The sequence below is a fragment of the Hyperolius riggenbachi genome, chromosome 9 (assembly GCF_040937935.1).
Source record: "Hyperolius riggenbachi isolate aHypRig1 chromosome 9, aHypRig1.pri, whole genome shotgun sequence".
Classification (NCBI taxonomy): domain Eukaryota; kingdom Metazoa; phylum Chordata; class Amphibia; order Anura; family Hyperoliidae; genus Hyperolius; species Hyperolius riggenbachi.
Genome location: NC_090654.1, coordinates 139,697,734 through 139,936,428, shown reverse-complemented (window position 1 = coordinate 139,936,428; position 238,695 = coordinate 139,697,734). Strand labels below are relative to the sequence as shown.

General features: G+C 45.0%; 1 protein-coding gene across 3 annotated transcripts; it reads right to left on the bottom strand.

Annotated features, from left to right (window-relative positions):
* Positions 1 to 4,088: 4,088 nt before the first annotated feature.
* TMOD4 (tropomodulin 4) lies at positions 4,089 to 176,765 on the bottom strand. 3 transcript variants are annotated; one of them, XM_068253578.1, is made up of 10 exons: positions 176,672 to 176,765; positions 120,542 to 120,700; positions 119,019 to 119,175; positions 107,721 to 107,843; positions 70,515 to 70,604; positions 56,097 to 56,227; positions 34,236 to 34,343; positions 25,160 to 25,303; positions 24,586 to 24,730; positions 4,089 to 4,859 (listed from the first exon to the last, which is right to left on the bottom strand). In XM_068253578.1, the coding sequence occupies exons 2-10, from the start codon at positions 120,668 to 120,670 to the stop codon at positions 4,831 to 4,833; spliced, it is 1,056 nt and encodes a 351-aa protein (XP_068109679.1). In that variant the 5' UTR covers positions 120,671 to 120,700; positions 176,672 to 176,765; the 3' UTR covers positions 4,089 to 4,830. The 3 variants fall into 3 exon arrangements, with proteins under 3 accessions (XP_068109679.1, XP_068109680.1, XP_068109678.1); XM_068253579.1 differs by lacking the exon at positions 176,672 to 176,765 and adding an exon at positions 176,225 to 176,248; XM_068253577.1 differs by lacking the exon at positions 176,672 to 176,765 and adding an exon at positions 136,096 to 136,165.
* Between the last annotated feature and the right edge of the window lie 61,930 nt (positions 176,766 to 238,695).

The following is a 238,695-nucleotide window of genomic DNA, read 5'->3' as shown; positions in this document are numbered from 1 at the left end:
TGTCCCAACAGATTTGCCACTTGAGTACAGTTTTGGATCAAATATTGCTACACTTACCTTCAATATGTGTAATTGAATCATATTTGTCATCTTGGACGTCTCCTCAAACATTTACTCTAGTTTTATCCTAGCAGTTGGTGTTCCCCTCTCCCCTACACCAACTTGTTTTTTTGGAGTGCAACGACCAGAGTGAACTTTGCTCAATGAGAGCGCTATAACGTTGTGAGTGAGCAACCACCCAATTTCAGTAGTATCTTGCACATGTACAAGGAGAGTCAAATGCTTCCTTATCAAGCAGCACCTGGCTATTTAAATGGTAGGGTAAAGCCAGTCAGAAAATTTAACCACTTCACCACTGAGGGGTTTTACCCCTTGAGCACCAGAGCAATTTTCACCTTTCAGCGCTGCTTCCATTCATTTGTCTATAACTTTATTATTATTGCAATGAAATCAACTATATCTTGTTTTTTTCGCCACCAATTAGGCTTTCTTTAGGTGGGACATTATGCTAAGAATTATTTTATTCTAAATGTGTTTTAATGGTAAAATAGGAGAAAAATGTGGGGGAAAAAAATCAGTTTTCGGCCATTATAGTTTTAAATAATGCATGCTACTGTAATTAAAATCCATGAAATGTATTAGCCCATTTGTCCCGGTTATTACACCGTTTAAATTATGTCCCTATCACAATGTTTGGCGCCAATATTTTAATTGGAAATAAAGGTGCATTTTTTTTTCAGTTTTGCATCCATCCCCAATTACAAGCCCATAGTTTATAAAGTAACAGTGTTATACCCTCTTGACATAAATATTTAAAAAGTTCAGTCCCTAAGGTAACTATTTATGCATATTTTTTTTTTATTGTAATTTTTTTTTTTTAATTACAAAAAAAAATAATTGAGTGTGGGAGGTAAGGAGTTAATTTTGTGTGTAAAACTAATGTATTTGTATGTGAAAAATGCTTTAGGATGTAGTTTTACTATTTGGCCACAAGATGGCCACAGTAACATTTTGTTTACGCGACCTGCAAGCGTCCGGAAGGACGCTTGCAGAAAGTACAAAGAGGCTGGGAACTTTTCTTTTTTCACGATCGCGCTGCTTATCGGAGAAGCAGCGGATCATTGCGGGGCTTAGATCAATGAACGGGAATGGATTTTCCCGTTCATTGATCTCCGGGCGAGCGGCCGGCGGCGTGTTTACAAGCGGGAGTGCGCGCTAGAGCGTGCGGGAGCGCAGAAAGTACGCATTTCTTCGTCCCTGGTGGTGAAAGGATGGAAAAGGGGACGGAGAAATGCGTACGCGTGGGGGTAAAGTGGTTAAAGAGTTCAGTCCCTAAGGTAACTATTTTTTTTTTTATTGCAATTTTTTTTTTATTACAAAAAATAAATAAATTGGGGAGTGTGGAAGGTAATGAGTTAATTTATAGTGTAAAAGTATGTATTTGTATATGAAAAATGTTTTGGATGTAGTTTTTGTTTGTTTTGTTTTTTGTTCATGCAACCTGTAAGCGTCGGAAACCTTTTTTTATTTTTTTTTTTTATCACAATGATCTCGCTGCTTCTCATGGAAGCAGCCGATCATTGCTGGGGGCTGAGATCAACGCACGGGAACGGGTTTTCCCGTTCATTGATCTCCAGGCGAGCGGCCGGTGGCATGCGGAAGCGAGGACAGCGGCGGGTGGTGCGTATATCTACGCTCCTGGTGGGCAAAGGGTGTAAAAAGGAGCGTAGATATATGCACCGCTGGTAGTAAAGTGGTTAAAGGCACGGTTTGTATGTAATTTGGTTAGTATTGGTGGGTGGTTTCTCTGGTGGTGAGGGCACTGGGGGGTGGCTGCCCACATTGCCCCCTGTGGTGTAGCATGCATGTGGTGGTCCCAGCCGGTGGCAGTGCTTGGGACCCGACCTGTACTGCTCACCTCTGTTTGAGGAAGCTTATTGCATCCCACAGGTAATGTAGCTCCCGGGTCACATAATAGAGGTAGGTTGGGGCCTGGAGGCTGGCTGCATGCATTGCCCCTGCTGCCACATTACTACAGTATGTATAACTGAAGTTCTCCTTTTAGGATAGAGGAGACAGTGTTATCGGTTCTGTGCATGTTAGATTTGGTACTGTAGGTTCAGGTACATTTACTGTGCCTGTAAGCTTGCTGACTGACTTTACTCTGCAGGCCATTTAAATGGTCGGGTGCTGCTTGTTGAGTAAGCATTTGTATCTACTGGGTTTAATTTGGGTAGTAGTGGTGGGTGGATCCTCTAGTGATGAGGGCACTGGGGAGAGCTGCCCCCTAGTGTAGCATGTGGTCGGTGATCCTATCCGGTGGCAGCGCTTGGGACCCCACGTGTACTGTTTGTTACTTGCACATGTACTCACCTAAAGCAACAGTTTAATACTACACTTAGAAAACACCCTGGATTGACCTTGGCCTAGTTCTTGGACTTCATTGGTTTCCTTGGTTCAGGTTGTGTATCTTGCGTGCTAAGTCCTGGGGTCTACTGAAGTCAGGTAGATGCATTCAATCTCCTGTTAAAGCGAGGGATTGGCTACTGGTGAAGATTGGGGTATAGGATCTGAAAGAAAATGTGTGATTGCCCCTGGGATCCTTACATGGGGGCTGATATTTCTCAAAAGAAAAGCCCTGCACTCAATGGCTATGCATCCCTGAGCAAACACAACTTGGATGGGGGATTAATAAAGCTGGGGGCATGCTGTTTGTTTTTATTTTTTTTCCAGTCATGCATAGTGCATATCAAAAGACGCTGCCAGGCCCTTGATTGATAAATTATGAGAATGGCTTGCCTGCCTACCCAACAAGGAAGTGTCTGATGATTGGTGGAGCCATGCATGCTTCTTGATGTACAGAAGACCGAAATATAAATGCTCCTGCACATTGCAGCCTTTCACCTTATGGGTGACGTGGAACCCAAAAGCAGGCATTTACAAATTGCATTCGTTTGGCAGCAGCGTAATAGCTCATACACCCCTTTTCAGAGTAAGTGCAGGGAGCGCTGTTAAATTTACCTAGTCCATGTCCACACTGTATTGAGTCTCTTCCTCCGGGCATATGCATAGTCTCTGCTGCACTCATGACGCTCCTGATGACACACATCTGGATCCAAAGGATGATGTCAGTATAGAGTGTGTAGAGGTACATCTGATAGCACTCTCTGCACTTACTTTGCCATGATCATTTTGCTGGGGGAGGGGGGTGCCATAATTTTGCTGGGCGTGCCGGGCCACTGGCCTCCAGCTTAGAAAAGCTTAGCCTCCATCTGCAGCATGTTTGCATGGATATTACCTCTCACTGTGCCGCTGAGAGAAAAAGTTAGTTCAGTTTATGCAAAGGACTAAATAAATGTTTTCATCTGCTCCTGACTCTGTCATCAATGTAAGCCAATGAGCGCTGCGATTGGTGGGAGTGGTGGATTTGTGCAAGCGGTATTTAAAATCTACGCCCTGGCAGGAATAAGCAGCCACAAACAGAACGTAGATTTTAATTACTGCGGCCCAGAAGTGGTTAATGTGCATGTTTGTATGTGTATATTTTTTTTTCAATGCAACCTACACCAGAACAAATTCTAACTGTTAGGTCATAACAGCATGTTGGTTGTTGTTTTTGCCAAGGGAACAAATATCCTATATAATAAAACACGTGTCTCTGCGTCCCAGGGGTTTTGTCCGTGTGTGTGTGTGTGTCCCAAAGTGGCAGTGCGCATGTGCAGATTTGTTAGAGCTCTGCGCGCATCCCTGTTGTTGTTAGGGTAACAGGGACGCAGTGCGCAGAGCTCTGAATGTTGCTGCTGGGCAGGCTGCTGCAGCAGGTATGCGCCCTCACGCGGTGGAGTGTTGACGGACCTAGCCCGTTTTTAAACGAGCTAAGGTCACTAGTAAAAAAATTAAACTGCAAAGTCATCACATGGAAAAGTTTGAGAACCATTGCCATAAGCCCATTTCAGACTTCCGCCAAAGGGGAATATCTTGGTTACTGCAACTTTCATTATTATTTTTACTTAACATAAGACAGCGGGGAAAAAAAATAAAAGATCTTTACCGATTCCAGTCAAAGGATAACACTAGCAGAACACCACTGGTAAAACTGACTTTATTTACAACTCAACTTAAATACAATAAACTTCTTTATTTTTCCAGTATTGCCCCTTTCACCCACCATGTGTTCTTGGTGACATTTTCAGCAAGGAGCATAGAAGACATCAGAGCAGGGACTGAAGTTGTTCTAAGCCACAGATGAAGCAGTACAATGCCTCCAAGAACATCATCTGTAGTTAAGACATTTATTTTTGCAGACATGTTCTGGGGAAATGGCAGGTGTTGATCTCAGAACATGGATTTAACCACCAAAATGGCTACTATCCTGTACCTTAGTGATGTCACTATTGGATTCACAGTGTTTGAAGACCACAGTAAGCTTGTATATCTACCACTGCTATAACTTAGTGATAGTGATAGTACTAGTTTTAGAGGAAAAGTATACTGTGTTATTATAATTGACAGGACAGTTCATAAAATTGGTTCAAACCACAAAATGGATGTTTTGCTGTGTACACAAATCTGTAAGACTGTAATTGGCAGTGTAACCTTACAGAAAGCAGCCTGGGCACCATAAGCAAAAGGAAAGGGAAAATATATGAAACACAGAGGTCGCAACATCAGACTTCTTCACAGAACAAATGTACGATGATCGTAAGGAGAAAGACAAAACGTACAAAATATGGCTGAATCTGTCGCTGTAGCAGAGTGAAATGAAATGAGATATGGCTGCAAATGTTGAGATGAAGGAGGCTGGATTTCTGTCAAGTCTCAGGATACACATTATAGAGTTTTCTTTTTCTGCTGCCGACCTGTTAGGATACAAGTACAAATAATATGAAAAATAAAGACTTATTGCATGACAGGTTTAACTGAAAACATTAAATTTCAGCTATCAGAGTCGGAAAATACGGAAGAAGTTGCCCCAATTAATAATTCTTTACTGATTTTTCACACTGGAGGGAATTTTGGGAAACTTCTGCATGTCTGTTCTTAACGTTTTCCACCTTAACCACTTAAGGACCAGGAGTTTTTCTAATGAGCGGTGCTGCGTGGGCTCTACAGCCCGCAGCACCGATCAGGATTGTGGCCGGGCGATCGGACTTCCCCCCCTTTTTTCCCCACTACGGGGATGTCCTGCTGGGGGGGTCTGATTGCCGCCGGCTATTACGGAGTAGCGGGGGGGGGGGGACTCCTCAAAGCCCCCCTCCGCAGCCATTTCCGCCCTCCCTCCGCTTACCTCCCTCTCCAGCAGTAATGCGCAGGACGGAAGTCCGTCCTGCGCCTGATAGGATAGGCTTCTGCCTGTCAGATGCCGGCGATCCCCGGCCAATCAGAGGCCGGGGATCGCCGATCTACGTCACGGCGCTGCTGCGCAGCAGCGCCGTGTGATGTAAACCGGGGATTTCTTCCCCGCATGTTTACATTATGCGTGCGATCGGCGGCTCGTACACTTGCTACAGAGACAGTCTCCGTGAACTAGCATGGAAAGGCCGCTCGACCGTTTCCATGCTATACCACTAACGACCCGCTGACGCCTATCGGTGTTAGGCGTTAGTTAAGTGGTTAATGAGCAGTCTGCACATCTACAAAATGGCTGCTGTAAGGGCCCTTTTCCACTAGAGGCGATTGCCAAATCGCAAGCGATTTTAAAATCTCTGGGGTTTGCTAAATCACAGGAATCGCGGTAGGTTTTTTTTTTTTACAAAAGCGTGATCGCGTCGTGGAGCAATTTTTGCCGCGTTTGCGATTCAATGAAAAAGATAGGAATGCATGAAAATTGCCATGTCGATCGCTATGCATGCTCTTCCAGTCTCTTCCTGCTGAGCCCTGGAGAAGAAGCATCATGGCGTGGTTCACATCAGACAAGCTGATAACTAAAATCCAGCACCATCCATGCCTATATGAGAAAGGATCTGAAGAATACAAGGACAGCCAGAATGGACAGAAAGCCTGGATCCAAATAGCTTCAGAATTATATAACGGATGCTGGGATGATTTATCAAACAAGGCCAAGAATAACAAAAGTGAGTACACACATGCCCCACGGCCTGCCCCAGCCACACGGCCTGCCCCAGCCACACAGGAATCTGTTAAAAAAACGTATATAATGTTTTTGCGTAATTGTATTTTACTAATTGCTTTGATTGAATCTGCTGTTAAATCGTTATCTCAACTGATGCTTAAACGACTGATTTGTCTGTTCGGTCAATGTTGAAAATGTTGCTCAAATGTTTGCAGATATGGAGTTAGTCTTTAGTGGCGATCGATTCTGCGACAATCGAGGTAGCAATAATATTACCCGTCCAGGTGCCGCAAGTCCCCATTCTGTCCCTTCTTCCGGCGTCCTCCGTTGTCTCCACTTAACTTCGTATTCCATCTTGCAAAAATATGAAGTACAAACAGTGGAGTATACTGTATTGTTTAAACTTCAACTTGTTACATGATGGTTGTCACGGACGATTGCGGGGACGCAGGCGCGTCCTGGAACCGCCCGTGAAGAAAAGAACGATCGCACTCGATTCCTGCATCGATTGCGCCTCAGATCAATAAAACCAAGATCTGATGTGCAGTATCCCTCTGCTTAGGAACAGCTGGGAAATCTGTCTTAGCTGAAATGACAGCCTGGGGGGAAGGTGTTAATTAGCTTGGACATATTCCCTGTGGAAGGCACAATTTCCCTTTTGGCTCTGGGAACCAGGTGACACTTAGCTGATCTCATGGAGATGTTGATTAACCAAAGGATGCCTAGGTGCAGCCAAGCAGGCTACGAATCCACGGGAGGTCTGGACACTCTGCTCTCTGCTAAAGATCAAAGGAAAGTCAGCTGTTAGCAGCTAGAACACAACCTCAGTCTCATGGCATAATCCATAACTTCCCAGATCTGTAATATTTCTGGGGTTCCTGAGATGGCCGCTTCACCAAACATGGGGGAAGTGTAGCATGAGCCCCGGTGCTGGTTCTGAGGAAGTTTCAGAACCTTCGGAGGTAAGGACTGCCAGCTAGGCAGTTTCAAAGTGCCCTGATGATACCACAGGGGTCCCACCCCTCATGTCTGGTATCAGGGCGCTGGGTAAATCGAGACAGACCTGAAAATGTTAATAAATCTGCCCTGACCTGTACGGTTCTGTGAGATAGAGCCCATATATGGGTAGATATGATTTCTAGCCCCAGTACAAGGGGAGGGCTCATCTCATCTTTGAAGGGGGTGTATGGCTCCCCGCCCTCACTCCCTCCTACTGAAACAGGGGCATAAGAATGGCTGAGGACCCAAACTCAGTGTCCTCCACACTGAAACATCTTGCACTCATCAGATGCCAGCTTGAGGATATGCTGGCATCCACCTGGTCTGAACTCTGGACTTTGAAACCAAGAACTTTATGATTCTTCCCACAATAAGGACATCTTTCCAGGAACTAAGTATTTTTCTCCCTTCTTTTATTTTTCATACTGGCTATTACTGTCTTAATAATTGTGATTTTTAATAATTGTCTGTATATATTAATTATTTATATTGCGTGAATAAACGACTTTCCCCAAGTCATTCACTGTTTCGCTACCCTGCTTATCAGCACACACAGAAATGATCCCGGGTCTCTGAAGATACGCTACTGTTTGTTTGTTGTTGGCTAGACGGAATAACGTGTGTTTAGCCGTTTTATTCGCAGGATTAGTCAGTCAGTTAGTGGGCTCCACGGTCCCATGATAACCGCGGTGGTGGCAGTTTACTCTGAACCAGTAGGTGAAGTTGTAATCACCCGTGTCTCACAGGCTCCCTTCTGAGTTGTCTGCGGCCAATTCCTGCGCATTGACTGCGACCAGAGTTCGCACGATCTGTGCGCTGGCACCGTTTAGAAGGCTAAGTGCGGTCAGCCACTAGGGTTCCTGTGACAGTGTTAGGCAGCGGTTGGGACCTGTGTTGTGCTGAAAGTATCTACGATAGCGCTAGCGAGAAACGAACTAATTCGTTGGTGTAGCTGGAAGGCAATATATTTTTTATATATACAGAGAGACTGTGTAGCCAGTACCCCTCCCCAAAAGTTTTATTTTATTTGGCATGGAAATGTCCGGGAACTACAAGAAAATGGGCCTGGCGGACCTGCAAAATCTTTGCCAAGAGAGAGGCATTGAGGTCGGCCGCAAGAAACAACAGGACCTGGTAACGGAATTGTTTCAATGGGATACCCAGCAACTGCGGGAGCCGGGAGTGTCCGCTGAAGTGGATACCAGCCCATCTGACAATCGAGGGGAACCAGAGACTGAGACTCCTGACCGTACAGAGGTTGTGCATCCTGAGGGCCCTGCATCAACAGTTACGCCGGAGAATGTCAGTGTGGACCCCAATCCCAGAGTTTCTGAAAGTACTCGCCTGGAACCGGCCAGTACTGGACTGTCCGTTTGTACTGATCCGCTAATGCAGCAGGCGTTACAAAAGCTGATGGACACTGACCTGGACAAGTACCTGCAGTACATGCGTGAAGAGCGCCAAATGCGGGAGGAACGGGAGCGGCAAGCTGCTGCTGCTGCTGCTGAACGCCACGCGGAGAGGGATGCCGCTGAGCGGGAACGCCAACGACAGCATGAGCTAAACATGGCAAAAGTGCAACAGGCCAGCCGGAGTTCACCGCCCAGTCTCCCTGCTGAAGGAGCTGCACCACCCGTAAGTGCAAAGTTTAAATTTGCTAATATTGAAAAAGACACAGACATTGACTTGTTTTTGCGGTCTTTTGAAAAAGCATGCCGTCAGTATCGTCTGTCCCAAGACCAGTGGGCCAGACATCTGACACCTTTGCTGCGCTACAAAGCGCTTGATGCCTTCGCAGAATTGCCTGCGGAGAAGGATAATGATTATGCTGCTATAAAAGACGCTATCATTACTAAGTACCAGCTGACGCCAGAAGCCTATCGGAAAAAGTTCAGAGCCTGGCAGAAAAAGTCTTCTGATTCGTACCGAGATGTGGCCAGCAGCTTGCTCACCACACTCCGCCAGTGGACACTAGGCCTCACCAAAGGGTCTTATGATGTCCTGGAGGACTTGATAGTCCTCGAACAATTTCTGAACATTTGCCCTGCTGATGTACGACAGTTTGTGTTAGAACGCAGGCCGGCTTCAGCCACTGTCGCTGCAGACCTTGCTGAGACTTTTGCAACTACCCGGGTGGCTGATACCCGCAGAACTGTCCCATCCAGCTGGAGAGGAGGTCAGCCCCATACCTCGGCAGACCCTCCTGCCCCTGTGAGCCGTCCGCCACAGAGGCCACCCAGCGCAGCTGCTGCACCCAGGCCTGCAGCGCCTGGAGAGGTCACCTGTCACTACTGCCGCCAGCCCGGACACATGAAATTCGACTGTCCGGAGCGGAGACAGACACCACCAGCACCTGGATCATCTGCATCACCTGCACCTCACCCACAGCAGAGGCAACCCGCCAGCGAACCACAGCCTGGATCATCAGATTTTGTCCTGTTTGCACGCGGACAGGAAATCCGCGACCGAACCGACCAGCAGCAACTTGTTAGAGTGAACGGCAAAGTTGTCACCGGATTTCGAGACACCGGAGCTGACATCACGTTAGTTCACTCACATCTTGTGCCAAAGGAGAGCATCAGCTCCAGCCGATCCCTTGCCCTTACTGGAGTAGAGGGCACCCTTTTCCACATAGCCCACGCAAGAGTGAAGCTGGATTGGGGAGTGGGAGGGGTCCACGAAAGAGTTGTTGGGGTTATGAAGGATCTCCCAGTCCCTGTGTTGCTGGGGACTGATTTGGGCAAGCTTGTGTCCTACTATGAACCTGCCACGACCGCCTTGTCGCTCACGGAAGGAGACGGACTCTCCACCCACCACCAGGTACTTTATACACTTGGGGGAGCACCAGGGGGAGGTGGGTTGAATGTGCCCAGTTCAAGGGTACCAGGTTCAATAGTGCCTGCTTCAAAGGCACCTGAGTTTGATGTACAGGCTGTCTGTTGTGATGATGCTGTAACTGTACCTGAGTTTCTTGTACAACCTGTCTGTAATGAAAAAATGTCTATACCTGTCAATGTCATTACTGCATGCAATGATGATTTGAGTAATGCCCGTCTGTGCCATTCTGACAGTGTACCTGTGCTAGCAGTACCGCACAGCTGCACTGCTCAGAACCCGAGCTCAGAACAGGTGGAGGGGGTTCCGGCCTCCTCCCCCTCCTCTGACCGCAGGGATGAGACCTTTCAGCCGCTGGCCTCGTGTGACATGAGCCAGTTGGCTGAAACTGACAGCGCCATATTCTCAGCCGCACTACAAAGTGACCCAAGCCTGGAGGTGCTCAGGCAGCAAGCCGCTGAGCCCCTCGCAGACGGGGCCGCTTTCAAGGTGTACTGGGAAGGTGGGAGACTGTACAGTGAGTCTGTACAGCCCCCTACAGGTAGATCCCACGCGGATACCAAGTGGCTTGTGGTCCCGAGTGCGTTCAGGGGACATGTGCTGAAATCCGCACATGGTAATCCTCTGACAGGGCACTCGGGTGTCCGCAAGACACTCGCCGGTATTCGGAAACAGTTTTATTGGCCCCGGATGAACAGGGATGTAGCACACTACTGCAGGGCATGTGCCGTCTGTCAGGAGCTGGGAAGGTCCAGGGATTCCCGCGGGGTTCCCTTAGGTCCACAGCCACTCAGCAGGGGAACCCTGCGTGGGCTGGCTGTTGACCTAACCAACCCACTGCCCGTTGTCAGCAGTCCCGGCAGACACCACGTCCGACTGCAGTGGCGCAAACGCCCTGTCCAGAACGGTCCATGTTGGGTCAACCCTGAGGGTAGCAGACCGCGACCGGTCCAGGGGAACCGAGCCACAGGCTCCAATAGGTTTTCCCGCCGTACCGGCAACTCGAGGCCCGTCAGCCAGGTTAGTGGCGCCGCCACACATCTTGCGGATGAGTGGCTAAGCCACGGACAAGGGGGAGGGCTGTCACGGACGATTGCGGGGACGCAGGCGCGTCCTGGAACCGCCCGTGAAGAAAAGAACGATCGCACTCGATTCCTGCATCGATTGCGCCTCAGATCAATAAAACCAAGATCTGATGTGCAGTATCCCTCTGCTTAGGAACAGCTGGGAAATCTGTCTTAGCTGAAATGACAGCCTGGGGGGAAGGTGTTAATTAGCTTGGACATATTCCCTGTGGAAGGCACAATTTCCCTTTTGGCTCTGGGAACCAGGTGACACTTAGCTGATCTCATGGAGATGTTAATTAACCAAAGGATGCCTAGGTGCAGCCAAGCAGGCTACGAATCCACGGGAGGTCTGGACACTCTGCTCTCTGCTAAAGATCAAAGGAAAGTCAGCTGTTAGCAGCTAGAACACAACCTCAGTCTCATGGCATAATCCATAACTTCCCAGATCTGTAATATTTCTGGGGTTCCTGAGATGGCAGCTTCACCAAACATACGGGAAGTGTAGCATGAGCCCCGGTGCTGGTTCTGAGGAAGTTTCAGAACCTTCGGAGGTAAGGACTGCCAGCTAGGCAGTTTCAAAGTGCCCTGATGATACCACAGGGGTCCCACCCCTCATGTCTGGTATCAGGGCGCTGGGTAAATCGAGACAGACCTGAAAATGTTAATAAATCTGCCCTGACCTGTACGGTTCTGTGAGATAGAGCCCATATATGGGTAGATATGATTTCTAGCCCCAGTACAAGGGGAGGGCTCATCTCATCTTTGAAGGGGGTGTATGGCTCCCCGCCCTCACTCCCTCCTACTGAAGCAGGGGCATAAGAATGGCTGAGGACCCAAACTCAGTGTCCTCCACACTGAAACATCTTGCACTCATCAGATGCCAGCTTGAGGATATGCTGGCATCCACCTGGTCTGAACTCTGGACTTTGAAACCAAGAACTTTATGATTCTTCCCACAATAAGGACATCTTTCCAGGAACTAAGTATTTTTCTCCCTTCTTTTATTTTTCATACTGGCTATTACTGTCTTAATAATTGTGATTTTTAATAATTGTCTGTATATATTAATTATTTATATTGCGTGAATAAACGACTTTCCCCAAGTCATTCACTGTTTCGCTACCCTGCTTATCAGCACACACAGAAATGATCCCGGGTCTCTGAAGATACGCTACTGTTTATTTGTTGTTGGCTAGACAGAATAACGTGTGTTTAACCGTTTTATTCGCAGGATTAGTCAGTCAGTTAGTGGGCTCCACGGTCCCATGATAACCGCGGTGGTGGCAGTTTACTCTGAACCAGTAGGTGAAGTTGTAATCACCCGTGTCTCACAGGCTCCCTTCTGAGTTGTCTGCGGCCAATTCTTAACGGTTACTGCGCATTGACTGCGACCAGAGTTCGCACGATCTGTGCGCTGGCACCGTTTAGAAGGCTAAGTGCGGTCAGCCACTAGGGTTCCTGTGACAATGGTACAGGGAGTGAAGAGGTGGAGGAGGACGCCGGAAGAGGGGACAGCATGACCCAGGGTGCTTGCACTATCCGGACTGGTAATATCATTGTTTGCAGATAGGCGCACTAGATGTGTAAAGTTTAAATGCCTGCATAATGTTTGTACTAAATATGTGTGGAAAAAATTTCTTAAACAATTATGTTTTTTAATCTAAAGTACAGAAGACAGTTTGGAAGTAGAGGAAACCCCCCGGAGTTCCATTAAAGAGACTCTTAACCTCCCTGGCGGTTAATTTTTTTTTTTCAAATCGGCAAAAATCTTTTTTTTTTAATTTTTTTGTTTTTGTTTCATGTAAAGCTACCAGAGTGGTAGCTACATGAAACACCACTAGAGGGCGCATGTGTCCCTATAGTGCGATCGTCACCAGCACTAATAGCAAACAGGGGAGCGCGTATATAACGCGTTCCCCTGTTTTGCTTCTCCTGTCGCCATGGCGACGATCGGAATGACGTCATGGACGTCAGCCGTGTCCTGACGTCAGGCGCACCCGATCCAGCCCATAGCGCTGCCCGGAACTCATTGGTCCGGGCAGCACAGGGCTCTGGTGGGGCCCTCTTTCGCTGCTGCGTGCGGGCGATCGCCGCAGAGCGGCGGCGATCAAGCTGTGCGCGCGGCTAGCAAAGTGCTGGCTGCGCGCACAGCACTTTGAATGGGCCAAATCGCCTCACCAGGGCCGGAGAAATCCTCCTGCGCGCCATAGCCCGAGCTCAGCTTGGGCTTGCGGCCAGGGAGGTTAATCTCTAAAAAAAAAGATGTTTTTTTATTTAATAAATATGTTTAATACTTTATCCCTAACTAAACCGCCGCATCCCCGCCGCAGTACGCTATCTAAATCCCCCCAAACTACTCCCTACCTCTCCCCCGCAAAATCCACAACTTTCTTGGTCTTGGATTTTGCTGCCCCAAGCGCTTCCGTGTGAGGCAGGGCTGCAGCCCATAGCCCTCAGCGGCGGATCTCCGCCTCTCCCCTGCCCCTCTCAGCGAAGGAAGACAGAGGGGCGGTGAGAGGTGGAGATCCGTCGCTGACAGACGCTTGTGAGGCAGGGCTGCAGCTTATAGCCCTGCCTCACACGGAAGCGCTGCCGGATTGCCCCCCGGGGGGTTTGGGGGGATTTAGATAGCGTACTGCGGTGGAGATGCATTGCTTTAGTTAGGGATAAAGTATTAAACATATTTATTAAATAAAAAAACATTTTTTTAGAGACTTCAGAGTCTCTTTAAAGGATGCCCGAACTGACGTGACATGATGAGATAGACATGTGTATGTACAGTGCCTAGCACACAAATAACTATGCTGTGTTCCTTTTTTTCTTTCTCTGCCTGAAAGAGTTAAATATCAGGTATGTAAGTGGCTTACTCAGTCTTGACTCAGACAGGAAGTGACTACAGTGTGACCCTCACTGATAAGAAATTCCCCTTTTTACCTCTTTCTTGCTCTTAGAAGCCATTTTCTGCTAGAAAAGTGTTTTATAGTTGGAATTTCTTATCAGTAAGGGTCACACTGTAGTCACTTCCTGTGAAACCAGCCTTACTTTTATTCCTTACAAAAGCACTTCTTGGAAAGGATCTATAGAAATATGTTAGCCAGGCTGCCTACTTATTTGGGCAGTTGAACTGAGAAATTGCAGTTTAATATGTGCTTTTGTAAATAAATGACTGAGAATCCCCCATGAGGATATGGACTAGTTACATTTTTTAATCCCTATTAAAGGATACCCGAAATGACATGTGACATGATGAGATAGACATGTGTATGTACAGTACCTAGCACACAAATAATTATGTTGTGTTCCTTTTTTTCTTTCTCTGCCTGAAAGAGTTAAATATCAGGTATGTAAGTGGCTGACTCAGTCCTGACTCAGACAGGAAGTGACTACAGTGTGACCCTCACTGATAAGAAATTTCCCTTTTTATCTCTTTCTTGCTCTCAGAAGCCATTTTCTGCTAGGAAAGGGTTATAGTTGGAATTTCTATCAGTGAGGGTCACACTGTAGTCACTTCCTGTCTTAATCAGGACTGAGTCAGCCACCTACATACCTGATATTTAACTCTTTCAGGCAGAGAAAGAAAAAAAGGAACACAGCATAGTTATTTGTGCGCTAGGCACTGTACATACACATGTCTATCTCCTCATGTCACATGTCAGTTCGGGTATCCTTTAACAGAAGATACACAATTAGAAACTTCTGGATCTGACATTACAGAAATCATTGACATACAATCATCTGGATCATCTGTGAGCATTGAAGGAAGTTCGCAACAAGAATCAGTACCACCAAAACCTACAACTTCAAACATTCCAGCCCCCCCCCCCCCCCCCCCCCCCAAAAAAAAAAAAACTAAGACAGGTAAAACAGGACTATGAAAAAAAGATGTTAAGTTCTGTCGAAAATTTTGTGGCACCCTACAAAGAAAAAAGAGGGGGGGAAAAAGGGAAGAAGAGCGCTCAAAAGAGCAGAGGGGTAAACAGAGTGCCAATGTGCAATTTTTGCTCAGCTTGGAGCCATATATGGAAAAGGTACCTGCAGGTCTACATTTAAGTTGCAGAAAAGCTATTATTGAGGTTATTGAGAAAATCATTCCCATTCATACTTCTAGTGACAGGTTTGGTGCATATCCTCAACATGTCATGCCAAGATCACAACACCAAATGCATCCTTCACCACTCCAAATGCAAACATCGCAACAACACATGCATAATCTCAATTTTTTTATCCACCATTCCTCAAGTACATGAGAGAAACCTTCCGTTCCATTCTCAATTTGATGCAAATTTAAATTCTGGAACAAGTAATTTGATGCCCTCTAGATCAATGGTTTGTACTCTATCACACACTACCAGTACTCAACCTGCTCCAAGCCAATCCAGTGCAGAGTACAAACATATAATCGGTCCACATTTTGCAACCTATCATTAGGAACACAAACCAAAATGATTAAGTACAACAACACACAGGAAATCGATCTTTTGTCGATATGTTGACTGATAATACTGAATAATTTGTACAACTTGGATATGTACACCATTTTTGTATTGCAACTACAGTACTTTTTTTCTTACATTTTAGAGATAGTTCTTGAACATGTTGTTCTAATACTTTTGATGATAACTAGAGATAATTTTGTGATGATTCTATGACAGACTGTTTGCATTGTGAACATGACGGTTTGTTTTATTTTTGCTGCCATGGTGAACAGGAACAACATCCAGGTGTCAGCATGTGGAAACTTTACTGTACTACATGTGAAAACCGTGCAGAATAGAGCATGTTTATGCTGTTCATGCCCACTGTTTTCCCATGCAGTACAGGATCTTCTCAAAAAATTAGCATATTGTGATAAAGTTCATTATTTTCTGTAATGTACTGATAAACATTAGACTTTCATATATTTTAGATTCATTACACACAACTGAAGTAGTTCAAGCCTTTTTATTGTTTTAATATTGATGATTTTGGCATACAGCTCATAAAAACCCAAAATTCCTATCTCAAAAAATTAGCATATTTCATCCGACCAATAAAAGAAATGTATTTTTGAAACAAAAAATGTCAACCTTCAAATAATTATGCTCAGTTATACACTCAATACTTGGTCGGGAATCCTTTTGCAGAAATGGCTGCTTCAATGCGGCGTGGCATGGAGGCAATCAGCCTGTGGCACTGCTCAGGTGTTATGGAGGCCCAGGATGCTTCGATAGTGGCCTTAAGCTCATCCAGAGTGTTGGGTCTTGCATCACTCAACTCTCTCTTCACAATACCCCACAGATTCTCTATGGGGTTCAGGTCAGGAGAGTTGGCAGGCCAATTGAGCACAGTAATACCATGGTCAGTAAAACATTTACCATTGGTTTTGGCTTTGTGAGAAGGGGCCAGGTCGTGCTGAAAAATGAAATCTTCATCTCCATAAAGCTTTTCAGCAGATGGAAGCATGAACCCACTTTTGAACCAGAAACAGCGGCAGAAGCGCCTGACCTGGGCTACAGAGAAGCAGCACTGGACTGTTGCTCAGTGGTCCAAAGTACAGTACTTTTTTCAGATAAAAGCAACTTTTACATGTCATTCGGAAATCAAGGTGCCAGAGTCTGGAGGAAGACTGGGGAGAGGGAAATGCCAAAATGCCTGAAGTCCAGTGTCAAGTACCCACAGTCAGTGATGGTCTGGGGTGCCATGTCAGCTGCTGGTGTTGGTCCACTGTGTTTTATCAAGGGCAGGGTCAATGCAGCTAGCTATCAGGAGGCTATTTTGGAGCACTTCATGCTTCCATCTGCTGAAAAGCTTTATGGAGATGAAGATTTCATTTTTTTTCAGCATGACCTGGCACCTGCTCACAGTGCCAAAACCACTGGTAAATGGTTTACTGACCATGGTATTACTCCTGACCTGAACCCCATAGAGAATCTGTGGGATATTGTGAAGAGAAAGTTGAGAGACGCAAGACCCAACACTCTGGATGAGCTTAAGGCCGCTATCGAAGCATCCTGGTCCTCCATAACACCTGAGCAGTGCCACAGGCTGATTGCCTCCATGCCACACCGCGTTGTTGTTTTTGTTTCAAAAACACTTTTCTTTTATTGGTCGGATGAAATATGCTAATTTTTTGAGATAGGAATTTTGGGTTTTCATGAGCTGTATGCCAAAATCATCAATATTAAAACAATAAAAAGGCTTGAACTACTTCAGTTGAGTGTAATGAATCTAAAATATATTAAAAGTCTAATGTTTATCAGTACATTACAGAAAATAATGAACTTTATCACAATATGCTAATTTTTTGAGAAGATCCTGTACACTTCTGTTTCTCATGTTGGCACTGGGATAGTGATCCACTTCACCATGGCAGCCAAAACCCACAGACGTGTTCACAATGCACATCCAATATGTTTACCATATCCAAAATGTTGGGTTTTTGAAGTTTTGGTTTTTTTTTTTAGTTAAATTTTCTTGCACTTTAAAGCATTGGCACTGTGACTACAACAAAATAAAACTATAAAAATAGCACTTTTTTACACTGCAAAAGCGTAATTAGAGTAGAAAGTATAAGAGAAAGAGTTTTAAAAAACATTTGAACGTTGTTTACAAGTGACTTGTTGGCACTTTAATTTTGTGTTTATTATAGTTGAAATTTGTGTAAGTGCAATATGTGATGGTATAGCTTTAGCAAGCTGAACTGCTGACACTAGTGTGTGTTCAGTGTGCGCTATGCTGTGGTAGTGCATCTACTAGCAGTCACTCCTCTGAACTAACGGCCACTCCAGTGAACCCATCCTGAGTCCTGTCTGGTCAAGTGGTTTTGTAGGACATGATCCATGTACTTTCATTGATTGACCCAATAGGCTGCCAGTCGAGTGACAAGCAGTCTATTGGCCAAGGGCCAATTGAAACACATGGATCATGTCCTACAAAGCCATTTGACCAGACGGGGCACAGGGTGAGTTCACTGGAGTGGTTGTTATTTCCGAGGAGCAACCGCTAGTAACCAGTGCACACTAGATGCACTACCACAGCAAAGCGTGCGCTGAACGCACACTAGTGTCATAAAGCTGTGCTGATTTCGCAGCATAGCTTGATAAATCTACACCATGATATTTCAAGATAAATAGTGTGTTGTAGCATACTTTAACCACTTGCCCACCACCGGTGCGTATATCTACGCTCCTTTTAACACCCTTTCCCCACCAGGAGCGTAGATATACGCACCTCCCGCCGCTGTCCGCGCTCTCGCTCGTATGCGTGCTCCCGCACGCCGCCGGCTGCTCGCCTGGAGATCAATGAACGGGAAAAAACGTTCCCATTCGTTGATCTCAGCCCCCCAGCAATGATCAACTGCTTCTATGAGAAGCAGCGCGATCATTGTGAAAAAAAAGTTTCCCAGCCTCATTGAACGTCCTGTAAGCGTACTTCCGACGCTTACAGGACGCATTCACAAAAAGTTACTGTGGCCAAAACTACATTTAAAACATTTTTCATATACAAGTACATACTTTTACACTATAAATTAACTCATTACCTCCCAAACTCCCCAATTTATTTATTTTTTTGTATTAAAAAGAAAAAAAAATTACAATAAAAAAAAAAAATAGTTATCTTAGGGACTGAACTCTTTAAATATTTATGTCAAGAGGATACAACACTGTTACTTTATAAACTATGGGCTTGTAATTAGGGATGGACGCAAATCTGAAAAAAATGCACCTTTATTTCCAAATAAAATATTGTCGCCAAACATTGTGATAGGGACATATGGTAATCTAAAAGGTGTAATAATCGGGACAAATGGGCAAATTTCATGGGTTTTAATTACAGTAGCATGCATTATTTAAAAACTATAATGGCCGAAAACTAAAAAATAATTTTTTCGCATATTTTTCCTATTTTCCCCTTAAAACACATTTAGAATAAAATAATTCTTGGCATAATGTTCCACCTAAAGAAAGCTTAATTGGTGGCGAAAAAAAAAATATAGTTCATTTCATTGCGATAAGTAATAATAAAGTTATAGACGAATGGAAGGAGCGCTGAAAGGTGAAAATTGCTCTGGTGCTCAAGGGGTAAAACCCCTCAGTGGTCAAGTGGTTAAAGTATATTTGTAAATTAGTACCATCTATGAAAATATAAAGATGTACCTTGCAATATATTATGTTCATTTTTTTAGGTGCTTTATTTGTACAGTTTGCAATAAAACATTTTTCCTTACGGAACAAGTTTACGTTTCCAATAAAAAAAGTTGTTCAAAAAAATCTCGGGGGGGGGGGCACATTTCTACATTGAGGGGGCAGCAATGTGGCGGATGGTAATTGGCCTCTAGTTTATTGGCAGGTTCAACCAAGATACAAATTTAATCAGTTTCAAGCCCTGATGGGCAGATTAGAACAAGAGACAAATCTCTCACTAATCAAATCTGATTTGAGCATGATCTGTCAGCTGCCCGTACACCTCAGGCCGATTTCTGATCAATTTCATGCGACAATCAATTTGAAATTGGCCTTGTGATGTTGCATCTGCCGCTGTCCCAGTGCACTATACATTACCTGTCAATATCTGCCACTGGCTCGGACTGGATCCAGGCTGCATCCACATGTTCCCTGGCAGACATGTATAGTGCACTGGGCACAGGGAGAAGCACATTGGACTTTGGGAGGGCATCGTCGGGGGTTATGTTGCGTTTATTGATCGTCCTGATATTGAAAAAAGGGAAGGCTTAAAATGTGACATATCCAGTGGATTTGGTTCACTAAATATCTTTTTAACTACTTGAGGACTGCAGTGGGACCCCCCTAAAGACCAGGTCATTTTTCATAAAATTGGCCACTGCAGCTTTAAAGTGAATGGGAACCGCATTTTAAAAAAAATGAAGCAAATACTTACCTAAGGAGAGGGAATGCTCTGGGTTGTATAGAGCCTTCCATCTCCTCTCTTGGTGCTCTTTATCCTGTGCTGGCCCCCCCTCCCCCCGTTTCATTCCCCCGTCAAAAGTGTAGTATTTGGAAGTCTTCGGGAGCCGTGTCCTCCCGAAGACGTGCGGCTCCATACTGCACAGGCGTGAGCGTGCAAGAGAGCATGCTTGTGCAGGCGCAGTACAGGGCCGCCCTTCTTCAGGAGCACTGGGGCTCCCTGAAGACTTCTGAAGCCTCCTTCGGCCAGAAAAAGCAGTATTTGACTAAACTACCGGGTGAGCCAGCACCGGAACAACGGGACCAGGAGAGGAGCGGGAAGGCTCTATAGGACCCAGAGCCTTCCCTCTCCTTGGGTAAGTATCTGTCTCATTTTTTTAAATGTGGTTCCCATTCACTTTAAGGCCAAGCTGCAGGGCCACACGACATAGCACACAAGTGATTTCTGCCCACCAGAAGTTTGCTTGTTTGTGTGTTTTTAATAAAAAAAAGTTTATTTTTAACTACTGTACCCCCCAACACACGCCAATAATCTAAAAGCTATTTTGGCCCCCAGCTGTGTGAACCCTCCAGCTAGACCAAGAAACATCTGGCAACAAGATGGTTTCTACCCATGCAGAACTTGTAGAATCTGCCAGGTGGGCCTAACAAAGAGATCCACCACTGTAACTTCCACCACCAATGGATGCCAAATTAAGATCAAAGGGTTAACTACAGGTTCAACAAAATATGTGGTGTATTGCTTAACCTGTATGTGTGGTAAACAGTATGTCGGACGGACCAGTAGAGAGTTAAAAGCACGGCTTGGAGAGCACTATCATAAGATAGAAAAAAGACATATGAATCATAGCGTTCCCAGACACTTTCCCAACAACCAGTCATGCAAACTTCATAAAATGCAGATGACTGGTATAGAAAAACTAAAACCATCCTGGAGAGGGTGTAACAAAATCAGAGAACTTTCAAAATTGGAGACAAAACATATCTATGAAATGGATACACTTGAACCCTTAGGGCTAAATATAGAAATTGACCTGAACTTCTTTCTGAATAACTCTTAAAGGTAATGGGAACCCTTATTTAAATAAAAAAAAGTCAGATACTCACCTAAGGATAGGGAAGGCTCGGTCTTAATGAGCCTTCCCTCTCCTGGTGCTGCTCTGGCTCCTCCGTTCACATCCCCCGCCGAGGGGACTTTGAGAGCCGAGTTCTCCCTAAGACAGGCGGCTCCACACTCCATATGCGCGAGTGCATCAGAGGGTGCGTGCGCAGTGTAGAGCAGCCTGTCTTCGGGAGCACTCGGGCTCCCGCAGCATTTCCGAAGCCTCCCTTCGGCCGGGAGACAGCGGTATTTGACCGAAATGGTCGAATACCGCTACGGGGGAGCCAGGACAACAGCGGGGAGAGGAGAGGGAATGCTCTATAGGACCCAGAGCCTCCCTCTCCGTATCTGACTTTTTTTTTTTCAATACGGGCTCCCATTCACTTTAACAGACAGTCCAATTGTTTTCTAGTAGGGTGCTAACATATAATGGGGTCTGGTTATAGATGTGGAGGGGAATGCTGTATGTCACTGCTTTTTGTATGGCAACAGGGGCGTTGCTAGCCCCAAAGATCAGTGGCACGTGACCCGGATCTATTCTGAGATGCCCCGGATGTCCCCCAGGCAGCAGTACTCACCTCGGCCGCTTGCTCTCCAGATTCTGCAGACATGTTCACTTCCAGGCTTCTCCCCCTAGTGTCTGAGAATGAATCAGACACTAGAGCTCCTAGCATCTGATTCTCGGATGCTAGGGGGAGAATCTCCAGCTACAGAGGATATCTCCAGACTTGGAGAGTGGATGAAGGGTAGTAGTAGTAGTAGTAGTACTCTGCTTGGGGGGGGGGGGAGAACTGTGAGGACACACACAACAATGCATGCTCCCTCTGGCACCACAGCTTTGAGCATGTCACCACAACGCCCAGCATGCCTCATAGAGGTACCACAGTGCCCAGCATGGCTCAGCGCAGCACCCAGCAGGTCCAATATGTGACATTGCCTATTTATGTGATATGCTGCATTTTATTTTTTTCTGGGCAGGCCTACTCAGACCGCTGTTAAAGAGAACCTGAACTGAGAAAAAATATTTAAAATAAACACACGAGGTAACTTCCAATGTACATTACATAGTTGCCTTGCCATCAGTTCCTCTCAGAAGCTCACCATTTTCTTTTTCTTTTGACAATGTATGATCCTTTCCAGTTCTGACAACATTTTGTCAGAACTTAAATATATCAGTTGCTGTCAGTTATAGCTGAGAGGACAACTGATGTGCCATGTATCCCTATGGCTCTAGTGGGCGATGTTACAGTTTAACAGTGTGCTGACCAGAAAGCTGTTATGGGGTAATGGCCATTTTCAAAATGGAGGACAGAGAATTCCCTTGATCACAGTGGACAAACAGGACGCAAGAGAGGAGAATGAGATTGAGGACTACACGGGAGGTAAGTATGACCCGTGTATGTTTATTTTGACTTCTAACTTTCAGTTCAGGTTTTCTTTAAGTTCATGTAAATTTGGCCCCATCTGTGACCACACCCATATTCTGGTGCATGGCCACACCTATTTTTCATCTGGAGTGCCCAAAAGTGCCCCGGATCTCTTAGGTTCCTAGCAACGCCCTTGTATGGCAAGCTTGTTCTGGGGCAGGGAGGCAGCTTTACCAATTTACAACCTGGTCTGGTATGGGCATGCTTGTTCCGGGGCAGACAGATAACTTTACCAACTTACAGTCTGATTTGGCACAGGAACCGTTCCTGGTATCCAGGGGCTGATCAGCAGCAGGGATTCTTGCTAATCCTAATAGTATTAATATTTGTGTTGATAATCTGGCTGATGTTCCCCGTACAGAGAGGATGGGGGTCTATCCTCATGTATTTTCCTGTGGTTTATCATCTCATGTACATTAGCTGAGCATATAGGGGGATGATCGCTCTAAGATGATTCTAAAGATGTTGCTACGGAAATTAAGTCACTGAATAAAGTTGTGATTATAGATTGACGTAAAAAATAAAAGAATTTCGCAGTTTAAAAGGTAGTTAGAAGGAGCATATATGATCGCACCATCCTCTTAACTATTACGATCAAATTTCAATGTTTGTATGACATATATTGTAAGAGAGGAGCTAGCTCCCGGCTGGCGGCTCTAGCGCGGCATGGAGAATATAAATTTGGGCGCACACGTCACTCTGTGTAGCCCCTGATGAGTTGCTAGGCAATGAAACGCGTAGGGCGGAGCCACAGAGTGACATCAGACGCAGGCTTGTGCATCGGCTTAGCGTACCTGGCGGTTTTTTTTACTTTTTTAACCTTTCTATAGCAGTGAGACATATGGGGAGAGGGTACGGTGGTCACACGGGATACAGCTCCTCCTCAACCGTGCTGTAATTTATCACTTGCTGTCATTCTTTTAAATTAATCCACTTTTTTACGGAAATAAACAGTATTACACTATTGGAAGCTGGTCTTCGTGTTTTTTTTCCATTCCCTGCATGCACCACCCGCGGAATTCACTGGACGCTAAAGAGGCGACCCCATACCTCAACTTCACTTGCCCATCGTGGAAGGAGGCGATTTGCTCGGGAGGCGACGGGGGGCCATACACCCCGAATGCGCAGAGTGGTCTGTTTAGACACCAACATCTGGTGAATGATTCTATGAAGGGGGGCCTGCAGTGGGTGTTTTGATCCAATACCAAGAAGTGCAATACTTTGAACCTATTAACTGACACTACTGGCCATGACCCGGAGTTGAGTTGCAGCACTTGGACTTTTGCATTAGTGCGCTGGGTCGCACATTTGAAGTCATCAATTGAGACTTTTTGTGATATAAGAGCGAGCGCAGTTTCATTTTTTATTTTGATTGTTTAAAAGGAAACCGCCATATCCCTCTCAGTTAAGGTTTCCTGCCGGCTTTTTTATAGCAGAATGTGGATGTCTAATTGCTGCATAGTAGCAAAGCACTTTCAACCATACCCAACAAAGATAAAAGAAGGTGAGTATTGGTTAGATCTGAGCATATTTTATAGAGGGTAGTGCTGGTGCAATATATTTATATTAGTTAACTTAGCATTTAATTTAGATGTTAAAGTCGCTGCGTAATATGTTGGCGCTTTATAAATACAATAAATAAATAATAATAAATAAATAAAGTCGGCAGAAATTAGTGCGAAAATCCGCATTGGAACCGCTTTGCGGTATGACACCGACTTACACCGACGGTTAATAGTAAAGCCCCCATAGGTGCTAGAAACACCAACTTTTCAGGGAATGTTAAGCAGACAAGTGGAAACAAGAAAAAAAAGGTTTCAAAAATACCTTGTCGTTTTTGAGAAAATCAATGTTGAAGTCGGCGGAAATTACTGCGAAAATCCGCATCGGAATGCGGAAATCGGTAGTGGTAATTGGCAATGGCGGAATGCAGATTTTTGACGGAAACGGAAATTGGCATTTCCAACCATCCCTAGCTGTCGCACTGTATGGACGGCACTAGAAAAATGCTGTACACTGTTAGGGGCACAGAAAATTTGGCACAATGTCTGCCACATGTGACCTCACCTACTTTTGGACACATCTTCTCTCCCCAGACCCAGTAGTTGTTTTTCCTCAGACATCCAAATGGTCCCAACTTTCCCCTGCACATAAGTAAGATTTTAAACACAGTACTTACGGAGTTCTAGATTTCTGGTGATTGCTAATGATGCTCGGGCCCTTGGTCCCTGCTGTGTAAAATGGTACCCAAAACGTATGATGGAAGGACAGTTTTCAATCATAGTGGCCATCTCCATCTCTACTGTGTCTCCAAGGTTCTGGTGCTGTGTAACGGTACAATACAGTGAGTTGTGTCATAAAGCAACAGTAAGGATTAATTGGTGGTGGGCTTCTGCTAAGCAAACTCAGACACCCATTTTACATAATTCCCCACCAATATTATTCAGGTTGTCAAAAGCATTATTTAATGAAATGGCTGAAATTGAAATTGCCAGAAGGAGTTTGTGTTGCACACAATGCTTACTGACAATCCAACGCAAACCATTAACCCTTTATCCTGAATCCAACACTTGTCAGCAATGTAACCCCAATCCCTTATTCCATACAAAACCCTTGAGCTAATGCCATCTTTTTATACTGCACTTTTCGTCAATCTAACCCAAAACAAATATCCTACACCCTCACCCAACATTTCCATAAATCTAACCACTATTTTTTCCCTGCACCCAACCTATACCCACAATCTACATTACCTGGTTATCCACCTTTAGCTCAGTCAGGGTGGAGTTCTGTTTCATGGCTTGGATGACAGCCAGCATCCCTGCACTGGAAATAAAGTTTGATTCAATATTCAGACTATCCAGGGTCTTATTTTCCTTCAGCATTTCTGCCACAGCCTACAAAGAGACACAAAAATAAACAAGAATAATTGCACTATTATATCAATTTGCAAATCAATCGTCCATAATCATCATCAATAATACAATTCAAATCCATTATTGCTTTTCACCCCAGAAGAAATAACCTACTTGCTAACTATGATTTATCAGTACTAGCCTGTACATGTATAGCAGCACCATGGTGGGTCTGTCTGTTGATCTGAGAGATCCACTCCACTGTTGCCTATGGCCTTCTGTGATTATTCACATTTGATATTATTATACAAATCACATCTGTTTAGTACTGTCTGTAATATACTAATAATTATTGAGAAAAAAACAAGGATGCCTAAAAATCAGAATTTCCACTCTCTATTAACATAAATATTTAAAATCTAGCAATACACTTTATTTTATTATTTAATTGCACCTTTTTTCAGGCTGAAAGGATCACATAAATAAAGTCTGCTGTGCTGTATTGAGGGGACACACTGATGTAGCATGTTGAGTTAAATATATAAAAACATTAGAACTGAGTGAATAGTAGGACGTTAAACTTCCTTTATAGTCTCTCCCCTTACATTGCTTTCCTTACACTGCTTCCTTTAAAGAGACTCCGTAACAAAAATTGCATCCCGTTTTTTATCATCCTACAAGTTCCAAAAGCTATTCTAATGTGTTCTGGCTTACTGCAGCACCTTGTACTATCACAGTCTCTGTAATAAATCAACTTATCTCTCTCTTGTCAGACTTGTCAGCCTGTGTCTGGAAGGCTGCCAAGTTCTTCAGTGTTGTGGTTCTGCTATGAACTCCCCCTTCCAGGCCTCTCTATGCACACTGCCTGTGTGTTATTTAGATTAGAGCAGCTTCTCTCTTCTCTCTTATCTTTTACAAGCTGGATAAATCGTCCTCTGAGCTGGCTGGGCTTTCACATAGTGAGGAATTACAGACAAGGGCAAAGCTGTTTGCAGGAAGAAAAGAGCAGCCTGAAACTTCAGTGCATGAGAGATGCAGGGGGAAAGAAACACACAAATGATCTCTTGAGATTCAAAAGGAAGGCTGTATACAGCCTGCTTGTATATGGATGTATTTTCTATGTGTGGACATACTGTACATCAACCTACTTCCTGTTTTGGTGGCCATTTTGTTTGTTTATAAACAAACTCTTTAAAACTGTTTTTAACCACTTTTAATGCGGCGGGGAGCGGCGAAATTGTGACAGAGGGTAATAGGAGATGTCCCCTAACGCACTGGTATGTTTACTTTTGTGTGATTTTAACAATACAGATTCTCTTTAATAGTGCTCTCAGAGTCTCTTTTATAAAGTCTTAAGGCAGCTTCCCCTATGTTATAGGGCCCCTTGAAATAATGTCCACAGATGCAAGAACTGCTCCTCTATACGTATGCTCCAGCCCACTGTATGTTTTCATGTACTGGTACATCTCTTGACCCAGTCAATGTGTATGAGTCCTTAGCATCTATCTCAACCCATACTCTATGTGATGTGCACTATGACGGTGACATTTTCAGCCTCACTCTGCACATCGGTTTTCCAGACACTGCCAAACTCCTTGTCCATGCCCTCATCATCTCCTGCCTGAACTACTGCAACACCCTCCTGTCAGGTCTTCCTCAAAACCACATCGCCCCCCCCCCCCCCCCACAAAACATCATGAATGCAGCAGCTAGACTAATCTACTCCTCCTACCACTCTGTCTCCACGACTCCCCTTTGCAAATCCCTTCACTGGCTTCCAATTCACTTCAGAATCAGCTTCAAGATCCTTTGTTTGGCATACAAATCTATACACAAGTCCTGCCCGACCTACATCTCTGACCTGGTCAACAGATGCACACCTGGGCGCCCATTTCGCTCCTCCAGCAACCTCCTCCTAACCACCCCACACATCTTGCACTCCCATGCACCACTACAGAACTTCACTAGAGCTGCCCCCATCCTGTGGAACTCTCTCCCACTGCCCATCAGACTTGCCCCCTCCTTCAACACCTTCAAAAACGCACACAAAACTCACTTCTTCAAGGAGGCCTACCTCACCTCGACGCTGCCCTAATTCTCTCTGCCAAGAACCTGATGCACCCTCCTCCTTTTTTATCACCACCCCTCCCTCTAGAATGTAAGCCTTTGGCAGGGCTCTCTCCCCTTGTGTATCATACTTGATTGAACACCCTACCCAGAATATGTGAACCTGTATAATTAGCACTACCACTCCAGTGTATGATCTGGCATTGTATTACTACCTGTATTGTATCTATTGTCTATTACCTGTATTGTGCTGTCGGTCACCCTTGTTATTGTCTGTAATCCTATGTATTGTACAGCGCTGCGTAATATGTTGGCGCTATATAAATCCAATAAATAATAATAAAATAAGGTAAAATGGTTAACCGATCTATAAACCCAAGGGACCCTGTGCCCCACTTAAAAGTACCACTAATATTATGCTCCCCCAGTATAGTGCCATGGTTAATAGGGAGTCTTTGAGAAATATTGGAGTTTTTTCTCCCAATAAACGCTGCTTGAATTTGTGACCCACTTTAGGAAATGATAGCTCAACTCATGTCACCAAGGGTAAAAACCTCCATTTTAGTGTTCCAGCTTTATAATTCAACCCCACCAAGTCCTCCTCTTCTCTTGCCCCTTATTAAAAAAATATCAAGAAAATGTCAGGTCATCTTTTTTTAGGGCACAGTATTCGTTAGTTTCAAGATGAAACAAAATAAAAGTAATGGGTTTGAAGTGATGGTTTTTAATTCAATTACTTTCCATTTCTACATCAAGGGATCAGAATGTATTTAATGAAGGGCCATTACAGAAAGGCAATTTAACACAGGATGGATAGACGATGAACGAGATAGCTTTATAACGACCTCCATTTGAAACTATCTTATTCTGGGCTCTTTGCAATTGACTGCATTGCATTTTCAGTATTATAATTCAATGCAGCCATCTAGTGGTGAATTGATATCGCAGCACGTTGGTAAACAAATTGAAGTTCTGAACAAAAAGCACAGTGCACACTGCACAGCCTGCTTCTGCCGGGAATTAACTTGTACAGCGCACAGTCTGGGTCTGCTGGGAATAAATTTGTACAGTGCAGTAGTCGATGGTGATGTAGTGAAAATGTATTCTGATACTGCATTAATGTTTTGGCTTTAGTTCCCCTTAGGAATCAGGAATATCAAGTTTGTACAGCGTGGACATACAGTAGATGCTAATTACTAATGGTCTAGCCATTTTTTTGAAAATTTCAGACCGGATAGTGGTCAAAACCTATTACGTTTGCATTGCTGCTTTGTCCTCATTAGAGGGCTTGTCTCTACTCGTTATGAGAAATAAAGCGAACGGAATTGTTCCAGGTGACACAGAACAATGATAATTAAAAAAAAAACAAAAAAAAACAAACAAGAAAATGGCTACTATCTTTGCCATTTGAGTGTGATGTTTCTCCCATGGGCAATCAAAGTAATTCTCTTCAAATGGAAAATGCAACAAAAATCAAACAAAGGTTCTACCTGAATTAACAAAAGTGGGGAAAGCACAGGTGGTATTCTTCTTCAAAGTGTGTTTAAATGCTATAAACATTTTAAGATTAATTCAGGATATGTTCCTCATCAACACAACTAGATTTCATTATACAATTATTATATATTTATACTGCACTTAATAATTGTACTTAACACTTTATAGAGCAAGCGCACACTGAACTATTACTGACTTTACTTGTCATACTGAATGGGATGGGGCAGTATATGGGGGAGAGGAGCAAGAATGATGGCATAATTCCTCTTTTACAGTATTGCATAGGTGTCAAATCTGGCCTGTGGCACCATAAAATGTGGCCCGCTCATGCCACGCCCCTCACACCTGCCCTCTTCTCATCACTTATATACATACGAGTACCACAGCCACTGGGGAACACAGGGGGCAGGTAACCTGTCTCCCCCACCAGAATAAGTGAGAGTATCACAGCCATGGGGGGCACAAGCGGCAGGTTATATGTCTTCCCCTCCCCCCCCCCCCCCCCCCAAAAAAAAGATTTAAAAAAACAAGATGCCTTGCACCATGATACTAAAGCACATCCACCGCAATGTGAACCTTCAACACTGTGAACGGGGGTACATTGCTGTGCCGCAGGCCACATTGCAGAGTGGCAATTGTCGCTCCACTGCAAACGTAGCCTTAGGCCTTGTACATAGTAAAGTTTTGTGGTGCAGTTTGCCACACTGCAGTGCGCCACCTATTGCGATGATGTGGCAGTGGCATTATTGTATAACGGTGTGTGGCATGTTAGTGTTGGCCCCCTTGACTTAGTCTAAGTTTTTAATTTTGGACCCCATCTATTTGAGTTTGACATCCCTGCACCATAGGTTGAAAAAAATTCTGCATTTTACCTTTCTATAGGTTTGTCTCTTTAAGAACTCTTTTACAGCTATCATGAACGATGAGATGGATGAAGATTGTGAAGATGTGGAGACCATTTGGGTAAATATTCATGGTGGAAATAACTGTTGCCAATTGCTTATTGGGGTATGCTACAGGCCACCACATATTCATGAAGCTGCAGAACTGCAATTACTACAGCAGATTGAAAAAGCAATTGCAGCATGTTTTTAGGAATGCGCAACACCCCCTTTTTCCTTAGTGTGTTTACAGAGCATGGAGCAGCAGCGTGTGTACAGAGCATGGAGCAGCTCTGGGGAACTTAGAGTCAGGTATGAGCACAGCCCTGTGCTCCTGCTGGGTGAATGCTTCACTTTCCCCTTCATTACAAATGTTGGCTGTCCTCATTATTATCTGTATCCAAACTGCACCTGATCGATCCTGTTGTCGATCGGGAGCAGATCGGACATTTAGGTAATAATTTTTAGATCCTGTCAGTTGGACGGGAAATTACATTATGTGTACCCAGCATAATGTCTTACCATATCATTATACTGTATTGTGCGTGGCTGAGGGAGACCTTTCAGGAATCCCCCGTTACATAGTTATTTTGGTTGAAGAAAGACATACATCCATCGAGTTCAACCAAAGAACAAAGTACAACACCAGCCTGCTCCTTCCCGTATTCCAGATAGCAATCAGATAAAATCCCTGGATCAACATAACTGGGCATTACCTAGTAATTGTAGCCATGGAAGTCTTTCAACGCAGGGAATGCATCTAAGCCCTCTTTAAATGCAGGTATAGAATTTGCCATAACTACTTCCTGTGGCAATGCATTCCACATCTTAATCATGCTTACTGTAAAGAACCCTTTCCTAAATAAATGGCTAAAATGTTTTCCCTCCATGCGCAGATCAAGTCCTCTAGTCCTTTGTGAAGGTCTAGGGACAAAAAGCTCAACCGCCAAGCTTTTATATTGCCCTCTGATGTATTTATGCATGTTAGTTAGATCCCCTCTAAGGCGACTTTTCTCTAGACTAAATAAACCCAGTTTATCTAACCTTTCTTGGTAATTAAGACCTTCCATACCTCGTATCAATTTTGTTGCTCATCTCTGCACCTGCTCTAAAACTGCAATATCTTTCCTGTAATGTGGTGCCCATAACTGAATTCCAGATTCCAGATGTAACCTTACTAGAGAGTTAAACAGGGGAAATATTATGCTAGCATCTCGAGTTTTTATTTTCCTTTTGATGTATCCCAAAATTTTATTCGCTTTAGCTGCAGCGGCTTGGCCTTGAATATGATTATTTAACTTGTTGTCGATGAGTACTCCTAAGTCCTTCTCCCAGTTTGATGTCCCCAACTGTATCCCATTTATTTTGTATGGTGCTAGACCATTGGTATGACCAAAATGCATGACTTTACATTTTTTCAACATTGAATTTCATATGCCATTTATGTGCCCATATAGCCATCCTATCCAGATCCTGTTGCAATATGTCACTATCTTCCTGAGAGTTGATTATTCTGCACAATTTTGTATCATCTGCAAAAATAGTAACATTGCTTTCTACTGCATCTTCTAGATCATTAATAAATAAATTGAAGAGCACTGGACCCAGTACTGACCCCTGTGGGATCCCACTGCTAACAGTCACCCACTTCGAATATGATCCGTTGACTACAACTATTTGTTTTCTGTCCATTAGCCAGTTCCCTATCTATGTACACAGACTCTTCCTCAGTCCTTGCATCCTCAACTCTTGCACCAGACTTTTGTGGGGAAGTGTCGCCCTCAGACACCCCCCCCCCCCCCCCCCCGATCACCTCTCCAGTGCATTGTTTGCATCTATTCTCCCCTCTAATCACACCTTGATCACGTATCAATCACCCCGTCACCCCCTGTCACCACCTGTCACTGCTACCCTTCAGATCAGACCCTAATCTGCCCCTTGCGGGCACCCGAACACCCGCCCACACCCTTAGATTGCTCTCAGACCCCCCCTTATCACCTCCCTAGTGCATTATTTACATCTGTTCTCCCCTCTAATCACCCACTGATCACCCATCAATCACCACCTGTCACTGCTACCCATTATACCCATCAGATCAGACCCTCATCTGCCCCTTGCGGGCACCCAATCTCCCGCCCACACCCGCAGAACGCCCTCAGACTAGCCCCCCCCGGTCACCTCCCCAGTGCATTGCTTGCATCTATCACCCCTCTAATCACACCCTGAGACACCCATTAATCACCTCCTGTCACCCCCTGTCACCCCCTAGCACTCCTATCCATCAAATCAGGCCCTAATTTGCCCCGTGTGGGCTCCCGATCACTCTGCCAAACCCTCAGATCCCCCTCAGACCCCCTTGCGATCACCTCCCCAGTGCATTGATTGCATCTATTCTCCCCTCTAATCACCCCCTGAGACACCCATCAATCACCTCCTGTCACCCCCTAGCACTCCTATCCATCAGATCAGGCCCTAATCTGCCCCCTGCGGGCTTCTGATCACCCGGCCAAACCCTCACCCGCCCCACCGCAGTGACAGAATTTTTTTTCTGACGACTGCTGGTCTCTACGACTTAATTGTAGCTGGGACCAACCGTTATGCCACACAATACGCAACCGCCAAACCAAGAAGCTACCATGGCCAGCCTTTTCGGTGGAAACCACTCCAAGTTTCCGAACGTAACATTTTTTGGGGCCTTCTCCTTAACATGGGTCTAGTCAAAAAGAATGTATTGCATCACATGCCCATGTTCTCTGCTGCCATGTCCAGGTCACGATTTGAGAACTTCCTGCACTTCAGTGCCAATACAACCTGTCATCTAAGAGGCCATCCTGCTTATGACCGGTTCCACAAAATTCAGCCCCTCATAGGCCACCTGTCATCAAAATTTGCAGATGCTTATACCCCTGAACAGTCATTTTGAGGCATTTAGTTTCCAGACTACTCTTCACGGTTTTGGGCCCTGGAAACCAAATGCCTCAAAATGACCTGTAAAATCCTAAAGGTACTCATAGGACTTTGGGCCCCTTAGCGCACCTAGGCTGCAAAAAAGTATTACACATGTGGTATCGCCGTACTCAGGAGAAGTAGTATAATGTGTTTTGGGGTGTATTTTTACACATACCCATGCTGGGTGGGAGAAATATCTCTGTAAATGGACAATTGTGTGTAAAAAAAAAATTGTCATTTACAAAGATATTTCTCCCACCCAGCATGGGTATATGTAAAAATACACCCCAAAACACATTATACTATTTCTCCTGAGTACGGCGATACCACATGTGTGACACTTTTTTGCAGCCTAGGAGCGCTAAGGGGCCCAAAGTCCTATGAGCACCTTTAGGCTTTACAGGGGTGCTTACAATTTAGCACCCCCCAAAATGCCAGGACAGTAAACACACCCCACAAATTACCCCATTTTGGAAAGTAGACATTCTAAAGTATTCAGAGAGGGGCATGGTGAGTCCGTGGCAGATTTCATTTTTTTTTTTGTCACAAATTAGCAGAAATGGAAACTTCTTTTTTTTTTTTTTGCAAAGTGTCATTTTCCCGCTAACTTGTGACAAAAAATAAGATCTTCTATGAACTATTGGATTTTTTTTTTATCAAAGACATGTAGCACAATAAATTTGGACAAAAAATGTATATAGAAATTTTACTTTATTTGAAAAAAGTCACCACAGAAAGTTAAAAAAATTTTTTTTTTTACAAAATTCATGTATTTTTTGATGAATTTAATAAAAACTAAAAATCACAGCAGCAATCAAATAGCACCAAAAGAAAGCTGTATTAGTGACAAGAAAAGGAGGTAAAATTCATTTAGATAGTAGGTTGTATGACCGAGCAATAAACCATTAAAGCTGCAGTGGTCTGAATGGAAAAAAAGTGTCTGGTCCTTAAGGGGTTTTATGACTGCAGTTAAAGTGGGCTTAGATGCTTTCTTTGCATTGAAAGACATCCATGGCTATAATTACTAGGTAATACCCAGTGGTGTTGATCCAGGGATTTTATCTGATTGCCATCTGGAGTCGGGAAGGAATGTTTTCCCTTTTAGGGCTATTTGGACCATGCTTTGTAAGAGTTTTTGCCTTCCTCTGGATCAACAGGGATATATGAGGGAGCAGGCTGGTGTTATACTTTGTTTTCTGGTTGAACTTGATGGACGTATGTCTTTTTTTCAACCCAAATAACCATTTAACTATGCAAATAGCGGTGAAAAAGCTTTTAGTTAAAACACATATAATGTGAACTAAGCCTTAGGGAAATATGGACCTTGCACATTCGCTGTCCATTCAGTTATAACTGATTGCAACTGATAAAGTGAAAGTGGAGTAAATAAACCATAAATCCTTGTGGCCTATGCACTGCTACTTACTCCTTGGCCAGTCAAGATTTAGTGACTCAAAGAACAATATGGTGGAATGGCATACTGTTTTTAAAGCACTCAGCAGCAGAGAGATACTTAATTGTCATATAAATCACTGTAGTTGCACTTTAATACTACAGTACTTCAGTTTTTGACAACTTACATAAGCCACGGGGTCATTGCTGCGTGTAGCCACTAAGCTCAACTTCTTGACTTGGGTATTGCTCTTCATGGCTTCACAGATCTCCTTCAGCGTAGGAACGGGAATGTCCTGCAAGACACAATGACACCAGTTCAGACTTTACTCAACGCTTTTCAACTTGTGGACGTTCCTAGCATCTGTGACCTCTCAGCGATTCACAGTTATTTAACAACCTTGTAGAAAAGTGCAGTACAGTTGAAGCTCAGAGCAGTCAAGTATAAATCATTTCTCTGAAACCGTTCTGGATAATGTGACATCTAATTGGTTAAATGGAAAAAAGTGCTCAGCAAACTCTCATTCTTTTTTTCAGTGTTTATTGAACACAACTGATAACTTACAGTGGAAAATGTTAAAGGAAACCGGAGACGACATAAAATAAAAAATGTATAAATACCTGGGGCCACCTCCAGCCCCATGCGCACAGATCACTCCCACGCCGCTGTCCTCAGTCTTCTGTATAGCCGGTACCAGGTCCCGTAACCTTGGCCAGTCACGGCCAGTCTGCGCAAAAGAAGTGCGCTCTCTATGTATCTCTCCCACGGCTTTATTTTATATCGTCTATGGCACACTTTAAGTGAACCCTGTAATGATGATGGTTGATAGAGATCATGGGTAATGCAATTAATCAAATGTGGTAAAAATGTTATAATCCAACTAATGATTTGAATTACCAGACAATGACAAGCATATGCTTTAGACATTTGCTCAGCCTGTTGTCCATCTGCACTGTCTGACAACTTTTTCAGTGCTGGGCATTTTACTCATGTGCCAACTATACTTCTGTCTAAAGGTGGCCACACACCATACAATTTTTTAAATGTCTGTTCAATTTAAGAATTGCAATCAATTTTTCTGACTGGTTGTAACATTTCAAAAATATGACCAATGTACCACACACTGTTTAATGTTTCCCCAATTATGATAAAAATAATTGGAAACTCTGACAAAATTGCTATGGAGTGTATATTAACAAATTGACAATTTAACACACACCATACAATCTTTATAAAGATTGAAGAAAAATATCTGGCATTCCAAATCGATAAAAATCGAAGAAAACGGGAAATCCGATCGGATTTTTCAGTCGAATGAAAAAAAAAAGCTTTCGATTTTTTTCGGGAAATCCGATCGTTTTTTTATCGAATTGCTGTGAAATCGGATCATTTTATTGTATCGTGTGTGTGGCCACCTTTAGAGGTTTCCTAAGTTTCTAAAAGATCTATTTGCCTCACTTGCCTGCTCTGGTTTCTGTTCATGAGTTGTCCCCAATAAGAAATAAAGGATACACTCAGCAAGAGGTAAGGGAGCCCCTTGAAATGGATTGGTAGCTGTGCAGACATGAGTGCTCAAACCCACTAGCAGCCTTTTCTAAACGCTAGTGATTTGAAAAAACTCTTGCTAATGCAATGCTATGGGGGATTTTTTATAAAATCACATTCCCTAAGTGGGATCACACCCATAGCATTACATTAGCAAGAGCTTTTCAAATCACAAAGTCCTCAGAAAAGTGCTCCTAGTGGGTTCCAGGCCTCAGGACTCAAGCAAAGAAATCTCAGAAAGGAAGGAGAAAGTAATTCACTGACTGATTCAGCTCACCAGCATCTGCTGAAAGTGGAGAAATTCTTACAGTGTTAGTTAATTGATTTATGTTGTTAAATCAAATTTTGACTTAGAGTTACTTTTATTCAACCAGCAAGTCATTTTTGGATGGGAAATAACTTAGGTGTCTCTAAAAAGATAATAAGACAATGTACAAGAGGCATTATTGTGGAAAAAAAAAACATTTCTCAGCTTTTATTTACATTTGAGCAAAAAGTGTCCCATCCAAAATTAGTAAGAATTCCAGGCTGGCCCAATCAGAGTGTGAGGGTCTTCCACGTGCGCCACTCTAGGCAGTTCCTCTACATGGGCAGGACTCTAGGATGCTGGGCTGGAGGAACTGCCTAGAGCAGCGCACGTGGAAGACCCTCACACTCTGATCGGGCCAGCCTGGGTGAATCCTACCAAACGCAGGTACTTGTGATCAAGCCGACTGAGTGGCCAGGCGCAGCAGGAAAGGTAACCAATTGCTATAAAGCCTGAAGGAGGCGGATGCCGTGAATGCTATCATGGTTGTGAAGCTGCTGGTTGGTGGACTTGCCTAAGCTGGAGGCTGCTGAGAGGCATACTGTTTGCAATTTAACACGGAGGGACTATGGACTGTCCTGGAAGCATAGTTACAGGTATGTGCATATGAATACAAGATTGTCCCCAATCGATTTAGGACTTGCAGAGCAGTTGCCACCGATTTTTGAGCGTCACATAAGCATGCAGCTAAGGGATCGGCCGATCTAGATCTGCTGTGAGTGTGGATTGAGAGTGTTTGTGTGCACTAGGAGTACTCCTATGTTGAATTTGTCCACGTCCTGTGTTTTTAGGGGTTTTTAATGGGTTGGTTGCTATTTAGTTTTCTACAATAAAGATATTTTTGGCATACAGTTCAGAGAGCGGCGGTCGTATTTTGAATTTTTACTAATTTAATTCAACCTGCCTTCCTTCAGGTATGTTCCTGAGGTGAACTAAGCCAGTTCTAAGGGACCTGTGCACCAATTTTTGTAATCTTTTGGTCCCGTCCAAAATTATTCATACCCTCAATAATCAATAGAAAAGCCTTTATTGGCTATTACAGCAATAAAACACTTCCTATAATTGCAGACTAGCTTTTTGCAGGTCTACACAGGTATTTTTGCCCATCTTTAGCAATGAGCTCAGGGGCGTAGCAATAGGGGTTGCAGAGGTAGCGACCGCATCGGGGCCCTTGGGCCAGAGGGGCCCCGAAGGGCCCTCCCTCAACTACAGTATTAGCTCTCTATTGGTCCTGTGCTCATAATAATTACTTCTATAGATACTTTGAATAGTGGCAATCCTTAACAAACTGTTTCCCATCCTTTTCTTGCACCTCTGAAACTGTAGTTGCCCTTGGCAGGTTTTGGTGCACCGTATCAATTGTTATGTATAGAGTGCTTGGGGGGGCCCCATTGTAAAACTTGCATCGGGGCCCACTGCTCCTTAGCTACGCCACTGAATGAGCTCCAAATCTTTCAGGTTGAAGGGTCTTCTTGCCATCACACTGATCTTTAGCTCCCTCCACAGATTCTCAATTGGATTCAAGTCAAGACACTGGCTGGGCCACTCCAAAACGTTCACGTTGTTGTCTGCTAACCATTTCTTCACCACTTTTGCTGTGTGTTTTGGGTCATTGTCATGCTAAAATGGCCACTGGTGCACAAGGCCAAGTTTCTCTGCAGACAGCCTGATGTTGTAGTTGAGAATCCTCATGTATTGCTCTTTTTTCATGTTGCCGTTTACTGTGATTAGGTTCCCTGGTCCATTGGCTGAAAAACACCCCCAAAGCATTAGGTTCCCACCACCATGTTTGCCAGTGCGGATGGTGTTCTTTGGGTTGAAGGCTTCTCCTTTTTTACGCCAAATGAAAGAAACATCATTGTGACCAAACTATTATAATTTTGTTTAATTTAACCATAACACAGAAGACCAGAAGTCTTCTTTGTCCAGATGAGAATTTGCAAAGGCCAAGTGAGCTTTTGTGTGCCTTATCTGGCGTCCTCCTTGGTCTGCATCCCTGGAACCCAGCAGTGTGCAGTTTCCATTGGATTGTCTGCCTTGAGACATTGCCACCAGCAGAGCCCAGATTCACCAGGATGGCCTTGGTGGTGATCCTTGGATTCTTGTTCACCTCTCTCACTATCCTCCTGGCCAGCACAGGTGTCACTTTTGGCTTCCGACCACGCCCTCTGAGATTTTGCACAGTGCGGAACAGTGTGTACTTTTTAATAACGGAAAATTGTATACTTACCGAACGGTAATTTTCCTTTCCATGTGCATCCATGGCAACATACGTATGGGTTAAGCCCAACCCCTACCAATTAACAGGACCTTAGCTATAAAAGAAAGTGACCCCTAGCGAGCAGCATTCTCATTGACTAGCCGAACCGGAGAACAGTAAAAAGTCAACAACAAGGGAGGTAAATCCCTATGCTGCCATGGATGCACATGGAAAGGAAAATTACCGTTAGGTGAGTATACAATTTTCCGTTTTCCATATACCTCCATGGCAGCATACGTATGGGATTTAATTAGCTGAAAAAAGTAAGGGAGGGGCAAGACTTGCTGACCAAAAATAATTTCGATTAAGGCTTCAACAGATTCAGAAATAACTTTCTTTCTAAATTCAACTAAAGCGGAGGCTGCTGGATTGACTCTGAAATGGGCAATGAAAGTATGGAAAGAGGACCAGTTGGCAGCCTGGCAAATCTTTGCCCGGATAGCAAAGTTGGCACAGGAGGACAGCTGTGCCCTGAGAAGAGTGCACTGTGATGCCACCCAGAGGGACTAGGTAAATAACCCTGATAATAGGCTAGCCTTAATAAGAGGCGTTGTTGATTAATTTGAGCCATGAAGAGATCTTTTGAGTTTGATGTCGGCTGGCTTTTTCTCAGACCTGATGGAATTATGCAGAACTGTTCTGATCTTCTGAAGCTCCCTTGTTACATTTACTGGGCTCTAAGTGTTCTTGCAACATCTAGAACACGCAGATCAGAGGAATTTGTATCCATAAAAGATGGCACTGTCCAATCATGATTAAAGGGAATCTTCAGAGTGAAGTGTTGTAGTGGTCTCAAAACTACTCTTAGAATGAGCCCCTACATCCTGGAGCTCAGAAACTCTTCTGGCTGAGGAGATAGCGACTAGAGGCATAGTTCCTAAAGTTAAGTCTCATCTCCTGCAGTCTTCCACTGGGTCAAAAAGATGTTTTGCTAGGTAATTGAGAACCTGCGCAGTTACCACTTTGGAAAAAGGTTGCAATTAGGATGCTTGTTTTCGGTGGCAGCCTTCATAAATTGCACTATTAAAGGGTGAGAGACCCAGCAGTGATTCGTCAAAGCAGAGATGGCAGAAACCTGCACTTTGAGAGTGCAAGCCAATTGTTTTTCTAGGCCGATCTGGAAGAAGCTAAGAATATGTTGTGCTTGTGGAGCCATTGAATCAAAATTATGTACCAGAGCAATTGAGAAAAAAATATTTTCCAGATCCTAAAGTAGGTGTTTGTGGTAGTTTTCTCTGCTTTTAGGAGTGTGTTTATCAATGATTCTGAGTTTCCCAGGTCTCTAAGCTTCCTCCCACAATCCTTAAGCCATTAAATTAAGGGATTGAGGAGACAGGTCCTGGGACGGGGTTTGGTCTGACTGGAAGCGGATCAGGAGGTTCCAAATTAGAGGGACTCATGGCTGGCATGGCCAAAATAGAACCACCTCCAGAAGTACCACTTGTTCTAGGATAAGTTTCCTCAGAATTTTGAAGGTGGAATTGGAGGACAAAAAACAGAGACAATTCAGAAATGTCAGGTGTTGCCAGAGCACCCTGAGCTTTTGAATGTGGGGGTCAATCTCCTTGAGCTGGAATTTAGTTGATGTAGGTTGCCATCAGGTCCACCTACCCAATGGTCACAGATCACTCTGGATATCTTTTACTGAGTGGCCACAAGCTATTGTCTCAGTCCCCATGATTGAGAAAATCTGCCGCAGAGTTCTGAGGCCCTATGAGATAAACTGCCATGATGCTGCAGAGATTGCTCTCTGCTCTGGAGATAATATTGCTGACCTCTAACATGAGGAACAGACTCCTTGTTCCCCTTTGCTACCTGATATCAAAGACTGACGTCTCATACCAGTGATGGCTGAAGGCCTGAAGCACCATATAAGCCACCCTGAGTTTGAGTATATTTGCAGGGATCGAGCAGCTTTGTTGTTATTACATCAAAAACAGCATTCTATATAAGACTGTAATAGTCCATGAATGAGTCAAGTAGTAGGCGCTCACTTGCTTGTAAGATCACATAAATCTCCACAATGATAATTCAAATAAAGCAGTACTTGAATCTCATCATCCTTCAATCGGCATACAATCTGTGTCCACTAGGACCCGGAGATTACCCTATAAAAAAATATGTACTACACATAGTGTATGAATCTGCCAGCATAGAAGATCCAACAGTGTGACCACAACACTCAAAGATGGGATGTGCCCAGTTCCAGGAAGATGAGGAAGATCCCTCCCCATCATGGTTTACACTCACTGTGTGACTACTTGTCACAAAGCATATCAGCCCTCCTATGATCTGGGCAGGCGGGTCCTCATAGCATAGATCTCCCCTGACACTCCCCAGGAGCACCCACAGTGACACCTCTTCCCCTGACACCCCCCCCCCCAGGAGCACCCACAATGCCTCCTGCAACAATCTCCAGTAACACCCTTGGTGAGCTTTCCTATCCTACCACTGCCCAGCAGCATCCACAGTCACCTCTCCCTTTAGCCACCCCCCAACACCACCTACTGTCAACCCTCCCACTCCTGCCACCCCCCAGCAGCACCCACAGTGACTTTTCCAGCCTGCCCTGGCACCCCACAGCCGAACACTGCTATTCCAGCGCAGGAGACTTGGGCGCCACCATAGGCCGTAATAGAAATTATGGCTATAGCGGCACACAGGGAGTAACTTTGGCGCCGTCAGAAGAAGAAGAAATGAAATCAATATTTAGTAGATCTTCCTTTTGCAGAAATTGCAGTCTCTAAACGCTTCCTGTAGGTTCCAATAAGAATCTGGATTCTGGTTGAAGGTATTTTGGACAATTCCTCTTTACAAAACATCTCTAGTTCATTCAGGTTTGATGGCTTCCGAGCATGGACAACTCTCTTTAACTCACACTACAGATTTTCAATTATATTCAGGTCTGGGGACTGAGATGGCCATTCCAGAACCTTGTACTGGTTCCTCTGCATGAATGCCTTAGTGGATTTCGAGCAGTGTTTAGGGTTGTTGTCTTGTTAAAAGAGCCAGCTCCGGCGCAGCTTCAGCTCTGTCACTGGTTTCTGGACATTGGCCTCCAGAATCTGCTGATACTGAGTGGAATCCATGCGTCCCTCAACTTTGACAAGATTCCCAGTCCCTGCACTGGCCACACAGCCCCACGGCATGATGGAACCACCACCATATTTTACTGTAGGTAGCATGTGTTTTTCTTAGAATGTTGTGTTGTTTTTCCTCCATGTATAATTCCCCCTTGTTATGCCCAAATAACTAAATTTTCGTTTCATCAGTCCACAGCACCTTATTTCAAAATGAAGCTGGCTTGTGCAAATGTGCTTTAGCATACCTTAAGCGGCTCTGTTTGTGCTTTGGGCGGAAAAAAGGCTTCCTCTGCATCACTCTCGCATACAGCATCTCGTTGTGTAAAGTGCGCCAAATGATTGAATGATGCACAGTGACTCCATCTGCAGCAAGATGATGTTGTAGGTCTTTGGTGCTGGTCTGTGGGTTGACTCTGACTGTTCTCACCATTCGACACATCTGTTTATCCAAGATTTTTCTTGGTCTGCCACTTCGAGCCTTAACTTGAACTGAGCCTGTGGTCTTCCATTTCCTCAATATGTTCCTAATTGTGGAAACAGACAGCTGAAATCTCTGAGACAGCTTTCTGTATCCTTCCCCTAAACCATGATGGTGAACAATCTTTGTCTTCAGCAGGGGCGGCGCAACACTGGGGCTTGCCGGGGCTGAAGCCCCAGCTGACAAACTGTAAGCCTCCCCCAATGCTGATTGGACTTTAAAAAAAACCCCTTTCCCTCATTTTGCTGCTGCTTAAATGTTCTGCCCTCATCAGTGTCGTTGTTAGCTCAATTTATTTGTAGCACGTGCCGGTATCAGCCCCATTGTGCCCCGAACGGGCATTTCCACTGTACAAAATAGTCCCGATTGCTGCATATGTACACTAGCTGACTCAAAGGCAAAAGGATACAGGATTTTGCAGCTGCAGGGCGGAAGGATACAGTTTCAGCTGACAGCGCGAGTGTTTGAAAAGCTTTTAGGAAGGAAGAATTGAAGAGAGGAGGAGGAGAAGCAGGCGGCTGGAGGAATGTCTGATGCTGTAGTAGTCAGAAATCAGCGGTGTCTGTGAGTGTTTCTCCTCCACGACTTCACTCACACCACCAGTGGACAAAAGGGCAGATCATGGATGTCTGATAGCTGACACCAGGGAGAGAAGCAGGCACGGAGGGATTACTAGTGACTAGTGTGAGTCTGACATCCAGGGAGAAGCAGCAGCAGGATAGACACTGTGAAAGCAAGCAGGGATTCTGGGCATACATTAGAATAGATGACAGATCACCAACTGAATTTCTCTTAGCATGCAGGGAACTTGGTTACTCTGCTGTGCAGGGAACGCAGTCACACATCCTCACCATACACTGAAAATAATGCACTTTACCTAGAGTGACCAGACGTCCCGGATTGCCCGGGACGCGTCCCGGATTCGGGGTCCGCTGTCCCAGGCAGCATGAGGTCCCGGGAAACGTCCCGCTTTCAGCAGCGGGACGTCCCGGCCTCGGGACTCTGGCCACTCTCTCCGCATGAACTGGCAGCGGCGTGCCAGTTCATTGCCTGCAGCCCCGCTCCAGCCTCCTCTTCCGGTGTCTGCTCCGACACCGGCAGGCGAGCAGGGCTACGGCAAGATGGCTGCCGAAGCCCTGTACTGGAGACTATGTGTCTCCAGTACAGGGCTTCGGGCGCCATCTTGCCGTAGCCCTGTCAGCGCAGGAGACCAAAGCAGGAGGAACAAGACGGTCCCGGGACGGAGCAGCGCGCCAGAGGAGACTTCTGCCAGGTGAGTAAATGCTTTCTTTTCCAGGTGAACTTTGCCCGCATTACGTTTCTTGCCTGGTGAAATGTTTGCCCGCAGTGCGTTTCTTGCCTGGTGAAATGTTTGCCCGCAGTGCGTTTCTTGCCTGGTGAAATGTTTGCCCGCAGTGCGTTTCTTGCCTGGTGAAATGTTTGCCCGCAGTGCGTTTCTTGCCTGGTGAAATGTTTGCCCGCATTACGTTTCTTGCCTGGTGAAATGTTTGCCCGCAGTGCGTTTCTTGCCTGGTGAAATGTTTGCCCGCAGTGCGTTTCCTTTCTGGTGAAATGTTTGCCCGCATTGCGTTTCTTGCCTGGTGAAATGTTTGCCCGCATTACGTTTCTTGCCTGGTGAAATGTTTGCCCGCAGTGCGTTTCTTGCCTGGTGAAATGTTTGCCCGCAGTGCGTTTCCTTTCTGGTGAAATGTTTGCCCGCATTGCGTTTCTTGCCTGGTGAAATGTTTGCCCGCATTACATTTCTTGCCTGGTGAAATGTTTGCCCGCAGTGCGTTTCTTGCCTGGTGAAATGTTTGCCCGCAGTGCGTTTCCTTTCTGGTGAAATGTTTGCCCGCATTGCGTTTCTTACCTGGTGAAATGTTTGCCCGCAGTGCGTTTCTTGCCTGGTGAAATGTTTGCCCGCAGTGCGTTTCTTGCCTGGTGAAATGTTTTCCCGCAGTGCGTTTCTTGCCTGGTGAAATGTTTGCCCGCATTACGTTTCTTGCCTGGTGAAATGTTTGCCCGCAGTGCGTTTCTTGCCTGGTGAAATGTTTGCCCGCAGTGCGTTTCCTTTCTGGTGAAATGTTTGCCCGCATTGCGTTTCTTGCCTGGTGAAATGTTTGCCCGCATTACGTTTCTTGCCTGGTGAAATGTTTGCCCGCAGTGCGTTTCTTGCCTGGTGAAATGTTTGCCCGCAGTGCGTTTCCTTTCTGGTGAAATGTTTGCCCGCATTGCGTTTCTTGCCTGGTGAAATGTTTGCCCGCATTACATTTCTTGCCTGGTGAAATGTTTGCCCGCAGTGCGTTTCTTGCCTGGTGAAATGTTTGCCCGCAGTGCGTTTCCTTTCTGGTGAAATGTTTGCCCGCATTGCGTTTCTTACCTGGTGAAATGTTTGCCCGCAGTGCGTTTCTTGCCTGGTGAAATGTTTGCCCGCAGTGCGTTTCTTGCCTGGTGAAATGTTTGCCCGCAGTGCGTTTCTTGCCTGGTGAAATGTTTGCCCGCATTGCGTTTCTTTTCTGGTGAAATGTTTGCCCGCATTGCGTTTATTTTGTACTGACATGTTGCCCGCATTGCGTTTATTTTGTACTGACATGCTTGCCCGCATTGCGTTTATTTTGTACTGACATGTTTGCCCGCATTGCATTTATTTTATACTGACATGTTGCCCGCATTGCGGTTATTTTGTGCTGACATGTTGCCTATTGCGTTTATTTTCTGGTGTCCGGGGTAACTGTTACTGCATTTATTATTTAATGGTCATAGATGGCTATGTTTGCTGCTTTGTGGTTACGGTATACTATTAGCATCACACAGTTTCTGCACACCCATGATGCAAAGTCTCGTTTGTCCACATCATGGCGTAAACACTGCTTTCTTATGCCTCACTGTTACATCATTACGTTAGCTCCGCCCATACAATGTCATGGCCACGCCCATTTTTCGCCGCTGCGCGTGCCGCAGCCCCCCCGCCCCCGGTCTTCGGCACTGCGCGCTCCTCAGTCCTCCCCACTTTTCGCCGCGGCCCCCACGCCCCCCTCCCCGTCCCAGGTTGGACCCACAAAAATCTGGTCACTCTAACTTTACCTGACTGCTTAATTGCTAACCTGTTGCCTATTATTATATGAATGATATGGTGCAAAATAATTTTGTGGGGCACAGGGTGCCTAATTGCTTTATGGGAAACTTCTACTTATTAAGTGGTATGAGTCACTAATTGCTGTGTGCTCTGCTACCTTACTACTTCCTACTATCCATCTGCTACCTTACTACTGTGCAGAGGGATATGCTGGCTAACTGCCATGCAGGGGTATAAATGGGGGATACATGCAGTCCTATTGCTATGTGATGGATGCCTAATTACTGTACTATGTGGGACATATGCAGCTGTATTACTATGTGGTAGATGTAGTGCCTAACTGCTAAATGGGGGATTTGCTGCCTAAAAATTTCTATGTGTGAGATATTTTGGCTGTTATGTGGGAAGATTCTATAGGAGACTTCGGAGCTAGTCTACTTTAGGGGACCCAGCAGGAAATCTAGCTAACGTGATTGGGTGGACGGCATGCTCTTGAACTTATAGGTTTCAGATAGGTTGTAATAAACTACACCCACGTTGTTCAGCCAATCACAATGCTCTGTGCGTTAAAGAGTGCTGTGATTGGAGAACAGTTCCCTATGAGGTTTCCTGCTGGGTCTCCTAAAGTAGACTAGCTCTGAAACTTCTAGCCTTATTTTTTTGTTGTGGTGACATATAACCTGTCATTGCTATGCCCACAAACACCACAGCATGTCGCACGGTTTCCTTTTATTGGTGCCCAGAAGTGCCCCGAATCTTTTGGGATGCTGGCAACGCACCTGCCCCTCATTCTCCCTTGTGGTGGTGCTGCTGCTGACGCTAACACACCTCAGATTGGTGACGAGCAGGAGATAGGAGTCAGCCAGAACAGCGCATAGCAGCCGCACGGTGGACTTTAAATGCTGGACGTGACCGATGATGTCACTTCCTGCATTTGAATTCACCGCGTGGCTGCAATGCGCTGTTCTGGCTGACTCAATGCGCTGTTCTGGCTGACTCCTATCTCCTGCTCGTCGCCGATCTGAGGTGTGTTAGCGTCAGCAGCACCACCACCACAGGGGAGAATGAGGGGGGGGGGGGGGTATATTTAAGCAGCCGCGGGCGATGCAACGGTAGATGGCTTCTTCCTCCTCCACGCCCCCAGACGGACCCAGGACCATGGGAGCCACATACTTCTCTCGTTGCCACTCAAGAACCAGCTGCTGTGGGGTCCTGGGCTGAAGGATGAGGTCAGTGCTAGAGGCAGGAATGAGATGTGCTGCTGGGGTTACAGAGGGACATGGGTGTGATATGCTGGGGGAGGGGGTGGCTGGAGTGTGATGTTTTTGGGGGGACAGGTGTGAGAAAACGCCGAAAAGCCGCCGCCAATACTCAAGGTGAGGCGGCTGATTCCGCGTTCAACATGGCAGCTAGCGCGCAGTCAGAGCGCGGAGAAACCGCCGCATGCTCTGACAACAGGGCAGCGGATTCCGCGTCCAATGCGGCAAGTTGCACGCATAGGCCTGCGCCTCTCAGTAATGCAAGATGCGGAGAAAACGCTGCACGCATGGACAGCGGTGCGGCGGATTCCGCATCCAACACAGCAGAAACATTACAATGCATGACTGGTGTGGCTGGGACTGATAGTCCACATTGGTTTAGGAGGACGTGCGCGTGCGCAGAGAGGCAGGGCCTTTATGGCAGTCAGAAGGGGGTCAGCTGACCAAGCCGGTCAGCTGACAATTTCAGCAACCTTCATTGGTCCAGCACTTAGGGGAGGCGCTGGAGAGCGCTAGTGTATATATACTGGGTGCTGGTCATTCATCTGGTGTCTGGCATTGCGATCACTACGTGGTAGCACTCAGACCTTGTCAGTATCTATCTTTAGACCAGTTTCCAAGGTGTTGATGGCCAAGGATCTCACACCTTAGTCTAGGAAATCTGTTATTATTTGTGTTATAGTCTAGTTCAGTTTCCAAGGTGTTGATGGCCAAGGAACTCACACCTTAGTCTAGGAATTCAGTATCATCTGTATTATTGTCATATTCTAGGCTAGTTCCTGGAGTGTGAGAATCTTGGAGCTCACACTCAAGCTTAGGCATTGTTGATTATTTGTTATGACCTTCTGCTTTCCTGACATTTCTTCTGATCTCTGATTTTGTACCTTGTCATTCTGATACTCTGTTGCTGAACTCGGCTAGTCTCTGGAATCTGCATCTGCCTCTTGTCTCTGTACCTGATCTGTTTGTCTGTTGCCGACCTGGCCTGTCCGACCTCGAGAACTATCTTCCCAGTTTGGAGATAGTTCACAAACCTGTCAGTGACACTGCACCATTGGTGTCACTCACCTTCTGTCCTTCCCTCTCTCAGCCTTGCTCTGCCCCTTGGGGAGCTCCAGGCCTGTGGAAGGAATCTGATCCATTGCTGTATCTCTTACTGTCTAGCACCTATCTCACGGGTGTGTTCCTCAAAGTATTACTGTTGCACCAACACTCTCATCTCTCAGGTGTCCAGAGGTTAGTAGATATATCTGATTATCGGTGATACTGCAGATCATCGATAATCGGGTATATTCTGTATTCTCGGTGATACTGCAGTTCACCGATAATCAGACCCTCTCTGTGTTACACCGATCATTACAACAGGTGTGTGATGTACTGGAGGGGACAGGTGTGTGATGTACTGGAGGGGACAGTAAAGTGATGTGCTGGAGGGGACAAGGGTGTGATGTGCTGGAGGGGACTGGGGTGTGATGTGCTGGAGGGGACTGGGGTGTGATGTGCTGAGGGGGACAGTATTGGCATGTTCTGGAGAGGACAGGGGTGTGATTTTTCTGGGAGTACAGGGGTTTTGTGCTGGAGAGGACATGGGTGTCATGTGCTTGGGAGACAGGGGTGTCATGACACCCCTGTCTCCCCAGCTCACAATACCCCCTGTCCTCCTAGCATGATACCCCTGTCCCTCTGTTTCCTCAGCATACATTTACTGGTAAAAGGCTGTCTGTCATTATGTGCATTTACTGGTGAAAAGCTGTCTCTTATGTGCATTTACTGGTGAAACGCTGTCTCTCATTACGTGCATTTACTGGTGAAATGCTGTCTGGGGAAACGCTGTCCCTCATTACATGCATTTACTGGTGAAAGGCTGTCTGTCATTACGTGCATTTACTGGTGAAACTCTGTCTCTCATTACGTGCATTTACTGGTGAAATGCTGTCTCTCATTACATGCATTTACTGGGGAAACGCTGTCTGTCATAATGTGCATTTACTGGTGAAAGGCTGTCTGTCATTGCGTGCATTAACTGGTGAAAAGACGTCTCTCATTACATGATTGTTGATTGATGCTTTTACTGGTGAAACACTGTCTCTTACGTGCATTTACTGGAGAAACGCTGTCTGTCATTACGTGCATTTGCTGGGGAAACGCTGTCTGTCATTATGTGCATTTACTTTATATTTTTTTATGCAACTACATTAGCTGGTACAAATACATTAGTTAGTCCCTCCCACACGATGTCATGACCACACCCACACGTCCGCCACGGCGCGCTTAGCGCGTCGCAAATTCCCCCCATGAGCCCCGCCTGCCAGCCATTGTGCCCCTCTTAAGCCCCCCCAGAAATCTGAAGCTGGAGCCGCCACTGGTCTTCAGGTCATTTGAGAGTTGTTTTGAGACCTCCATGTTGCTACTGTTTGGAGAAAATTAAAAGAGGAGGGAAACTTACAATTGACCCCCTTAAATACTCTTTCTCATAATTGGATTCACCTGTGTATGTAGGTCAGGGGTCACTGAGCTTACCAAGCCAATTTGAGTTTCAATAATTTTTTTTGAAAGATTTTGGAATCAATAAAATGACGACAACCGTGCCCAAATTTATGCACCTGCCTAATTTTATTTAAACAATTATTGCACACTTTCTGTAAATCCAATAAACTTCATTTAACTTCTCAAATATCGCTGTGCGTGTCTCCTATATGATATATTTAACTGACATTTTTTATCGTAACAACCAACGATTTATACAGAAAAATCATGACGATTAACACGGTTGCCCAAACTTTCACATCCCACTGTATTTACACTTGGCATGCAGGAAATCAGAGAGACAGAGAGCAAGCAGTTGCTATGGAGGATGGGTGGGACATCCAGCACTGGAGGAGGTGATTCTCTTCCTCAAAAACTCTAGTTTCTGTGCACAGTTTTCAATGATCACTGTTACTCGTTGTAACAGTAATTATTGCAGCTTAATAGGGAACTGATCAGGTAGAGGGACCTGTGACAATCCAGCCCCGCGGTCCCGTCTAAATGACAGTAAGACTGGTTGCTGGATCGTCAGCTGATTATGTGACAGAGCTCCAATTCCGTCTAATCTGCTACCGTTACCATTCGTGGAATAGTCTGACACTAAAGATTGGTTGCAACTCTGCCCACAATGTAATATGACAACCACATGCCAATCCCATATTACTAGGCCACAGTTGCAGGTCTAATTCACTTGAGACTTCTGGAGGCAAATCCACCGTGTACACAGTAAAAGGTTAAGATTGCTTGATGGTGCCCTTACAGGCACAATCCCAATTGTATGTACAATCGGCAAAATAAAAATATCGTTTCGTGCTCTAAATCAGGTAATTTCACTGCCACCACTCTCTGAATTAAAAGGGCAAAGAGACCCCAATGCTATCATAATATGGCAGCCAGCCCAATCATGTCCGATCTGCTCCAGTCACCGTTCGTGGTATACTCACTTACGAAGGCTTGAAGACAGTGAGCAGTGTGACATTAAAGAAGGGTTACTGGGTCCATATATGATGCAATCTCGATTGTATGTACAATCAATAAACTAAAAAATATTGATTTTGCGCAGGAAATCGGGTACTAGCTATTGCTAGAAGGAAGAAGTGGTTGTTTTCAAACCTAACTAGCCAATAAATAATTAAAGAAAGAAACAATACGGTAGTATGACTCTCTGGAGGGCAGATTCTTTGTAGCAACAAATTTTAGAATTTAACCACTTCGCATCCAGACCTTGTTTTCCCCTTATTGACCAGAGAAATTTTGACGTTTTAGCTATGTCCCTTTTTAATCAGCCATAACTTTATCCCTACTCACGACAACTAAATGATCTAGGTATCGTTTTTTTTCAGGACAAACTAGACTTTCATTGGCGGGTATTTTGTCCCTAGACCAAAAAAGTTTTCTATGCATTTTAATGGGAAAAAGAGGGGGAAATGAAAAAAATGCATTTTTGCTCAGTTTTTATCAATTCCAGTTTAAAAATAAAAAGTGCCACAGAAGATAAAAACATGTCACCAGTATTCTTTCCCCCAGTATAGATAGCAAAATGTGTCCCGAGTATCAGGCCCCCCCCCCTTATAGCCAGATGTGTCCCCAATATCAGTCACCCCCAGTATAGCCCGATGTGTCCTCTGTTTGGCACCTCCCAGTATAGATAGACAGATGTACCCCCAGGATTACTGCCCCTCATTATAACTAAATGTGTCCCCAGGAATAGTGGTCCCCCATTATAGCACCCTGGATTAGCCCCCCCCCCCCACCATTATAGCCAGATCTGCCCCCAGTATAAAATGATGCACATTAAATAAAATTGTACCCCCTCTTACTTTATCCTCCCCCCCAGCTGCACATTTTACCCCCCACCCGGGCTCAACAACCCCCATAAGGGCCAGCCAGATGTCCCACCCCCCACCCAGGCAGCCCCCTCGGTGGCCAGATCTGTTAAAAAAAAGGATTAGAAAGCAGCCTGACTCACCTTTTCCTGTTCCAGCGACCAGCCTGCAGCCCAAGCCTTCGATCGCCGCTCTGCACGCAGCCCTGTGATGTCGGTTACCGGGTCCCGACTTGATGACGTCATCAAGCCGGGACTCGGCTATTCAGCATCACAGGGCTGCATGCAGAGCGGCGATCGGAGGCTTGGGCTGCAGGCTGATCGCTGGAACAGGAAAAGGTGAGTCAGGCTGCTTTCTAATCCTTTTTTTTTTTAGCAGATCCGACCACGGAGGGGAGAGGTGAATGATCACGCTGTTTGCTACAGCGGTGATCGTTCATCCGTGGAGGGGTTACTAATTGGAGGGGTTACTAATTGGCTACAAGGGAAAATTTTCCCTTTCACCAATTAGTATTGCAGCTGTTAGTGCCGGGAGGTGCGCTCTGAAGCGCACCTGTTCCTGCACAACAGGGCTGCAAGCAGGTCAGTATATCTACGTCGCTGTGGCTTGGAGAGAGTACTGTATTGAAGGACAAAGTCAGGGCCGGGCCGAGGCATAGGCTGGAGAGGCTCCAGCCTCAGGGCGCAGTGTAGAAGGGGGCACACAATTCATTCAGCTGTCATTCCTAATTGTGTATGAAGCAGAAAGAAATAAGAAAAGGGGATACATGGCAGTGACTGCAAGTAGATAACTAGAGATGAAGGTGTTGGGGGCCCTGGGGCACCTCTTAGTAATAGCAATCAGTGTGTGATGGCTGGGGTGGGAGGGATGAAGCGGTGCACTTTGGTGTCTCAGCCTTGGGTGCTGGAGGACCTTGTCCCTGCTCTGGACAAAGTGGTTAAGTATTATATGATGGAAGTCGTAGGCCTCAGTTACTTTAACTGAGGTTAGTTAAAAGACTTGATTTGCAGAGTATACCTTTAAAGAGGATTTCTAGAAGCACCGAAGAACAGTGTGGTTCGGATTGTACAAGGCTACGCGATGTACAGACAGATAGGCAGTCTTGTTCTGTAAACATCAAGTACAGTAAACATAGTTATTCCTCAGAACAAGATGACCGGTGCCTGGAACATGGGATTTTCCAGGCCATGCGCACTAAAGACTGTGCTTGTCATGATACCACGGGGTATCTCACGGGGTCTTAGCCACTAGCAGGCGATGAGTTAGTGATCCGTCCCTGCTCAGATGATGTCATGTTTAACTCTTTAGAGTTTAGTATAAGAAGAGGTAACGAGCTCCCGAGGGGGGCTACTTCTTCAGCTGCTTCTGACTTCTGGCTGATGACTTCCACCCTTTACTCTTTTTGTAATATATTGTCATCTTATCTAACTGTATGCTGTATATAGTCCTAAGTGCCATGTAGTATAGATGTAACATAAGAGGAAACCTGGTTGCCATGCAATGGAACCAAGAGCTGTAACGCAAAGAGGACTTACTACAGAACAATTGCTTCGCTGTGTAGAGAAAAGCGTCTGTATATCTGTTTACTGAATAAACTCCTGAGATTTTGATGACGTCTAAGAAGTTCTATCTCCCATGCTGTTGCTGTGATGAGAGTCGAGTGCCGAACGAAGGTGTAGTGTTGTTGCCAATAGCAACTAACGTATAGATTCTTACAACAATCAGATGACCAGGACAGGCAAAAGCCTGAATGATAAAATCGTTAGTTTTACTCTAAAACTACATACACACATTTAACCAACAGATTGGGTTGATAGAAATAAGTAGAGATGAAAAGGAAATAAAATGTCTTAAAATACATTAAGAATAAAATATCGTTATTGGTAATCCATGCGGCAATTGAAAGTCTTTGGAGAAGAAGAAGAAGAACAACAACAACAAATAACATTTGTAAAGCGTTTTTCTCCCGTAGGACTCAAAGCGCATAAGTATGGCTCAGACCATCGTGGTACACAGGAAGAATTTTATAAGTCCGGAAATGCCAGGCTAAACAGGTGGCTTTTCAGTCTGGATTTGAATAGCTCCAGGGATGGTGCTGTCTTTACTGGGTGTGGCAGGGAGTTTCAAAGAGTAGGGGCAGCATGACAGAAGGCTCTGTCTCCAGATTTGAGGTGCACTCTGGGAGTGACCAAGTTTATAGATCTTGCTGATCTGAGGTTGTGAGAGGTGTGGTGCAGGTTCAGCAAGTCCTTTATGTATCCAGGGCCCAGATTGTGCAGGGATTTGAATGTCAGCAGTCCAATCTTGAAGAGTATTCTCCATTCTACTGGTAGCCAGTGCAGTGAGCGAAGGATCGGTGTAATGTGACAGTGGCGTGGCTGGTTTGTTAGCAATCTGTCAGCAGCATTCTGCACTAATTGCAGGTGACGCAGGTCCTTTTTGGGGAGGCCAGCATAAAGGGCATTGCAGTAGTCCAGCCGTGATGTGATGAAGGTGTGAACTAGGGTTGGAAGATCCTCTGGGGGAATCAGATGTTTAATCTTTGCAATGTTCTTCAGATGAAAGTAGGAAGATTTAACTACAGATGAAATTTGGTTTCTGAAACTCAATTCCCCATCGATTAGTATGCCAAGGCTGCGCACAAGGTTGGAGCTGTTTATGTCTGAATTCCCAATCCTGATTGGTGTTGCTTTAGGATAGAGCTGTTTTGATGGCGAGCGCTGGCTTTGGACAAAAAGGACCTCAGTTTTGTCAGCATTCAGTTTCAACCAGTTATCATTCATCCATGCCTGTAGCTCAGCTAAGCAAGAGTTTATTTTTGGAGTAGGGTCTGTTCCACCAGGTTTGAAGGACAGGTGTCATCAGCGTAGCAGTGGTACGTCAGGCCAAGTCGTTGGATAAGTGTACCGAGTGGCAACATTTAGATTGCAAACAGCAGAGGGGATAGGATTGATCCTTGTGGCACTCCGAATTGTAGAGGTGCAGGTTTGGACATTATACGTCCTAGGGATACTCTCTGTGTTCTGTCAGTCAGGAATGATCTGAACCACTGGAGGACTGATCCACTGATGCCACAGTACTCCTGCAGTCTGTTAAGCAGGATTTTATGGTCAACTGTATCAAAAGCCGCTGAGAGATCCAACAGGATTAGGATGGAGTATTCCCCTCTGTCCCTTGTCATGAGCAGATCGTTGCAGACTTGGATGAGGGCTGTTTCACAGCTGTGGTGTTTCCTAAAGCCAGATTGTAGATGGTCCAGGATGTTGTTTACTGACAGCCTGGTTTCAAGTTGCAGATAGACAGTCTTTTCAATAACTTTACCTAAGAAGGGGAGGTTGGAGACAGGTCTGTAGCTGCTCATTGCATCTGGATCCATGGAAGGTTTTTTAAGAAGGGGCTTGATGATTCCTTCTTTTAGAGAGGTAGGAAACCTCCCTGCTTGCAGAGAGCAATTTACTATTTTGTGAAATGCTGGACCAAGCAGGTCAGGACATTTCAGCATATGTTTAGTTGGTCCAGGTCACAGGTTGTCTGGCGGAGGCGACGGAGGATGTCTGAGATCTCTTCCTCACTAATACTTTTGAAGTCAGTCCAGGGTGTTAGGTTGAAGAGTCCAAGATGGCCGATTGCTATGCGGCCAGAGGCATTTGTGAGAAGCAGTTTGCCAGTGTCCAGCTGGCTTGTTGGGATGGTATTCAACAAAGTTGAAAGCATAGGACGCTGGTCTCAGTGTGCCATTGTGTTTTAACCATCACTCTAGTTGGGAGGGGTTATGACCTGTACAAGTCCAGCCTTGTGAAATTTGAATAGGGGCAGTGCTTCTTGCACAGAGAGAACTTTTGGCACAATTCCTGTTTTGCCCGCTTTCTCCATGCCCATAGGCCACATCAAGAAACAGAATGCATATTCACAATCAGCATAATTTTATGAATCATGTGATATGAAACATGACAGGTGTGAACCTTCTAGTATTAAAGTGGTACCTTGAACCTGTCTTACTTCAGGTCTGGAAGTCCTATAGTTCTGGAAACCTCTCAGAACCAGCGCCACACTGAATCCCACAACTTGTACAGATTTGATTTGCATAGGAACTTGCTATGCCATGAATTATGAAGAAAATGTGAAGAAAATATGAATATTGGGATTTCCTGGGTCACAGTAGGTCAGCTACTTCCAGGGGGACCTTGATAAGATCTGTCCCTTTTGCAGCTCTGGGCGAAGGTGTCAAAGCTGGAGCCCGCTTGGCTCTCTTAAGGTAGCCATACACTGGTCGATTCGCCATTAGATCGACCAGCTGACAGATCCCCATCTGATCGAATCGGATCAGAGAGGGATCGTATGGCCACCTTTACTGCAAACAGATTGTGAATCGGTTTCAGCCTGAAACCGATCACAATCTGTTGAGCTGCTCCTGCCGCCTGTCACCCCCCCCCCCCCATATACATTACCTAAAGCTGGCCCTGGGTCCTCTTCTCCGCGCTGCACCCCGCACCGCATCCCAGCGTACACTGTGCCACTCCGTGACCAGGAAGTTCAAATAGACCGCCCTCTATTTGAACTTCCTGGTCACTGCAGTGACACAGAAAGTTAATGTACGCTGGGATGGAAGCAGGAACAGAGCGGTGCAGCGCGGAGAAGATACCCGGGAGCCAGCGTCAGGTAATGTATACCTGATAGGATCAGCCGCCGCTAGCGACGCGCTCCCTACCCGCGGGCGATCGACGGTATTTTTCCGCACGCCGTGATCGACGGACCGATCCGATTTCGGGAGGAAATCGGATCGGCGGGTGCGTTTAGCGTGAACGATTGGCAGCAGATTCGATCCCAGTGATCGAATCTGCTGTCGAAACGGCCACAAATCGGGCCAGTGTATGGCCAGCTTTAGACTCAGTTTATGAGGTTTTGTCAAGCTCATCTCTGATGGATGGGGCTATAAACCTTCTAGGAACTTTTGTGAAAAGCTTTTCACGCCTAAGTGAAAGATTCTGTAATTAAAAACTATCAGTGATAGCTGGCAGAGCCAGGGAGTAGGGGTAAAAAGGTTAACCCCTGGATCCCCTGTTCTTTTTAAAGGAAGCCTTTTTCCTATCTGCTGTCACTTTTTAATAGTGGCTACAGGGAAAATCTTATAAGGCTTTAACTACTTTATTTGCATGAATAAACGTTTATTCGTCACAGGACCACATGGTACCCTGCACCGATCGGTAATGCCATGGGCATGCACTTGCGCAGGAGCGCATGATCGTCTGCCGGCGGGGTTCTCTTGGACATAGCTCTTACATCCAAGTGGCATGAGTGACACTTTTATGGACATAGGCGCTACGTCTTGGCAAGATACAAGTGGTTGAGAGGAGAACAGACCCGATTTTCAATCCGACAAGCCCTTGTTGGATTTCTTCAGGAGGTCCGTGCTCGCCAATGGGGCACCAGAGGATGGCGGAGTCAGTTTTTAGACATTTTTCCTACTACTCTGTTATAACCTCTGCTACCTATGCTGTTAGTGTGGGTTTTATATTTACACTGGAAGTTAGCTTTAAACCTTTAAATTATTTAAATTAAATAAATATAATTTAAATTTTAAAGCTTTAAATTATAAATGTGATGATCCAAAGATGGTCAAATCATGGTGAGAATCACCATGCTTGCTGAGAATGAAATTATTGATTGTTATTGACAGTTTGCACTCACCTTGATATTATTAAGATTGACTTCCACCAGGTCTGAGGCATTGCTCTTTATCTTCTGCAGTGTTTCCTCAGTGTTAGTTGGGTTTGGTGGCTCATCGGGGACGGGCTTGTATTTGTCTGGTTGTACCACACCTAGAAAAACAACAATATACATTTTCTATATGTAGTTACACTTAAGGCCCTTACACACACTTGCTTAAAGTCGGTTGAGGCGACGCAACCCATAAAGAGCCGAGTGTGTGTACAGTGGCTCTCGACCTCCAACCCGCAAGCAATCCACCTGGCAGATCAACTCACCCCCAACAGCGGCCAATCCCACTGTATATGCCGATCCCCATCCATGGCGTGACATCATACATGAGCTGCTCCATCATCCCTCCTTCACAGACTTGCGTCTGTACAGCCTGGCCTAGCAATGTTGTCCAAGGGGATATCCATCCCCGACGGGCAACATCCATCAAAGGTGTGTACGCAGCTTTAGCTGCTCACGTCCACATCTTCTCTGTCAGGTATTTGTGTAACTTGATTTAAAATACATACAGACACAAAGAAGCACACTGGCAGTGGGAGCTAAACACCTCTAGGGGCGTACGTACAAAAAGGGCGCCCGGATAAAAAGGGCGCGGGGTGTAATCTCTAAATAATAATTAATCATTAATAGGGTTTATAAAAATAGTGTGCTATATTTCGTTTACAAATAATGTTTAACAAAATTATAAATCATTAAATAATGTTTATGAAATCGGAAATTGTGAAAACGTTAATCTTCCCTGTTTCAAAAGTTAAACTTATAATTACGTTTATTAAAAAAAACAATAATATATGTTTAATTGTTATAATTGTATATTATTGTGAATAACCTTCATTTATGGTTTGTTCTTATAATAAAATCTGAAAATATTCTTTATAACGATGATATAAATATAACTACGTTCGTAATAAGTGTTGTAAAACATTAGTAATTATTACTAAAATTTTACTAAAACTATACCTAAGCCTACTCTTACACAGAACCCATCCTGTACCTATCCCTAACCCCTAGACCCCCCTGTTGGTGCCTAAACCTAAGACCCCCCTGTTGGTGCCTAAACCTAAGACCCCCCCCTGTTGGTGCCTAAACCTAAGACCCCCCTGTTGGTGCCTAAACCTAAGACCCCCCTGTTGGTGCCTAAACCTAAGACCCCCCCCTGTTGGTGCCTAAACCTAAGACCCCCCTGGTGATGCCTAAACCTAAGACCCCCCTGTTGGTGCCTAAACCTAAGACCCCCCTGTTGGTGCCTAAACCTAAGACCCCCCCTGTTGGTGCCTAAACCTAAGACCCCCCTGTTGGTGCCTAAACCTAAGACCCCCCTGGTGGTGCCTAAACCTAAGACCCCCCTTTATTATGTGGATAATAATGTTTTACTAATTGTGGATGCAAAAAATATTTTGCAATTTACGTTACGTACTGATCGCTTTATTTTGTGAATAATAATGTTTTACAAACAGTAAGGGATAAAACTTTAAATAATGTTTTAATTAGTTAAATAAGATAAATATGTTTAGTATTTTTATAAACGTTATTCGGCACGGGTGTATTTTATAAACATAAATCACCACAAGCACACTTATAAATCATTAAAAATCTCCTGGCGCCGTTTGCAAACGTTATTTATGTCCTGCGCCCTTTTTTCCTGCTCGGCGCCCATTAAACGTTATTTATTATGAGAGTGAATGGCGGCGCCCTTTTTGTCCACTAGCGGCCTGCACCCTTTTTTCCCGCTTCCCCTCTAGGGTCTGTCTCCATTCTTTTCTGCGCAGGAAAACTGCAACCAATGTTAATCAATGCGCTAGTTCACAAGTGAATGCGTTTTTCACATACAGAAAAACAATTGACAGCAATGCAAAACTGTCAGATAACTTATAAATAAAAAACTGATACACAGAAAAACTGACAAGTGGAGACAGTCTGTTTGCTTTTGGACAACTTATAGGAAGTGATTTTAAACTTGGATCTGGGGGGAGGCAGGAGGGTAAAGTCTCAATATATAGACAAGATAAGGTAAAAAGACAGTGGGAGCCTAACATTATGGGGGGTGGAGAGGGGTGTGGGGACAGTGTAAAGAGTAAGGAGGTTGGTAAAACTTCAAGTAACCCGTTTAATGCAACCAAAATTGGAAAATGTGGTGGTAAAAATATAAAGTGCATGGTAACCAATGCTAGGAGCCTTGCAAATTGCTAATATGGATATTGGGAATGCTGTAGATGTGATATACTTGGACTGTGCAAAGGCTTTCGACACTGTTCCCCACAAAAGTCTGGTGCAAAAGTTGAGGATGCAAGGACTCGGGAAGAGTCTGTGTGCATGAATAGGGAACTGGCTAATGGACAGAAAACAAAGAGTTGTGGTCAATGGATCGTACTCAAAATGGGAGACTGTTAGCAGTGAGGTACCACAGGGGTCAGTTCTGGGTCCAGTGCTCTTCAATTTATTTATTAATGCCCTAGTAGATGCAATAGTGAGCAATGTTGCTATTTTTGCAGATGATACAAAATTGTGCAGAATCATCAACTCTCAGGAAGGTAGTGTCATATTGCAACAGGATATGGATAGGATGGCTATATGGGCACATACATGGCAGATGAAATTCAATGTTGACAAATGTAAAGTCATGCATTTTGGTCATACCAATGGTCTAGCACCATACAAAATAAATGGGATACAGTTGGGGACATCAAACTTGGAGAAGGACTTAGGAGTACTCATCGACAACAAGTTAAATAATCGTACTCGATGCCAAGCCGCTGCAGCTAAAGCTAACAAAATTTTGGGATGCATTAAAAGGGAAATAAAAACTCGAGATGCTAGCATAATATTGCCCCTGTTTAACTCTCTAGTAAGGCCACATCTGGAATATGGAATTCAGTTCTGGACACCACATTACAAAAAAGATATTGCAGTTTTAGAGCAGGTGCAGAGACGAGCAACAAAATTGATACGTGGGATGGAAGGTCTCACTTACCAAGAAAGGTTAGATAAACTGGGTTTATTTAGTCTAGAGAAAAGACGCCTTAGAGGGGATCTAATTAACATGTATAAATACATCAGAGGGCAATATAATAGCTTGGCGGATGAGCTTTTTGTCCCTAGGCCTTCTCAAAGGACTAGAGGACATAATCTGCGCATGGAGGAAAAACGTTTTAGCCATTTATTTAGGAAAGAGTTGTTTACAGTAAGAGTGATTAAGATGTGGAATGCATTGCCACAGGAAGTCGTTATGGCAAACTCTATACCTGCATTTAAAGGGGGCTTAGATGCTTTCCTTGCGTTGAAAGACATCCATGGCTACAATTACTAGGTAATGCCCATTGTACCATGCCTTGTAAGGGTTTTTCACCTTCCTCTTGATCAACAGGGATATGTGAGGGAGCAGGCTGTTGTTGTACTTTGTTCTCTGGTTGAACTCGATGGATGTATGTCTTTTTTCAACCCAAATAACTATGTAACTAATAACATGAGAAATTCATCACAAAAAAAAACAGATTCCACTAGCCAGTTCAGATGCTTATCTGACCACCAGAGGGGGCTTCAAGAGCATTTTCTAGCTTAGTTTTCAGCAGTGATGCACTGGGAGACATCTCAGAGCTAACTCCATCATGAATTATCGCAAATACTCGCAAACTTTTGTATTATTAATAAAAACACACAATCTTCAAACACACATTTTCAGTGGGTACTTACGTATTATACCGTCTGAAGAGTTTGGCAGTTCCTTGTTTAAGTTCTGTTTTCTCCACTACCAAGATTAAACTTTTTTTGAAAATCTGAAAGTCCTGGCTTTCCATTACACCAGGTCCTGTGTCAGTGTAATGCTCCGTTGCCAAGTTAGAGGGTTTTGAAGGAGGGGTGTCCCCTGCATCTTGAGAGGTGAAATAGGTGTATAGCTGGGCTTCTCCTTCATCTTAATAGAGTCTCCATCTCCGGCCAGTAACACACAGAGAGAGGTCAGAAGGGTGTATAGCTTGTCTGCTCCTTCTTCTTCTGTAATGAGACCCCTGCGACAGAAGATGACCTCCCGGGGGTGCTGCTGATCATGTTGGGTTTGTCCGGTACTTCTGCAATCACGCTTTGCGCAGCCAAGATGCAGGGGACACCCCTCCTTCGAAACCCTTTAATTGGCAATGGAGCATTACATTGACACAGGACAGTGTCATGGAAAGCCAGGACTTTCGGCTTTTGAAAAAGGGTTAAATCTTGGTAGTGGAGCAAACAAAACTTAAACAAAGAACTGCCATACTCTTCAGATGGTGTAATACGTAAGTACGTCTCAGTGTAATAAAAGTCTGGCAAGATATATGTAGTCTGTAGTGAACAGTGATCTGAAATTAACCTACACAAACATCTCAGTGCAGTAATGGATTAAAAAGGTATATCTTTGGAGTCAAACATAGTTATGACTTAGCAAACCGCCTAGTTTGTCTTGCAGTAATTTGCTGATAAGAAAACAATAACTAGAAGATACTAGAGCTGAGTACTCAATATTAGCCAGAACCACTGATCCCATCATACTTAAAGGACTTCAGTCGCGAAAATCTTAAAATGTAAAATATATGTATGCATTTAAGAAGTACGTTTCTTCCAGAGTAAAATGAGCCATAAATTACTTTTCTCCTATGTTGCTGTCACTTACAGTAGATAATAGAAATCTGACAGAACCGACAGGTTTTGGACTAGCCCATCGCCTCCTGGGGGTTCAGAGGGTTTTCTTTATTTTCAAAATGCACTTAGTGAATGGCAGTTGCTCCATCCAACTGCCAAAAAAGTGTGCAGCGAGCAGGGAGGCTGGCCAGCATCTTTGTATAAATCTTTTTCAGGGAATGTCTTTATAAAGGATAAAAGTCATGCTGAGAATCCCCTATGGAGAGATGGACTATCCCAAAACCTGTCGGTAATGTCAGATTTCTACTACTTACTATGAATGCCAGCAACATAGGAGAGAAGTAATTTATGGCTCGTTTTACTCAAGAAGAAACGTACTTCTTATTTGTATGTGCTTTAAATTTTAAGATTTTCGCGACAGTTCCTGTTTAAGTCATTCTCCCACAACAAAATATTGGACACTTCTTGCCTTGCTGGCTCCGGCTCAAACAGATCTGCTAATGGATACTGCTGGAGTTGGAAGCACAAAGGGGCTAACTACACAGTGGATTTTCTGCACTAGCTAAACTTTGGGAACTGGACCAGAGAAAAAGGAAACTTAAGTATTATTTTCATTATTTTATTCTTATACTGTGTTCCATTTGGTTTGTTAGTTTTTGTTTTTCCTGTAAATATTAATTTACCACTTTTATATTTTTTATGAATTACTGTATTTTAAAAACACATTTAATTTTTCCATGCCTTGAAGTATAGCTAAGCAATGAACCTTCTGTAGTTACTTTAAAACCTTTTGTCTTTACTACTTTGTTTCATTCTGTCATGATGAGAATGCAGTAGGTGTCAGACACTGCTAAATGGATAAAAAAAAAATCACAGCTGCAATGTTGATCTGATGTGCTTATACTATCTCTGCTAAAAACATATGGTAACAGATATTTTTGTGGTGTGGGCAGAATTAGTGTCTTAACATTTCCTCTGGCACCTTTCTTAGCTGGTTGGTACTTAGACTGATGTCCTAGAGATGCTAGAAAATATCTGCATGTAGGGTGAGGCACAGAGGGTTATTGCTACAATATCATTGTTGCAGACTTTAAATGATATGTGTACCTACAAAGTACTGTTCTCGGGGACCACACCTAGAGGTATCAAGGGACAAGCTCCTTACATATGTCATTGGGGAGTGTTTATTTTAAAGGTTGCCGTTTTATTCTTAATTGATATCAGCAGAAGACCTCTTCTCTGAAACAGAGAAGCTGCATAACACCTTCTAGCAGATGGAGGAAGCAGTGGCAAAAACAAACCCTGGATGGAGTGCTGCAAGTGATCTGTGGGGGGTGAACCGGTGGGAGCAGGTACCTGAGATCATTAGGACACTCACTGGAAGATTGAGAGGGCTCAGTTAGAGGGGAGTATTGCATGTGTTCCCAGGGCCCACCCACTGGATGCTGTGCCCGGCCACTAACCACCCCACCCCCGTGTCCGTGCATGAAGTGCGCTGTGGCGAAAAATGTGTTGGGCTCCGACACCGAAGAAAGCGGCATGCACAGCGTGATCGTGTGATGCAGCGAAAAGTGGGCATGACCATGGCATGTTGTGGGTGGAGCCAAATACTAGCAAAATACAGGTAGTCCCCGGTTAACAAATGAGATAGGGACTTGTAGGTCCGTTCTTATCCTTTATCTGTTCTCTTTTGTCCCTTTTTTTCTTCCTGTTCCTCTTTTGTCCCCCTCTGCCTCACCTCAGTTTGTGCTTCTTTTTGTGTCTCTCTGTGTGACCTCATGTTCCCGTCTCATCTCTTTTCTCCCTGTGCCTCTTTTGTCCTCCTCTTTTCCCCCTGTGCCTCTTTTATCCCCTTCTATCTCAGCTCATCCCCCTACCCTAGCCAGGTATAGGTGCCCCCAGTATAAGTAACCAGGTATAGGTTCCCCCAGTATAAGTAGCCAGCTATAGGTGGTGCCCCAGTATAGGTAGCCTGGTGTAGATGCCCCCAGTATAGGTAGCCTGATATAGCTGGTGCCCCAGTATTAGCTAGCAAGATACAGGTGCCCTCAGTATAGGTTTTCAACTACTGTATAGGTGGTGCCCCAGTATAAGTAGCCTGGTATAGTTGCCCTCAGTATAAGTAGCCTGGTATGGGTGGTGCACCACAATAGGTTAGCCAGGTACAGGTGCCCCCAGTATAGGTAGCACGCTATAGGCACCCCAGTATAAGTAGCCAAGTATAGGTGGCGCCCCAGTATAGGTAGCCAGGTACAGGTGGTGCCCTAGTATAGGTAGCCAGGTATAGGTGGTGCCCCAGTAAAGGTAGCTAGGTATAGGTGGTTCCAGCCCCAGTATAGGTAGCCAGGTATAGGTGGTTGCCCAGTATAGGTAGCCTGTAGCCAGATATAGGTGGTGCCCCAGTATAGAAAGTCCGCTGTAGCCGGCTCACTCATCTGCTTCCCATGTTCAAGCGCTGATGTCACTCTTCTCTCAGTGCTGGAACACGGTGTGCTAGTTAGTGAGCCACAGGCTCGCAACCAGCACATGCGGCCTTTCCAGCGCTTGGGGGGGGCAGGGACGGATCTAGACCAAGTTGTCCCAAGTTGCGCCTGGGGCAAGGTCAGATTTTGGCGCCTAAACTGCCATTCCCCATCCAAATTTTGCCGCCTTTTTAAGAATTCAACAAACTGCGCCTGGGGCAAGATACCCGCTTGCCCCCCCCCTAGATCCGTCACTGGGGGGGGGGGGAGGGGGCAGGGCTCCCAGAAGCCCTGGGCCCCTCACTGCAGTGTCAGTTGTCCCCCCCCCTGATGGCTGCCCTGTGTGTTCCCCTCTGAGACTCCTATGCCTTCAGAGTACAGTCTGGCTCCACCCCGGTTAAGTCCAAAACAGTACAGTGACTGCAACAAACATGCTCACCAATAAGTCTATGGACAATATCTACTTAATGTTATTTTAAAGAACCACTATAACGAATACAATTTAAATTTAACATATATATATATATATATATATATATATATATATATATATATATATATATATATATATACACATGACCTGTCTACCACTGGAGGATGTTGGTTTCCTGTAACAGCTTGCATGCAACTTGTTAAGTACTCGTCCCTCCCACTGCGAAGAAGTCAATCCTCCATGGGAGGGGACCTAACACTAACTAAATCCTACCTATGGGAGGGACGAGTACTTAACAAGTTGCAGGTAGGCACTCATCTGTTTAGTAGTGCTGTTCACTTCCTTGCAATGTACTAATTTAATTCATTTTCGGTCAGCCGCTCCCACTTAACAGCTTTGCATTTGGTGTATATGCAGAGCCTCTATTTGGGTTCAAGGTGCGTTTGCAGTCTCTGGGAGGGCTCAGCGCATCTCTGATCGGAGGCCATTCGGAGGCGGACTGGTGATGCGCTGATCCCACTTTTTGCGCAATTTTCAATTTTACTTGGTAGCACGCCCAGGCTATGTATATGCATAGGTGGGATTTAGTTAGTGTTAGGTCCCCTCCCATGGAGGATTGACTTCTTCGCAGTGGGAGGGACGAGTACTTAACAAGTTGCATGCAAGCTGTTACAGGAAACCAACATCCTCCAGTGGTAGACAGGTCATGTGTATGCTTAGTGTGTATTTTATCCAATAAGTGGGGCTTGCACTCTTTTGCAGGTAGGCACTCATCTGTTTAGTAGCGTTGTTCATTTCCTTGCAATGTACTAATTTAATTCATTTTCGGTCAGCCGCTCCCACTTAACAGCTTTGCTTTTGGTGTATATGCAGATCCTCTGTTTGGGTTCAAGGTGCGTTTGCAGTCTCTGGGGGGGCTCAGCGCATCTCTAATCAGAGGCCATTCGGAGGTGGCCTGGTGATGCGCTGATCCCACTTTTTGCGCAATTTTCAATTTTACTTGGTAGCGCGCCCAGGCTATGCATATACATAGGTAGGATTTAGTTAGTGTTAGGTCCCCTCCCATGAAGGATTGACTTCTTCGCAGTGGGAGGGACGAGTACTTAACAAGTTGCATGCAAGCTGTTACAGGAAACCAACATCCTCCAGTGGTAGACAGGTCATGTGTATGCTCAGTGTGTATTTTATCCCATAAGTGGGGCTTGCACTCTTTTGCAGGTAGGCACTCATCTGTTTTTAAGTAGCGCTGTTCATTTCCTTGCAATGTACTAATTTAATTCATTTTCGGTCAGCCGCTCCCACTTAACAGCTTTGCTTTTGGTGTATATGCAGAGCCTCTGTTTGGGTTCAAGATGCGTTTACAGTCTCTGGGGGGGCTCAGCGCATCTCTGATCGGAGGCCATTCTGAGGCGGCCTGGTGATGCGCTGATCCCACTTTTTGCGCAATTTTCAATATATATATATATATATATATATATATATATATATATATATATATATATATATATATATATATATATATATATATATACTGTACATAAAATGTACATTTCTCCCAGAGTAAAATACACTATAAATTACTTTTTTAACCCATGAGAAATGTACATTTATATGTATATATTTTAAATCAATTTTTCATGATAGTTGTCCTTTAAAAAGTAGAACTTAAAGGGAACCTGATGTGAGAAGTATATGGAGGCTGCCATATTAATTTATTTTCAAACAATACCAGTTGTCTGGCAGCCCTGCTAATCTATTTTGCTGTAGTAGTGTCTGAATTACACCAGAAGCAAGCATGCAACCGATCTTGTCAGATTTGACAAAAACGCCAGAAACACTTGATCTGCTGTATGCTTGTTCAGGGTCTATGGCTAAACGTATTAGAGGCAGATGATCAGCACGATAGCCGGCAACTTCTATTGCATAAAAGGAACTTAATATGGCAGCCTCTATAGCCCTCTTACTAAAGGCGTTGTTTAAACATGAACTGGGAGAGAGGAGGCTCATTAGGACCCAGAGCCTTCCCTCTCCTTAGGTAAGTATCTGGCTTATTTTTTAAGGACCGGTTCCCATTTACTTTAAGGCAATGATAAACAATTAACTTGTCACAGACAATTAAAGACTTTGCTCCTTCTCCAAGATATTTAAATAGGATAGACTGAGGGAGATGCTATAGGGGTATGACCCCGCTACTCATGCTCTTGGTGTAACTGTTCCAGCTGTGAAGTCATCACTGTCCCAGGTGGAGTTCTTTCACTTAAAGTGGACCCAAATTAAAAATACAAGATTTCAGAAATAAAATCTATTTTCTAAATTATAATAATAAATAGCAGTCTTTTTCAGCTGCATGATGACAAATATCAGAGCCGGCCTTTGGGGGGCAAGTGGGGCCCCGCACCTGAAGAGGGCCCCGCACCCTCTGCAGGAGCCTCGGATTTCTCCATGACAGTTTCTTGTCATGGTGCAGCAGGGCGGCAGGTGCGCTGCACACTGTGTGTAGCCATGGCCAGGGGGGGTGCTTGGGGAGGCTATAGCACCCTTTTAATTATCTGCAGCCGGAAAAGGAGTCCCAAATCCTGCAGCCGCCAAAGTACATTTAGCTAGAGCAGCTACAAGTGGTGTTCGGCGGCTCCTCCTCCCTCCCCACAGGCTTCTACACTAGTGTTGTCCGGATCATGAACGATTCGGATCTTTGATCCGAATCTATTTTATGAGTCGATCATCCGAATCATCAAAATGAGTGATTCGGATCGCAAAAGGGGCGGGGCCAGGAGCGACACGCCCCCTCTCAGCGGGCAGCGGGGTCCTGGAAGCAGAGCTGAGATGGATCGCTCTGTTGTATGGGAGGCAGCCTTGCAGGGAGACAGGTAGATGAGAGAGAGGGGACATGGGTGCCAATGCCAGATATGTGTAGAGCACACATACTGGCTGAAATGTGCTGCTCATTATAGGCTGGCTGTTCCGTAGTGCTGCACAGTGAACACATTGGAAGCTTTTGGCTCAGCACAGCTCAATAACTTTGCAGACAGTGTGATTGAAAGGCAATATAATCCTCCTGCACTCGGCACTAAACAGCTGCACTTATCTTTGGGGAATGCTTTCTTTCACTGTGCGACCTTTTCTTTCAAAGTGTACAGATGAACATATAGGTGAAATATATGTAAAGCATATGACTTCAGCATGTGGGTATTACGTGCAAACATTTCTGCTCTCTGCTCGTCCCTCCTCCCTTCTCTGTCCACTCCCTGCCCTCTGTCCATCTTCTCCCCTTCTCTGTGTGTCCACTCCCTCCCCTTCTCCTGTCCACAGACCTGTCCTGCTGTTCATTTCACCCCCGAATGCTTCCGGTAGTAAAATGATCCGAGATTCGGATCAAAGATCCGGATCTCTTCAATGATCCGATTCGAATCATCCGGATCATTGAAAAGATCCGAACTTCCCATCTCTATTCTACACTAGTGATGAGAATTCCGGCTCTTCTCGGAGAATCGGCTCTTCTGAATCGGCTCCCATTAAAGAGCCGGCTCTTCCGGCTCTCAATCGGCTCTTCATTAAATATCACTGGACACCACTCAGAATCGGAGTAAAAGCCCCGCCCCCGTCTCCATGACAACTCCAGACTGCTTCGCTGACTGCCCCAATCCCTCCAGCTACTGCTCTGCTCTGCCCCATACACACCTACAAGCTGCAACTACAGGACTACATCTCCCAGCATGCCTCAGCGCCCTTTATTACACAGCAAATCAGAGCTGTGTGGGGCGGCTGAGGCATCGGCTCTTTAAAAACTGAGAACCGGCTCTTGTCGTTCACAGCAAAGAGCCGGCTCTTAGAGCCGGCTCGTTCGCGAACGACCCATCACTATTCTACACACATGTCAGCGTCAAGCGTGCGTGCTTACGCTGACCTGATGTCTTTTTTCAGTGTGGCTGTGGCATGTGCGGGAAGAGCTGGAGGGAGAGATGCACGAGGCTTGATGGGGAGCTGACACACATTCCAAATGTGCAGCTTGAAGCGCGGGGCAGAGGAGGAAAGATGATCAGTCAGCTGTGACTAGGACAGGGAGAGCCAGCCTTGGAGTCTAGTGATGGGTCGTTCACGAACGAGCCGGCTCTAAGAGCCGGCTCTTTACTGTGAACGACAAGAGCCGGCTCTCAGTTTTGAAAGAGCCGATGCCTCAGCCGCCCCACACAGCTCTGATTTGCTGTGTAGTAAAGGGCGCTGAGGCATGCTGGGAGATGTAGTCCTCCTCTTGCAGCCTGTAGGAGTGTATAAGGGCAGGCCAGAGCAGTAGCAGGAGGGATTGCCCGAGCGAGAGAAGCAGTCTGGAGTTGTCATGGAGATGAGGGCGGGGCTTTTCCTCCGATTCTGAGTGGTGTCCAGTGATATTTAATGAAGAGCCGGTTGAGAGCCGTAAGAGCCGGCTCTTTAATGGGAGCCGATTCAGAAGAGCCGATTCTCCGAGAAGAGCCGGAATTCCCATCACTATTAGGAGTCGGAGACAGCAGCGAGAGGAACAGGCTCACCCACGCTGGTGAGAGGGGAGGAGGAGAGCGAGTGCCACTGAAGTGAACTTTGAAGAGGGGATGAAAGTGGAGAAAATGTGCTGCAGGTGTCTGTGGTGCAGACTGGAGTTTCTGGGAGCAGTGGTTCCACAGAGAAAGAAGGAAGGAGGCAAGCATGTGAGTGACTGCAGTGATGATATTTTTTTCTCAAATATTCTGCTTTATTTTCTGACAATCATGTCACACTTATTGTGTTTTTTCTATGGTCTGATTCAAATCTGTTATTGTAAAAATGCTCTTATTTTTTTTTTAAAGATAACTCACAAACACATGGTTTAATATGTTTTTCTTGCATTCTGTGCATCTCCGTATTCCTACCCCAGTGCATCTCCAACAGTATGTTCCCACAGTATGTACTAATGTCCTACTATATTGGATTTATGTATTTATATAGCACTGACCTCTTCTGCCGCACTTTACAGAGTACATAGTCATGTCACTGACTGTCCTTACAGGAGCTCATAATCTAATCCTACCATAGTCATAGTCTAATGTCCTACCATATTATTATTATTATTATTATGTATTTATATAGCACTGACCTCTTCTGCAGCACTTTACAGAGTACATTGTCATATCACTGACTGTCCTCAGAGGAGCTCACACTCTAATCCTACCATTTTCATAGTCTAATGTCCTACCATATTATTGTTGTGTATTTATAAAGCACGGTCATCTCCTGCAGCACTTTACAGAGTACATAGTCATGTCACTGTCCTCAGAGGGGCTCACAATCTTATGGTGGGAATACACGGTGCATTTTTGAGCTCGATTCATAATTTCCGACACGTCCGATCTCGTTTTCACGCTCGATTCCGCATTGGGGACAATGGAAAAGGATAAGGAAAACGAGCGGAAGATAAGAGAATCGCACACAGAATCGATTGGGCGTCAGAATCTAGCCGCAAAAACGCACCGTGTATTCCCAGCATAATCCTATCATTCATAACCAGAGTACCTAGCGGAAACCTACGCAGGTAGGGGGGAAAATACAAACTCCTTGCTGATGTTGACCTGGCTGGGATATGAACTGGGGACCCAGCGCTGCAATGCGAGAGTGTTAACCATTAGGTAGGTATGTATGTATGTATGTATACATACATACATACACACACACACAGCATATCTGTGTCTCTAGGCCCCGCATATGACACTCGCCCCAGGCCCCGCATACTCTAAGGCTGCCTCTGACAAATATAAAATATTTTACATTTATTGGAGGAACCCCTCCCTTCCTTTCATATTGCTGGGACAGAATCCGGCAAACTGGTGGAGTAGGTGGTGTCTGGCAAAGGAGGAATTGCTAATGGCTGCCACCTGTATAACCCTAGTTATGAAAACAGAAGAGTGAAAAGCATGCACTGAAATGTTCATAGGCTTGAAGGAGTGTTTATTTATCTTTGTATGTGTCAGAGCGGTGCATATAAATATTTTGGATTAAAACATTTTTTGGTTTAGGTCCGCTTTACATAGCTTGTCTCTGTGAGTCTACTTTGATGTGCAAGGCCATTGTGGTGTCTGTAACGAGTAAAAATGGACAGTCTTCATTGGATAGAGACATATGCTGCAGACTTCAGGACTAGGGACAATAGACCTGGAACAGAATAGGAGGAACAGTGGGCACCAGTATTCCTAGAGAGACAAGTATCATTTTCTCTCCATCAAAACATGTTATTTTGTAATTTAATGTTGCAAAAAAAAATCTTTCCATTTCAGTCTGAAGTCTGCTATCCATTTGTAGAAGTGACTGTAATCTGAAATTTGTATTTATTTTTGCAAGCATGGAATCAGTACTCTCTTTGTGGTATGTGCCTGCAAGAACATTCCGTGTTCCTGCATGAGCGAACATCTGCAGAGAAAAGTCGCTATTGTTACTTAGTTTCCTCATCTGCGCTGAGTGGTTGGCTGTAGCTTTAACACACCCATCTGACAATTTCTGTTAGGAACACTATGGAGTAGCTGTTTTGTATGTAAGCAAGCTAAATAATAATTGATAATTATTGTAATGTGTAGAGCTCAACTGTAGGCACTGCATTTTTATTAGCAAAAGTAGAGCTTTACTTTATACATTACCACTACCATACTGTAACTTCTCTATACATTGCAGCTGCCTGTATTTGACTTTAGACCTGTCCCACAGAAAGAGAATCTGACTGGCAGCACATGGTCAACATGAATAGTTTCTTATAAAGAGGATTTCAAGAAACTGATGAACAGCCAATAGTATACCAGAATACATGTTCCAATTTGGCATGAATATGACATCCTTCATACAAATGACAAATCAAGTGACTCAATAAAAAGGGTTGGGCTGTATACGTACTGTTGATGCCTTCTGTGTTTGTGATGATTCCAGAAGTAATGGCGTCATAGTACTGCTTGTTGCTCATCAATGTGTACATACCCAGGATGGCTGGAAGAGAGAATATAACAGTTGTAAAGTTCCAATAACCATGATTAGTGCATAACTTCTAACTGTCCATGTTTTGGAGCAACAGTCCCTTTTGGGAATCAAATTTCCCTGTCTTTTTTTTTTTTTTTTTGCCTCCTTTGTGCTTTAAGGGCCCTTTTCCACCAGCGCGTTTGCGCTGGCTGAATCGCAAAAACGCAAACCGCTAGCGATTTTACAATCGCTACGGTTTGCTTTTTAACATAGGAATCGCGGTAGGTCATTTCCACTACCGCGATTCGTTTTTGCCGGGAACGCGAACGCGCGGCGGAGCGATATTTGCCGCGATTTTGCTATGCAGTGCACAGCATAGCAAAATCACGGCCGCGAACGTCGGGGAATCGCCGGTAATTGCGATTCAGCAATCGCTAGCGTTCAGCGTGAACGCTAGCGATTGCTAGTGGAAAAGGGCCCTTAGGTCTGATTTACACACAGAATAATAAGTAGCTGCTGCAGATGATAAACCAGGATACATAACAAGTAAGTACCGTGTTTTCTGGAAAATAAGACAGCGTCTTATATTACGATGGGATGCGAAAGTTTGGGCAACCATGTTAATCGTCGTGATTTTCCTGTATAAATCTTGGGTGTTAAGATTAAAAAATGTCAGTTAAATATATCATATAGGAGATACACACAGTGATATTTAAGAAATGAAATTAAGTTTATTGGATTTACAGAAAGTGCGCAATAATTGTTTAAACAAAATTAGGCAGGTTATCACGCTATGTACGAGGCGTATATACTGAGGCTCAGATTAATCGTAGTCAAAAATGTAAGCTAGGGTCATACACGTGAGATCAGATAACTACGATACTCCCAACTGGCCAATCACCCGGAAAGCTGTACAGCCGGAGCGCATGGAGCTGTAAGGAGCTTGCAAATGGACAACATACCGGGGGAGCAGCGATACGGAAAGAGAGAGGAGTCCTGCTTGCGAGGCTACCGGCCGGAGCCCGCATGTGAAAATTAGAAAAGCTGCAGGACGCGTAAGTGACTGGACGCACAAGTGATTGAAAGCGTCTTTTGCGGCAGGTGGATAGACACTCTGAGATAACGGAGGGGACTGTTATAAACACATAGGAGGATTGACCCAATACACTTATCTATACGGATTTTATTGGAGAACTTTTTATGGGGAATTTTTATTAGAGATTCAGGTGGCTCCATGGTATGCATGACAGTGTGTATGGCATGAATGAAGTTATATTGTTCCACTTATTAAAATAAAAAATTTTTTAGAAAGTATATGCAGAAGGGGATATTGTGGAGTACTTTTGAAGTGACCTTGCATATGAAACCCTTTATGCTTATATGGTTTTAATTCCAAAGGATAGATATATATATATTTTTATGTATAGATAAATAAACTATCAATTATAAATTTGGATACGAGCGCTATTCTCTGTTTTTTGTCAAACGACTAGCTCAGTTTGACAGTTAACATAGTGTTTCAAGGTGTAAGGTTTACCATTGGGCAACATGACTGTCCTCCCCACCTTTATGAATTGACAATAAGGACAACCCCCACAGGTATAAGTTCCTAACACGATGCAATGGTGTCTGGGGTTGACCCCCCCAAAATGGTTTGTACTAAAGTGTCACGGAGGGATGTGGCCCTCCTGAATGTGACGATAGGACGCTCCGGGAACACATGACCTATAGCTGGGTCATTCTGTAACAAATACCAATGCTTCTGTAGAATGTGTCTTAATTTAGTATGTTGGACACAATATTTGGTTACAAAATGTAGATCCGATTTTTGTTGTTGAGTTTTACGATCAGGGCGTTGGATAAGAAGACTGGAACGATCCCTTCTCTTGACCCTGTTAAATGCCCGTCGTAATGTCACATCAGGGTAACCCCTACTGCGAAACCTAGCTCGCAGTAGGTTGGCCTGGGAACGGAATGCTTCATCAGAAGAGCAGTTGCGTCTAACTCTCATATATTGGCCAGTGGGAATCCCCCTGATCGCATGAGACGGATGGAAACGAGAAGCGTGTAGCAAGGCATTAGTCGCCGTCTCCTTTCTTAGAGGTCTGTAGTGATGTGACCCCTCTCATCACTAGACATACATATATCAAGAAACGGGATCGTTCTGCGGTCACATGTCATGGTAAATGCTAAATTACGAATATTGTTATTAAGTCTAGCAACAAAATTGTTCAAATCAGAGTCGGTTCCGGGCCACAGAACGAGGATGTCATCGATGTACCTGTGCCATGATAAAACATGGCACAGGTACATCTCCAAGTCCTCGTCTGCGAAGATGGAACGTTCCCACTCCCCCAGGTACAAATTGGCGTAGGACAGTGCACATGTTGTGCCCATCGCTGCACCTTGCACCTGGAGGTAGTGGGTCCCATCGAATACAAAAACGTTATTTGTAAGAAGCAATCTCAGAAGGCCCAGCAAAAAATCATTGTGTCCTTTTTCAGTGCATGCGCGTTCATTCAAAAATGTTGCTACTGCCTTGTCCACCACCTTCAAAAAATCCTCAGTTTTGTCATCTATAATGCCATCTCGCAAGGCCATGTCAACAAGCATCCCCAACTCCCCCATGGCTCGTGTCCATCTAGATGGGGAGACCCTCCGGTAGCACCCCGGACGACCGAGGAGATCAAGGCACATCTTGCGATAGTCGAAAGTGGTCATTAAGACCACGTTTCCCCACTTATCCGATGGTTTGAGGGTCCAATCAGTGTGTCCCTGCAGCCAAGTTAAAGCATCCCTTTCCTGTCGTGTCAAGTTAGTTAGAAGCGGTCAACCCCGAGACGTCAAGGCGTGTAACATCACGTTCCACTGCCCTGATAAAAGCTCTAAGACCAGCATTGGTGGTAAGTGGTGGGAACCTCTTCGACTTGTTACGAAATTTAGAATTTAATTGAGCATAGGAAGGGCCAGTATACAGGTAGCCAGGTATTATCAGATCCTCCTCTACCTGTTGGGTCCAGCAATGTAGCCTCACCATCACCCTCAGCATATACATCTTCCAGATCCTGCAAAGCAGCAAGATCATCATCTGTCCACTCCACCGACGAACTGTCTTCTTGTGGAGCCGGTTCTCTACCCTGAAATGACTTAAATAGGGCTTTCCGACAAAAGAGTTGCAGATCTACAATGAATCCAAATTTATCAAGATTCTGTTCGGGACAAAAGCCCAGACCTTTCTGTAATAATGACTCAACTGCTCTGGGTAGTTGGCATCCCGTAAGATTAATAACCTGTAATCCCTCCTCGGTGGGGTACGTTCTCACGTTGGCTGACCCCTGGAGGACAGAAATGTTGTCCCTCAGAGGTTGCTCAATCATAAAAAATTGCCAGATGCTGAGGATGAAGATGAGGCGTCGGCTCCCGAATAATTGGCTATTGGACCACATCCTGCCCCTGAATTTTCACCTGTATGAGATTCCTCAGTGTCTGGCTTCCTCTTGTTTTTATTATCCTGTATGTTTTTCTTTTTACTCTGGTTTAATGATCTCAAAGGATATCGGGGTTTAGTTTGTTGTTTATCAGGATTATCTCCAACAGGTTGAGGCTGAGATTCCTCACCGCTCACAACAGAGTCAGATTCACCGCTCGTTGGAGTTGGTTTAGGAGGTTTACCCCTTGGTGCAGGTTTTCTCGGTCTAGTCTCCCAGCGATAAGCAGTACCGATTTTATATGCCAAACGATCAGCATTAATTTTGCGATCTTTGGCAATAATCAATTCTCGGTTATATTTTTTGATGTGAGCAGTGAGTGACTCGTTCCTCTTTCCATAGAGAGAATCTTTGGAGAAACCGCTAAGTTCAACCGTGATCTTTTTAATCTCGGCTTCTACTTCACCCAATTCTATCTCATCTAGTTCTGTCAATAAAGTCAGGCATACCTGTGCACAATTGTCAAAATTGTTTTCCCATTTTTTCTTAAAATCTGGAGTGATATTTTTTCGATGGGGAAAAATTCGAGTCCTCAACCATGCCGGTGCAAAATGTTCATCAGAATAGATTTTATTGTACTTCACATTCCACCACAGCCTCGAAACAGTTTGACAGCGTGTCAGCTGACACTAAACCCTCCTGCATCCAGGGAATAGGATGGGCACCTGCCGGTAGACGCCGTCTAGTCATGTCACAAGGGACTCCCTGAGCGTCCTGTTTAACATGGACGGCGGGGGGCGGAGCAAGAGGAAGAGCATCGCAGCGAAGAGGAAGTGCCAGGACGTGTGTGCGAGGCCGCCAAGGATGGGACACCGTGGGAGCCAGCAGGTAAGTTCCTTAAATTACCTAACCCTCCCCCCCGAGGAGTGGCCTCTGGACACTCCAAATGACTTTTATCAGGATGTTCAAAAAAAATGTCTTGACCAGTTCATCAGCATGTACCTGATGAGCAGGCACCCAAGATCTTTCCTCAGGCCCATAACCTCTCCAGTCAATCAGAAACGGCAGAGAGTTACAAATCCTATGACAATCTAATATTTTTTCAATCTCATACTCAGGTTCTTCGTCAACCTCCACAGGAGCAGGAGGAGTAGAACCCTGAATAATGTTAACTGCTGGTTTTAACAATGAAACATGAAAATAATTAACTACCCATAAGGATTGAGGCAAAGTGACCGATAAGTGACTCTATTAATCTTTTCAAGGACTGGGTATGGTCCTATAAATCTGGGACCCAACTTAGAGGATGGTTGACACAGAGGAATATTACAAGTGGAGACCCACACTAGGTCCCCTGGACGAAACTCAAATTCTGGGGAATGGTGCTGATCAGCATAATTATTTTGTTGTGCGCCACTGCCTTCTTTAAATTCAACTGAACTTGTGTCCAAACAGAATTCATATGCGAGACCCAATCCTCCAGAGCCGGGAAAGAAGAAGGTGAAGTCGACAAGGAAGAAAACTTGGGATTCTGACCAGTAACTACCTGAAAAGGTGAATATTTTCTAGACAAATTACAAAGATTATTAAAAGAGAATTCTGCGAACTGCAGAAACTCAGCCCAAGATTCCTGATAGTCAGACACAAAGCAATGCAAATATTGTTCCAACGTCTGATTGGTCCTTTCAGTCTGGCCATTCGTCTCAGGATGAAATCCCGAGGAAAAAGACGGTGGCAGACGGTGGCAGAAAGCACGGCAGAACTGCGAAACGAATTGCACTCCCCTATCAGACACAATATTCTCTGGAATTCCATGTAGGCGAAAAACATGCTTGATAAATAAGTCGGCTAAGATCTTAGTGGAAGGCAGCCTACACAAGGGAACAAAATGTGCCATCTTGCTGAACCTGTCTACTATCACCCAGATTACAGTGTTTCCTTCCGAGGGGGGTAGATCCACCACAAAATCCATAGATAGGTGAGTCCATGGCTTCTGTGGAATGGGAAGTGGCAAAAGATTACCCCTCAGAGCAACTTGTGAAGCTTTGCTTCGAGCACACACTGCAGCCTTGCAGTCCTCGTTTAGAGAGGGCCACTAAACATGGCGTGACAATAAGTCAAATGTTTTCGTTTCACCTGGATGGCCTGACAATTTTGAATCATGAAATTGCTCAAGAACCAGCAACTTAAGGTGAATTGGCACAAACAAAACATCAGGAGGTTTTTCCGGAGGGCAGTCCTCCTGAAAAGGCATTAAAGTCTCAGAGAGGTCTGGAGAAAGAGCAGTACTGGTATCCGCAACCACACAATGTCTTGGTAGTATGGATTCTGGAGGCACCGGTTGAAACGTTTCTGGTTCGAAACATCGGGAGACAACATCAGCTTTCACGTTTTTGGTACCTGGCTTATACGTTATAACAAAATTAAAACGAGAGAAGAACAGCGCCCACCGTGCCTGTCTGGGATTGAGTCTCTTAGCTCCTTCAATATACTCCAGATTCTTGTGATCAGTATAGACCGTAACGGGATGCTCAGCACCCTCCAACCAGTGTCTCCATTCCTCAAATGCCATCTTTACTGCCAACAGTTCCCTATTCCCTATATCATAATTCTTTTCTGCAGAGGAGAATTTCCTAGAAAAGAAAGCAGAGATATGCAAACGTTCAGGTTGGCCAGAGTATTGGGAGAGAACTGCTCCCCCACCAATCTCAGAGGCATCAACCTTAACAAAAAAAAGTTAACAGGACATTAGGATGTACCAAGACTGGCGCGGAACAAAAGGCGACCTTGAGTGCTAAAAGGCATCACTCACAAGCCTTAGGAGACCAATTGGATGGATCTGCATATTTCTTTGTTAGATCTGTAAGAGGGGCCACCAGTGTGGAGAAATTCTTAGTGAATTTTCGGTAAAAATTGGCAAAGCCCAGGAATCACTGGAGAGATTTTAGACCCCTGGGCTGTGGCCAATCCAAAACTGCGGTCAGTTTTGCATGATCCATAGAGAGACCAGTATCTGAGATTATGTTTCCTAGGAATGGAACCTGAGTGACCTCAAAAATACATTTCTCAATTTTGGCATACAATGAATTTTCTCTATAATTTCTGTAAGACTTTACATGACTTCGGTACTCGGATAATGAGACAGAGTAAATTAGAATATCGTCAAGATATACTACGACAAATTTGTCTAAAAAGGCTCTAAAGATGTCGTTTACTAGATCCTGGAAGACAGTTGGGGCATTACAGAGGCCAAAAGGCATGACCAGATACTCATAGTGGCCGTCTTTAGTATTAAAAGCTGTCTTCCACTCCTCTCCCTGATGAATTCTGAATAAATTATAAGCCCCTCTTAAGTCTAGCTTAGTGAAAATCCGTGCCCCAGAAACTTGAGCAAATAGATCGAGTGGCAAGGGATATTTATTTTTGATGGCGATTCTATTCAGACCCCTATAGTCTATACAAGAACGTAACCCTCCATCCTTCTTCTGTACAATAAAGCTCTCCAGTAGGAGAAGAAGAGGGACAGATAAACACTTTGTTCAAATTTTTTTTCATGTAATTTTTCATGGACAGAGTTTCCAGGTGCCTCTACGTTCCAGGCCCACGTAGAGGCATCGTACCGGGCAACAGATCTATAGGGCAGTCATGAAACCTGTGAGGAGAGAGCTTATCAGCAGCCTGTGGAGAAAATACATCATAGTATTCTTGATAACAAGAGGGTAATTTTTCCATTTTTAATTCGGTGGTTTGTACAGGAAGTAGTTTCAGACAGTTTTTCATACACAATGGAGACCACTTAGTCAATTGACCAGTACACCAATCAATATGTGGATTGTGTAATTGCAGCCAAGGAAGACCCAGAACCAGCTGGCTCAGAGGCGTATCTAGAGGGGTGCAGGCATGGCTCATGCCATGGGCGCCACAGCACCATGGGCGCCATGTCTGCCCCTATGCTACGCCCCATGCCTCCATGTCACTCAGAACTCAGATCAATTTTGTTATCTAGAGAACATGGCTACTTCATTTATGTATGTAGGGCTTACTTGGCTTAGTGTTAGAAAAGAGGACAGAGAGGAAATATGAGATATTTTTTAAAAAGTAACTTCAGCAATATCTCCAGCCAAAAAACACAGGCAACCATAACACATGGACATGAGAGAGGATGCAGTTTTTAGAGGGAAAAGAGGCTCCAACCAGGGGAGGGGGCGCAATTTCAGCGTTTGCCATAGGCTCTATATTACCCAGATACGCCCCTGAGCTGGCTAGAAGGCATTCTAAGCAGGTAGAGCTGCAGTTTTTCAAGATGTAGTGCTCCAACTTGCAGAGAAACTTTAGGTCTGATCGAAACTGGTTGATTCGCCTAAAGAGGGGAGTCATCAATAGCTGTAACAAAGATATTGTCCTCCATAGATAAAGCGGGAATATCGAGCTCTGAAGCAAAGGAGGAGTCAAGGAAATTACCCGCTGCTCCAGAATCAATAAATCCCTGACAATGATATATCTTGTCATTGTAATGTAGCGTTACCAGTAACAATATTTTTTTAATTTTCAGGGGAAGGATCAGATCACCCAAGTGAGGTTCCCCAGCCTCACTTAGGTGCTGGAGTTTTCCGGCTTTCTCTTTGCAGGACAGTCTTTCGCTATGTGCCCCTTGACCCCACAATAGAGACACAAGCCTTCATTGAGCCTCCTAAATTTCTCCGAAGGAGACAGCTTGGAGAAACCTATCTGCATCGGCTCCTCTCCAGAAGGAGAAACATGACTGCCAGAGGGAAGAGACGCCAGTGGGAGTGACTGAGCTTTGCCCTGACGTCGCTGTCTCACCCGCCTGTCAACTCGTATTGCCAACGTTATGGCGTCTTCTAGGGTTTTGGGATCGGTGACTAACCAATATATCATTGATAGAATCAGAGAGACCAAATAGAAATTGGTCCAATAATGCTGCCTGACCCCAATTGGTAGAAACTGACCGTCTAAATTCGTCCGCGTACTCCTCAGCTGTACGACAACCCTGCCGTAAATCTCTTAATTTACGAACCGCCTTGGCGGTTATATCGGGGTCAGAATATATCACAGACATAGCTTTAAAGAAATTGTTTACAGAAAATAGTGCTTCATCTTCGGGGGGTAGGCCATAAACCCAAGTCTGTGGATCTCCCTGCAACAGGGATTTGATCAATGAGACTTTCTGAGATTCTGACCCTGAGGACCTAGGCTGAACTTCAAAATAAGTCAAGCAACTATTCATAAAATTGCTAAAGGTTGACCGAGAGCCTAAGAATTTCTCAGGAGGAGGCATTTTTGGCTCTATAGGTGTATAAGGAGCAGGAAGAGGTGCAGGTTGCTCGTTATGAGCTGCAGAAGCCTCAGCACGTGGTGGTGCATTAGCCAACTGATTCAGCTGTTCCTGCTGAGCAGCTACTGTCTGAGTGAGTTGGTTCACAGCCCCTGTGAGGAGCATAACTTGACGTTGCAACTCCTCCATAAGTATAATATGGCCCGTGATAATATCACGCTAGGTACGAGGCGTATATACTGAGGCTCAGATTATTCGTAGTCAAAAACATAAGCTAGGGTCATACACTTGAGATCAGATAACTACGGTACAGAAAGCTGAGACAAAGGCTAGGTCAATATCAGGCTAAGGTCATACATGGAGTATCAAATGGCTGAGGTACAATAGGCTGAGGCAAAGGCTGGGTCATTAACAGGCTGGTGTCATACACAGGTGATCAGATGGCTGAGGTACAATAGGGCTAAGCGAGAGAGTGGTCAGTAAGGCTGAGGTCAAAACTAAAGTCAGTCAGGCAGTCGCATTAATATACAATATATGAGTAGTAAAGCCACATTGAAATACAATAACAATTATATCACGGAGTGACAAAGTGCCCAGCAGACCAGCGTACTGATTGCTATCACGGGCAATGACTGAGTGTGAGATGAGGGTTTAAATACATTCAGAGCCTGACCAATGCCGGCCCCGACCCACAACAACCAATCAGTGTCAGGCTCTAATCAAAGTGTCAGCTGACAGCGTGTCAGCTGACACTAAACCCTCCTGCGTCTCAGTGAATAGGACGGGCGCCTGCCAGCAGACGCCTGTCTAGTGACGTCACAAGGGACTCCCCGAGTGTCCTGGTTACCATGGACGCCAGGGTGGAGCAAGAGGAAGAGCATCACAGTGAAGAGGAAGTGCCAGGACGTGCGTGCGAGGACGGGACACCGTGGGAGCCAGCAGGTGAGTTCCTTACATGCATAAATTTGGGCACTATTGTTATTTTATTGATTCCAAAACATTTAGAACTAATTAGTGGAACTCAATTTAGCTTGGTAAGCTCAGTGACCCCTGACCTATATACACAGGTGAATCCAATTATGAGAAAGAGTATTTAAGGGGGTCAATTGTAAGTTTCCCTCTTTTTTTAAATGTCTCTGAAGAGTAGCAACATGGGGGTCTCAAAACAACTCTCAAATGACCTGAAGACAAAGATTGTTCACCATCATGGTTTAAGGGAAGGATACAGAAAGCTGTCTCAGAGATTTCAGCTGTCTGTTTCCACAGTTAGGAACATATTAAGGAAATGGAAGTCTACAGGCTCAGTTCAAGTTAAGCCTCAAAGTGGCAGACCAAGAAAAATCCCGGATAAATAGAAGCGACGAATGGTGAGAACAGTCAGAGCCAACCCACAGACCAGCACCAAAGACCTACAACTTGATCTTGCTGCAGATGGAGTCACTGTGCATCGTTTAACAATTCGGCGCACTTTACACAAGGAGATTCTGTATGCAGAGGAAACCTTTTCTCCGCCCGTTGGATAGTCCTGAGGGGTGCCGACTCTTCCCTGCTGCTGGCATCTGACTGGTCCAGTTCTTACCTGGGATAAGTACCTCCTTTTTTGCAGCATTTCACCATTTCTCTTTGCATGCACTTTATTCTACAGGCTGCTCCAGCTATTATAGTTATCACTTTATTTAAGTAATTGTATGTTTTTTATTTATCACTGTTTACAGCATATTTGCACAGGTATGTTTGCACTTTGGGATATATTCCCTCCTTTCACTTATTTGTACTGAACCCGGGTTCAAGTATTGGTGGGCTCTTTGACAGATGCCCATCATGCTGGTTTTGACTCCATTACTATTATCAGATCAATTTTGATTTATTACTTGGATGCTAGATTTATATATTATTATTCATCATATATATTTATGATTGTTTGGCAGCAGGGATTTGTCTTTGCCGTTTATTTTAATTGTTTTTATATTTTCATGTTGAATCTTATCATGTCTAGATTATCTGATGCCTAAATTGTTAAATAAAGTATTTTGTATTTTTTCAAGTGGTGCTTGCTATGAGGGCTTTCTTTCTCTCTATATAATTTCATATCCATGTTTTGAGTCCTAGCACACTTGACCTTTTTTCTGGTTATTCTGCCGGTGTTGCGGATATTTTCTTACTCTTTTCTCCGCCCACAGCACAAACTGAGCCGCTTGAGGTATGCTAAAGCACATTTGGACAAACCAGCTTCATTTTGGAATAAGGTGCTGTGGACTGCTGAAACTAAAATTGAGTTATTTGGACATAACAAGGGGGAATTATACATGGAGGAAAAACACAGCATTTCAAGAAAAACACCTGCTACCTACAGTAAAATATGGTGGTGGTTCCATCATGCTGTGGGGCTGTGTGGCCAGTGCAGGGACGGGGAATCTTGTCAAAGTTGATTGACGCATGGATTACACTCAGTATCAGCAGATTCTGGAGACCAATGTCCAGGAACCAGTGACAAAGCTGAAGATGTGCTGGGGCTGGATCTTTCAACAAGACAACGACCGTAAACACTACTCAAAATTCAGGCATTCATGCAAAGGAACAAATACAACATTCTGGAATGGCCATCTGAGTCCACAGACCTGAAATATAATATAATTGAAAATCTGTGGTGTGAGTTAAAGAGAGCTGTCCAAATTTATGCACCTGCCTAATTTAAACAATTATTGTGCATGTGGACTTTTTTTGTAAATGCAAAACTTAATTTCACTTCTCAAATAACACTGTGTGTGTCTCCTATATGATATATACTGTATTTAACTAACATTTTTTATCATAACAACCAACGATTTATAATGGAAAATCATGACGATTAACAAGGTTGCCCAAACTTTCGCATCCCACTTTAACTATGGTAGGGATTAGACTGTAAACTCTGCTGTGGGACACTTAGCAACATGAGTGTGTATCTTGGAAAGCACTTCAGAAGATGTCAGTGGCAGTGCTAAATAAATGTATCATCTTCAAAGGTAGAGGAATGATAGGAAGCTGCAGTACTTAATTTGGTCCACTAGATGATGACAAAGTTCATAGTAAAATCATATTCTATTTAGGCCTACGTAGAAGGTAACGGGATCTGAGCCACTGGTTCCAAATATAACAGTTAAACTATGTCCAACATTGCTCTGTTATGCTGACTGAGAGGTTTCTTGTAGTCCCCAGTGGGAATAAGGTGTGAGAACAGGAGTGCATCAGGATCTTCTTCACTGCAATGTAAACCTATAGAGTTCATTCTATTTTACTGAAGGAAGCCATGATTTATGTATTCAATATTTTAGAACAAAAACCTTCAAAATCTCATACCGTTTACATACCACTAACAATCACAAGCCCTTGTTGGAATTCTTTGGGGGATCCACGCTTGGCAATGGGGGACCGGAGGACAGGTAGGGAAGCCTCCATAGGATCATTGGCTTCCCTCTTCTTAGCTACGTATGTGTTTTTATACCCGAGTTTCACCTCGGGTACACTTTATGGTGCATACACACATCCAATGTGGATCGGCAAATTCCATTTAGCTTGAGCACCAAAAGATTTTGAATACTCAGCACAGATTATGTAGGTGAGCTCAGATTAGATGTGTATACTTGGCTTTAGTGTCCTCAAGCTCTGTCCTGCGGGTGACACTGTGGGGAATGATGCTATACAAGCACGTCACTCAGGTATACCAAGCAGTTTGTACTGTTATGAAAAGGACCTGTATGCATGCTGGATTCTCAGCGAAGTCAGTTCTAAACAGTTACCTCAGGCATGTTCTGTCTAGCATGTGTAAAGCAGATTCACTGACTATAAGTAGCAGAAAAACATTGAATATTGCTATCAGTAGGAATCCAGGTCAGTAGGAAGAAAAGAGGGCACTCGTGCAACAAACTGTGGATCAAAACTTCAGGGTCTAATGAAATCTATGTCTGATGATAATAGGCTACAGTCTTTCAGTCAGGCCACAATGAAAGTTATGCCATTCCATCTGTTTCAAGTTGCACTGTAGAGGGGATGAGCAACTTCTTATAATGGCTATATGTGTTAAGACCCGGGAACTCAAGCACAGGCATCTCACCATTGTAGTCTGTGTGTGACAGAAGAACCATTAGATAGTTTTATCGATATGAGAGGACACACCTCCATCAGTTTTCAATCCATGCAATGGTCTGGTCTGTCACACATCGATAGATCAGCACAATCTTGAAATATACACAACGACCGGCACGGGAAGACTTTGAAGTAGGATCTTTATTCACTTCAATTAGTGAACTGTAAGGCCTGGTAGATCTCACGCCTTCCTTCAGCCTCTATACCTTAATCTCATACCATGCTCTTCACCTATACGCCAATCCCCCACATAAACAGGGGCTTGGTGTACCAGTACGCTTACTGAACTACGTTACCCCACAGGACTTCAGTGTGCAAGGTATAGAAGATGAGGCCGGGAAGACAGGAGTACCACCACAGCCCACTGTAACGATCTGCTCAGCTGTCTGCACGGGCAGACAGCTGTTTGTCCATTCCTTGAGTCTGAGGGCTTGAGGTCTCTGGAAGAGAGACCTGTCTTTGCTTTGCAAGTTTCAGACCTGCTCTGCTGCTGAGGAATTTGCATACAATTGTCATGCAGATTGGTTAGCTGCCTCCTTTGAAGGCTTGCAGTATAAATACTATGTGCTCCCAGAATCCTTTGCTGGTCATGAAGGTTTGTTCCTGCAAACACTCCCAGAGTGTCAGCCTTGCTGTTGTTTGCTAAGATTATCTTAGAGTAATTCCTGGGGACTGCACTAGGCATCCCTTCTAGTGCAGTCAGATTGTATTATTTGTATTGCTTTGTTCTCCCTTTCTGTCTCGATTGCCTTGTCGCCAGCTGCGGTCTACAGAGAATCGTTCTGTCTTTCTGGGAGTGTAGGCCAGAGCTGCGGTTGCTACTGGCCTGCTCCATCTGTCTGGATTGCATTCGCCCTAGTGGTAGCGGCAGTGCTTCCTTCTGTATTCTGCCTTAGGGGTGCTAACCAGAGCAGCGGTTGCTACTGGTAGCCCCATCTGTTTGTCTGTCTGGATCGCATTCGCTCTAGCGGTAGCAGCGGTGGTTCCTTCTGAACTCTGTCTGGGAGTGTAGGCCAGAGCTGCGGTTGCTGCTGGCTGCTCCTCCTCTCTGTCTAGTCTTGTACAAACGCTTGCTGTAGGCTCGGTGAGGTAACCGCTTAGCAAGCGTTCGCGTTCTCTATTTCGTGTTTGTGTGTCATTGGTTAGTTAGGGTGGCACGCTTATCACTGGGTGCTTAACGCGCGGTGATCGTGCTTAAACGCGTTCGCTGAACCCAGGCTGGGAATTGAACCCAGGTCTCAGTGTGTGGTAGGTAACTGACTTAACCGCTATACCACCAACAACACTACATGCTGAAGCCAGCCTAGCATGTGCCATTATGATCAATCCAAGAGAAAAGTAGCGTGCTTAAGGATTTGTAGCATGTCAAAAGCCAACTCACTGTGGCTGGGAATTGAACCCAGGTCTCAGTGTGTGATAGGTAACTGACTTAACCGCTATACCACCAACAACACTACATGCTGAAGCCAGCCTAGCATGTGCCATTATGATCAATCCAAGAGAAAAAGTAGCGTGCTTAAGGATTTGTAGCATGTCAAAAGCCAACTCACCGTGGCTGGGTATTGAACCCAGGCTGGGAATTGAACCCAGGTCTCAGTGTATGGTAGGTAACTGACTTAACCGCTATACCACCACCAACACTACATGCTGAAGCCAGCCTAGCATGTACCATTATGATCAATCCAAGAGAAAAATTAGCTTGCTTAAGGATTTCGTCCGAAGAGAACCCCTAGTGTTGTTGGTGGTATAGCGGTTAAGTCAGTTACCTACCACACACTGAGACCTGGATTCAATTCCCAGCCACGGTGAGTTGGCTTTTGACATGCTACAAATCCTTAAGCACGCTACTTTTTCTCTTGGATTGATCATAATGGTACATGCTAGGCTGGCTTCAGCATGTAGTGTTGTTGGTGGTATAGCCAATTCCCAGCCATGGTGAGTTGGCTTTTGACATGCTACAAATCCTTAAGCACGCTACTTTTTCTCTTGGATTGATCATAATGGTACATGATAGGATGGCTTCAGCATGTAGTGTTGTTGGTGGTGTAGCGGTTAAGTCAGTTACCTACCACACACTGAGGCCTGGGTTCAATTCCCAGCCATGGTATGTAAGGTGGCTTTTGAAATTCTACAATTCCCTGGAAGATGAGACAGGAAGAGGAGGAGGAGGAGGAGATTTTTTTTAAAATAAATCCGAATTCCCGAATACAAAGTTTTGGCCGAATTTCATTACCAAATCCCGAACCGAATTTGAATTTGGTGATTGCATCCGAATTCGAATTTTTTGAATCCGAATTTTAGCTGGACCCGAATTCGAATGTACCCGAATCGAAATTTGGTACATCTGAGCATGCCTGAGCGCTAACCATACACCACTACTAACCATTCACCATCGCAGACTAGCAGGACTGGAAGGACTCTGCTGTTTACCCATGCAGAAACAGCAACTGTCCACAAGCAAGGCAAAGCAAGACAAAGCTATTCACAATTGAAACACAGGACCCAGCAAACAGCTATGGCAAAGCTGACCACTATGACGGGTAAGATGACAAGGGAGGAAGAGGCTTTTATATTAACATCATCCAATGAAAGCAGGGATGCAAATTCCAACACAGCCAAATGGTAATCACTCAATCCTGTGTTAGGGCTTGTTGACACTGCAAGAGCTTCTCTAAGTGCATGTGATTTTAAAAGCTCTTGCTAATGTTATCCTATGTGTGTGTTCACACTGGAGCGATGTGATTTTGTAAAAATCCCCCATAGCATTGCATTAGCAAGAGCTATTCAAAATCACTAGCGCTTAAAAAGCTCTTGTAGTGTGAACTAGTCCTCAGGCCAGATCCACACTAAAATCGCTTTTCTGAGTGCTTTGTGATTGATTAGCTCTGCTTTTTAAACATTGAACAATTTTAATGATTTTAATGAATGTGAATGGGAATGATTTTTAAAAAGCTCTCAGAAAAGAGCTTATAGTGTGGATCCGGCTGCAGGCTGATTGCAGATGGATAGGACTCTCATTACAAATGCATACAACATTTTGCAGCAATATGCATGCAGGGAATTCAGCACTGTCTGGCTGCAGCACAGCTGCAACAAGTCATAGGTGGATTCATGACAGCATCCTGAGCTGCTCTGAAACGCAAAGTGATTGCAGATGACAATGACACTTATTGCGAATGCAACCAAAACTATGCAACTGAATGCATGCAGAGAAATCAGAATTGCCTGGTTGCAGCTCCACAACAACCAACAGGATATGCTACAGGAGAGATCCTGACATGAACAAATATCAGCCAACATCCGTTCTGTTAGTTCCAACAACAGACTGTCGCCGTTTCAGACGGTATCTCCATCCTTTGTCAAGTAGGTAATGCATTACCTACTTGACAAAGGGCGGAGATGCCATCCGAAACGGTGACAGTCCCTTGTTGGAACTAACCACAATGTGACACTGCCCACTCCATCTGGTAGTCACTCCATTGTTTTAGCAGCATAAAGAGCTATATTTCATGAGCTATAATTACATCTGAGATTCAGAACGGATGTTGGCTGATATTTGTTCACTGATTGAAGTAATTAACCATTTCCGCCGCCCGGACGTGAAGCTCACGTCCGGGCGGCAGCTCTGCAGCGCTCCCGCACTTGGGCGCGCTCCCGCCCGCGATTGCGGGTGCGCCCCCGCATCCCCGCTGTGCCGCCCGGTAGCCCTGGGATCAGTGAAAGGGAACATGTTTCCCGATCACCGATCCCTTTCCCCCGCAGAAAAACCGAAGCGCTCACCTGTGAGGCTTCAGTTCTTCTGCCCGGAGAGAGTTCCGCATCGCCCTTGTACTTCCGCTTAGCAGGAAGTACAAGGACGGAAACCAAAAATGAAGGTGGCCATCTTGTGGCCAAATAGTAAAACTACAGCTACACATTTTGACCATTACTATTTACACGGATAAAAACATTAAAAATGAACTGTTTATGCCCCACACCAAAATATTCCCCAAATAAAATTTTTAATGGAAAAAAAAAAAAATTACAATAAAAAAAAAAAAAAGACAAATAGTTACCAAAGGGTCTGAACTTTTTAAATATGCATTTGAAGGGGGTATACTACAAACATTTTTTAAATTATAAGCTTGTAAATAGCGATGAACGCAAAACGGAAACAATGCACCTTTATTTCCAAATAAAATATTGTCGCCATACATTGTGATAGGGACAAAATTTAAATGGTATAATAACCGAGACATACGAGCAAATAAAATACATAGGTTTTAATTATGGTAGCGTGGATTATTTTAAAGCTATAAAGGCCGAAAACTGAGAAATAATGAATTTTTTCCATTTTTTTCTTATTAATCCTGTTAAAATGCATTTACGGTAAAGTGGCTCTTAGCAAAATTTACCACCCACAGAAAGCCTAATTAGTGGCGGAAAAAACAAGATATAGATCAATAAATTGTGATAAGTAGTGATAAAGTTATTAGCAAATGAATGGGAGGTGAAAATTGCTCCGATGCATAAGGTGAAAAATCCCCGCGGGCTGAAATGGTTAAAGATCCTACTTCAAAGTCTTTCAATGCCGGCAATTGTGTATATTTCACCATTAGGTGGTTTAACTCCGCAGCAGACACAAAATACTGAAATATCCATTTTGGATGGAACTAAAATGTAATGGATTTTTTCTTTACACATCTTTAGATCATTCAGAACCTAACGCTGGGAATAAACGACAATGAGATTTTTCAGCAGATTTACTGTCTGATCAATTTTCCGATCAATTTTCTTATCAATTTCCATTCACTTTTATGAGAAATCGATCAGAAAAAGGACCGAAAATAAGATTGGACCTATCGGACATTATCTATCGAACCATCTTTCTGCCAAAATATCTCATGGTGTATTTCCAGCATTAGTGTCATAGACTATGTCTATCTGTGTGGCTCAGAATTACCTCAGCATGTTCAGCGCTGCCCCTCAGAGATATGATACTCTAACAAACACTCGATGTTTAACAAAGCGCGTTAGGTCTCCAGGCAATGGGCATGTTTTCTCCACTAGATCACATCCGATCTTACTAACTGTTCACTGCCACATACTGAGATCAGCATGTGAATTATATCATACTGTGAGTCACTGGGGATGATTTACTAAAGGTGGAGGACAGTGGAGTAAACAAACAAGCCTGGACTGACATTTTTAAATAATGGCTGCCATTAGGTAGAAAAAGTTTGCAACTCTTACATGACATGAGGATTACAGAATTTCCTAGCATAAATAGAATTTGTGCATGTACTTTCCCACAACAAGAAATTCATGTTAATCAATATGTTACAGCCTCATTGCTAAAGAAAATTTTGCACTGCTCCAGGTATTTGACTGCTAATTGTTGCAACTGCTAATGCTAACCATTCAGATAAATCCCACTGTGTTCTGATATAACCCAAACTTTTGCCAACAAATAGTTTATTGGATTTAATTGTATTAATCTTGTTTTCCCAAATCACCTTTTGTTCTCCACTTGGGTGCATTGTGTGGGAGGCGCCTTGAGCAATAACAACCTTGGGGTCCTCCCTGCAATATGTTTGCCATTAGGGTATATTATTAATATTTTGCAAATTAGGGGTTGTAATTATTTATTAAGCATTCATGAGAAAACCAAAACACAAAAAATGAAAAATACACCTTTATTGCTATATTGTCACCGTACATTCTACTAGGAACATCATTTCAATGTGATAATAACGTGACAAATGGGCAAATAAAATGGGCGAGTTTTATCTACAGTAACATTGTTTATTTTTAAACTATAGGGGTTGAAAATTGAGAAAGTGTATTTTTTCCAATATAGTGTATTTTTTTCAATTTTTTGTTTACTTTTTCCCTCTAAAATGCATACAAAATAAAATAACTCTAAGAAAAAGGTACCACCCAAAGAAAACTTAATTGGTGACGAGAAAAAACAATGTATAGATTGTTTCCATGTGATAAATAGTGATAATGTTATTGGTGAATGAAAGGGAGGATCGCTGAAATGTGAAAATTGCTCTAGTTCTTCTTGAGAAAAACCCCTTAAGTGGTGAAGTGGTTAAGACCCTGCATATTATGAAAAGTGTAAGCAAATGTAAATTTGCACAACCTGCACCCTGATTTGAGCCGAGGCGGCTAAGTTTGCAACCAGTAAGAGTCAGGTTCCGCTTGGTGGTGAGCACACATAATCTTGTTTTTTTAATATTTAGAGATGTTTGTAGTAGTGTTGTGGTGCACATCAGAGAAATTGATGTAACGTACTTCTTGTCCAGGAGTTGGCATGTCACTGAGCGGGGGCTAAGTCACGCAGATTTCCCTGTTGCTGCAGGGTACAAAAGAGATGTATAGGTGCGGTGAGATGCATTGCGGTGGGGTCTTATGCTGTGCTAAAAACGCATCATGTGCGAAAGGGCCTAAAGGTTTGCTTTGCCGCTCATCTCCACACTGCCATAATTTACTGATCCCCTGGTCCAACCATTACTTTTTTCACCCAGCTCTGCACTTGGCTGGACAGTTTTCTTTCCACAAAAAACCCTGTGAACATTTTGGGTGATTTAACAACTTCTCCTCCCACAGGACGAGTATCTACGTCCCTGCAGGTTCCCATAACTTCTTGCAGTGGCGTAGCTATCACGTCCCTCCCCTTCATGCTCGTTACCGCTGCCGATCATTAGCTGCTAGATCAATGAATATGAACACAGTTCCCATTCATTGATCTAAGTCCCCATGTGAATGACCGCAGCTGCCTATCATTCACAAAAGCTGTCCACGCATAGCTTCCTGTATGCGTAGTAATACTACGCATAAGAAAGTGAACAATATCGTAAAGAGAGAGATTGGCACTAGATGTTGGCAAAAGAACACTGGTTCACCGGATTGTGTACTCCATGCTTCAGCGTGCTCTCAGAGGCAATCAACGCAATTATGGAAAAAGGAGGAAAACAAGGCACTGTTGTTGCAAAAAGAGGTACATTTTAATCCACGTGAGAAGACACATCAGGGTACACAGTGGGGGTGAGGGGGGCCTGACAGCTGTTTCGCTTTGAACAAAAGCTTCCTCAGAGGCCAACAGAAAGAACAACCCGAGCTTAAGGAAGTGAGCAGTAAGGACATTTTGTGGCCAAAAGGTAAAATTACATCTACATTTTTTTTCAATAAAAGACCTATGTTGACCTAATTTTTGAATTGTAAATTAACCCCTGATCTCTCAGACTAACCAATAGTTAGCATTTTTTTTTACATAAAAAAAAAATACAAATACAAAAAATGCATAAATAGTTACCTTAGGGGCTAAACTTTTTTTTAATATGTATGTCATACTATTACTTTATAAATGATGGGCTTGTAGTTAGGGATGGACGCAAAACTGAAAAAATGCACCTTTATTTCCAAATAAAATATTGGCATCATACATTGTACTAGGGAAACATTTTAAATGTTGCAATAAAGAGACAAATGGGCAAATAAAATGTGTGGGTTTTAATTACAGTAGCATGTATTATTTTAAAACTATAATGGCGAAAACTGAGAAATAATGAATTTTTTCAATTTTTTCCTTATTTTTCCTGATAAAACACTTTTAGAATAAAATAATTCTAAGCAAAAAGTAACCCGCAAAGAAAGCCTAATTGGTGGCGAAAAAAACAAGATATAGATTGTTTCATTGTGATAAGCATTAATAAAGTTATAGGCGAATGAATGGAAGGAGCGCTGACAGGTGAAATTGCTCTGTTTTTTGTCCAAACTGATACCAACTGCTCTGCTGTAAGTAACTAAATTTTTTTATCACTTTCCCTTTTGGTCTATTGGAATGAACCTCTACCAATACTTACAAAAACTCACCTTCTCTTTGATCATCTCTGTTTTCTATTCTAATATTTCAAACTCGCAGCCTTCTAAAAACCTTACTACATTCCATCCTGTTATAATTCCAGCAAAAAGGCAGTGCAGCTAGTGTGAACCAGTACTCAGAGAGGTATGTGATCAATTCAAGCTGATAGATTTGCATGGCACTGAATTGCTGTCATCAATTAATGCTTAAGCAATTGGTCATAAGCAGCAAATCAGGACCTTACAAGTCAATTACCTGATCAAACTAATCACATGCTGTTCTGGAATATTTTCAGTACACATGAAAAAGCAAGACGTTTTAAATCAGGATGATACCATTTATTAGCTGAATAACACTACTCAAAAATTCATATTTTCACATCATTGTTCATACAAAATGACCCCAATCACTGACTCCCTACAATCTCTGCTCATCACTATGACCTATTTTTCCAGCCCTGAGTTAGAAGCCATTCATTAATGTAATACCATTACTTCTGTATGGCACGCAGTCATTTTTACCAACCATTGCCCTTGCTGAGTTGTCCGATAACACTGTGCTATCTGACAACATCAACAACAATTAGTCAGATGAAGATGACACTCCAAGGCAGCTGAGAAGCTCTGGCATAAAAGCAATACAACACAGCTTAAGAAATACAAACGTTTCTGACTAGCTAAGATTTACTCTCTATAGCCAAGCAAGCTTACACTTACCCATCCCCCCCACCCCACCACTGTCCCTTCTATCTGTCATGGTCCAGCATTTACCCCACCGCTATTTATCTCCTTCCATCATCCCTTCATTGCTATTTACCTTCTTCCACGGTTTGGCTACATCTTGCACCTCTAGTGCCCAAATTGAATTATACTCTAGGCGCCAAGATAGCCACAATTAACATCGTGCTCTATGCAGCGCCCAAACACCAGGTGCATGGAGGCACCCAAATAACCTTTATAAACCCTCACTTATTCCATCAGCCAACTCTAATTAGCAGTCTGTCTCTCTCCTTTTCTTTTCTTTTAAACCACCACAGCAAAATATTCACACATGTGTAAACTGTTTGAAGGTATTCTAAAGGTATCCATACACTACATCGATTTCCCGTCGATATACAGTAGATTCGATCACTGCTGTGAAATCGTTAAGCAAATGTTGATTGACCAATTTCCATCCAAAATTGATCGATTCAGTCGATCTGTCCAGGCGGCAAATTTTGATCAATCGTCAGGGGGTTGGGAGCGCGTCGTTAGCGGCGTTCGATTCGGCGACAACCGATGCAGCAATAATCTCACCTGTCTGCTGGCGCAAGTCCCCGGGTCCGCGCTGTCCCTTTCCCCGGCTGGCCTTCTTCTCTGTCTCCTCTTCACATCCTGTCCCGTCCTGTGAGAAGACGAAGTTCAAACAGTAGAGCTCCCTCTACTGTTTGAACATCCACCTGTCACAGGACGGGTGTTACGCTTGGTGGTGTATTCTCCACAGTCAGCATGCAACGCATGAGCTGGCGTGGAGGAGGTACACACACCAGCACCAGGAAACAGGCTATCCCTAGTATAGTAGAGGGGAGGACTGACTCCAATAGGAGATTGTGGCGCACAGAGCCGGTGCAGATCTGACAGCCACAAACAATGCTTTCGTTATAACGTCTCAGCGCAAAGTAGCGCTGAGCGCATAAACCAGAACTGAGGAGATCAGGACAGGTAGACAGAATGAACGCTTGCTAGCTAGCGGCTACTTAGCGACAGCAAGCGTCCAAAACCAGACAGACTGGAATGAGGCAGCCAATGCGCTGCGGCGATGGCGTGCCTCACAAAGACAGGACAGGACAGTCAGAAAATAGCAGGATTAAGATAGATGAACGTAACACAGATAAATATACAATAAGTACGTTTTCCTAGCGTATTACAATTACAGCTATCAATGAAACTATTTGTAACTTCTGACTAACATATGTATATATCGGCAATGAACCGATATATGACATAAGCAGGAACGCTGACTAGGACTGGAGTAATACAGGGAACAGGACTCAGAAGGATTCGCTATCTCTTCGCAGAGATGAACGCAATCCACAAACAGTAACAGAACAGGATTCAGAAGGATTCGTTATCTCTTCGCAGAGATGAACGCAATCCACAAACAGGAACAGAACAGGATTCAGAAGGATTCGTTATCTCTTCGCAGAGATGAACGCAATCCACAAACAGGACCAGGAACAGGATAACTAGCTCAGCACGGGTGTTCACGGTACGCGCAAACTACCAAAACGTGCTGGAAAACTGACTAACTGAACACAGGAAATAAACAGTTCGTGTACGTATATATATCAGCAACACTGATATATCAACGTAACACAAATACAAGGAAAATAATAAACGTGCTGGTATGCATATATATTGGCAATGAACCAATATATGATGCAAAGACCAGCAAAGTATCTTTAACAAGAAACACGATCGGGGGCTAAAGCGACAGCAAGACAGGCTTAAGCTGAAGCTATGAAAACCCAAGGAAACCCTGCAGGAAGCAGATCTTTATACTGAGGTCATCCAATGGGAGCAGACATGCAGATTCCCACACAGGTGAATGATAATCAGTCACAAGCTGACAGCAGGGAAAGACAGACAAAGCTATGCAACTTGCATGGAAATAGATCAGAACTGCCTGAGCTGCAGCACTAATACTTCCAGTAATAGCTGCTGCAGCAGCGATCATTACAACGGGACAGGAAGTGAAGAGGAGACAGAGAAGAAGGCCAGCCAGAGAAAGGGACAGCACGGACCCGGGGACTTGTGCTGGCGGACAGGTAAGATCATTGCTGCTGGCTGGGGGAGCCACTCCCACCCCCTTTTCAACTGGTGTCTAACATTCTACAGACCCTTAACCTCTCACCCTCTTTAACAACTAAGGATAACCCATGTGGGTCTCCTATTTCGCCCCCCCTCCTGTGAAACCTCCCCATGCTTACTCCCATTACATAAACTCCAAGTTCCCTCTTACCTCTCCCTCTGTAATTTTGTTCAAATCTGTGTCCATTATTATACTCTGGTGCTTTACTTTAGGAGGTGGCCCATTTGTGTCCCCACCCTCAAGGGGTTCACCATGCCCATTCATACCCTTCCCTTATGCTATCATATAGTAATACACTTCTATATTTTCCTTGAGCTATCCCTTTCACCCTTTGTATATCCATTATATCCTCATACTACTACATAAACACATCACACTCCTATATGTTTATGCATCTACGTTCTTAAGACCAGTATTGCTTCCGTATTCATTAGAGCAATCACGCCAATCCACCTGTCGGTCATGGACCCGGGGGTACGGGGGCTGCCTGGATGCGCTTCCGATCCACGCCACTCCCCCCCCCCCCCCCCCTCCACACCAACTATTGTAATCACTTCACAGGAAAAAACAATATGACCCCCAAATAGCAGTTCTATTAAAAAAATTCACAGCAAGTCCATCCGATCGTCCTATCCTCTAGTACTTTCAAGGAGATCTACTTGACCATCCTACATATTGCTGCCTCAGCTCACTTCTCTCGGCTTATTCCATTCTACAGTAAATACAAGCCTTTTTGTAGTTTAGCTAGCCAGGGCCTCCTAGGGGGCCGTTCAAGACCCCAGTTCCTCATCTGCTGCTCAACAGGAGAGAGCTATTAGGGCTCGTTCACACTACAAGAGCTTTTCTGAGTGCTTCTGATTTTAAAAGCTCTTGCTAATGTTATCCTATGTGAGTGTTCACACTGGAGCAATGTGATTTTGTAAAAATCTCCCATAGGATTGCATTAACAAGAGCTTTTAAAATCTCTGGCGTTTAAAAATCTCTCATAGTGTGAATCAGCCCTTACAGTGTACCAAAGCAAAGTTCATTGCAGGATCAAAATTAATTTCACTTATTATCTTCTTATACCTGTAGAGTACCCAAACAGCAGTAATAGAAGCCTTAAACTATAGCATGTTTTCAACGTCTTACCCATCGCTATGGCTTCAGGGACACACTCGAGTACCTCTACCGTCGGGATGTCCATTTCCCAGAACAAGGCTAGAAGATATTCTGGGTGCCTCAATACAAAGGACACTGCTCCCTTCTTTATTGATAGCATGAATGGGTGGCCCCACCTATACGCCATATTTTCCTTTTGCAGGACCTGAAGCAAAAGGTATAAGAGCTCTCCTCTGCTGAAGGGCCAATGATGAGAGGTCCTGGAACAGCTGAATGGTCTTTCCATCGTAACTTATCTCTGGATGTTTCCAGGCTGCCGTCATAATGGCCTCCTTCTCCGTGTAGTAGTATAGGCGGCATATCACATCTCTGCCTACCTCCCCGTCTCTTTGTGCCTGTTTCATCGCACAATGTATCCTGTCCATTGTGTCTCTGGTCTATTCAAGAGCGTGTTCAATATCCCCTGCATGGTCTCCTGTAGTTTCTCTGGGACCACTGTCTCCGTTAAGACCCCTGATCCTGATATTAACTTGTCTTGAGTGATTCTGGCCATCTTCCAGTTGTGCACACAAGACCCTATTTAGTGCTTTCTGGGTCTTCCTCATGCAGTGCAATTCAGCCAAGTCCGCTTTAACTGCAGCTATCTCTGATTCCAACTGCTCAGTTTTAGTTTTGACAGCCTGTAGTTCTTCTTTGAACTCTGCTAACTCAGCATGTGTTGCTAGCAGGATCTTATCTGTCTACTCACTCAAATCTTGTTTTGTCGGCAGGGTCTTAAGGTGCAGCCATACCTCTTCCAGGCTTGCATTCTTTTTTGGGGGTGGTGCCGATGGGGATACCGGCGGCTTCATTGTGTTCTATCTCCCCTCTACCTGCTCTCTAGCACTCCCCATGCCCGCTAGGGTGAAAAAGTCAGCTGCTTCATGTTGCAGGGTCTTACATGCGGCTGCCGTGTTGGCTGCCATCCCCACACTCGATTCAGTACCTTTCTTTTTTGCCCCCCTCCCCGCCATCTCTGGTAGGGGACGCATGTGTCCAGGCTCCACACTGCCCGCTGTAACCAGGAGCTTTGTCAGTCTCCACTCCACTCTACGAGACTGTCAGAGTTTGGCTCAAGGACCTGGCTTAAGAACCTGCGTTTCCTCCTCTGCTTCTCCTGAAGCCTTACTGCTTCCACCCACTGTGCACTATGTAGCGGGCTGTGCGGCGGGGAAGCCTCAGCCAGTGGTGTTCAAGGAAGGTATTCACGCTGAGTCACTAGCACCTGACGAGGGTAGCAGGGCTGGGAGCGTTGCTCGCGTCCTTACGTCATGACTTCCACACCTCCTCCCTTTTTATAACAGCCGATATTCAGCATTATCAATGACTTTCCCTAGGAAGATTAGATTGGCGACAGGTCTGTAGCTGCCCAACATCTGGGTCTAAGGATGGTTTCCTGAGTAGTGGCCTGATGATTCCTTCTTTTAGATAGGTGGGAAACTTCCCTGCTTGCTAAGGAGCAGTTAACTATTTTGTGAAATGCTGGTTTAAATAAGTTGGGGCATTTCAACATGAACTGTACTGGGCCAGGGTCCATGCGCAGGTAGACTGGCGAAGGTCGTGAACAATATTTGAGATATCTTCCTCCGTAATTGCCTTGAAGTCAGAGCATGGCATTAGGTTGTTTTTGCATACATTATGTGGCTATTCATGGGATTTATGTGCTGTATATTGAATGGAAGACCATATGGATGAAGCTTCGCCAGTGAAAAAGAGGGAACATTTCTCACATAGGTCCTTTGAGGATTTGATGTTGAGTTTCCATCAAGATATGTTGCATAGACTGTCAACTGTGAGAAATAGCTGAGCAGGTTTGTTGGCTGCTTTCCAATTTCCTGTAGTAAGAAAGATGACTTTTTCTTGTTGATCCTTTATAGAGTTGTCAAACCATCATGCACACATGAATGTACCGCACCCAGCAAAATTTTGCAGGCCAGATGTTGGGGTAACAGATCTTTTGATGGTGGATGGTGTAATGGTTAAGGGCTCTGCCTCTGACGCAGGAGACCTGGGCTCGAATCTCGGCTCTGCCTGTTCAGTAAGCCAGCTATTCAGTAGGAGACCTTAGGCAAGTCTCCCTAAGACTGCTACTGCCTATAGAGCGCGTCCTAGTGGTTGCAGCTCTGGCGCTTTGAGTCCACCAGGAGAAAAGCACAATATAAATGTTATTTGTCTTGTCTTGTCTTTGAAGGAATAACATTTCGTGAGATCCTTCACGCTACATTTTACAGCTAGTAAGAGAGAAGTGGATAGTGTGATGGTCTGAACAAACTACTGGATTGATTTCCAAATTGGATATTGACAGTCTTGAATGAAATATGAGGTTGGGAGGGAGGTTTGTGGCTGGTAAGAAGTCCAGCTCACTGCAAAGTAGCTCTCTTCCTAGCTGGGAGGGTTGGGCATCCACCTTTGTATTGAAGTATCCCAGGATTATCCATCTAGGTTGTTCTAGTTCTAGGCAAGATATAAGATTGGCTATTTCTTTAAGAAAGCCATAGGCAAACACAGGGGGGGATTACAGCTGCCCAGAATCCCCCCTCAGACCAGGGCTAGTGCAATGTCTGAGGACATGAACAGGTTGAGACACCCAAATATTTGCAGGCATCCTGCAGCTTACAGCACTGCCCCTTTTCTTTCCACACCTGGCTATCTATGCTGGGGAAGGGGGGCTGCTAATACTGGGGGCACATCTGGCTAGCATGGAGCAGCAGTGTGTGTACAGAGCATGGAGCAGCAATGTGTGTACAGAGCATGGAGGAGCAGCGTGTGTACAGAGCATAGAGCAGCTCTGGGGAAATTAACAGTGTCAGGTATGAGCACAGCCCTGTGCCCTGCTGTGTGAATGCTTCACTTTACCCTTCATTACCAATGTCAGCTGTCCTCAATATTATCTGTATTCAAAATGCTCCAGATCGATCCCGTTGGATCCCGTCGGTCAGATGGGAAATTGCATTATGTGTACCCAGCGTGACGTCCTACCATATGATTATACAGTTTTGTGTGTGGCTGAGGGAGAACTTTCAGGAATCCCCCCCTTGAAAATCCTGGGTTTGCCCCTGAAAGCCACAGCTATCGCCAGGAGGAAGGCGTTAGATGAGCAATATTCAAAAGAACGGGTGGGGCCTACACCAAGAGGTTTGATTATAAACCTGTATTTGAAGCATAGTGCAACCCTTCCATCTTTACGGTCTTGCCTTAGTGTTGCTGGATCCTTATAGGTGCGCATGCATGGTTGGATTCTTACCACTGATACCTGAGGAAGTTGGCTGGACTCACAAAATACGTTGTTTGTCATAGTAAAAAAAACTCTTGCCTAAAAAGGCTTGTGGACCAAAAATGTATGGGGTAAGTGCTTCATGGTTGATGTTTATTTGTTTTTAGTGCCCCTAGTACCCTATAATATAGAGATAAATAGAGTATACATTTTTGAGGCACCCAGAATTGTTAATTCATGTATTAACATAAGGAGGTAAGTGGACTTACCTCACAAATTCATTAGAGTCAAGGATAGTTTAGGGGTTTCTATTGGCACTTTAACAATGTTTTATGTATCTGGCCCAAGTACTGAAGCTTTTTGCCTATGTTGACTGGTTCTTTTTTTTGGGCTGGTCTTCATACCATTAGTGAAGACCAGCAAACATAGCACAAAACCTTAGGAAGTGGGCCCAATCCACAAAACCCATTATTAGGGCTCGTTCACATCTAGGGTGTTTTTGGCCTTTTTTCAAGCGCAGGCACTTTTCAAAATCGCCCACAAAACGCTTCTGCGAGGATCCTCTATGAGTAGGTTCATATCAGTGCGTTTCGTCCGCTTTGCACTCTGCAAAGTGGTGCTAGTACCATTTTTGGGGCAATTCTGCTCTAATGGAGTGTATAGGTAGAGCAGTAAAAGCTCATAAAATCGCTTTATGCGGCCATTGCGTTCGCGTTTTTAAAAAGAAATACATTGTATCTATTCTTTTCCGGGTTAGAGTTCACTTCCTGACTTACGTCAGGAAGAGACAAAATGCAATCGCTCTCCAAAGGCGCTTACAAAAGCGATTTGCACGAAATCGTAGCAAGCAGTGGAGCGCCGGGAGGGGGGAAACCGCTAAAAAAAAATCGAAAATTTCTATTTTAGATGTGAACAAAACCTCAATGTGCCAATAAAAATCCCTAAACTTTACTTGACTGATGAATCTGTGAGGTAAGTCATACGCATACTTCATCATGTTGAGACACTGCTTCAATTTTGATACCTTGTTTAACCAGTATCCATGAATTGCAGTTGTTGTATCCCCTCCATATCATCTACCTACGCCAGCTTGAAAGTTGGCGAGCAACTGCTAGAAGAACAGAGACCTGAGTGGTTGATGGGATTTCTGCACAGGCAACTAACCTAGTTGCAATCGGGCAACCACTCAATGTGAGTAAGATTCTCCTAGTATTCACACTGAAAGGGGTGTTTAACTGCTACATTTAGAAGGCTTTTGCTTCTCCAGTTTTTTTTGTCTCCCCTCTCTCAGACGAAGCGATTCGCAGCCCAGAAAATGGGCGCCACCATAGGCACCGATGTTAAGTGATAGAACTACTGGCAACAGTCTTTGATTGGGTGACAACAGCAAAATTTGTAGCACAGCAGCTGGGACAGCCCAAAGAGCAGTAGAGATGCCCAAACTTCACATGGACCTGGAAAGCACACTAGTGGCAGTGGAGTTCCGTTACTTGTATTGGAACTCTGTAACAGTGAAAATAGCAGCAGGGACAGCCCAAAATGCAGCAAGGGCACCCAAAGGTGCCTGAATTTTCTATCAGTTGGTACAGCACAAGAGCGGTGGTGACGTTTTGCTAATTTGTAGCGATGATAATAGCAGTGGGGACAACGGTGAGTGGCATTTGATAGTGGTGGTGTTGGGGTAGGTAAGGGGGTTAGTGTTAGGCATAAATGGGTGAAGATTAGCGTTAGGCGTAGGTAGCTTAGTGACAGGTGTGGAAAGTTATTGTGAGAATAGGATAAGATAGGCTGAGAATATCGGTACACTACTATAATAGGTGGTACTGGAATATCGGTAAAAGTAGTAGCAGATTAACATGTGGTGCTTTTAAATGTATGTGTTATGATCATGTCTGCAGCGTTTACTGCTGGCTGCAGTGGTATTGTAACCCAAGCAGTTCTGATGTCATTACATACATTTTCTTGCATAGTTTGGTTTGCACTTAAACTAGTTGCTGATTCCATCTGCAGTCGCTCTGAAGTTAATGACAGTTTAATATGCTTTTGTGTAAACAAACATTGTCTGCTGCAATGGAGGGGCAATCCCTTTCCTGCAGGCTGCATATCATTGTCTGCCTTTTCCTGCTGTCAGCCTGTGATTAATTACCATTCACTTGTGTGGGAATCTGCAGGTCTGCTCCCATTGGATGACCTCAGTATAAAGAACTGCTTCCTGCAATGCTTGATGGGCTACCATAGTCTCAGATTCAGTCTGTTACTCTGCTCGTGCCCCACCTCGTTCCTAGTCCGTGTGGACTGCGCTGACTCCTGCGAAGGGGTCAGCGAGTCCTCCTAGTTCTGCTCTTGTTCTAGAAGTTGTTACTCTGCTTGTCTTGTGTCATATATTGGTTCATCGCCAATATATACGCATACTTGCGCATTTTGTTATTTTCTTTGTATTCGTGTTACGTTGATACATCAGTGTCGCTGATATATACGTACACAAACTGTTTATTTCCTGTGTTCAGTTAGTCAGCCTTCCAGCACGTTTTGGTAGTTTGCGCGTATCGTGAGCACCTGTGCTGAGCTAGTATCCTGTTCCTGGTCCTGTTTGTGGATTGCGTTCATCTCTGCGAAGAGATAGCGAATCCTTCTGAGTCCTGTTCCCTGTATTACTCCAGTCTTAGTCAGAGTTCCTGCTTATGTCATATATCGGTTCATTGCCGATATATACATATGTTAGTCAGACGTTACAAATAGTTTCATTGATAGCTGTAATTGTAATACGCTAGGAAATCATACTTATTGTATATTTATCTGTGTTACGTTCATCTATCTTGATCCTGCTATTTCCTGACTATCCTGCCCTGTCTTTGTGAGGCACGCCATTGCTGCAAACGCATTGGCTACCTCATTCCAGTCTGTTTTATTGTGGACGCTTGCTGTCACTAAGTAGTGGCTAGTTAAGCAAGCGTTCATTCTGTCTACCTGTCCTGATCTCCTCAGTCCTGGTTTATGCGCTCAGCGCTACTTTGCGCTGAGACGTTATTACGAAAGTGTTGTTTGTGGCTGTTCGGATCTGCACCGGCTCTGTGCACCACAATCTCCTATTGGAGTCAGTCCTCTCCTCCACTAAACTGGAGATATCCTGATCCCTTGTGCTGGGGTGTGTACCTCCTTCACGTCAGCTTATGTGTTGTATGCTGACTGTGGAGATTACACCTCCAAGCTTAACATTATGGTAGCCCCATTACCAATCCCTATTGTGGGGGGAATTTCCAGAAATTATGACACTGGTTGTCAGGGGTCCTGCTCCTTTAAAAAATTTGAAAAGCTTGGTCCTGAAGTTACAGACAAATTTATATCAGAATTGGTTAAAGTTCTGGCCAATCCCGACTTTCGGGCTTCTGCAATTTCTACCTCGTCTGATTGGATCGTTTGTGCTCTTTTTAAGGGCAAACTTTTTGATTGGGCAATCGATGTCTTAGATCACACTCAGTTTAGACAAAGTCCTTTGCAGTTTATAGCTTTTGTAATTCACAATTGGTTGCGCATAGATCCATTGCCTTTTCCTCTTAATGAACTCCTGGCAGCAGGCCAATCAGCTGCTCCTTCAATTGCTTGCAAGAATGAGCAGCAAGCAGAAAGTGTTACTGGTAATTTTCCTGCAGCTTTGAATAAATCACCAAAAACAGCAAGGTCAAAGGCAAAACGCAAACGTTCTAAGAAACGTGTCCAATCTGCAGAATCGTTATCTTTAGCGACTGCGCATCAGACCTGCAATGAGATTCTGCCATTAACAGATAATGAAATGCAATTGTCTTTCAGGGGAGTTAAATGGACTTATGAAACTACTAATGAACTTTCATCACTGGCTAGGGAAAATAAAGATTTTTGTTTAAAAGAATTATCTGAGTATGATTATGAGGATATATTACAGAGTATTGAACAAATCAATCTATTCATGCAGCAAGAAAAATTTGCATACCCTACAGTCCAACACTTGCTACAGGTATTGGAGATCCTTAAGCTGAGTACACACGTACGATAACGATCGTTCAAAAACGAACGATAACGACAATCGGAACGATAATCGTGCGTTCAAAAAGTGTGAACGATCGTTTTTGTGAACGATAACGATCGTTATCGTTCAATCGGACCGATCCAACCCGGCGGATTTTTTCGAAAGATAATCGTTCAATCGTTGCAGTGTGTACAAAGATCGTCCGATAACGCATGTTCTTATTGCCTGTCATAACGTCACTTCCGTTTGCGCACGCATTTTTTTATCGTTCGTCGTTCAGTACTTTATACTTATATCGTTCACGTGTGTACACAATCGTTCATTACGAACGATCTTTTCAGTCTAATTTGAATATCGTGTAAACGTCACGAATCGTTCGTAACGAACGATCTTTATCGGACGTGTATACGAACCTTTAGGAATAAGAAATCTGCCAATTGCCTGCTAAATAATCCAATGTATGTTTCTGCCAAAACCACATTTGCAAACTGTGATCTGCCTGTTAAGTATGCTTGGAATCCTGCATTTGAGAATGGAGAGATGGAAGCTCTGGTCAATGAATGGAAGAATGATTCAAGTTCATTTTGTCAATTTTACAGTGCAAAAAGTGAATTAGTATTGAATGCATGCATTAAGTCTGCCTATAACCTAATAAAAACTGGTGTGTGTGGGTATGACCTTGTGGCTCCATTGATCGATGTGTGGAAAATGATTTTGGACGATTTTTGTGCGATTCGATCGGTTGATGCCAGGGAAGACACACTGTCAATTGGAGACTGTCCCACTTCTCCAGTTACTGAGTCCCTGCAATGTCTTGTGAATGTTCCTGTAACTCCACCCTGTACCATGGATAACTCAGTGTTACTTCCCAGTAAAACAGAAGCCACTGATACTTTCTTAACTTTGCCCTGCACAAATTTCTCAGCAGAGAATCCAGAGGTCCTGCTGACTTCTGAGTCCAGCCTAGCCAGTACTCATGAGTCTTTGTTCAGTGAAACAGACACCAGAAAAATCTTGCCTGTCTCTGCAAACACTTCTGCAGAAATTACCTGTGTTAATAAAGTTCAACTCCTGTCTGATCCAGCAGATGCCAATAGATGCACTACATCAGTTTCCGAGTCCCAGCAATCCTGTCCAGAAACCTCAGAACCCCAGCATCTGAATTTTCCAATTTCACAATTGAATGGTGATTTAGATGCGCAAACATTGTGTTTTGATCTTCCTGTTTCTACACCTCACTCTAGCTTCGTGAATAACTCAGAGCGTCTGCTATGTGAATCCGAAATCGCAGAATTATTACCGTGTTCAGAAAATGTTCCAGTAAATTTGCCCTGTACCATGAATTGTGCAGTAGATCTCTCCAATGAAACTCAGGTCACAGAATCATTATGCTGTCCAGCAGGTACTTCCATGGTTTTGCCCTGCAATATGGACTGTTCAGTGATCCTGTCCAGTGAAGCTGTGGTCACAGAGTCTTATGCTTCACCCAGTACTTTGGATACTTCAAACCCTCTAGCAGAGGAGTCTGAGGCACTGCTTACCTCAGTTGGTGTTGCAGTAATATTCACTTGTCTAGCAGCTGTTTTGGAATTACAGTCTGCTCTAATAAAACTTGATGAATTTCTGCCCAGCGAAGCAGAAGCCATTGAAATATTGTCCTCGTCAGCAAGTGTGTTAGATACCTTGCCCTGTACACAGTCTGATTTAACCAATGTTGTTGAGTCCCTCTCCAGTGTTGTAACAGCCGAGGAACTCCAGCCCTGTCCTCTGAATGTTTCAAAAGTCTTGCCCTGTAACATGGATAATTCTGACTCGCTGGAAAAAATAATAGAAATCTCAGAATTTCAGTCCGGGTTAATGAGTGTTTCTGAAACCCAGCCCTGTATCCTGGAAAATTTTGGTTCTCTGGCCGGTGTGGCAGAAGTTCCAGAGTCCCCTTTCTGTCCAGTGAGTTACTCAGTTTTGCCTAGTTCAGTGGGTATTGCTGCACTACTGACTTGTTTTGCAGCCCTTCATGAGCTCCAATCCAGTGTATTTGATGAGTCTCTGTCTAGTCCAGAAGAAGTTATGGGAACCCTGTCTAGTTCGGTGCATACATCAGAAGATTTGTCCTGTCTTGTAAATGCCCCTGAACATGATTTGTTAATAACCTTGCTGGAATCAGAGACATCTAAGTCTGATCCTGCATTTTTTAGTGAGAATCCAGTAACTGTGAAGTCTAGTCATGATGATTTTTTTTTGCCCAGTCCTGGTTTTGGTCCTACCTTGACTGACTTTGAGGTTCACAGTTCCTTGACATGCCCAGAAGTCTCTCTTGTGCCGGTGTGCCCAGATGTGCTTCGTATGCCAGAGTGCCCAAGTGTCTGTGTTGGCGTGCTCACACGCTTCCCTAGTGGAGACATGTTCTGATGTTGCCGGTTGGCCTGCATGCCCGGAGATGGTTCTGGTCCCTAAAAACCCTGATCTTGATGTTTGTCCTTGTGACCCTGACTCTAGAGTTGCCCTGGGTTCCATAGGGGTTCTTGATGGTTCTCCATGTGAGCCTAAGGGGCGTTCTGACCTGTGGGGATCTCTTTGGAGCTTCCAAGTGTTCTGGGAGATCTCTGAGGAAACTTGTCCTGGTACCTTGGACTGGTTCAACGGTGGGTTTTGTGTTGGTAGGGACAGTTCCGGTGGGCATTGCAAAGGCTTTGGCGTTTTTGGACAGTCCCGGGAAGGCGGTGGGTATCGCTCAGAGAGTTTCTGGGGGCTTTTTTCTGGAAGTCGTGGTTCTGATGGGTATCACACTGAGGCTTGTAGTGCTGACGGGCATGGTTCTGTAGGTTCTGGTTCTGATGGGTCCAGTCTTGTGGGGACTGATTCTGGAATTTGGTCTTGCCGGGCTGTCCCGGTCATCATGAATTATCAGTCAGATTGTTTTGTTGGGAATTTCAGTTTTGAAAAGCGTCTGGTATCCGCTTTTAAGGGGGGGGTAATGTTATGATCATGTCTGCAGCGTTTACTGCTGGCTGCAGTGGTATTGTAACCCAAGCAGTTCTGATGTCATTACATACATTTTCTTGCATAGTTTGGTTTGCACTTAAACTAGTTGCTGATTCCATCTGCAGTCGCTCTGAAGTTAATGACAGTTTAATATGCTTTTGTGTAAACAAACATTGTCTGCTGCAATGGAGGGGCAATCCCTTTCCTGCAGGCTGCATATCATTGTCTGCCTTTTCCTGCTGTCAGCCTGTGATTAATTACCATTCACTTGTGTGGGAATCTGCAGGTCTGCTCCCATTGGATGACCTCAGTATAAAGAACTGCTTCCTGCAATGCTTGATGGGCTACCATAGTCTCAGATTCAGTCTGTTACTCTGCTCGTGCCCCACCTCGTTCCTAGTCCGTGTGGACTGCGCTGACTCCTGCGAGGGGTCAGCGAGTCCTCCTAGTTCTGCTCTTGTTCTAGAAGTTGTTACTCTGCTTGTCTTGTGTCATATATTGGTTCATCGCCAATATATACGCATACTTGCGCATTTTGTTATTTTCTTTGTATTCGTGTTACGTTGATACATCAGTGTCGCTGATATATACGTACACAAACTGTTTATTTCCTGTGTTCAGTTAGTCAGCCTTCCAGCACGTTTTGGTAGTTTGCGCGTATCGTGAGCACCCGTGCTGAGCTAGTATCCTGTTCCTGGTCCTGTTTGTGGATTGCGTTCATCTCTGCGAAGAGATAGCGAATCCTTCTGAGTCCTGTTCCCTGTATTACTCCAGTCTTAGTCAGAGTTCCTGCTTATGTCATATATCGGTTCATTGCCGATATATACATATGTTAGTCAGACGTTACAAATAGTTTCATTGATAGCTGTAATTGTAATACGCTAGGAAATCATACTTATTGTATATTTATCTGTGTTATGTTCATCTATCTTGATCCTGCTATTTCCTGACTATCCTGTCCTGTCTTTGTGAGGCACGCCATTGCTGCAAACACATTGGCTACCTCATTCCAGTCTGTTTTATTGTGGACGCTTGCTGTCACTAAGTAGTGGCTAACTTCCGGGCAAGTCTGCCTCACCGTGGCGCAAGTGTCTAGTATAATATACTTTGCATGCAAACCATATTGGAAGCTAAAGTACCTCCTAGTTTAATAAATGTTAGCACTTGTCTTGGATGCAGGGCATGCATTTTTCAGTCTGGCAGAGGCGGTGTATGCCTATGCGATTAACCATTCAATTGCAGCATGTGTTTAGGGATGCGCAGCCTTTCCCCCCACCTTTCCTTAAGTAGTGGCTAGTTAAGCAAGCGTTCATTCTGTCTACCTGTCCTGATCTCCTCAGTCCTGGTTTATGCGCTCAGCGCTACTTTGCGCTGAGACGTTATTACGAAAGTGTTGTTTGTGGCTGTTCGGATCTGCACCGGCTCTGTGCACCACAATCTCCTATTGGAGTCAGTCCTCTCCTCCACTAAACTGGGGATATCCTGATCCCTTGTGCTGGGGTGTGTACCTCCTTCACGTCAGCTTATGTGTTGTATGCTGACTGTGGAGATTACACCTCCAAGCTTAACATTATGCCTCTTAGGTTACTAGAGTCCTGCACTACAGAGCGGTGCAGTTTGAGGTACACTGGATGAAAAGTGTCTGTTTTTTGGGGGCCTCTGGCCATTTTTATTCCATTTGTGGTGTAGTATTAGGAAGATGATTACAGATGGGAATACATTCTCTACAAGGGGCTTGATTCACAAAGCGGTGCTAACTGTTAGCACGCCTGTGAAAAGCCCCTTAGCACGTCTAAAAGAGCTTTTCGCGCGCTAATTTGCGCGCGAAACGCATCACGCGCAAAGTTTTACCAAGATGTGGTAACCTATAGTCCTTCAGCTGACTACCACCTTAGTGCTGAACTACTACACTCTGAGGCTTCTGTTTTGGCTGTCCCTGTTTCTCTTTTGGAGATTCCTGGAGACAAAGCCTCAATTCACTAAGCTTAACTCATGTCTTTAATAACTCTTCTGAGCTGTTTTACAGTTATCACCATGGTGATATAATTGTGATAACTGTAAAACAGCTCAGAAGAGTTATTAAAGACAGGAGTTAAGCTTAGTGAATTGAGGCCGTGACTATAAGCAAGGAAACACCAGCTTGAGGCCCCAAATCATGTGCATTCTAATATTAACATGGTTTTATAACAGGGTGGATGTCTATTTATGTTTTAAAGTGTTTTGTTTAGTGTACAGTATAAACAACACAACGGTTCTTACCTGCAATGTCACACATCTCAGCATCTGTTGCGTTGGCCAGGGCTTCCTCAAGCTCTGGCTCCAGTGTAATCTGCTCCTCTTTTGGGATCTCACGCTTTGGGTTTTTGGGGATAAAAGCCTTTCCTGCAGTTAAAGAATAGTGGAATTTCAAAAAATGAATAACATTCAAAACAGTATTCAAAGCAGGTAAAAGACAAGCTCAGTGTGTAAAAGATGTGTAAGATCTCATTACAAGATCATGAGCAATAACAGGTGTCTAGGGATATATTTACATTTCAATGCCACTCCATTCTGATATTGCTTCTTGAGCCTGGAAATAATTTAGGGGCTAACCTTGACTGAGGAAGGAATATAAAAGTGGAATGGCAGTCTGTTCCAGGACAGCCTGAGCAGATGAATACCTGGTTACCCAGTGAGTAATGTAAAAAGCAGGACAGCCAGGCAACTGCTATTGTTCAAAAGGAAATGGATATGGCAGGCTCCATATTACTCTCACCTCAGATTCCCTTTAAGGATTCCGTTTTTCCTTTAAGAATACGTGGTCATTGTTCAGTACACCGGTGTTCCAACTAACTAGCATACATTGACAAAACAGCATACATTTAAAGTGATATACCCCTTGTTAGTAGAATCAGTGTCCCCTTGCCCGCTCGCTTCGCTCGCTGGGCTGCGGGCTTGGTCCTCGCTTCGCTCGGACAACTTTTTATTCTAACTCTATGTCCACTTGGATAGTGGAGATTGCACATCAGCACACAGGCCTCTAACTGGGGTTGAAAAGGTTAATGCTACTGATGGGCATTGTGGGGTTAATGTATGACCTGCATGACTTTGCACATGCTCAGTAGCATTTGTATGCTATTTTGTCGGGTATGCTAAAATGTTGGAACACCGGCAAATCTTTGTGCCATATGCCCAGTAGAAAATACTATGGTTACCTTGATAATTTGCAGCATGATCATACAGAATCAAGTAGATCTTGCAGGTCCTATGCTGAATCTCACTCAATGTATAGAGATGGCCCGAACCTCTGATTTTAGGTTCGCGAACTTCCGCAAAACTTCGGTTCGCGCAAACTTTCACGAACCGCAATAGACTTCAATGGGGAGGCGAACTTTGAAAACTAGAAACACTTATGCTGGCCAGAAAAGTGATGGAAAAGATGTTTCAAGGGGTCTAACATCTGAGTTTTTGCATGGATGAGTGGGATAGACGCCAAAAGTCCCGGGGAAAAATCTAGATTTGACGTAAAGCAGCGTTTTAAGGGAAGAAATCATGCTAAATTGCAGGCCTAAAGTGCTTTAAAACATCTTGCATGTGTATACATCAATCAGGGAGTATAATTAGAGTACTGCTTCACACTGACACACCAAAATCACTGTGTAACGCACCGCAAACAGCCGTGTGTCGTGATGGCCATGCTGGACTGGTGCGCACCATGGCAAAAGTGCAGGCGATAGCAGTTTTCAAGCCCATATGATCGCCAGGCTGAGGTAGCTCAATGACAGAGCAACAGTGATTGTCCAACTGATCGGATTTGGTCTGTCCAAAATGAAGCAACGACCTTATTATCTTTGGTGTGCCCCCCCCCCCCCCCCCCGAGACACTCATATAGCTGGTGGTCATTGCTTCATTGTGATAAGCAAGCCCCTTCACCGCGGCAAGGTAATGATCACAAAGGGGAATTGACACACGTACATGCCTTTTGTTTTGTTGTTACAGCCGCAGTGCAGCCAGAAAAATTAGGCAGGCATGTACACACACCAGAAAAATTTGTATAGCGGCCAAAACGGCCTTAAAAATTCAGGAATCCGTCTGGAGTCCTGGACCCTGTTGGTGGTGGCGGAGAAGACAGTCAAGCGGCCTGCAGCCAGAGATGCTGTGTGTGGGGACTGACCTAGTCTTCTGGCAGGCTTGACTGTGCTTTGCAGACCAGGCATCCGTGGTCAGATGGACCCTTGACCCAACGCTGTGTGCCAGAGATGTCACCACTTGCCTTTCAGCATCACGGTACAGTTTAGGTATCGCCTTTTTGAGAAAAAATTGCGGCCTGGTATCTTCCACTGCAATGTGTGGCTTTGCTTTTGTGTGCTGCTTTTCCTCAGGTGGTAATCCCATTGCAGTTTGTGCTTTGTAATCATGTGCCTTGTAAGGTAGTTGTCCCTACGCGGGTCTTGGTCTTTTCACGGCTCAATTTTCGATGGCAGAGAGTACAGATGGCATTGCTCTCATCTGAGGCAGACACACAAAAATTTCCACACCGCTGAACCCTGGGGTGATGGCACTATGGTGGTGGCGGCCGACTGAGTTATTAAGTGGGGTGCCAGAATCACAGCAGGAGGAGGAAGATATGTCACACTTCTGTGCGGAAGCTGAGAAAGATGAGGTGTTCTGTGTTGAATAGTCAACTACATCCGGACAATATTGGGGGTTGATGGCATGTGCCTTCTTCTGAACACTGTACTTTGGTCGAGGGCCACATGAAATCACGACAGCATGACCTCAAACAGACCTGCCAGGTGGCCTGCCTCTGCCTTTTGTTTTGTCCATATTGGGGGGGATGAAGTAAAAGGTATGCACTGACTTGACTAATACAATGTGCAGTCACACAGGTGCACATAGATGCACGGAGTGGTATATCACACTGCGTGCACTCACGGGTGCACTGAACACAACAGGTAGGTATATGCAGTGATGGGTATTACAAATGTGCACCTGTCACACACACGTACTGTGAAGAGGTAAAGTGATTGGTGGTATTGAATATCACACTGCGTGCGCTCACGTAGGTAGGTGGGTGCACTGTGAACAACAGGTAGGTATATGCAGTGGTGGGTATTACAATGTGCACCTGTAAGACAGTGACACTGCGTGCGGTCACGTAGGTAGGTGGGTGCACTGTGAACAACAGGTAGGTATATGCAGTGATGGGTATTACAATGTGCACCTGTCACACACACAGGTAGTCACTGAATGTGCTGGGCCTGGCAGTGGCACAGCACGAATTACCAAGGCTGTCTATGCAACACAAGTGTCTGTGGGACACACACACACACACAAAAAAAGATCACAAGAACAACATTAGCTCTCAAAAGAGCTGTTGAGGATGAGGAGATCAGCAAGAAAAAGCAACCTAACAAGCCTAACTAAGCCCTATAGATCTCTGCACAGCAGCTCTCCCTTCTCTAATAACTGTAGGCACACGAGTGAGTCCAATGCCTGACGCTGCCTGCCTTTTATAAGGGGGGGGGGGGGCTCCAGGAGGGAATGTAGCCTGATTGGCTACAATGTACCTGCTGACTGTGATGTAGAGGGTCAAAGTTGACCCTAATGATGCACTATGGGGGCTAATCGAACTTCCGGAAAAGTTCACGGTTCTCCGCGAACGCGAACCACCGAAGTTCGCTGGGAGCCGTTCGCCGGCGAACCGTTCGGGCCATATCTATCGATGTAAAACTGTCAAAAGATTAGTCACTTTGCAAAATTACAGAGATGAGATGGCGACTTAATCAGGGAAGAATGTAACTTAGTGCTGCAGAAAAAGGAGCCCGTTTATTTTGCAGGGTGAATATAGCGCACAGCTGTCACTGTCTATCTCTGAGGTGGCTGATGTGTTTGTAAAGAGGGGGAGACTTTAAAAAGACACCAGCATATTTTTTTCATAAGAAACTCCATATTTGTTTAATCACTTCTGCCGCAAGGATGTAGGCCCGACGTCCTGAAAAGCGGCAGCTCATGCTAAGATGTAGGACCCACGTCCGAAAAGAAAGCCGCTGATCACACAACTTTTTTCGTTGTGCTTTTGTTTTTTTCGTCTGAGTAATACAATTAGCTTTTCAAGAGTAAAATACACTTTTTACCTATGTTGCTGTCACTAACAGTGGGCACTAAAAATCTGATAGATGTGACAAATGGTTTTGGGCTAGTCCATCTTCTCATGGGTAGTTCTCAGGGTTTTCTTTATTTTCATAATCACTTTCTGAATGGCAATAGCTCAGTCCAACTGCCAAAATAGCTAGCAAGCAAGTAAGTAGGGAGTCGGACTGGCATCCTTTCATAGATCCTTTCCATGGGGTACTTTTGTAAAAAATAAAGCAAAGGGATGGAGTAGTTCAAAGCCGATTTTTAGTGTCTACAGTAAACAACAACAGGGACATACAGTGGGTTGCTAAAGTATTCGGCCCCCTTGAAGTTTTCCACATTTTGTCACATTACTGCCACAAATACAAAGTGGTGTACATGTGAGAAGTGGATCGAAAACCATACATCATTCCAAACATTTTTTTTACAAATAAATAACTGCAAAGTGGGGTGTGCGTAATTATTCGCCCCCCTGAGTCAATACTTTGCAGAACCACCTTTTGCTGCAATTACAGCTGCCAGTCTTTTAGGGTATGTCTCTATCAGCTTTGCACATCTAGAGACTGAAATCCTTGCCCATTCTTCTTTGCAAAACAGCTCCAGCTCAGTCAGATTAGATGGACAGTGTTTGTGAACAGCAGTTTTCAGATCTTGCCACAGATTCTCGATTGGATTTAGATCTGGACTTTGACTGGGCCGTTCTAACACATAGTTATGTTTTGTTTTAAACCATTCCGTTGTTGCCCTGGCTTTATGTTTAGGGTCATTGTCCTGCTGGAAGGTGAACCTCTGCCCCAGTCAGGGGCGCCTCTGGCCATTTTGTCACTCCAGGCAAGGAAACCTGTGGCACCCCCCCCCCCCCCCTCCATGAAAATATTTGCAATGCGGCAGCCACAATACCACTGTGTCCAATTGTAAAAATGTACTGCTTGATTGTATTTTTGGTACATTTTTGCGATGGATTGATGATTGATCGATCGATGTGGTGGTTGATAATCGCCATATTCGATCATTTTGAAACAATCTGTCTGTAAAAATGAATGCATGTATTGACAGCTATAGGCTAGGGTTACTAAAAACAAGATTGGGTGAGTCAATTGTGAAGGTAAGATTGGGAGGGGGGCAAAGTAGAGAGTAACAAGGAATATTTATAATTACTTTTCTCCTGGCGGACTCAGTGCTGACTCGCTCAGTATGCAGTAGCAGTGTTAGGGAGTCTTGCCCAAGGTCTCCTACTGAATAGGTGCTGGCTTACTGAGTAGAAAGAAACAGAGATTTGAACCCAGGTTGCCTGTGCCAGAGGCAGAGCCCTTAACAATTACACTATCCAGAGAGAGGAAGAAAAGACAGCCAGCACTAGGGGGAGGGGGGAAACAAAGATGAATGAGGGAGAGAGGAGGAGTGGAGAGAGACTGAAAATAGCCTGACATGGAGCAGAGAACGTATCTGTATTGCAGCCACATAACACAGAGGCGACTTGCCTGTAATGTGACTCCTGTCCTGCCTGTCTCTCACACAAGTCAGAAAGCAGCCCTCCTGGAGTCTAGGGACTGTCGAAAACTTTTCAACCTGTGTAATACCTTATCTAGCTGACCACATGCAGTCTTTACAATGATGAGAAAGCAGACAGAGATTTTTTCTAAGGACACTGTAGGAGGCAAGCCTCTCTTCTGCATCATGCTGTGTACATTTACCAGCTTGCCGTCAAATTGTACATTTATTTCCCTCAACCAGCCTAGTGCTTCACATTGCCTTATATATTGTACCAGCAGCCTGGGGGAAAATCTTCCTCCTTCCTCCTGGCTAGTCCGTTCTGGAATGCACACAAAGACACCAACCTCCCAGTGGCGTTGCTAAGGTTTGTGACACCTGGTGCAGTAACTCATGGTGTCACCCCCCCCCCCCCATTTCCTAAATAAGACTGCATCACATGGTACCTGTGTGCTGGCATACAAATGGTTTCTGCTTCCTAAAAATGACCTTGGACTACATAAGAGAATTAGATAAAGTATGGTCAATGAGTGACATGATTATGTACTCTGTAATGTGCTGCAAAAGATGTCAGTGCTATATAAATACATAATAATAATGATATGGTAGAGTATTAGACTATGACTATGGCAGGATTATATTGTGAGCTCCTCTGAGGACAGTCAGTGACATGACTATGTACTATCTAAAGTGCTGCAGAAGGTGTCAGCGCTATATAAATACATAATAATAATATGGTAAGACATTACACTATGACTATGGTAGGATTAGATTGTGAGCTCCTCTGATGACAGTCAGTGACATGACTATGTACTCTGTAAAGTGCTGCAGTTCATGAAGGAGACCATATTTCTACTCCGAATATGGGCCCGATACAACAATAACAGTAACATTTCTATAGCCTTTCTCTCCCATAGTCGAAAAAATCACCGTGGGGTCCCCTTTATCAAGGTAAAACAACACAGAATGGTTACCATTCTGTGTTGTTTTACCTTGACAAAGGGGACCCCACGGGGCCCCGAAACGAGTCGTTGGCTAATGGAGTGGATTTGTGTCACATTGGTTGAATAAACCTTCATCTTGGATGGATTGAGTGTGCGGACCTTTTTGATTTTTTCGACTATAGTTCACATGGTCCGGCACCTCCACAGTGGTGTGCGATTCTCCCATTGATCTTCTTGATTTCTCTCCCATAGGACTCAAAGCGCAATACAAGAGGAGAGGGAAACGCTGCCCATCTCACCTATGGTTTTGCAGTTCAGATTGCACCTGGATGGCATGCTGCAGCTTTATGCAGCACGCAGCCGAATCCCTATAGCCTTTTTTAGCGATTCAGGCTGCGGCTGCACAGCAGAACAGAAACCGCAACCGAATCAGAAACGGCTATGGCTCCTAGTGGAAACTGGCCCTTAGCAAGAGATGAAGAAAGAAAGAAAGAAAGAAAGAAAGAAAGAAAGAAAGAAAGAAAGAAAGAAAGAAAGAAAGAAAGAAAGAAGGAAAGAAAGAAAGCGAATGAGAAATAGAAAAGGAGGGAGAATGTAAGCAAGGAAGAGAGGGATGGACAAAGGCCAGTACACATCATGCAATGCATGAATAGTTGATAGCAGATCAATTGGAAGGGGGAAATCTGTACATAGATTGCCTGCCATTGAACTAGGGAACAGGAAGAGTGACAGAGGACACACAAGAGAGAAGGAGGGAGCAGGGGACAAGTAGAAAGTGAGACAAGATACAGGAAAGCATGCATTTTTGCTGTAAATGCTGTGCAGAGAATAGTCACTCCATTACAAGAGCACTTCCTCCAGCCTGTAAAAGCTTTCAGCCAGCCTGATATGGGAGAGGGGGTAGGCTGGCATCTGTGCAGTGTGTGTGCTGAGAGAGAGGCTGTGACAGCATGGCAGGGGGACTGGATGCTTACACAGGCTTCATATCCAATCCATATATCCTGCTCTCTCCCTTCTCCATCCCCACCAGAATCAGAATCATTTATTTCGCCAAGTACAACAGGGGTTGTACCCGGAATTATTTTTGGCTCATATAGGGTCGGTGAAGGTACAAACACATACATGCGATCCTTCAACACACACAGGTACAGTATGGTACATAAGTAAGCATATACATACAGTATATGATACAGCACATGACTAGTGGAGGACGCGTGGGGCGGACTGGAGTGCCATGTGAGGAGCAGCCACATCTACCGGCGGCGCTCGCTCTGCAGCAGTACCAGATGCCCCGCAGTGTGTAAAAGAAAAGAGTGTAAGGAAAGAGAGAGAGAGAATCAGAATAGTGTAGAGAGATAGTAGAGAGAGAAAGAGCCCCTGGGGTTTGCCTGATGGCCTGATGTTACATGTCCTAGTGGCAGGGCATTTGCCCTGATCAGTCTGGAGGTATAAAGTCCAAGAGGGGCTGCAGGCACCCAGCTTGATGGCGGAGCTTATGGCTTCTGGCATGCGGTGGCTGCGGCCTAGTCCATGGCCTTAGGCTGGAGGCCTAGAGTGCGACAACAGGCTGTGGGCGCAGGGGGCCTGGCATGATGGTGGGACCTGCTCTCAGTGATCCAGCTCCTGGCTTGCAGCCCAGTCCAGCGAGGTGGATTGGCGGCCTAGGCAGTGAGAAAGTTGCAGCTAGTGTGGTGAGGGTGGCTGCAGCGCACGTGGAGAGGCCGGAGTCCCAGGTCCCCTGTGGCTGTGTCCTGCAGCGTGGAGATGGAGCATCTAGGAGCAGCAGGCGCCGGTGGGAAGGACAACAAGCCTGGTGCCAAGAGCCAGTGAAGCTAGCAATGGAGGGCGGCGAGCGGCAATGCAGCAGCCCGAGTGCCGTGGTAGGTGCCGAGTGCTGATGACGGTCCGGGGCAGCGCAGCTGGGAAGGCTGCATCTTAAATTCTCACCAGCTAAAGAGAAGCGCCGATCAGCTGGAGGGGTCCCGGCAGAACCCGCACGTCATCCTTCCCGCCGATCAGTTGGTGGGCAGCCGATGGGAGTCCCAGCGGGTCTTCTGCAGGTCAGCTGAGTCCCGGCGGGTCCAGGTGGAGGCTGTCGGCAGTGATGGAGAGCCGGGTTCCCGCATGCTGTGCTGGTCTGCCGCAGAGCGACTGCATGGTGCACCCAGGCAGTGGAGGTGGAGTGGCGGCACCTAGGACCGGGATTTCTCAGAAGCAGCTGGGGCCGGCATCACATCTCCAGCCTGCGCGGTGTCCCAGTCAGCGGCGATGGAGTGCTGGAGCAGCAGCAGGAGGGACCGTGACTGGAGCGGACGCGTCAGTGGTGCATGGCTCACTCAGATCTCAGCTCCAGCTTCCCCCTCGCTCCATCAATCAGGGTTTTGACAGGAGCAGAGATAACGCAAGCACAGGCTAGGTTCAGTTCATAGCAACGCAGACGCTCCATAGCCTCAGTCACATGCTCTGGCAGCACAGCCCAATACAGCCCAGTCTACAGGGCGGTGTGTAAACAAAGATCAGCTCCATGAGCCAGCAGCTGCAGATCCAGCTAAAGAGGGGAGGCTTTTCCTCTCCCAGCCTCAGTGAATGAATGTTTAAAGCTAAAATAGCACATTTTTGGGTGTTAAAATTCAGCTCTGTTGAAGTGGCATCTGCTGTCACCACCTCTAATGGCAACATGGGAACACCCTGGTGGGGGTCGCACTCCACGCACCCGGTTGCAATGCTAGTGCATCCTCCTCTTCTTTTCAAGTCATAAGGAGGGAGGGGCGGGCAGGACAGGAGTCACATAGACACACTCTAGATCCTGAGATAACACTAACATTAGAGGATGCCATACAAAGTGTTGTAGACAAAAGGTTTGTAGATTCCTTATTTGAGGCTGAGCAGTAGAGGCTTTCATTAGAACTTTTTATCTCCGTTCCCTAAGTATTCAGTCTCTAAGGAAAGGAAAAATAAACTTTTTTTTCCCTCAAAGCCGCCCTGCAATAAATCTGGCGCTCTAGGCAATTAGCTGGTCCGCTGGTCTCTAGAAGCGCCTCTGGCCCCAGTCTCAAGTCTTTTGCAGTCTCCAAGAGGTTTTCTTCCAAGTTTGCCCTGTATTTGGTTCCATCCACCTTCCCATCAACTCTGACCAGCTTCCCTGTCCCTGATGAAGAGATGCACCCTACGAGCATGATGCTGCCACCACCATATTTAAAAGTGGGGATGGTGTGTTCAGAGTGATGTGCAGTGTTAGTTTTCCGCCACACATAGTGTTTTGCATTTTGGCCAAAAAGTTACATTTTGGTCTCATCTGACCAGAGCACCTTCTTCCACATGGTTGCTGTGTCCCCCACATGGCTTGTGGCAAACTGCAAACGGGACTTCTTATGCTTTCTGTTAACAATGCCTTTCTTCTTGCCACTGTTCCATAAAGGCCAACTTTGTACAGTACATGACTAATAGTTGTCCTATGGACAGAGTCTCCCTCCTGAGCTGTGGATCTCTGCAGCTTGTCCAGAGTCACCATGGGCCTCTTGACTGCATTTCTGATCAGCGCTCTCCTTATTTGTTTATCTGTTCGGCCTGTGAGTTTAGGTGGATGGCCTTTGTCTTGGTAGGTTTACAGTTGTGCCATACTCCTTCCATTTCTGAATGATCGCTTGAACAGTGCTCCATGGGATGTTCAAGGCTTTGGAAATCTTTTTTGTAGCCTAAGCCTGCTTTAAATGTCTCAATAACTTTATCCCTGACCTGTCTTGTGTGTTCATTGGACTTCACGGTGTTGTTGCTCCCAATATTCTCTTAGAAAACCTCTGAGGCCCTCACAGAACAGCTGTATTTGTACTGACATTAGATTACACACAGATGCACTCTATTTAGTCATTAGCAATCATCAGGCAATGTCTATAGGCAACTGACTGCACTCAGATCAAAGGGGGACGAATAATTATGCACACACCAGTTATTTATTTGTAAAAAAATGTTTGGAATCATGTATGATTTTCGTTCCACTTCTTATGTGTACACTACTTTGTGTTGGTCTTTCATGTGGAATTCCAATAAAATTGATTCATGTTTGTGGCAGTAATATGACAAAATGTGGAAAACTTCAAGGGGGCCGAATACTTTTGCAACCTACTGTAGGAGAAACGTCATTCATGGTGCATTTTACTCTGGTAGAATTGTACTTATAACTTTGAATTTTAACTTTTACAATTTTTCGCCATAGTTGTGCTTTATATCCTAGTGTTTTTGTTCTCCATGACTTTGCTGGGTACTGTGTACCACCTCTATTTAACAAAACTGAAATAACCTCTATTTTGGTCTATAGCCAGCAATGTTTTTCGGCGACAGCTTTAAAATTCAGCATGGCGAGTGAGCTGTAGCAGCAGGAGAGCGGCGCGATTGGCGGTAGCGGTGGGAGCGTGCAGGTGGAAATCTACGCACTGGCAGGGATAGCAGCTCCCAAACAGGGCGTAGATTCAACGATAGCAGTCCGGAAGTGGTTAAAGTCCATTTATTTAACATACATTTTCCTATATGTTTATCAACATAAATAAGACATAAGTTAGACAATGCTATCTGTTGAGGGGAAGAGTTGAATGAGCCAGAAAGCGAGGGTTTATTTTTTCAAGATGGGAACACAGAAAGCCATAAAAAAAACAATGGGGATCTAACCTCCTTCCACACTATCCAGAACTAAAATATTTTTTTTTCATATTTCTGACTTTAAAAAGAACACAACACCTATTATCCAGCCAGAAAGAAGAATGAGAAACAACTCTCCAAATGCCATGCTACGCATATTATAGGTTATAAAACTCTTTCCTTAAAAAATGTTCATAATGTTACTCAATGGCTAACACGACCCTACTCTGAAAAAATAATCCATCCAGGCAAACAGCAGCTTTAGATGTTTTTTTTATATATATTTATTTGTTTGTTGTTGATCTCTGATTCTTTTCTAATGGTTATATGCCCAGTGATTCATATTTTTTACATATGCCATAATTTACAGTACCTTTCTTTTCCCCTGTGAATGGCACAAGGTCATCTCTGTCCTTGACACTGATTGCCTCCTGCTCCAGATGCTGGAGGAGGGCATCTCGATCAAGCGGTCCAGTGGAGGTCTTCTTAGTCTGGTCTTTCTGGCGCATCCCTGCTGGTAGCATGATGTTCTAAACAACCAGGAGAAAGGCATGTAGCTTAATTTACAACAAAAATGTTGCATGTAGCTACCATTCATAAGTTAACTTGGAAATTTCCCACCTGGAGCAGTTTATATCTTCCCTTCTCACCCAAAATGGTAAGATTTCCCTGTAGTAGTCTGTGCCTGTGCATCCCACACCTGTCTAATGGTGAGACTTCCCTGAAATTTTTGTCTCTGGCCCTACAACATTAATGAGATTAATAAGATTTTACTGTGTCTTTTTTGTGTCAATGTTGTGTCTCTATATCCTCCACCTGAACCCCCCCCCCCCCCCCCCCATAGGAGAGAGGTGAATAGGTCTCTTGTAAAGAGAAATGACAACGTGGTGGTGTGGCAATGTCTCATCTCTGGCCCTCTTGCATTGTAAAGCAGGATAGTGAGACTAGTTCCCTCTATCAATTTGTAACTTGACCCTCTCCCACAGGAGAAAGACCTTTAGCAATAGCTTATGTCTAGATCCCTTTTACAGTGATACTATTTTCATGTAGTTTGTGTCTCTCCCTCTTTTACAATGGTAAACTTTACCTCTGGTAGTTTGTGTCTTCTCCCCTACCAAAATGGATAGTTTTTCTTGCAGTAGTTTGTATCTCTGCTCCTTCTCCTAGTAATTTACCCACAGTACTTTGTGTCTCTGTCCATATCATTATGGTAGTATCTCTAAAGGTGCATACACACTCACTACATTCGGCAACGACAGGTCCGTCAGACCCTCCCGCTGGGTGGACGTTCAGCTGATAGTAGTGCGTGTGTACGTGCTGTCGGTGGACTAATAAGGCCGAGCGGATTGTTCAGAAACAGCCTTATCAGTCCGCTGACAGCGCGTACACACGTGCTACTGTCGGCTGAATGTCCGCCGAGTGAGAGGGTCCGGTGGACCCGGCGTTGCCGGCGGTAGTGCGTGTGTACACACCTATAGCAGTAGCTAAAGTTGTTTAGGTGATACCTTTAATGATTAACTGTACAAAATTTCTTTGTAAGCTTTTGAAACTTTAAGTTTCTTCTTCAGGCATAACCGTATGGTTCTGATCCAGTTCTGTATCATTCCTAAAGAAGAAACTTAAAGTTTCGAAAGCTTGCAAAGAAAAATAATACTGGACCACACTCAACTGGCTCAGCAATAGCTGCGTCTCTTCCACTACACTACAGTGTGATTTCCCTGCAGTAGTTTGTATTTCTACCTCTCCCTGATAGTCAGAGTCCACTGCAGGTGTTTATGTCGCAATATCACCTCTATTGCCCCAAAACTGAAAAATGTCAATAAAAAGTAATTTTAAGATGGTTGGCTAATTAGCCATAGCAATGGATAATGTATTTAGCATACTAAATTTCTGTACCTCAGGGTCCATCTCCTGCAGCTCTAAGTCAAGCTTGGCCAGTTCCTCCTCTGACATCCCGCGTAAGATTTCATCTTCATCTATATCTCTGTACTTCTCCAGCTCCTTCTGGTAAGACATTGTGCTCATGGTGGTGGTAGGAGCGGGTTTCAGCCCCTTCTGGCAAAAACAACACAATAAAAATGTAATTTCTAAGCAGAAAACAAAATGAAAGAACAATGGGTACATTTTATGAACCAATTGTTAATATAGGTTTTTCAACTGCCATAACCAATGGGTCAAATCACTGTTTCTGGACCAAAATCTGTGTCAAAATTGCAAGATAAATTGCAAATAATGAAATTTGATGTGAGAATTTTGTAGTTGGCCTCCCGAATTGTGTTCACAGAGTCCTTATGAGTCAATATAAAGATATTCTCCCAATCGACCTCCTACTCATCGTCTCCCATTGATTTTTCCCATTTGTCCATAAAAGGCAATGGGGTTTCAGGCCTAGAATCCTCAAGAAAGCTATACATCACAGATACTGTGTGCTGATACAGTGTTCCCTGCGTTGATCGTTTCAGATTTAAGGAAGGTGCCTTCCATTCCAGGCCAAAGTCTGTGTTACATGCCAGACGTGCGAGGATAATTTATAAAGCTTACACGCTTGCTGAAACACTTGAAAAGTACTATGAATCAGGGAAAACTCTAATCTTGCAGTCTTATCCACAGGATTAGGGATCCACGGAATGCCTCCGACAGGTTGGCCTAGGATCTTCTCATCCAGATCAGTCCACAACTTGAAATCGCTATAGCAGGACCAGTCAATTACCCTTGTGAAATGGCATATGATATATGCCAAAATCAGGGTCCGCTGCACCCCCTCTCTGTTTGGGCAGAGTCAGAATCTGTCTGTTGACACTTGTTGTCCTATAAATTCCCCTACTTTACGCTGAAGCTCATTGATATATTGTCTGGGAAGCTGAATAGGACCTGCCTGGAAAAGATAAAGAATTCTAGGGGGTATATTCGTTTTAACCACTGCTATACGCCCAAACCATAACATAGTCAGCTCATCCCACTTTTTCAAGTTATCAAACTGTGTATTCTGAATTACCTGGAAATGTATCTTGAAGTGCATTCTTGTACCCCTAGGAAGCTTGGCTCCTAGGAAGTAATCACTCCTGAGCTCCATTTAAAAGGCAAATAACCTCTTAATTTGTTGACCAGCCAGCACCAGGAGTACATTAATATTTAGGACCTCTGACTTTGTCAGGCTCATCTTTAAAGGCGACAATAACAGACTTGGCTTCTGAGAGAAATAGCAGGAGTGCATCTGCAAATGCTGCAATTTTAAATTGCTTGTGATGGATTCACCTGCGCTACATGCGCCCAACGTATGAAATATGCACACAAAGGTGTGCTGCAGAGTACCCCTTTAGGTTTTAGCCTTGCTTAACAAAACAGTGTTTCTGTCAGCCCAGGCCTCTTCTCCATAGGAAGTGATTGTTTTGTTTATTCTTCCCCTGGGGAGGGTGCAATAAACTCTCCAGCAGATTCCCTCACATTCAGTCTTCCTACATCACAGAGGCGCTAACAGCTAGTCAAGGACCAGGACCTGTCATGAATCCATAACTGTAAAAAAAAAAAACATTCAAAGAGACATTCACCATGCCTGTCCACCAGAAACACAGAGCCATATTGTCTCCTGATTCAACTCTGATATATATAATTCCACATGATGTCATAATTTGAGGAATATTTAGGAACCGCATGGGTGCTGCCATTCGCGGTTCACAGTGAATAATACACTGAGGGTGGTACACCTTTGAAGAGGTGAATGATTCTTCTAGCTGGTCCACAGACTGAGATATTGAACTCCTAGACAAGGAAGCTGGTAAAACAAGCACTATTGGTACCTATGGTTTCAGAGCATTATGGCAGAGCCTAAAATGTTGTTTTTATATCATATACTGAATATCCATAGAGTTGTGGCATAATCTGAGAAGATGCCAAAACTCTCTTCCTAAGGCAAGGGGTTGGTCTCAGCCTGAGGTCAGGTTGCTAGAGGCGGTGGATCATCTCAACTTACAAGATCCACCCCTAGCAAATAGAGGGTCGAATATGTGGAAACAAAGGCTGTCAAGGGTCTTTGCATTGCCTATCCACATACCATCCAGGATCTGGGCTTTATATCTTTGAACTATTATATTTTCTGTTTGGATTTACATTTCCAAAGGACACAGTACTTCTACTGCTCAGACTATATCCAACTTTTTCACTTTTGTTTAAAACATTTTCTATATTCAGTTTTCTGCATTATTTTCTTATAAAATAAACAATTAAAAATTGTTTGTCTAAGTGCCTGGTCTGAATATCTCTGCAATATCTCTGCAAGGAGTCCCGCTTTCTGAGAGAACGTTACCATAACTGTTTTTATTGATATTGTTATATTTTCCTATCTCTACAAAGGTTGTTGAAATAACCCTTTTCCTTACAGGACTAGCTAGAGTTACATTTGCGTATTCACACGCTAATGCAAATTGGTGGCAGCTACCTGATCTCTATAGGAGATCGCATATTGTATCGATTGTACATACAATCTAAATTGTATTGTGTGTGGACTCTCACCAACCAATCCAAAAGGTTACTTTGCCTGCAGTGCTGAATGCCTTCAGAATTCCCTCAGGGCCCTTTCACACAGAAGCAGTGCAGTAAATTTACCACATTCCACCACAGCTTAATGAAAGTCTATGGGAGAGTTCACACTCCCTACATTGCGGTATGCTGTGCCGGAAGTGCCCTATCTAACACATGTCCATACCTACATTACCGTGCGGCTTCTGCAGCGTCCTGCTCTTTGTGCTGTCAGTGCAAAATACAGTGCTAGGATCTCATCCTGTCACCCACATTTATATACAGCAACGTCTCTTGAAGCATCTTTTAATTTCCATCCACAGTCTGCTTCTCATACCTTGGAAATATAGCCCTTTAACACTATGGTGCTTATTCAATTCACTTTTCATCCTTTTTTCTCTTATAGGCCACTGCAGCCGCAAGGCCATACAACTCAGCACACAAGTGATTCCCCCCCCCCTTTTCTGCCCACCAACAGAGCTTTCTGATGGTGGGCTGTGATAGGATAGCTCCCCCCAATGTTTATTTATTTTGTTACAAATATTTATTTATTTTTACAATACATTTCTGTTTTTTTCTTTATATTAGGTGACTTTCTGGATCCGATATTCCACCAAACTATTCACCAGAAAAAAGGCTGCAATCCCTCACCCCATTCATACTCCATACTCAAGCTGTGTACACATGCTAGATGAAACTTAGTCGAGGCGGGCGATAACGGCTGTCTCTGACAAGATAGAATCCAGTGTGTCAAACACACGGGCATAACGAGTTGTGGCAAAAGATGGATGTGGCTAAAGAGGTACAATTTAAATAATGTGTAAATATAGTCGGCATATACAGTACACACACGCACTATATATATATGTATATATATATATATATATATATATATATATATATATATATATATATATACATACATACTGTATATTCCGGCGTATAAGACGACTGGGCGTAAAAGACGACCCCCCAACTTCTGCAGTTAAAATATAGAGTTTGGAATATACTCGCCGTATAAGACTACCCATCTTCCAACACACACCAAATAAAAGTAAAAAAAAACATCATATACTTGTGCTATGTATGAACAGATACTGGTGCTGTATTGTATTGTGGTATCCAGTATATAACAGTATGTAGGCCATCGATTATTGGATTGATCAACTCTCCCTCTCACTAAGTTGGTCAGCTCTCCTTGTCTCCAAGTTTATCAGAGCGGTATGGAAGAATAGATTGAGCTGTGCCCATAAAACACGCCTCTTTCACCCTTCTGTGCCACTCTTGTATTCTATTCACCTCCTTCTCTGCCTCTCAGATCTCGTACATGTGTGCCTGCGCCTCTTCACTACAGTCCTCAGCAGGGAGATCTGAGAGTTGGTAACAGGATAGGGTGCATCACCCGCCAATGACACCCGGCGTATAAGACGACCCCTGACTTTTCAGATGATTTTCAAGGGTTTAAAAGTAGTCTTATATGCAGTATACATAGATAGATAGATAGATAGATAGATAGATAGATAGATAGATAGATAGATAGATAGATAGATAGATAGATAGATAGATACAGTGGGATGCGATTTGTTAATCGTCATGTTTTTCCTGTATAAATCGTTGGTTGTTACGATAAAAAATGTCAGTTAAATATATCATGTAGAAGACACACACAGTGATATTTGAGAAGTGAAATAAAGTTTTGGGGATTTACAGAAGGTGCGCAATAATTGTTTAAATAAAATTAGGCAGGTGCATACATTTGGGCACTGTTGTCATTGTATTGATTCCAAAACCTTTAGAACTAATTATTGGAAGTCAAATTGGCTTCGTAAGCTCAGTGACCCCTGACCTACATACACAGATGAATCCAATTATGAGAAAGAGTATTTAAAGGAGAACTGTAGTGAGAGGTATATGGAGGCTGACATATTTATTTCCTTTTAGGCAATACCAGTTGCCTGGCAGCCCTGCTGATCTCTTTGGCTGAAGAAGTGTCTGAATCACACCAGAAACAAGCATGTAGCTAATCTTGTCATATCTGTCAAGATTGCCAAAAAAAACTGATCTGCTGCATGCTTGTTCAGGGTCTATGGCTGAAAGTATTAGAGGCAGAGGATCAGCAGGACATGCAGGTAATTTGTATTGCTTAAATGAAAATAAATATGGCAGCCTCCATACACCTCTCTCTACAGTTTTCCTTTAAGGGAGTCAATTTTACGTTTCCCTCCTCTTTTAATTTTCTCTGCAAGGTAGCAACATGGGGGTCTCAAAACAACTCTTAAATGACCTGAAGACAAAGACTGTTCACCATCATGGTTTAGGGGAAGGATACAGAAAGCTGTCTCAGAGATTTCAGCTGTCTGTTTCCACAGTTAAGAACATATCGAGGAAATGGAAGACCACAGGCTCAGTTCAAGTTAAAGGGAACCTAAACTGAGAAGGATATGGATTTTTCCTTTTAAAACAATACCAGTTCCCTGACTCTCCTGCTGATCCTGTGTCTTAAATACTTTTATCCACAGCCCCTGAACAAGCATGCAGATCTGGTGCCCTGACTAAAGTCAGACTGGATTACCTGCATGCGTGTTTCAGGTGTGTGACTCAACCACCACTGTAGCCAAAGAGATCAGCAGGACTGCCAGGCAACTGGAAACATCCCTTTTAAGGCTCAAAGTGGCAGACCAAGTAAAATCTTGGATAAACAGAAGCAACAAATGGTGAGAACACTCAGAGTCAACCCACAGACCAGCACCAAAGGCCTACAACATCATCTTGCTGCAGATGGAGTCACTGTGCAACGTTCAACCATTTGGCACACTTTACACAAGGAGATGCTGTATGCGAGAGTGATGCAGAGGAAGCCTTTTCTCCGCCCACAGCACAAACAGAGCCGCTTGAGGTATGCTAAAGTACATTTGGACAAGCCAGCTTCATTTTGAAATAAGGTGCTGTGGACTGATGAAACTAAAATTTAGTTATTTGGGCACAACATGGGGCGTTATGCATGGAGGAAAAAGAACAGCATTCCAAAAAAAAAAAAAACCTGCTACCTACAGTAAAATATGGTGGTGGTTCCATCATGCTGTGGGGACTGTGTGGCCAGTGCAGGGACTGGGAATCTTATCAAAGTTAAGGGATGCATGAATTCCACTCAATATCAGCAGATTCTGGAGACCAATGTCCAGGAATCAGTGACAAAGCTGAATCTGCGCCAGGGCTGGATCTTTCAACAGGGGCATTTCTAGGTTCCTGGGAGATCCAGGGCACCCCTGGGCACCAAGAGGGAATGATTGTGTGCCACAGCAAAAAATGGCCGTGGTCATGCTGCGGAAAGTGGGCATGGTCATAGGTGGGGCCAAATGTAGATGAACATAGCGGTGGCGTAACTTTAAATTATTCAATAGGCAGTATTTTACATAAATAAGCCCCTCACCTGGCTTCTGTCTTGTCTTCGGCTGGCTGGCCTGTGTGCTGTACTCAGCTGGCGGTTATGCTGGGCTGCCTGGCTGATGGTTATCCTATGCTGTGCTGGCCTGGCTGGTGGTGATGCTGTGCTGGCATTGCTGGCCGTGATGCTGTGCCAGCCTGGCTGACAGTGATGCTGTGCCAGCTGGGCTGGCGGTGATGTTGAGCCGGCCTAGCTTTGCTAGGTGACTTGCTGGGGGCTTTGCTGGGCTGGCCAATTTGCTGGGGGCATTTTGGGGGCTTTGCTGGGCTAGGGGCTTTACTGGGCTTTGCTGGGCTGGGACCAGGAGGCTTTGCTAGGCTGGGGGGGTTTGCTTTGCTGGGGGCTGTGCTTTGCTGGGCTAGGGCCCTGGGGCTTTGCTTGGCTGTAGATAGGTAGTTGCTCCCACTATAGGTTAGATAGGTAGGTAGGTCTCCAGTATAGGTTAAATAGGTAGGTGCCCCCAGTATAGGTTAGATTGTAAGCTCACAAAGGCTGGGGCCTCCTCCTAGTGTTTCTCATACTGCTGTAATTTTAACATATATACATGTACCAACTACACATCAACGATGTATGCATTTGTATTTATTCTATTCAATGTCATGACTGTACAGTGTCTTGTATTTCTTATGTATATATGTTCCCCATTATTTGTTTGTATTATGTACAGCGCTATGGAAGATGTTGGCGCTATATAAATAAAAAATAATAATAATAATAATAGGTAGGTGCCCCCAGTAAAGGATGGATGGATAGATAGAGATGCCCCCAGTATAGCTTAGATAGGTAGGTGACTCCAGTGTAGGTTAGATAAGTAGGTGCCCCCAGTATAGGTTTGATAGATGCCCCCAGTATAGGTTAGATAGATAGATGCCCCAGTATTGGTTAGATAGGTAGGTACCCCTCAGTATAGGTTAGATAGATGCCCCCAGTAAAGGTTAGATAAATAGATGCCCCCAGTATAGCTTAGATAGGTAGGTGACTCCAGTGTAGGTTAGATAAGTAGGTGACTCCAGTGTAGGTTAGATAAGTAGGTGCCCCCAGTATAGGTTATATAGATGCCTCCAGTATAGGTTAGATAGATAGATACCCCCAGTATTGGATAGGTAGGTAACCCTCAGTATAGGTTAGATAGGTAGGTGCCCCCAGTATAGGTTAAATTGGTAGGTGCCCCCAGTACAGATTAGATAGGTAGGTACCCCTCAGTATAGGTTAGATAGGTAGATGCCCCCCAGTATAGGTTAGATAGATAGATGCCCCCAGTATAGGTTAGATATAGGTAGCTTCCCCCAGTATAGGTTAGATAGGCAGCTTCCCCCAGTATAGGTTAGATAGGTAGCTTCCCCAGTATAGGTTAGATAGGCAGCTTCCCCCAGTACAGGTTAGATAGGCAGCTTCCCCAGTACAGGTTAGATCGGCAGCTTCCCCCTGTATAGGTTTGATAAGCAGCTTCCCCCAGTATAGGTTAGATAGGCAGCTTCCCCCAGTATAGGTTATATAGGCAGCTTCCCCCAGTGTAGGTTATATAGGCAGCTTCCCCCAGTGTAGGTTATATAGGCAGCTTCCCCCAGTATAGGTTATATAGGCAGCTTCCCCCAGTATAGGTTAGATAGGCAGCTTCCCCCAGTATAGGTTAGATAGGCAGCTTCCCCCAGTATAGGTTAGATAGGTAGCGTCCCTCAGTATAGGTTAGATAGGCAGCTTCCCCAGTATAGGTTAGATAGGTAGCTTCCCCCAGTATAGGTTAGATAGGTAGATGACCCGATTAATTAGGCGGAGCGGCAGGGGGAGCGGGTGTAGTTAAAAACTCAACTTCCATTCGGATAGACGCAGGAACAACCTCCATCTTCTTTTGACTTCCTCCCCTGGCATCCCTTGCATTGGTAACAGCGCCCTCTGTGATGACGTGAAGCCCCCTGTGATAACATCAGTCACGTCATCACAGGGGGCGCTGTAACCAAGGTGACAGACGCCGAGGGAGAAAGTCGGAAGAAGATGGAGGCTGTGTCTGTGTCGATCTGAACGAAAGGTGAGTTTTTAACTGCCTGCTCCCCCCGCCGCTCCGCCCAGTGCCCCCTCCTGCCGCTCAATCTGATCCGGGGCACCATGGCAACAGGTTCGGGGGCGGTGCCCCGGATCAAAGGCCCTAGCGACGCCACTGTCTTTCAACAAGTAAACAACCCTAAACACTGCTCAAAATCCACTAAGGCATTAATGCAGAGGAACAACGTTTTGGAATGGCCATCTCAGTCCCCAGACCTGAATATAATTGAAAATCTGTGGTGTGGGTTAAAGAGAACTGTCAATACTCGGAAGCCATCAAACCTGAATGAACTAGAAATGTTTTGTAAAGAGGAATGGTCCAAAATACATTCAAACAGAATCCAGACTCTCATTGGAATCTACAGGAAGCGTTTAAAGGCTGTAATTTCTGCAAAAGGAAGATCTACTAAATATTGATTTCATTATTTTTTTTGTGGTGCCCAAATTTATGCATCTGCCTAATTTTGTTAAACAATTATTGCACACCTTCTGTAAATCCAATAAACTTCATTTCACTTCTCAAATATCAAATATCACTGTGTGTGTTTTTTCGTAACAACCAATGATTTATACAGGAAAATCAGGACGATTAGCAAGGTTGCCCAAACTTTCACATCCCACTGTGTATATATATATATATATATATATATATATATATATATATATATATATATATATATATATATATATATATATATATACTCTTTAAAGGAGGCACCATTACCTTGCTGCCTGCAGATGTGCATAGTGTATGGATAAAAAGTTCCTGACTGTGAACCTAGGTTGTCTTATCACCACATCACATGTGTGTATAACTGACACTAACAGCCGGCAGCCACAAGTCACCCTTCCTCCACCCCTTCACTATCAGATCCAGCATACCTCCTACCAACAAGTGCACAACAGATTCTATGGTGCTTAGCCCTGCTAGCCATCAAAATAAATCTGAATAGAAGCACACTGTCTGGATAGAAATAAGGAATCATCCATTGCTGACTAGTGTGAACGGTGCAAGCTTCCAGAATTTATCATAGTGATTCAATAACCTGTTCAAATTTGCAAATCGTCTCTTATGACATTTAACTGGCTTTGCTGCATGCTATTTGTTTAGAAAGTCACTAAAGTGTTTTAACAGGTCTAAGCTGTAGTGCTGTTTTCCTATCCTTGCTTCTTTACATAACTAGTCACTAAAGCACAAAGAGCAGACAGCCACTAAAGTGGTGAAGCATCTGATGTTTTTGCTTGCTGCATTTTAGTCAGTTACTAGACAGTAGACTGTGTTCACACTATGCGCATTGCAGCACATTGCGTTGCTGCATGTGAACACACTACCCATACAATTGTAGGGGCATGTTCACATCCCTATATTGTAATAGACCACGTTATCTAAACACATAGCAAAATTCAAATGTTGCGCTATTTGTGCATGATAGCAACACCCATAACCAATGCTCACAAGCGGAAATGGCTGCAGTGGGCCCATAACTACATGTAGACTAATTTTCAAACAGTCTTGTTTACTGATGAGTGCCGTGTAACCCTGGATGGTCCAGATGGATGGAGTGTGGTTGGTGACCAGCCCCCATGTCCCAAACAAGTCATGCTTTGGGCCAGAACCATGGGGAGCTAGTTGGCCCCTTTAGGGTCCCTAAAAGTGTGAAAATGTCCTCTGAAAAAGTATGTGGAGTTTCGGCCTGACAACTTTCCTCCATGGTACACAAAAAAAAAAAGAACTCTGCTTTCTGCGACAAAATAATTTACATGCTCTCATGCGCTCATGCTGCATGGAATACCTCTGCAACATTGGTTGCTATCAGCATAAAAGGATATAAACTTATGGTGTGACCCCTATCCTTCCCTGACCTCAATCCTATTGAGAACCTTGGGAGCATCGTGAAAGAAAGGGCGGGAGGCAGTTTACATTCAAACAGCACCTCTGGACATCCAGCAAAGAAATGTAAGCAGAAACTCTCCAAAAAAATACAATGGATGCAATAATTGTGAAGCTGCAATCAAATAAGGGGTCCTATGTTAATATGTAACTTGACCTATTAAGATGTTTTTGATTGAAATAGCTTTTGATTTCAGTACATACAACAAATGTTCATTTTCAGTTCTTTACAGCCTATAAAGGTCCTTATGCAATTCACTTTTTCTCCTGAGTTTTCTCCTAGGTGATATTTTCACAACTTGTCATAAAATGCCTTATAGGAGACCAGCAAGCAAGAAAATACTCAAAATAAATTTGATAATACTTTTTTCATTAAAGTTTGGGTACTTTTTCAATTGTATAATGCTGAAAAGTTAGTTGTAAGAGAAGATTAAAATTATCTCCTAGGAGATAACTCGGGTGAAAAAGTTAATTGCATATGGGCCAAAATGTTTTGAAACTCTTTTGTGCATAATGATTTGAAACAGTGCTTTTTAAGTTCTTTATGTTTGAAAAAAACGTTAGTGTCAATCAAATTATAGTCTAATAGTTGATGACTCACAAATGATGCTGACTGCCCTTGCATAAACTATTTCTGAAAATCAGAGAAAAATATAATTAGCATAATAATTTGGAACGGTGTGTAAGTCAAACATCTAAGCTGCATGCTTGTTCAGGGTCTATGTCTAAAAGTATTAGAGAAAGAGGATCAGCAGGACAGCCAGGCAATTTGCATTCTTTAGGGTAGGAACACGTATGCAATTTCCACTATGTGCTAGAGCTGAACGATTTTCGGTTTTAAACCGAGAATCGTGATCAGGGGCTTGACGATCTTCAGATTGTCAAAGTGGCGGTTTTGTGGTGGTTTTTGCCACCACGCCGCCGATACATGCTCCTCTCCTGGCCCCCTCCTCTGCTCCCGGCCCCCTCCTCCAGTATGTTCTGATGTGATTCGGCCTCACCGCATTAGATTGTCACGTGGTGAGCCGTGGTGAACAGGCAGTAAGTGTTGCCAAGTACCACGGGGCCTGTACCAGGAAGTGTGACATCACTTCCTGGCGGGAGCCACCGTTACAATGCAACACTCGATGCCGGTTCACCACGGCTCACCACATGACAATCTAATGCGGTGAGGCCGAATCACATCAGAACTTACTGGAGGAGGGTGCCGGGAGCAGAGGAGGGGGTTGGGAGAGGAGCATGTATCAGGTGAGGGGGAACTGCTGCATATATACAAAGGGAAGAGGGGAAGTGTATGTGGCTATATATGCTAAAGGGGGGGGGGGGGGGGTCCTGCCTATACTAAAGGGGGATCTGGCTATATACACTAAAGGGGGGTCCTGCCTATACTAAAGGGGGATCTGGCTATATACACTAAAGGGGGTCATCTGCCTATACTAAAGGGGGGATCTGGCTATAAACATTAAAGGGGGGGGGGGAACTGCCTATATACACTAAAGGTGGGATCTGGCTATACACACTAAAGGGGGGCATCTGCCTATACTAAAGGGGGGATCTGGCTATATACACTAAAGGGAGAGGGAGGAATCTGCTTATATACACTAAGGGGGGGTGGTTGAGATCTGCCTATATACATTAAAGGTGGTGTGGGGGGGGGGGGAATCTGGTTATATACACAAAAGGGGATCTGGATGGCTAACCTGTACTGCGGTACCTATACATTGGCTAGCCTGTACTGTGGCACCTATACACTAGCTAACCTGTACTGGGGCACCTATACTGGCTAATTTGTACTGGGGCATCTATAGTTAGCTAACCTTTACTGGGGCACCTACAGCCGGCTAAACTATACTGAGGGCACCTATGCATGGCTAACTATACGGGGGAAATTAATACTCACCATCGGTGTGCTGCTCCATTGTTGTGTATTGAAAATCGTGAATCAAATCAAAATCGCAATTCCAGACAGAAATCTCGCAATTCAATCTTTTCCTAAAATCGTTCGGCCTACTATGTGCTATGGAAAACGCTCTGCCTAGTGTGTTCCTACCCTTAAAAGGAAAAGGAGCACTAATGGGGATGCAGTGATGATACTGAGGCAATACTTGGGATACTATAATGAAGGAGTGTGATATGCCTTCTTAAAACAGAAGGTATTTGCGATAATTCAGCTTTAAGTGAACATCTGTGGTTACCCACAAGGCACCGCTACGCATGTAAATTATCTCTTTATGCCCCTGTAGCCAGGCTTGCATCCAGAACCGCTGGTGTATAGCTAGCCTATAGCTTATAAAAATTACAGAGCCACATTAACCAACATGCCTGTGTCGTATAATGAAGGAGGCACTACAGTGAGAGAGAAGTAATATAGATTATGCAGATGCTCCATAGAAATTAAACCATTTGCTATGACAGGTTAGGCAATATAGTGCATTTTTGCTTCTGTAAATATTACAGTATATGCTAAGTATATTTCATCTATTATCTACATATCCTTTAACCACTTGAGGACCCACCCTTTACCCCCCCCTTAAGGACCAGCGCTGTTTTAGCTGATCTGTGCTGGGTGGGCTGTGCAGCCCCCAGCACAGATCAGGGTGCAGGCAGAGCGACCAGATCGCCCCCCTTTTTTCCCCACTATGGGGATGATGTGCTGGGGGGATCTGATCGCTCCTGCCTGCCTGGGTGTTGCGGGGGGGGGGCACCTCAAAGCCCCCCTCCGCGGCGAAATTCCCCCCCTCCCTCTCCTCCCTCCCTTCCCCGGAGATCCGAGGCTGCACAGGAACGGATCTGTCCTGTGCAGCCTCTAACAGGCTCCTGCCTGTCATGTGACAACGATCCCCGGCCGCTGATTGGCCGGGGATCGCTGATCTGGTACAACGCTGTTACTGTTAGCAGCGTTGTACGGATGTAAACAAAGCGGATTATTTCCGCTTGTGTGTACATTTAGCCTGCGAGCCGCGATCGGCGGCCCGCAGGCTATTCAGAGCCCCCCGCCGTGAATTGACAGGAAGCAGCCGCTCGCGCGAACGGCTGCTTCCTGATTAATTAGCTTGCAGCCGGCGACGCAGAACTGCGTCGCTGGTCCTGCAGCTGCCACTTTGCTGACGCGCGTTATGAGTGCGCGGTCGGCAAGTGGTTAAAGAGACACTGAAGCGAAAAAAAAATGATGATATGATGATTTGTATGTGTACAGCTAAGAAATAAAACATTAAGATCAGATACATCAGTCTAATTGTTTCCAGTACAGGAAGAGTTAAGAAACTCCAGTTGTTATCTCTATGCAGAAAAGCAATTAAGCTCTGCAACTTTCAAAGTCTTGGAGAGGGCTGTTATCTGACTTTTATTATCTCAAGTGTTATTGAACTATTTACTTTTTCTCTGCCAGAGGAGAGGTCATTAAAGAGACTCCGTAACAAAAATTGCATCCTGTTTTTTATCATCCTACAAGTTCCAAAAGCTATTCTAATGTGTTCTGGCTAACTGCAGCACTTTGTACTATCACAGTCTCTGTAATAAATCAACTTATCTCTCTCTTGTCAGACTTGTCAGCCTGTGTCTGGAAGGCTGCCAAGTTCTTCAGTGTTGTGGTTCTGCTATGAACTCCGCCCTCCAGGCCCCTCTATGCACACTGCCTGTGTATTATTTAGATTAGAGCAGCTTCTCTCCTCTCTTATCTTTTACAAGCTGGATAAATCGTCCTCTGAGCTGGCTGGGCTTTCACATAGTGAGGAATTACAGACAAGGGCAAAGCTGTTTGCAGGAAGAAAAGAGCAGCCTGAAACTTCAGTGCATGAGAGATGCAGGGGGAAAGAAACACACAAATGATCTCTTGAGATTCAAAAGGAAGGCTGTATACAGCCTGCTTGTGTATGGATGTATTTTCTATGTGTGGACATACTGTACATCAACCTACTTCCTGTTTTGGTGGCCATTTTGTTTGTTTATAAACAAACGCTTTAAAACTCTTTTTAACCACTTTTAATGCGGCGAGGAGCGGCGAAATTGTGACAGAGGCTAATAGGAGATGTCCCCTAACGCACTGGTATGTTTACTTTTCAGAGATTTTAACAATACAGATTCTCTTTAAGTCACAGACTGCTCTGAAAAAATCATTTTGAATGCTGAGTGTTGTGTAATCTGCACATATTATAGAATGATGCAATGTTAGAAAAAACACTATATACCTGAAAATAAAAATATGAGAATATTTTCTTTGCTGCTAAACTTCTAGTAATTATTTATAGTACACAACCAATTCATTATATCATATTTTTTTTTTCACTTCAGTGTCTCTTTAAATTGTACCTATTTAGCCACATCTACCTTCCACCACAACTTGTTAAAGCGTACCTGAGATAACAATTATCGCTGTATTTATACTTTTCTGGGGTTTCCTCCAGCCCTTTGAGGTGCCTGGGCTCTCTCAGGGTCCTCTCTGGCCACTTTTTCTCTTGTAATCGCCGCTGGTAATCTGGCCAGTCACGGCCAGTCGTGCGCTCCTACCCGTGCGTGGCCCAGCCATGTGTGTGACCCATCAATACTGCTTTGGCACAGAACGCTCACGACTGCAGGAGTGCAGCGGGGTGTGCGCGCACGGCAGAGCCATGCCTGCGCGGAAGAGGGTGTAGATTTCAACTAGCCAGCTGCGCGCTCCCACTGCTACCACCGATCATGTAGCTCTTGCCCCGCCGCAGTTCATTCACCCTCTCTATGCGCTGGTCAGGAGCCGCTTTCATTGGCTCCTGACCCTGTCTATCATTGTAAGCCAATGGGATTGGCTCACAGTGATCACGCAGTCAGGAGCCAATGAAAGCGACTCCTGCCCGGCTCACAGAGCTCTGCCATCATATAGACGGCAGGGCGAATGAACTGCAGCTGGGCAAGAGTGACACAATTGGTGGTAGCAGCAGGAGTGCGCAGCTGCCTAGTTGAACTCTACATCCTGTCAGCCACCTGCAGGACCTACATTTCAACCAACGCAGTATGGAAGTAGTATGGAAGTAGTTAAAAAAGGGGGTGAAATCAAATATGCAAATATTGTGGAGAATATTCTCACCTTGCAGCACTAGGTTCCTAGCATCATATTTGGACCAGGACACTATATGTATGGAGTCTGTATGTTCTGCCCAAGTTTCCTCCCAAAAACATACTGATAGGTTAATTGGACCCCCCAAAAAACAGTTTTTTCCAAGTAAGTATAAACACACTTATAAGTAAACTTTTCACTTTAATTAACATAACGTAATACAAATGGATCATGTAAATCATTTGTAAATTGTTAGAGCTGTACAATTGTTAGAACAGAATATTAAAAACTGAAATATGTTTTCATAATCAAAGCCTAATTTCAGACATTGATGGGTGTAGGTCTTTGTTCAACCTAAATAATTACTGTATATGTAACTACGAAATATTATTACTTATTATTATTATTGGTTTATAAAGCGTCAAAATATTCTGTGGCCCTATACAAAGTAAGAAACAATCATGGGCTACATAATAATGATTGCAATAGTATACACCAAATAATTTAATGTAGCACAGACTTGAAATCACCTTATGCCTGTTCTCAGGTAATTGTGGTTCCCATCTGATCTTCCTATTAGCCAGCATGTCTTTCTTGAGCAGTACATGAACAAATTTAAACTTAAATACATGTGACAAAATTGGTGTTGTTGTCAAGTCTGCCCATCCCCCTGACCATGAAATTGTTACACCCTGATTCAGCTTGAAGATAATCATCTAAACAGAGAAGAGAACCCGTCTAAAGGCTCTCACCCTTTGTGTCATTGAATGTTATTAATTTAATTGCTTGCACTCTGTTAGACATTTATACATTTTAGTCATCATGTTAAATTTGCAATTGTAATCAGCAGTGCTGTATCTTGTATCAGTGTTCATATTTGATGTATATCATTGTCTGTATCATTATGTATCCCTTGTTTGTTTTCTTACATTGTACAGCGCCACGGAATATGTTGACGCTTTATAAATAAATAATAATAATAATAAAAGGTACCACTTGCTGCTGTGACAACCAGCAATGTTTTAAGTTAAATTGAAATTAAAAACCACTTATAGAACTTGTAGCAGCAGGAATATTCTAAAAGTCTGTTGATCTAAATTGTGGCTTGAAATTAAGAAAATTTGCAGATAAGAAGCCACACGATTGAACCATCCATGTAAATATGCCCTAAGAGATACTGCAAGAAGTCACTGCCTGTATGATATTTCTAGACTTTAAACTGTCTAAATGTTTTCAAATACAGTGGTTTGCAAAAGTATTCAGCCCTCTTGAAGTGTTCCACATTTTGTCATATTACTGCCACAAACATGAATCAATTTTATTGGAATTCCACGTGAAAGACCAATACAAAGTGGTGTACACGTGAGAAGTGGAACAAAGATCATACATGATTCCAAACATTTAAAAAAAAAAAAAACTGCAAAGTGGGATGTGCGAAATTATTCAGCCCCCTTTGGTCTGAGTGCAGTCAGTTGCCCAAAGACATTGCCTGATGAGTGCTATTGACTAAATAGAGTGCACCTGTGTGTAATCTAATGTCAGTACACATACAGCTGCTCTGTGACGGCCTCAGAGGTTGTCTAAAAGAATATTGGGAGCAACAACACCATGAAGTCCAAAGAACACACCAGACAGGTCAGGGATAAAGTTATTGAGAAATTTAAAGTGGGCTTAGGCTACAGAAATATTTCCAAAGCCTTGAACATCCCACTGAGCACTGTTCAAGCGATCATTCAGAAATGGAAGGAGTATGGCACAACTGTAAACCTACCCAGGGCAGGATTTCTGGGAAGGCCACAAAGGCCATGGCCTAGGGCGATAAAATCAGATAAAAGGGCGGCAGGATTTGGAGAGAGAAGAGGTCATATGTCAAAGTAAATCACCTCTTCTGGTCCCGAAGCGCAGCCAGCCAGCCAGCGCCCTGCTCTGCACTAATAGCTGAATTCAGGGCCGGATTACCGACCAGGCAGAAAAAAGCAGTTGCTTGGGGCCCCATTCAGAATCAAAGGGGCCCCATCAGCACATAAACCAGCCCTCTCCATCCTGTCAGCGGTGGCTGGATGGTATAATGGTTAAAGGGACTCTGAGCAGTGCAGTAACTATGGAAAGATGCATATAATTTTAAAGCTCTCTTTCTCCTCTTTCCAATGATATATAAACCACCGCCCTATGCCTTTTAGTTTTCACTATTTTCGCGGCCATGGCAATTTAGATTGCGAAAATAGCGAAAACTAAAATGCGTAGGGTGGTTTATCTATCATTGGAAAGAGGAGAAAGAGAGCTTCAAAATGATATGCATCTTTCCATAGTTACATTGTATTACACGGGACGACTTTTCTCCAAAGTCGGCAGCTCGATTCAGCACAATGCAATGAAATATAAGGAACCCAGGGGGATATAATTACAAACATCATGCTGGTAGGTGTGAGGATGTAATTAATTAGTTGTGGGTATGCTTAAAGGCATACCCATGCTTAAAGGCATACCCACAGGCACTGCTCACAGTCCCTTTAAAGGATACCCGAACTGAAATGTGACATAATGAGATAGACATGGGTATGTACAGTGCCTAGCACACAAATAACTATGCTGTGTTCCTTTTTTCTTTCTCTGCCTGAAAGAGTAAAAATATCAGGTATGTAAGTGGCTGACTCAGTCCTGACTCAGACAGGAAGTGACTACAGTGTGACCCTCACTGATAAGAAATTCCCCTTTTTTACCTCTTTCTTGCTCTCAGAAGCCATTTTCTGCTAAGAAAGGCCTCAATTCACTAAGCTTTATCAAACACTTTATCAAACGTTTGATAATTTTCCTCATGGGTAAAATCTAATTTTGAATTCACTAAGGTGTTACAGATTTATCGAATGTTTTATCGATGAAATTATCAATACATCTATAACACCTTAGTGAATTCAAAATTATATTTTACCCATGAGGAAAATTATCAAACGTTTGATAAAGTGTTTGATAAAGCTCTGTGAATTGAGGCCAAAGTGTTTTATAGTTGGAATTTCTTATCAGTGAGGGTCACACTGTAGTCACTTCCTGTCTGAGTCAGGACTGAGTCAGCCACTTGCATACCTTATATTTAACTCTTTCAGGCAGAGAAAGAAAAAAAGGAACACAGCATAGTTATTTGTGTGCTAGGCACTGTACATACACATGTCTATCTCATTATGTCACATTTCAGTTCGGGTATCCTTTAAGGACTCTGCCTCTGACACAGGAGACCAGGGTTCGAATCTCGGCTCTGCCTGTTCAGTAAGCCAGCACCTATTCAGTAGGAGACCTTAGGCAAGTCTCTCTAGCACTGCTACTGCCTATAGGGCGCATCCTAGTGGCTGCAGCTCTGGCGCTTTGAGTCCGCCAGGAGAAAAGCGTGATATAAATGTTATTTGTCTTGTCTTGTCAAATGATGCCATGCGCTGCTGATTGTCTTCAGAGCCAGGCTCTCCTCCTAGGTAACCCTCCTGCTAGTTTGCGCTCTGCTGCTGCCCCCTCCTCCCTCCCTTCCCACAGCTGCAGCAAAAATGATAGTAGCAGATGGCAAACGCTCATTCACCTATCCATGATCCAAGTGATAGAGATCCCGTCATCTGAAACCCATCTGTCTCTTCTACAGTGCAGCCGCTCACTCTGAACTTCCTGATTCTCAGATCAGACAGGAAGTAGGTAGTAATAGTAGTAGTAACAGAGCGGCAGCACTCTAGAGGAGACAGATGGGCTCCGGATGATGGGACCTCTATTGCTTGGATCGCAATAGGTGAATGTGAGTCATCTGGTGCTGTCATTCTCCCCCGCTGCGGCTGCCTTCTCTGCTGGACTATCGTATTCACTGGGATGGAGGCTGCATGGTGGCTGTCTAGTTTGGGAGGAAATCGGTTGTTCGGTGGTGGGGGTGGTTATGTAATTCTGTCTGGGGAACGGCTTCCGGTTTGGCGGTGTCCAGAGCTTTCTGCTATTGCCAGGCTGGAGATGCAGGGGGAAAGTGCTGCTGCTGTGATATCTGGCGCCCTCTTCACAGGGGTGTCCCAGCCCGAGTGCAAATGTCCCAGCCATTCATCTCTCACTCTGCATTTTGCCGCTGCTATTCCCTGCATTGTGCAGCCACAGAGGAAAGCGGGCTGTTGCCCATAGCAACCAGTAGCTCGGCTGCCCCGGTGTGTGCGGCATGTTGCTGTGCAGCTGCATCTTCTGATTCTATTACGACATGATGGGGGGCCTAAATCAGTTACTTTGCTTAGGGCCCCATTTAGCCTTAATCCGGCTCTGGCTGAATTTCAGAGTTCCCCAATACCTGCTTCTCTCTCACACACTTCCTGATGTGTTATGACAATCATTCTTCTTTATGATGGACATACAAGTTGATGAGAGAAATGCCAGGGATTTACATTACAAAGCAGATAGAACTAATTTCCGCTGAGTTTTAATGCAGGCATTCACAAACATCAGTCAGCTCTGCTAGTTTCTTCACCTTCTCTTTTACAGCTGTGACACTGACCCCAGCAGCATTACTTTCTTATCTAACCCTTTCTTCCTAAACAGCAGCGATGATCTCTCTGCTTCAGTTAACTCTTTCCTGACTCATTTTCTGTCCTTCAGATCCTACCATCTATGAGAACTGCAGGAATAAAAATGCTGTTTGCTTCCCTTTGATTGCTAAACTGTCACTTTAAAGGACACCTGAGCTGTTACTACCTCTATGCTAGTGTGTATGGTTTGGCATGCTGCATCCTTCTGCTTTCCTGTAGCAGTAGAGTATTGTACCATCTTAGCCATAAGCGAAAGCAGAGAATTGTGAATCAGGATGATACCATTTATTGGTTTAAAAGAAAGTTTTCTGCTAATGAGCCTTTTTCAGACTTTGTTCCTGTATACTGCCAGTATGTTAGAGCACACCACCATATGTACATTAAACATTCAAAAGAGATGCATAGATTTTTCAGCAAGTATAAATAAATGTCATTCAGATTTAAAGTGGAGCTGAACTCTTGCACAGGACAGAAGGAAAACAGAGAGAAATGCACCCTGTATGTATTCAGAGAGCCTGCCTAATTCTCCCTCATATGTGTCTAATCACAAGTTGTAATTTGATCTCTATCCTGTGTCACCCCACTGCCACAACAACTAAGCTCATTTGAAAGCACAGGGTGTTAACAATATGTCTGCTTCCATTAAAGCAGGAAGTAGACACACTGCAGATTTATTGCAGGATTTATATCAGCTGTAACATAGAGCAGAGAGGAAGTTCTGAGTTCAGGTCCACTCTAATTACAACAGAACATCCAAAGTAGGTCTTGAGAAGATGTTTGCTAGTTACCTGTTCTCTGTTTTGGATGGGCTTCTCTCCATTGCACTGCCCTGTCACCTGTTTGTGGCTCCGACTGCAGCCAGTCACACAGAGGACAAAGAAGCAGTGCATGCTCTGGCCACTCGCTCTCCCTGTAATTTCTCGCTCCTGCCCAGATGTGCACAGCAACCGAGGCCGGTATAGTGTTATGCATTCTTGACAAGTACCGGCCCATACATCAGCGTCATTTCTCAAGTATGCATGCCCAGAACACTATCGGCTGCTGTGCACATTTGGGCAAGAGTGCAAATTACAGGAATTATTTGTTGAATGGGGGGCAGAGCAGTGCAACTGAAATGAGCCCATTCAAACCAGTGATCGCTAGTCAGTGTTGGACAGAATGTTTTTTGGTGGTGGTGGTGGGAGGGGGGCAGTTGGTGACAGCAGGCCGAGAGCACTGGAGAGTACAAATCCAGCCCTGAACCTACCAAGACAAGGCCGTCCACCTAAACTCACAGATAAACAAATAAGGAGAGCGCTGATCAGAAATGCAGTCAAGAGGCCCATGGTGACTCTGGACGAACTGCAGAGATGTACAGCTCAGGTGGGGGAATCTGTCCATAGTACAACTATTAGTCGAGCACTGCACAAAGTTGGCCTTTATGGAAGAGTGGCAAGAAGAAAGCCATTGTTAATGTTAACAGAAAAGCATAAGAAGGCCTGTTTGCAGTTTGCCACAAGCCATATGGGGGACACAGCAAACATGTGGAAGAAGGTGCTCTGGTCAGATGAGACCAAAATGGAACTTTTGGGCCAAAATTCAAAATGCTATGTGTTGGGGAAAACTAACACTGCACATCACTCTGAACACACCATCCCCACTGTTGAATATGGTGGTGCAGCATCATGCTCTGGGGGTGCTTCTCTTCAGCAGAGACAGGGAAGCTGGTCAGAGTTGATGGGAAGATGGATGGAGCCAAATACAGGGCAATCTTGGAAGAAAACCTCTTGGAGTCTGCAAAAGACTTGAGACTGGGGCGGAGGTTCACCTTCCAGCAGGACAACGACCCTAAACATAAAGCCAGGGCAACAATGAAATGGTTTAAAACAAAACATATCCATGTGCTAGAATGGCCCAGCAAAGTCCAGATCTAAATCCAATCGAGAATCTGTGGCAAGATCTGAAAACTGCTTTTCACAAACACTGTCCATCTAATCTGACTGAGCTGGAGCTGTTTTGCAAAGAAGAATGGGCAAATATTTCAGTCTCTAGGGGCCATATGCAATTCACTTTTTCACCTGAGTTTTCTCCTAAGTGATAATTTTTCATCGTCAATTTTAAATACCAACATTTTCAACTAAAAAAGTAGGTGAAAAAGTACTATCAAAATTATTTTGAGTTATTTTCTTGATTTTTGATGGCTTACAAGGCACTTAATTAATACGTTTAAAAATATTTCCTATGAGAAAACCCAGGTGAAAAAGTGAATTTCATATGGCCCTAGATGTTCAAAGCTGGTAGAGACATACCCTAAAAGACTGGCAGCTGTAATTGCAGCAAAAGGTGGTTCTACAAAGTATTGACTCAGGGGGCTGAATAATTACGCACATCCCAGTAATTTTTTTTTTCAATGTTTGGAATCATGTATGATTTTCGTTCCACTTCTCATGCGTACACCACTTTGTATTGGTCTTTCACGTGGAATTCTAATAAAATTGATTCATGTTTGTGGCAGTAATATGACAAAATGTGGAAAACTTCAAGGGGGCCGAATACTTTTGCAAACCACTGTAGCTTTAATTTGTTAAAAAAAAATGGATATTGCTACGTCTAAATGTTTTTTTATTTATTATCATCAAACCAAGAAAATTTGATTTGAGTAATACCTTTAACCACTTCGCATCCAGACCTTGTTTCCCTCTTAAAGGACAACTGTAGCGAGAGATATATAGAGGCTGCCTTATTTGTTCCCCCTTAAGCAATACCAGTTGCCTGGCTGTCCTGCTTATCTATTTGGATGCAGTAGTGTCCGAATAACACCAGAAAGAAGCATGCAGCTAATTTTGTCAGTTCCGACATTAAAGTGAACCTCCGGACTAAAAATCGACTCAGCAGCACTGAAAAGGCATTGTGTTTCTTTAACAGTTTCACAGCATCAGAACTTTGTTTCTCTTATACAAGCCTCATTTTTAGCTGCACAGAAGAAAACTGCCCGGGCAGTTTTCCCCTTATGCTGTGCAAAGCATGATGGGATTTCTGATTTTGTTGTTCTCGTTCTGCTGTTTTGGTGCAATTTTTTTTTTTTTTTACATTTTGAATTTGACATTTGAAGCCTAGTGTGTGCAGCTGGGAGGGGTAATCAGGACACAGGACAGTTGGAACTGTGTCTCCTGCTCCTTGTCACCTCCTTTCAACCAAAAAGATGGCTGCCCCCATGACAAAGATGGCAGCCCCCATGAATCACAAACATTGCCAGTTCTTTTAAAACAGGGCGAGTAAGAGATTATATTACCAATCTATTTTAATTAACATAACTAATGTAACTTAATGACAGTATGTTTGTTTAGGCTGAAGTTCCCCTTTAATGTCGGAAACATTTGATCTTCTGCATGCTTGTGCAGGTCTATGGCTAAAAGTATTAGAGACAGAGGATCAGCTGGCAGAGGCAGCCTTGGGGGGGGGGGGGGGGGGGGTGGGAAGTGGGGCGATCGCCCCAGGCCCCGTACCTAAAGGGGGCCCTGCAGTCATGCCCACTGCGCTCTCACTGAAAGCCCTGTTCATCCTGGTCATCTCATGCTCAGTTGCTGACACAGCGACGCACGCGTTTTTGATTACATGCCCACGGACGAGAGCACCTTGCGCATTGAAATCATGATTTACATCATGCGCATAGTTATCCCGGCCATGGGCATGCAAAATACCACCGACCCAGTGCCGACCACTGCGAGTTTGCGACAATCAACCTCTCACAGGATTCAGAAGCATATTTTGGAATTTGCTAAACAGGTAGAGACTCCACAATACCACCAACAGAATCAGAGTCAGCCAGCAAAGTCAGGCCAACAGACACAACACATATCACCCTATCCCCTGGTGGTGGTGCAGAAAAGGCATGGGGAGCCCCCCCCATTCAGACTAGCAGCCATGCCCAGCCAGTCTGGTACACACCCGAAGCTCCCCAGCCAGCCTCTACCTATCCTTAGCTTCCAAGCCAGCCTGGTACCCATCCGTAGCGCCCCAGCTAGCCTAGTTCCCATCCCTAGCTCCCCAGTCAGCTTAGTACCATCTCCAGTTTAGTGGTTAGCTTAGTGGCCTTTAACAAACGTAATTGTTTTTATACAATAAGGCGTACTGCATTAGAAGTGGACAAGCCTTTGAGCGTGGTGGTATGGTAGATGGCCTACACTTATGGCTCTAGGCCCGCATATGACACTCGCCCCAGGCCTCACGTACTCTAAGGGCCTGTACACACTGAAAAATGCAAGCAAAATCGCAAGCGCATGCGTTTTTAAAGTGCATGTAGTTTTAAAAACGCATGCGCTTTTGCCTGCGTTTTTTGTGTGTTTGCGTTTTTCTTGTAATTGCTGATTGGCTAAAGAATCCTTTGTTTTTTTTCTAGTTTACATTTCAACAGGAATCAGGAGATTGCAGAGTCTTCTGGGATACTGACTTCTGAAAAACGCAGGCAAAAACGCAAGCGCATGCGTTTTTAATGCGTTTTTCATGCGCTACGCTTAAAAAAGTGCAGCAGGCACTGCGATTGCGTTTTTCTAAAAACGCATCGCACCAGTGTGTACAAGTCATCACGATTTTCATTCTTTTTCAAAAGACCTTGCGATTTTAAAAACGCAGCGCAAGCGCAGCAGTGTGTACAGGCCCTAAGACCGCCTCTGCAGCTGGACAGTCAGGCAACTGGTATTGCACAAAAAGGAAAAAAAAACATGGCAGCCTCCCTACAGTTGTCCTTTAAGGACCAGAGCAGTAACATTTCAGCTACAGTGGAGGAAATAATTATTTGACCCCTCACTGATTTTGTAAGTTTGTCCAATGACAAAGAAATGAAAAGTCTCAGAACAGTATCATTTCAATGGTAGGTTTATTTTAACAGTGGCAGATAGCACATCAAAATGAAAATCGAAAAAATAACCTTAAAGGGGTTCTGTGGGGGTTTCTGAGGCGAAAAACTGCCACTTACCTGGGGCTTTTATCAGCCCCCTGCAGCGGTAATGTCCCACGCCGTCCTGCTCCCATCCGCCGTTCCCCGCAGCCGGCACCGGGCTATTATTCGGCTGTCACACAGACGAATAATGCGCGTTGCCGCGCCTCCGCTCGCGTCATCTGAGGCTTACTGCGCAGGCGCAGTACAACGGGTTCTTGTACTGCGCTTGCGCAGTAAGCTTCCGATGACGCAGGCGGAAGCGAGCGGGTGCGCGGCCACTCTAGCGCAGCCGCAGTTGGATCCCATGCCACTTAGACCGGGGCTGGCGGCGGAGAACGGCAGATGGGAGGAGGACGGCGTGGGACATTACCGCTGCACGGGGCTGATAGAAGCCCAAGGTAAGTGTCTGTTTTTCTCCTCCGCAACCCCCCACAGAACCCCTTTAAATAAAAGATAGCAACTGATTTGCATTTCATTGAGTGAAATAAGTTTTTGAACCCCTAACAATAAGACTTAATACTTAGTGGAAAAACCCTTGTTTGCAAGCACAGAGGTCAAACGTTTCTTGTAATTGATGACCAAGTTTGCACACATTTTAGGAGGAATGTTGGTCCACTCCTCTTTGCAGATCATCTCTAAATCCCTAAGGTTTCGAGGCTGTCTCTGTGCAACTCTGAGCTTGAGCTCCCTCCATAGGTTTTCTATTGGATTAAGGTTCGGAGACTGACTAGGCCACTCCATGACCTTAAAGAGAATCTGTATTGTTAAAATCGCACAAAAGTAAACATACCAGTGCGTTAGGGGACATCTCCTATTCCCCTCTGTCACAATTTCGCCGCTCCTCGCCGCATTAAAAGTGGTTAAAAACAGTTTTAAAAAGTTTGTTATAAACAAACAAAATGGCCACCAAAACAGGAAGTAGGTTTATGTACAGTATGTCCACACATAGAAAATACATCCATACACAAGCAGGCTGTATACAGCCTTCCTTTTGAATCTCAAGAGATAATTGTGTGTTTCTTTCCCCCTGTTCTCATGCACTGAAGTTTCAGGCTGCTTGTTTCTTCCTGCAAACAGCTTTGCCCTTGTCTGTAATTCTTCAGTATGTGAAAGCCCAGCCAGCTCAGAGGACGATTTATCCAGCTTGTAAAAGATAAGAGAGAAGCTGCTCTAATCCTAAATAACACACAGGCAGTGTGCATAGAGAGGCCTGGAAGGGGGAGTTCATAGCAGAACCACAACACTGAAGAACTTGGCAGCCTTCCAGACACAGGCTGACAAGTCTGACAGGGAAAAGATACATTGATTTATTACAGAGACAGTGATAGTATAAAGTGCTGCAGTAAGCCAGAACACATTAGAATAGCTTTTTGAACTTGTAGGATGATAAAAAACAGGATGCAATTTTTGTTACGGAGTCTCTTTAATGTGCTTCTTCTTGAGCCACTCCTTTGTTGCCTTTGCTGTATGTTTTGGGTCATTGTCGTGCTGGAACACCCATCCACGACCCATTTTCAGTTTCCTGGCAGAGGGAAGGAGGTTGTCGTTCAGGATTTCACGATACATGGCTCCGTCCATTTTCCAGTTAATGCGATTAAGTTGTCCTGTTTCCTTAGCAGAAAAACACCCCCAAAGCAAAATGTTTCCACCCCCATGCTTGACGGTGGGGACGGTGTTTTGGGGGTCATAGGCAGCATTTTTCTTCCTCCAAACACAGCGAGTTGAGTGAATGCCAAAGAGCTCTATTTTGGTCTCATCAGACCACAGCACCTTCTCCCAGTCACTCACAGAATCATTTAGGTGTTCATTGGCAAACTTCAGACGGGCCTGCACATGTGCCTTCTTGAGCAGGGGGACCTTGCGAGCCGTGCAGGATTTTAATCCATTGCGGTGTAATGTGTTTCCAATGGTTTTCTTGGTGACTGTGGTCCCTGCTAATTTGAGGTCATTCACTAACTCCTCCCGTGTAGTTCTAGGATGCTTTTTCACCTTTCTCAGAACCATTGACACCCTATGAGGTGAGATCTTGCGTGGAGCCCCAGAGCGAGGTCGATTGATGGTCATTTTGTGCTCCTTCCATTTTCGAACAATCGCACCAACAGTTGTCACCTTCTCTCCCAGCTTCTTGCTAATGGTTTTGTAGCCCATTCCAGCCTTGTGCAGGTCTACAGTTTTGTCTCTGACATCCTTGGACAGCTCTTTGGTCTTTCCCATGTTGGAGAGTTTGGAGTCTGCTTGATTGATTGATTCTGTGGACAGGTGTCTTTTATACAGGTGACTAGTTAAGACAGGTGTGCTTAATGAGGGTGACTAATTGAGTAGAAGTGTCTAACCACTCTGTGGGAGCCAGAACTCTTAATGGTTGGTAGGGGTTCAAAAACTTATTTCACTCAATGAAATGCAAATCAGTTGCTATCTTTTATTTAAGGTTATTTTTTCGATTTTTCCTTTTGATGTGCTATCTGCCACTGTTAAAATAAACCTACCATTGAAATTATACTGTTCTGAGACTTTTCAATTCTTTGTCATTGGACAAACTTACAAAATCAGTGAGGGGTCAAATAATTATTTCCTCCACTGTATGTCCCTTTTTAATCAGCAATAACTTTATCCATATTTTGGCAATTTAATGATATATATACCATTTTTTTTTCAATACAAACTAGGCTTTCATTGTATGGCATTTTTTACCCTCAAACAATTTTGTTTTCTATGCATTTTAACCACTTTCCGACCGCCCCCAGCCGATGGGCGGCGGCAAAGACTGGGCCTAAACGACCGCAATACGCCCATCGGCGGAGGCGGCGGCAGGCGTGGTTATGTGGCGATCGCGTCATTCGTGATGCGATTAGCCGCCGGCAACTGGCTCCGCCCCCCTCGCGCTGTAACCCGCCGGCCGTTCGGAAGCGCCGGCGGGTTACTAGCACCCGGATCACCGCATGTAAATAGTATAATAGGCTTTCTAATGTATACAAAGCCTATTATACTGGCTGCCTCCTGCCCTGGTGGTCCCACTGTCCGAGGGACCACCAGGGCAGGCTGCAGCCACCCTAGTCTGCACCGAAGCACACTGATTCCCCCCCCCGCCCCCTGATCGCCCACAGCACCCCTCAAACCCCCCCCCCTCGCCCACCCCCCAGACCACTGTTAGCACCCAGTCACCCCCCTAATCACCTATCAATCACTCCCTGTCACTTTCTGTCAATGCTATTTTTTTTAACCCTAAACTGCCCCCTGCTCCCTCCTGATCACCCCCACCCCTCAGATTCTCCCCAGACCCCCCCCCCTTCCTGTGTACTGTATGCATCTATCCCCCCTGATCACCTGACAATCACCTGTCAATCACCCATCAATCACCCCCTGTCACTGCCACCCATCAATCAGCCCCTAACCTGCCCCTTGCGGGCAATCTGATCACCCACCGACACACATAGATCGCCCGCAGATCCGACATCAGATCACCTTCCAAGTGCAGTGTTTACATCTGTTCTCTACTCTAAACACCCACTAATTACCCATCAATCACCCGCTATCACCACCTGTCACTGTTACCCATCAGATTAGACCCTAATCTGCCCCTTGCGGGCACCCAATCACCCGCCCACACGCTCAGATTGCCCTCAGACAACCCCCTTATCAATTCGCCAGTGCATTATTTACATCTGTTCTTCCCTGTAATAACCCACTGATCACCTGTCAATCACCCATCAATCACCCCTGTCACTGCCACCCATCAATCAGCCCCTGTCACTGCCACCCATCAATCAGCCCCTAACCTGACAATCACCTGTCAATCACCCATCAATCACCCCCTGTCACTGCCACCCATCAATCAGCCCCTAACCTGCCCCTTGCGGGCAATCTGATCACCCACCGACACACATAAATCGCCCGCAGATCCGACATCAGATCACCTCCCAAGTGCAGTGTTTACATCTGTTCTCTCCTCTAAACACCCACTAATTACCCATCAATCACCCCCTATCACCACCTGTCACTGTTACCCATCAGAAAAGACCCTAATCTGCCCCTTGCGGGCACCCAATCACCCGCCTCACACGCTCAGATTGCCCTCAGACCCCCCTTATCAATTCGCCAGTGCATTATTTACATCTGTTCTTCCCAAAAAAAAAAAAAAATAGCAAAAAAAGAGATATCAGCAGCACCGCTACAGTGAAAAAGTTAGCTCTTTTATTAGTGCAGTAAAATCATGTGGCAAAGATAGAGCTGGAGGCAACTACAGCCCGCTGTTTCGAAGCGACATGCTTCTTCTTCAAGTTGCAAGCTCATAATGTTTAAAGTTTATGAGCTTGCAACTTGAAGAAGAAGCATGTCGCTTCGAAACAGCGGGCTGTAGTTGCCTCCAGCTCTATCTTTGCCACATGATTTTACTGCACTAATAAAAGAGCTAACTTTTTCACTGTAGCGGTGCTGCTGATATCTCTTTTTTTGCTATTTTTGAACTTGATGAGCAACAAGTTCTGATCAGCTATAGCACGCTTGTCTCCATTGAGAGTGCTGGGTCAAACCATTTGTTTGCATCTGTTCTTCCCTGTAATAACCCACTGATCACCTGTCAATCACCTATCAATCACCCATCAATCACCCCCTGTCACTGCCACCCATCAATCACCCCCTTTCACTGCCACCCATCAATCAGCCCCTAACCTGCCCCTTGCGGGCAATCTGATCACCCACCCACACCATCAGATTGCCCCAGACCTACCCTCAGATCACCTCCAAAGTGCATTGTTTACATCTGTTCTGCCATCTAATCACCCACTGATCACCCATCAATCAGCCCCTGTCACTGATACCCATCAGATTAGACCCCTATCTGCCCCTAGGGCACCCAATCACCCGCCCACACCCTCAGAACGCCCTCAGACCCCAGCCCTGATCACCTCACCAGTGCATTGCTTGCATCTATTTCCCCCCTCTAATCACACCTTGAGACACCCATCAATCACCTCCTGTCACCCCCTAGCACACCTACCCATCAGATCAGGCCCTAATTTGCCCCGTGTGGGCTCCTGATCACTCGGCCAAACCCTCAGATCCCCCTCAGACCCCCTTCCGATCACCTCCCCAGTGCATTGATTGCATCTATTTTCCCCTCTAACCACCCCCTGAGACACCCATCAATCACCTCCTGTCACCCCCCTAGAACTCCTATCCATCAGATCAGGCCCAATACAACCTGTCATCTAAGAGGCCACCCTGCTTATGACCGGTTCCACAAAATTTGCCCCCTCATAGACCACCTGTCATCAAAATTTGCAGAAGCTTATACCCCTGAACAGTCATTTTGAGAATGAGGAATTTGGTTTCCAGACTACTCACGGTTTTGGGCCCGTAAAATGCCAGGGCAGTATAGGAACCCCATAAGTGACCCCTTTTTAGAAAAAAAGACACCCCAAGGTATTCTGTTAGGTGTATGACGAGTTCATAGAAGACTTTATTTTTTGTCAAAAGTTAGCGGAAATTGATTTGTTTTTTTCACAAAGTGTAATTTTTCACTAACTTGTGACAAAAAATAAAATCTTCTATGAACTCACCATACACCTAACGGAATACCTTGGGGTGTCTTCTTTCTAAAATGGGGTCACTTGTGGGGTTCCTATACTGCCCTGGCATTTTAGGGGCCCTAAACCGTGAGGAGTAGTCTAGAAAACAAATGCCTCAAAATGACCCGTGAATAGGACGTTGGGCTCCTTAGCGCACCTAGGCTGCAAAAAAGTGTCACACATGTGGTATAGCCGTACTCAGGAGAAGTAGTATAATGTGTTTTGTGGTGTATTTTTACACATACCCATGCTGGGTAGGAGAAATCTCTCTGTAAATGGACAATTGTGTGTAAAAAAAATCAAAAATGTGTCATTTACAGAGATATTTCTCCCACTCAGCATGGTTATATGTAAAAATACACCACAAAACACATTATACTACTTCTCCTGAGTATGGCGATACCACATGTGACACTTTTTTGCACCCTAACTGCGCTAAGGGGCCCAAAGTCCAATGAGTACCTTTAGGATTTCACAGGTCATTTTGCGACATTTGGTTTCAAGACTACTCCTCACGGTTTAGGGCCCCTAAAATGCCAGGGCAGTACAGGAACCCCACAAATGACCCCATTTTAGAAAGAAGACACCCCAAGGTATTCCGTTAGGAGTATGGTGAGTTCATAGAAGATTTTATTTTTTGTCACAAGTTAGCGGAAAATGACACTTTGTGAAAAAACACAATTAAAATCAATTTCCGCTAACTTGTGACAAAAAAAAAAAAATCTTCTATGAACTCACCATACTCCTAACGGAATACCGTGGGGTGTCTTCTTTCTAAAATGGGGTCATTTGTGGGGTTCCTATACTGCCCTGGCATTTTAGGGGCCCTAAACCGTGAGGAGTAGTCTTGAATAGTGTTGGGCCGAACAGTTCGCCTGGCGAACCTCTCTGGGCCTCTTACTACTTCCGGGTCGCAATGACCGGGAGTAGTACGCCTGCGCTGCCCGGCGGAGTGCGTCCTAGATCACGCTCCCGTTGCCGGGCACTCTCTGCGCATGAGCGTGACGTCACTCATGACGTCACGCACATGCGCAGAGAGTGCCCGGCAACGGGAGCGCGATCTAGGACGCGCTCCGCCGGGCAGCGCAGGCGTACTACTCCGGGTCATTGCGACCCGGAAGTAGTAAGAGGCCCATGGATTTAGAGATGTTCACCGGCGAACGGTTCGGGAACCGTTCGCCACATCTCTAGTCTTGAAACCAAATGTCGCAAAATGACCTGTGAAATCCTAAAGGTACTCATTGGACTTAGGGCCCCTTAGCGCAGTTAGGGTGCAAAAAAGTGCCACGCATGTGGTATCTCCGTACTCAGGAGAAGTTGTATAATGTGTTTTGGGGTGTATTTTTACACATACCCATGCTGAGTGGGAGAAAGATCTCTGTAAATGGACAATTGTGTGTAAAAAAAAATAAAAAATTGTCATTTACAGAGATATTTCTCCCACCCAGCATGGGTATGTGTAAAAATACACCCAAAAACACATTATACTACTTCTCCTGAGTACGGCAATACCACATGTGTGGCACTTTTTTGCAGCCTAACTGCGCTAAGGAGCCCAAAGTCCAATGAGCATGTTTAGGCTTTACAGGGGTGCTTACAACTAGGCACCCCCCAAAATGCCAGGACAGTAAACACACCCCACAAATGACCCCATTTTGGAAAGTAGACACTTCAAGGTATTCAGAGAGGAGCATAGTGAGTCCGTGGCAGATTTCATTTTTTTTTTGTCGCAAGTTAGAAGAAATGGAAACTTTTTTTTTTGTCACAAAGTGGCATTTTCCGCTAACTTGTGACAAAAAAATAAAATCTTCTATGAACTCACCATGCCTCTCACTGAATACTTTGGAATGTCTTCTTTCCAAAATGGGGTCATTTGGGGGGTATTTATACTATCCTGGAATTTTAGCACCTCATGAAACATGACAGGTGGTTAGAAAAGGCAGAGATGCTTCAAAATGGGAAAATTCACTTTTGGCACCATAGTTTGTAAACGCTATAACTTTTACCCAATCCAATAAATATACACTGAATGTTTTTTTTTTTTTATCAAAGACATGTAGCAGAATAACTTTCGCGCTCAAATGTATAGGAAATTTAACTTTATTTGAAAAATGTCAGCACAGAAAGTTAAAAAAGTCATTTTTTTGACAAAATTCATGTCTTTTTTGATGAATATAATAAAAAGTAAAACTTGCAGCAGCAATCAAATAGCACCAAAAGAAAACTGTATTAGTGACAAGAAAAGGAGGTAAAATTCATTTAGGTGGTAGGTTGTATAAGCAAGCAATAAACCGTGAAAGCTGCAGTGGTCTGAATGGAAAAAAAGGCTCTGGTCCTTAAAGGGATACTGTAGGGGGGTCAGGGGAAAATGAGTTGAAGTTACCCGTGGCTTCTAATGGTCCCCCACAGACATCCTGTGCCCGTGCAGCCACTCCCCAATGCTCCGGCCCCGCCTCTGGTTCACTTCTGGAATTTCAGACTTTAAAGTCTGAAAACCATTGCGCCTGTGTTGCCGTGTCCTCACTCCCGCTGATGGCACCAGGAGCATACTGCGCAGGCCCAGTATGGTCTGTGCCTGCGCCATGTGCTCCTGGTGACATCAGGGGAAGCGAGGACACGGCAACGCAGGCACAGTGGTTTTCAAACTTAAAAGTCTGAAATTCCAGAAGTGAACAGGAGGCGGGGCCAGAGCATCGGTGAGTGGCTGCGCGGGCACAGGATGCCTGCGGGGGACCATTGGAAGCCCCGGGTAACTTCAACTTATTTTCCCCTGACCCCCCTACAGTATCCCTTTAAAGGAGAACTGTAGTGAGAGGGATATGGAGGCTGCCATGTTTATTTTCTTTTAAGCAATCCCAGTTGCCTGGCAGCCCTGGTGGTGTATTTGGCTGAAGAAGTGTTTGAATCACACCAGAAACCAGCATGCAGCTAATCTTGTCAAATCTGTCTAATTTGTCAGAAACACCTGATCTGCTGCATGCTTGTTCAGGGCCTATGGCTGAAAGTATTAGAGGCAGAGGATTAGCTGAATAGCCAGGCAACTGGTATTGCTTAAAAGGAAATAAATATGGCAGCCTCCATATTCCTCTCACTACAGTTCTCCTTTAAGGGGCGAAAAGACTGTGGTCCTCAAATGGTTAATATGAAAAATAGTAAAAAAAAAAAAAAAAAATATAGAAAAAAACATTATTTCTCAGTCTTACCAATTCCAGTTTAAAAATTAAAAGCGTTACTGGTGATAAAAAACACACATTTTGTTTGGCTATTTCTTCCGCTTATCACAAAACGTAGAGTTTGTTCCTGTCACAATTTATGGTGACGATATTTGCAACTGAAATAATGCTACAGTGGGTATTTTTCACTACGTACTGAGCAATAAAAATAATTTTAATGGTTTTTGCAGTTTTTGCAATTTTTGCAGTTTTTGCAACTTTTGTGTGGATAGGAGGAGGTGGCCTGGGGTTTTGGGGTTAGATGGGTTGGGGGTATGTGGGGGTTGAGTGACCATTGTGGGATTTTTTTATGCTGTGTTGGTGATTTTTTGCAAGTGTTCAATAAAGTGTTGTATTTTTGTAACAAATTTGTATTCAATCAGGTCATACCCCTTCCTCACTTCATCTCAAAGTTTTTAGTTTTTTTATGTTTTAATTTGGGTGAAAAAAAAAATTCACCCTGTAACGATCTGCTCAGCTGTCTGCACGGGCAGACAACTGTTTGTCCATTTCTTTAGGTCTGAATGCTGCAGGTCTCTGAAATAGAGACCTGTCTTCGCTTTGCACGTTTCAGAATTGCTCTGCTGGGGAATTTGCATACACTTGTCATGCAAATTGCCTAGCTGCCTCCTTTGAAGGCTTGCAGTATAAATACCATGTGCTCCCAGAATCCCTTGCTGGTCATGATGGTTTGTTTCTGCAAACTCTCCTGGAGGGTCAGCCTAGCTGTCGTTTGCTAAGATTATCTTAGAGTAATTCCTGAGGACTGCACTAGGCATCCCTTCTAGTGCAGTCAGGTTGTATTATCTGTATTGCCTTGTTCTGTCTCTCTGTCTCGATTGTCTTGTCGCCAGCGGCAGTCGACAGGAAATCGTTCTGTCTGTCTGGGAGTATAGGCCAGAGCTGCGGTTGCTACTGGCTGCTCCATCTGTCTGGATTGCATTCGCCCTAGTGGTAGTGGCAGTGCTACCTTCTGTATTCTGCCTTAGGGGTGCTAACCAGAGCAGCGGTTGCTACTGGTAGCCCCATCTGTCTGTCTTATCTGGTACGAACGCTTGCTGTAGGTTCGGTGAGGTAACCGTTTAGCAAGCGTTCGCGTTCTCTATTTTGTGTTTCTGTTTCATTGGTTAGTTAGGGTGGCACGCTTATCACTGGGCGCCTAACGTGCGGTGATCGTGTCGTAAACGTGTTTGCTGTTGCGAATGAGTGCGGTGTTCACGTTTAGCTAGCATTTGTTATTTTCCTTGATGTTCTGATTGTTCTTGCTTGCTGTTCCTTTTGCTACTCTCGTGTTCTGTCCTGCTCGGTCTTGTGTCTGTTGGCAATCGGCAGTCTTGCGATTGCGTTCGTACTGTTTCTGCGGATGTGTGTTCACCGTTGCTGGGTGGCGACTAGATTGGTGGACACACATTCATTCTGTCTCTGTGCTCTTTCTTTATACTTGTGCTCTGTCTAGTGCGGTCTTGTGTCACTATTGGTAATCGCTACTCTTGCGATAGCGTTCCCACTTCGTTTCCGTTGTTGTGTGTTCACCGTCGCTGGGTGGCGACTAGATTGGTGGACACACATACATTCTGTCTCTGTGTTCTCTCTCTCTAAGGGCAATCTTGCCCTGCATTGCTTCAACTCGTACAATTCCTATCTGGCATCTGTGGTTGTGCAGAGGCTGTGTTCGTCTGCACTCCACAGCTCCATCTGCCAGTGGGAATCTCCCTCTACAGGTGCATAGCACCATAGCTGGGTTCTCTCATATTATACACTTGTGGAGGATTTCCGTCGTGTCAGCGCGTGTCCTGTGCACTGACCACGGAAATAGTTCCGCAATCATTACACACCCAAATGAAAACATAAAAAGCAGGACACAGCTGCAGCGCTTGTGTCTGCTGTTTCATTCCGCCGCTACATTGTGCACTTCCAATGCCGAAGTCTGGTAACCATAGAAACGGACAACAATAGGTGTCCGTTTCATTGCCAGCTTCAGTACAGGGGTCCTTGCCCAGGCAGGGTCATCAGTGAGGCTGCGTCCCCCACCGCAGATAGAGGTTGCGTGCCACTCAGCACAGCGGCTAATTGCAGCGCTTTACGGCTGATGGGGTGACCTCTGTAACTGCACGGATGTGCAGTTGGAAGATGGGACAATCCTCCCAGCACTGCCCAGAGGGGTGGACAATAATGGCATCTCACACAGCAGGAAAAGATGCCTCCTACAACATAGTGAATTAGCCTGAGTCGCGTCAGTAAGGTAAATCTGCCGACGTGACTCGAAACCTCTGCAAGTAGGATGTCAGTGTAAAAAAAAAATTCATCTGCCACATTACATGTTTCTAATTATGCTCCACATACTGATATAAATATTGCATTGACAAAAAAGCAAAGAAATTAGCCATAGTGCCCCTTCAGCTGAGCGGTCTGGACGAGCTCAGCTCGTCCAACACCGCCAGCGGCTGCCGCTCAGGCCCTGCTGGGCCGATTTTAATGAAATAAAAAGCAGCACACGCAGCCGGCACTTTGCCAGCCGCGTGTGCTGCCTGATCGCCGCCGCTCTGCGGCGATTCGCCGCGAGCAGCGGCGAAAGAGGGCCCCCCTAGCCGCCTGAGCCCTGCGCAGCCGGAACAAAAAGTTCCGGCCAGCGCTAAGGGCTGGATCGGAGGCGGCTGACGTCAGGACGTCGGCTGACGTCGATGACGTCACTCCGCTCGTCGCTATGGCGACGATATAAGCAAAACAAGGAAGGCCGCTCATTGCAGCCTTCCTTGTTTATTCTGGGCGCCGGAGGCGATCGGAAGATCGCCTCCGGAGCGCCCTCTAGTGGGCTTTCATGCAGCCAACTTTCAGTTGGCTGCATGAAATAGTTTTTTTTTTATTTAAAAAAAACCCTCCCGCAGCCACCCTGGCGATTTAATCAGAACGCCAGGGTGGTTAACTGCAGTCCTAGCTGGCCCCGCCTCTTCCACATGCTGCTGCAGTGCCCAGGGTAATGTTTGCCTATGTCTGAGAAAAGCCTACGGTGCAATGTGTGTGCAATGTTTCTCTGTGTGTGTAGTGTGTTTCCCTGTGTGAAAGAGTGTGTTTCTGTGTGTGTGTGTGTGTGTGTGTGTGTGTGTGTGTGTGTGTGTGTGTGTGTGTGTGTGTGTTCTCTTTATGAACTGTGTGATTTCACAGTGTCCCCTCTCAGATTGCTCTGGGGCCCTTACTGTGCAGTGTCAATGCATACAGGATAAGAACAGACGCTGACAATTACACCCACCACACTGGACCAGAGAAGTGTTCGTATACATGGTTCACAAAAAGAACACAAGCTGAGACTTACGCCCAGCATATAGAGCAACAGAAATAGTACTTGTAGGATCCAAGCATGCAGAATCATAAGATACTGAAAAATAATACAAACACACACAAAAACATGATATTTTGCAATGCATTATCTATAGCAGCCAATCAGAACTCAACTCACTCCAGATAAATGCAACAATAATAAATGCTGTCTTGATTGGTTGCTTATATTTACTGCTGTGCAGAAATCTTACAGATAAGGAAATTTGGGGCATTACACATACTACCTGGGCATATTCCTGTAACTCGGCCCGGAAAACATGAGCAGAAGAGTTAGTGAGGGATCATGGGAATCACTAACTGTTCTCTCCTAACGTGGGATCAATCCCCTGACATGCCAACAAGAGGCAGAGATTATCCCTTTATCTCTGCACCACTGCGCTTTCAAAGATTTTTACCCTACACGCCCATTAACTCCTCTGATACCAATTGGACACCATGGAACAACCGTTTATAAGGGCATGTATCTTGCTTAAAGTGGACCTGTTTTTTAAGCTAGTCAGAAGTGTAATGCAGCCATTGTGCATCAAACTGCAGCCTTTCAGCTCACTAGGAATTGCCATTCATGGAGATCCTTGGATGCTGATGCTGATGATAATAATAATAACAACAATAATTCATTAGAGTTTCAATATAAAGCTTAACCTACTGAGCTAAAAGATGATTGCACATTGTGAACATTTGGCGTAGTTCTACCGCAATCTACTAAGCAGAAGGCAAGTGGCAGCAGCATACAGAGAGTGCAAGCTATCACACTTTCCTGCATTCCTGCAGCTGTGCCTGTGTGTCTATTCTGAAATTTACAGGAAAATTCTGCATGCACATTTCCATATACATCTTCAGCCATAGCACTGCTTTTTTGGCAGCCAAGTAAATGTGTGGCGGCCATGCATTGCTGTGGCCGTTGGTGGCATTTTTCACCACCATTTCTGCAAATGCAAAAAGTGTGGATTTGTTTCCTCTAATAAAAAAGAAAAAAGAATTAAGCATCCCTCTCATACCCTATTACCCCTTTTCATCCAGGCATAGGGCTTTGCTGCCTTAGCAAAATGTGCCCAGAAGAATGGCTCTGTGGCATAATGGCTAGAACATTTGCTTTGCAATGCTAGAGACCCAGGTTCAAATCTCAGCCTCATTATTATCTGCTTAGAATTGGTATGTTCACCCCATGTTTAGCTCAGTTTCTGCAGCTCTTTACATAGTATATAGTAATGTCACTTCCTGTCCCTCTGAGGAGCTTCAAATCTTACCCCTGTCATAGTCTAAAGCCCCTATTAGAGTCTAAGGCAAATTTTGGGTAAAACCAATGAATTCATCAGTATAGTTTTGGTTGCAGAATCCCACAGCCTTTCCATATTCAATATTGGCAAACGAGTTGAATAAATAAGTCTGGAATTATTCCGCCCTCATCTGAGGAAAACCTGTCTCCAGATGATAGTGAAACTTATTTGAAATAAAGGTCTAAAAAGTAGAACTTTACTACAGATGGCGCTGGTGAGGATTTTGAGGAAAGGTTCTGAAGCTGTGGATAGGACAGAACTTTCTGGAACTTGTGCTGAAGCAAATACAGTGAATGAATTGTAGGACTGAAGTGCTTGCTAATGTGACTTCGGTGGTGTATTCAATCATAGCAAGCCTTATAATCCCCAGGGCATTGATTGGTCATGAAGGGATGGATATGAATAAAGCAACTGCAATCACTATGATAGAGGAAGAAGTAGATGATATATGTTATAAGAGCATGATATCACTTTAAGACTGATTGAACCTAAAAAAATTGCATATGGGTGGATACCATTTAGGAAGGCTATATGAACGGAACAACCACACGAACACTCTTTGATGCTAAACCCTTCTGATGAAGGCCGATGATGATATCGGTAGAAACGCGTTGAGATATACAGTAAAATTCATCTACAATGATCTCTATAGGTTTGGGCTTGGTTGGCTGTATAAGTGCACAACAGCCGCCCGCAAGCAAAGTTCCAAAACCTTTAGTGGTGACGTCACCTAGGGAAGGATGTAGACCAAGTTGCGCCTGGGGCAAGGTCAGGTTTTGGCGCCTAAAGGTCAGGTTTTGGCGCCTAAATTGCTATTCCCCATCCAGTTTTGGCGCCTAATGGTCAGGTTTTGGTGCCTAAAGATCAGGTTTTGGCGCCTAAACTGCCGTTCCCCATCCAAATTTTGCCGCCTTTTTAAGAATTCAACAAACTGCGCCTGGGGCAAGAGACCCGTCTGCCCCCCCCCCCTAGATCCGTCCCTGACGTCACCCAACACAAGCGCCTGCCGGATCCAGCTGAGCGGAAGTGCGTGGATCAGAGCTCTGGAACTAACATGTGTTGATAGTGTACACAAGCACTGAACCGCTAGCGGTGGGAGGCAGCGCGCAGATCGGTGGATACCACAAGTACCCGGATACATAATTTAAGTGTGTTAATCTGTGATGTGCAGTGTCGCCAAAGACAAGTAATTGTGAAGCGACAGAGTTATATCGCCAGCATCAAACTGAAACGTCTGAACTGTGAGTTACATTTATGAAACATGTATGAACGCTGGATCAGATCTGTAAGCCCTATGCGGGAAGAAAACAATCAGTGAATTATTTGGAAAGAAAATTGTTTTTCTGCCATAAGGAACTAGCTTCCATACTATTAATGATTGATGAAATCACTGCTTGAGACGCTATGCCTTTTATGACCAACTGACATTTTTCTACAAAAATCATTGATTTTCAGAAGGGCCCTTCTGTGTTATGATGGTAGTATGCTTGCGTGGTCTGGATGTGTGAATTAATGGAATTGGTACATACTGGCTCAAGACTTATATATGTTACGGCCAGAACCTAAAGTCTGGCCACTTCGAGTTCTGACCGGTCAAAACTAAAAGTGGCCGTGCCACTGTGGCCAATGCCCGGAATGAATACATTCCTGGCAGCTCCGTTCTTCTGTTAAAGCTCTGGCTCCTCCCCCTGACCACCTCCTATTGACTTCTGTCAGCCGGTGTGGGGGGGGCACACTATGCAGCCAGAGTCGTTCATCGCAAGGAAGCAGGGATTTGTGATGTTCTTCCTGCAGAGCGGGTGCTGGCAGAAGCAATGTCTGCAGCCCTCCCGCTCTGCTTCCCTGCTGAGATGAACGACTCTGGCTGCATAGCGAGTACCCCCCACCCGGCTGCAGGGCAGTCATCAGGGAGGGACAGCTAACACTGCAGTGAGGGGCCCAGGGCTTCTGGGGGCCCTGGGCCCCCCAAAGTGCTGTAAGGGCCGCATGTGCTGGCTGCAGGCCTGTGTCTCAATAACCAGCACACCGCATTCCAGCACTGAGAGAAAAGTGACATCAGCGCTTGAATGTGGAGAGCAGATGAGTGATCCTGCTACAGCAGACTTTCTATACTGGGGCACCATGTATATCTGGCTACAGGCTACCTATACTGGGCCACCACCCTTACCTGGCTACCTATACTGGGGCTGGAACCACCTATACCTAGCTACATATACTGGGGCACCACCTACACCTGGATACCTATACTGGGGCACCATCTATACTTGGCTACCTTTACTGAGGGCACTACCTGTACCTGGCTACCTATACTGGGGCACCACCTATACTTGGCTACTTATACTGGGGCACCTATAGCTTGCTACCTATACTGGGGGCACCTGTACCTGGCTAACCTATACTGGTGCACCACCCATACCAGGCTACCTATACTGGGGGCAACTATACCAGGCTACCTATATGTGGGCACCACCTATAGTTGAATACCTATACTGGGGTACCTGTATCTTGCTGGCCTATACTGGGGCACCAGCTATACCAGGATACCTATACTGAGGGCATCTACACCAGGCTACCTATACTGGGGCACCACCTATAGCTTGCTACTTATACTGGGGGAACCTATACCTGGCTACCTATAGTGGGGGCACCTATGCCTGGATACCTATACTGGGGGCACCTATACATGGCTAGGGCAGGGGGATGAGCTGAGACAGAAAGGGACAAGAGGTAACACAGGGGGATAAAAGAGGCACAGGGGAACAGAGGCAGACAAAAGAGGCACAGGGAGAAAAGAGATGAGATGGGAACATGAGGTTACACAGAGGGACACAATAGAGGCACAAACTGAGGTGAGACAGAGGGGAACAAAAGAGGCACAGGCAGAAAAGAGGGGGACAAAAGACAACAGATAAAGGATAAGAATGGACCTACAAGTCCCTATCTCATTTGTTAACCGGCGACTACCTGTTTTTTGCTAGTATTTGGCTCCACCCACAACATGTAATGACCACGCCCACTTTTTGCCACATCACGCTGTGCATGCTGCTTTCTTCAGTGTCAGAGCTTCACACTGGGGTGGTTAGTGGGCGGGCACAGCAACCAGTGGATGGGCCCAGGGAGGGGGGGGGGGGCAGAGGCCTGATGATGTGTAAGGGGCCCCAAAATTTCTGATGGCGGCCCTGCCCAGCTGACAGAAGTCAATACCAGGAAGTGGGCAGGGGGAGGAGCCAGAGCCTTACAGAAGAACGAACTCCGGAGCTGCCAGGAATTTATTCATTCCGGGCATTTGCCGCAGTGGCACGGCCACTTCTAGACTTCGGGTTCTGGCCGTAACATATACATATTTTAACTGGTTGCAGTGAATAAAGGGACAATTTATATATTTTTATCAGTTAACAGCATGTGTTATGTTTGTGTTTTTTGTATCATTTGAAATATACTAATTTGGCTGTGTTTTGTAATTTTAGTAAAGACCAGTTGAAGGGGGTCCATCTGAAAATGGTGCAGGGAGAAAAATGGTGCACCGTTCTGCCAATAAATGTATCATAAAACGCTATTTACCGGTTTCATGTACATACAATAAAATGGTAAATTTAGTTTTATGATACATTGATTGCAGAGCGGTGCGCCATGAAAAACATGCAGGGGGCTGCTAGTATAGGCAGTGGGGGTTGGGGGAGAGAGGCAGCGGGACACTGGAGGGCATAGGCATCGGGGGAGGATGAGTGCAGAGGCATACATTACCTTGTCCTGGGCTGGCGATCGCTCCTTCCCTCCGCTCCTTCACTTCTTCCATTCGTTTGCTGTAGTCCTGCAGCCGGCCAATCACCATGCGGAGACTGAAGCCACATGGTGATTGGCCGGCTGCAGGACAACAGCAAACGAATGGAAGAAGTGAATGAGCAGAGGGAAGGAGCGATCGCCGGCCCGGGAAAAGGTAACGTATGCCTCTGCACACATCCTCCCCCGATGCCTATGCCCTCCAGCGTCCCGCTGCCTCTCTCCCCCAACCCCCCCCCCCCCCCCCCCGACGCCCTCTGCATTTTTTAACACTTATAACGCTATTTAGCGTTATAAGTGTAAGGCACACTGCCTATGCCATTTTTTAAAACTTATAACGCTAAATAGCGTTATATAATGTAAGTCTATGTGACTCCCTTTTAATTCCCCTGGCGCTGTGCGCCATTTTTAACTGTCACGGATTGAAGGACCCTACTCTGCTCAAAGCATATGAAAGTATAAGAATGATTAATGGGAATCCTGTGAAGAAAGAAGACAGGTTAACTTTTCCCACACATGGCTGTAAATGATGGCTTGTTATATCAGATAGGGAAAAAATGTGACCAAGTAACAACTGCTGGTGGTCCCCAAATCTTTGAAATGCTTTAAACTTATTGAGCCCTCCCTTAAAGTCTGTCAAGTTCTATCAGCAAATTCTGGGCATAATGGATTACTCTAGATCAGGGGTGTCCAGCCATCTGCGGCCCACCAAGCATTTCTAAGTGCCCTTGAAGCTCTTCCTAGTTTTTAATTGCATGCAGCCCGCAGTTAGACTGTTGCTGCGGCGCCGCTGTGCATCAGTAGTTGTAATGATGAGGCTGGCGAGCCTTGGTGTCCAGGAAGCCTCTGCTCTCTCACCCAAAGTTGAACTACGACAGAGCGGAGGAGGGAAAGACCAGCGACTTCAAGTGAGAGAGCGGCTTCCTGGACTATTTATGCCTGTGATGCCTGAGCATGGTGAAGAAGAGGAGGAAGACAGAACCTCTCTGGTTTAGTAAGTAAAGAAGGTAGGAGGGAAGGAGGAGGGGGCCCACTATAGTAACAGCCACTGCTGTGCCTGAAGCAACCACCAATTAGAAGCCACCACTGTGTCAACAGCAGCCACCACCGTGCCAGTAGAACTAATCGACACTGCCTCTATGCAAGCAGCAGTAAGAGCCACTGATTAGCAGCCTCCACTATGCTAGCAACAGTCACTGGTTATCAGCCGCCACTGTTCCAGCAGCAACTGATTAGAAGCCACCCTTTTCGACTGCAAAGCACAAAATGCAAATGTAAACGCATGCTATTTTTGCAATGCGCCTAGATATTTTGACGTGTTTTCTGTGTGTTTTGTATGTATTTGTGTTTTTACTCTGGCTGAAAAGTGTTGTCTTGATTTTTGAAAAAAAAAAGCAAAACCCAAATCGCATCATAGGCGCACAGAAATGTGTTTGGGTTTTTTTTTTTTTTTTTTAAATCGGAACGCAGCAGTGGAAAAGGCCATCCATTATTCTTATTTTAACTACCTGACGACCGCCTCACGCCAACGCGAACGCAGCGACAGCCCCAGGACCGCCTAACTCCGATTTTCGTCAGGTTCTGTAGAGTGACCAGATTTTTGTGGGTCCAACCTGGGACGGGGAGGGGGGCGTGGGGGCCGCGGCGAAAAGTGGGGAGGACTGAGGAGCGCGCAGCGCCGAAGACCGGGGGCGGGGGGGCTGCGGCGCGCGCAGCGGCGAAAAATGGGCGTGGCCATGACATTGTATGGGCGGAGCTAACGTAATGATGTAACAGTGAGGCATAAGAAAGCAGTGTTTACGCCATGATGTGGACAAACGAGACTTTGCATCATGGGTGTGCAGAAACTGTGTGATGCTAATAGTATACCGTAACCACAAAGCAGCAAACATAGCCATCTATGACCATTAAATAATAAATGCAGTAACAGTTACCCCGGACACCAGAAAATAAACGCAATAGGCAACATGTCAGCACAAAATAACCGCAATGCGGGCAACATGTCAGTATAAAATAAATGCAATGCGGGCAAACATGTCAGTACAAAATAAACGCAATGCGGGCAAGCATGTCAGTACAAAATAAACGCAATGCGGGCAACATGTCAGTACAAAATAAACGCAATGCGGGCAAACATTTCACCAGAAAAGAAACGCAATGCGGGCAAACATTTCACCAGGCAAGAAACGCACTGCGGGCAAACATTTCACCAGGCAAGAAACGCACTGCGGGCAAACATTTCACCAGGCAAGAAACGCACTGCGGGCAAACATTTCACCAGGCAAGTAACGCACTGCGGGCAAACATTTCACCAGGCAAGAAACGCACTGCGGGCAAACATTTCACCAGGTAAGAAACGCAATGCGGGCAAACATTTCACCAGAAAGGAAACGCACTGCGGGCAAACATTTCACCAGGCAAGAAACGCACTGCGGGCAAACATTTCACCAGGCAAGAAATGTAATGCGGGCAAACATTTCACCAGGCAAGAAACGCAATGCGGGCAAACATTTCACCAGAAAGGAAACGCACTGCGGGCAAACATTTCACCAGGCAAGAAACGCACTGCGGGCAAACATTTCACCAGGCAAGAAACGTAATGCGGGCAAACATTTCACCAGGCAAGAAACGCACTGCGGGCAAACATTTCACCAGGCAAGAAACGCACTGCGGGCAAACATTTCACCAGGCAAGAAACGCACTGCGGGCAAACATTTCACCAGGTAAGAAACGCAATGCGGGCAAACATTTCACCAGAAAGGAAACGCACTGCGGGCAAACATTTCACCAGGCAAGAAACGCACTGCGGGCAAACATTTCACCAGGCAAGAAATGTAATGCGGGCAAACATTTCACCAGGCAAGAAACGCAATGCGGGCAAACATTTCACCAGAAAGGAAACGCACTGCGGGCAAACATTTCACCAGGCAAGAAACGCACTGCGGGCAAACATTTCACCAGGCAAGAAACGTAATGCGGGCAAACATTTCACCAGGCAAGAAACGCAATGCGGGCAAACATTTCACCAGAAAGGAAACGCACTGCGGGCAAACATTTCACCAGGCAAGAAACGCACTGCGGGCAAACATTTCACCAGGCAAGAAACGTAATGCGGGCAAACATTTCACCAGGCAAGAAACGCACTGCGGGCAAACATTTCACCAGGCAAGAAACGCACTGCGGGCAAACATTTCACCAGGCAAGAAACGCACTGCGGGCAAACATTTCACCAGGCAAGAAACGCACTGCGGGCAAACATTTCACCAGGCAAGAAACGTAATGCGGGCAAAGTTCACCTGGAAAAGAAAGCATTTACTCACCTGGCAGAAGTCTCCTCTGGCGCGCTGCTCCGTCCCGGGACCGTCTTGTTCCTCCTGCTTTGGTCTCCTGCGCTGACAGGGCTACGGCAAGATGGCGCCCGAAGCCCTGTACTGGAGACACATAGTCTCCAGTACAGGGCTTCGGCAGCCATCTTGCCGTAGCCCTGCTCGCCTGCCGGTGTCGGAGCAGACACCGGAAGAGGAGGCTGGAGCGGGGCTGCAGGCAATGAACTGGCACGCCGCTGCCAGTTCATGCGGAGAGAGTGGCCAGAGTCCCGAGGCCGGGACGTCCCGCTGCTGAAAGCGGGACGTTTCCCGGGACCTCATGCTGCCTGGGACAGCGGACCCCGAATCCGGGACGCGTCCCGGGCAATCCGGGACGTCTGGTCACTCTAGGTTCTGGAGCCGGCTACTGAAGGAGATCGCACGCAGGCTGCGCGCACATCTCCTTCTCGGGGGCGGAGCTCCGCCCCGCCTTCAGTCTCTGAGCGGCAATCGCCACTCAGGAGACTGTTAGACAGCGTGATCGCCATCTTTTACACAGTACAGCGCTGCAATCAGCAGAAGCTCTGTATTGGGGACAGCCGTGTGGGAAAGTCTCTACACTAGCATAAAATGTCCACTAGACAAATTCTTCATTTAGCTCTTATAAAAATCTTCATTTCAGAGTTAGAGAAACTATATACGCTCACCAGTTCACCAGTGCTTTCTTTCTTTCTCAGGATGAACCAAACTGTAGATTTTGCCATTCGTAATATAGTGGCAATTTGTTTTCACAGCTTTAGGATGGCTTCTTTAACATGCATGTTGAGATACTTTGACCACATGTTGTCTGTTTACAGTAAAGTCTTCCACATGCAAGCACCAAACCTCAAATCAACTCCAGGCCTTTTATCTGCTTAATTTATAAAGACATAATGATGGATTTGCCCACACCTGCCCATGAAATAGTCTTTGAGTTGTTAATTGTCCAATTAATTTTGAGCTGCTGAAATGAAGGGATTGTGTTAAAAAATGCTTTAGTTGCCTCACATTTTTATGCAATTGTTTGTTCACCCCACTGAACTAAAGCTGAAAGTCTGCACTTGAACAGAAACAGTGTTGTTTCATTTAAAATTCATTGTGGTAAGGTACAGAACCAAAATTAGAAAAGTTGTCTCTATCCAAATATTTATGGACCTAACTGTTTGTCCCATATAACAAAGGAGTTGCATAAAGAGTTCAAGGTGTCACATTTGATAATCCACAAATGGATAGGTTGGTAGAAAGGTTTCACAAAAACGAAGTATGCTATAAAAAAAAGGTGGTTGATAATGATGGGAAAAGTGGGACTACTTACTTTCTTACGTTATATATGCAGTAAGAGAAGTTCTGTAGTTCTCAGCTGGATATTCTGCATTTGAATGTATTTGAGACAGAACCTGGCACATCGTAAAGAGGCACTGTCCTGACATATAGTAAAATGCAATATATTATTTAGGATAGTGTATACAGTTTCCTGGTTTCAGCACCAGAAACACTTACTATATCTATATACAAATCCTGTCACCAATATCACAGGACAAGAGATGCTGACAGTTGGTAAGAGGCTAAGAGGCTTAGTGAGGAGTAAAGGTGCCCATTAAAGAGTACCAAGAATAAAACACAGAGAGTCTGTAGTGCAGTGATAGGCAAACTTGACTCTCCAGCTGTTAAGGAACTACAAGTCCCACAATGCATTGCAGGGGTCTGACAGCCACAGTCATGATTCATAAAGGCAAATGCATTGTGGGACTTGTAGTTCCTTAACAGCTGGGGAGCCAAGTTTGCCTATCACTGTTGTAGTGTATTGCTCTCTGTTATTGCTGCCAGGATCGTTGGGGGTCAGTGGCAATAACTCACCTGCTGGCCTGTAAATAATTAGAGGTCTGAAACTACACCATCCGAAAAACCACCATGGTGTTTATTTGCTAACGGCTTTTAAAGCTGTGGCCACCCCCACTTATGTCGCCTCAGCCCTCCCCCAGCTTGGCAGCTGCGAATACGTTGGCGCTTTATAAATCAATAATAATAATAATTTAGATAAAAAGAAAATATCATATTTAATCGATACACAGCATTAAAGAATTCATCTTGTGAATTTTTCCAAACCAGTAATGATCATATCTATGAAAAACAGCTTCCACACCGTTTGACTGTTGCTATAAGGAAACAATCGATAATGCAATATTTTAGTATCAATTGGGACTACCAGCTTCAGTTTTCATACAATACGATCTGAATAATCTTTTCGGTAATACAAACCTTCACTAAAGATTGTACCATGAGTGGGCACAATTTACAGCTCTACAACTATATATGGGCACATAAATGGCAGATGAGATGAGAATGTTGAAAAATGTAAAGTCATGCATTTTTGGTCGAACCAATGGTCTAGCAAAATACAAAATAAACAGGATACAGATGGGGACATCAAACTTGGAGAAGGACTTAGGATGACTCATTAACAACAAGTTAAATAATCGTATTCAATGCCAAGTCGCTGCAGCTAAAGCAAATCAAGTTTTGGGATGCATTAAAAGGGAAATAAAAACTTGGGATGCTAGCATAATATTGCCCCTCTTTAACTATCTAGTAAGGCCCCATCTAGAATATGGAATTTAGTTCTGTGCACGGCATAACAGGAAAGATATTGCTGTTTTAGAGCAGGTGCAGAGACGAGGAACAAAATTGATTACAGGGATGTGGAAGGACTCACTTACCAGAAAAAGTTAGATAAACTGGGCTTATTTAGTCTAGAGGAAAAAGGAGGAGATCTAATTAACATGTATAAATACATCAGAGGGCAATAAAAAGGCTTTGAAGATGAGCTTTTTGTCACTAAGCTATTGCAGAGGACAAGTTTTAGCCATTTATTTAGGAATGGGTTCTTTACAGTAAGAGTGATTAAAATGTGAAATGAGTGGCATAGCTAAGGAGCTATGGGCCCTGATGCAAGTTTTACAATGGGGCCCCCCAAGCGCTCTATACATAGCAATTGATACGGCGCACCAAAACCTGCCAATGGCAACTACAGTGTCAGAGGTGCAAAAAGAGGATGGGGAACAGTTTGTTAATAATTACCACTATTCAAAGTATCTATAGAAGTGATTATTATGAGCACAGGACAAACAGAGAGCTAATACTGTAGTGCGGTGGCTACCTCTGCACCCCCTATTGCTACACCCCTGTGTGGAATGTATTGCCACATGAAGTAGTTATGGAAAATTCAATATCTGCATTTAAGGGGGGCTTAGATGCTTTACTTGTTTCGAAAGACATCCATGGCTACAATTACTAAGTCATTACCGGTGGTGTTGATTCAGGGGTTTTATCTGATCGCCATCTAGGAAGGATTTTTTTTCCCTTTTGGGGATAATTGGACCATGCCTTGTAAGGGCTCTTCGCCTTCCTCTGGATCAACAGGGGTATGTGAGGGTGCAGGCTGGTGTTGTACTTTATTTTCTGGTTGAACTCGATGGAGGTATGTCTTTTTTTAACCCAAATAACTATGTAAATATGTAGCAACAAGACTGGTTTCTCTTAACAGGCAGATATAAAACAAGCAATTTCAGAGCAAAGAAATGATAGAAGCTAGTCATGCATTCAGTATAAGCAGGCTAGTAGTGGCCCGCCGGGGAGCAGGGCAAAAACTTAGTGGGCCTTCTTGTAGTTTAAAAATGGCACCGGTGCCAGTTGCCATGGCACCGGCGCAGCACTCTTAAGGGCCCCCTCTCCGCTGCCTCAGACCTCAGATCGTGGCGACCCCACCCACCCACCCCTCCCTCCCCCCTGTCCTTCGCTCGTCCCCCTGCATATGTACAAGCAGAGGCTTACCTAGTGCCTCGATTCCAGCATGAAGCACACAGCCGTAGACCTCTCTCCTGACTGTTCCCCTAGTGACCGGCTTCTGCTGATGATGCTGATCGTTATTAGCAGAAACTGAGCATTGGGGAAACAGTGAGGAGGGAGAGAGAGGTCTGTATGTCTGTGCACTCTACGCTGGAATTGAGGCACTAGGTAAGCCGCTGCTTGTACATGTGCGAGGGGGGAGGGGACAAGTGGAGGACGGGGGGTAGGGAGGGGTGGGCGGATGAGGTAACTGAAGGCCAGGCCTCCACTTACCTATACTGATGGTCGGCTGCACCTATACCTAGCTACCTATACTGAAGGCCCCTATACTTACCTACCTATACTGAAGGCCCCTATACCTACCTACCTATACTGAAGGCCCCTATACCTACCTACCTGTACTAAAGGCTCCTATACCTAGCTACCAATACCAACCTACCTATACTGAAGGCACCTATACCTACCTACCTATACTGAAGGCTCCTATACCTAGCTACCTATTCTGAAGGCACCTGTACTTAGCTATCTATACTTAAGACACCTATACCAAGCTATCTATACTGAAGGAAACTATACCTAGTTATCTATACTGAAGGCACCTATACCTAGCTACCTATCTTGAATGCACCTTTACCTAGCTATCTATACTAGGGGAACCTTAACCTAGCTATCTATACTGGGGGGAACTATACTTGGCTAGCTATACTTGGCTAGCTATACTGGGGGCACCTTTTCCTATTACCTATACGGGGGGCAACAATACTCCTGTGTGACTCTTGTGTGACTACTTAATATTTTTATTTAGAGACATGTGACTACACCCATGTTCCAGTGCATGGCAACACCCCTTTTTTGCTGTGGCTCATTGCCCTCGCCACATATAACCAGCTCACCAGCCAGTGAATCCAGCACCTGCATAGCCTCCCTTCCGCCCTCACAAAAAACATTTCTGGAGCAGCCTCTGCATAGTCTCTGCTTAGTCATGTCTCAGAAGAGCTCACAATCTATTCCCTACCATAGTTATAGTCTAAAGTCCTATCAACTTAGGTATTTATATAGCACTGGCATCTATGCGAAACTTACAAAATACATGGGTATGTGAGCTCCAAATCGTGGGCGTGTGGGCCCCAGGCTCAAACTCCTTGGGTGGGCTCTTGGTGTCCCAGTCCGACCCTGATTATAAGACACCATTGTATAATGTCTTTACACTTTTGCTTTCCATTTTAATCTTAATACGTAAAGGGAAATTACAGGTCTTTTTATACATACAGTTTTTCATTTCCTTAAATTAAAAATAGTCTATATTTAAAGGGCCACTTTCACCTCAAATTGTAAAATGTTAAATGTGTACACATCCATACAAGATGTACATTTTCCCCAGAGTAAAATGCAGTGTACATTTCTTTTTTCTTATGTTACTGTAACTTACAGTAGGTTTTATTAAACTGACAACAACAGATTTTGAACTAATCAACCTCTTGATTAGTTGGCAGTTTTCCTTTATTCTTTTCAAAAACACTCCCCAGAAAGGATCTCAATAAAAATGATGGTTAGCCTGCTTACTTGCAGCTCGCTATGTATTTATTAACCAGTCATTAACCATTAAGTCATGCATTTTGGACGTACTAATGGTCTAGCACCATACAAAATAAATGGGATACAGTTGGGGACATCAAACTTGGAGAAGGACTTAGAAGTACTCATTGACAACAAGTTAAATAATCGTACTCAATGCCAAGCCGCTGCAGCTAAAGCTAACAAAATTTTGGGATGCATTAAAAGGGAAATAAAAACTTGAGATGCTAGCATAATATTGCCCCTGTTTAACTCTCTAGTAAGGCCACATCTGGAATATGGAATTCAGTTCTGGGCACCACATTACAAAAAAGATATTGCAGTTTTAGAGCAGGTGCAGAGACGAGCAACAAAATTGATACGTGGGATGGAAGGTCTCACTTATCAAGAAAGGTTAGATAAACTGGGTTTATTTAGTCTAGAGAAAAGACGCCTTAGAGGGGATCTAATTAACATGTATAAATACATCAGAGGGCAATATAATAGCTTGGCGGATGAGCTTTTTGTCCCTAGGCCTTCTCTAAAGGCTAGAGGACATGATCTGCGCATGGAGGAAAAACGTTTTAGCCATTTATTTAGGAAAGGGTTCTTTACAGTAAGAGTGATTAAAATGTGGAATGCATTGCTACAGGAAGTCGTTATGGCAAACTCTATACCTGCATTTAAAGGGGGCTTAGATGCTTTCCTTGCGTTAAAAGACATCCATGGCTACAATTACTAGGTAATGCCTAATAATGTTGATCCAGGGATTTTATCTGATTGCCATCTGGAGTCGGGAAGGAATTTTTCCCTTTAGGGGCTAATTGGACCATGCTTTGTAAGGGTTTTTTCGCCTTCCTCTGGATCAACAGGGATATGTGAGGGAGCAGGCTGGAGTTGTACTTTATACTGGTTGAACTCGATGGACGTATGTCTTTTTTCAACCAAAATAACTATGTAACTATGTAACCACCTTCAGACCTGACAGTTCTGGCCTCTTTAAAGAGGAGCTTCGGCCTAAACAAACATACTGTCATTAAGTTACATTAGTTATGTTAATTAAAATAGATACTGTAGGTAATATAATCTATTACTCACCCTGTTTTAAAAGAACAGGCAAAGGTGATTTCATGAGGGCAGCCATCTTTTTGGTTGAAAGGAGGTGACAGGGAGCATGAGACACAAGTCCAACTGTCCTGTGTCCTGATCACCCCTCCCAGCTGCTAGGCAACGAGAACAACAACATCAGAAATCCCATCATGCTTTGCACAGCATCAGGGGAAAAATGCCCAGGCAGTTTTCTTTAATGGGGCGGAGCTTAGCAGCAAAAAATTAGGCTTGGGTATGAAAAACAAAGTTCTGATGCTGTGAACCTGTTAAAGAAACACCAAACCTTTTCAGTGCTGCCGAGTAGATTTTTAGTCTGGAGGTTCACTTTAAGACCAGAGCCATACTTTCCCTTTTTTGTTATTGTGATTGCTATGTTTGGCTCACAGCAATCACGGGTCATTGGCTCCTAACCAAGATATGAAAGTTTTGATGTCAGTGTGACAGCAGAGCGAGCGGGTGCAGCCATGCAAACAGTGGTGCGAACAGCAAGAGCAATGAGACCACATAGTGGGGCTGATTGAAATTTATGACCTGGCAGGAATAAGCAGCCACAAACAGGGCGTAGATTTAAAGGAGTCATCAGGGAAAATAATATAAAATGAGTGGTACTTACCGGGGGCTTCCTCCAGCTCCAAGCTCCCAGGAAGTCCCTCGCCGCAGTTCTGCCCGCAGCCGTTCGCCGCAGGTCCGTCCCGGTCCCAGGCGATGACGTCTGAGCGCCTATCAGGTCGCTCTGTACTGCGCCCGCGCGAGCGGCGCTATCTATCACCGCCACGTGGGCCGGAGCGGACGGCGCAGGCGCAGTAGTACTCGCCTGGGACCGGGACGGACCTGCGGCGAACAGCTGTGGGCAGAGCTGTGGCGAGGGACGTCCTGGGAGCTTGGAGCTGGAGGAAGCCCCCGTTAAGTACCACTCATTTTACATTATTTTCCCTGATGACTCCTTTAAGTCATTAAGGTCTGGAAGCGGTTAAGGTGTAGTCCATGTTGTGGTGGCCAAGCGTAGCAGTGAAATGGATAAAAATGGAAAACTACCCAAAAATTATGTTTACTTTGGTTTAGGCGTACTTTCCTATGTTTCCAGTATTTGCATTCATCCTAATTTCCTGCCCATTGATTACACAGAAAGTAAAGTACCCTCTCCAATATGGATGCTATGGACATTTATTTTCTACACAGCAGTGAAGCAAGAGTGTTCTAGATTTGACAGATGTCCGCATTATATAAATATATAAGAATCTGATCACAATAATGCCCAATACTTAAACAAATAAACTCTGAAAGGTAAACAAAATCTATATAAAAAGGACTTATTTTAAAGCTTAATTGCTACTCGCAAACATTTTCTCTTTCTTTTCTAAACTATTTTTTTTTCTGCTTTAGAGATGGTGCTGATAAAAATATCTCCATACATTATATATAAACAGCCACCTGTTCATCAGCCAAGCCTGGTGGGGCCCAGTTAAAAATAATCCTTTCAGCAAGACCCTTAAAGCTGTAAGAGTACAAAAAGCGTGCAGGGGGATTTGAAGCCATGTCTCACAGGGATCATTACAAAACACAGTCCTGGGTGCAGGGACATACATCCATTATGTTGTGTCTGATGGAGAGTTAAAAAGAAAACTGAAAAATAAAAAGATCTAATTCTTATACTCTACTAAACTGAAGCAAAACTCTTTGCAGCATATTTCATATTGATATGAAATAAAGTGTATTCCAAATGTCTCACCTGCCACAAGATCTATTCTTTCCAGTTAGTCCTTTGACAAAGACAGTGATATGTGATACCATAAGATCAGCCTCACAACCTAGTCTCATGGTGCCCATACATGGTACAATTTGTTCTTTTTTTTTCGATTAGGTAATTTTGTTTGATTATTCTGATAGATAGAATATAAAGATTTTTCCAACACGTTCAGATTTTTATTGAAAAGCGCAGATAGTCCAAATGATGGTGCTATCATGGAAGAAAAGTTAACTACAGATGTACCTGGCAGGCACGTGTCAATTCTTCCTTGCTAAAAAGCTGCTCCTGTGTGGGCAGTTCACAGCCATTCCAGCCCCAGCCTGAGTCTGATGTCTCTGCAAGCTGAGCTAAGAGGAGAGGGAGCATGCAGGATGGAGAGAAACACCACTAAGTGTTGATTACTGACCAAGCAATTGATTGGGGAATGATTTATTGCCCCTGTCTGTGTGCTCTTTAAGAAGCTTTTTACGGTTTTTACAGTCCATAAAAACATTCTGTCTGCAGCAATGCTCTGCTACAGAGATATGGAATTGCAAATACAGATATCGGCTGGGCAATATATTACATTTCTACTTCTGTAAATATTGCTGTATATGCCGAGTATATTTCATCTATTATCTATACATCTTTTAAATTTCATCTTTTTAGCCACATCTACCTTTTGCCACAACTCATTAAGCCTGTGAGTTTTGACTCACTTTGTCCCTCCTGGTGTGTCCCTCTTTCTCGTTTTCAAATGTTGTGTTGTGATGTAGCTGCTGCTTGCTGTTTTGGCAGTTGGAAACAGCTGTAAACAGCTATTTCCCACAATGCAAAAGGGTTCACAGACAGGAAACTGCCAGGAGTACGTACTCAGAATTTCATTGTGGGAGGGGTTTCACCACAATATTAGCCATACAGCGCCCACTGATGGTCTGTTTGTAAAAAGGAATAGATTTCTCATGTAAAAGGGGGTATCAGCTACTGATTGCAATAAAGTTCAATTCTTGGTCGGAGTTTCTCTTTAAAGTGAAATGCCACTTTAACTGAAAATGACTACAAACATACTCTATAGCAGTGCTGCACAAGACTTTTATGTATTATGTAATTAAAAAGTATCTATTTCAGTTTGCTGCCAGCTATGGGCTTGATTCACAAAGCGGTGCTAACTGTTAGCACGCCTGTGTAAACCCCCTTAGCACGTCTAAACAAGCTTTTCGCGCGTAAAAATTTATGCGCGTAAAACTTTACGCGCGCACTGCACAAAACTTTGTGCGCGATCTGATTGAGAAATCTGGTGCTAACCTACTTAGCACCCTGGTTAGCACGTCTAAAGACTTTAGACGTGCTTAGTAGGTTAGCACCGCTTTGTGAATCAAGCCCTATGAATGTCCACTGAAGCTAAAGTTGCAGTTCTTTATCTGGAGTCTGCGCCCAGTGAAGTCTGAACTGCCTAGAAACCTTTTGGTGCATGACAATTAACTACACAGTGTAGGAGCTTGTTGCTTATTTTCCACTCCTGGCCTAGTCCTCTGCTGGACTTACAGCAAACTTGGCCACTCATATCTCAGTCTCTGTTAGGTGAGGAACCACCTGGATAAGTGCATTTTAAAATATGCATGTTTTACATGCTTACATTTAAGCAAGCTAAAATAGGGTTTGCCATTTCCCTGCAATGTATGCAAATGAGCTGAAGGGTTTGAATACCAAAGGAAGTTCTGATGCGCTTGACCTTGTTAACCTAGCAAAGCTGAATTTAATCTCTTTCTGTTGTTTGCAGCTGCTTCACTCTTATTCCTCGTAAAACTGCATCTTCTGTGTGTAACATCCAAGTACGTCAGCCCCTCACTTTCATGTACAGATCCTTTGGGCAGAAGCTCCTCTCCTCCATATGTTGCACTCCATGCGCAGCTTCCCTTTTCCATTTGCATCTACCCCTCTTTCATGTTCAGCCATTCCTTTTACCATAAGCTTCCCCAAGTCCAGGCTTTTCCTACTCCTGAAGTATTAAGTGTACAGTGTGAAATATTAAGTGTTGCGCGCTGGACTCATCTTCCCTGACCTGCCAGGACATATCACCTTCCCAGATGCCTCTTTTGTTCTGTGGGAACTTCAAATAGAGTTTTGCAGCATGGTACCATTTTTGCATCTAACTCCCTCCCCCCCCCCCCCCCCCCCATCTCCGCTGAGCAGGACACATTGCTTGGCGAGGAGAAGAGCAGAGTGTCTATACAGCTATTGTTACACAACCGTCACCCCAAACAGTCTTTACAGACAATTTCAGATGGCAAATTTCATGCATGCACCAGGCTCGAAAGATCAAAGTATTTTTGCTTAGATTGCAAGCTTCTGATTCCAAGACATTCAACTTTTAATAGAAATATAATGAGTTTTAGAAACTGCATACAGAAATAAGTTAGCACATGCCATACTCATTAAGCATTAGCACATACTCACACTTAAATAATTCCAACACGTGTATGCACTCACCCCTGATCACACCAATATGGTACTGAACTCTGTGTGTACCCTGTGCAAGGTTATTCCTGGCTCTGTCCACCCAGCTATTGAGTTACCATCCTAGCAGCAAGACCGACAGTTTCAAGGAAGTTATATATAGTCTTTTAAAATGCCCTAAAACGTCACCAAAGTTTCTAAGTTAAGTTTACGTTTTAAACGGCGGACACCTACTATGTCATTTTCAGTCAACTGCCTGAATGAACTCAGATATAAGAAAGCACATGGACTGATAGGCATCAAAAGTGAACTGCAAGCCAGATTATTATTATTTTGGCTTGACTTTAGGGAATGTGGTGGTGCTACTGCAAAGACTTCAAGGTTAAATAGTTTTAAATGCTGTCAGAGTTTAAAATTTGGAAATCACAATATCAGCTGAGTGCTTACCTTGTGACGCTCCTTCTTGCTGTGAGAAAATCTAGCTGCACAGGGAGATTCTACATTAAGGGGTGTGACTGGCTGTCACTAGTTTGCAGCTGGTGCCCCTGTCATGCCTTTCTCCCTCTGCGGACACCTAGTGGTCAGTTAACAAAAAAGTATCCTGATTTACTGATCACCTGTTTGGAAAAATACACTAGTACATGTGTTTATGAGGAGCAGGCAACTGCAGACAGGAGTAATACAAAACCAAACTCAGCTGCTGCTTTTCGACATTATTATATTTAGATTTAATGCAAAAAAAGAAAATTGCAATGGGTAACTAAAATGTACTTAATACCTATGCAAAAGTGTAGCAACAGCACATTCTAATTCACATTTGTACAATAGTGTAAAATAGAATAGCAAGAAACCAGTGGCGTAGCCATAGTGGATGCAGAGGTTGCGATGGCACCGGGGCCCCTGGACTAGAGGGGCCCACTTGAGGCTTTCCTTCATCCATTTTATAATCTCTTCATTGATGCTACAGTATGCTGGTAATGAACACCTCTAGATGTGCATTGAATAGCAGTAATCCTTAACTAACTGTTTCCATTGTCTGATTACACCTCCTGGACAATGCAGTTGTCCTTGGTAGGTTTTGGGGCTCCACATCAATACAGGGGTTGGGGCCCCATGCAAAACTCGCACTGGGGCCCCAAGCTCCTTTGCTACGCCACTGAAGGAAACCCAGAGAGGGTTGAAATTTAAAGGAGACAAATATGTCCAATAATTAGGATAGAAATCAGTTGTCAGGATCTCTCCTGTAGCATGTTCTGTCGCTTGCAGTGGAGCTGCAACTGGGCAGTTCTGACTTTTCTGCTTGCATTTGGTTGCGCATTCGCAGTGAGTCTTATTGTCATTTGCAATCACTCTGCAGTTCAGAGCGGTTCAGGATGCTGTCAGGATTCCTCCTATGGTTTGCTGCAGTTGAACTCCAGCCAGATAGCCCTGGATTTCCTGCATGCATGTTGTTGCATTGTACTGCATGCATTTGTTATATTAGTCTTTCAGCTAGCAAATGGTAATCAAACCAGCTCAGGATTGAATGATTACCATCCATCTGTGTGGGAATTTGCATACCTGCATCCATTTGCTGATGCCAACATAAAAGTCTGCCTCCCATTTCAGACCCCGCCCGACATATCGTTCAGCTCTCTTAGTTGTCGTTGGGTCTATGCTGTGAAAGTTGTTATTGTAAATGTATAATGCCTTGCTCTGTATTGTCATGTCTGCTGGACGTTTGCTGACCTGCGGGGGTCAGTGAAGTCCTTCTGATCTTGATAGTTAGATTCTGCCAGCACCACGTTGGTGACTGGTAGTATTCCTTCTAGCCTTGTTCTTATGGACGAACTATAGCAGCGGAAGAGGTCAACATTGGAGAAAGCAGCTTGTTGTGCTGTGTGAGGAGTCTGACAGTGAGTGAGGAGGGGGAAGGCAGGTGAGCAGCAGTGTTTCATTTGACTTGCACAGCAGAAGGGAGGTGGTGGCACTGCTGTCCTGACTGAGGAGGAATGGAGGTCAGCCGACTGGCTGAGGGTGAGCAGTTTGTTTGTTACAGACTCGCAGTCAGCCAGTGTGTTATTGTATTGAGCTGCAGCACGTCATGTCTCAAGTTGTTGCATTTGCTCCTTTGCTGCCGATCATTCCAAAGCAGTGCATCACTGCTGAAATATGCAAATCAGCCATTGTTGTCCCTGTGAGCTAAACATACCAGTGATGCACTGGGAGAAATCTGGGAGCCAATGCCAACCTGAATTATTGCAAATACTTCCTGTTTTGAGAAAGCAAACTTTTGTTTTTCATTGCATTTTAGTAAGAGGTTTTTTTTTTGGTTCATTGTAGCCCTTTACACACTCCAATGAGTTCTGGTTGACCATGAGCTTGCTGGGTAGTCTGTAACTCTGGGTGTTTTAAGTCCTACTCCGAAAAATGGGCGTGGCCATGACATTGTATGGGCAGAGCATAACCGTAACCCCACAGCAGCAAATATAGCCAAGTATGACCATTAAATAATAAATGTAGCAACAGTTACCCCAGACACCAGAAAATAAACGCAATGTGGGCAACATTTCAGCAGAAAATAAACGCAATGTGGGCAACATTTCAGCAGAAAATAAACACAATTTGGGCAACATTTCAGCAGAAAACAAAAGCAATTTGGGCCTCATTTCAGCAAAAAACAAACGCAATTTGGCCCACATTTCAGCAAAAAAACAAACGCAATTTGGGCCACATTTCAGCAGAAAATACACGTAATTTGGGCCACATTTTAGCAGCAAATAAACGCAATTTGGGCAACATTTCAGCAGAAAATAAAAGCAATTTGGTCCACATTTCAGCAAAAAAAAAATTTACTCACCTGACTGAAGTCTTATCACCCGGCCGGCCTCTGGCGCACAGCTCCCCGGACGATCCTCCTGCAGTCTCCCGCGCTGACAGGCAGAGCAGGGCTACGGGAAGATGGCGCCCGAAACGCCCTGTACTGGAGACACAAATAGTCTCCAGTACAGGGCTTCGGACGCCATCTTCCCGTAGCCCTGCTCTGCCTGCGAGAAGACTATGGAGGCTGGAGCGGGGCTGAGGGCAATGAACTGGCGCAGCGTCTATTAGACGCCGCCACCAGTTCATGCAATGGACGGTGGCCAGAGTCCCGAGGCCGGGACGGCTAAAAGTGGGACGTTTCCTGGGACCTCATGCAGCCTGGGACAGGGGACCCCGAATCCGGGACCTGTCCCGGGTAAAGCGGGACGTATGGTCACCGTAGGAGTCTGAGTCAGATGATTTTTGAACCAAATCCATAGACTTTCTAAAAATTAGACTAAGGAGTCGGAGTCTGAGCAATTTTGGGTACCTGGAGTCGTAGGCGGAGCCAGTGGTTTCATAAACTGAGGAGTCGGAATCGGATGATTTTTGTACCGACTCCACAGGTCTGAATTGTTTGGGAGTAATTTGATTTAGAGAAGTGAAGCTCAGTTTTAGTAATTTGAAGGGTCAACAGCTTTGTGAGTGTCTTAAGGTTTGTACACGCATACGACGGTACTCTGCCAAGGAGGCTGGTGGGGGAGAATCTAGAATGTGTACAGTGACCCGACTCCCCTCCATGCATTGGCAGTCAAGTGCTGGCTGAGGGCATTGTTCTCTCTCCACCTGCTCCGTCGTGTGCCGCTTCATCAGCCCTCCTCCCCCCTCTGTAACAATAGAATGCATCACTAGCCTGCAGTCTATCAAGGCATCTGTCTATACAGTCGCAGGCCCAAACTGTCACCTAAAGCAGTGTTCCCCAACCCTATCCTCCTATCCTCAAGGCCCACCAACACTGCATGTTTTGTATAAATCCACAGAGGTAGTTAATCAGCTCTCGGGCAACACTAATTACTCCACCTTTGATTGTGTGTGGTTTCCTGCAAAACATGTACTGTTGGTGGGCCTTGAGGACAGGGTTGGGGAACTCTGACCTAAAGGATCGAGTCATCGTACAAGTGTATTCAGCTGTAGATTATAATAGACTGCACACAAACTTTCCATTCACAGAAATAGAATGGATAGGTGGGTGTGATAGGAGATATAGAAAGGTGCAACCATTAACCATGACTATGCAGGGTTCCATTAAACAAATCACATAGCAGACTGAATACAGAGACATTCAGGTCATCATTGTTAAAAACACTAAGCAGAATTTCCTAGCTGATTGGGAGATACAGAAATGTCCTGTTTCATCTTCTCCACCCAGCAAACACTAAGCTGGTAAGAACATAGACACCTGAGCTGAAAGAGAAACATTATGCTTTACCTACATGGGGCTTCTTCCAGCCCATTGATAGTCTATCTGGTCCCTCGCTGTAAGTCTGCTGCCCTCCAGTGCTCCGTTAGTCCCTAGCTATGGTGGTGAGCTTCTGTGTATGTGCATCCATGCACCTCTCTCAATCACCCACCCGTGGCTGGGTGCACTTGCATAATTTACAAAGGCTTAAACTGTAGAAAGTGCAGAACACTTCTGGCCACAGGATTGCGATTGAAAGAGAAGCGCAGACGCATCTGCATAGAAGCACACAACCAGTGCTGTGGTCGGGGATATTTTGGAGGTGCTAGGTAGGTAGGAAAGCTTAACCTCTCTCTTTAAAGCAGGGGTGTCAGACTCAAATACAAAGTGGGCCGACATTGAACACTTGGACCAAGTCGTGGGCCAACCTCTCTTCCTTATAAAGTTCCCTGGTGTGTAATAGACCCCCTCCATCCCCTATAACAGTGCTGTTCAAACTATGGGCCTCGGGCCAGATACAACCCTTGTGTGCTCTGTGAATACAGTTCCCTGGTGTCTAGTGGTCCTCCATCCCCATACAGTTCCCTGATATTTAGTGGTCCCCCCTCCCCTATACAGTTTTCTGGTGTTTAATGGTCTTCCCCACCCCCCACCCCTTCTCTTTACAGTTCCATGGTGTCTAGTGACCCCCCCCCCCCTGCCTCCTCTATACAGTTCTCTGGTATCTAGTGCCTTCTCCCATCCTACCCCATATGGCTTTCCTGGTGATCTAGGGCTTAAGCTTCAGTGTAGCTTCTCTGGTGGTGTAGAGTGGGCCAAACATAATGCAAAGTATGGAAACCATCTGAGGGCCAAATTTCAAGGCTTTGAGGGCCAGATTTGACATGTACGCTTTAAAGGCAATGTACGAGGTGGTAAAAAAAAAACTACTTTCCCAGGGCTTCCTCCAGCCCTGGCATCCGTCCTGTGCCCTTGCCACAGCTCTGCTTCCCGCTGGTGGCCCGGGGTCTTCTCCACTAAAAGATGTCGGCATCTACTGCGCCTGCGTGAGAACCACTCGCAGTGGCACTGACATCATTTGAAGTGTACTGCGCAGTACACTCCAAATGAAGTCAGCGCCACCGCAAACCACTCTCACACATGAGCAATAGATGCCGACCTGGCGAAGTCAGCATCTTGCACCGGAGGGGACCAGGAGCCACCGGTGGGAATCAGAGCTGTGGCGGGGGCACAGGACTGCTGCCAAGGCAGGAGGAAGCACCAGGTAAGTAGATTTTTTTTAATCCACCTCGGACATTCTCTTCAAATACTTACAATAGCAGAATTAAATCACTGTGCAGAGAATAAACAGGACTGTGCTAAGCTCCTCCACATTCTGTGGTAAGAATGTTTCTTTAAGATGCAGATAGTGTAACTGTAACGATTGGTGTCAGCACGCAGAGAGAATCTGATTATTGGTGATCTGCAGTATCACCAAGAATGCAGATATACACCCGATTATTGATGATCTGCAGTGTCACCGATATTCAGATATATTGCTAACCTCTGGACACCTATGGTATGTGAGTGTTTGGTGTAACAGTAATACTTTGAGTAATGCACCTGCAGAGCAGGTGATCAGAAGCAGCCTGGAATACTGCTTATGTTGACACAAGAACCTTCCAACAGCCTGAGATTCTACAAGGGGTGGAGTCAGGCTGAAGGTAAGAGGGACCTGTGCGGGAGTGACACCTGAAGGGTGGATGTCACTAGCAGGTCAGGAGACTATCTCTTAACCTCCCTGGCGGTCTATTAAGATCGCCAGGGCGGCTGCGGGAGGGTTTTTTTTAAATTAAAAAAAAACTGTTTCATGCAGCCAACTGAAAGTTGGCTGCATGAAAGCCCACTAGAGGGCGCTCCGGGAGCGTCATTCTGATCGCCTCCAGCGACCAGAATAAACAAGGAAGGCCGCAATGAGCAGCCTTCCTTGTTTTGCTTACATCGTCGCCACAGCGACGAGCGGAGTGACGTCATGGACGTCAGCCGACGTCCTGACGTCAGCCGCCTCCGATCCAGCCCTCAGCGCTGGCCGGAACTTTTGTTCCGGCTGCGCAGGGCTTGGGCGGCTGGGGGGACCCTCTTTCGCCGCTGCTCGCGGCGGATCGCCGCAGAGCAGCGGTGATCAGGCAGCACACGCGGCTGGCAAAGTGCCGGCTGCGTGTGCTGCTTTTTATTTCATTAAAATCGGCCCAGCAGGGCCTGAGCGGCGACCTCCGGCGGTGATGGACGTGTATATTCGTCCATACCGCTGAGGAGGTTAAGGGAGAGAGATAGTTCCCAAGGTAGTAACAGATATCAAACAATGCCTAGTCTTGGTGTGAGGTCCGTGGTCTCTACACCCTGGAACTAGTCTGATGCATAACACAATGATAACACAGAGTCCCTAGTCTGGTGTGAGATCCGTAGTCTCGACACTCTGGAACTAGTCTGAAGTATAACACAAATGATAATACAGTTCCCTAGTCTTGGGCGTGAGGTCCTTGGTCTCTACGCCCTGGAACTAGTCTGGAGCATAACACAAATGATAATACAGTTCCCTAGTCTTGGGCGTGAGGTCCTTGGTCTCTACACCCTGGAACTAGTCTATAACATAACATAACATTGACATGCGAGAGTATTCTAGCTCAGTGTGAATTCCCAGGTCCGTCCTGGTTCTAACACACTGTAAGGATCTGACTATGGTCTGAATGCTTCCACGTAAGTGTTTGCAATGGCAGACAACCAGCAACTGGCAAGCAAGCTGTATAAATAGCTGCTGGAGTCTGCCGCCCCGCCCAAGCCACTCAGCCAATCATGAGTCCAGCAGGAATCAGCTGATCCTCCTGATCAGCTGACACTTCCCCTGCTGGTATAAAGGTCCTGACATCTGGGCCGCGCGCGCGTAGTTCTCCATCTGCCCATGTGAACTAACAGAACCAGCCACACCACCCGCACGCCGCCGCGTACAAACCGCCGCGTTGGACGCGGAAACAGCCGCCTTGCTGTCAGTACCCGCGGCGGCTTTTCCGCGTTCTCTCGTGGTGCCAGGCGCACGTCTCCGCATGCCAGCCGCTGTGCTGGACGCGGATTCAGCCGTCCTGCCGTTAGTACACGCTGCGGCTTTTCGGCGTTTCCTCACAGTAACATTTTTTAAAGTATGCATGCTTGCCTTAGCCCACATCATAAAGATTATTCAAATAACATTACCTGTTATCTTTATATACAAGAGAGAAAAAGAAAGGGCGCTCTGAGTCCTTTGCACGGATGTACTGTGCACCAATAGGACAGGTCTCACCTGTTTATGATGGGGCTGGCACAGCGTACACAGCCCGGGTTAGCCTTGTCCCTCTTAGCCGAGCCGGGGACTGAGCTCTGACGCGGGATGTGGTAACTGAGGATGGTAAATCTAGTAATCCATGTTGCGGAGGACCAGTAGCTCCGTATAGAGCCGTCTGGCACTACCAGGCAACCTATCTACTACTTCCTGGAGCGAGTGACGTTACTTCCGCCCCGCGTCAGAGCTCAGTCCCCGGCTCGGCTAAGAGGGACAAGGCTAACCCGGGCTGTGCACGCTGTGCCAGCCCCATCATAAACAGGTGAGACCTGTCCTATTGGTGCACAGTACATCCGTGCAAAGGACTCAGAGCGCCCCTTCTTTTTCTCTTTTCTACAGTGGTCTTATCGGGAGCAGCCGAGTCTAAGATTGTGGGGGTCAGATCTCATTCAAGGGGCACGCACCAGCCCCACTTTGCCTTTGATCTTTATATACAGGCATTACATTAAAATTACTTAGTGTAAGTTTAATTTTTAAGAAAAATAATCTCCTCAGCACAGAAAATACCTGATAGATATATACCTGCACCTGATTGATGCAAACATTTCTAGTGCAGAACAATTTGTTGCATGCCTTTAAAATGGGAGCAAACTTGTATGTGTCTATCTAGAAAGAGGACTGTTTGTTTAGCTGCTCTGTGACACCTGCCTGGACAGTGACTTATTGATCCATGGACTGATCCAAGGGGCCCTGCAGCTGTCACCCACCACCACCTATTTACATCTGCTCTGGATTGAAAAGAAAGGAAGGTCTCCAATTGACATAGCCTGCATGATTGCTACATGTACTATTTTGTTTTGAACTATTAAAGGCAAGTATTTAACTTTTCAAACTGGATGATGACTTATACAACCATATTATTATTATTTTAATTTGAATAGACAGAGTTGCCTTAGATCATCATTAGGTAGAGTGCTCACAGAAAACACACCAGAGTCGGCTAGATTCAAGGTAGGCTCACCCTGCGCCAAAGTGACCAAGCGGCAAAACGAAACGTGCATGGCTAGACTATAATGATGCCCTTGGTAATGTTGATGCAGCACATATCACTCCACAATACATCATCCAAGTTTGCCATTATAGACAGACTCAGCCTATAGGTCAGGGCAGGATTTACCATAAGGCACTGTAGGCATGTGCCTACAGGCGCCCAATGATGGAAAGGCGGCTCACTCCCCTCCCCAAGCGCATCTCTCCCTCCTTCTCTTTGCAGAGTCCTGAGCAGCACTTAAATAAGAGTTTCACGGGAGGGTAGGAGGCGCCCTAGGGGGTACTCATAACAAGGCTCTCAAGTTGATAGACAAATTTTGTAAGTACACAATAGATCGATAAGTGAACAAGAGTTGGTATCGATGTACACTCTAATAGTAGAAGTACCAGTATTGTTAGACTATAATTTATATTTTTATATAATATGGAATGATCCTACCTTAATAAGCAGTCACTCAATAAAGTGTGTAGAAAAAATACTTTTTATTGGAGCACTTTAAAATGGCAACGCGTTTCGCGGTTCAAACTGCTTCATCAGGTCGTGTATCATGCCTTTTTGGGTCAGTTGAGGCTTCTGCAGCTAGAATCTTGTCTCATTATCTTAAACACATGACCAGACACAGTGGAGTACAGCAGTAAAGATTTAGGTTCTATGGTTGTGGGTGCTGCAGCTATCTGGATTGCAATATTCCCACTAGCAGTGGTATTCAATCAATACATCCATGCTCTGCCTCTGACCAAAACCAGGAAGTGCCTTTCGAAGGAGCTGCGACCATCGATACTACCTCACAAGGCCGAGTGGGGACGGTACTTCCCCACATGCGATAGAGACTGGTTGCCTCATACGCAACCCAGCTTTGTGAGTATATGCGATCATTTCTTACTAACAAACGTAACCACTCGTAAGATACTACACCAGATTGGGCTCCCGGGGTCTTCCCGTCCTTTTTCTATTTCTCCAGCACATATTTAAATAAGAGTTTATTCCTCCAGGTCTCAGCATTTCACTGACCAGATCTCCCTTCATTAGGGGGCACCTCTAGCTACCTAATACTTGAGGGCACCTCTAGCTACTTAATACTGAGGTTCCTCTAGCTACCTAATACTTGGGGGCACCTGTAGCTACCTATGACAGGCAAGGGAAGTAAGGGAGCAGTAGCAGCTGGGAGAGCCAGCACACTTGCAGTGCAGTTTGGTGGGAGGTGTAGATTCATGGGGGGTGTAGGTTCATGGGGGGTGAAGTCTAAGGTGCCAGGACATCAGTACCTATAGGCTCCTGTGAGGTAAATCCAGGCGTAGGGCACCGATGCTAACATATGGGGCGCAAACCTAGAATGTTTAACACTAGCAACAATACTGGCTATAATGGCTGAAAGTTGAAACAAACCTAGAAATTAAACTAAACTGAATTCAGAAGTGGATTTGTGAGGCTGCATCTGCAGTATGGCATACAATTTTGGCACATTACAGGAATGACATTGAAGTTTTAGAGCAGGTACAAAAGGGGCAACTAAGTTAATCAGGAGTCAATGTATGGAAGGTTTCACTTACCAAGAAACATTAGATGAACTGGGCTTATTTAGCTTAGTAAAGAAATAACTTAGTGTACCTGAGATGTCGCTTAGGGGTATATTTATACTTACCTGGGGCTTTCTCCAGCCCCAAGAAGGTACGTGGGCTCCCTCGCCATCCTCTTACTGTGTCTTCCAGTAATCTGTCCAGTTGAGGTCGCCCGGGAGTGTTCTGTTGAGGCCGCATACGCACAGAAGAGCGCGGCCAGCCGGATTACCAAGTGGCATTAGGATTATAATGGAGAGGACAGAGAGGGAGCCCACACCTCATTAACCACTTGCCGACCGCCCACTGCACAGAGGCGGCCGGCAAGTGGATCCCGCAAGGACTGCCGCATGTACAAATGGCGGCGGTCCTTGTATGGGCATGGGCGGAGCGATCACATCATCCGTCACGCGATCCTCCAACGGGGATCGATAGCCGGACATTTAGCCTCCTGCTCGCCGGCCAATTAGCAGCGCCGGCGAGCAGAGGAATATAGATTTCCGCCTATCAATGCGTATAAGGCACTTTGTTAGGTAAACAAAGTGCCTTATACATGCTTCCTCCTCGCCTCGTGGTCTCATTGTTCCAGAGACCACCAGCGAGGAGGAAGCTATTGTGAGTATACAAGACACATTGCTTTTTTTTTTGCCCACAGCCCCCCTGATCTCCCACCCCAGCCTTCAGCCCCCCCCCCCCCCCGATCACCCCAGCAGACCCCTGCCAGCACCCTTGCACCCCTCTAAAACCCCCACCCCCCCACCTGTCAATAACTAGCGACGCTATCCCCTACATTAGGTCCCTAACTGCCTCATAATCACCCCTGATCCCCCCCCCCTACCTTTAGATCACACCCAGACCCCATCCCAGACTACCCCCCTGTATACTGTATACAGCTAGCTTACCCCCTGATCCCCCTCTGATCACCTATCACCTGTCCATCACCCCTCAGCACCCCTACCCATCAGAGCAGACCCTAACTGCCCCGCGGGGGCAACCGATCACCTGCCCAGACCCTCGATTGCCCTCAGACCCCCCTCCTGATTACATCCCCTGTGCATTGTTTACATCTGTCCTCCCCAGCAATCACTAACTGATCTGCGATCAGTAACCCCCTGTGTCTGCCTCTCATCAGATCAGGACTCATTCTGCCCAGTGCGGGTTCCTGATCAACTCCCCACCCCCTCAAATCGCCCTCATCCCCCCCCCCCAATCACCGTCCGAGTGCATTGTATTTGACTGTGCTGCGATTGTATTCGATTGTGCTGCGATTGTATTCGATTGTGCTGCAATTGTATTTGATTATCCCGTGATCTGCTTCGATTGTCCCGTGATTGTTTGATTGCCTCTGAGACCCCACTTCCCACCAACCCCCACCCCACCACCACCCTCACCCCCCATCACCTTCCGAGTGCATCAGATTTGATTGTGCGGTGATTGGATTCGATTGTGCTGTAATTGTATTTGATTGTCCCGTGATCTGCTTCGATTGTCCCGTGATTGTTTGATTGCCTCTGAGACCCCACTTCCCGCCACCCCCAACCCCACCCTCCCCACCACCACCTCCAACCACCACCACCTCCAACCACCACCTTCCGAGTGCATCAGATTTGCTTGTGCTGTGATTGGATTCGATTGTGATGTAATTGTATTTGATTGTCCCGTGATCGGCTTTGATTGTCCCGTGATTGTTTGATTGCCTCTGAGACCCCACTTCCCACCACCCCCAACCCCACCCTCCCCCCCACCACCTCCAACCCACCACCTCCAACCACCACCTTCCGAGTGCATCAGATTTGCTTGTGCTGTGATTAGATTCGATTGTGCTGTAATTGTATTTGATTGTCCAATGATTGTTTGATTGCCTCTGAGACCCAACTCGCCACCACCCCCAATACCTCTCAAATACTCCCTTTTGCTAGGTAGGTGCTCTTTTTTTCTGGGTAGTCTCGGAGGAAAACCCCATAAATTTAGCAGTCCACAATGGCAAGAAGGGGGATTTTCGATGAGGAGGTATACAGGTACATGGACCAGTCGGATGAGAGCGTTTGGGAAGACTCAGCCGACGAATCATCCAGGTCCGAATTTGAATCTGTGGAAAGCAGTGGTTCTCTGACTGAAAGTGATGACGAGGTTTTGGTCCCGGCTAGAGCCAGGCGTACCAGGCCCCATGTCGTTAGACCGCAGGTGGCGCAGGATCCGCCTCAAGGGCAGCAGAGTGGTGCTAGCGCTGATGAGAGTTTTCTTGGTGAGGCAGGCACCAGCAGCGCAGCATCTCCTGGACTTAGTACCAGTACTTTCGTAGACCCTGGTGAAGTGGTGAGCGCCAGCATGGAAGTTGAAACTGGTACGGTGGCACGTGCAGTAGTACCCCCATCACAGCCACCAAGAAGAAGACGGGCCCGTAGTACCCATAGACTCTCAGAGGTGCTGGCACATCCAGATTGGCAATCCCCTGATTCCGCCACACCCGTAGTGCCCCCTTTCACTGCCCAGTCTGGAGTCCAGGTGGCGACAGCTCATCTAGGAACGGCCCTAGACTTTTTGCAGCTGTTCATCACCCAGGTTCTCTTGGACTTAATTGTGGTTGAGACCAACCGTAAAGCCACACAATTCATCACCGAGCACCCGGAGAGCAGCTATGCCCAGCCTTTCCGGTGGAAACCAGTCCAAGTTTCCGACATTAAAATCTTTTTGGCCCTTATCCTTCACTTGGGACTAATGAAACAGAATGTATTGCGGTCGTATTGGTCTACGAACCCAGTACATCATGTTCCCTTGTACCCTGCTACCATGTCCAGGACACGATTTGAGTCCATCCTGTGCTTCCTGCACTTCAACGACGACAAAACCTGTCATGAAAGGGGAGGCCCTGACCGGCTCCACAAAATTCGGCCCCTCATAGACCACCTGTCATCAACATTTGCAGATGCTTATACCCCTGAACAGAACATCTGCGTAGATGAGTCCCTCTTACGCTTTACCGGGCGCCTTGGCATCAAACAGTACATCCCAAGCAAGCGCGCCCGGTATGGGGTGAAACTGTATAAGCTCTGTAAAAGGGCCACAGGCTATACATGTCGTTTTAGGGTCTATGAGGGAAAAGACTCAAAATTGGAGCCGGTCGGATGCCCTGACTACCTGGGGAGCAGTGGAAAGGTTGTGTGGGACTTGGTGTCACCCTTGTTCCAGAAGGGGTACCATCTTTATGTGGACAACTATTACACAAGTGTGGCCCTCTATCAGCACTTAAAGTTTGAAGGAATCCGATGCTGTGGCACTGCGCGGCCTAGTCGCCAGGGCTTCCCCCAACGGCTCGTTACCACCAGACTTGAACGGGGGCAGAGGGCCGCCTTGCGTACTGACGACCTGCTCACGGTGAAATGGAGGGACAAGAGGGACGTTTACTTTCTGTACACCATTCACACACACACAACAGTCCAAATTCAACGGGCAACTGAGGTCATTGAAAAGTCCCTTGTCGTCCATGAATATAATGTCAACATCGGAGGGGTGGACTTCAATGACCAGAGGTTAGCGCCCTATTTAATTTCCCGGAAAACAAGACGCTGGTATAAGAAAGTGTCTTTTTATCTGATTCAATTGGCAGTCTACAACAGCTTTGTTCTCTACAGTAAGGCTGGGAGAACTGGATCTTTCCTTCAATTTCAGGAACAGATCATTCTGGACCTCCTGTATCCAGGAGGTGCCAGCCCCCCCCCCCCCCCCCCCCATGCAACTAGCCGACTGAATGGAAGGCATTACGCCTATCAGCTTCCGAGTGCCCTAGGTCAACGCATCCGAAGAAAACGTTGTCGTGTCTGCAGCAGTGCTAGAAGAAGGACTGACACCAGTTTTTATTGTCCCAAATGTCCTGACCAGCCTGGCCTATGCCTAGGGGAGTGCTTTGAGAGGTACCACGAGCAGGTACACTATTAGAACCTAGGGAACTCCAGACACAGGAGTAGGCACACACTCAGTGGTCTTTCGCACATTGTCCCAGGGGGAGGAGAGGTAAGCTTGAAAACCAAACAAACAGGTAAGCATAAAAGTCAATAGAAGAAGGCAGTATAGGAACCCCACAAATGACCCCATTTTAGAAAGAAGACACCCCAAGGTATTCTGTTAGGACTATGGTGAGTTCATAGAAGATTTTATTTTTTGTCACAAGTTAGCGGAAAGTGACACTTTGTGAAAAAAAACAATACAAATCAATTTCCGCTAACTTGTGACAAAAACTAAAATATTCTATGAACTCACCGTACTTCTAACAGAATACCTTGGGGTGTCTTTTTTTTAAAATGGGGTCATTTGTGGGGTTCCTATACTGCCCTGGCATTTTAGGGGCCCTAAACCGTGAGGAGTAGTCTGGAAACCAAATGCCGCAAAATGACCTGTGAAATCCTAAAGGTACTCATTGGACTTTGGGCCCCTTAGCGCATTTAGTGTGCAAAAAAGTGCCACACCTGGTATCGCCGTACTCGGGAGAAGTAGTACAATGTGTTTTGGGGTGTATTTTTACACATACCCATGCTGGGTGGGAGAAATAACTCTGTAAATGGACAATTGTGTGTAAAAAAATCAAAAGATTGTCATTTACAGAGGTATTTCTCCCACACAGCATGGGTATGTGTAAAAATACACCCCAAAACACATTATACTACTTCTCCCGAGTACGGCGATACCACATGTGTGGCACTTTTTTGCACCCTAACTGTGCTAAGGGGCCCAAAGTCCAATGAGTACCTTTAGGATTTCACAGGTCATTTTGCGGCATTTGATTTCCAGACTACTCCTCACGGTTTAGGGCCCCTAAAATGCCAGGGCAGTATAGGAACCCCACAAATGACTCCATTTTAGAAAGAAGACACCCCAAGGTATTCTGTTAGGACTATGGTGAGTTCATAGAATATTTTATTTTTTGTCACAAGTTAGCGGAAAGTGACACTTTGTGAAAAAAAAAAAACAATACAAATCAATTTCCGCTAACTTGTGACAAAAAATAAAATCTTCTATGAACTCACCATACTCCTAACGGAATACCTTGGGGTGTCTTCTTTCTAAAATGGGGTCATTCGTGGGGTTCCTATACTGCCCTGGCATTTTAGGGGCCCTAAACCGTGAGGAGTAGTCTTGAAACCAAATGTCGCAAAATGACCTGTGAAATCCTAAAGGTACTCATTGGACTTTGGGCCCCTTAGCGCAGTTAGGGTGCAAAAAAGTGCCACACGTGGTATCGCCGTACTCAGGAGAAGTAGTATAATGTGTTTTGGGGTGTATTTTTACACATACCCATGCCGAGTGAGAGAAAGATCTCTGTAAATGGACAATTGTGTGTAAAAAAAATTAAAAAATTGTCATTTACAGAGATATTTCTCCCACCCAGCATCGGTATGTGTAAAAATACACCCCAAAAATCATTATACTACTTCTACTGAGTACGACAATACCACATGTGTGGCACTTTTTTGCAGCCTAACTGCGCTAAGGGGTCCAAAGTCCAATGAGCACCTTTAGGCTTTACAGGGGTGCTTACGATTTAGCACCTCCCAAAATGTCAGGACAGTAAACACACCCCACAAATGACCCCATTTTGGAAAGTAGACACTTCAAGGTATTCAGAGAGAGGCATGGTGAGTAGGGATGGTCGGAAATGCCAATTTCCGATTCCGCGATAAATCCGCATTCCGCCATTGCCAAATACCGATTCCGCTTTCCGCTACCAATTTCCGCATACCAATGCGGAATTTCCGCCGGAAATCGCGGAAATTCCGTCCGACTTTAACATCGATTTTCTCAAAAACTATAAGGTCTTTTTGAAAACTTTTTTTTGCATCTTGTTCAGAAGATTCTGCTTAATAAACGCTGAAAATTTGGTGTTTCTAGGACTTACGGGGGCTTTGCTATTAACCGCTAAAGTCGGCGGATTTTTACTGTAATGTAAATGCAGAAAATAAGCAGATGCGGATTTTCTGCATTTTACATTACAGTAAAAATCCGCCGACTTTAGCAGTTAATAGCAAATCCCCCTTAAGTCCTAGAAACACCACATTTTCAGGGTTTATTAAACTGAATCTTCTGAATAAGATGCAAAAAAAAGTTTTCAAAAAGACCCTATAGTTTTTGAGAAAATCGATGTTAAAGTCGGGCAGAATTTCCGCGATTTCCGGCGGAAATTTCCGCGATTTCCGGCGGAAATCCGCCTAACACACTTGCATTACCGATTTCCGCATTCCGATGCGGAAATGCAATTTCCGATCGGAATTTCAGAAATTGCATTTCCGTGGAATCCGAATGAGCATCCCTAATGGTGAGTCCGTGGCAGATTTCATTTTTTTTTGACGTAAGTTAGAAGAAATGGAAACTTTATTTTTTTTTGTCACAAAGTGTCATTTTCCGAACTTGTGACAAAAAATAATATCTTCTATGAACTCACCATGCCTCTCATTGATTACTTTGGGATGTCTTCTTTCCAAAATGGGGTCATTTGGGGGGTATTTATACTATCCTGGAATTCTAGCCCCTCATGAAACATGACAGGTGGTCAGAATAGTCAGAGATGCTTGAAAATGGGAAAATTCACTTTTTGCACCATAGTTTGTAAACGCTATAACTTTTACCCAAACCAATAAATATATGCTGAATGGGGTTTTTTTTATCAAAAACATGTTTGTCCACATTTTTCGTGCTGCATGTATACAGAAATTTTACTTTATTTGAAAAATGTCAGCACAGAAAGTTAAAAAAAATCATTTTTTTGACAAAATTGATGTCTTTTTTGATGAATATAATAAAAAGTAAAAATCGCAGCAGCAATCAAATAGCACCAAAAGAAAGCTTTATTAGTGACAAGAAAAGGAGCCAAAATTCATTTAGGTGGTAGGTTGTATGAGCAAGCAATAAACCGTGAAAGCTGCAGTGGTCTGAATGGAAAAAAAGGGTCTGGTCCTTAAGGGGGGTAAACCCCGCGGTCCTCAAGTGGTTAAGGCTGGAGGAAGCCCCAGGTAAATATAAATACACCCCTAAGCGACATCTCACGTTTACTTTAACCACTTTACCCCCGCGCGTACGTATTTCTCCGTCCCTTTTTCCATCCTTTAACCCCCAGGGACGGAGAAATACGTACTTTCCGCGCTCCCGCTGCTGTCCGCGCTCCCGCTCGTAAACACGCCACCCGCCGCTAGTAAACACGCCGCCGCCCGCTCGCCCGGAGATCAATGAACGGGAAAATCCATTCCCGTCCGTTGATCTCAGCCCCGCAATGATCCGCTGCCGCTCGGCTGAGCAGCGCGACCATTGTGGGAAAAAAAAAAGTTCTCAGCCTCTTTCTACTTCCTGCAAGCGTCCTTCCGGATGCTTGCAGGTCGCATAAACAAAATGTTACTGTGGCCATCTTGTGGCCAAATAGTAAAACTACATCCAAAGCATTTTTCACATAGAAATAAATTAGTTTAACACACAAAATTAACCCTTTACCTCCCACACTGCCCAAATTTTTTCTTCTTGTAATTTAAAAAAAAAAAAAATTACAATAAAAAAAAAAATACATAAATAGTTACCTTAGGGACTGAATTTTTAAAATATTTATGTCAAGAGGGTATAACACTGTTACTTTATAAACTATGGGCTTGTAATTAGGGATGGACGCAAAACTGAAAAAAATGCACCTTTATTTCCAATTAAAATATTGGCGCCAAACATTGTGATAGGGACATAACTTAAATGGTTTTATAACCGGGACAAAAGGGCAAATACATTTCATGGGTTTTAATTACAGTAGCATGCATTATTTAAAAACTATAAAGGCCAAAAACTGAAAAACAATAATTTTTCCCCACGTTTTTTTTCCTATTTTCCCATTAAAACACATTTAGAATAAAATAATTCTTGGCATAATGTCCCACCTAAAGAAAGCCTAATTGGTGGCGAAAAAAAACAAGATATAGTTCATTTCATTGCGATAAGTAATGATAAAGTTATAGACGAATGAATGGAAGGAACGCTGAAAGGTGAAAATTGCTCTGGTGGTCAGGGGGTAAAACCCCTCAGTTGGGAAGTGGTTAAAGGTGACCTCATTTAGATGCATAAATACATCCAAAGGCAATATAAAGGCTTGGCAAATAAGCTTTTTACCTATAGGTCTGTTCAAAGTACAAGAAGACATTAAGGGCTTGATTCACTAAGAAAAATAGCATGCCTTATCAGAGTTAACATGCCTTATCAGAGTTAACACAGAGTAGCTACGAACTTATGCCTGCTAATTGGTAATGACGAGAGCTCCACTCGTCCTGCCCTGAACCCCTGCGTGTCCAATCACTTTAAAGGACATTATCCCTGCACTTTGATTGGTCCAATAGGCTGCCTGTCACTTGACGGGAAACTTGACAGGCAGCCTATTGGGCCAATCAAAGTGCGGGGATAATGTCCTTTAAAGTGATTGGACACGCAGGGGTTCAGGGCAGGACGAGTGGAGCTCTCGTCATTACCAATTAGCAGGCATAAGTTCATATCGCTCGCTATGCTACTCTGATAAAGCGTTTTATCTCTGACAAGGCGTGTTAACTTTGAAAAGGCATGTTATTTGTCTTAGTGAATCAAGCCCAAACTGTGCATGGAGGAAAGGCTGTTTTACCACCATTTAGAGTTAAAGTTAAAATGTGGAATATCTTACCACAGAAATAGACAATTTGCATAATTTTATTTAACTATGTCATGCCATGGGCTGAAGGGATCAAATGAGCACACGCACTACCTCGCCAAACATGCATATGCGCTTTAGGGTTCATTCATACTGAATCAGCTGCTGTCAGTTATAACTAAACGGACAAATGATGTGCAGTCCAGTGTCCATGTTTCCCTATAGGTCAGTTCACATCATATGCAGTTTAAGGCCTCTTTCACAGTGCGACATTAAAGTCGCACGTTAGAAAATGTTTTAACGTGGACTAACGCACAGCAATATTAAGTCTGTGCAACATTGAGGCCTCTTACACACTAAAACGTTGCGTTTGATGCAACGTTAAGGTCGCACAATGTGCCCCTAATGCAGCGCATGTAGGTTATGAAACTGGACTTTTTTTGCATTTAGCAATACATTTGCTGCGTTATGTGTGTTGCACGTGCTCAGTAAGGTTTTTTTAAAGAATGTAACACATGCGCCGTTTTCGTTCCATCAGTATGCAACGAAAACGGCGCACCAAGAGACACATAACGCAGTGCAAAATAAAGTCCAGTTTCATGACCTACATGCGCTGCGTTAGGGGCACGTTGTGCGACCTTACTGTCGCATCAAACGCAACGTCTTAGTGTGTAAGAAGGCTCACTGAAAACTTTTCACAATGCACTGCAATGGAACAATTGATCAGTTAAAATGCATCAGTTTTTCAGCATTCAGCGTGAATAGGTCCTAAGTGGAATAGATAGATACTAATAGAACTTTCATAAACATCCTATTTTCACTAAAGTTGCACAAATAAGTGAGTTTTGAAGCAGGATTGACAGATGTGTTGTGGCAAGGGGATTCCAGGGGAGGGGTGACGTACCTGCAAAATCTTGTATAAGTGAAAGTGAGGAGGTAATTCGAGAGGAGGACAAAAGAAGGTCATGTGTAGATCTGAGATTGAAGTTGGGTTGATATCTGGAAACTGTGACATTTACAGGGAAGCAGGGGTGTAGGCGCCACAGCCGCAGCAGGCGCCTGTGCGACTGGGCCCAGGCCCTTGAGGGGCCCACCCGTCCTCCTCACCTGCTGCCGTTGAGGTGGTCATCAGATAAAAAATGAGAGTTATCAGTCAGCATAGGGAGCCTCCCTATGCTGACTGATAACTATCTTTTGGCACTGTTCATTGGCCTGAGGAAGCGGGCTTGACCCGCGAAACGCGTTGCCTGTGCTAGATAAAAATCTTTTATATGATATAAAGATTTCATCATTGAGGTAAGAAACCTCGTTACCCTTTTCGTTTTTAAACTGTTTTTATGAGGCCGTCACAGAGCAGTTGTATTTGTACTGACATTAGATTACACACAGGTGCACTCTATTTAGTCATTAGCACTCATCAGGAAATGTCTATGGGCAACTGACTGCACTCAGACCAAAGGGGGTTAAATAATTACGCACACCCCACTTTGCAGTCATTTATTTGTAAAACAATGTTTGGAATCATGTATGATTTTCGTTCCACTTCTCACGTGTACACCACTTTGTATTGGTCTCTCACATGAAATTGCAATACAATTGATTCATGCTTGTGGCAGTAATATGACAAAATGTGGAAAACTTCAAGGGGGCCGAATACTTTTGCAAACCACTGTATTTGGGTTTGGTGATACAGGAAGACCTTAAAATGTTCCTAACTGTAACGATCGGTGTCAGCACGCAGAGAGAATCTGATTATTGGTGATCTGCAGTATCACCAAGAATACAGATATATACCTGATTATTGATGATCTGCAGAATCACCGATAATACAGATATATTGCTAACCTCTGGACACCTATATAGTGTGAGTGTTTGGTGCAACAGTAATAACTTTGAGTGGGGACCACCCGAGGAGCAGGTGGTCCTTGGCAGTATGAGAAATACCTCCCTTTGGAAGTGCAGTGACCTTGCAGCAGCCTGAGACATCCAAGGGGGCGGAGTCCCAAGCTGAGTAGCAAGAAGACCCGGTGGCTAGTGACCCCTGGAAGATGGGCGTCACAAGCAGGTCTGGAGAATAACAAATGATAATACAGTTCCCTAGTCTTGTGTGCGAGGTCCGTGGTCTCAGCACCCTGGAACTAGTCTGGAGTATAACACAAATGATAATACAGTTCCCTAGTCTTGGATGCAAGGTCCGTGGTCTCAGCACCCTGGAACTAGTCTGGAGTATAACAAAAATGATAATACAGTTCCCTAGTCTTGGATGCGAGGTCCGTGGTCTCAGCACCCTGGAACTAGTCTGGAGTATAACACAAATGATAATCAAAAGTAATCTGGCTCAGTGTGAATTCCCAGGTCCTCCTGGTTCAAACACACTGTAGGATCTGACTATGGTCTGAATGCTTCCATGTAAGTGTTCGCAATGGCAGACAACCAGCAACTGGCAAGCAAGCTATATATATAGTTGCAGGACTCTGCCGCCCCGCCCGAGCCACTCAGCCAATCAGGAGTCCAGCAGGAATCAGCTGATCGTCCTGATCAGCTGATCCATCTCCTGCTGGCATAAAGGTCCTGACTTCTGGCTCGCGCTCGTAGTTCTCCATCCAGGTGCACTAACAGACCCAGCCACACCAGACGCACGCTGCTGCGTGCAAACCGCCGCGCTGGACGCGGAAACAGCCGCCTTGCTGCCAGTACATGCGGCGGCTTTTCCGCGTTTTCTCACACTAACCAATAACTTTATTCCTATAATTAAAAAAAGTAAAAGATAGATGCAGCACCTGGCAGGAACTTCCTTTGACCATGGTTGGTAGAGTTAAAGTGATATAAAAAATGATGCAATTGCCTAAATTCACATATGTATTTCGCAACTCATCTGTTTGGATACCTAAAAAGTACTTTACTAACATAAATAAAATCCTGATTCCCTTTATTTGGTACAACAAACTCTCACGTCTATCCCTTAAAACCCTAGAAATACGAGCAGCAGAGGGAGGTTTATCCATGCCTAATTTCTTCTATTACTTCCTGGCATCACTGCTAGTTACTGTCAGGTGGTGGTTTTCTTGGGATGAGAACAGGGGTCGAGTCCTGCGTGGACGCGGGTGAACAGCGTTCACCCACTTTTTCTTCAGAGTGAACGCCGTTCACCCTGGCTTGTGTGGAGGGAGCAGCGCAGAGAAGGCGAGCTATGGGGACAGTGGGGATGGGAGGACATCTCCCCCCCATCCCTCACCTTTGTGCTCCCCTTCCTGCCTCTCCCCTCCAGCGTTGTTAAGTGTCGGGCCCGGCGGCGAAAGTGGGCGGAGACTTTCCGCCTTCTTCCAGCCGCAAGGGACGCTCCGCTCTGTGTGCGGCTAGAAGACTAGACTAGCCGCACACAGAGCGGAGCGTCCCTTGCGGCTGGACCGAGGTAAGTCTCCGCCCACTTTCGCCGCCGGGCCCGACACTTAACAACGCTGGAGGGGAGAGGCAGGAAGGGGAGCACAAAGGTGAGGGATGGGGGGGGGAGATGCCCGCCCATCCCCGCTGTCCCCATAGCTCGCCTTCTCTGCTCTGCTCCCTCCGGGTGGGGGCACACCTGGCTACCTGCGCACATATAGCAGGGCCGTGCAGGGGGTCTTTAAGTGGGGGGTGCTCAAATTTAAAAAAGGCGCCTGGCAACGCCTTCCCCCCTATGCCCCCCCTTCTCGTTTCTGGCTAGGTGGGTATTGGTTGTCATGTGGGTGCTGAATGCAAGTGCTGGGTGCCATGTAGGTTCTGGGTTTAAGTACTGAGTGTCATGTGGGTTCTGGCTATGGTTGGGTATCGAGTGTCCTGCGGGTGTTGATTGCAAATACTTAGTGCCATGTAAGATCTGAGTGCATGTACTGGATGTCATGTGGGTGCTGGGTGCAGGAACTGGATGTGACATGGGTGCGAATACTTGGTGCCATGCCTGTACTGGGTGCCGGCTATGGGTGGGGTTTGGGCATCACATGGGTTTTGAATGCAGGTACTTTGGGTGCAGCTATGGGTTAAGTGGGTGCTTGGTGCAGATAGTGGGGGCCATGTGGAAGCTGTGTGCAGGCGTGAGTACTGGGTGCAATTTTAGGCCTGGGTGCAGATACTTGGTGTCATGTGAGTGTGAGTACTTGGTGCCAGCTATGAGGGGAAGGGGTGGATGCTGGGAAAAGTAGAGGTCAGTGTGGGTGCTGCAGGAAGGGGCAGGGCCGTGCAGAGGATCCTCAAGGGGGTGGTGTTCAAATTTGAAATTGATAAATCATGCTAAACTGTGTATGTAATACCCCCTCTCCAGAAAGCATAAGGCAGTCTTAATCCCCCCAACACACACACACACAGGGCCGGGCCGAGGCGAGAGAGGCTCCAGCCTCAAGGCGCAGTGTAGGAGGGGCACACAACTTACTCAGCTATCATTCCTCTATTGTGTTTGAAAACAGGATATACAGTATAGTGGTGACTGCAAGCCAGATAACTAGAGATTAAGGTGTTGGGGGCACTGGAGTGCCTCTTACTAACAGCAATCAATGTGTGAGGGCTGGGGTGGGAGGGATGAGGGGGCGCACTTTGATGTCTCAGCCTTGGGTGCTGAAGGGTCTTGTCCCGGCTCTACACACACACACACGCACGCACGCACGCACCCACGCACGCACCCACGCACGCACGCATACACACACACACACACACACACACTTTGTGCTAAGTTGCAAGTACAATAAATAAATAATAGGGAGTGCCATGTGTGGTCTGGATGTGTACCATGGGAGATTACCGAGTCTCATATGGGTTCAGACTAAGGATGGGTACTGGGTGCTATTTGGGTGCTGGCCATGGACGGGTACTAGGTGAATATAATGGCTTTGGAACTTGGTGACGTGTGAGTACTGTGCCATGTGGGTGTTGATTATGGGGGTATGTGGGACTTAGATGCAAATACTGAGTGCCAAGTGGGTGCTGGGATCACTCCCAGTACATGGTGACATATGGTTGATGGGTGCTGGCTAGTGGGATATTTGTTGTCATGTGGATGCTAAAGGCAGATGCTGAGTGCCATGTGGGTTCTCATGTGAATTCTGGCTGTATGGGTGTGTATCAACCATCATGTAGGTGTTGATTGCAGGTTCTTAGTCCCTTGTGAGTTCTGGGTGAAAGTACTGGATATCATATTGTGAGTGGTTGGTGTTTGTGCTGGGCACTAAGTGGAGGCTTAGTGCAACTGGAACTACTGCAGATGAAGCATGTGGGTGTTGGGTGCAGGTACTGGGTATCACATAGGTGTGAATACTTGGTGCCATGCATGCTCTGGGTGCTAGCTATGGGTGGGCATTGTGTGTTATGTGGGTTCTGAGTGCAGGTACTTTGGGTGCTAGTACTACCGTATTTTTCGGACTATAAGATGCTCCGGACTATAAGACGCACCTGAGTTTAGAGGGCAAAAATCAGGGAAACAAATAAAATAAACCTGGTGCGTCCATGGTGCAGGAGTGTCCTGTAGAGCTTCAGACACTAACATTAGCAGCAGGTAACAATATAAATAGAGTAGTGTATATACAGTATATACTGTGCTAGTGCTCCACAGGTAAATAAACAAGGTGCTGTAGAGATAAATGGCTGCAAAAAAAAAAAGTGCAAGATCAACAGCTTACCCATTAGGAAGACTCCAGAGGGGCACACTATACTCGTTGCCAGCTCCTGATGTACCAGGGGTGAAGCATGTATGTCTCCATCCACCACTCGTACCAGCCAGTGTTCAGAGTGGGGAGAGACATAACACAGACTCCGGAAGTAGGGAAGGGCTGTCTGCAAAAGTGGCTCTCGTCCTCAGCTTTTGACTCCTGTAGCGCATTTACAAGTGGAAAAGCACCTCTGTATTTCCTGCGATGTGTCCGCATACAGGATGCTTACTTCTGCCCAGCTTTGCCTGCTCTGCCTCTTAAATGCTGCCGCCTGAATGCTGCGATCACCCTGTCACTGTGGGTGCTAGGTGGAGGGAGAGGTCACTGAGTGCTAGGGGAGGGAGTGGTCACTGTGGGTACTAGGTGGAGGGAGAGGTCATTGGGTGCTGGGGGAGGTAGAGATCAGTATGGGTCCTAGATGGAGGGAGAGGTCACTATGCCACACTAGGATTCCTGTCTGGGCCTCTTCACTTGAAAGTGTCCCAGGTGGGGCTTCCCGCGGGTGGGCGGGGCTTATTTTGCACCGCGAGAGGGGCCTTTTTTGAGGATTTTTAAAAGAGGGGGTGCTTGGGCACCCAGAGCACCCCCCGCTGCACGTGCCTGCCCCTGCCTACATATACTGGGGACATATACCCCTGGCTACATATACTGGGGACATATACCCGTGCCTACATATACTGGGGACATATACACCTGCCTACATATACTGGGGACATATACCCCTGCCTACATATACTGGGGACATATACCCCTGCCTACATATACTGGGGTCATATACCCCTGGCTACCTGGGCACATATACCCATGCCTACATATACTGGGGACATATACACCTGCCTACATATACTGGGCACATATACCCCTGCCTACATATACTGGGGACATATACACCTGCCTAAATATACTGGGGACATATACCCCTGCCTACATATACTGGGCATATATACCCCTGGCTACATATACTGAGCACATATACCCCTGCCTACATATACTGGGCATATATACCCCTGGCTACATATACTGGGCATATATACCCCTGGCAACATATACTGGGCATATATACCCCTGGCTACATGTACTGGGCATATATACCCCTGGCGACATATACTGGGCACATATACCCCTGCCTACATATACTGGGCATATATACCCCTGGCTACATATACTGGGGACATATCCCACTGGCTACATATACTGGGCACATATACCCCTGGCTACATATACTAGGCAACTATACCTCTGGCTACATATACTGGGGACTACTATACTCATGGCTACTTATACTGGGGACACCTATAGACCTGGCTACCTGGGGGTACCTATTTTGGGGGAACTGCTGTCAGATTATCTGCATTTTTGTGGAACCGCTGTTATGTATTTTGGGGAACAGCTGCCAAATTATGTGTATGTTAGGGGAACGGCTGCTGCCAGATTACGTGTATTTTGGGGAACTGCTGCCAGATTGTGTATGTTTGGGGGACCACTACTGCCAGATTATATGTCCTTTGGGTGTTACGTGTATTTTGGGTGATCCGCTGCCAGGTTTCGCGTATTTTGGGGAACTGCTTCCAAATTATGTGTATGTTGGTGGAACTGCTGCTGCCACATTGTCTATTTTGGGGGAACCACTTCCATATTATCTGTATTTTGGAGGAACTTCTACCAGATTATGTGTCTTTTTGGTGAAATGCTGTCAGATTACATCTATTTTTGGGGGATACACTACGGCAGAGCTCAAACTTCCTCGGCAGACCTTTTACATCACTGCTAAGGTCATGTATATTTGGCCCCACCCATGACCACGCCCATGGTGTGCTTGACCACGCCCATTGCAGGAATTCTCCAAGTGAGTCCACTCACTTCTTTTCCCAGGACTAGACCCCTGGATGAGAACAACCCAGCTGTGGTGATTGAGGCAGCCATTATGGGTTCCTATGAGGCTCTCCTGAATCTGCCCTTCAGAGGCTCCAATTCCTCCCCAGTTATCACAACAGTTACGAAAACTACTATCCGAGCATGGAACGATTTGCACTGTAAATTTGCTATACAACACAAATGGTCCCCATACATGCCACTATGGAGGAACCCCAATGCCCCATGCACGACATGGAGTTAAAATTCTAAAAGATATAGCCCCGAACGGGACCATGTTACCCTTCCCAGAACTACAACAACTATACGGTTTTCCTTGCTACATGCGCTTTAGATTCCTACAACTTTTACATGCTTTTGCGGCTCAGTTTTGGGGGGGGGGGAGGGGGACGGCAGTGCTGCAGCTGGAGTTGGATCCACTCGAATCTTTCCTTATAGTTGAACGTCTGGATAAACCACTATCAGCCATATATGCTGAACTTCTTCTTCAGCTGGGACACAATACTGATAACATTTCTAGACAATGGGTTGATGACCTAGGGGACATAGACAAAAAGGATTGGAAGAGGGTGGTGGGTAGGGGCGCTAAGGTCCTGATCTCGTCCAGGGACAGATTAATTCATCTAAAATACTTAAACAGGATATACTTTACCCCCACACTGTGTTTGCAGCTGAGTTTCCCTATGTCAGCCATCAGTCAGGTGCCGTGTTGTGTCTGGTTGGAACAGATACCTCTGAGGTGCTCTGCTTGCTATAACTGTATTGCTGTTGTTTATCCCCTGCTTATTGCCTGAAGAAGTGGGCTGTGCCCGCGAAACGCGTTGCATCTTTGGGGTATTTTCAATAAATGTGTATATCTATATATTTACAGTCCTTGGTGTCTGCTTTAACGGAGGCGAATCCACCACTTCCTCCCAGCAATTTTTTTTTAAATTTTATGTACTTTTATCCTTCTGGCGCCTCTGTTCACCTACCAATATATTGGTAGCTAAGTCAACAGGACACCATCTGTGAACGCAACAGAACAGACAGCCAAGATGGACATTGCCGGAGCTCAGTCTGATATGGACACCCTGTGTAAAATGGTATCCGAGCTCAGTCTTTCTGTCCGAGAAATACAAGATAACTATGTCCGTCTACAGACTCAAGTCCAGTCACTTCCCAGTAATGTTTCTCCAGCTCCTGCTGCTAACGTGACAGTCACCACTCCTCTTCCAGAACCCAAGACTCCACTTCCTGACTGCTTTACAGGAGAGCGTGCTAAATTCAGAACCTTTAAAGGAGCCTGTGAATTGCTTTTCTCATTACATCCAAGAACCTATGCAAGTGAACCGGCCAAAGTAGGCACCATCATCTCTTTCCTACAAGGCGGACCTCAAGCCTGGGCACTACAGCTCCGGGAACAGAACCATCCTGCTTTGACCTCAGTGACCACTCTTTTTGAGGCCCTTGCAGAGCTCTACGATGATCCAGCCCGCACTGCTTCAGCTGAATCTGCATTACAAAATCTCCGGCAGGGTCGTAGGCCTGAGGAGGAATATAGATCTGAGTTCCGTCGGTGGAGTGGAGATACACAGTGGAATGATGCAGCTCTCAAGTTTCAATTCCGTTTAGGATTGTCTGATCAACTCAAGGACGAATTAGCCCGGGGCGGCATTCCTGGAACTCTTAAAGAACTGATTCAGTTATCCACCCAGATAGACCGACGTCTGAGAGAACGCAGGCTAGAACGAGCTGGGGTCACTCGCACCTCCTGGAACCTGCCTAATTATCCAGCATCATCATCTTCTTCTTCAGCGTCTACCAGCTCTACCGCACATGTGACTACCTATGACGATGCTCCAGAACCAATGCAGTTGGGCCTTACTAGAGCTCCTTTATCCATGGAAGAACGACAACGTCGTAGACAAGCTAACCTATGTATGTACTGTGGTGCTTCAGGACACTTCCGCAACAACTGTCCTATCAGACCTATAGGTGAGGAAGAGGTTAGAGAGTTTAAGGACATCCAGATTCCTCATTCCTCTTCTGCTCACGTTCCTTTAATATTGTCGTTACAGGGCCAAGACGGAACAACCAGAATTAAAGCCATCATCGTTTCTGGAGCCTGTTCATGTTTCCTCGACATACAACTCGCTCAACAGTTAAAGCTTCCTACTCGTCAGAAGTCACACTCTTTACCTTTACAATTAGCTAATGGATCTACACCTAGCTCAGGACCTGTCACCTTAGAGACTTAAGGTCCGTACACACGCCGGACTGCAGGCAACGACGGGTCCGTCGTTGCCTCCCGCTGGGTGGGCGTTCCAGCGACAGTCCGGCGTGTGTACAGTCTGTCTGCAGACTGATACGGCTGTTTCTGAGCGATCCGCCCGGCGAATCGCTCAGAAACAGCCGTATCAGTCCGCCGACAGTGCGTACACATGCTGGACTGTCATTGGAACGCCCACCCAGCGGGAGGTGACGACGGACCCGTCGTTGCCTCCAGTCCGGCGTGTGTACGGACCTTTATCCTGTTTTAATTACCACAGAAGAAGGACATTAAGAGTACTTGATCTTTAATTTAACCATTTTCCCTCCCCCGGAACGAGTAACTACGTCCCTGCAAACTGCCATAACTCTGTGCAGGGACGTAGGTACTACGTCCCTCCCGCCACGCACCCCCGCTCGCCCCCCCCGCGCTCGGTACCGCCGCTCATTACCGACGATCGCCCACCACTAGATCAATGAATGGGAAAACAAATCCCATTCATTGATCTAATTCCCCGTGTGAATGGCTGCAGCCGTCTATACAGACGGCTCGGCCATTCATTCATTCCGTATGCGTAGTGCTTCCATTTCCGTACAAACAGTACAGAGCTGAAGTCACTACTGAGGACATCTTGTGGCCAAATTGTAATATTACATCCCCCTTTTTTTTCAGTTTATTATCCCTAGTTACCTTTTTTATTATTATTATTAACCCCTGACCTCCCACACTCCCCTAAAGTTACCATTTATTTTTAACCACTTTGTCCTCCTTGACGTATAAAAACGTCAAGGAGGACAGGCGCGCTCCCGCGGCCGATCGCGCGCGTGCACGCGCACTCCCGGCCGCGGAGTCGGTAGCCACGGAATCAATGTATCGGGCTGGGGAGCCCGATCATTGATTCCTCTCCCCCGCTGAAAAAGCGACAGCTTCTCTCGGAAGCTTCGCTCTTTCTGAAGCTGTGTCCCTCTAAGCGTACATTGTACGCTTAGAGTGACGTCATGTAAAAAAAATCGAGATTGCCATCTTGTGGCCAAAAAGTAAAACTACATGTAAATGCCCAAAAACATTACAATACACCAATATTTCCCCAAATAAAACACTTTTAAAACCCACCCTCCCAAAAATGCCCACATAAAATGTTTAATAAAAAAAAACAAAAAAAACATTACTATAAAAAAAAAAAAACACATAAATATTTACCTAAGGGTCTAAACTTTTTAAATATCTATGTAAAGATGAAATATTTCTCTCTATTTTTTTTTATAAGCTTGTAAATAGTGATGTATGCAAAACGGAAAAAATGCTCTTTTATTTCCAAATAAAATATTGTCGCGATACATTGTGATAGGAACATAATTTAAATGGTGAAATAATTGCGACAAATGGGCAATAACAATACGTGGGTTTTAATTATGGAGGCATGTATTATTTTAAAACTATAATGGCCGAAAACTGACAAATAATGAATTTTTTCATTTTTTTTCTTATTCTTCCTGTTAAAATGCATTTACAGTAAAGTGGCTCTTAGCAAAATGTACCCCCCAAAGAAAGCCTAATTGGTGGCGGAAAAAACAAGATATAGATCAGTTCATTGTGATAAGTAGTGATAAAGTTATAGGCTAATGAATGGGAGGTGAACATTGCTCGGAGGCATAAGCTGAAAATGACTGAGATGTTAAAGGGACTCCGAGCTCTGAAAAAAAAGGAAAGTTGTACTCACCAGGGGCTTTTTCCAGCCCAGTGCTGGTCGGGAGGTCCCACGCCGACGTCCTGGCTCCTCTCCTTCTCCCCGCTCCGGAATGGCTGGCAGGCCGCAGCCCGGGCGACACTCTCCCGAGTGTCGGGCTGCTTCTTCCGCATATGACGCGGATTACGTCACACGCCGGCCGCCTCGCGTCATCACGGCGGCCGGCGTGAAAGTACTGCGCATGCGCGAACAAAGCGCGCATGCGCAGTACTTCCACGCCGGCCGCCGTGATGACGCGAGGCGGCCGGCGTGTGACGTAATCCGCGTCATATGCGGAAGAAGCAGCCCGACACTCGGGAGAGTGTCGCCCGGGCTGCGGCCTGCCAGCCATTCCGGAGCGGGGAGAAGGAGAGGAGCCAGGACGCCGGCGTGGGACCTCCCGACCAGCACTGGGCTGGAAAAAGCCCCTGGTGAGTACAACTTTCCTTTTTTTTCAGAGCTCGGAGTCCCTTTAAGTGGTTAATTTATTTTTTTTAATAAAAAAAAAAAAAAAATTTACAAAATTAAAAAAAAATACATAAATAGTTACCTTAGGGACTGAACTTTTTTAATATGTATACAAAAACTGTATACTACAATTACTTTATAAATTACGGGCCTGTAATTGGGGATAGACGCAAAACTTAAAAAATGCACCTTTATTTCCAAATGAAATATTGGCGCCATACATTGTACTAGGGAAAAAGTTTAAACGTTGCAATAAACGATACAAACGGGAAAATAAAATGTGTGGGTTTTAATTACGGTAGCATGTTTCATTTTGAAAATATAATGGCTGAAAACTGAGAAATAATGTTTTTTTTTCAATTTTTTTCTTATTCTTCTTATTAAAACTGAGTTAGAAGAAAATTATTTTTGGCAAAAAGTACCCCCCAAAGAAAGCCTATACAGTGGCAAAAAAAACAAGATATAGATTGTTTCGCTGTAATAAGTAGTAATAAAGTTATAGGTGAATGAATGGAAGGAGCGCTGACGGGTGAAAACTGCTCTGGTTTTTTGAGCAGAAAAACCCTTTGAGGTGAAGAGGTTAATCCCTTCTCCATTGTTTCCTATCATCCTGGGGATTCCTTGGCTTCAGTCACGTAATCCTTTAATAAACTGGACATCTGCCTCTGTGACTTTCCATTCCAAGTACTGTCAACAGTTTTGCTTCCCAAGATTAGGTCAACTATTATGCCTGGGTCCAGAACAAGAGTCTCTCCTCCCGGTTCACTATCAAGACTATAGAGATGTTTTCGATAAGAAATCTGCTGATGCTCTCCCTCCACATCGAATCTATGATTGCCCGATTGAGTTACAACCTGGAGCTGAAATTCCCTTTGGTCGGGTTTTCCCACTTTCAGAACCTGAATCCATCATTCTTAAACAGTATATCGAAGAAAATCTGGCTAAGGGATTCATTCAACCCTCTACTTCACCTGCTGGTGCTGGAATTTTCTTCGTAGAAAAGAAAGATGGAACACTCCGCCCCTGTATAGACTACAGTGAGTTAAACAAAGTGACTATTAAAAATCGCTACCCTCTACCTCTAGTTCCAGACTTGTTTCAGCGATTACGCACAGGTAGGATATTCACCAAGCTTGACCTTAGGGGAGCCTACAATCTCATTCGTATACGTAAGGGAGACGAATGGAAGACGGCCTTCCGATCCCGTTACGGACACTGAGTATCAAGTAATGCCATTCAGTCTTTGCAATGCACCAGCCACTTTCCAGACACTTTGTGAATGATATTTTTCGGGACTTCATTGATGTGTTTATGGCCGTTTACCTTGATGACATCCTCATCTTTTCTTCATCCTTGAATGAGCACCGAGTTCATGTAAAGAAAGTACTCTCCCGTCTCCGTGTTCACAATCTGTATGCAAAGTAAGAGAAGTGTGCTTTTGAGAAGAAGAACATACAGTTCCTTGGTTTACAGATTTCACCAGAAGGAGTGAAGATGGACTCTAATAAGGTTTCCGCTATATTAGACTGGCCAGTTCCTCAGGACAGAAAGGCTGTACAACGCTTCATAGGGTTTGCAAACTTTTACAGACGTTTCATTAAGAATTTTTCAGCAGTGGTCGCTCCAATAACACACTTAACCAATATTCACCAAAAATTCTGTTGGACTCAAGAAGCTCAAGAAGCATTTGCAAAATTAAAGCACCTCTTCACCTCAGCACCCATCCTTAAGCATGCTGACCCGTCCTTACCTTTCATTCTAGAAGTTGAAGCTTCCGAGACAGCGCTAGGTGCCGTGTTATCCCAACATTTTGGGCCTAAAGAAATACTTCATCCTGTTGCTTTTTTTTCCCGGAAACTAAACACGTCCGAAAGGAACTATGACATCGCAGATCGTGAACTTTAGCCATAAAAGCCGCCTTAAAGGAATGGAGGTATCTTCTAGAGGGAGCACAACATGCAATTCTTGTCTTTACAGACCATAAGAACTTAGAATATCTCAGAACAGCAAAACGTCTACGTCCTAGACAGGCACGATGGTCCCTATTTTTCTTTAGTTTTGACTTTCATGTTACATACAGACCAGGAAATAAGAATGGCAAGCCGGACGCCTTATCCCGAATGTTTCCAGAAGATTAATCTATAGATCCAAGTCCTGATACCATCTTGTCTGCCAAGAACTTCCTTTTGCTTCAACCCGATCTTCTCTCTCAAATAAGACAATTATCAACTTCGCTATCACAAGAAACTACCAAACAATTACAATCTCGAGATGGTATATTTTTTCATGACAATAAGATTTTTGTTCCTTCCCAACTTAGAACAACGGTATTACAACTTTGCCACGATAATATGCTTGCCGGCCATTTTGGGGTTGCTAAGACACAAGAATTACTACAACGCAACTTCTTTTGGCCAGGGTTTCTAGCGGACTGTAAGAATTTTGTTAGATCCTGCACTATCTGTGCACGTTCCAAAAGCCCTCGTCACAAACCCTGGGGTCTGTTATCACCTCTGCCAGTTCCTTCACGGCCCTGGGATATGCTTTCCATGGATTTCATCACAGACTTGCCTCCATCTGACGGTTTTACCACAATCTTTGTCATCGTTGATCGTTTTACCAAGATGGCACACTTCATCCCTATGAAGAATGTTCCTTCTGCTTCCGCTACTGCTGATGTGTTCCTCAAAAATGTGGTCAAGCTTCATGGACTCCCCTCAGATATTGTTTCAGATAGAGGGGTTCAATTCACTTCAAGATTTTGGAAGCTCAATATTTCTCTTTCATTTTCTTCCGGTTACCATCCCCAGACACATGGTCAAACGGAAAGAACCAAACACTTAAACAATACTTACGTTGTTTCACCTCCGCCTCTCAGGAAGACTGGTCATCCTTGTTAGCCACCTCTGAATTTGCCTACAATACCTCTATCCATACTTCCATCAATCAGACTCGTTATGCTTTTCATCCTGCTCTACTCCCTGCAGTACGCCATGATTCATAATTTCCAGAGGTTCAACAACGGTTGTCTCATCTTACCGAGAATTTTAAGAAATTACAAAGTAATCTAGAAAAAGCTCAAGTTAGAGCAAAGTTCCAGGCGGATAAGAAGAGAAGTAAGCCTCCTGAATTTCAAGTTGGGGATCTAGTTTGGTTGTCAACTACCAATCTCAGACTAAAATGTCCCTCCAAGAAATTGGGACCCAAATTCATCGGACCTTTTCCCATCGATAAACAGATCAATTCAGTAGCATTCAGATTAAGACTTCCTGATTCCATTGGGGTTCATCCAGTCTTCCATGTGTCCTGTTTTAAACAAGTAACTCCAGATCCATTTCAGGACCGCTTGCTGTCCGCTCCTGCTCCTATAATGATTGATGGCTCAGAGGAATATGAAGGGGAGAAAATTTTAGACTCTAGATTTAGTAAGAATAGTCTTTTTTATCTCATTAAGTGGAAGGGGTTTGGAGTGGAGGAGAACTCATGGGAACCAGCATCCAATGTCCATGCTCCACGGTTAATCAGAAGCTTCCATCAATCCCATCCTGACAAACCTGGTCCAAAGGGCGTCCGGAGGTCGCCCTTGGGGGAGGGGCAATGTTATACTCACCATCCCGTTCAACGTCCTTCCCCGGGTCGTCAGGCTCAGCGTCTGGCTCGCGCGCTTGCGCGTGGGTCCAGGCGGCGATTTGTGTGTTTGTTCCACTGCGTCACACCGTTCGGCGTGACGCCAGGAGTATTTCCGCCCCAGACGGGAGGTCACGCATGCGTAGCAAGACGCGGCGCTTTGTACGCATATACGCATGCGCGGCATTCTGGTGCATCAGTTTGTACGCATGCGCGCTTCCGTAATGCGGACTTTTGTGCGCATGCGTAGCGTTCAAATTTGCCGCCATTTTCGCCTATATAAAGCCACTGGGACAGAGTAACACTGCTGTCTGTTTATGCAGCTTGCCAGCAGTTGTGCTTGTTACTCTGCCCGCAAACCTTCTGATTGATTTCTGATATTGACCCGGCCTGTTCCTGACTTCGCTTACCTGCCGCCTGCCTCGATCCTTAGCCTGTTACCCGTGCTGAACGAACTCTGCCTGCCTCGACCCTTGGCCTGTTACCCGTGCTGAAAGAACTCTGCCTGCCTTGATCCCGGATTGTCTGACTACGCTTCTGCCTGCCGAATCTGTACCTTGCCTGATTTACTGAACTCCATACGCAGTGTCAACTGTTCTCTTGTGCTACCAGTGGGGCAATCCTGGGGAGCGTGACCTGTGGCTACCAGGCAGCAAAGTAGTCCGTTGCCCACTAGGGGTAGCGGCCCATCAACCCTCACGGGGTGCTCTGGTGAAGAGCCGTAGCCACATAGACTCCACGCCCCAGGAGAGCCCACGCCAACCATTGGTAGCTAAGTCAACAGGACACCATCTGTGAACGCAACAGCAGGTATTGGAAAAAATTGAAAAAGCGGAACTACCAGAAAACTGTATTTTAGTTTCTTTGGATGTTAAGTCCTTACTCACTACACTGTGCTGCTGTGGCATTTTATTTAGATAGATATTATGGAACACAGGAGGAAATTGTGAGGAAACGCGGAAAAGCCGCCGTCTCTCGAGGTGAGGCGGCTGTTTCCGCGTCCAGCATGGCGTCACAACGCGGAAAAAACGCCGCATGCCGCATGGGCAGTGCGGCGGAATCCGCATTGGTAACGGCGGAATCCGCATCAGAGGCGGCCCCCGCACTAGATACATTGCATGACAGTACTGGTGTGGCTGGGACTGATAGTCCACCAGGATTCAGACTTACACGCGCGCGAGCACAGAGGCAGAGTTTAAATAGCAGTTAGAAGGGTGTCGGCTGACCAGCTGGGTCAGCTGACAAATTCCACTGCTCTCATTGGACCAGCAATTAGGGAGGTCCTGGAAAGGTCCTAGAGTATATATACTGCTGGTTGTTCACTTGCTCTTTGTCTGGCGTGCGATCACATATGTGGGAGCACTCAGACCTGTAGTCAGATCCTTAAGTGTGCCGGGACCAGCTGGAGCTGTAATCCTACACTTAGCTAGATTCTGTTGATAGCTAAAGTACTAGTTTGATTGTGATTATATGTTATGACTTTTGCCTGCTTTGACTATCCTCCTGAACTCTGATCTTGTACCTCGATATTTCTGATACTCTGTTGCCGAACCCCGGCTCGTTCCTTGACTCTGTTTCTGCCTCCTGATTTTGTACCCCGATATATCTGATACCTCGTTGCTGAACCCTGCCTGTACTTTGACTCCGCCTTTGCCTCCTGATCTTGTACTTTATCTGTCCGTGTGTGTACGACCTGGCTTGTCCGACCTCGAGAACCGACCTTACCGTTAGAGGCGGTTCCTCGCTCTGTTAGCGATCCTTCCTCCTGAGGGTCACTTTCAGATATACCTTCCTACTGTCAGTCTGACTCCTCCCGTCTTGGAGAGCTCAGGTCTGCGGAAGGAATCTGTGCAGTACTCCTTGCTGCATTGAGGCCTTGTCCTCTAAGTGTTACTGTTACACCAAACACTACACTCTACTCAGGTGAACAGAGGTTAGTTTGTATATCGGATTATCGGTGAGACTGCAGATCACTTATAAATCTGGTATATATCTGTATTTCCGGTGATACTGCAGATCACCGGTAATCAGATACTCTCTGCGCCCACCGATCGTTACAGAACGCCAGACCAAAATACAAAATGGACGCAAACACTGATTGTCTGGGTGTACTTGCCGCTTCGGTGGACAACATCAATCAAGTACTGGGCACTCACATAACTCTTATTGATGCCCTATCAGGGTCTGTACAAACCCTCCAGACATCAGTGGATCATGTGCGATCCTCTCCTAGCTCTGACATACGTATGCCTGTACCTGAAAGCTTTTCCGGCCACAGATCTGACTTCCGGAATTTTAGGAGTAGGGTGTTGTCCTATTTTGAGTTGAGACCCCAATCTTCGGGTACTGAGACCCAGAGGGTCACGTTTATTAAAACTTTGTTGTCCGGCGACTCCCAGTCTTGGGCGTATAGCCTGCCCGCCGGAGACAAAGCTCTTACCTCTGTAGAGGAATTTTTTAAAGCTATGGCGGTAATTTACGACGATCCGGACCTTGCCTCGACTTCTGAGCGGAAGCTCAAGCTTTTGCGTCAAGGCGAAGGTCCGGTCGAAGATTACGCGGCCGAGTTTAGGAGGTGGTCAGTTACGGCCAGGTGGGACACCTATGCCCTATTAGATCATTTCTTGTCAGGGCTGTCCGATGAGGTCTCTGATTTGATGTTAAGCCAGCCCGAGCCCAGAACAGTCGATGAGGCCATCTCAGCGGCCATCCGAATCGACCGCAGGCTGCGCTACCAAAAACAGACCAGGGGTAGTTCCCGTCTCAGAGGGGTATCTTACACCACGGTCCCAGTGACTCCACCTACTACTATTTCACCTTCTCCTGTCGTGCCTCCTTCCGAGCCGATGCAGATTGCTCGGTCAAAATTAACCCAGGTAGAGCGAAGACGGAGAATGACCGAACAGCTGTGTTTGTACTGCGGTGAAGGGGGGCATATAGTACAGAACTGCCCCAATAAGCCGGGAAAACGCTGCCGCTTAGGAGTGGTGGGGGGTAACACCCTGGGCGTCCGACTTTTACCCCTAGAAGAAAAACGATTGCTTCTTCCCTGTACCGTTACATGGGAAGATAAGACTGAGGTCACGGAAGCCTTTATCGATTCAGGCTCCGCGGCAAATTTTATGGATTCGGAGTTTGCTAAGAGATTGTGTATTCCGCTCACACCAGTACAACCACCCATCCAGGTTACGGCAGTGGATGACTCTCCTCTGCAAGGGAATCACCCACTGTCTCAGACACCAGAGGTGGGGGTCACCATAGGGGTACTGCACTGGGAAAAGTTACAGTTCTTTGTGTTGCATATGACAACCTCCACCATTATACTCGGCATGCCATGGTTGCACCTTCATTCTCCACACATTGATTGGGCCACCGGCCAACTAATTTCTTGGTCAGCACACTGCTTTCAGCGATGTTTAGGGAAGGTGACATTGGGCCAAACCAGGGTTCATGTTCAGGGGGTACCTGAGCAATATGTGGAATATTCTGATGTATTCTGTCCCAAGGCTGCAGACAAGTTACCCCCACATCGCTCTTTCGATTGCCCCATTGATATACGTTCAGGTTGTATGCCCCCTCGGGGTCATTTGTACAATTTATCTGGGCCAGAGAAATTGGCTATGAAGGAATATATCCGTGACAATTTAGCCAAAGGCTTCATCCGGCCGTCCCGATCGCCTGCTGGAGCAGGTTTCTTTTTCGTTAAAAAGAAAGACGGGGGCCTGCGGCCCTGTATTGATTACCGGGGACTAAATAAGATCACGGTAAAGAATCGCTATCCGTTACCCCTGATAGACGATTTATTTACGCAGGTCACCGATGCTAAGATCTTCTCAAAGCTGGATTTACGGGGCACGTACTACCTGGTGCGCATTAGAAAGGGCGATGAGTGGAAAACGGCCTTTAACACGCCAGACGGGCATTACGAGTATCTGGTGATGCCCTTTGGGTTATGTAATGCCCCGGCCGTTTTCCAGGAACTCATCAACGAGGTCTTCAGAGAGGTGTTGGGGAGATTTGTGCTGGTCTATCTAGACGATATACTTGTTTTCTCCAACAACCTCTCTGAGCACAGAATACATGTGAAATTTGTACTCAACAAATTAAGACAAAACTCACTTTATGCTAAGATTGAGAAGTGTATTTTTGAAGTCACATCTGTCGCCTTTCTGGGGTACATAATTTCCACCACGGGCCTGTCTATGGACCCCGCCAAAGTCTCCGCTGTTTTGGAATGGCCTCAGCCGGTTGGGTTGAAGTCTTTACAGCGGTTTTTAGGCTTTGCGAATTATTATAGAAAGTTCATAAAGGGGTATTCCACGGTTATCGCACCCCTCACCTGTCTTACGAAAAAAGGGGCAGATACCACCCACTGGTCTCCTGATGCATTAAGTGCTTTCTCCACTTTAAAAGATTTGTTTTGTTCCGCACCCATCCTGAGACATGTAGACACCTCTTATCCTTTTATTGTTGAGGTAGACGCCTCGGAGGTTGGGGTAGGGGCTGTGCTGTCTCAGCGGTCAGGCTTGCAGGGAAGGCTACACCCTTGTGCGTATTTCTCTCGTAGGTTCTCTCCGGCAGAGAGAAACTACGATATAGGCAACAGAGAGCTCTTAGCCATTAAACTTGCCTTTGAGGAGTGGCGTCACTGGCTGGAAGGAGCAGAACATACAATTACTGTATACACGGATCACAAGAATCTAGAATACATCGAGGGGGCTAAGAGATTAAGTCCCCGTCAGGCTCGATGGTCTTTGTTTTTTTCGAGGTTCAGGTTCATAATTACGTATACCCCGGGTAGCAAGAACATTAAGGCAGATGCCCTGTCCAGATGCTTTGAGTTGGAGACAGCACAGCCTTCTGCCCCAGAGACCATTGTCCCACAAAATTTGGTGCTGGCCGTAACAGAGACTTGGGAAGACTGGACAGAGACCTTGAGTCCTTTTCAGCAGGATGTCCCTGAGGGGAAGCCTGAGGGGGTTTTATTTGTGCCTCTGCCATTCCGTCTCTGGGTGCTACAGCTATTCCATTCACACAAGAATGCGGGACATCCTGGGGCATCTAGAACGCAGGATCTTGTGGCCAGGTGCGCTTGGTGGCCGTCTCTGGCAGCCGACTGCAAAGAATTCGTTAAGGATTGTGCGGTATGTGCTAAAAGCAAACCCTCCCGGCTGGCACCTGTAGGGAGGTTGCAGCCTTTACCCACCCCGAATGAACCATGGACCCACTTGTCCATGGATTTTGTGGGTGAGCTTCCCAGATCAGAGGGCATGTCGGTCATTTGGGTGGTAGTCGACCGCTTCAGCAAGATGGCCCATTTTGTGCCCTTGAAAGGACTCCCCTCGGCCCAGGAATTGGCCGACTTGTTTATCAAACACGTGTTCCGGTTACACGGCATTCCGGAAAACATAGTGTCCGATCGGGGAGTCCAATTCGTATCTAAATTCTGGAGGGCATTCTGTCATCAAATGGGCATGAAGCTGTCGTTTTCATCGGGCTACCACCCACAGACCAACGGTCAGACGGAGAGGGTCAACCAGTCGTTAGAGCAGTTTTTGAGATGCTACGTTGCAGAGGCGCAGAATGACTGGGTCAAATTTCTGCCCTTTGCAGAATTTGCACAAAACAATTTGAAAAGTTCTTCCACTGGATTTTCTCCATTCCAGGTTGTGTCTGGAAGATTGCCCAAATTTTCACCGTTACCAGTGGCCTCCACTCCGTTTCCAGCTCTGGAGGCTTGGCAAAGGTCTTTTAAAGACATTTGGCGGACGGTGAGAGACAGTTTGGAAAAGGCGTTTCTGAGTCAGAAGGGTCAAGCTGACAAGAAACGGTCTTTGGAGTGGAGATTCCAACCAGGAGACTTGGTTTGGGTATCCACACGTCACTTGGCCCTGAAACAGCCCTCAGACAAGTTGGGTCCCAGGTTTGTCGGGCCTTTCCCGATAGCCAGAAGGATCAACAACGTCACTTACGCTGTTGATCTTCCCGCTAGCATGCGTGGGGTAAGGTCCTTCCACGTATCCCTGCTTAAGCCAGCAGTCCATGTGGGTCCCACTCCTCCTCCTCCTGTGTTGGTGGATGACCAACCTGAGTACGAGGTAGAAAAGATTTTAGATTCACGCGTTGTACAAAACTCGGTACAATATCTCGTACATTGGAAAGGGTACGGCATTGAGGAGAGACAATGGGTACCGGGGAGTCGCATGCATGCGGACGAATTAAGGAGGGAATTTCACGCCTTACATCCCGAGAAACCTGGTAGGAGTTGTCCGGAGTCCACTCCTCGGGAGGGGGGTACTGTGAGGAAACGCGGAAAAGCCGCCGTCTCTCGAGGTGAGGCGGCTGTTTCCGCGTCCAGCATGGCGTCACAACGCGGAAAAAACGCCGCATGCCGCATGGGCAGTGCGGCGGAATCCGCATTGGTAACGGCGGAATCCGCATCAGAGGCGGCCCCCGCACTAGATACATTGCATGACAGTACTGGTGTGGCTGGGACTGATAGTCCACCAGGATTCAGACTTACACGCGCGCGAGCACAGAGGCAGAGTTTAAATAGCAGTTAGAAGGGTGTCGGCTGACCAGCTGGGTCAGCTGACAAATTCCACTGCTCTCATTGGACCAGCAATTAGGGAGGTCCTGGAAAGGTCCTAGAGTATATATACTGCTGGTTGTTCACTTGCTCTTTGTCTGGCGTGCGATCACATATGTGGGAGCACTCAGACCTGTAGTCAGATCCTTAAGTGTGCCGGGACCAGCTGGAGCTGTAATCCTACACTTAGCTAGATTCTGTTAATAGCTAAAGTACTAGTTTGATTGTGATTATATGTTATGACTTTTGCCTGCTTTGACTATCCTCCTGAACTCTGATCTTGTACCTCGATATTTCTGATACTCTGTTGCCGAACCCCGGCTCGTTCCTTGACTCTGTTTCTGCCTCCTGATTTTGTACCCCGATATATCTGATACCTCGTTGCTGAACCCTGCCTGTACTTTGACTCCGCCTTTGCCTCCTGATCTTGTACTTTATCTGTCCGTGTGTGTACGACCTGGCTTGTCCGACCTCGAGAACCGACCTTACCGTTAGAGGCGGTTCCTCGCTCTGTTAGCGATCCTTCCTCCTGAGGGTCACTTTCAGATATACCTTCCTACTGTCAGTCTGACTCCTCCCGTCTTGGAGAGCTCAGGTCTGCGGAAGGAATCTGTGCAGTACTCCTTGCTGCATTGAGGCCTTGTCCTCTAAGTGTTACTGTTACACCAAACACTACACTCTACTCAGGTGAACAGAGGTTAGTTTGTATATCGGATTATCGGTGAGACTGCAGATCACTTATAATCTGGTATATATCTGTATTTCCGGTGATACTGCAGATCACCGGTAATCAGATACTCTCTGCGCCCACCGATCGTTACAGAAATGCATAATAATTTGTTAGGGACCTTATGAAGCTGATTTTGGACAAAATTATTTTCAGCATGAGGGGAAATTTTACCAGCAGATAAGGGGCGTGGCCTTGGGGCAGCATGTTCCCCGGCTTACACATGCCTGCACCTTGGGAAATGGATGAGGTGTGTGGGATGTGTGAGTTTGGGGAGCACGTCAGCCTCTGGCTGTGCTTAATTGATATTGTAATGGTATGAAAGGTTATGAGTCGTCTTTAATCGCTTTTGCGTACAAACTGAATAAGAATAGCAGAAACATTCATTTAACGTGTGCACATGATAGACAAAAAAAAAAAAAAAGACCATTTTTGGATTTAAAATTATGCAGAGAAGGGAATGAATTGATTTCAACTAATTTCAGTTACTCCCAGGTAAGAGACAGCAGGCAACACTTTGCTGCATGCTAAAAGCTTCCATTTTCCAAGTCATATTAAATCTGTACTGGTCGGGAGAATTTTTGAAAATTAGGCACTATTGCGCCTACATAAATGATTACAAAAACGATTAAAAAGTAAAAAGTGACAGGCTGAACGTTCCTGAGAAGCAATCTGCTCTCTTGTCTGAATTACATAGATCCAGAGTACATGTTGCCTTTTTACAAGAAATTCATTTCCGGGAAATGGACCACCCCAGACTTTGGAATACGAGGTATCTACAGTTGTGCCTTAGTAATTCCCCAGACACAAAGACAAAGGCGGTAGCGATTGTATTATCCAAACATGTTTGTATGACGCAGATCCAGAATTTGCCGGACACGGGGGGTTAGGTTCCAGCTTGTCAAAGGTGGGTCGATTGAATGTTTTTCCACATGTGAATGGGACTGTAAAGATTAGACATTTTATTAATTGTGCCACAGAGGGTGTCATATATGTACTTTGGTGCGTATGTGGCGCCTTCTATATAGGCAAAACTACCAGAAACTTACGTTGTCAAGTCTATGAACATGTCAACGATGTGGAGAACCATAACTTTGGCTCACCGGTCGCAAGGCATGTCATAGCATGTGAATTAAATCCATTCAATAAAATTTCTTTCAGTGCTGTAGATAGGATACATCCACCTCTGAGAGGAGGTGACTTTGATAAGATCCTGACACAATGTGAGTGTCGTTGGATTTACAATCTTAAAGCAATCAAACCCCCAGGACTTAATGACAGTTTAAAATATGCTCCTTTTTTGTGAGCTGTGTATATTTTTTATGAGGGTGGTATGTACATATAGGGGCCATGGTTGTGGGGGTGGGTTTGACCCTCCCTCCGCCTCTGTTTGGGACTTTTTGGCTGGGTGGGGGGGCCACCTGCAGCACCCCAAATTTAGGGCTGCACTTTGTATATATATATATATATTATTATTTTTTTGCAGTATATATATATATATATATATATATATATATAAATTTTTCTTCATAGTATTATTGTGGTGAAAGTCCGTTTTTCTGATATGAGATGTTCTTAATGACAATGGCCTCAATTCACTAAGCTTAACTCCTGTCTTTAATAACTCTTCTGAGCTGTTTTACAGTTATCACAATTATATTACCATGGTGATAACTGTAAAACAGCTCAGAAGAGTTATTAAAGACAGGAGTTAAGCTTAGTGAATTGAGGCCAATGTATGTTGATGCTTCTTTCTCTATCCATGTAAGGACAATGTGATATGTTGACTTAATATAGTACTCTTTGTTTCAGGACGGTTCTCCTTTAAGAGTCCGTTGTGCTGGGTGGGGGCGTCCCCCCCTTCTTTTGGAGCATGCTCTCTCTGTTCCCCTCCCTTTAATATATGTGTGTATCTATTTTTCTTCCCTTGTCTTTCCTTCAGGGCCTGCTCCACTCTCCACCCTTACACCCAGCACTTAGCCTGGCGCGGGGAGGGGCGGGGTCAGCTAGTGTTGTCCGGCCCCTGGTCCTGCCCGCTTTGTTGCCAGGCTACCGTCCAGAACGGCACGATATACGCATTGGGCATGTGTGCGTCAGTTCCGGCTGGACCACGCTGGAGCGCAGAAGCCGCGCCTATGGAAGTCACGCGGCCTGGGCCTCCTCGACGTAAACGCCATTTAAGGCGTATGGAGACCGCTCCTGACATACACACTTGGCGGTCTGTGTCCTGATGAGCCGAATCTTTCGACGAAACCAGTAGACAAGGTCTGGGCGGCTTGGGGATGCCTCTACTGCAGCACCACTCACGATCCTCCATGGAGGTTGGCACTCGGCATCTATACAAGGACATGTAAGCTTGCAATAGCACCAAAAACTTCTTTCATCATATGTGTTGAGGCTTATTCTATTGCCTCACATTGGGACTTTACAAATTACTCATATTGAGCTACTACTGATCCCATGGATGCCTTATTCTTTCTAAATGATGCAATGAATAGGATATGTGCCACTGTACATTAATGGTGGATACTGTTGAAATATCCTAATCAACTACAGTATCTACATCTCCAAAACCACCAACTGCCTGCTTGTGGACAGGAATTCTATGTACAACCAGTTGCCTGCTTGTGGACAGGAACTTTAAAGCTTCATTAGTTTCCTGCTTTCGGTCAGGAACTCTGTGCTAACTTATTGCTGCTATTATATCTCTCTGCATCCCAGCATCCTTACATCAAGGACTCCTTAGCCATATGGGTTATCCCCTAAAATTTGGGGTGCATTGCTATTTTCCCTTGTTTTGAATCGTGTCCTATTGCTGTATACTTGCTGTTGTATAATAACATCTTTTTCTCTCAGCTGCTCAGACACTCAGATCACCTAAAATTGTATGACCAATATTAACTTTTTTAAGTGTATTAATAAATGGTATTTTTTATTCATATATACCCCTGGTGTTTATGACTCATTGAAGTTAGACTTGGGTGCAGATGGGTCCTGCTTTTTCTTCTTTGCTTTTATTAACCCAGTCACTCTGAGTCATATTTATAGGTGTTAATTATATATACATGTAGGAGTGGTTTGGTGTTGGATGAATCGCATATATATTCACATTTTAAATAATAGACGGGTGACATTGGGTACCTCCTCAACGCTCCAAACATCAGGGAACAACTATTCTTAAATAAATTCCTATGTGAACTTGACTAAGTTATCTGCCTTTGCAGAGGGTAGTCTAATTATTGGGGGTGGCCTAAAGGATACCAGAACCCAAAGGCACTGGTAAAATGAAACCTGCAATGGGTAGGGAGAGAAAATTAGATACTTACCGCTTCTGTCGTTCCCCGCCGTCAGTCGCCGGTCTTCTCCAATAGATGCTAGTGTCCAGTCAACTCTCCTGAACTCTAACCCGGATATACTGCACTGCGCATGCACAGTATGTCCTATCATCTTCGCTTCTGCCGTCGCATAATGACACACTCCACTGAAAAGCAACCGTCAGATGCTAATCACTTATCCTTTAAATGTGGCTCTGGACCCATCCTTGGATTCTTCCTCAGTTTGATCTGCCCTCCCCCATAGATTGATTCCCGAAATGTAAAATGGCACTACAGACGAGACAGTTGGTTGATCCTTGGCACATTTTGAATCCATCTTGCTGTGAGTATACTTTCTTCTCTCACCCTCATGATGTATACTCACACATTGACTACATATTTTTTTTCCCGCATAATCTCCTATGCACTGTTACTGATGTAGACAGCCACAAAGACCATTTCCTATCATGCGCCAGTGACTGTCTTTTGCCATTCTGGAATGTAGACGTGGTCCTATGTCCTGGCATCTAAATGCATCCCTTCTCAAAGATAAAGAGATAGCTGAATGAATAAAAGGGGGGCAATGGAGAGGTATTTCGAAACCAATGACACTGAAGGAATGTCACCGATGTCCCTCTGGGCTGCACACAAATGTATAATTAGAGGTATACTCATGCCCAGATTTACCTTACAAGAGCCTAAAGGTAAAGATGTCCTGGTACCTTAGATTTCGCCCTCCATGAACCTACAAATCCCCAACAAACTGCACCGCAGGTGTGCTGGCTGGCACTTCTCTCTGACTTCTTGTAAGATATGGACTGTGTGTTTCACTGCTTGCTTTTGTGGAGCAGGTATTGCATCCTTTCTTAGAGCACATGTTTCTAAGACAAAAGACTTCACTTCCTGCTAACTGACCCTGGGCGGGGATAAAATTCAAATCTGCATCCTTTCAGCCAATCACACTGAGCCTTCTCACAGGGAAGTGATGTATGGTGAGGGGGTGGAGTCAATGGGTATATTGTCTTTGAGCATGCTGTTTTCTACTTTCTGTGTGCTGTGGTCTGCTGTGAGAGCTGTTTCTCTGAATGGGTAAGATAAGATCATGTAATGGTTCTGGGTAATATGGGTTGTATTTGTAGGACATATTGGGAAGCTGCATTCAGGTTACCTGTATTAATGTATACATTGTGTGCATTGGTTTCTAAGCTTTATGCTTTATACTGTTGAATTTCACTGTACTTGTTGCTTACTGTAATACATCAATGTCTGTACCTGTATCACAAATATCACATGCAATATAAACTTTATGAGATGCATTTCCACCAATTTGAGTGTTGCGTGGTGTCTGTACCTCTTAGCTAGACAGAGATGCTGTTCCATAGACTTGAGTGTTGTGGTTCTGTCTCTTAGCTGGAGAGAGATTATTCACTTAGAAGGGGGGAATTTTACCTGGGTTGCAGATCTGGGATCTGCTAAATTATCTTGTAGCTGCCTCCAATGAAATTGAGCTATCAGTTTGGTGTCGAGAAGTTGGATCCGCCATATACAGTATTGGGTGATTAATTATATTTTTATTACCACCCTGTACTGTTAGAGCGGATTAATAGAACCCGGAAGGAAAGCGCTTCTGTAGCGCCTCTCCCAGGAATCTGATATTCCTAAAGAAAATAGATGGGTCTGATGCCCAATAAAGCTTTCCAGGAATCTGATATTCCTAAAGAGGGTCTGATGCCCCAATTAAGAAAGCAGTACTGTGTGAAATAGTGAATAGTCTCTCTAAACATTGTGTATTGCATGTTGGATTTGTGTTTGAGGTCTGAAATTGATGTTATACTGCAGACAGATTAAAAAGTGAGCAAGCAGCATGTGGTGTAGCAGCCACTTGGTTTCAGTGTGGACTCTGCCTATTGTTGTGTACAGAGATCAAAGTGCTTGCATTGAATAGAGTGGCCATTGTCTTGTTTAGAGGTAAACAAAATGGAGACCTTTGTGCAATGGTTTCTTGTGAAAAAGACTAAAGTAAAAGATCTAGAAGGTATTGTTAATGTAATGCAAAGCTCTATAGATCCATGGAAACAAGCCCAAATGTATGTGTATGATCTGATAAATAATAAGAAGCTGAAGAAAAAGGAGGGCAAAGCTATGCTTATTTTTGCAGCCCAATGGATAGCAGAGCAATACAGAGGTCTGGTTGAACAAAAATCAAACCTAGAAAATGAGGTTCAGAGGCTGAAAGACAGTGTGAAAGACTTGCAAAGTGCAATCTCCATTTTAACAATTGCTGCTGAAGAGGCAAATGTGGTTGCCATTTCCCAGCAACAAATTATTGAGGAAAATAAAAGATTGCTTCTTCAGAATGCAGGTCTGACTGAGCAGTTGAAGATTGCACAATGCAAGTTGGAAACATTGTCTGTGTCCTCCAGTAGTGAAGCAGTTAATCAGTGTCCAGGTGAAAGTGATGCTGGTTATAGTAGTTCTTCTGAATGCAGTGGTTCAGTTTTTGAGATGCCAAAGAGTAAGCAGGAACAGCCTGTTCTGGCAAGGCCCATTCAGAGAAACAGGACTTTAGAGAGTCCAAGGGATGATTTGAAAAATAACCCTTTCAAATCATCAGTGCAACACAGGAGAAATTTCAATTGAGTTTTTGCTGTGCAGCCTGTAAGGGACAGAGATGCACATATAGTAAATAAGCCCCAGAGAAGTCATGTGACCCGGCGTTGCTACCACTGTGGAGAACAGGGACACATGAAACGGTTTTGCCCGTCACTTGGGAGAGACAGGCAGAATTATTTCAGCGATAATAAATTCCTTACCAGGAGGAGAGAAGCTGAGGTGTACTCTCCAAGGTGGGAGAACAGGCAGAGGGGCCAGGATAGGTCCTGGGTTCCTTACAGCATTATGGCACAGAAGGACAACTTACAAGCTGAGGTAAGTTGGTTTCCAGGAAAACTTACTCAGGAGGTCAATGAAATAAAGCAGGAGATGCTGGAATATAGGAAAATAAGGAACATTCCTGAACACCGTTTGTGCAGGGATCTTGCTAGAGGTTAATAATGGTTTTCCAGTTTCTGTTCCATAGGAAACCGAGGAACAAAAGAAGATCCCAGCTGTGTTTTGTTGTTTGTCTGTCTATGTATGTGTTTATGTATGAAGAGGATCCTAACAAATTTTTAGTTTGGAATAAGCCTCTTATTTAATTGATCATTTTATCTACAGTCAGAAAAGTAAAATTCTAGACTATTTTTTGTAGTTTCAGGTGCTGACTGTAGCTATGTAAATTTGAATAGGTTGCCTTTGTTACTTTACTATAGTAGAGGGTTTGTGAATGGCCTGAAGGCATGGCAGGTGAGATTGAATTTTTGTTTTCTCACCTCTTGTAAGGATCCATGCACAAAGTTGCGGCCCATTGAGATGTTTTTGAATTTAGCGTTTTACAAAGGCAACAATTTATTTCGGGAAAACCAGATTTAAAATGCCTTAAAATTTGTAATGTAAGGTCAATTATGTTAAGGAACAAATGGTAAGGCCTTGTTCAATCTGGAGTTTTTGTTTCTGGTTGTGAGCTTTGTTTCAGGTACTTTGCATATACTTGAGAATTGCAAAGCACACAACAACAGTTTTTGCTTTCAATCCTTTTACTGGGTTTGGGGTTTTATAGATGGTCAAGTGGGGGATGTTTGCTCTGTTGGTTTTGTTACAGAAAGCACAATTTAAACTGTTCCTATTGTTATTGTAGATGCCCAAATAATTGTACAGTTTCCATATGCAGATCATATCTCAGCCAAGATTTAGCCAGAATTGTTGCTCAGATTTTGCAAAAGTTGAAAGCCCCATGTGCTCTCATTATGAGTATCTAAACCCTGGAGATGTTTTTTTAAATGCAGTCAAAGGTCCATAAGATTGTATAACTGTGTGTTGGGATTAAACTGTGTTTGTCTACCTTTTTCAGAGATCGTTTCCAGTGAGAGTGTTACAGTCCAGATATCAAAATCGGTTATGTTTTTATAATGTTTTCTATGTGTTGCAAGTTTAGAGTCACAATTGAAGATGATGCTGATGTACAAGGACATGGGTGACCCTAGTGATTGAAATCAGTTTTAAGTACTATTGTACTTAGTGGGTAACATAGTTCATGCATATGCTTTTGAAGCTATGAAATCATAATGAGGTTCCATTGCTGTGCTTTGTCTGCTAACCTGTCTGTTTCAGAATCACGGAGTGAGGAGCTCTTTGGCTAATTTCCCAGCATCTGTGACATGTGAGGTGCCGTGTGCCTCACAAACTGAGTGTGGGAGCATCATGAGTCCATCCTTGCTTGGTAAGTGGCATGCTTGAGTGCTGCCAGAGAGTGACATGGTACTGTCAGTGCGGGCTGAGTAAGTGGAGAGGCAGGTGTAACTTGCCATGGATGTCTAAGTGCAAAATCTCAGCAACCGCGTAAAACCACAGTGAACCAGTGAAAGCTGGGAAAGGGACTCGGCAGTGGAAGCCACACAGACCTGGAGTGTGACCACCCAGAGTGGTGAGTGATCAGAGAGCTGAGACTGTGAGCTGGGCAGATAATGGCAGATGTGTGCATTCTAGGCGTGGCCTGGTCTTGGAGTAGTAGTGGACAGAGCATGTGCTAGTCACTAAATTGATAATCTTGGAAAATGTTATGGGTCCCATGCAGTGTCTTTGTATATCATAGTCATTTTCAATCAGGAGCCTTATCAAAACTGCCTAAACTAAATAATAAGACTTGTGAGTCTGTGAATTGTGTTGCTTTGTGTTCTGTTATTTTTGCTCAACTGTAGGTGGAACTAATAATTGATCTAGTGAATGCATCCACACTGGAGTCATTATGAACTTTAAAATCTGCAACCTGGAAAAACATTTGAAAAAAGGACAACTTTATGGACTGTTTTACTTTGAACTTTTATGGACTCTTTATATGGACATTGGATATTTAATCCCATTCATGGATATATGGACTGTTACATTTTGGTGAAGGTTCTCTCATAACTTTCGATCACCTTCAAGTGGGGGATTGTAAGATATGGACTGTGTGTTTCACTGCTTGCTTTTGTGGAGCAGGCATTGCATCCTTTCTTAGAGCACATGTTTCTAAGACAAAAGACTTCACTTCCTGCTAACTGACCCTGGGCGGGGATAAAATTCAAATCTGCATCCTTTCAGCCAATCACACTGAGCCTTCTCACAGGGAAGTGATGTATGGTGAGGGGGTGGAGTCAATGGGTATATTGTCTTTGAGCATGCTGTTTTCTACTTTCTGTGTGCTGTGGTCTGCTGTGAGAGCGGTTTCTCTGAATGGGTAAGATAAGATCATGTAATGGTTCTGGGTAATATGGGTTGTATTTGTAGGACATATTGGGAAGCTGCATTCAGGTTACCTGTATTAATGTATACATTGTGTGCATTGGTTTCTAAGCTTTATGCTTTATACTGTTGAATTTCACTGTACTTGTTGCTTACTGTAATACATCAATGTCTGTACCTGTATCACAAATATCACATGCAATATAAACTTTATGAGATGCATTTCCACCAATTTGAGTGTTGTGTGGTGTCTGTACCTCTTAGCTAGACAGAGATGCTGTTCCATAGACTTGAGTGTTGTGGTTCTGTCTCTTAGCTGGAGAGAGATTATTCACTTAGAAGGGGGGAATTTTACCTGGGTTGCAGATCTGGGATCTGCTAAATTATCTTGTAGCTGCCTCCAATGAAATTGAGCTATCACTTCTCTTGGCCGTCTTAGGTAGCTACAGATGCCCCTTAGTATTAGCTAGAACTATCCTCAGTATTAAGTGGCTAGAGGTGCCCCCGGCTCAAGGGAAGTCTCAGCAATGGAATGCAGAGTGCTGTGTGAGTAACTTCCCATTTACACTCATCAGGATAGGGAAGTAAGGTGCTCTAGAAGGGAAGTGAGCCACTTTTCCATCATCAGGTGCCTGTAGGCACGTGCCTATAGTGCCTCATGGTAAATCTGGCCCTGGGTATACTTATCCAGGAATAGGAGGGAAATGAGAGTGTGATGAGGCTACTCAGACTTCCCTCAAGGAATTGAGGGGATTGGAACTCTTACACAGAAGTTCCTAGTCTGTTGAGGCTCTGGGGGCATTGGTGGCTGAAAGGGAAAAGCCTAGATCTCTGTTATTTGTTAAGGCATGTTTTGTGGCACAACGCTGTAAGGCCAGAAACCCACTAGGAGCAATTTCTAATCACTAGTGATTTGAAAAAGCTCTTGCTAATGCAATGCTATGAGGGATTTTTATAAAATCACATCGCTCAAGTTGGATAACACCCATATCATTACATTAGCAAGAGTTCAAATTGCAAAGCGCTCTGAAAATCGCTCCTAGTGGGTTTCTGGCCTGAAGGTGGGTACACACATCAGATAAAAGTCTTTGGAAAATAAAAGCTCACAGACCAATTTTACCCTCATCCATGTAGTATGAGAGCACCCTCTACACAGTCTATTCTATTGTGCTAAACTCCCCATCAGATAAAAATCTTTGCAAGCTGCTGTATACATAAAGATGCTGTACACATGCAAAAGATCAGTATCTGCAAAAGATCCGTTCCTGCAAAATGTTTTCATTGTCTATGATATCTGCAGATCTCATACACACCTTGTTTAACAGACAGTCATCTGCAGATCAGACAATCATCTGCAGATCTGAAGATCCATCCTGGGAGATCTGATCTGCAGATGACTGTCTGTTAAACAAGGTGTGTGTACGAGATCTGCAGATATCATAGGTTATGAATGCATTTTGCAGAAACTGATTTTTTTGCAGGAACTAATCTTTTGCAGATACTGATCTGTTGCATGTGTACATCATCTTGCAAAGATTCAGATTAATAGAATAGACTGTGTAGGTGTGCTCTCATTCTACATGGAAGGTGGTAAAATTGGTCTGTGATTTTTAACTTTGCAAAGACTTTTATCTGATGTGTGTACCCACCTTAACCCCCTTGGCGGTACGCAGTTTCTCAGGCTGCCTCCGCCGGGAGGTTTTTTGCCCATAAAATTTTTTAGAAACGCTTTAGCTAGCATTTTACTAGCTAAGCGTATGCTGCCCCCCCCCCCCCCCCCAACACCCCACCCCCCATGCCCACCGATCGCCGCTGGCTATACATGCCTCGCCACGATCCCACAAAAAGCGCAGTTTCCCGGATCAGCTTCCCGCGTTGCTATGGCGACAATTAGAGAGGACGTCATAACGTCATCTGCAATCCCGATCGCTGTCATCGCGAAGCCTGGAGCTGATTGGGCGGGAATGCGGGGGGGTACGTATACCGGAAGGTATTGCGGGTGATCGCCGGGGACTGTAGCAACTTTATGCATACGCTTAGCTAGCGAACCGCTAGCTAAAGCGTATGCTACCATTTAAAAAAAAAAAAAAGTCCTGGGGCCATGTAATCCTCCGCGGCGGCTACCCCCCGTTAAGCTGCTCCAGACCTTGTCTCAGATTTCTACACCTTTAAACCTATTTGTGCTGAAACTGGACCCAAAATACAGAGGAATTGCACCCATCCTGACTAAAGGTGGCCATACACTGGTCGATGTGCCATTAGATCGACCAGCTGACAGATCCCTATCTGATCGAATCTGATCAGAGAGGGATCGTATGGCTGCCTTTACTGCAAACAGATTGTGAATCGATTTCAGCCTGAAACCGATTCACCATCTGCTGAGCTGCTCCTGCCGCCTGTCCCCCCCCACCCCTCCCCCCCCGTATACATTACCTGATGCTGGCTCCCGGGCATCTTCTCCGCATTGCACGGCTCTGTTCCGGCTCCATCCCGGCGCTTCCTGTGTTACTCCGTGACCAGGAAGTTCAAATAGAGCGCCCTCTATTTGAACTTCCTGGTCACTGTAGTGACACAGGAAGCGCTGGGATGGATGGAGCCGGAACAGAGCCGTGCAGCGCGGAGAAGACGCCCGGGAGCCAGCCTCAGGTAATGTATACTTGATCGGATCGGCCGCCGCTAGCGACGCGCACTTTACCCGCGAGTGATCGAGGGTAATTTCCCGCACGGCGCGATCGACGGACCGATCCGATTTCGGGAGGAAATCGGATCGGCGGCTGCGTTTACCGCGAACGATTGGCAGCAGATTCGATCCCAGGATCGAATCTGCTGTCGAAACGGCCGCGAATCGAGCCAGTGTATGGCCTGCTTAAGGATACAACTACAACCAACCAGAACAATCAGATTACTTTGGATGGCAGAGATTTAAACTGGATTGAAATCCTCCATGAAACCTACCATTCCTGAACACACCAAGCCTTCTAACAGCTGACCTGAAACAAGACCTTCAACCTCTCTGTGATTGCCCTCACTCCACCCTGTGAGTAATCCTTTATCCATTATCCAAGGCATATGCACCAAGTGACTATTTTCCACATTTATTTTATCATTTATCATCTAACTCTAAAACAAGGAACTTTACTTAAAATAAATCTATGATTTAACTCTGTGTAGGAATGAAAGCATTTTGCACAGATCCCCTTTGATCTCAGCATGATTCCAGAAGTAAAAGCTATCTGAACAAGTCTATTGTCTCTAATGTCAACATATAAATACTCATCAAAGGACCTTTTCTCTGCCTGTCCTCCCAAGAAACAATTACAAATTAACACCTCACTAGCTCTCCTCTTAAAATCATTTGGGATACTCAGGAAAAGCAGAAGGGGGCAGAGAGGTAGTGGATCCAAAAATGAAAACCAGGGAAGCAACACCAGGCAAAGGGTAACAAGTTTGACAGTGAAGTCTAAAAAACATAGCTGTCCCCAGGAAAGCTCAATCACAGCCACACTCTGCAATGCCAGATCGATAAATAATAAGACTGCAACTATACATGACCTAATAGAGCTCTCTGATTTGACCTTTTTGACAGAGACCTGGCTTGGGAAACATGCAGGCCCAACTCTTGAAGCAACCGTGACGACCAATTATTCAGTCTTGCACTGTGAGAGACAAGTCCGCAAGGGTGGGGGGTTGCCATATGCTTCAGATCCTCAATGAACATAAGGCCCCAGGTCATAGGCCCCACTGAAATCTTTGAATGTCTTGCAGCCCAACTGTCAGCAGAGATAAACATCAGCATATTGCTCATATACTGCCCCCCAGAAAATGGCGCAGCCTTTCTTAAAGAAATCTCTGAACTCTTATCCTGCCTTACAGTGGAACACCTTAGATGGATCATCCTGGGAGATTTTAAAGCATGGGTGGATGATTATGCCTCACGCCTAGGAAGTGAACTACTTCTCATAATGAGTGAACTGGGTTTCTCTCAGGCTGTCAACCTCCCCACCCACAAGAAAGGACACACCCTGGATCTTATATTTCATTCCGGACTTTTAATATCACACATGGATATAAACCCAGTGGTATGGTCAGACCACCACACCATCCACTTCTCTCTGACAGCACCAGCGATAAAACACAGAGGGAAATAACTAATAAAATACCGTTCTCTGAAAGATGTCTCACCCCAGCACGTTCAGAATACCCTCAACTTCGACGCATTAACCAATCATTGCGCCGACCCAGACTCCATGGTCCTGATGTACAACCATGCAGTGTCATCTGCCTATGACGCCCTTGCTCCAGTTCGCATTAAACGGTCTACACCACTTCACCATGCACGGTGGTTTAACAGCTCACTAAAGGACCTAAAGAAAGAAGTGCGCAGACTAGAAAGGAAGTGGCGAAAATCTAAGAATTCAAAAGATAAAACACAGGAGATCGCAAAGGCCGCCAACAGACCAGACCAACTATTCCGCACAGTTGATAGACTATGTAACCCATCCTGTCTAAAGCCTACTATAACTCCCTCAAAGGAGCTATGTGAGAAATTTGCTTGCTACTTTGCTGACAAAGTATCCTCTATTCAGTCTCTCATTCAGTCCACAGCACCTAAGACTTATGCAATTCCTGGAAATAGTTGTAAAAACAACCTAACACCCTGGACTGACTTCAGAAGTATTAGTGAGGAAAAGATCTCAGACATCCTCCGTCACCTTTGCCAGACAACCTGCGACCTGGACCAACTAAACATATGCTGAAATGCCCTGACCTGCTTGGTCCAGCATTTCACAAAATAGTAAATTGCTCTCTGCAAGCAGGGAGGTTCCCTACCTCTCTAAAAGAAGGAATCATCAAGACCCTTCTTAAAAAACCTTCCATGGATGGGCCCTGGATACATGAATGACTTGCTGAAGCTGCACCACACCTCCCACAACCTCAGATCAGCAAGTTCTATAAACTTGGTCACTCCCAGAGTGCACCTCAAAAAATCTGGGAGATAGAGCCTTCTGTCATGCTGCCCCTACTCTTTGGAACTCCCTGCCACACCCAGTAAAAACAGCTCCCATCCCTGGAGCTATTCAAATCCAGACTGAAAAGCCACCTGTTTAGCCTGGCATTTCCGGACTTATAAAATTCTTCCTCTGTACTACGATGGTCTGAGCCATGCTTATGCGCTTTGAGTCCTACGGGAGAAAACCGCTTTACAAATGTTATTTGTTGTTGTTGTTACCGCCAAGGAGGTTAAGAGACATTACTATGAGTATGGTAATAAGTGTAGCAGTCTTTTGACCAGAGCCCTTAGAGAGCAGCAGACGATGAACTATATCCTGCATATCAATGATTCGGCATCTCACAAGCACCATCGAACGGCCGCCATAGCCAGGGTCTTCAGAGACTTCTATGGTGCATTTTATACTATCCCATTGAGCACGTCTAAGGCTAGCCACTGTGAGCATTTGGTTAAAATAAGGGAATATATTACAAACTCTGATTTGCTCTTTGTCTGCGGAGGAGGTGGAGGACTTGAAGGAACCAATTACCTTTGATGAGCTCAAATTGGCAGTATCTCAGACCCCCATGGGCAAGGCCCCGATGGTTTTTTCGCTCGATTATTACAAACGCTTTCTGGGTTCACAGTCCCCGTACCTCCTGGGAGCCTACAATTCCGTTGCAGACCCTGAGTCACCTACTTCCTTCCCAGAGGACATGCTGCTCGCACATATTACTGTCATACATAAGGCGGGCAAGTACACAGCACTTTGCTCTGGCTATCGCTCCATCTCATTGCTGAATCTGGATTTAAAACTTTACGCTAAGATTTTGTCCAATAGGCTGTTGCCATATATGGAGAAACTGATACACTATGACCAAGTGGGCTTCATACCTACACGTGAGGCTAGAGACAATACTATCCGGATGATGGGAGCGATACACTGGGCACAGTCGAGGGCCTCACCGATGATGCTCCTTGCCATGGATGCGGAGAAGGCCTTCGATCGTGTCCAGTGGGATTTTATCTGATGTACTCTACAGCACATTGGTCTCCTCCGCTCTCTACTCACTCACATCATGGCTTTATATACTGGGTACACTGCCCGTCTTAAGGTGAATGGGGAATTGTCGATCTATTCAGGATAGCTAACGGAATGCTCCAAGGTTGTCCACTTTGTTTATTTTTACGTTAACACTGGAGCCTCTTTTGCAAACCATTGGGGTAACCGAGACATTGGGGGTCTCAAACTTCCATCTGCAGAGCACAAAATTGCTGCTTACACAGATGACTTGCTCTTCTACTTTACCAATCCACACATTTCTCTTCCCAGTCTGCTAAAGCTGGGTTCCCCAACCCTGTCCTCAAGGCCCACCAACTGTGCATGTTTTGTGGAAATCCACGGAGGAAGTTAGTTAGCTCTACTGAGACACTAATTGCCTCACCTGTGTATGTTTGTGGTTTTATGCAAAACATGCACTGTTGGTGGGCCTTGAGGATAGTGTTGGGGACCTCTGTACTAAAAGAGTTCTCCATGTATGGGCAATTGTCAAATTTTAAAATTAATTATAGCAAATGTGAGGCGCTGAGTATTGACTTGGATCCCGTTTTGAGAAATAGACTTGAGGTCAATTTTCCGTTTACATGGTCCTCCAAGGCTTTGACTTACCTGGGAACTAAGATCCCTAATAACCTTACTGACGTATTCCAACTTAATTATAAACCCCTGCTATCCAAGGTAAAATCAGATCAGCAATGATGGGATGTGATCAAATTCTTGTGGTTTAGGCGTGTGAACATCATAAAAATGAACTTACTTCATTGGTTCCTCTATGTGTTTCAGACCCTCCTGGCTCGTTCACACTAAGGGAATTTTTGCCCTTTTTTCAAGCGCAGGTGATTTTCAAAATGGACCATAAAACGCTTGTGCAATGAATCTCTATGAGAAAGTTCATATCAAGCGTTGCACCCGCTTTGCGGACAGCAAAGCGGTGCCTGTAAAATTTTGGGGGTGTTTTTGCTAGAATGGAAGGTATAGGAAAAAACGCTCACACAATCGCTTTGTGCAGCGTTTTTAAGAATAAATACATTGTATTTATTCTTTTCTGGGTCAAAAAGTTCACTTCCTGACTTGCATCAGGGAGTGAATTTCAAAACCGCTCTGGAAAAGCAGTGGAGCGCCGGTAGGAGGAAAAAATGTGCACAAAACGCTTGCGTTTTCGATTTTAGGTGTGAATGTGACCTCCTTGTAGCAGTTCCTGCATCCTACTTTAAAGAAATTAGTAGGTGCTTCCAACATTTCATTTGGCAAAATAGACCCCCAAGACTTCGTTACCCTGTTACCACGCTTCCAAAGGAAAGCAGCGGATTGGCTGTCTTCATTGATACGGATAGTTGATTGGCACTGCCACACACTCCACAAGCAATGAGTGTCGATGGAACATGACCTATCGCGGTTCCCCTTGAAACATTTGGTCTTAGGGGGTAACGCAGATTTACACTCTTCTGATTACTAGTAAGGAGTCTGGAATTTCATTGCGAGCTAGATGGAAACTAACATTGGGTAGAACACCCCCCCCCCCTCCCCCCCACTCATTGCTACACATTTTTATGGACTCCTCTCCTTACATTCTCGCTTTTCTTGTTCTTCTCTTTCCTTTCTTTTTCTTCCTGACTTTTTCCTCTACCTGTAATTTCTTCTGTTAAGTTAGTTGTTGTTCGCTGATCCATACTCCTGGTTATCTGATCACGCTAATGTTTTCCAACGTCACTATATGGAAGCCTCTGGACTTTATGTTATGATGAGCAGGCACCCTGAGGCCCCATTCACACTTGTAAAATGCTAGCGATTTTGCTATCATTTTGCTCTGGCGCTTTTGGCGATTAATTCCAAATATCGCCATTCACACTTGGGGCGATTTTCCACAATCGCGATTAGCATTTCTTTAGCACTAAACGCTATCGCTGGAAAATAACCTGAAAATGGTGCGGAATAAAAAATGTTTTTGAGCGATTTGCGTTAATCGCAGGCGATTAACGCAAATCGCCCAACTGAGAACGGGCCCATAGGTTTCTATTGCACTAGCGCTTTCAGGTGTGAATGGGGCCTGAGTGAATGATCCCTCTAGACTTCGGGATATCTGACTGGGAGCACCCACTCTCAGAATTACATGAGGGGGGATTTGAGACTTTAATAAGCTTACATGGGGGCAGCCACGTGATTTCCGTTTAAGTTACAAAAGGTGTTTGCAGAAGCTTTCTACTTCTTTAATATTTGATTTATGTTTTCTTATACATAACTATACTGGGTATGCTACCTTACCACGTTTAGGTTGTTGCTGTGTTATACATTTGCTATGGCAGCACTGGAACGCTGCTCTATTTTCACAAATATTTGTGATTACTCTGTACTCCTTGTTTTCTATTTTTCTTCTATGTATCTTATTGAAAATTCTTGTTTGAAAATAAAGAATCTTTAAACAAAACAAAAAAAGTAAAAAAAGAGGGAATAGAATGTCGAAGAGAGCAGGTTCTGAAAACAGAAAGGATCTTCTGAATAAGAGGAAAAAAGGTGGAGAAAGTAGAAAGTGACAAATTGAGAATTATTACCAGATATGGAGGCCACTAGCAGCAGCTGAGTGATGTCTTGAAGAAAAATTGGGGAAAGGTTAATGTTGGATAAGGATAATGTTGGATTGCAAAGATACTGGGCGACATCCCACTTACTACGGCTAGACGTTGCAAAAAATTGAAAGATATGCTGATAAGACATGAACAAACATCTCCATGGAAAAGTAACATAAAAGGAATGTATAAAATGTTCAGGAAGTAAAGTTTGCAGATATGTAAAATCAGGCAGTGATTACTCGAATTATGATGGTTCTGTCATTTAAAATAAATAGCTTCATTAACTGCATGACAACGAGAGTAATATCAAATAATATGCCCATGTAAAATATATATATATATATATATATATATATATATATATATATATATATATATATATATATATATTTATTTATATATATTTTTTTTTTTTACATGGGCATATTTGAAAAAAAAAAAAAAAATATATATATATATATATATAATATATATATACACATATACATACATACATATACATATACATATACATATATATACATATACATACACATACAGTGGAGGAAATAATTATTTGACCCCTCACTGATTTTGTAAGTTTGTCCAACGACAAAGAAATGAAAAGTCTCAGAACAGTATCATTTCAATGGTAGGTTTATTTTAACAGTGGCAGATAGCACATCAAAAGGAAAATCGAAAAAATAACCTTAAATAAAAGATAGCAACTGATTTGCATTTCATTGAGTGAAATAAGTTTTTGAACCCTCTAATAATAAAAGACTTAATACTTAGTGGAAAAACCCTTGTTTGCAAGCACAGAGGTCAAACGTTTCTTGTAATTGATGACCAAGTTTGCACACATTTTAGGAGGAATGTTGGTCCACTCCTCTTTGCAGATCATCTCTAAATCCCTAAGGTTTCGAGGCTGTCTCTGTGCAACTCTGAGCTTGAGCTCCCTCCATAGGTTTTCTATTGGATTAACCCCCTTGGCGGTATGAAAAATACCGCCAGGGTGAAGCGCAACAGTTTTTTTTTAATTTTTTTTTTTTTTTATCATGTAGCGAGCCGAGGGCTCGCTACATGATAGCCGCTGCTCAGCGGCATCCCCCCAGCCCCGCCGATCGCCTCCGGCGATAGGCGATCAGGAAATCCCGTTCAAAGAACGGGATTTCCTGGAGGGCTTCCCCCGTCGCCATGGCGACGGGGCGGGATGACGTCACCGACGTCAGCGACGTCATTGGGAGACCCGATCCACCCCTCGGCGCTGCCTGGCACTGATTGGCCAGGCAGCGCTCGGGGTCTGGGGGGGGCCGCGCGCCGCACCGGATAGCGGCGATCGGGCGCGCGGTGGCGGCGATCGGGGGTGCTGGCGCAGCTAGCAAAGTGCTAGCTGCGTCCAGCAAAAAAAAATTTAAGTAAATCGGCCCAGCAGGGCCTGAGCGGCACCCTCCGGCGGCTTACCCCGTGTCACACACGGGGTTACCGCTAAGGAGGTTAAGGTCCAGAGACTGACTAGGCCACTCCATGACCTTAATGTGCTTCTTCTTGAGCCACTCCTTTGTTGCCTTTGCTGTATGTTTTGGGTCATTGTTGTGCTGGAACACCCATCCACTACCCATTTTCAGTTTCCTGGCAGAGGGAAGGAGGTTGTCGTTCAGGATTTCACGATACATGGCTTCGTCCATTTTCCCGTTAATGCGATTAAGTTGTCCTGTGCCCTTAGCAGAAAAACACCCCCAAAGCAAAATTTTTCCACCCCCATGCTTGACGGTGGGGACGGTGTTTTGGGGGTCATAGGCAGCATTTTTCTTCCTCCAAACACAGCGAGTTGAGTTAATGCCAAAGAGCTCTATTTTGGTCTCATCAGACCGCAGCACCTTCTCCCAGTCACTCACAGAATCGTTCAGGTGTTCATTGGCAAACTTCAGACGGGCCTGCACATGTGCCTTCTTGAGCAGGGGGACCTTGCGAGCCCTGCAGGATTTTAATCCATTGCGGTGTAATGTGTTTCCAATGGTTTTCTTGGTGACTGTGGTCCCTGCTAATTTGAGGTCATTCACTAACTCCTCCCGTGTAGTTCTAGGATGCTTTTTCACCTTTCTCAGAACCATTGACACCCCACGAGGTGAGATCTTGCGTGGAGCCCCAGAGCGAGGTCGATTGATGGTCATTTTGTGCTTCTTCCATTTTCGAACAATCGCACCAACAGTTGTCACCTTCTCTCCCAGCTTCTTGCTAATGGTTTTGCAGCCCATTCCAGCCTTGTGCAGGTCTACAATTTTGTCTCTGACATCCTTGGACAGCTCTTTGGTCTTTCCCATATTGGAGAGTTTGGAGTCTGCTTGATTGATTGATTCTGTGGACAGGTGTCTTTTATACAGGTGACTAGTTAAGACAGGTGTCCTTAATGAGGGTGACTAATTGAGTAGAAGTGTCTAACCACTCTGTGGGAGCCAGAACTCTTAATGGTTGGTAGGGGTTCAAAAACTTATTTCACGCAATGAAATGCAAATCAGTTGCTATCTTTTATTTAAAGGGATACTGTAGGGGGGTCGGGGGCAAATGAGCTGAACTTACCCGGGGCTTCTAATGGTCCCCCGCAGACATCCTGTGTTGGCGCAGCCACTCACCGATGCTCCGGCCCCGCCTCCAGTTCACTTCTGGAATTTCTGACTTTAAAGTCAGAAAACCACTGCGCCTGCACGCCCGTGTCCTCGCTCCCGCTGATGTCGCCAGGAGCGTACTGCGCAGACACAAACCATACTGGGCCTGCGCTGTGCGCTCTTTATGACATCAGCGGGGTCGAGGACACGGCAACGCAGGCACAGTGGTTTTCAGACTTTAAAGTAATAAAATAATTTCTCCAGCCGTCATATGAAACAATGGAGATGTGGGATAGAGATATACCGTATTTCGCGCCGTATAAGACGCTTCAGAATATAAGACGCACCCAGGTTTAGAGGGCAAAAACTAGAGAAAAAATATATATATATATATACTACACCTGGTGCGTCCATATTGCAGGAGAGTCTTGTACATGTTAACCCTCAAATGTTGTCCTCCTGTGTCCCATTGTCTCCCCATGTGTCCTCTGTGTCCCCCATGCATGCCCTATGTGTCCCCCATATCTGCCCCATGTGTCACCCATGCATACCCCATGTGTCATCTGTGTGTCCCTCATACATGCTCCATGTGCCCTGTGTCACCCATGCTTGCCCTATGTGTTGTCTGTGTCCCCCATACCTGTCCCATGTGTCCTCTGTGGCAACCATGCATGTCCCATGTGTCCTCTGTGTCCCTCATGCCTGCCCCATGTGCCTGTGTCCCCCATGCCTGCCGTGTCCTCTGTGTCCCTCATGCCTGCCCATGTGCCTGTGTCCCCCGCGTGTGTGTAAATTGTGGCTGCACCCGACGTATGCCTCTGCCCTCTCCCCCATGCCTGTTATGTGTCTGGCTGAGTGTGTAACATGCCCCCTCCCGCTGTGTTCCTTATCTCTGCGTGCCCCCGCGAGTGTCTAATATGCCCGCTC

What these genes read in the sequence shown, in the direction of transcription:
- TMOD4 (XM_068253577.1), bottom strand. Translation starts at nt 136,152, where the DNA reads ATGCTGGCTAATAGGAAGATCAGATGGGAACCACAATTACCTGAGAAC. An exon ending in ATTCACAGGGGAAAAGAAAG is followed by an intron (nt 107,844 to 119,018) that starts GTACTGTAAATT and finishes CTTTAACTGCAG; the next exon opens with GAAAGGCTTTTATCCCCAAA. An exon ending in AAACACAGAAGGCATCAACA is followed by an intron (nt 56,228 to 70,514) that starts GTACGTATACAG and finishes TTGTTTTTCTAG; the next exon opens with GTGTGGTACAACCAGACAAA.